This window comes from Mustela erminea, chromosome 12 (genome assembly GCF_009829155.1).
Source record: "Mustela erminea isolate mMusErm1 chromosome 12, mMusErm1.Pri, whole genome shotgun sequence".
Lineage (NCBI taxonomy): Eukaryota > Metazoa > Chordata > Mammalia > Carnivora > Mustelidae > Mustela > Mustela erminea.
Window position 1 is genome coordinate 12,735,701 of NC_045625.1, and position 247,684 is coordinate 12,983,384.

Here is a 247,684-nt window from a genome sequence, read left to right on the forward strand (position 1 = left end):
ACTCACACTGCCTGCCCGCTCACGGAGGCCTTGCCTTTCGCATTGTCAGAGAACGTTCAGAAAAATCATCCAACTTTGCAATTAAGGCAAAAGAGGCCAGCTCATCGTTCCAGTGTCCCCTGGAGTACTGGGGTTTGTTTGTTGTTTATCCTTTTTAAGTTTTATTCTTTTTTTTCCCTTTCTTTTTCTTTCTTTTTTTTTTTTTAGAGTGAGTGACTGGATGGGTGCATGCGTGAGTGGGGTCGTGCAGATGGAGGGAAGAAAGACTTTTTAGAAAGTATTTTTATTTCTTTATTTTTTTGCAAGCATGATAGAGACAGCGAGAGAGCGAGCATGGAGGGGGGGTGGCAGAGAGAGAAGCAGGGTTCCCACTGAGCAGGGAGACCGATGCGGGACTCGATCTAAGACCCTGGGATCATGACCTGAGCCAAAGGCAGCCTCTTAACCAAGAGAACCACCCAGGCACCTCTGGGGGAGGGAGAGACTTAAGTAGGCTCCACGAGCAAGCCCCGTCCCCCTGGGGCTCATCCCCAACCTGAGCAGAAGTGGGGTGGGACGCCCAGGCAACAGGACACCCAGGTCACCTTACCTTCTTTTCTCTCCTTCAGGAATTCCCAGGAGTTGGATGTTGGCACGAGCTGGATTGAGCTTCTAGATTTTTTTTTTCCCTCCCTCTGTCCCATTCTCTGCTTGTGTATTTTGTTGTACTTTCTGGAAGTGCACCCCAACTTTGTATTCCATCACTTCTACTGGATATTCTGTTTTTGTAAAGAACCTAGTAGTCTTTTCTTGATCCTCGTTTCTTTTTCGTGGCACCTGTTCTTGTTTTAGCTCCATAACGATCTTAGAGTTTGGGGTTCTTACTGTTTTTTGATTTTTTTTAATGATCTTCTCTTTCCTGCATTGTCTCTCTTTCCTGTTTCCTCTCTTGGGCTGGTTGGTTTCATCTCTCTTTCAAGTTAGAAGATTTGTTTCTTTCTTTTCTTCTCCTTCCTCCCTCTCTCCTTGTTTCCCTTCATTCTTTCTTGAGCTGTTATATTTGCAAATAGGGGCTTTATTGCCATATTGAAGCAAAGGCCCGGAGAAATTCCTATCCAGTTCCTTTTACTTACTGGAAGCTTTCCTTAGTCTGGGGGGCGGGGGTGGGGCGTTCCTGGGATGTCCGCGCTCTTCCCACTCCCACGCACGCACACAGAACATGTCAATTGCTAGGTGACGCTATGGGATGCTGGGACAGAGATGCAGTCTTGGCATTGGGGCATCTGGGGATCTTTTCTCCAAAGCCAGTTTTCCAAAGAATGTTCCAGTCGGGCTGCCTGGGGGGATGGGCTCCGGGCATTCTGGGAGCAGTGCAGGTGAGTGTGGGGCAAGCACTACTGGGGGCAGAAGCTCACTTTACCCCCTGCCACCAGCTCGCAGACCTATACCTCACAGAGCCCTCTGCTCTGCCTCGTGTCCCCAGGTCTGGAGCATGCCTGGTTTGATTCCTCCATAGAATAAATGTCCAGTTCCTTCCAAGGAGATGAGAAGACAAAGAGAAATTTCCTGGTTGTGCAGAGCAGGGGAGGAAGCTGGGACCTGGTTCTCCTTTTTCCCACCTGGTGTCTTGGCTCTGTCCCATCACGCTGGGACCTCTCACTCCCCAGCCTGTTGGGCGGGGCTGCTCGGCGCACCCCAATTTGTCTGTCTCCCTCCTCAGCTTCCATCTGCCAAGGCTTTTCAAATTCTCCTGTCTACTGAGCCTCCTCCCACACTCACTGCTGACCATCTTTCCAGTCCTTTCCCCGTCAGGGTGGCATTTAGGGAGTTAGAGAGATAAATGTCTGTGGTCCTTACGCTTTAATGAGAAGACGTTTCTTTCAAAAATCTAATTCTATTGATTCAATATTTATTTTTTTAAACTTCCTGATGGTAGCTTTTTTTTTTTTTCTTGTTTAAACATTTATTATTGATTTTTAGTTTTATTGCTTCGAGGCACAGAATGTGGCCCCAGCTGTGTCTTTGGGCACCTTTCTGAGGATTTCATGTCTCAGTATATAGTTGACTTTGGGTCATGTTCCAAGCATACCCAGAAAGAGGGTAAGCTCTCGGGGGCAAGGATAAGGTATCCCTGCTTATTAAATGTTATGAATTATTAAACGCCTCGGGGTTCTTATTGTCTTCTTCATCTGTAATAAACCAATAGCAGTGGTGTGTTAGTCTCGAAGGTAATTGTGTTTCTGTTGATTTTTTTCCTTTGCATTTCCAGTTTTTGCTTTCTGTTTGATGCTACTTAATGCACACATAGAGGTTCATGGCTTCCGGACGTTAGTTAAGAGACGCCCTTTGTCAACATGATTTATCTCCTTTGCGGCTACTTCCTTGCGTCCTGTGGTGTTTACGTGGTCCTGCCCAGCGGAGGAATGGCGGTCCTTGATCTTGAGGACCAAGGACAGCGGGATGGAAGCTCTAAGGGGGCCCAGGGGTTTGGCAAGGAGGCGGTAGAGGTGTGGGAGGTGAAGCCTGGTGGAAATGGGCAGGGGGAGGAGCAGAGGTGACAAGGTGGAGACAGGGTCCCCGGGGCAGCACACCTTAAAGGTTGGCTTAAGGGGGTTGGGAAGAAAAACCAGCCTGGAGCAGGTGAGCACTTCCGGTGCCGTGGGAAAGAGCAGTGGGTCTGGTTTTAGGAGCGATGCAGGCGGTGGAGGGTAGGGCCCTGGCCAGGGGCTGCCTCAGGAAGAGGGTCTCCTCCTTCCTTGTGGCTGCAGGCAGTGAGGGCTGGGAGGGAGGCTGAGCCCGGGAAGGGTCAGAGGGTCAGCGATGGAGCCTTCACCCTGCGGGCAGGATGGCCCTCTGAGCAGGCAGGGCGTCTGGCTGGGAGATGGGAAAAGAGGGGAGGGACACAGGAACCCACAGGGGCTTGGTGCGAACTGGGGTGGTTTTCGTCTGCTGTGCTCAGCCACCCAGAGAGCATAGGTCATGGGTAGACTCAGGGCTGACGTGATCAAAGGAGATTGTCAAAAAGGGGGCCCGGGAGAAGAGACCGCAGGGGCTAAGCTGGCTGGCGAAGGCAGCAGACACAGCAAAGACACCTGGGAGGGAAGGGCGTCTAAGGCCGGGGTACTAATGTAGACAATGGGGAGGGGTCTTCACAGGAGACCAGAGGGCTGTGGTGACCAGGCTGATGGCCGGAGGCATGGTGGAGGGGCAGAGTCTGAGGGGCGCTGGGCAGGCAGGCAGCGGTGTGGGGCAGGGGCCGAGCCAGGAGCAGCACAGGTCTGCGAGGTGGGAGGCAGCCCCTCCCCCACGCGAAGCCCCTGGGTTTAGAGACACCCACGGCCGAGAGGAACACGGGCGGGCTGGTATAGGTGGGCATTGACATGGGGTTCTGCTACACTGTGCCACGCTGTTCTTGAACCAGGCCTCCCACTGTTTTCAAAGACAAGCACAGGCCCTGGGGTTTCTCTCTGGGAATGCTGGACAGCCGGGGTCCAAGTCCCTGGCAGGAGCCAGACACCTGTGCAGGTGACAGACGGGAAGTCTCCATTGGGGATCTGATGAGACACATCCCTGCCCCCTGCTGTATCTGGGCCCCCTTCCGAGGGGATGGACTGAGGCCTGGCCATGCCCCCTCTCAGCCAGGTGTGAACAGGACGGCACTGACCCCTTGGGGTTACTGGGCGGGGCCTGGCTCCTGCTGAGTCAGCCCCTGGCTGCAATGCCCCCCCTCCACCTGCATGGGTGCAGCCGAAGGGGTCTGGGGGCTGCTTGGTTTCAGAGACCCTGGGTGGAGCCTTGCAAACGGGTCCGGCTCATTGAGAGCCACATGCGTTTCGGCCTTCCAGCCACTCGAAGCTTGGTTTAGCCGCTCAGCCTTGACCTGCTGGTGACACAGACCAAACTCCTGCCCCTCCCCTGGAGAAAGCATTCGAGCGAGGCAGGAGATGGTGTCTGCCACAGGATGTGCAGGAGCCATGCTGTCCCCCGGAGCTGTGGGACCAGCAAAGAACTCTCTTTGGAGCTTCTTGGGGCAGGAAGGGCCCTGCAGATGGCACCAGTCCGCTCCCTAAGCGGAGAGACCCCACCTGCTGGAGGCGGCGTTCACTCAGTAAGCTGAGACCGCCGCTCCCCGTGCTCTGGGAGTCTCCCCTGTCCACGACTACTGCCAGGGTGAACCCCGCGCTGCCGCCCCTCGGTAAAGCTCGCAACTCAAGAGTCACCCCTGGAAAATCTCCTGAGACACAGCTGAAGGGAGGTGAGTCAGGCTTAAAATAGCTAAATAAATCTTTAATATTTCTAATTGCAAATGTACAGAAATTGCACAGCCACACAGTTGTAGAACACCAACAACTTTCTCTGTACATTATTACATGGTTAAAAGTCACAGCCGGAAGGAGGACCTCCAGCCAAGACTCCGACGTTTGCATTTTTTTCTTTTTCACATACTTACAAAAGGGGGAACAAGGAGGTGGTGTGGGGCTGGGGGTGGCTTTGGGGCCAAAGGTGTAGAAAAGAGGGTCTGTTTCCCTGGACAGCCTGCCTTCCGCGGATGGGCGGGGGGCAGGGAGAGAGGCGTACCCCGGGGCAGATGCTCTGGGGGGGGGGGGTGGAGCTCTGGTCTTGGTTCCCCACCCCCCTTTCTGGGCAGTCGGAAAAAAGTCTTCACTTATAGGAAGTTTGGCAGTTTCCTTCACCCTAAACGTAAGAGTTAAGCAAAAAAGTCAGGCCTCTCTGTGTTGGCAGGGGAGGAGCGCGAGCTGTCTCTGGCAGACTCTGGGCCTGGGGCCCCACTGGGCCTGGGGCCTTACCTTACCAGAGCAGGGCCTGCCTTCCCTCCCTCCCCTTCCCTCTGGCCCTCAGACAAACCGGCCCAACCCTGGGACAAGGGTTCTGCGTGGCTGGGACAGAAGCCACTTTGCTGGTCCCGTCAGGGTGCATGTCCCCAGCAACCCATCCAGACCGCACGCTGCGAAGCCAGCAAGTGCATGCCGCGGGTAGGGAAACCCCAACACCCGTTCCCAAACCTCTTCTTCCTGCCCAATACTGTTCTCTAGATTAAAAAATAAAATACACACCATCGGAGAGCAGCGGTCCCGGGCAGCCCTCGGCAGCACCAGGACTAAAGACTATGTACAACCATTAGGTGAAATAGTTACATTACAGTCGAACACCAAGAACATTTACAAAAATTGTCAGACTTGCAATTCAGATAAAAATCTGTGAAGAGTCTGTACACTTTTACAGTTTTTGCACTAAGTAAATAAGGCTCTCGGCCTGAGAGCTCACAACCCACGCCAAGGGCCGCCAGCACCAGACCCGCGCTGGCCTCCTCCACCCGGGGCCCCGGGAACCTCCCCCGTATTGCTAAGAGGCGCTCAGTCCGAGGTTGCTCTACGAGGCATCGAGGCATTGGTGGGAGAGGGGTGGGGGGAAGAGGGGAGGAGACCGAACCAGAGGACGTCACTGGGGCTGGGCCCTGCCTGTGCAGGCAAGAGTGGGGGCAGCGCCATAGCCCCCACGGCCTTCCTTCCTGAGGTCTGTGACCCTTGGGGGGCCTGCCCTCTCCTCACCGGCCGATCTCTGGCCACACCGAACTGCAGGCTGCATCTGAGAGGCCCCTCCAGGGACACGGGCCAGGACGGGGTGCTGCACGATCTGGGCCACCCTTCCCGCACTCCCCGACCCGGCGGGCTCTGCGGGGACCTCGGCCCCTGGCAGCGGCAGGCCTCCAGTCCCAGGGCCGGGAAGGGCTCAGGCTCTTTCCGAGGGTCTCCCCGGCTTCCCGAGGCTGAGGCGGAGGGGATGGCTCCGCGGCCCTGCGGCTGGGCAAACAACCAGCTCTGGCCCGAGTTTACCCAGGGCTGGGGGCAGGGACAGGAGGGACCGAGAGACCCAAGCCCCTGCCCACCTATGTCCCGCAAGAGGGGGGAGCAGGGAGGGCTGAGAAGCCACAGAACAGCCTAGAGCTGGGGAAAGCCAGCCCCAGCCGTGCCCCTGTCCTGTCTGCAGCGCCTGGGTCCTCGGCTGGGGGCCCGGGAAGGGTGAGGAGGCAGCCAGCCGCACACACGGGGCCTGGTGCAGGCCGCTGCTGTCTTGGAGAGGGAGCAAGGCTAACATCCTCCAGGGCTGCTATTTCCCATGCAGTGCGCACGCTCAATTTAAAAGGCCCCTGTGTTCCAGCAAGCGAGCAAGCGGGCTTTTGTTTCTAATGCATACTGTGAAAGGAAAAAAAATCACAGTTATCCACCTTCTCAGGGCCTGCTGGCATCAGACTTTCTTTCCACCATCCATCAGGGAAGGTCGGCCTTTCTTTTGGGGTGAGCACCAGCTGGCCACTCCCCGCGCGGCCACCACGTCCTGGCGCGCCATCCCCGGGAGAAGGGCGGGTACCAGGCACAGGGCCATCTGGGCCTGCTCCGCCCAGATCTTTGGCTTTGGGGAGGCCCGGAGGGTCAACCTGGGCCCAGGGGGGCAAGTGAGGGAGGCTCTGGATCCTCTCCACAGAGATGAGGGCCCAGAAGAGCGAGCCAGGATCCTCACTGGGTCTATTTGGCAACATGAATGGCGGGGGGGCGATTTAGGGAGTCTGGGGACAGGTACATGGGAAGTCCTCGGTTCCTCAGAGCCAGGAAGGGTCCCCGGAAGGACTGCATGCAGGGGCAGGTGCTGAGGGCTGAGCCCTGTGGGGACAGGAACTCTGATGGTCCCACCCTCTCCCTGCCTGCCAACTGGCCCGGCAGCCCCGGGAAGCGACAGGGAAGCAACGGGCACGTCCCCCAGGGCAGGGGCCGGGGCCGGGGCCCCCGCCTCTTCAGTCCTCCACCTCTGCGGTGCTCCCCTCCGCACTGCTCCCTCCCGAGGGAGGGTGTAGGGGCTACATGCACTTGGCCAGGTCAAGAAAGAAAGGTGACACACACCAAATTCAATAACCAACAGAGACATATTTTGGCAGGCCCCTGCTCCCACCAGGCCATCCCCTCAACAGCGTGCAGTCTCCTTGGCCTGCACCGAACTCGCTTCTCGGGCCAGAAGAGAGGGGAGCGGGCCCGCGCCGCGTCAGTCTGTCGAGGCTCCCTCCGTGGCACCTCCTGGACCGCAGGTGGAGGGAAAGGGGGGGGAGCCTGGGCCTCCCGCCCCCGCGCTGGGGCTCCCCGGGCTGAGGTCTGCCCCGTGCCACCACAGTCCTCCCTCCTCGGGCAGGTTAACAGTGGCTGCTGTTTCGGAACTCGCCGTTCTCGGTAATCTGCAATTTGGTGGGGTTGGTGGGGGAGACGCCGTTACGGGCTTGCATGCTGTACCTCTCTTTCAGCTGCGTCAGGGCGCTCATGAGGCGGGCGTTGGCGGCGTCCAGCGAGGCGATGCGCTTCTCCTGGGGGCAAAGAGGGCCTCAGTTGGGGCCGCAGGGGGCTGTGCTGGGACAGGGGTCTTCCCAGGGCTGACGGTGGGGAGGACCCGGAGCCCAGGGCGTGCGAAGGGCGGGAAAGGGGCTGAGGTCGTGGGGCCGTGGGTGTGCGGGGAGGAGGCCGGGGAGCAGGCGGCCTCAGCGCCGTGGCCCGAGACCTTAAGCCAGCCTTCCTGGGTCTCTCACATCACTGCTTCTCCCCAGAGCGGCCTAGTGGTGTTGTCCACCAGGTACAAGGGTACGAGGTCTGTGCCCTCGCTCACGTGCGTGTAAGTGACACAGAGGTCACAGCTCCTGGCTGGTCCGTGCTGCTCAGAATCTGAGCAAGGCCTGGCCCTGTTCCTGGGTGAGTGAGGGGGAGGAGTGCAGGGAAGGCGAACGGAGGCCAGAGTGTCTTCTGGGCCTGCTCTCTCAGTCCCCCGGGCAGCCACAGTTCTGAACCAGAGCCCCTCTGCTCTGTCTGCCCAGCCTGCTGTCACCCCATGCCGTCCCCAGTCCCCTCCTGAAAGCTTCCACTCTTGGGTCAGTCCCCACCAAGTCACCCCAGTAGGGCAGGAGGTGCCCCACCCTTTCCAGAGCCTGTGCTAGTGAGCTTGTGATCCACTGAGACCCCGAAGCCGGACTTCTCGGCTCAGAGAGCCTGGCCTCCTGTCCCTCCCCAGCTTTTACAGTGGGGGTATGACTGGGGGCGAGGAGATGTCCAAATCAGCCCGCTCCTTCCCCCAGGTCCTTCAACACCTCTGGCTGACCAAAGGGCCAGAACCCACCTGGGCGTCGATGATCTTCTGTTTGGAGTCTACCGCTGCTTGCATCTCAGCATGGTCCTTCTTCAGCTCCTCCTCCACTGACATCAGCCTGTGACCAGACAGAAGGACAGTCCAGCTGGCACTCGAGGGAGCAGCTAAGGAGGTGGGGCGGGGGGAGGGGGCTTGTGGGAAGAAGCCATCACACGGGCACAGAGGGCTCATACTAGGAGAGCCTGTTCAGCCGGCCTCCAACCACTGACAAGAGATGGGTCTGTTCCTTCTTATACTTAACCTGCTCCAGACTCTGTTCCCAAATCCCCCAGAAGCCCTTGGAGGTGCCCATTTCTGGATGTTCTTCCAGGAGCCACGGTAGGTGAGGAGGGGGTTAGATCTTCACCGCCCCCCAGAGCAAGGCAGGGGGTGTAGTGTCAGAAGATCCAATCTATGGCATAGGGGGAGGATTAAAACTCTGCAGGGCTCTAGGGCTTTCTCCACCCACCCACATTCACCAAGACTACGCTAAGACAGGTGCGGCACTCGACATAGTGAGATGAATAGAGATCTCCATCACTCAAAAAGTTACAAGGTGGCAGGGATATAGACAGGCAGACAGCAGCCATGCCCCACACGGGAGGCCTGGAGGCCATGGGAACGAGAACAGGGAGTAGGTAACTGTCCTGGAGGGTGGGGTGGGGTATCAACAGGGTCTGAAGGTGCGGTAACGAGTAGGGGAGACGGGAGGAATGCCATGTGCAGAAGCCCAGAGCTAAGGCACGTGTGTGTCTGTCACCAGCTGCTCCTTCCCTGAAACCCCTCCTGGCCTCACCTCGTGGTGCACCTGTAAATCACAGTGGCTCATACCTACCTTCTGACTCTCTCGCATTAGTTTCTGGACTCCACACTCTCTGGGTCTGCCTCCTAGCTGGCAGGCCACCACTCTGCCGATGCCTGTTCCCCCTGCCCCCAGCATGTCAGGGCCCTGCGGGGTCAGTCCCAGTGCCCGTTGTTCTTGTTCCCCACGCTCTTCTCAGACAAGCTCACCTGCTCCCAGGGCTTCGTGCCCATTGCTACCTGCACAACTTCTCCAGGCCTGCAGAGCTGTAACCTAACCCCTGGGGGAGCCCCTGATGCAGAAGGAGCACGGGGAGGTCAACTGTGCTAGGGCAAGTACCCATGGGGCCTTGTGCGAAGTCAACAGGATTAGCCGTCAGGGAGCACTGACCAGGAGGAAGGGGTGAAGGGCCACACCAAGGGGGAGTTCCTTGTCACAGTAAGATCAGACACTGAGTAAATCCTGTAGGAAGTAGGGAGGGAGGACCAGGGAGCAGAGGGGCACCGAATGGCGTCAATCCGAAGGGAAATTACACTAGGGGAGAGAGACATGGGCTTCCAGTTGGTGGGAAAACAGGGACTGGGTTTACCCTCCTGCCATCAAACAATAATACTAAGAAACTAGAAATCCAAATGAAAATATGGAAAAAAAAAAGGCTTCCCGGCTATGATCAACAGGCAGTGCGTCCTAAGGAAAGGGAATGCGTGAGCTGAGCCCCGCTCACGGCCTGGAGCGTCCAGGTCAAACAAAAGGGAAGTAATGTCATGGAGCTGAGGAGAGCCAGGGAAGCAGTGCCCAAGAAGAAGACACAGGGAAAAGTCCACGTATCTCCTGAGAGTTCCCCTTGATTCTTCAGCTAGGGATGGGTCTGCAGGCCTGTGAGAACACAGCCAGGCTGGGGCAGGAACCACGGGAACATTAGAATAAACAACCCCAAGGAGAGCTCACACTCCTACCTGGCAGAGTAGAAAGACATATTAACACGGGGACATAAAGTAGACTCCCCAGAAGGAAAGTGGAGCCAGGTTAGGTTAAATTAGAGGCTGTCCAGACCCACCCCAACAAAGCTTAAACGTAAGCCTCCAAAGAATCAAACTAATTCCAAATAACCTCATTGTGTCCCAGAACAAAGCCTCAGAAATATTTAAAAGAACACAAAATATCCACACCTACATAGAAGTCACAATGTCTGGCATCCAACCAAAAATCACCAAGCGTAAGAGAAAGAGAAAAATAGAATCAATAACCAGGAAGAAAATTAATAAAAACAGACTCAGAAATGTCACAGACGACAGAATTAGTAGACGTTGAAACAGCCATTGTAAATATATTCCACGTGTTTGAGAAGATACAGAGGAAAGCCTAAGTATGATGAGAAGAGAAATGGACAGAATTTACACCAAGCTGAAAGTCTGAAAGTGAAAAATACAGTATCTGAAATGAAATGAAAAAATACTAGGTAGGATTAATAACAGATTAGACACTGAAGAAGAAATGATTATTAATCTTGCAGACACGGGGATAGAAATCACCTGATATATAATGGAGGGGAAAAAGTATAAAAAGGGGGCACCTGAGTGGCTCAGTGGGTCACACCTCTGCCTTTGGCTCAGGTCAGGGCCTCAGGGTGCTGGGATAGAGCCCCGCATCCAGTCCCGTATCCAGTCCTGCATGAGGCTTTCCACTCGGCGGGGAGCCTGCTTCCCCGTCTCCCACTGCCTACCTCTGCCTACATGTGATCTCTCTCACTCTCACTTTGTCAAATAAATATATAAAGTCTTTTTTAAAAAGTTTAAAAAGAACACACTGGAGCTTCAGAGTAATGTGGGATAATATAAAGCAGCCTAATGTATACGGGATGGGATTCCTAGAGGAAGGATGGCATACCTACAGATTCAAGAGCTCAAACCCAAGAAACATGAAGAAAACCATGCCGGGGGCGCCTGGGTGGCTCAGTGGGTTAAGCTGCTGCCTTTGGCTCAGGTCATGATCTCAGGGTCCTGGGATCGAGTCCCATGTCGGGCTTTCTGCTCAGCGGGGAGCCTGCTTCCTCCTTTCTCTCTCTGCCTGCCTCTCTGCCTACTTGTGATCTCTCTGTCAAATAAATAAATAAAATCTTTAAAAAAAAAAAATGCCAAGGATCATCATAATCAAATTATCAGCAATGAACAATAAAAAAAAAAAAATCTTAAAAAAAGCCAGAGAATAAAGACAGTTTAAATACAAAGGAACAAAAGTAATGACAGAATCCCTACTATTACAGTCTGACAGGGCCCAACTGGGACCACTGCCTGTTTTTGTAAATAGCCACACCACACGCACAGTTCTGCTCAAATAGCGTGGCTGAACACTTACAGAGGCCATATGGTCTTGCAAGGCCTAAAATATTTATTACCTGCCCCTTTATGGGAAGTCACCAACTCTTGCCCTAAAGTGACAGAGATATAGCTAATATGCCAGTAAGAAATAAAATACAATCATAAAAATGCTCAATCCAAAAGAATGCAGAAAAAAAGGAACAGAACAGATGGTAGGAATAGAAAACAGTAGCAAGATAAAGAGATTTAAACCCAATTATATTGATTATTACATTAAATATAAATGGTCTAAACACTCCAATTAAAAGGCAAAATAACTGCCAGATTAGATAAAAAGCGAAAACTGAAAAGGTGTCTACAAAAGAAACTTATTTATATAGAAAGACACAGATTGGTTCCAAGTATAAGAACAAGAAAGGATATACCTGGCTAATACTAATCAGAATAAAGTTGGTATATCTAAAATCAACATCAAAGTAGATTCCAAAGTATTATGAGAGATAAAGAAGGTGATTTTATAACAATAAAGATGCCAGTTCATCACCAGCACATAACAATCCTAGATGTGGATGCAGAGTTTCAGTGTACATGAAGCAAAAACAAAAGAAAAAAGAAATACACAAATCCATAATTACGATTAAAACCTTCAATATTCTTTTCTGAGTAAGTAATAGAACAATGAGCACTTAACAAGTAGGCAAAAAACTAGTAATAACATAGGAGAATTCAAACCATGCTACCAACAAAATCGATAAACAACATTTCCATTAGGGAGGAAGAACAGCAGGATGGGTTAGTAGAAATAATAAATGTACTAAGCAAGCCACTAAATTCAGAGACCACGCACCCTTCATAGAAGAGACAGGATGAGGAGGTGGTGGTTAGTTTGAGAAGCATTTCCATTCTTGAAACCACACACATGAAGAGAGCTGAGAACAGAGCTGGCTGTCAAGTGAACGGTGGATTTCTAGTCAGCCCAGTTATAGGCCCTCTGCTCATGCTAACCATTTAACAATGAACAAACCCACAGGTAAGCGAAGCAAACAAGAATTAGGAGCAGAGAAACAGGCAGCCTAAAGAGGAAGCACCTGGGAAGGGTTACTATAGCGGATGAAGTGTGTGTGTGGGGGGGGACGTCCTGGCTCTGGCAGGCCTGCAAAGCCTGTCCAGATGACGGACTTGAATCATGCAAACAAACAAGCTGCAAAACCCACAGCGTGTCCTCCTCAACCTATTACTGTCATGAAGAAGTGAGCATCACGACTGGGACACCATGGGACGGCCAGGATGCTACACCTTCACTGCACTCCCCGCCTACAGACACCCACGAGGGTGTACCCGCCCCACCCATGGGTGCAGACAGAGAGAGACAGCATGTGATATCCAAGCCATCAACAGAGATGAGAGTCAGCATCAAAGCCAACGGAGATCTTTGCTGGATCCCTCACCTTCCAACTCAATAGATCCCAAACTGGCATGGTTGGGATGCCTAAACTCCCAAGGACCCTAATCTCAGCAACTGGCACCAAGACACCCCGATGCTCTTGGTAGATATCTGGGGTCATTCTGCCTCCTTCTCCTTCACCCACTGAATGTAACTGACTTATCCCCACTTTTCCTGCCCTGAGTTGGGTCCTCACTGTGTTTCCTGGCACCTCCAATCCCACCTCCCCTGACAGTGCTCCCCAAGAGCACAGGACTCCTTCCAGGGGTCACAGGCCATGTCAGCTGGCCTTGGCTGACCTCCTGCTGGGTCCAACTCTGCATTCTACCATCAGTACACACTGATGGTGGGGCTCCCCACGCCCCAGGCTGCTTCCCACCTCCAGGCCTGTGCCACACTGTCCCTGTCCCCTGGGACACTCCTCCTTCCACTCCCATCTCCCCCTGCAGCTGATCAGCCCTTCCTCCCTTCAGGAGGGCGGTGCAAAGGTCTGCCCACTGTGTGTGTGAGTGGGGGTGGGGAGCGGGACCAGAACTGGCCCAGAGCAGGAGAAGGCTGTCCTCACCTGCTGATGATGCCCTTCATCTGGATGTCCTTGTCCTCCTGCTGCCGCCGGAGCCGCTCCTCACCCTCCTCCAGCCGCGCCTGGTACTCCAGCACCAGCTTCTGCGTCGTCTCCTCCTGGCACTTGAACAGGGTCTCATACTCTTCCAGCTTCTTGGTAGAGATTCGCAGCTTGTCCTGCAGCACCGCCAGGTCCTACCAGGAGGGCAGCGTGCCACGGGCACAGCACCCAGGACAGAGAGCACAGCCTCGTGAGCCCGAGCAGGAGCGCAGGGTGGGAGGGAGCCCAGCTCGGGATGTACCAGGGGTCTTCACCACCTCAGCCCACTGGACACAGTGAGGAGACGCCTTCGGGGCCCAGCCGGAAGGGCCAGGGTGAGACTCCAAGCCTGTCCCCGTCCAGGGCTCCTCCACTCCTAACTCCCACCCCTGCAGCCTGATCTTACAGCTATGAGGGAATGAAGATTCAAACCTAAATCTCAGAAGCAAGGATTGAAATAGAGCACTGAGTTTTTTAAAATAATAAACAAATGTTAAAACACACTCTTGAATATATTGAGATCTGACAGTGCCCTGAGAGATAGGGACTCCATGGGAGGGGGAACCGAGGCCTCAAAAGATTCTCCAATTCCATGGGGACTGACCCGTGGGGTGAGACCCTAGCCTCCCAGCCTCTACTCGACCATAAAGCAAGGGCAGTGGCATGGGGAAGTGAGGGGGCAGAGAGGCTAAAGGTAAGGTGGGGTTGACACCAAGGGGTTGGGGGCCAGGGTGCTGCGACAATATGGGACTGGGGAGGCAGGGGGAGCCTCTCCTGGAGTCCTAGGCAATGCAAGCCTAGGACTTTGGCAAAGGACCACCCGAAAGTTGGAAGGCAGCAAGTCCAGATGCTGGTCAGAGGCCCAGCCCCAGCCCAAGCTAAGCTCCTGAAGCAAAGCTGGACCCACAGGAGAGCCTGGCTGCAGGACAGATGACCCCGGCCCGTCCTAAGTGTTGCTCAGCCACCAGAGCCGGGTAGAGAGCATCCTTCCTGACAGAGGCAGTGCCACGTCCCCAGGGAGCTCGAGAGAAAAAGGTCTCCCCCGGATCTGCCTGTGGGGGTTAGCAGCAGAGAGGATAAGAGAAGCAGTAGCTCATTCAGCCACGGAACGGCAAGGAAAGAGGGCACTCCAGCTGCAGCCTGACCTGTGCAAGTCACAAACGGGACTCTGGGTCTCCGAGAGGTGCAAGAGCCCAGCCCCAGGCTCACAAAGGGAGTCAGGGCTAAGGCTGGCCCAACTTGCTGCCCAACCGAACTCTGGCTCTTGGAGCACCGAGCCCCGTGTCGCCCTGCCCCTTCACATAATTATGGTGAAAGCAGGTGGATGCAGTGGACTAAGGGGATGGTGGAGGGTGGCGGAATGCAGCATGGACGTGAACGTCGCCCTAGGCCGGGGGAGGGAGAGCTGCCCCCCTGACCTCCGTGCCCTTGCCTGAGAGGCTGCTAAAGGCTTTCCTAGGGCTGAGGCAAGGGCATCTAGGAGAGTGGAAGAAACGGCTGCCATTCTGAGGTGGCTCTGCACTGGGTCCTGCGTCTTCTGGGCTCTGGCCCGCAGGAGGACACAAGAACCAGCCATGGAACCACGGCAGTTGCCATGACAACAGGCAGAATTTGGGAGGACAGAAGCCCCCCCACTGCCCCACTAATTGCTAGATGTGTGTGGTGGGTGGAGTCTGGGTATTTCAGAACTGTTTCCCCCCAGCGGAAAGAAAACCTCTCAGTAGCAGTTGGACCCTTTACCTGGCTCTTTCTCTCTCATGTCCTGGTGGAGACAGGAACTGGGCAAGAGCCAGGCTCTGGATAGGTGCAAACCCAGAGTGGGGGGCCTGGTTGGGAACAGCCCTCCCCGCTGTCTCGGGGAACCATACCTCTCTGCCCCCTCATGCACGAAACTCCCTATGACGGTCTCCATGTGCCTCTCTGGCACTCCCAGCCCGCAAGTCCCAGCCTCGCAGAAGCTCGGTGGCCTGGTCACTCAGGGAAGGGGTTCCCAGAGGTCTGAGGACTAGGAACCAGAATCTGGATTCTGTACAAACTCCAGTCGAGCCTCACGTGCAGCCGGTACAGGAATTCTTAGCTCTAAGCAAAATTCCTCTTGCTGCTCTTTTTCCAGAATCCACGGCTGACGTCCGTATGGGGGACCAGGGGTGGAGAGGGAACTGGCCATACGCAGGGAACAAGCAGTACCTCTCATTCAGGGCTCGAGGGGAGAGAACGTTGCCAGTGGCCATAGGCAGGCAGCCCCGCCCTACCCCGAAATGCCAGGGTCCGGCTTTACCTTTTCTGCTTGGCTGAGCTCCTCCTTACTCCTTAGCCTATCCCTGTGGGGGGGGTCTGGGCCCAGGCCCTCGTCTTCTAACAACTGCGCGTTCATGGTCAAGAGCCAAGCGGCTGTGCGGTCCAGGGCATTGGGGCTCACGGGTGAAGGGCCCTACAATGAAACACAGCTGTGAGGGTCTGGAGGTGGGGGGCACCAGGTGAGTCACAGGGACAAGTGGCTCAGGGACATTGCAAGGGTAGGGGACCTCCAACCGGCCAGTTACTGATACAGTCCCCGACTCAGGAATTCTCACTCCTGATGGCAGCCTGGGCAGAGTCAGGAGCCCAGGTGGCCTGAGTGCCCCTCTCTGCCACCCAGGTGAGAGCAAGTGAGCTCAGCCCGGCGGGTGGGCGGGCATTCAACCCAGAGCACATCTGTCCCACGTACTGTCTGTGGCCCCAGGGTGACACGAAAGTCCTGGAGGCCAGCTCAGAGCACAAAGGTAGGGGTGCTGGGGGTCTGGTCCTAACCTGGGTGGGGCCCGGAACTGGAGATGGATGGACCCCTCCCCTCTCTCCCTGACCCCAGCTGCCCCTGGGAGAACTGGCAGAAAGACCCCAAGGCCACACTGTTCCTGGTCAAGGATTCCAGCAGGGACCGGTGGGCCTCGGGGGAGAGGAGAGGTGGTATGGGTGGCAGGCTGGTGGGATGGGGCCACGTGTGGCCTTGTTCAGCATGGGATGGCAGCTGAGGACAGATGAAATGACCAGGAGGAGCAGCACGACACGGGTGGGGTATGACGGCCCGGTGGCCCGAGAGCACGGCCTGCCCTTGGACAGCACCACTGACCTGCTTGTGCACTGCACGAGGCTTCAGCTCCGGGCTGTCACCCTTGGACGAGGATGAGGGCTGCCGAAGCCGGGCTCCGGGGCCAGCCCAATCAGGCGAGGCCGACGCCAGGGTTCCACTCGAGGGCCGCGGGTACTGCAGGGTGCTCAGCAGGGTGGGTGGCGTCCGGCCGCGGGGCGCGGGAGGTGGCGGCGGGGGCGGCGGCGGCGGCTGGTCGATCCTCCGCTGGGGGCCGGCACTGTTCTGCCGCGGCACCGTGGGCTGCCCGCCCTTCTCAGTCAGTGACATCTGCCGCCGCGCCAGCTCCCCGGGCCGCCGTGCCAGGTCCTCAGCGGCGCTGCTGAAACTTCCCAGCTTGGCAGCAGCTGCCAACTCCTCACTGTTGCTGTGGGAGCTCAAGGAGCTGTGGCCCTCGGAGCCCGAGTCGCCCAGGCCACGAGGCGAAAGTGGCAGGCCGGCCGCCATCTGGTACACGGGGTTCTGGAAGGAGAGTGGCGCCAGTAGCTGGGGCCGGCCTGGGGCGCCCTCGGAGGTACCCGGCGTGGTCGGTGTCTGGCCTGCCCGCCGCACCGTGGCCAGCCCTGCCAGGCTCGCTGGGGCTGCCCGAGCCGGCCACCCGGCCACCAGCTGTGATGCCGACGCCTGCCCATCGGCGGTGAGGGCGTCGGGGCCCGCCGGGGAGCCCGCCTCCCCGTCCAGCGTGCGGGCATCTTGGAGGTCCACCATTGACAGGCTCTTGCCACCATTGGCCATCTGAAGATCAGGCTCGTTGGCTTCCGAGTAACTCGAGCTGCGGGCAGGTGAGGGCTGGACCCCGGAGGACCTTGTGACAAAAAACAAGTCCTTGTTTTCGGGGGTTGGAGACGGTAACCGGGTGAAATCTATGAGACTGCAGGGAAACAAGCACACACAGGGAAAGAAGGGGGAAGAGAAGAGCTGTTGAGTGCGGCCAAGGCGGCTCCAAACCGAGAGCCCCGCCAGCCTGCCGGGGCCTGGCAGCCTGAGCACGAGCCGGGGCTGCGGGGGGAGGGGGAGGCAGGGCAGGGGAGAGGAGGTGCGCGGGCTGCAGAAGTGGGCTGGTCTTGCAACCAGTGGCCTGGCTGCAGCACCAAACCACAGCCCCAGCCGCAGCCCCTGGTGGAGGCCACCTCAGGGACTGGGCGGCCAGGACAGCCGCTCCTGCACAGCACCTCCCTTCTAGGGGCCGGTGCTGCTAGTTCCAGGCCAGGCAGCCCGGCACATCCGTTCCTGGTTCAGCTACACCTTGGGACATTGGGTGCCGCGGCCTGGAGTGTTCTGGAAAATTCCCCCTAGCTAAACCCAAACCCACAACGCAGTGGCTCTCTGCTATCCAAGGGTCTGACTTCAAAGCCACAGGGGCTCCTGCAGCCTCTTGCCTCTTGTTCCTCCCCAGACTGACAACCAGAATGGGGACCTAGTGAAGCCTTACCCCCCACCCCCACCCCTACCCCGCCCAGCCTCCTGCTGCCACCTTTGTCTGACTGGCAGGCGGGGGCTGCTGTTCCTGGCAAAAACAAGGAATCAGAGGAGGTGTGACTCAGGCAGGGAAGGTCTGCACCTGCAGAGGCAGGCCGTACCCTTCCCCCAGTCCCCCAGCCTCTCCCTGGCCCCTCCCCGGAAGCCGGCTCCTTAGAAAGCACAATGTGGTAGATCAGGTGGGCTTCGGAGGGGAGGTTGTAGGGGTGGGGTAAAGAGAGCTCTGAGCAGGCGGGGGCTCGACTATGGGGGGCTGGAGTTGGCCCAGCCTGGGATGGAGAGGTGCCTGGCTCCCTCTCAGCCTGAACTGAACTCTACCGAAACTGCTTTGTCTCGCTCGGCAGCTTGAATGAATGGACGGACGCCCAAGGCTCACAGGGAGCTGGGAAGTGGCATCCAGGCCTCTGCACCGCTGGCCTCCTCCCCGGCCTCCAGTCCTGGACACCACACCCCCAAGGTTCCTGATCTCAGTGCCCTTGCCTGCTTATAGGCCTGCCGCCGCCTCAAGACAGGACCAGACTCCCAGCTCTGCTGTCCAGCCTTGTCCTTACGAGTCGGCCCAAAACGGCTGCTGCAGGGGAGGGCATGAGTGGGGCAGAAACAGTTCCCCATAAACCCAAGTCTTTCAAAGGAACATCCTCATTTTGATATTAATATTCGAGAACGTTCTGCCTCCCTGTCTACCAACTGCTTTATTTACAGGTCACTGTGCCTTTGGGGCGAGAGCTCAGACTGTGGTCTGGACCTCCGACACCTCCCCTAGTTTCTGGAGCTCCCAGACTCAGAGCCTTGCAGTCAGTCACCCTGCACATGCCTGAGTGCTACTTCTGGAGGTTGATTCAGACGCAGGAAATACCAACAGAGTATTCTGAACACACGACTGGGTAATCTAGACGTATTTGGGACCAAATGGTTCTTCAGCAGAGCATATTTCTCCAAGTCTTTGTGTTAGTTCCCCTACGTAGAAGGCCTTTCCCACCAATGGAAATATTCCTTTTCCTCACGAGCCCCAAACTATAGCACCACCTCCTCCAAGAAGCCTTCCCTGATTTTTCCCAAATGGAGGTTCACTGACTACAGCCTGCGTAACACATTTCAAGTCTCATCTAGCTTATTTTATAAACATTTGTGTAGACGTCCTCCTCCCCAACTGGGGCTATAGACTGCCGCACCTTGCCTTCACGCGTACCCCACAATACCCGGTACGCCTAGCAGGTCTTACCCAGAGAGGTCGCTCTCTATCACCATTTTCTGCAGTCCGGCCGAGATGCTGCTACTGCCAGAGCCAGGAGTGGAGGCCAAGTCGTTGGTCCCTGGGAGTTGCCCACTGCCCGGGGTGCTCAGTGCTGTGTGGACATCCCTCAGGATTCGAGGCAGGGGCCCCAGTTTGGATATGATGCTCTGCAAACACACAGTAAGAGGCAGGTGTGATCTGTGGGAGCCACTTGGGAAGGCCAAGTGCTTTGCAGCTGCAGAGGAGCCCCTTGGAGAGGCAGGCCCTGCCCTCCCCCACCTGTCAGATCCAGCAGGTCTGGGAAGCGGCTGGGAAGGCCAGGAATCTGCACATGAACATTTTTCCCAGGCCTCTCAGTTATTTCTGGGAGTGAGAGAGGGGCGCAAAGCCCAAAGGGAAAAATGGTGACCCAGCCCAAGCCTTCAACCCGGGTTTGTCCTATCCCTGTGCCCCAGAGAGGGGAGCCCAGGGGGTACCCCAGAATCTGCCACAGTGACAGCTCCTTCTCTGAGAGGCTTCTGGGATGCCCTCTACTTATGCACTGGCTTCCAGGACTTTGTGCAGAAGGAAAGTGTGAAACTCATGTTGTCAACACAGCACAGACTTGAGAAACAGACAGCTCAATTTCAAATCCTGGCTGCACTGGCATCAGCCATGACGGCAGCAGCCACCATCCGTGCTTCCACCTGCTGGAGCGGATGTAGTGGTCGGAGGCCGGCTCAGGAACTCAGCAGGCAGTGGCCGATAGGGAGTGACCCCTCTGGTGCCTCTTGCAGCCAAAGGGCAGTGGACTCCCGCAAGCAGAAAGAGTGCAGCAGCAGAGAGCTGGGATGAACCCGAGAGTCCAGCGACAGTGCGGTGGCCTGTGTGCTCCTGTTCCAGACAGTGTGCGGCCACCAGGTCACAGCGGTGATGCGGCAGGACTTTCAACAGTTAGATAGAAATGCATACTGTGGGCCCACCAAAGTTCCCGCTTGACCACGAACACGAGGAAAAGAACTCTGTGCCTGCGTGTGTACTTCACCCACGAGCAGAGGAATCTGGAGAGGGGCACACCAGAGGGCCCTGAGTGAAACTGTGATAGCAGCAGGGAGGCCTTCCAGCTCTGTCTAGGCAGTAACTACTTTAGTCAGGTCTCGTGAGGTCCCAGAAAGCAGAAGATATTCTGGAAGCGGATCCTGCAGGCCTGGCCCTTGCCGACAGGAACCTGTCCACCGTGTGGGCTAGGGCTGCGGGGCCAATGGGGGGACCCCAGGTCATGGAAGGTGCCTGCCAGGTGGCTGCAGCAGGGTTAGAGGTGGCTGGGGAGTAAGATTTTCAACTGATGGTCAAGGGCAACTGTGGAAAGGTCTACGCCTTCCTGCCTGACATGGGGAGGTACTGCATCTTCAGTCTACATTTTTCATGTCAGTGGCCTTAAACCCTGAAGCAAGGACATTTCTGGAGAAGCAGCAAAAGATGATCACATTTCTCACAGGCAGGGAGCACACCGTCCACTCACTGCTGAGTGTGCCCAGGCAGAGCGAGAGCCCCGGTGCACAAAGTGGGCTCCTGTGGCATGTGCTGGCCAAGTGAATGGGACACGCCCCTCCCAGGAAATGGGGCCCAGAGCCCCCCAGCGCATGTTGACAAGGCCTGGGCTGGCACCTCTGGCTCCAGCACCTGGGTGGGCAAACACTTTTGCCCCCCGAATTAGTCTGGAGGAGGACCTTTCAGCGCTGCGGCAGCCTCTGGCCCAGCCCAACCCCCTGCAGCCCCATGGGGCCAGGCACCTGCTCCAGCTGGCTGACGGCCTCCCAGAGCAGCGAGTGCAGACTAGAGAGCTCCCGGCCCAGGTCAATGTAGCCCTCGAAGCCGGCCGTGTTGGAGACGGTCTCAGGGTTGGAGATCTCCAACAGGAAGCGCTGCATGTTGGTCCACTCGTGCTCCAGGAACTGGTTCATGAATGACATGTACTCCTCCTTGCTGCCAAACCTGGACGGAAAGCAGGCAGGTAAGAGCTCCGGGGCCCCGCCCAGGAGCCTCCCTTCTCTGAGGCCCTCCGCCTCCTCCACTCCCAGATCCCTCCGAGCCCACTGCAGAGGCCTCCGCGCCACTCACTCCCCTAGCCGGCCAATCTGTTCTGACTCAGGGCCCTCGTTCCTGGCTAAGCCCAGAGACCCTTTTCGGGACCTCTTCTCACAGGACACGGAACACTCTGTGGCCCTCACTCCCCATTCACTGCCGGTCAGTCTCCTTCTTTTCCGCCAGGCTCCAAAGGCTTGATGTCTAGATGCCTTTCAGTGCATGTCTGGCAGGCCTCTCTGCTGAGCTTTTGGACGTGCACATCCACATGCCCCTGGCCTGGCCAAATGACATCCGCTCTGTTGCCCCAGACCCAGGCCCTGCCACCAAGCTGCCTATCCTCAGGGGGGACACCACCATCCCCCAGATAGCTGAGCCAGAAGTCTGGTGGTGTCCGGCTTCTCGCTTCCTCACCGGTGAGACCTGCTGACTTTTATCTTCCAGTAACCCCAGACCCCACAGCCACTGCCTCCTGTACCGCCACCCCTTGCCCCCAACACTTCCGCCACAGTTTCTTCTGTGGGCGGGAACCTCCGCTAGCCTCCTGGCCCCGGCCCCCAGCTGCCTGCTGTGCTCCCTCCACGTGCCCCTGACGTTCAGGCTGACGGGTTTAGGACCCCGAACGGAGGACAGCCAACCTCCCTCTTGCTTCAGGCTGTCCAGGGGCTCTCCCTGCCCCACCTGCACCTCAAGTCCCTGTGACCTCTCGCATCTCGCCTCCCACTCCCCCTGGCCCGGCGCGTGACGAGTCGGGGATGCCGGCACATGGTCCTCCCAGGGCCTGCCACACCTCTGCCTCTGCTTGCCTCGTCCTGACACACGGCAGGGGCACGTCTCCCAGGACCACCAGCCCAGGCCCCTCCCAAGAGGCCTGGGCGTCTCTCTCACTGCTCTGCTACTTCTCCCACATTCCTTCTCCCTGGGGAAGCAGGGGTCCGGGAGGCTGGGGCCAGATGTGACTCAGAGCCCCACACAGAGATGCCTACATAGGGCCCCATCCACACTGCAAATGAGCCCTTCTGTTTCCCCCCACTGGCCCCAAGGGACAGCTAAGAACACTGAAGTGCTTTCTGAGCAAAGACATCCTTCACGGCATCAAACAAGGACAGTCTGAAACAACCTGAGAGCCCAACCATGCCAGGCGGGTGACGGAAACATGGGCCATTCTCCCTGGAAGGCATATTAGTCATTCATTGCAAAATGAGGCTTATGAATGTTAAGTACACGGGATAATCCTTATGATAAAATGTTAATTCAAAAAAGCAGAAGGAAAAAATATCTCCTCTTCTCACCTTTGAAAATGAAGGAAACGTACCCAAATGCCATGTACTTTCTGTAGGGGGAGGATGAGGGGTGGAGATTTCGCACAACAGGGACGGGAAGAACTGAGGACGGCGGGGCCCTACATGGGGACCGGGCGCCGCCCAACTCCAACTCATCCCCGCGCTCCAGCCGGCGCCCAGACTCCGTCCCGAGGGGTGCCCGGCACTCACTTGGCGAAGTTGGCCAGGTTCTGGGTGACCTTGGCGATGAGGGTGAGGGTGCGGGCGGTGCGGTCGTCAGGGTACTCCTGCAGCAGGTTGAAGAGCGAGGGTGACATGATGGCGGGGCAGAGGAAGCGCAGGAACAGGGAGGCACTGATGAGCCGCTCGCTGATGTCGGGCCGGCCGCGGCTGCTGCACTCCTGCCGCCACGAGGCAAACACCTCTTTCAGCTCCCGTGGGAAGACACTGAGGGGACAGAGGACGGGGAGCCAGTCAGCGGGCAGGGTGCCGGGGCAGGAGGGTGCACAGCAGGGACCCAGGTCTGGGCCTGAGAGCGGGGGAGCACAGGGGAGCATGGCACAGCGAGGGCCAAGGGAAGGCTTGCTGGAAGGAGCAGGATAGTTGAGCTCCAGGCAGGGAGGTGGGCTCTTTACAAAGGGGCCGAGAAGGGAGAGGCACGGGCACAGAAAGGCCAGGTCTCTGTCCCAACAAGAACCAGTGGCAGTGGCTAGCCTGCCCAGGGGCTTCACCCTCTGCCTCCAACACCAGGCAGGGAGGAGAATACAACTGGGACCGGCCGCTGTTCCCTGGATGCCGTCACTGGCTGCTGAGACTCACTCCCTTTGCTTGAATCACGTGCAGGAACTGGACGGCTTCAGCCGAGCTCAGAATGATCAAGATGGGAATAGCCTAATCACAGGATGACAAGACAGCTTTCCCCTTTCTCGGCGGGAAGGCAAATGGAGGGAGTGCACCCCCACCCACCCACGGAGGGCCAGTGGGGGTAGACAGGGGTCCTAGCACCCAGCTGGGGGCTCTCTCTGCTGAGCACCCACAGCCTGCTACAGTCAGGACCCACTGGCCAATCTTGAAGTGGTTTCCCTAGTCTTTACCCAGAAAAGAGATGCCTCCCACCCCAGGAAGGACCAGGCTCAGCACTGCACAGACTCTACACCTGGCTCCATCACTGGCTCTGTCCCTGGCTCCATCACTGGCTCTGTCGCTAGCTCAGGGTGCTCTGAGCAAGTGCCCAGCCCTCCCTGACCTTCAGCTCCCCCACTCTTACAATGAGAATAGGGCCTGCCCTGCCAAGTTCACACGAACATCTCAAGGCCGTAGGAAGCCTTAATCAACTCACAAGGCTTTTGCCCAATAAGCCCAGCACCTGCCCAGCAGGCTCTCCACAGTGAATGAGGCTGAACCCGCAAAAGCATGCCGGAGAGACAGGGACAGGAGCAGGCCAAGGATCCCTAGTCCTGGCCCTCGAAATGCCTGACCAAGACCAGGCATTTCTGCCAGGAGGCAGCTGTGGAGCAATGACATCTGTGGAAGGCCTGTCCAGAACAGAAGGGTGCCTCTGGGCGTCTGACAAATATCACAAAGAGGAAATGGGAAATTGTCCACGGGTGTTTCCCTGTGTCCCACACCCAGTCTACCCTGGGAACGGGCGCTGGAGGGTGAAAGCACAGCCCAGCCCAAGGGCGGGAGGTATGTTCCCAAAGCGTTCAGGGCTGTCTCACCACCAGGTCCCGGGATCACTTCTGGCCCAGCCCAAGGGGCCAGGCTGACCCTAGTTGGGTACCCTGTGCAGCCCAGGGGCAGAGGACATAGTAGGGGAACATCCATTCTGCTGCCTCTGGCTGTTCCCTCTGCTCCCTGCCCGCGGCTCTCACTCACCAAGCAGGCCTATCTCTGCTAGTCTTTCAGGAGCAGCAAGCTATTCCTGGGCCCTCCTAGGTCCAGCCCTGAGCTGGCAGATCCAGCTGCCCCCAGGGAGTTCCAAGTATATGCAGGAAACAGATCCGGACATAGGCACAATCCCCCTCTGACCGAAGTGCTCAGAGGGGGTGAGACAACCATGTTGGATACCATGAAGGGGGGCTGCTGAGGGGAGGCAGGCATAAGGCCTTAAAACAGGAAGGGAGGTGGCGTGTGGTGGTGGGGCTGCGGCGGGAGGGAGGCCCTGCCCAAGAAAGGAGTGAGGTATGGCGCGGGGGACAGGTGGTGGTGGCAACCCTGTGGACAGCGGAGAGGCCTCGCATGAAGCCATCTGCCTGGCCCTGGAGGGTGCCTGGACGGGTCCTTGCCTACCTCGCTCCCCACGCTGAGGCTCCGACACCTGCGACAGCGGCCGGCCCACAGACGGGGCCCCCTAAGAGACTTGGTGATGCACTGCCCCATCAATTCTCCACCCCATGTCCTGCACAGATTCTGGGACCCTCTTCTACATCGGAGAGCCCACCAAGGACCAGGACAGGGGGCCAGGCAGGAGGGAGGTCCCCTCCCAGAGCCACCACTTGGGAGCTACGTGAGGTTGCAGCTGGGCCACCAGTGCCCTCATCAACCCTCCGTTCTATCATGTAGGAGTCATGGAGGATGGAGCCTGAGGGCCTTGGCCGGCACCCTGCGGGCACACTGACACAAGCAGGGCCAGGGGCACAGGCGGCACTGACCAGTAGGAGTTGATGATCTTGCAGAAGGCCAGCTCACAGCACATCTTGAGGTTGCCCTGGTGCTCAGGGAGGTCGGCGGCCGAGCACTTGCTCGGGTCTACTTCGCAGTTCTCATCCGACTCATACAGCGCTTTGATGAACTCACCTGGGGCAGGAGGCAGCGAGAGGGCGTAAGGACTGGCAGGGGCGGGCCTCCCACCACCCGCGGCTAGCCTGCACCCTCCCTACCTAGCGCGTCCTGCAGGTACTTCTGGCCCACCAGCTTGAGGTACTCCTCGATGGCCTTAGTGGCCAGTGTGTTCTCCCGGAAGATGAGGTGTTCGTTGTCCCCGCAGCGGTCCACCTCTGACATCATCAGGTCGGTCAGGAAGTCCTGGGAAGGGAGGTGAGAAGAGCAGATGTGAGCAGCCCGGACCGCAGGACGCAAGGATCCCAGCCCCACCCCCCAGCCAGAAGCACCCACTTCTTGCAGCTGGTCCGCTGGCGGTACCCACCTCCCGGAGCCGCTGGCGGGTGAGCACGGGCAGCCCACGGAGGGCAGACAGCTGGAGGTGGGGATGCGAGAGTGGGTCCAGCTGCCACATGGAGCCGGGAGCCAACTGCACTGTGGTCAGCCCCGCTGGACTCAAACCCTGACCAGGCCTGGCCAGGAGACCAGAGCGGATCTCCCTTCCCATCGCCAACAGCGCTAAAGAGGACACATGGGCCACCTCCCCTCCACTGTATAAACAGCTGCCACGATCCTCCTGCCCGTGACTCTGGCGGGGGCTCCCACACCAGACAGACTTGTTCTGTGCCGCCCCACAGGGGGAAGCTGTCCAGACACCCTGGAAGGCCGTGGGCCATGGCTCAGACGGCGAGAACACAGTCCTTGGATTGAGCGGTGAGGCAGCCCCTCACCGCTGTAGGTCCCAGGCTTCTGGAAGACAGCTGTGAACCTGAGGAGTACAGGTCCCCTACACAGTGTCACAGGGAGACCCTGGAAGGAGCCTGAGCCCATGCCCTCTCTCCTGACTCTGAAGATGAAGTACGGTGAGCCTGCCTCCCTTGGGAGCCCCTGCCTCCTCAAGCCCTCAGCCAACCCTGGGACCTGGGGGAGGGGAAGAGAGGGAATCAGAGACCTAGCGGAGGGAGACAGAGGTGGCAAGGCAGCCAGCATGGGCCGGGGTTTCTGGTGCCCTGGAAATCCCTCACACTAATATGCACCGCTTTGGGCCCTTTGAAATCACAAGTGGCCCCTGAAATAGAGAAATCAGTTCTAGGTGCAGGAGACCTACCGGCCAAAGTCGGGGAGGGGGAGTGGCTGATGCCTCTCTGGGTATCACACAGCCCGAGGACCCCTTCCTGCCCTACGGATGAGCTGTAGGGCCCCCTTCTCTGAGGACACAGAAGCAGAGGCAAGTACTGCCATGGGGCCTTGCAGCTCCACTGGGCTCCGGCTCCCGGTCACAGGTCTTCCTCAACTCCTGGGGTGGGTGCGGGGCCCAGGCTGGGATGAGAAGCTCTCTTTAGAGCTAAAACCCAATGAAGGGAAAGAGGCACAGAATAATAAAGTGACCTGTCCAAGTCCACACACAGCTACCTGGGCCAGATCTGGAGTGGGGATGGCAGGGAGAAACCCTGGAGTCCAAGGGCAGGAAATCTACAAAGTCACGGCCCTGGAGGGCGGACCCTGGGGAGAGGGCAGGAAGGTGCTGAGGTGCCCCTCACACAACCTTTTATCTCAGGATTGCAGGGCCCTTACTAGACACTCTGCCTCTCCCCCAGAATGCCCCATTAGTTCCCAAGTGTTCAGAGAAGAAGCTCACAGGCACATCACCCCAGCTCAAGTTACTTTCCATCGTTCTGCCTAATGATCCCCCAGGCCCACTGAGGGCAGCTAGAGCCTGGCGTCCAACTCCCTCCACGGTGGGGACCACGAGCCTTATAAACAAAGGTCACCGCAGAAGGAAGTCGGATTGCCAGGCCAGACTAGCCCTTGCGGTTGGGTCTTGAAAGAACAGACACAGCAGTAGAAGAGACCTCGCTCACTCCCTCTCTGGGGGCTAGGGGATCCCTCAGTTCATTCGGTTTCCCAGCAGCCTACTAACACTTACCAGAGCTTGTCCAGCCTAGTCAGGTTCAAAGGCTGGCGGGGAGGAAACTCAGCACTCCCTCCCCGCACAGAGACCATGCTGAGGAAGTCCCTCTCCTTGAGGGGGGGCCACCAGTCCAATAGGCGGGGGGCTCTAGAGGGCCCAGAGGGGGCCAAAGACTTCTGGGACCAGGTAAGGGAATAAGGGGCCCTGATGGGGGTTAGGAGCCTGGGCCCCCAACCCACATCTCCCCTCTGCCCCAGACTGTGAGGGCTCAGGACCTTGACACATGGCGGTCCCTCACCTCCATCACAGGCCACTTGGCTCTCAAACCACACCATGTCCAGAGCACAGAGGCCTGGCTTCTTCTTTTCACTTCGTAAATGTAGATAAGACATTTGTGTTTTATTCTCCTATGACACGGGCCAGCACCCGCGGCCTTCTGCACTGTCCAGTCCTTCTCCACTGAACCCCCTTCAGGTAGCTCCCCACCAATGGAAGGGGCAGGGTGGAGGGGTGGGGATCCACCTCTGAGGGCCACAGAACCACGCTCCACCGTGCTGGGCAGCTGGGCAGTGGGGGCCTTCCTGAAAGAGCCTACTTGTCTCCGGAGCCAGGTGCGAGGGGCTGAGCGCAGCCTGGAAGATGAAAGCGGGGGCCAGGCAGAGAGGGGGGCCCTCCAACCCTACAGGAGGGCCTGCCGGATGGCTCTGGGACAGTCCCCGTTCCGTGGGCTGTGGGGCCAGGAACAGCTGTCACCATAGTGGGCTGACTGTTGAACAGCACAGGCACTGTGTGCACCATGTATGTGAGCCTGGCTGTGAGCCTGTGTGCCTTACGTGGGAGGGGGAGGCTGGGGGCTAGGACAGGCCGTCACATGTCAGGGATGTCACCTGAATGCTCCCTCACTGGATGTGTGTCAAGGAGAGGCCAGCCCTCGAGGGCTGCAGAGAGGCCCCTCAAACCTGCTCCTTCACTCTATGTCACGACCCCATCCCTTGGCTCCACGTGTGCGTTACCAACCACCTCCTACCCTGGAGGAGGGACACAAAGCCCCCCATTCTGTGACACAACTCTGGGGCTTAGGGGGCCCACCTGGCTGTGATGGGTGCCTCTGTGAGAGCTAAACGCCGTGACTCAGACACAGGGGACAGTGGGTAACCTAGTACGCACACCAGGCCTCCGTGTGGGCCGCACAATGTGCAAAGACCCACCTGCACCCACACACGCACCTTGACCTTGCCCGTACTCTGCAGAATGTGCACCAGGGCCGACGCCATCTCCTCCTTGGTCTTGGCACTGAGGATCGGCTCGAGGGCTGCACAGAGCCCCAGGTAGTGGTTGGTGATGTGCTCGGCAAACTCCTTGTACATCTCCATGGGCAGGATGGTGATGGTCTGGTAGCGCGCCTTGATGCGGATCATGGGCCCGGGGCCCTTGCCACCCTTGGGGTTGGGCGTCACCACCGGGTACCACTTCTCCACAAACTGTCGCCCGGCCACGGAGGCAGCCGGCAGGCTCACCAGGCCCAGGTAACTGTTGCGCTCCTTCTTCTTCTTCTTGTCCGTCTCCCGGTACAGGTGGACGGTGACAGTGCGCAGGGGTGGGAGGTTGTGGAACTCAAAGTGCTCCCCCCAGAAGACATTGTCGGTCTTGAGCTTGCCCGTGGTGCGGGCGTAGAGCACATCGTCCAGGCACAACTCGCACAGGTACTTCTTCTTGGCCGGCAGGTCCTTGGCCTCAATCACCCACAGCTTCAGGATGTGCTCCACACGCCGGCTGTTGTCCTGCACACGTACAAGGGGGCCACGCTCACCGTGGGGGCTGCAGAGAGCTCTCAGACCCCGGAGGGGCCCAGCCCCGATATGGGATCAGGAGGAGGCAGGGACAGCTCTGGAGTCTGGCGGACAAGGGGCTGGGTCTCTGCTCTGCCTTGCACTGGCCCACTGACCTTAAGCCTGTGACTTAACCTAAGCCTTGGGTCTCTTTTCTGTGAAATGGGAACGAAATCGAGTGACAGACCAAGTAAGAGGGCAGCACAAGGCCTGGCACACAGCAGACAACTGTGCCATTTCCCAGCTCTTCTGCATTCGCCGGTCTGTAAAGTCACTTAGAGGTGACCGCTGCTAAGTCCCCTTCTTTATTAGTGAGGTCACGGTGACCAGGACTCTGCCCAGGCCCTGCAGGCAGGCCATGGAGGCAGGCGCAGAAGTGGCCAATTACAGGAGGAAGATCCATGAACCTGACGGGAGGAGCTGGGGGCCCACCAGCCTAGGCCAGAGGTGCTCCTCTGAAGGAACAGCCGTCCAAGCCAGAACTGGACGCATATGGAACCAGCCATATGCATGGTTAGTGGGCGGGGTGGGGGGGGAACACGGGAATTCAGGCAGCAGGGCACCAGCACCCAAGTCCTTAATGGCCCCAATCTCCGTCCTCTGGCCTGCGTCAGCCTGGCCAAATGGAGCTCCTACTTCGGGGGCCGACACCACTGCCCACTCGGGCGCCGCCTCCACCCCCCATCGCGGCCTACACCCGAGAACCCCAGTCCGCCCCCCTTGCCAGAGTCTGTGTGTGGTCTGGGTCTAGGCTTACCTTGTTGGGGTGTACCGCTCGCCGGAGGTTCTCCATCCACTTATCCCGCTCGGCTGCCGATCGGCAGGAGAAGCACTTGCTTCCCGACGATGTCGTCACCTGGGGGACGGGCAGGATAGTGTCACAGGAGGGGAGCACAGCAAGGCTGGTATGACGGAAGACCTCTGGACCCTGGAGGACTTCAGCCGCCGAGTCTGCGCCACAGCCACGGAGAGGAGGCAGAACAAGGCTCACAAAGACCACGTTTGCAGGTGACTCGCTGAGACCCAAGGTCCCAGAGCAGGTCAGCAACAGCAAGACAGCCCATGCCTGGACCAGTTGTGCCTGGCCCCGGCTCCCCACCCTTGCCTCAGCACCCTTGTCCACAGGAAAGCATCTTTCTGGCTCCAGCCTCTCCCAGAGGTGGCAGGAGAGAAGGTGAGGGGCCCCCTGTCCAGGTCAGAAGGCAAAGCTTACCCAGAACCTCCCTCTACAGGTAAAACCACAGGCACCAAGGACACAACCACCAGTAAGCACAAAGGATCACCTCAGTCCTCAGTTGACACCTTCTGACAGTTCTTTTCCCAAGTGGCAGTGACCATAGTGATGGTCACAGAAACTTAGCATTTTGGGGGCCACACTGGAGAAATAAGAATCTAGGGGTGCCTGGGTGGCTCAGAGGTTTAAGCCTCTGCCTTCAGCTCAGGTCATGATCTCAGCGTCCTGGGATTGAGCCCCGCATCGGGCTCTCTGCTCAGCAGGGAGCCTGATTCCCCTTCTCTCTCTGCCTACTTGTGTTCTCTCTCTGTCAAATAAATAAATAAAATCTTAAAAAAAAAAGAAAAAAAAGAATTGGACTATCTAGGCCTGCTGGGCCCTGGGGTCTTTCTGTCTGAAACCCTTCCCCTCCCCTGTGTTCTCATCCTTCGGTCTCCTCCAGATGAGGGGACCTAACCCAAGCAGCTCCTACTCTGTTCCTGCTGTCCCCAGCACCAGGCCAAGGGCTCTACGGGGGGAAAGCAGAGTCCTCATCCAGCCCACTCAAGGGCCTGCACAAAACAGCACCCCTGCTGTGGACAAGCGGACAGGCATCATCTTTAGTGCATCCCAAGCAAAGACATCAGAGCCCGATGGACCAGGAGCCTGGAGCACGAGACGGCACCCAGTGAGCACAGAGCATACAGCCAGGTGCCAGGCCGCACTCCATTCTTTCCCCAGGGCAGGAGCGCTTGGAGGTTGTCCCTGAGTAGCTGATTTTCATTACCAGGCTCATTCCTCTATCAGAGAGCTCCCTTAATCATGCAAGATTGTTAGGGGTGGGAAGCCTCCCAGAAACAGAGTTGGGAAGAGAACACGAATAATTGGAGAAGCTATTAGGAACTCCCAGGAACACCTGCAACATTAGCTACCCTGGTCCTGGTTTGGCCTAGGGCTGCCTTGTGACTGCTGACATCTTCTTGATCAATCTGGGCCTCGGCTTCCCCATCTACAGTGAGGGACTGGGCAGGTCACAGCCTTGCACACCCTGCATATGTTGGGTGGCTGTCTCTCTGCTCTCAAACCTTGGGTCACAGAAAGCTAGAGGAAGAAAGGCTCTGGCTCTCATTATGCACAAGGGGAGACAAAGCCCCAAAAGGCAATGGTCTCTCCTACCCCACAATGCGTTTGAGGGGTTTCTGAGAAGTGAGCAGGCTCTGGGGCTTAAGCAATTCTACACAGGCTTTCTCTCCCTCACCCACTGGGACCTTGTGCCCTGCACACGGAGGACAGTGCTGACCCATTTTCAAGGAGCCCACAGAGCAGAAACAAGCACCCCGTCTCCCACCTCCATCTGGTTTCTTAGGAGCCAAAAGCTATGAGCAGACTTCCAGCCTTGCCCCAAAGCAATCCAGAGAGTGTCTGGATGCAAACTGGCCTGACCAGGAGAGGACACCTGTGCCCCACCCCACCCATGCAGGGTGACCCACCTCGAAGCAGTAGTCCTGGCCCAGGATGCTGCTGTGCACCGGCTTGATGACCACCTCCTCCTCCATGCTGAGGTCCAGCGCTTCCACCGCGTTGCTGGGGCTGAGCAGGGACTCGTGGGAGCGAGACTCCTTCAGCCTGGGCATCAGATGGGACCTGGGGGGGGGTAGCTCTTGCGTCAGGCCCAGCCTGCCACACCCCTCCCTTCCCCCTTTCTCCAGGAAGCCTGCCCAGACCTCCCAGCTAGAGTCAATCACTCCTCCCAAGAAGGGGGCATTACAGTCCTGGAGTTACAGGGACCTGCCAGGCCCTCTTCCCCACTGGGGGACTCTGGGGAAGTGGCTCAGCCTCTCAGGGAGCAAACGGCTGAGGATGAGGCCGCCACGCAGGAGCTGAACATCAGCACCGGCTCTGGGGCAGGGTCCTGGCCTTGGAGACCCACAGCACCCAGGCAACCTTCCCCACCTCCTTTCCTTGGCCCTGGTCTTCCTCCAAGACCTAAGGAGTCAGCCATTTGTCCAGAACGTCACTGTCAACAGAGCCCTTTCACACAGAGCATCGCAGTCCGCGCAGCAGCTCAGGGAGGAGAGCAACAGGACTTCCGTCTCCCCCCGGCGACAGACAAGGACGCGAGGCTCAAACTGGGAAGGATGCAGCAGTCTCTGCTCGGTCCCTGAGATACTGACACTCGGACAGGGCCCATGTACTGGAGCTTGGGCCCAAGGTCAGGGTCAGTAAGCCCCACGTGGACACAAAGAGCAGAGGTAGTGGGCCACCCGGTGCCCAAATGGAGCCCAGACCAGGAGGGCTCTGAGAGACCTGTGCACACTGCTTACTTGCTGTGTGGCCCTGAGGAAGTCACTTCCCCTCTATGAGCCTCGGTTTCCTCAGCACATCACATGGAAAGCACCCCAGATGGCACGTGTACCAGAGCTTGGTAGAGTCCTCAGAGAGGTGAATGTCCCTCCAGAGCCAATGGCACAGAGCAGTGCCCCCACCGAAGCCCCCTCCCACAGCTGGGACTCCTAGCATGGAAGCTGGGCAGGCCTTGCTCCTACTGTTGTCCATAGCCCACACTCCTGCAACCGGCACAGAACCTACCCTGGGCTTAGCCCACCTAGACTTCCTTCCCCCAACAACTTCTGCCTTTCAGCTCCTGGCCTCTGATGGCCCAAGGCCCAAGCTGTCATTCTCTCCCTGTCTCAGCAAAGACCACACCTCAGGCAGGAAGATCCGGCAGGGGCACCAGACACTTCCCACAGGTCACAATGCTGTAGCCCTTATCTCTACGCCCACTGGAGTTAAGGGGGAACAGAGGCCCACAATGTGGGGGCTCAGGAATCCAGAGATGAGCCTACAGGCCCTGCCCAGGCTTCAAGAAGCCACTCTCCACCCTTTAGACTCTTCATGTCCATGGCAACAGCCTTCTCTAACATGGAGTCCTGTGCTAGGCACTCCATGAGAGTCAGAGCCAGAAGTGGGACCCCAGCCCTAGGGAGCCCCAGTGAGCCTCCCTGCAACTGCTCCCCACCATGCCCAGCATGAAGCTGGCACAGGGTAAGGCTCAGATCACTCAAGCTGAACAGATGGGTTCACGCAGGACTCCTGAGAGCTCGAGGGGAATGCGCAGACCAGAGGGAAGCTGTGGAGCAGGCTGAGGTCAGGTTAGAGCCAGGCCAAACCCCCAAACTCACACGTAGAGCCTAGAGAGACTCCAGGCCAGTGGCATACACAGCTACACTGGCTCCGCCTCTCTGGCACCCTGTCCCCAGAAGGCGGCTTTCCCAAACACGCAGTGGCCCACCACACCACCTGACCTTAACCAGTTCCCCAGGTCCTGCTCCAGGGGCCCATTCCCCGCCCCCATCACAGCACTGGCCTGGGCTGGGGGTAGGTTTGTAGTCCCCTCAGCTGCAATAGGCCACCCCGGGCTGTCCACCACATGGGGCAGACTCCAGGCCTCCCTCCCAGGATGGGGCTTCACAGCTCAGTGCAAGAGAAGCCCCGCCCCAGAGGCTGGAAAAGTCACCCCGCCCAGGAAGGGCTGGGACTCACCGCCCCTACATTTGCTGTCCGGGACTGGAAACCCAGCCGGCAGACCAGGATCAGGCTGCTTTCTGACCCAGCCTGGAAACTCCTGCCAGGTAAGCATGCTGGGAGGGCAGAGTATGGACCTAGGAAGTGCAAAGGGAGTCACGGTTCAACAGACTGGTCCTGCCCAGGGAAAGCTAGGGGGCTCTGGTTTTATAGCCCAGGAGCCTCGCAGTCCAGGTCAGACCTCAAAGCAGCCAGGCCTGGAACCTATGGCTGCAGAACCCTCCTCTTCCTTCCTCACCATTCTGCTCCATAAACACGCCCCAGCTGGCCCAGGCCTCTCTGGGAAGGCTCCTCGCTGAAGAGAGGCCGTGGGCAAACTCACAGCTAGGGCATCCTGGCTGCAGCTGGGCAGCCGTGACTCTCCCAACCTCCCAGGGGCTTCTCCAGGCTGGGGGACTGGAGCAGAGGCCACACCCGGGCCAGCCAGTAGCTACTCCAAGGTGTGCCAGTCTGTTTCTGCACAGGAGAGGGCCAGGCTCGAAGTGCTGCCCCATTGGGTAGGGACAGGACCAGCGGGCCGGGGCTCCTGATTTGCAGGCAGACACGTATCCTTCCCACTCAGCCTGAGTCCACCTGTTCCCCTCCTCCCCAAAAGGCTCCTGGTGGGAGAGAAAAGGGGCACAAGAGGCCTAGAGAGAGCTGTTCTGCTGTGACCCCGCCAGGGTAAAAGGTCCTGACAGAGGCTGAATGTGTCCCTCGTGGTGGCTGATAAAATGACTAGGGCTTGGGAAGGAAAAATTGTCACTTGGTCACTTCCTGAAACCAGAAGTATCACCAAATGGCTTAGGAACCACCTCGTCCAGGAAGCCAGCCCTGTCCCAGGCCTGCAGGACCTCCTAATACTCTACACCAGTCCGTGCCATCAATGAGTCAAAGTAGGCCTTCACCTAGCCCTGCCTTTGCCTCGGAACAGCATCTTAGGGTGGTGTTTCGCTCACCTATAAGCTGGCCAAAAAGCCCAATGAGGCAGGGAGAAGGGTGGAGGGCACCGCAGACTGCCCAGGCTCCCAGCGGGCAGCAAGAGGCTCAGTCTCCCGACCTAAGACCAGCTGCCAGCTACTGCCTTGCTCCCACTCCATTGCCGGGAGGTTCTCCACCCAGAAGCACCCGCCTCCATCAGGCACAGGACACCCAGCTGCTCACTTCCACATCCCTTTCACCAGCAACATTCATCTACCCATTTTACAGAAAGGTAAGGGGCTCAGGGAGCAGCAGTGACCTGATCTGCCCAAGGCCCCTGCTGCAATGGGGGCCTGGTTGGTCTGGGAGTCCTGCCCACGGCTGCCTTGTGTGGTGCGGGGGTCTGGAGCCTGATGCCATTGTGTACAGGTCTCTGTGACCCCTAACCCCACATCAGGTCCCTCCCTGCCACTCCACGGCTAGCGTTAAGAGAAGGTGATCCAAAAGTCCCACTGTGTGGCCTCCTCCAACACCCAGATTTGTCCCATGATGGCTTACCCCAACGACCTCCTGTGGTCCCTGGAGACCAGAGCCACCACACTAAGGGGAGCAAAAGCCTTCACACTGCTGCAGCCCTGGTCTGAGCTCATTCTCACAACAACCCCGCCAGGGATGCCATGGGACTTCACTGGGCTCAGGTCTCAGTCCAGACTGCGGGCTCCATGCGCCTGGCCCTCCTCACCAGAGCAGAGCTGGCACTCTGGGCTGTGCCCATAGGAAATGTCACATATATCCCTTTGCTGAAACCTCACATGGCCAATAAGCAAATACTGAGCTCACCCCCACTTCACCAGGGAGAGACAAGCCTGCTCCGAGAGGGCAGGCCCAGGGGCTGGTGTCCCCTCCATACTTCAACCCCCTGGGGGCCACTTCCTTATCTGAAAAAGAAGGGCCTTGCTTCAAACAAAACCCAACAGAAAGGAGCAGACACTGAAGTGCTATAAAGAGGACTGTCAGAGAGAGGCGATTCTCAGGCCCTGGAGCAGAAGAGGGGTTCCTGGCCAGGAATGCATGAAACTCAGTACCAGCCCCGCTTGCTGGGGTCCCTCTGCCTGCTCTCCCTCACCCTGGGCTGCTCTTCCCCAGGACTCACAGCTCCCTCAGGTAGGCCTCCAGGCATATGTCGTCCCCTCGTCCTATCCAAACTTCAATACTCAACATCAGCACACCCTCCATGAAGCCTTCCCGGACTCCCCGGAGACAGCAACCGTGCAATGGCCCCAACCCCTGAGAGTCAGCAGGCCATGCTGGGAAGGTCTGTCACAGACCATCTTCCTGCATGGCTGGGGACTCCTGGTGGGTAGGGCTGGATCTGTCTCAGAAAGAAGATTCAGGGCCCCTGAGGTTCCCAGACCAAAGCCACAGTATCCTAGCAGCCAAGGTCAGCTAAGCTCTGCGAAGGGGGAGGAGCTCAGCTGGGATGGGGGCAATCCTCCCTGAGCTGGTTGGGTTACTTCAATCCCAGTGACTGGGAAAAGGGACAAAGACAACCCAAGCGTTGATCACAGCGGTTGTCTGCTCGAGGTCAGGTCCCAGGAGCAGCACCCCAGGGCTCCCCCAGAATTTGAGAGATGCCCCTGTCCTGGCACTGTCCAGTTATGGGGAGCTCCCTCCACCTCTCCCAAGGCCAGATGGCTCATCGTACCCTCCGTGGCCACACCCCCCCCACTGCCCCACCCTCTGAGACATCTCTGAGTCCTAGACACAATGGATTCTCTAGACCCTCATCAGACCCCAAGGACCAAAAGCCCCATGTCCCCCCACAAGCTGAGGCCTTCTGCTCAGGCCTTTACCTCCATGGCATGGAATCCTCGTACTTCCTGGGAAGGGGAGTGTACCACGGTTCCCACGTCACAGACGGGAGTGCCACGGGCCACGGGGGAGGGAGACCTGCTCTGGTCTCCTCCGCTCCAGCAGTCTTGGCCAGGGCCTGGGGGGCAGTGCGGGGGGGCCTCCCACCAGCCTTCTCCATCTGACCACAGCAGCACCAGCGTACCAGATGGGCCCCTCCACCCGACGCGGCGTGACCCCCATCCCTCTGCCGTCCCCTCACATCCCGAAGAGAAGCACGTCACTGTGCTTCAACCTGGCACTGAGGCCCTCCCCGAGACGCCTTCTCTATCTCCCCTCACACCGCACCCTGACAAGTGACCCAGACTCTCCTCCCGACTCGTCCCCCTTTGGGGCCCTTTGCCCATGCTATTTCCTGAAGCCCTACCACCTCTCCCCGTACCTCTCCGCCTAACGAATTCTCTCTTTCTCAGCTGTGGAAGCCCAGCCCAAATGCTGCTGCCACCAGCCTGCCGCCTGGTGTCCCCGGGCAGACAAGAGCTCCCGCCCAGGCCATGCGGCTGAGACCCACACCCCGTACGGCTCTCCCACCTGTCTCCTCGGGACAACCTACCAGGGCCAAGGTGCTGCACCCCAGAAGGGCCGGGTAACTCACCCAAGATCGCATGGGTGGCGAGCAGCCAAGTGAGATCTGAACCCGTTCAGCAGAGTCTAAGGCTAGCTCCATCCGTGCCTCCTTCAACCTTCCATCGCCCCACAGGCAGCTGAGCCACCGAGGGCCATGGCCAGCCGACTTGCTCACCATGACCCACTCATTCCACGTCCAGAGGCAAGAGCCAGGGGGGCTGGTGAGCGTGGGACAGCCCCTGCCCAGGAAACGTGGGCCCAGCACGGGCACGGGCACGGGCGGAGCCACCGCTGGAGATACAGCCAAGCCCCAACAGCAGCTCATTGTGAGGGCCAGGGAGCAGGAACAAGAGGACATTGTCCCAGCTCTAGGGCCACAGTCTTATCTGATAGCCTTCCAGCCAACCCACGAGCTGTTTTTCAACTCCAGCTTTTTTTTTCTTCAAAGGTTACTAACACAGAAGTTTAGCAAATACCCCATTATTTCAAGAAGGGAGGAGACCCCAAAACAAAACTTGCGAGAATTAAGAAGCCCTTTCTGTCATGGGAGGATGTTCCCAGCGGACAGGGTGAGTTGAGATGTTGTACAGCCTGGAAAATGAGAGATTCAAATTGCCTTCAAAGTCTTAAAGGGGCAGAGGGAGCTGCCCTGCATGCCCCCAGAGGGCAGAGCTGGGACCAGGAGAGGCCAGTCACTACTCAGGCACAGGCTGGTTTGGTTTTAAAGGAGTGAGCACCCTATCTGTGGGACTGTGCAAGCAGGAGCTGGTAGCCCCTTGAGGCACGCAGCAGAGGGGACGCCTGCCCTACCGGAGGATGGCTGGGTAACAGGCCACGCAGGTAGGCAGGCAGTGGAGTAAGTAAGCCCCGGGAGCAAAAGCATGCATGTCCTCCCCCCTCACAGCTGGGAACAGGGAGGAGGGTAGGAGGGCCTAGTGTCAAAGGTGCCCAGCCACAGCGGCAAAGCTAGTCTCCATTCCTTAAAAAACCACTCAACCACATCACTTGAAAGTCATTCAACTCTCCAGGCCTCAGTTTCTGCACCCATAAATAGGGAGAATGGCCTACTTCCCCGACAGGGCTGTTAGAAGGATCAAGTAAGATGTGCGGGTGAGTGCCAGATACCACGGTGAGTGCAGGGGTGCAGCTGCGAGCAAGGCCGACACAGGACCTGCCGACTTGTCTGAAGGCTGTTTCCAAGGTGGGTGATGCTCCTGACATTTGGGGTGCTGAGATAAGGACTTCTCAGGCCATTTTCTGTTCCTTTCCTCTGACCACTCTGGTCTTTTCACCTTCTCCACGCCTCAATTTTCCCCATCTATAAAATGGGGACAAACTACATCTACCCAAATGCTCTGGGATACCTCAAAAAAAAAAAGGCCCTTAATTTCCTGAATGAAAGGAACGGGTGGTCAGTAGACCCTTCGAGGGGCCACTTTAGCCCCTCTGCTTATGAGTCCCAAGCACAGCATCCCCTGACCCAAGCTCCCACTCATGATTGTGTGGTCTGCTGCCGCTGCCCATGACCACAGCCAGACCTGGAAGGGGTAGAAATCCTGGACGAGGCTGGTCTCCACGGAGGAGGTGCCCGCCTGAGGGCTGGCGGCACCTGTGGACTCCGGAGTCAGGTCAGAACAGGCCAAACTCACTCCTGCCTGACACAGCCAGGCGGTCCAGACAGCTGTGCTGGAAAACTCTGCCCTCCAAAGCTGGAGCACAGTCGGGGTGTGGGCGCCAACGTCCTGGGAATCGAGCGGCAGGACACAAACAGGGCAGCACCCCACCCAGAACACCCAGCAGAGCCATCTCTCCCCACCCAGCCTTGCCCTGCTGGCCTGGGAACCCGGTGCTGAGAAGGCCAGTGCTTACTCCTGGCCCAGCTGCGGTCCCAGGAGAGGGGAGAAGAATGCAGCTGCCTAGCGGCTCCCAGGGCCTGGGGGAGACAGAGTCTGTCCTTAAAAGGCAAGGAGGCTGGCTGCCCTGCCTGGGAAGTCTTCCTGGGATGACAGTGCCTGGAAGCATGGTCCCTCTCAGCCTGGGGTTCTCTCATCCAAGGCCAGGGGACAGGCCCTAGCAGTCACTGGAACCAGTGTGACCCCATCTCTACCACATGCTGAGCCCTGGGCTGGGCAGTGCTGGTCCCCAGGCTTCACCCGACCCCTGGGAGTCCGTGCTTCCCTTCCACGCCGCAGGGCCAAGCTAGCAAAGGAGGTCTACACCACCACAACAACAGGATGACCGGATGGCTTATCGTGTGCTATGGTTATAGCGCAGCCCGAGGCCTGGCTCCTAGGAAGTGCCCCACAGGTGCTGATTTAATGATCAACACTGTGGCTGCCTGGACTTAACAGCCACTTACTAAGTACCTACTGTGTACCCAACTGTGGGACAGAGATGCCTATCAAGGTGCACACATCACAGCTCAGCCTTCTCCCAACAGCCCCGCACAAAAGGCAGCATCGCCCTAGCAGAAACGGGGAACGTGAACTCAAATAGGTCCGCAGAGCCCTACCTCATGGGGCAACTTTCCCCCTACACACCCCAGTTCATCTGAAGGATGTGACGAAGGAAGCTTTAAGACAGCAGAGGAAACAGGCTGGGAGAACGGAGTGCCTCGGCCCGTCACCCAGGGCAGAATGGGAGCTGAGAGCCAAAGGGCTTCATCCCCCTCAAGGGGCCAGTGCTGGTACTCAGCTCACACTGGGCCAGGCCTGAGGCTCTCACAGAGAGGGAGATGAAAGACCTGGCCAGGAGGGCTCCTGTCCTGCACAACCCTACCCCCCACCCCATCCCTCGGACCCCTGGACTTGCTGCATAGCAGCCCTGAACCAGCTCCCTCCTCTCTCTGGGGTGCAGCACCTGACCCGCTGGGCCGCTTCCAAGGGCGCCACAGAAGCCCCACCATGTCCACAGCCCAAGAGCGCAAGGGACCAGACACGAAAGAGCACATGGCTTCCCCCCGCTGCCACCACCTCCAGCGCCTTCCCAGGGCACCTCACTGCTGCCTGCTGCGGAGCTGGAGCCCAGACCGGGGGCGTGAGGGGTGATCCCCATCCCCACCCTCTCCAGTGCCCTTCCGCAGCCTAATGGAGTTTTCAAAAAACATTCGGAAACACATTTACCTCCTACGTCTTATGTCTTTTGGGGGGCTGGGAGGGCAAGGGGCCCACAGAGTGAGAAGAAACAAAAAACTTTCCATCTAATCCCCCAAGTCATCCTGCAGCCTGAATAATTTCAGGTTTTTAATCAATAGCTGTCAGACTTGTCAAATTACTTTGGGGACCGCAAAGCAGTTTTTAAACATTCATAAACCTCAGTAGAACAGCGAAGTGCCCTGAATTTTAAAAGAAGAGAATCTGAGGAACACTCATTGAATGGGATGAGATCTGGACAAATCGAAAGTGAGCTGAAGGCCGAGTGCCCCTCCTGCTTTGGAGTGGGGACAGCTTTCCGGCCCCCTCGCTGTTCCACAGGAGAAACAGCCAAGAGCCCGGCCAGGGCACTCAGGAAGATTAAAGAGGGTGACGCCCCTAAACCTTAAGCCCCCCACTCCCAGCCCCAGGAGCACTGCCCCCAGCCTCGTGTGCGGCAACCCTGACACTACAGGTCTCCCAGGACCCACAGCAACCCACGGCGCACACGCTGGGTCCCTGCCGGACATCCTTCCCACCTTCTCCACTTGGACAACTCTCGAGAATGGTTCAAGGCCCTCACCGAGCTGCTCCTACCCTGCAGGCTGTCTGTACCCTCTCCTTCTCACATACATGAACGCACCCATCCTTCCCCTTGGTCCCACGGATCACACCACCGAGTGTGGGACTGGTTTCTGACTGGTTCCCCAGCAACTCCACCAGCCCCCGGGGCAGCAACCATAAATACCGCCAACAGCTGCCTCAGGCCCTGGGGACTCATGACCCAAGTGGGGTGAAAGATGATGAAATAAAAAAACAAATGAACTGAAAACCAAGGACTTCCGTCCCCCAAGAAAGCCACTTTTCCCTCTGGCTTATCTAATTCCTCCCAGCTCTTCACCTCCGGGAAGTCCTCCTAGGTTCAGGTTGCCCCTCCAAGAAATGTGAGGATGGGGACAGAGGCAGAACCTTCTCCCCTCCTAACACCCAAGGGTCATGGCATGTCCCCTCCTGTTCTGTGCAGGCTGTTCACGTTAGGGTGACAAAGCTATGTGTGGACTGTCTTCCCCATCCCTGGTCACCAAGCTTCCTGCCCCAACCAAGGACCAGCCCCTTGTCAACACAGCCCCAGCTCCGGGCACTGTGCTGGCTGATGACTGGTCAATGTGGAGAAGACTCCTTCCTTAAAAACAAACACACATGAGAATAAAGCTCTGGGACTTTGGTCACATTAATTACTCCATATGTCTCCGTTTGTCATCTGTAAAATGGGGGTGACACCACCTCTGACACACAGTGAGCCCTATGACCAGCCCTGGTTCTGCCTTTGCCTGGACACTCTGCCCCTTCCCTACCCAGCAGCACTGCTCTGGAGGTTCCTGGCTTCTCCCTGGGCACACAGTTATTTCCAAGATGCCTCTCACTCTGCCCAGCATGCAGGGCCCGCCTGGCCCTCCCTGTATGGGGGCTCTTGAAGAGCCTCTCTGCCATCTGAGCCCAGAGAACCTTGGCCATTCCACATACCAGCCCCAACAGCAAGATTGAGAGTGCTGTCATTTTAAGTAGGCACCTCAAGCCCCATTGGAAGAGAGATGGACAGACACATCTGGGAACAAACATAGACACCCTAGGTTCCAGCCCCAGTGCTCATCTCCAGCCCTGCTGTCTTTTTAATTCCAGCCACAATTTGGGACAGAGTAGCTTTGTGGTCTCAGGGAGACAAGAGTCAAAGATGGGAACAGGCACTGGGCCAAGAGAGCAGAGTTCTCGAGTTGGCCTCTCCTGCACCTCGGCCTCTTTACCTGACAAATGGGCTGCCTTTCCCTCCTGCCAGAGCCTGCTCGAGGCTCCTCATGCTCATGAACCTCACTATGCCCCCCATTCCCGGTGGAATGGTGCCCTCCTACCCTCCCCCATTCCCAGCACCCCAGCAGAGAGCTACCAGGTGCCTCCAATACACCAACACAGCCTGGAGGTCTTGGGACCCGGGCTTCCTAGTCATCCCTAAGCCTGGTATCTGGGAGTCTCAGTGGGACATCAGAGCTCTGCTTCCCAGACTCTAACTAGTAGGAGACAGCCTGGTCTTTCAACAGCAGCAAACTAGCAGGAGAGGGTGGCCGCCAGGGAGCCGCAGGTTCCCAGGCCACCAACAAAGGCAGGAATCTAGACGTCAAAGGAAAGTGGGGTGTAGCTGCTGAGTTCCTCCTGCTCCTAGTGACCATAAGCCACAGCCATCTGTGGCTCTACAGTGCCTGCCTCACCCGTTAACATCTCATACCTGGGAAGTGTAATAGGTCCACTAAATGTGGGCTTCTGATGCTCATAAAACCCTGCCCCCTGACTACAGTTAAGGAAACAGAGGCTCGAGACCTCAAGGGGCTTCCTAAGCCCAAACAGTATGCCAGACTCCAAGAGCTCACCAACTCTCCCCACAACCCCCCACACTGGCTGCCTCTAGGATAAACTAGCCCAATCTGTCATTCGCCACCTGGCCCATGGGATTCCAACCAATAATGCCATATACTTTCAAATATAGCATCCAAGATGGGTCCCAACCCAGCAGCTATGTCTGCTTTATCCATGAACCGTGGCTCAAAGACCCCCTACCTCTATGACATGTGCCCCAGCAAAACCAAGAACCCCCTCCAGGGTTTGACCCATGCACCCAACCCCTCAGACACTGGGACATGGAAGCGAGGAAGGGTCCAGCAGCTTGTCCAAGGTCACCATTCCCAGGTACGGGACAGAGTTGGAGGCCTAGCATTTGGGCTCCAGCTCCAAACTGTCTTCACTGCTTGTCAAAGCCTCAGGCTTTCACCAAAACTACAAAAATCATGTGAGCCCATGCACCAGCTTTCAGAGAACTTACAGAAATTCTGGGTCACCAGACCTGTACCCTGAGCTCTGCCTTTGTCACCTCTGATGTGACCCTGTCTGGAAAATGGTGAGAAGGACACCCTGCTAGTAGGTGTCGGATCCACCACCAGCCCCCTGGAAACGGCAGTGAGGCTGGCTGGGACCAAGGCTGGAACGTGCCCGGCACAGCGCTTGGCACTCCACAGCACTGGCTCATTTATTCCTCACAAGCCCTCCACTAACAAGCCGGATCCCTGCCTTCCCTGGAGACAGAGGTACTTCCCCAGGAAAGGCTGCCACATCACAGTTAGGACCCGGCTCCTAACAGGGTTTCAGATGTGTACGCGGAGGCAGAACACACTCCAGGCCAGCAGGCCCAGGGATCAGGGAACAGATCCAGGAAGGGAGGGGGAATATAAAAGAGCCCTGCTGGGGGGCCGGGGAGCTGGGGTGGAGATGACATGGCCCCCAAACCCCAGCGCAGCCCCACCCAGTCTAGCCGAGGGTTGGGCCACCCAGAGCAAAGGCCAAGATCCCCAGCTCAGAAAACTTTTCGGCCATTCCTAGCCTTTCCCGGTTCTCAAAGGGGTAGGCCATCAAGGCTTGGCTGTAAAAACTAAAACCAGCAGCAACACTTCTCAGTTTTTCTCTTTTTGGCGGGGCTAATCTAACTGTTTCCACATTCTGGGCAGGCGGGAGATGTCTGCAGAGACACCATCTCTGGAGCACTCCGGAGTCCCTCCCAAGACTGAGTACCTGTGACAACCCCTCCCTACCAGCCGGCTGCCACCTATTTCACTGGGGCTCCCTGGGCCCAGGAGGCTGGTCGGGGGCCCTGGGGCTGGCAGCTGCCCACATTCCAGCCTCTGCTCAGACAGATTAGAACAATCAGGCCACTTACCATCCCTCAGCACGGCCACCAGGGTCCCCAAGCCACCAGGATCACCAGGCCGGGGGAAAGCGAGAGGCCAGGCCAGCCACCGGTCAGCCCGCTGTCCCCCAGTGGGCCCAGCCAGTCCGCAGCCCTCCGGTCTGGTCCTAGACATACCACTCCAGCCCTGTCCGCTGGGACTAATCACTGCTAGTTAAACAAAGGCTAAGTTCCAACTCTCCGTAATGTGCTTTTAAAGGGCCAGTGTCCCACTCGGGGCTGCCGGCGCCTTAAAGGCACAGATCCCTTTTTCAATGCAGGAGACAAGATGGCAAAACCCCAAAAAACTCCCCCAAAGTCATGATCAGAATGGAAGGCGTGGCCTTCTCAGGAAATCTAGACAAAATACACAACAGTAAGAATTCAAATTTCACCCGAAGAGCGCCCCACGCCCTCAAACGCAGCTACCTCTGAAGCAGGAAGAGCAGAAAGCACAGCTCTCTTCGGCACTCAGTATGGGCCGGACACAGCACGGCTAGCACTGCCGGGCACTGCTCACAGCCCTCCACAGGCACGTGTCCTCACACCCCATCTCACAGATAAGGAAACCAGGCTTCTGGCTCCCACCTGCCCCCTCTGGAGGCCCATTTTCCCCACCCTGACCCGCAGGCCCGACCTGTTCCGCACCCACGAGCAACCTTCCTTCACGGGGAGAATGTGGAGGGTAGATGGGGACTCACTTGTTGCAGGTGCCCAGCCACTAGGCTTTCAGTTTGGGCCTCAAAACCCTGTGGGGTCTCTTCTATTGTTTCCCCCTTACAGATGAAAACACTGGGAATCACGCCTGGACACAACACAGCAGGAAACTGCACAGATGCTAGGTAAGGGTGAGATACAGGAAAAGGAAAGAAGAGGAGGTAGAGGGAGATGAAGTAGGTCTGCAGCCCTGCAGGAGGACTGCTTGACACTCAGACCCTCATCCCTTTCTGGAAAGGATGTATGGCCAAAGGAAGGGACAGGTGAGGAGAGCCGTCCTTCCAAGCTCAGCGGCCGAAGCCCTTCCACTGTCCAAGAGAAAGGAGGAGGCAGGGCTGCAGGGCTGAGTGCTCTCCAGAGGCCCTGAGGCTCCAGGGGGAGGCAGGTCCTGCTGAGCTGCTAGAATAGGAGTGGGCAGAAGTGAGGAAAGGAGACTTAAAGCCTTGGTACCTGGTCTAACAAACACTCCAAGAGAGGTGGACTGTTTCCTGGCATCTGGAGTGGCTGGGCACGCTGCAAGTGGTGTGTGGCCATCCTCCATGAGAACGGCCAAGGCCAGACAGTGTCCTTGGGCCTAACTCTGCGAGGGCCAGGTCCTTCAAGGGTTGACCATTTTGTTTTTGTTTCTGATTCTAGAGAACCCAGCGATCACATAAGCTTGAAGCTGGGTAGGCTGCTGGTTAAGAAGAGACTGAGTTCAAATGCGGGCCATGTGACTTGTAACTCAGGGGGTCGAGGACAAGCCCCTCTCTGTAAAATGGGCAATAACAGTACTTAACCCCCCAACGGGGGGTTATGAGGAACTGATAAGTTACAGAACAAGGCCCAGCTCAGAGCGAGCACTTTACAAAGAGCAGCCAGATAAGCTAGGCTGCAAGAGGTTGTCCCCATGATATGCTGGGAGACAAAGTAGGAAACCAGCTCACTGGGTAGTGACCCTGAACAAGTCACTTCTTCCTCGGGTCCTCAGAAGCCCCCTGTAAAGAGGGGGGATCCACCTGGAACTTTCAGGGACTAACAGGCAAGACTACTCTGTCGCTCTTCCCAGGTGCCTGCCCTCCCCAAGAAACATCCAGGCCAGAAAGCCACGGAGACAGTGGGGCGGGGCGGGGCAGAGGCAGAGGGCTATGGCCCAAATCCTTAGAAACCTGGAAAGAGGGGCGCCTGGGTGGCTCAGCGGGTTAAAGCCTCTGCCTTCGGCTCAGGTCATGATCCCAGGGTCCTGAGATCGAGCCCCGCATGGGTCTCTCTGCTCAGTGGGGAGCCTGCTTCCTCCTCTCTCTCTCTGCCTGCCTCTGCCTACTTGTGATCTCTGTCTGTCAAATAAAATAAATAAAATATTTAAAAAAAAAAAAAAAAGAAAGAAAGAAACCTGGAAAGAGCCTGCCTCTGTCCTGCACCGGCCCCAGGCTACCGGGGTCTGCTGGGTGGGAGGAGGGAAGCAAGAGTGCAGAGGCACCCGGCCCATGGGGAGGGAGCACACAAGCCACCCCTCCAGGGGCAGCCCAGCCCCACCCCTGCCGTCTCTGAGTCTCCTCGGTCCCCAGTGAGGGGGCAGGCCCTGTCCTGCTCGGGTGTCTCCCCGGGATGCTGTGCAGCTGAGCCTGCTTTCCTGAGGGGATTTCTGCAACAGCCATACAAGCCATACACAAACAGCCTCCCAGAAGCTGGGGACCCCCCAAGGCTTGACCCAGTTCAAGGCTGCCTCATCCTATCTTCCTGGAGCCTAGAGCCAGGGAAGGGAGGGTCTGGACTGCCACAGGAAACAGGTGGTCAGGAGGAATGCCCTACAGCCCGGCACAGCAAATGGCCACTGCTCTGAAGGCACAGGAGACCGTGCGCCCTGCACCCCACCATCCGCACCGCACCCCCCAAGGCTGGTCCCTAAGGGCAGCCTCGTGGGGGGTCTGCAGGCTTGGTGTGCAATTCTGGTGATGTTACCTAGCAACTGTGACCTCTGGGCAAGACCTTTCACTTTCCTGGGCCACAGTTTCTTCAGGTATGAAATGAAGAAACACCCCCTGCAGATAACAGATGTGAAAACACTGGTTAACCAGCAGAGGAAGCATTTAACCAAACAACCTGGGAGCCCCAAAACGCAAACATCCGAGTGCCATTCATTCGACAGTTGCTGGGAACCCCCACCTGAGGACCATTAGAACTTAGGTTGTCCCCAACCCTACCCTGTCCACCCACAAGCCAAACACATTCTAAACTCCCCACACAGCCAGCCACGCCTTGGGGGAAGGTCCAGGTTCTGGCCACCAAAATACCCTGAAAAAGACCTCAAACTTCTCTGGATGCCCAGCACACAAAGGAGCTTTCCAGAGCAAAGTTACCAGTGTAAATGAAGTCCAGCGTGCTCTGACAAAGAAGAAAGACCCTCCAAGCAAATCCAGTTCCACATGCTCTTCTCTAGGGGGGGCCTTGGACCCAGAGAGAGACGAAGTAGGGAGATGGGGAAGAACGGGGGTCAGGAGGTCCCACGAACCAGAAAAAGTGAGCCAACAGGGCGGTGAGCGAGCTCTGCTGAGAAAGGGCGAGAGGAGCCCAGACAGGGGTTCAAGAGCACGTTAGGGCACCCCTCCAGCCCTCTGCATCGGCCTCCAAGGATTCTGCTCAGAGGATTCGGATGCGGTGCAGGGTTGAGAGGAATGGGCAAGACCCTGGTAAACCTGGTAAACCCAGAAGCGAGAGGAAGGTCTGTGCCCTTACCCCATCCTCCCCTGCTTCCCGGGTTGGCTGGTGCTTCCTGCCCTTCCCTGACACCACTGCCTCCTACTCTACTATCCAACTCACCTATCCTGACCCCAGTGGTTCTCCTCATGGTCCCCAAGGGCCTTCATGGGGCCACGGCCAACAGTTTCTATCCTCTTTACTGACAGAAGACAGCCCACACCCCCCCGAAACCCAGGCCACCAGACCCTCTGGTGTTCCTCCTCCCTCCCTGCCACCAACACCTAAGGTTCTCCCAGCGCCTTTCCTGCTACCTCGGCCCCTTCCCTGGGTTGGGGGGGACTGGAGTTGCTCAGGCTCTAACCTGGGGGCACTCCCTTTCAGTAGAACACCTTGCTTTGGGAGTTTCATCGGTTCCTTTGCTTTCATCAACTCTAGTGTGCTCAAGGCCCCTCTGAGTTCTATCCCTAGCCCTCCCCTCCTCTGAGCTCCCGACTCACAAAGGACATGCTGGGCTGACATCTTCTCTTGGATCCCTTAAGGAAAAATGTCCGAAGTAAAGACTCAGGAGCCCGGGACACCCCCCACCCCACCCCAGCCTTCAGAATCCAATCCATCAGCAAAACCTACTACCCCTCTCACAGCTCCCTCACTTGCCCCAGCCTGCAGCCTCACTCCCAGCCCTACCAGGGAGCCAGAGGGACAGTATAGAAATGTAAATCAGATTATTTAAGCCTGGGGTGAGAAACTCCTCCAATACACCTTACAGCACTCTGAATAAATCCACCCTCCTCCCCAGGTGGAAGAAGTAGGCAGGTGCCTGCCCTCTGACCTCATCCACCAAACCCAACCCCCACCCACCCCCGGAGCTTCTGCTTTCCCGCCTTGGGGACTTTGTACTCGCAGCCGCCTCGGTGGGCCTTCTCCTTTCCCCTCCGCCAGGGCAAGGCCTCAGGGAATCGCCAGCAGCTGGAGCTCGGTTGTTCCCCATGGAGAGCCCCTGGACAGCTATCACAGGTCCTGCCACACCCCATTACTCCCCACTGAGACACTTGTTTTCTTCATAGAGTTTGGCTCATTCACCCAGCAAATATTTATTTAGTGCAAACTACAGGCCAGGCACTATTTTAGGACTGGGAAACAAGGTGCCAAACAGAGGAGACAAACATCCCTGACTTACATTTCAGTAGGACGACTTTCCCCAATCCAGAATTACTCTGCTTTCCCGCTTATTTACGAGCATCTGTCTCTCCTGACAGAAGGCAAGCTCTACAAGGCCATGGCCGCATCTTCTATTTCTGCGTCAGAAGTGAGGCTAGAGCAGGCTGTTGGAGCTCAGGAAGTGTTTATGAAATGAAGAACAAGGCAGCAAAAGAACCAAACCCAAAAAGCCTGAAAAGTGGGGCACCTGGGTGGTTCAGTGGGTTAAGCCTCTGCTTTCGGCTCAGGTCATGATCTGAGGGTCCTGTGATCAAGCCCCACATCGAGCTCTCTGCTCAGCATGGAGCCTGCTTCCTCCTCTCTCTGCCTAGTTGTGATCTGTCAAATAAATAAATAAAATCTTTAAAAAAAAAAAAAAGAAAGAAAAAAGAAAAAAAGCCTGAGAAGTCAAGAGCAAGCCTTCACTATCTCCTAGGGGAGATGCCCTTCACTGCCTCCGGGTCTCAGGCTTCTGTAAGCCCTACCCTCGACCCTTCTGGGGAACAGACCAGATGAGCAAAGGCAGCTCTGGTGAACTACTGGAAAACAGAGGAATGACCACAAGGCCAGTGCAGTCAGGCAAGACTTCCCGAAGAGGGGAAATCTGAACAAGGCCAAATCCCACCCCCAGCCCTAAATCTAGGGAGAGGAAGGAAAACAGATTTGTGTTTTACGGCTCTGATGTTCTTTGCTCCAGTAGGAAAAAAGGAAAAAAAAAAAAACAAAAACCAAAAGCCAAAAACAACAACAACAAAAAAAACACCTTGCTCCAAAAATCCTTTTACTTTTTATTAGCGTCTTGATCAATAAAAGTTTTAGGAGTAAAGCTTCTCTCCTGCAACACTAACCGCCAGAGAGACAGGCTAGGATTATTAAATCTGTCTCCAAGAGGCCTGCTGGGAGCCCCAGGCTAAGGGAACAGCAGCCCGGGGCCCTCACTCACTCCTCACCAGGCGGCTTGAGGTCAAAGCCCCCTTCTCACAGCCCTCACCTCGGCAACCCTGCCAGTCCCTGGGCCTAGGTTACCTTCCAGGCACCCCAGAGTCTTCCTGCTTTGGCCTCCTTGGTCTTGTGCTCCTGGGCCTCTCTCCACCCTGCCACCCAGACTTGATGCTCCCTCAGAAGAGCTCCTGAGTCCCAGGAGAGAAGCCAGCCTAGCAACCCCAGCCCCACCTTCACTCTTCCCAAGCCCTTGGGGAAGCCTCCCATTCAGTGCCTGTGGGCCATTCAGAGATAAGAAAGGGTTGCTGTTGTAGACCTCCTCAGCACACCAAGGAGGCCCTGGACCCTGGTGAGGGGTATGTCCCAGGGCTGGGCCTCCTTGGAGAAATAGCCCCACACCTTCTAGCTAGATCTGTGCCCACCCACCAGGGAGTAAGTTTCCTGTGCCCCTTTCCTCCCACGGAGCCCCCCACAGACCTTGGCAGTGGAATCGCAGTTCTTTCAAATGACCCCCGTCTGCGCACTGGGCGCCTGGGAGCCCGATCTGGTTTGCGAGGTTGACCGGGTCTCCACAGAGCTCTGGCCCGGCCCAGAATCTTGCCAAGGTTGTCACCAAGGAGTCCGAGGCCACAGAGGCCCATTCCTGAGAATGGCCTGCAGCCAAGTGCCTCTCCCAGCCAGATCAGGGGGCCTCTCCGGTCGGGCCAGCATCTAAGAGGTGTGTTCAGGCGTGCCTCCCCTTCCTGCAAAGCACATGCTGAATCGGTCTTCCAAGCCGAAATTTCAAAAATGACTTAAAAAAAAAAAAAAAAAAAACACAGCGGTGACAACATCTAGAGATTTCCGGGTCCTTCAGAGAACAAGTGGAAAATTACAGTCTTCCATACAGGTAACCACATGGCACAACATCCAAGAAGTCTAGAAAGACTCCTGAAAACCAACAATTGCTTCCAGCCACAGGCAAGTCTTCCTCCCAGAGCACGGGGGCAGGGTGCAGACCTGGCGCCAAGCTCTGGGTCCAGGAAGCTGGAGGAACCTCAGCCAGAGAGGTCCGTTGCAGGCTCCTCCCATGAAGCGCTGACTCCGCCCCGGGTCATATCTTGCCCCAGTCCCGCCTCTGGGCCTTTGCACTTGCTATTCCCTCTGAGCGGCCCTGGCTCTACACAAGGCTGGTTTCGCCTCATTCCCGTCTCATATCAAGTCTCATATCAAGTGTCCTGGGAGAGGCCGTCCCTGGCCACTCTAGCTAAAGGTGTAACTTCCACCCCAACCCCCAAGTTACACCCCGGCTTCACTTTCCTCGTAGCCCTGATCTTAAGTCATCTTGTTCTCTCTCCCACCGTAGGAAAGGTTTGTAAGAACAGGGACCTGGTCACCCTGGTAAGACCGAACACCTCCGACCAGTGTCTGGCACAAAGCAGGCAGTGGCATATGTGCTGAGGAATATCTTTCGGTACCTTTCTGGCTGGCCTGTCACAGACCTATCACAGACCTGTCACAGCTCGGGAAGCTGAGCGGGGTAACTCGGGGGACGTGCCAAAGCGCCTCTACGCCAGCGGCTCCCGGCGCATTCCTTCGGGCGGCTCCACGCCCCATTCCCCCAGGCCGGAAGCTGCCGGCCCCGCCCCCAGCCGCCGGCCCCGCCCACTGGGAGCCGCACGTCCCGCCCTTCCCAGGCCCCGCGGCGGCGCCGGTCTGCGTGGCCAGCTGTCCGCAGCTGAAACTGCTTTCTGTTCCGGCCCGGCCGCTGCGCCCTCCCGCCAGGCCGCCCCCGCCAGATCCGCCGCTCCGGAGGCCACACCCGGGCTCCCCGGCTCGGAGCCGCAGCCCAGAGCTTCCCCACTCCCCTGCCACCTCGCACTTCCATTCAAACATTTCTAAAGTATGAACGAAGGCGGAGTTACCGGCAAAGCCAGGGATTTGCTTACCCAAGTCACTGGCGCAGACCCCAGCGCAGCAGTCCTGAGTTCAAGTTCCCTCTCTCACCCGGTTCATCTCCTGTAGGGAAGCACCCACACACCCACATCGTGGATGGGGCCACGATGACCGGAGTAGGTTTAACTACCAGGACGGAGGAGGCGCTTGGGTGAGCAAGGTCAGCTGCCCAGGTTTGGGAAGGCTATGGGGGCAGGCAGACCCAGTCTGACACACAGGCCCAAGTGCCACACCACGCTCTGGCATAGAGACTCATCTTCAGGTCACACAGAAACACAAATCCCTCTGGGAAGGGCACCCCCAATCAACTCAACATTTTGGCCTGGAGTCACCCCTTTTCCATTACACTTGAGCCGGCTACATAGTGAGCCTCTGTCACCCACAGGGAACACCTTCTCTTACAGTCACCACCCGGAGGGTTAATCAAGCTGGGGCCCAGCACCCAGAAGCCTCCACTGGCTTGGCTGCCACACAGCTTTCTGAGACATGAGAAATGAGATAACCGCATCCAATCCCACCATGTAAATATGGATGGAGAAGTGGGGGTAGGGAGAGTATACAGCCCTTGCTGGGGGTCCTGCCTCCTCCTTGGCTTCTATATCCAGAGACATCACAAGTCCCAGTTCAGCTCATGGTGGTTTCAGCCTGCTCCAGTCCCTTGGCAAACATCTGAGCTCCTATCAAGTGCCAGACTGTCTAGCACCTACTGAGTGCAGACAGCCAGGACTCTGGCTGGAGCACGAAAGGCTGGTGAAGAGGTCTGACTGTGGCTCCAAAGCAACCCCCAAACTGGGAAGTCTGTAATTCACTGCATCCCCTGCAGTGTCCTCACTTGGGCTCAGCTCCATTTAGGCAATGGTGACCCTGACCACTGGTGAAGGCCTGCAGCCCCCAACATCTCCATCCGCCCACACCCACAGCCCAGAGGGCTCCAAGCCCAAGATCCCAATGTCCTAGGGGAAATTTCAGAAGAGGGGAGAAGTGAGGCTATAAGCAGAGAGAGAGAGAGAGAGAGAGAGAAAGAGAGGTCTTAGGGCAGAAGCAAGCCCCTGGCGACAGGAAGGAGGGCCAGAGAACATTTCCAAAGCACCTCCACTAGGTGCAGGCCCTACAAGACCTCCTACTTGAGCTTAGTGTGGCAACAAACAGGCAAGGCCAAGACTGTGACCCCTTTACAGATGAAAAAACCAAGTCCAGAGAAGCTTGGTCACTTGCACAAGTTGACCTAGCTTCATCGGACAGCAGATATGCCTCACTCCAGACAACCATCTGTACCTACTACCCATCTGGTCCTCTCAGTCTCCCTCTCCAATTCTAACAACCTCTTTCTCCTGGAGGCCTTCCCAGATTACCCCCAGGCAGGAAGCCACCATGCTGGTGGGTGGGTCCTCTCAGTTTTAAGCTTTTGTTCTACAAAAGAGGCCCCTAAGATAGGGGTTTCTCAATATGACAGCTACCACAGGAGGGGGTCAAAAGCTAAAAAGAAACAAGTTTTTTCTTAAGGTACGTAACTGTCAAATCATCATGTTGTACACCTAAAGCTAATATAATATTGTACACCAACTGTACTTCAATTAAAAAAAATAAGAAAGAAGCCCGTATTTGGGGTCAGGAAATGTACAGCCCGAGTCAGGCTCCCACACTCACCAGCTGCTTGACCTTGAATAAGCTCCCTCCTCCATACCCTTCCAGCCTTAGCTCAGAGGGCTACATAACCTCCTGTAAGCTCCTTTCAGAGTCAACTTGAACAATAAGTGAAAGTACAGAACACACAGTAACTTGGCCACAGATAGCGGGGGGAATTCCAGAGGCTGCCAAGATCCAGTCACTCCTGCCAGGTTCCAGCACCTTGGGAGAACCAGGCCTCCCGGATCACTAGGCCTCTCCTACCCACCCAGGCACTCCTCACCCTTACAGGAGCAACCAGCCACAGGCTCTCCTTTTTCACTCTGCCCCAGGCCTGCCCGGCCCTTCCTCCAGGCCACACCTTTGCTCCCCACTGAGCTCACCCCTCCTCCCCCTACTCCTAATTCTCATTCAAATTTTCAGACCCAGCTTAATTGTCCCCACCTGGGGGAAGGCTTTCCCAGTGTCCTCAGGCACAGGAAGTATGAAATCACCCCTTCCTCTTCCTGAATTCCCGGCCTGCCTCATGCAGCATCTCCCTCCCCCAGGGAGTCCTGCTGACCCCCCTGTCAGGCCCTCCTTGGGATCTATTCATCTCCATTCTTCAAGTCCTGGCATTCAAATAAATGTGTGATGAACACAAACACCCTGTAGGTCATTCTCCTACCAAAAGTTCAGAGTCCAGATGTGGTATCATCTTTAAGATCTGATGATGTCTCGCCAACTGGGCTAGGCTCTCTGGAGAACTCTGGAACCATCCTTCCTCAAGCACCTTCCCATTTCTTGATGTGCAAGAGCCAACCCCAACATTGTCAAGGCACAGCCCTTGGGAGGGGGACCTATCTTGTGGCCATGGATCTCTTCTTCCTAGAGGCTATGCAGAGGATGGAGGCCCTCTCTGACCTGCCCAGAGCTGTCTCAGTGAGAGGACGGAGGTAGGCACAGGACCAGAGACAGATCCTTACAGGAGAGTCAGCCCCAGGGACCAGCTGTTCATGGACAAGAGCTTCTAAAGAGACAACTGCTGTATTTGCTGAAGGTGAGAATCAAACTTGATATTAGACTGAGGGCCAACTCTGGAGAGCAGTTTCAGTGCACTCCAGCTGTTAATTTATGTACGCACATCTATGCTTATGTGGTTTTATCATCACCAACAAACAACAAATTGTCCTGGCACCTGCTATGTGCCAGGCCCAGTGTTGGGCATTCTACATACATTATTTCCATGAATCCTCCAGAGAGTCATAAGCTGTGGGCATCCACTGCTACATTTTACTACAATGAAGCTAAAGCACAGAGATGTTGGAAAAGCTGCCCAAGGTCACACAGCTTGTTAGTGGTGACAGCTGGGATTCCAGGCCCCTCAACAATCTGGCCCCAGCCTGTCCTTCTGGTCTAAGCTGCCAGTGTTCACCATTCCAAAGTCTCTGTTCTTTGTCCCTGTCTCTTTGCTCCCTACTCACCTTGTTTTGTGATGTGTGTGTGTGTGTGGGGGGGGGTGTTAATGTACACTGTCAGCCCACAACCTCCCAACTCCCTCCCTCCTCTCCATCTGCTCAGAGACCTGCCCCCCCTCACCCCGGCCCAGCTCCAAGGTCCTCCGGCCTCCCATCAGGCCAGCCAGGCTCCCCACTTGGCCACCTCCTCACCCCCATCTGCCAGGCCCCCAACCAGTGCCTTGTGGTAATGACTTCAGCTGGCAGAGAATCCTGGAACCTTTTCCCCCACAGTGATGCTGACACATGTTCACTCAAAAAAATGCAATGTTTCCATCAAAACGCTGTGAATGTATAGGGGGTGGGTAAATTCCCACCTACGTGATGCCTCCTTAGAAAAATAGTAAATTTACTCTCGAACTTGCAATAAGACCTGGTCAGCATTTCTTTCTTGGTTGTCACGGTGCCAAGTGCTGGGCAAACACTCAGCGTGGTGTTCCAGGGACTGACTGCTACAAGGGGCAAGGGGGAGGGAGGGATGGCTACAGTTTCCGAGCCTGTGGCTGCTAGAGCCCTATGACAGTATGCTGGGGTCGGCTGGTGGTCAGGGCCCCCATCCCTAAGTCCTGCCCCCAAAGGCTCAAGTTCCATTTACTGTGCTCTACCAGGGTCTAGCTTCTGTGTCTGACTAGGTCACCTGCTGCCCAGTCCCCAAGTTCTGTCCCCACCCCACAAGAGTGGAGCCCTGCTCTCATAGCCATCGCCACCACAGGTCTACACCGGCCCAATGCCCCAGTTCACAGACAGGCCCTCCGATTTCACCAAGTCCCTACAAGGTCAAGGAATCCAAACCTCCCTGAACTGTCCCCTTATCCACCCCCAAGCCTCTGGGACCAGCAACAATATCATGGGAGTGGACTGGGGGACCCTGTTCTACCTCCAGATTCAACACCGCCAAAACAAAGTCCCAACGCCAGGCACTGGGACCTGGGTGCCTTCCTGGAGGTCAGCAGCAGCTGGCTAGGTCCTAATTCATCCCAGCCCCACCACTGGACAATGGGAGGTATGGCTCTCTGAGACCAGAGCAGCTGGAGCAGCCCGAGGTTGGGCAACACCCAGCCCCCAGAGCGGAGAAGACGGAGGGGATGAGGGGAGGCCCACAGGCTACACCCCGTCCACACTGCTCCAGGTAAGGAAGCAACTCTGCAACAAGACGGCACTCACAGCCCTTCCCGGGATCCCCCAGAGCCCCGATCTTAGATGTTCTGGGCTTCAAGAGGGTGAAACAGGGGCGCCTGGGTGGCTCAGTGGGTTAAGCCGCTGCCTTCGGCTCGGGTCATGATCTCAGGGTCCTGGGATCGAGTCCCGCATCGGGCTCTCTGCTCAGCAGGGAGCCTGCTTTCCTTCCTCTCTCTCTGCCTGCCTCTCCGTCTACTTGTGATTTCTCTCTGTCAAATAAATAAATAAAATCTTTAAAAAAAAAAAAAAAAAAAAAGAGGGTGAAACAGAAGCATCTGATCTCACTTCTTCCAAATGTCTCCCGAGAGTTTTTGCAGGTGTCTACGCACAAAGCTGCCAGTAGCCTCTTTCTGGGTGTCACAGGGAGACACTACTGTCTCATTTTACAGATGAGAAAATAGGCCCAACAGTCCAAGGTCACCCAGCTAGAAAGGGCATGACATCAGCGTTCAAGCAAGTGAGCAAGACACGTGCTCTCTGCCCTCAGGAAGCTGGCAGTCCACCGCGTGAGGACACATACAGACATCATTGCCCAACAAAAGCATGCCTAGCCACAGGTCCAGGAGAGGCTGAGCAAGTATCCATTGCAGGGCCTGGCCCAACAGGCGACCTGTAATGACTGCAGAAACATTTCCAGTTGATTGCAGAGAAATCAGGAACAGTTTCACAGAAAGGAGGGCAGCCCAGCCTGTATGCCTTCTGAGATCTCAGTCCCCTACCATGCTCTGTGCCTTGCACACAGTGCAAGGGAATGAGTGTGGATGGGTGGGTTAAGTGTCCACGTCACGTAGCACGTCATATTTCCAGTACAACAGCCTGGCCCCCAGAGGTATGTCAAGTACTCATGCCTCATTTACAGATGAGATGGAGTGCCTAGCAGTCAGCTCTCTGCTCCAAGTCATACACCTAGTCAGGTCCCAGTTGCATCTGATTCCAAGGCCTGCCTCTCCAACAAGCACCAAATTTCTCCAGACCTCAGGTTCCCTGTCTGTAAAACTCCACTGTCAGAAGCACATCTACTGCAGACAGGGGTTGGACATGAAATGCACCAAACCTGCAGCCTGGGTCCAGGAGGTGGTGACCACACACTCCAGACCCTGCTCCTGTGGCCTGCTCGGTGAAGGAACACAGGGTGTTCCTCTGTTCCCAAATCAAGCATGCTAAGGAACGGCCACTGATACGGAGTTATAATTGGTGAGCCCGGCAGCACGGAGCCCAGCAACACGCCCGGTGGGCGCTGGCGGTACAGGGGAAATAGCTGAGCACAGCAAATACAGCCGCTGACCCAATTCAGTTCAGTTCTGTCTTCGAGAAAATAATTGAGTTTAAATGAATAGGTTTCCCATGTCCCCTCCGGCCTCGGGAGGGTGGAAAGGGAGAAGGGGAGACAGGAACAGTTCCCCAGGCTCACTGTTGGTTAGTTTTGAGTCATTAGGCCCGTGAAAGGTTTCTTTCTTTCCAGGGTGGCCAGTGGGGCTCAGACACATCTGGAGGGCAGTGAGGATGAAGTGTAAGTCCCAGCCTCCCCAACACCAGCTTGTGGCGGGGTCCAGCAGTCCCGTTGGGCCCCAAGCTCCTTGTCTACAGAATGGGAACCTTATTCCCCTCCCTTGCCCCCAACACACAGGGCCGCTGGGAAGAGCTAAGTTGGGCTATGCCAACTTGAAGGCCTTCCAGGGAGAAAAAGATGGGATGAGCTGTAGCGGCCAGTTCTTTGCCCTAGAGGGATACAGGCTCAATGCTGCCACATCTGTCTGCTCGGGAAAAGCCAGAAACCCTGATTTTGCAGGTGAATGTTTTATGGGTGTTTCAGTGTTGGTAACTGATTCTTTTTTTTTTTTTTTAATTTTATTTATTCATTTGACAGAGAGAGATCACAAGTAGGCAGAGAGGCAGGCAGAGAGAGAGAGAGGGAAGCAGGCTCCCTGCTGAGCAGAGAACCCGATGCGGGACTCGATCCCAGGACCCCAAGATCATGACCTGAGCCGAAGGCAGCGACTTAACCCACTGAGCCACCCACGCGCCCCGGTAACTGATTCTTTTAAAAACACCAAGAAACACCTCTGTATCTTTTCAGACCCAGGGAAACCTGTCTGTGGCCGACGTGTGGCCACGAGCCACCTGCGTGCAACCTCCGATTTAATGACAACAAATGTACGGCGATTTATGGTGCACTTGGTGTCTTCCCACCTGTTTATTGCCTTATAATTTCTTGGGCTGTGAGGCCAAGCCCAGCACTGGCTGAGTGGGAGAAGCAAGACACCATCCTCTCAAGCTGGGACTCAAGACCCCAGGGAAGGACAAGGGGGGGCGGCCCTCCCTCCGCTGTGGGAAGGTGGTTGAGTGAGCTGGGCCCGGTGTCACCCGAGAAGTGAGGGGACCCAGTCGCGCCTCCTGCACTGCCCTCAATTCCTTGTTAGGGTCTCCTTTTCCTCTGCAGCCAAAAGGGAGTTTCTGCCAGGACCAAACAAGAAAGGGAAAGCTTCGACAGAAAAAGTGAGCACACGTGCCAAATCTCCCCAGAGAGGCAGAGCCACACACGGAGTAGAAAGAACGTGAGTTAGCAAAGAACTTGGGCCACGTCCCCAGCTACCAGCTCTCGGCTGTGGGATCCCAGGGATGTTACCTAACCTCCCGGGATGTCAATCTCACCCTCCGTACACAGGGGGTAGGAATCTGCAGGGCACAAAGCTGTTGCAAAGAAGAGATGAGATCATTGTCAAATGGCCGCTAAAATGCCTGGCACAGAGCAAGGGATCAAACATGATAGGAGTTATTACTAGTGTTATCTTTGGTGAAAAGCATGCCAGAAATTTTGACTGAGTGATTACAATAATGTAGCACAACCAGGCAAACTTGTTGTTAACAGATGAGGCCACCTATAATTAGCACAATCATTACGTATGCAAATGGAGTGGCTTAGATGCTGGAAAAGGGTGTTCTTTGAAGTGTGTTTAAACAACCCCTCTCCTCTGGCTGCCTGCCCTCCCCAAATCTTGTTTACACTATTAATTTCATTAGCAAACATGTTCTTCTTAAAGCAAGACAGAATTCGAAACCAGTATTATATTCAAATCAAGGAGGTTTTAAACCATTTGAACCCCACCGAGGGGCTCTCCCTCGATTCGTTTGTGGGTCCCCATGCTAGGTCTCCTCAGTTAGCTGTAGGCCTCTGCTGTAGGGCAGGGGGGCAGGGAGGGTGAGAGAAGTATGCTTCCACAGCCTCCTCCCCCAGAGAGTCCCACTATGGAACATGCAGAGCTAGGAAGAGGGGCCAAGAAGGGTGCTGGAGGGGCGCGTTCTTGGTGTGGAGCAGGTGCCTGATTTGAGGAGGGGAGGTATTCAGCAGCTTTAATGAATGAGTTCCTATGGGCCAGGCCCTTGGTATTAGGCATACCATAATACTCATTTACACATTCCCCCCAAAAAATTCTCAAAGGAATTCAAGGAAGGATTTTGTCCAAAGACATATAAATAGTATGTTGCAGAGCTGGCTTCACCGTGGTTCAGTGCACTGCCTCGAGTCTGCTCTTCCAGCTTTGTGCTTAAAGTGCACTTAGCCCAGCCTTCTACCTGGAGAGGACAGAGTGAAGTTAATAATCCAAACTGATACCAGACCCTTTGAACTGGGAGGGATCATCAGGGACTGACCTAGGTTTTGGGCTGAAGATTCGGAGGCTCAGGGAGGTCGTGTAATTTGCCAGGGGTCCCACAGGCAGAAAGCAGAAGAACCTAGGGCCCAGGGCCTCTTGCCCCAGCCTTGCTGCTTTTGCATTCAGATGTTTAAACACAAGACAATTCAACAATCTTCCTCCCCCTAATACCTGGGTCAGTATCTTAACCATCTCTGTATCCCCTGGGCCCAACATAGACCTAAGCAGACTAAAGATGCTCAGAAAATGTTCTCTGGTTTGCCAAACAGTTTTCTTACCAAAAAAGACAATGCTGAACAGCAGGAACAGTGAAGGCAAGCAAAGAAGATGGGTGGTGGCTCAGGGACAAGGGCGACAGCAGACCATCCTCTGTGGGAAAAGTAACACAGAAGCAGGAGAACGTGGCCACCCTTAGCTTGGAAAAGGCCCGTCTGAAAACATTCCCTGCCGGTGCCTGCTCAGGGCAGGGAGTTAGATGACTTTCAGTATGGGGAAATGAAGTCTTAACAGGTATGTCAGCCCCTCACCTGCCCCCTGCTGGCTCCAACCACCATCAATCCTTTCCTTATTCCTTCCTTGGTCGAAGAAATTGAGGCTAAGAGAGACTTGCCTGAGTCAGCAGCGGTGGAAGCTAGGGCCCAGACTTCACTGCTCCCTCAGCCAGGCTCTCTCATCACCCTCCCCGCTTCTGGCCCTGGGAAACCTAAGGGAGCCTCCGTAAGGAAGGTGAAGATAACTGCCCGTCCCCTCGCCCCTACCCCCATGGCCCCTCTGCTACAGCTAAGGCAAACTGGGCCTCTCCTATGTGTGGTTGCTCTGCTAGGCCCCTTCCCCCTTTGTTTTTATTTTTTTAAGATTTTATTTTTTTATTTGAGAGAGAGAGAGAGAGCACAAGCAGGGGTGGGGGCAGACAGAGAGGGAGAAGCAGACTCCCCACTGAGCAGGGAGCCCACCATGGGGCTTGACCCCATGACCCTGAGATCATGACCTGAACCGAAGGCAGACGCTTAAGCAGCAGAGTTACCCCCCACTTTAAAAACAAATAATTCTCAGAAATACCCTGGGAAGCAGGTACAATTACTGTCCCCATTAACAGAAGCGGACACTGAAGCTCAGACAGGGCAAGCAACCTGCTCAAGGCCACAGAGTGGGGAAGTGGGCCAGATGAGACTGGACGCCCGGCAGTCTGACCCTGAGCAGGGGCCTGCACTATTGGCTCTGCTCCGAGGTGCGGCCCAGGGAACCCCCAGACGGGGAGTTGGTGGGGGCATGAGTGTTCTGGCACCACATCCTGCCTGGTGTCCTTCAAGTCCTCCCCCTGCCTCCAGGAGAACGTGTAAATAAACCTGGGCTAAAGATGTGCCTTCTGGGATTCTAGGGCCTTCCAGATCTGCACGAAGTCCAGCTGAAAGATTTTTGGGGGGATCACTCTAAAGTTGGGACTTCCCACCACCTCCGGTTCCTAGCCCACAAGCAGTCCAGGGGTGGAGACTGGCGTTGCAGGCAGTGTGGGGGAGTGACAGGGGAGGAGACTCCCCTACCCTGGAGGATGAAGGGGAGCCACTGCCGGTGTCCGCCCCGTCCTCGAAGACAGCCTCCCACACCCACCCTCACACACAGCCAGGGAGCTGCTTCTAAAACCACAGCCCTCAGCAGGCCCCATCCCCTCTGAAAATCCAGCCAGCTACGGGGTCAAGTCCAAACCCTGCCTTCTCATCATCTTCCACTCTATCCCCCGCCACCGCCCAGCCCAACACGCTGCCACGGTGGCCCACGACACCCAGATGCCAGGCCCATCAGCCAGCCCCTCCCTTACCCTCCACAGGGAGATCGTCCACCAGCCTTCACCTTTCCTCTGTGGCCCAGACAACTCTTTGGTGTGTTCCCTGAGCCCAAGTGGGGTCCCCACTCCCTTCCCTATCCTATGCAGCCCCTCTAATGCAGGCAGGGTCCGCCTACTCCAAGGAGCCCTTGGAGCCCTTGAGGGTGGACGCTGGGTGTGACTGCCCTGGCCCCCAACAGAGGCCATGTGCTGGCCGGCTGGCTGGCATTTGGGGCACCGGGCTCCCTAGGGTCAACGAGGCCAGATCTGAGGGTGATCACTGGAAGGGGAGTCTCCTGGAGGCAGACCTGACCGTGAGCCCCCGACCCAGGTCAGGTTAGGGCCTGCCAACTGGCTCTCCTAACTTGGCTCATCAGGAGAACATGGACGGTGCCAGGCCCAGTCTTTCCATGCATGCCTGACAATGGTTGTGTCGAGAATCACAGGAGATGAAGTCATTGCTCCCAGAAATAGGCTGATTGAGAAGACGTGACAACAACGCAAACAGCAAGGCTGGAGTCTCTCTCTCTCTCTCCATGTGTTGCTCTGCCCTGGGAAGCTCGGCCAGGCCTGAGCTCCTCTGGGAAAGAAATCGTGCCAGGAACTAGAGCCAGCACAAAGGGCCTCTGGGAGCCGTGGTGCCCCGGGGCTGCTCTCTTCAGGGACTACGTCGCAGAGACTCTCTGTCCTGAGCCTCAGTGAAGTGTCCGACCTGCCCCCTGGCCCTCTCTGGCCTCCTCCCACCAGTTTTCCTCACGCCAACCTGTCTTCTCAGGGTACAATACCCACAGTTCTCAGCCCCTCGCATTCTCATCCTCTCCTGGAGAGCAGGCCTGCCTAGATTCGGGGAGGTGGTAGCTTCTACTGGCTAAGACAAGACTCTGGGCTACAGACATCTGGCTCATCAAATCTTAGTTTTGTCATGTTGCAAATGTGACCATGAGCTAGTCAGCCCCTCTCTGAGCTCACCTTCCTCGTCTGTAAAAGTGCATAGCAATGTGCCTACCTCATGGGGTAAGAGTAAATGAAATCCATTGATTTGTTCATTCACCAACCTTGGGGCACGCCCTGTTCTAGAGGCTGAAGATACATCAGGGAATAAGACAGCCACTACCTGTTCCCCTGGGGCAGAAGTGTGGGACAAGTACACAGTGATAATCTCAGATGAACTCAAGTGTGAGAAAGAAACACAGGGTAGGGTCCAGCTAGAGGGAGAGGAGGCTGCTTCATGCATGGCTGGATGAAGTGAGGGAGCAGGTCACAGACACCTGGGCAGAGTGATCAAGGATAAGGGAACAACAGAGGCAGAGACCGTGAGCGAGGGTACTTGAGGTGCAGGGGTAGGGATGGGTCAGTAAAGTAAAATCAACAAGGCAGGCAGGAGGCAGCCTGGAGTCCAGTGGGAAGGGGTGGGCCATACGGGGTTGGGGGAGCACTAAAGGGGAGCAAAGCTGGAGGTGGAGACCAGCCTAGGGGTGGGCCGCAGGGTCCTGGCACAAAGTAAGCCTTCCTTCACTCTTCTTGTCCCTGTCCTCATCACCATAAAATACCCCCATCACCCGGAAACGGGCGCCAAAGCCAAAGGCCAACAGGCAGATCTCTGTACCCCATCTTAACAGGTGACCAAGTACTCAGTGCCATTCAATATCCCAGCGACAAGGGCCAACACTTGGCCCAGACAGGGCTCTCCAGCCTAAGCAGACGCGTCTTCCCCCACCCAGGGCCCAGTCCTCAACCAGCTCTGAGCTTCAATCCACACAGGGCCCCCAATCCACACAGGGGGCAGGAAACAGGGGATCCCACACAAAATAACAGTACCAGCATTTGCACCTCACAGATCTTTCCTGTTCCTTTCTATCCAGTTTCTCCCTTGTTGAGCTGGAGGTACTTCGAGCCCCATCGGATGATGGACCAGAATTGAGAAATTCCCTTTTGAATCCTAGGTTATTACAATGCCTCCAGAAGCTTCCCTGAGCCCAGGCAAACAGTCCTCCCTGGGCTCAGCTGCCCCCAGCCCCAAATAGTCCCTTAGGGCCAGGCTCCAGGGTCTGTGCCTGGTGGCCGACCTAGGCCCAGAGGGAGAGGCCAAGTGACAGTCCCCAGCTAGAGGGTCTCACTAAGGCTGCACACATCTCTCCTACCCGAGGCTAGGAGCACCTCCAGGGCATACAGGGACCACAGCTGACTCCTGTTCCTGTCCCCGGGGCTGGGCACAGGTGGGCAAAACCAGAAATGACTCAGTCCCCTGGGGAGTCCTGTCTGCACAAGAAGCCCTATGATGGCCATGCAGCCTGTCTCTTCCCCTCTCTAGAAGACTGAGTGTGGAGCCCACAGCACGGCCCCACCTGGGGAGCCACGTCACCCCCAGAGCTGTGTGGCTAGAGGGCTGAACGAGGTGAGGGACAGGGGTGGAGCGTGGGGGAGTCTTCATTCTGGGCCAGAACAGCCAGCTTTCCCCTGCTCCTCTCTCTACAGGTCAAGGACGAAGGATTACGCTAGCTGACATGTCTTCAGCACATAGACACAGACACTGGTTTGTTTTGTTTTGTTTTTGCCACAAAAAGTCTGCAGAAAAAGCCCCGGCCAACAGTCAGCCGTGGTTTTTGTGGGGTGGGGAGGCTCTATGGTGACAGTGGTGTAGAAGGAAAAATGGCACTTTTTGCTTGACACTCCCCTGTATGGCTGGAATTTGGTACTCTGTGCTTGTACTTTTAATTACCTTCACACTAAAAAGACTTAAAAGTAAAGGGAAGGATGTGATCGAGAGGGTATCCAGCGAGGAATCTGGCAACAAATGGTACCTGCTCTGCCCAGAAGGCCAGGAGCCTCCTTCTGTTTTTTTCTTCTGCCTGCGCCTCACTCAGGCCGGCTGCTGCCGCCCCAAAGGCTGAGGACAGAGCGTTGGGTGGGAGGAGGCAAGGCTGGGAAAGCAGCCAGGAGTCCCCGGCCTCAGACACAGGCATCTGGGATCACAGAGTCACCTCGCCTCTTCCCTGACTGCCCCTTCCCACTTTGCTGCCTCGCTGCCCTTCACCCAGACCCTGGAGCTGACCCCGCCACGGTCCGTGGGTTGAGTCTGTCTACCCCATCCGTTCCTGGCCATATCAGGTCCCTGGGCTTCAATCACCTCCGTTTCTCTTCCCCAAGGTCCTGCACACAGCCGGTGCTCAATGCCAGTTTGCTAGACATATTGCCAGGACAATCTGAAGGACCCTTGCAGCAGGTGATCACTTAGAAGGAAACGAAAATATGGATTGTGGAGGGCGTGGCAGACAGGGTGGTGAAACAAAGGAAAGTTATGCCTGCAGGCCTGAACAGGAAGACAACCAGACAGGCTCTGGCCAGAGCAGTTCAAACCCTTTGAAGAATGCAGGACCCCTGCAGGGGTGGGGAGAAGTGAGCCCCTTCTGGGGGTTTAGGACTTCCAGTGCCTGAAGGAGCTACAGGGCCAGCAGGAGAGCAAATGCAAAGGGCAGGGGAAGTCCTATGCACACACGGACACCCCGACAGATGGACAGTCCCCCCCAGAGCTAAGGATCCAGATACGGGGTGTCCCAGGGCCTTCTCTTAAATACCACTTCCCTGACCAAAGATTCTCGTTTGACTGTGCCGAGGATTGGCAGAAACCCCCAGCTGGAGGGACGGGGCGGAGCCGTTGCTGGCTCAGGGTAGCCGGGGTCAGTCTGCCACTTCTCCACTCTGCTGGGGCAGCATTTCACGCCAGCTAGGGTCAGTCCCTCTCCAGGCAGCACGGCTTCCACAGTCCGCAGGACACCCCACCCAGTCTGCCACTCCAGGCCGCTCTGCTGGGGTCCCCAGACTGTCCTGAAAACACGGGTGCAGATTCGCCCAGCCACACCTCTGCCCATGTGGCTCTTCCTCCAGAGGGCCTTGCCTACTCCCCCGACTGCCCACCTGGGTTCTATCCGACACTTAGATAGAGGTCTCTAAACTAAAGAGTATGGGCTGTATTTGGTCAACATTCATGTTTTGTTAAGCCCACATAGTGTTTGACATTTTTAAGTTTTGAATCAATTGCCAACATTTAAAGATGTGAAATTTTAAAATGTCACCCAAACGCTCTAGATTTCTGGCTTCTCTTATACATCCAAAGACCTAGTGACATAGTATAGAGGCTGGCCCCTCCCCTTTAGCAGGCACCCACTCTCCAAGTTACATAGTGCCCACCCATCCGTGGACTGCCTCAGCCAGGGGCTCCTTTCACAGCTGGCAAGACAGGGGCAGGTCCCACCACGCATCTCTCCAGGGACAGAGTCCGCACCTGGCACACAGTAGGGACTTACCTATCGTCTGTGGAATAATGAGCAAAGATGCAATGCCTCACTGTGCCCAGGATCTCCTGACTGCTATGCACTTCCCTGCAAGATCCCAAGCACCCCTGGGGCCCCCCTCCTACAGCTAGGCACATATGCAAAGGGGCACTGGGGTAAGCCTTGAGAGCTAGGTCCAGAGTCCTGTAAGTTGTGTCTTAAGAGCCCAGGCAAAGCAGAGCAGCAATCCTGGCATGGCCCCGCCTTCTGGAGAAGTGGCAGGATTCCAGGCCAGCCCACAGACACTGATCCCCAGGACTTCTGTTAACCTGAAAAGGAGAAATTCGGCAGCAAGAACTGACAAAGCCAAGGCTTCCTCAATGTCCGTCCGCAGGAGGCCTGCCCCCCTTTGAAGCCTGCAGCCAACTCTTCCCTTTTTCTGGGTTTCCAAGGTCAGAGTCACATTGGCAGGAAGGGTTCTCTTTGTTCTCCTGCCTCTGACTTACCCCAAACACAGTCACTGTCCCAGACAGCCAGTTCCTCAGCAGTGGCAGAGGGGGCCCCTGCTCCTGCTGGGGCAGAGCAATGAGAAGGAGTCAGGTGCTGGCTGTGCCCCCAGGGGCCCTGCTCCTGGGATCCAGAGTCTCTGTGGGCCCGGCTTCCCTGCTGGCCCAGGAGCACCATCTCTGGTCCCCGGTTCCAGAGCTCAGTGAAGCTGGTGGCAGAGAAACAGCTGACAGCCCCCAAGATGCACTCATAGCCCAGGGGGTAGGCATCTACTGGAGGATGGGCTCAGCCTGGCTCTGGCCCTCACCGGCTCATGATGTGACCCCAGGCTACTTGCCTCTTCTCTGTGCTTTGGTTTCCTCATTTGGAAAATGTAGAGATGAATACCTGATCCAAGACAACTGACCTAAAAGGAGCCAGAGGAGCTCTGGGGGTCACAAAGTGCCTTGCCAGAGTCCATTACCCCAGCGCCCAGTGGAGTTCCTGGCATGCAATAGGTGCTCAATGTATCATTCACAGTACAAGCATTTATCAGGCCCCTGTGAAAGTCTGGGCTGTGGGCAAGGTACCAGAGGCCCAGAATGGAGGCCTCTCTCTAAGTGAGGCCCACAGACAACTGTCATACCCTGAGAACTGCCAGGAAATAAGATCAGAATAGTTGTGAAACCTACAGGGGGGGTCGTGGGCTCCCCAAGGAAGGGGTGAGGGGCCAGGTCTTCTAGGAGCCCTCTCGGCTGCCGGGCGGCAGAGGCCAGAGTTGGGGCTGCCCAGCCAGAGGCCACCTGGCACTGGTCTCATTTCCCACAGGCCTAGCTCAAAGAAAGAGCAGCCAGGCCCGCTGAGCAGCGACCCCATCCTCGGAAGGTGCCCACTGTGTCCTGTGCACCCGCACACATGTGCTGGGCAACTCAGTGACACCGCATCTCTGTGGCCCAGAACCAGGGCCACCCCTTTCAGGTACACTCTCCTCATGGCTCCCACACCTGGCTGGGGAGCAGCTAAAATAAGAGTTCGGGCCCCGGCCCTAAAGAGGAGGCACAGCGCCAGCCCCAGCAGGCAGTGCTCAGCAGAACCTGGAGGCTCATGAGGCTCAGGTTCCCACTCTGGCTGTGCCTCTTACTAGCCCAGGAAGCCCAGGTCAAGTCACCAAACCTCTGGGCACCTGGTTTCCCCACCTCTCAGGTCACGGTGAACATCTAGAAGAAAAGGCCCCCGGCACAGGGCAAGGATGCCCATCCTCCCCTAACTCAATCCAACACACGGGCGGGGTGGGGGGGGGCTGCTCACCTCTCTGCACCCGCATCTCCTCACCTCCCACTCCCTAAGCTCCAAGCCCTTTCTCACCTCCCATGGCGGCCTCACATCCCAAGAGGACAGGAAGATTCTGACCTCTGAGCATTTGCTCGCGGGGTCCCTCTGCCTAAACACCCTTCTCCCCCGTCCCTCTGATGGGCTGCTCCTCTCTCAAACCTCAGCTCCTGTCACTTCTGTGAAGTCCTCCCCAATGCCTCCCAGGAAGGCCCAACTGACCGGCAGGCCCTCCAGCTCCTGTGTGCCTGGAGATGTTCCTGCCCCACTCGTGGCCTCGGCTTCCCACCTGTGACAGAATCTTGGACTACTTCTCATTCTAGAGCCTTACGAATGAGTTTGGTCACACGCTCCACTGCGGGAGGGGAGGACCTCCAAGTTCACCCGGAGGTTCTGGGGGACTCTGAAGGAGCTAGACTCTACCTTGTTCTGCCGAGAAGGGCAGGACAAGCAAGGACAGTTCAAGAGACCCGAGCCAGTACCCTCAGAGGACCCCAACTGCAGAGCAGACGCAATAATCACAAAGCACAGAAAGCAGGTGGGGAAACACGGAGCAAAGTGAAATCTGCCGGAGACCAGAGCAAGGGGCCATGGGCGGGCTCCAAGCAGCAGTAGCCAGGACTAGACAGACGGGCAGTGTCCACGCAGGAAGAGCAGGGGCAGAGAAGGAGGCACTCCAGAGAGGGGAGCGGCCCGAGACAGCAGGGATACCTGCCACTTGGCAGAGCTCGGGCGTCTCAGCGTTGCTGTGCGGGTCTCAAGGTGCTCCGCCCAGCACCTGGCCACAGATCCCATTTACTCCCCATGACCTCCCTGGGAGACAGGAAGTACCCGCATCCCCATCTTACAGAGTGAGACGAGTTCCCTGAAGTCAGAGTTGACGAGAGAGGAGCTGAGATTTGAATCCAGGCATCCACCTGCAGAGGGAATTTGTCTGAGTACCATGAATAAACAGGGATGACCCGGGCAGAGAGCCTCAGGGGAGTGGGGGTGCAGCAGGATGACAGTCTGGGGACTCCCAAGAGACTTGTTAAGACCTGGAAGTCAGGCTTTGTTTTCCGGCAGCCGGGTATTGAGCGGCACCCAACCAAGGTCACTGTTGCCGATGAAATCTCTCAAGGGTGACACCCCCCCTCGCCCCCCCTCCACGCTCGGGAGAGTCCAAGGACCCCAGCCCAGCACCTGCCCTGCGCCATCGGCCTAGAGGACGCAGGAGCACGCGGCTGCTAATGAGTGCAGGGGTGTGAGGAGCAGGGGGGCCGCGGGCGAGCGCAGCCACTCAGCAGCCAGAGCTGTCAGCGGCCACGCGACAGGCTGGCGCGGAGCTGTTGCCAGGGCAGCCTGGAGATTCTGCCTTCGCAGGCAGAGTGATTTAGAACCCGAAGGGCTCTTCTAGCCCACTAGTTTGGCCAGCTGGGGGCTCCCCATTGAGTGCCTGCCCTCCTGAAACCGGAACACAAAATGTCAGGGGACCCCTGCAGGGGGGCTACCAGCATGAAAGGCCATCAAGACAGAGAATGGGCAGACATCACATGGTGGAAATAAGTCCCTTGTCACAACACAACCCAAACAGGGACCTCGGCTGGGGGCTTGAGGGACCTAAGCCAGCATTTCCAACAATCCAAGTTTATCTTGTAGGATGCCCAGCATGACCGGCGGTGGTCCACTCCACCCTGGTCCTCTGAGGGCCTGGCCCGGCAGCAGCAGGTGGCCCAAATGGGACCGGGGTGGAGGCAGGACCAGGAAAGGCAGGGGAGGAGGGGGAGCTGAGAGGGACCAGTACAAGGAAAGCAGGACCCTGACTTCAGTGCCCGCCCCTGCCCCATCCTCCCTCTGGGGCCAGTAGAGAGCTGCCATCCAGCAGGATCTGACACAGAAGCCAGAAAGCTCGGGTAGGGAGGGGTGACCATGCCTGGAAGGGCAAGGTGATGTTCAATTACGAATGCCAGCGTACTGTGAAGTAGAATGTGGTCTGTACTGAAACACATTAAGGTAAATGGCTGACAGTGGGATAAATATATGTGTGAAACTTAAGTGAATCCACCCAAAGGCAGGTTTGCAGATCCCTCATCAGGACCCCAGTGTGCTAGGGGTGGCCACAGGAAGCCTGTTAACTAGTTTTCTGTACAACTGAAACCAGAGAGGATGCCGTGTTTCCTCTCGTTTAGAAATGTGTTTCCAGTAGTGTTATGAGTGGCTTCAAATGTGACTGGACAAAAAAAGGGCATCAGGCATCGCCATCCTGTTCATACCTGCCCCAAAATTCAGGTGAGCTTAGCAAGCCAACCCTTCGCATACGGCCACTTGGGGTCCAAGAATTCTTTAGATCCTGAATCCCACCACTCAGCGGAGAACCCCAGCCTCAAGCCGATAAGGAGGTCCCTGCTATGGCGCCGGCACGAGAAAGCACTGGGCCATGAGGACCCTGCAGCATCACCTGGGAGTGACTCTGGTGCAAGGTGCTTCTCCAGGGCAGAAGGACAAAGCTGGGGGTGGCCAGGCCTACCGGACGCCATGCGGCTGTCTTTCTGAGAGTTTGCTAAAATGTGCGTGCACAGGGCAGGTGCTCTATGGAACATGCCTGCCCTGAAACACTCTTCCTGGTAGTAGCTGGACACAAATGAGATGGAGTCCCACCACCACTAACGGTTATAGGCCACAGACATTTATGGAAGGAATCCCACGACGGCTACACAGCCACCTTGACTTAGGAGAGAGAGAAGCAGGGATGACCAGTTGGAAATGGATGGTGACAAATCATCAGGCTTGCTGCTCAGCTGCCTGGGTTCCCCAGGGGGGACAGGGGACAGTCCACTGTCTCCCTGCAAACAACAGAGCACCATGAAAACAAGCAGGAGAAGAGAGTGCCTGAGCGGGGGCAGAATTTGAGGAATGCAAGACTCTGGAATCCACCCATGGCCCAAGTGGAAGAAAAAGTGTGTGGGACAAGGCTTGATCCGGCTACTTCGGCTTCCCATCTGCCTGGGCTCAGGTTAGCCTGAGTCTGCCACCACAGGAGAACAAAGACTGACTAGGAGAAGACTCCAGATTGGGTCCCCAGAGTCAGGGCTGTTGTGGGGACCCCAAAATACCACCATGAGTAGGTCTGGCTTGCTGGATTTTCTAAGAGAGGGACTGGCTCCCTGAGAAGAAGGAACAAGAACAGAAGGCAGACCTCAGGGCACCAACTCTGAGGGGTCACTGATAACTCCCTCTGGCAGCACAGTGGGGTGCTGGGGTGGGACTAGATCTCCTCTGTCCCCTCAGGGCCAGCCACAGACCTGTCCCAAACCCCACAAGACATGCCCTGCTGTTTATCTGAAGAACTCAGCAGAATTCTTTTGGAGGTGGAATCTGAGCAGGACAAAGGGCCCTCAGCTGGGGCTCTTCTACCAGACCAAATAAACACTCGGCCTCTGCCGGGGGGCTGTGGTTTATACTTGGAGAGGGGTAGGGAGGAGTCAATCCAATCTAAGTTTGGGCTGAAAGTAGGATTTCAGCCAATAGCAGTAGCAAAGCACCATAGGCCGAGTTCCTGTCTCCTTCGGGGCTCAGGTCCTCACGGTGCTTCGTCCTGCTAATGTCCCTTGGGGCAGTGAGGCCTGGCTCCCTCAGCTGGAGCAGGCGGTGGTACATGCGGCCCCAAGGTCACTCTGCAGCCTGATAACCTGGTACCTCCACCACCGACAGCCCTCAGAGGCCTGGGACCCTTCCAGAGAGGGAAGAATCCACGGCTACTAACTAGGGATCTCAGAGCTTCAGTGAGGCTCAGAATCACACCGGGGCTCATCAAGAATTTAGAATCTGGGGCCAACTCTAGTCTTATGGCTCTGACCCTCCCATGTAAGGCTCTGGAAACGTTTTACCACACTCCTTGGTACCATGATGCTCTGTTGTCATCAGGGACCAAGAAAAGGTGAGATGACCTCTGATGGCCCCATCCCAGTATTCAAAGTGAATACTTGATTACTCCCCATTTGCAGCTGCTACTTCCTAAAACTATGGGGAGTTCATAGGTTCACCTTGAACGGACCACACCTCCATCCCACTGCTACAGGAAGCTCATAGGCTCCACCTAAAGACAGGCCAGCAGGGATTAATGGCAGGGAATAAATCAACCCACTTCACGGGGAGAGAAGTGTGTTAAGAGAACTTTTTTCAAAAAGGAGTCATTAGTTGTCTTGGCATTTTGATCAACAGAAAATTACACAAGTCATGTTGCCACCAGGAGGAAGCAAAGCCCCCCAAAGGCAGAGGCCTGGCTTTGGGACTAATGGGGCTCCCTCTCCCCAGAATCTGGAATCTTGGGAGCTCAGGAAAGTCTTGGGCCCCCTGCCCTACAGGAGTGCGGGCCTGGCATTGGCTGTGGAGACTCCTGCGAGGGCAGAAGGCACCTAGAGCATCTCTCAGGCCAGGCACACAATTAGTCACAGAGGCCTGGGCTCTAATCTGCCTCTGCCAGGGAAGGCTGCATGATCTCCAGCAAGTCTCAAGCATCTTCAGCCTTAGTTTCCTCATTTGCAAATTGAGGAAGTATTCACTTCTTAGGATTGCTGTGAGGGTTAAGGCCACACAAGCCCTTTCAGCTCCCTGTTCCGGGACCACTGGGTTCTTCCCTCTGCCCAGAAGCTTCTTCCCTAAGAGCTCAGCTCACTCCTCCCTTCCTTGGAGAGGCTGTTCCCACCATCCCCGCCAAATCAGACCCACTAGTTCTAGGCTCTCCTGCCTCTCCCGGCCCTCAGAACACAGGCCTCAACCATAAAGACACCTTTACCTGTGGGTGAGTTTCACTGCAGTCTGTCTCCTCCACCCAGGGAGGGGCTGGGGCTACCTGTGCTTACCACCACATCCCCGGAGCACTGCCCAGAATGTAGGGTAACTGAAGAGTATCCCCTCGCCTTGGGGCCAGGCCATCGGAGCTCCCTGTCCCACCACAGACTCCAGATCTGATCCCCCAGTAACTCCTGATTCCAACCCCTGTGATACTCAAATCAGAGCCCTGCCCTAAAAGGACCATCTCGGACCATCCACTACCTCTGCGGCCTCACAATGCTACCAGCTGCTTCCGGAGATTCAGCCTCACATGGCTCTCCAGATTTTTCATAGTAACACCTTCTCAGAGTTTCGGAAGCAAACCAAAGTCATTTGCCAACTATTTTCTCCCATTAATCTCACAATGCATTTGCTATTCTCCTCCATAATGACTCATTTAGCAGCAACAGAACAATTAGGCAGACCACAGAATATTGATTTTCTAAGTGGGAGAAATGTCCACACAGACATCTCTTCCTGCCTGTCTTGGGCTGTCTCCTGCTGCATGATGTGGTGGGCCCAGGGAAGGCAAGGCCGCATCTGCTGGCAGGGCGCTGGGGTTTCACACGGAAGCTCAAAAGCATGGCATGTGCTGGGGCCCCTGCATGGCTCAGTCAGTTAAGCGTCTGACTCTTGATTTTGGCTCAGGTTGTGATCACGAGGTTGTGGGAGCCCCGCATCAGGCTCTGTGCTCAGCAGGGAGTCTGCTTTCTCTCTCTCTCACCCCCCTCCTTCTGCCCCTCCTCCCGCCCATGCTGGCGCACACACACTCTCTCTCTCAAAATACTAATAAATAAATCTTAAAAAAAAAAAAAAAAGAAGCACAGCGAGTGCAAATATGAGAGAGGGTAAAATGGTCATGTGAAAAAGATGATCCCATAGAATCTGAGAACACCGGAAGACAGGCACCGTTATCACATTCATTTTAAAGATGAGGAGATCTAGGTTCAGAGCTTAGGGCACTTGGCCCAGATCACACAGGAGGTTAGGAAGCCAGGTCCACACCTCGGTCCGTGGGTCAGCAGAGCAAACTTCAGTTCTTCAGGGTACTCATGTGGTGTCTTGCTCTCTAAGGGAACAGGGTGGCCTTGCCACTTGGGGGCAATACAGTGCCTTTCACCGTGCGACCCAAGGAGACTCCTGAGACATAAAACAGGTGACCTAGGTCCTGGATTCACACCTGAGCTTCAGTGCAGCCTCTCAGCCTAGGTGCTGCCAACGAGTTCACCCCAGGCTGCCCCTGGCCACCCACCAGGCCCAGGCAGCAGCTCTCAGAAACACCTAGAACAAGAGAAGGCAGGGGGATTTGCCTGGCCTCCGCCACCCCCTGATCACCACCACCAGCCTGAGACAAGTGGCTACCTAGCTCCTGGGGTACTTCTAATGTCCTCAACCTATAAAAGGAGGGCGCCGAAGGAAAAAGAGAGTCTGGAATGGCTTGATGAGTGGGATACCTAGTAGTTTTATGCCCGTCTCTGCATGTGGCTCCAAACGCAGGCCCTGCAGCTGGGATACTGTTAAACAGGGTTTTGGTGAACCTCCTACTTCCCACTCCCGGAAACTAGGAACCAAGCTGGGATGGAGGCTATGGGAGGAACAGGTCCCCAGTGGCCCAAGGACCAATGCCAGCCAACATACTGACCTTCATTTAGGAACAAATGGTTTCTTTGTGGCCAAGGAGAAGAAACTGAAGGTCCAGCTAGCAGACATGGGTTTACATGCCAACTCCACCACCCATCTACATGCCCTGGGGTGAGATAATTACCCTCAAGTCTCAGCTTCCTCATCTGTAAAATCTGTAAAATGGGATAATCCCTGCCACCTCCCTAGCCAGTATGAGGGCCAAATGGTAATGATGTAGTGCCACACACACACTGACAAGGGCAGCTCAACAGAGGACAGGGTTTCTAAGAGCTGACACTGCCCAGCAGTGGCATGGACACCTCCCCACACCTGGAGATGAGCAAGCAGGCCCCAGAAGAGTCTGTGTGGGGGTGTGGGGGAGAGCATTCTATATACCCTCTTGGACACCCAGATGCACACATTAGCATATTCAAGGCTCCCAGGACTCAAGCATTGAAGAAACTTACTTGCTTTGGTTCACTGGATGTTTCCCTGACCTGCTGGCACTATGGAATCCCCTTATTTCTTAATGAGTCAAGCACTCATTAACAGAATGTGGTACTCTGTGGGAACCAGTTTGAGAAACACTCTTACGGAAGCTTCTGACAGTGATGAGAGGAGGTAGGGCTGAGACCAAGGCCTTTCAAGGACAACCCTGGCTTGGAGAGACTATGGGATCTTCCCGGGTGTCAGCAAGGCACAAGCAGACCGAGCCCTCAACCTCCCTTCCTAGCACCACAGGGGGGCAAGACCACACCTACGAGGGAAAATTCACTTCTTCCATGAAACAGCATAAGAAAGGGACTTAGAAGCCTCAGATGCAAGGCACTCTCAAGCCACTCCTGACCTCAAGAAACCCAGAAACTTGGAGGAACTGAAAAAGAAGAAAGGCCTCAAGCAGAAATGCCCCCTCGTCCCCTGCTCCTGCCTGCAAACTCACCACCACTGCCCTTACCTCCGAATCAACAGGGGTCCCTCCAGGCCACCAGAAAAGGGAGCTAAGTCTCTATAAGAATCTATCATACTTCAAAGAAGAGTTAATTTGTAGGACCACAGAAAGCAGGAGAATAAAGAATCCCAAATTGTTTGTGTGTTCGAGACCCCATTTGTGGGTCCTGGAAGAAAGGAGCAAATTTATTACCGGCCCCGCCCATTATGATGCTATCAGCATCACATGGACACGGAAACACACACACACACACACACACACACACACACACACCCTGCACACACATAACCCAGTGCCCTCTCCTCTCTCCGGGGGCACTCCATGCCAGGAAAAGCCAAGGAGTCCGGGAACTGGCTCCTGGAAGAGCTCCGGCAAACCCATCCATGGCAAACCCATCCATAATGGTGCAGTCTTTGCTCCCAGCAAGGACAGAGCTTTATTAATTATTCAGGGGACGGTGCAATTATGCAAATCAGTGGGTAGCCTCTGCCCGGCTGCTGCCTTCTGCAGGAGTCCAGAGGGGGATGGGGACTCCCAGAGCCCAAGCTGCTGGGTACAAGAAGGGAGCCATCCAGCCTGCAAAAGGGGAAATAAATCCCCCACATGCTGGGCCCACAGAAAACTCAGACCAGAACCAGCCCCAGCCCACATAGGAGAGCGGGTAGCTGCTCTGGGGAATGATTCTGAAGACCTGGGGATGCCTTTTTCCAAACCAACATACCCCTATACCACCTGCTGGGCTAGCAAGGCCATCATTCAAAGCTTACTCCTGTAGGTCCTAAAGGCATGGAATACTTCCAAAGATTCCTCTTAAAAGCATGCTTCTAAGGAGAGGTAACATCTCAAATTAGTGTTTACTAAAGAATGTTTGGCGAATGGCTGCTGCTCCACGGATGCTCCCGGGGTGGGGTGTGGGGACAGGAAGCCCTGGATTAATCAAGATGAAACTGATTTATTTACTTCACGGCCTCTCCCTCCGTCAATGTTCTGGATCAAACAATGAGTCCCCAAGAGCGAGGATGCCTGGGACCCCGGTGGAGGAAAACACCTAGCCTTACCTCTAGGAACCTCGGGAACCGAGTTTGAGAAACTCCGGCTAGATTGCTCACTAAATCCCCTGCCAGCTCCAACAGCCCTGGACTCTGAAAACCCCTAAGGCTGGGTTTGGCCATCAGAAGTGTGGACTTCACATCCCAGGGCAACTGGACAAGACCACCTCGGGCAGCTTGCGTGGGCCGCCGGCAGAACACCCGACCCTGTCCGGCCACTGCCCCACACCAACTTCCAGCACCCTCCGGGTTCAGGCAGCTGGAATGAGCACCATCTCAGGTCTGCAACGGCCTCACAGCCCTCACCAGTCAGGAGTGCGGCCCCAGCTGTGATTAGCGGCCCCATGGGTGCCAGGCTTCCCCATCTCCCCAGAGGTCCACAACAAAGGCTGGCTGGGGAGTCCCTGCCCGCCATCACCACTCTGCTTTCCCTTCGCCCACCGGGGCAATGAGGAAAGTCACCTCTGTGTGCTGACCCTGGGAAGAAAGGGAGGTGCTGCACAAGGCCAGTTAGCCGGCGCATAACCTCTTCCACCGGCCCGATCTCACCCAGCATTACAAATCAATAGATCTAAATGCAGCCACAGCTCATCAGCTCTGCCAAGAGAAAAAGAAATATGGGAGCCCAGAACCCTGAGGGGCCCATGGAACTAGACGCGTATAATCACTGATTAAGTACAAATGCCGGGAACAGTCACCGAGTGGGCCCTGCCTTCACATCCTGGAGAGGAGGCCAGGAGAAAGGCTCACCTCCATGCCACGGCGGCCTCAGGACCCGAGCACTCATAACGGCCTCTAGTAGCCCCCACAGGCGGCTCTCCTGTTGTCTCAGCAGGAAGACAGTAAACCAGTCCAGAAAGATCTAGGAGCGAATCCCACCTCTGCTGCGCACGTGCCGTCTGATGCAGGGCAAGGAGCTTTTACCTGACAGAGCCTGGGCTTCCTCACCTGGAGAACAGGGAGAAGGACGATACTGGGCCGCGAGCGGGTAAGAGCACAAACGTGGCAGCCGGACTACTTGGGTTCAAACCCGGCTCTGCCGTTCCAGCTGTGCGATGGCTGTTTCCCGGCTGTAAACCTGGGATGACAAGAGCATGCAGCACGCGGGCCGGTGTGAGCGAGGTGACCCTAGGACGTGCCCGTCGTGTCAGCTGTTGCACTCGAGAGGGCCCGGACTTTGAATCTAAGGAGACCTAGATTCTAAATCCATCAGGAGGGTAATCCCCGATAAGTGATTTTACCCCTCGGAGGCCAGTTTCGTCACCCGGAAGATGGGCGGAGGATAAAACCAGGGGAGTCGAGAGGATTAGAGATGACGCCTATGCGACACACAATGCCTGGCACGAGACAAGACGCTTCATAACGGCAGGCGGCTGACTGATGCCATTACTGACCGGGCATGCCTTCTGTAGAACGAGCGTGTGAACACAGACCACGCAGAACAGTGACTGCCAGCGGACTGCATATAACACAGCCCCATAGCCGGGGTTGGAATCCCAGTTCTGCCTCTTGTGAGTCATCGGACTCTGGCAAGCTGCTCAGTCGCTCTGGGCCTCAATTTTCTTCTCCGCGGATGAGGACAGTAACAGCACCTATTCCTCACAGCGTGCTGGAAGGCTGGAATGAGAGAATGCAGGCAAAGGCCCTGGGCAAAAAGCCTGGCCCCTCCTGAATGGCCACTTGAGGCAGCCCAGCACCACGAGAAGCTCGCCGTGAAGGGTGCAAAGATGGAAGGCGCCCGTCCACCTGGCTGCTATGGCTCCGCTCCGGGACATTTCCGGGGGCCTCAGAACCTTGAGGAGGTACAGCAAAGCCCGGAAAAGATGACACACCACCCTGTACTAGCTTCTTTCCTTCCAGGAATCCTAGAATCCTGAGAAGTGGAACATTAGCTTTTGTTTTTGTTTTTTTGAGATGGGGAAACTGAGGCTCAGAGAGAAGCAGCAGGTAGGCTGGGCCTTGAACCGACTCTGGGTGACTGCCTCCGGCACACACACTATTGACCTCTTCAGCTACTGGTGACCCAGAACTTGGAGCTTTACGGCAGTCCTGGGTTCAAATTCCAGCTCCAGGCCCACAGGCCCAGACTCCCCCGGCCCCCTCATCCTTCTCCCACAACTTCCAGTGGGTGCCTTGCCTCCTTGGTGAAGAGCGCAGCCCAGCCCAGCCCACCCCACCAGGCCTGGCCTCTGCATAGACAGCCACGGATTCCTGAGCAGAGACCCTCCAGGCTGTACTCAAAGACCTCCACTCTCAGGTGGGGACCAAAGGCACATGGTCCAGTCCTGAAATGCTGACTCGTCCTATTCTATGGGCTCTGACTCGGTGGACTTGGGCTTGAAGTACATGACTGCCACCTGCTTGATCCTGGTAGGGATTACCCCTCTGTGGACCTCCGTTTCCGCACCTGTAACTGGAGAGCTGGCAAGACAAAAGGGCCTTGGTGGCATGGGGAGGCTGAGCACTGGGCCTAGAGTGAGAAGACACATTATAGCTCCACCTGTGCAAGCCTCACTTGCTTCACCCCTACAACGCCGATCATAGACACACGTGCCCTAACTGCTCGACATGCCCCTGGGAGAGCAGGGACACCAGCGTAAGAGCTTTTTACAGAGGGGAGCCCTGCACAAGCACAAGAGGGAGCTGCAGCACTTCTCTAGGAGGAGAAGGTTTATTCCAAAAACATCATTAAGCTTAAAAAGAAGGGGCATGGCATGATAATGGGGGGATTCTAGGCATGAATCAGGGAACGGATTGCCGGGCAAGGAGGTCCCCCAATGTGTGACTCTGGGCTAGCTATGCTCCACTCTTGGAGTTTCGGTTTCTATATCTAAGAAATGGGAGATGAAAAACCCTCTCACTATGAGGAATCAATAAGGATACAGCACAGGCAGCGCCTAGGCAGGTTGCTGGCACACCGCTGGGGCACAATTCCTGCGCCCCTGCAAAAGAAACAAACTCTAGGCAGTGTTTCTCAAACTGGGCGAATGGTGATCACTCCACCAGAATCTGCAAGGGCTGGGCTAGGGCCCAAGAATATGCATTGTATCAGGGGCCCCAGGCAATTCCTCTTCATCACACAGGTCCTCCCTGGGGTGGGCTGGTCTGTCCTGCTCTGAAGCCAGGCCCAGGCACGAGTGGGGCTTTAATCAGAGCCTGTTCTGGGGCCCAGTTTCCGGATGAAATGTGGGGAAGTTGGAAAACGAGGAAGAAGACAGGAAGGGGACTAAGGAGTAGGGGGTGGGGCTGTGAACAATCTATTAATCAATCTCCTCCCTCGCCAGAAACAATAATTGAGGCTCATACATCCTTCACGTGCTAACAGTCCGCAGCTGCAAGTCAAAGCTTTGATTACAAATGTCAAAAAGACAGGGCATGAAATTAACTTCCCCTTAGTCCATGGGCACAGGGAGACGCTGCACTAATTCACTGCCCTCGGTATGAAAACTCCCCAAGACAACGTCGCATCCAATTAGGGCCTGTGCAGCCAGGGTGGCATCTGTATCTGCCCAGTGTGCTCTATTACAAGTAGGCCGGGCCTGCGAACAAGGGCCCTGAGGGTGTGAGAGAGGTCAGGCCAACAGGCAGGTGGCAGGGGCACAGTCAACTGGGAGGTTGACTCCAGATCCAGCCTGGAGAGGGGGCCAGAGAAGGGCTCTTCAGCTCACCCCAGGAGGGCGGCCCACCAGAAAAGGGAGGTGGGGAAAGCGTCGTGACAAGGGCATCTGATGCAGAGAAATGTTAAGCCCCTTCTATCTGGACCGACTCCTGCCCCACCAGCCTCACTAGAGGGACAGAGCACAGACTGAGAGCTCCAGTGGTTTTTCTGAGGCTGATCATGTGGAGTTAGCAGTCGAGCCCGGCCTAGGAGCCAAGTTCCCACAATTGGTGCCCTCTGTCCACTCTGGCCTGGTTTGGGGCAGTCAAGCTACAAGAGGCAGAAGGAGGCTGGAGATGGCAAAGCCCTGCTCAGGCTGCCTTTGCAAGAACCTATAAGGCGCAGGGCTCTGGGGCTACCCTCCCCACCTCCCTACCCCCCCAACCCCCGCTTAGAAGACTGAAGTTCATGTAGTTATTCACTGGGCAAACCCAGAGCACCAACTCCATGCAGGATACAAAGTGCTCTGTTAGAGCTTCCAACAGTCCACCCCACGCCACTACCATCGGCTGAGGTCTTGGAGGCGACAAGCCCAGGAGTCAGCATGCAGGCTTCCTGAGCGGGTGCAAGTGGGGATAGGAGGCGAAGACCTATTCTTGGCATGCCCCCAGGACTGGGCTTGACCTCCAGCCTTGGGGTTCCTTCCTACCCTTCCCCAAGAATGCCCAAGGTATTCCCAGGCAGACTGCCAGGGACCTTGTGGCTGGGGACCCTGTCTCCCTCTCTTCCTGGCCCTCATCCCACCACCCACCTGGCTCAGAGGGGACCTCTGGCGCACAAATAGTGGCTTCCACAAGGTTTGCCTTCCAAATGCCAGGGAAGGCTCTTCTGTGTGCATGCCCAGGTGTGGCACGTGGTGTGAGCTACAGACACGACATGGCAGGCAGCCAGCCAAGGCTGTGTCCCGTGCTACGTGCGAGACACTGTGTGTCTTCCCACAAACTCCCGCCCACACATGCCCACAAAGAACAGAGATTCTCTCTATCTCATGAGCGGACAGTAACACAGGCCACCCCTCCTGGCACTGCCAGCTGGAAGGGGGAAACTCCCACACGGTTTCCATCACAGTAATCTCCCCTGAGTTTTCGGTCTGTCCTTTGAGGTAGATGAGCAGGCTGGATCACAGGAGACTTCACAGAGCAGAGGGGAGCACACAGAGAAGGGAGCTGGCCCCTGGTGGAGGTTTGGCCCTGCGGGAAGCTGCCTCAGACTCTCGGGCTCTGGGAAGGGGTCGGGGTCAGGGGACTGCAGGAAGCAGCCCAAAGGCACCGGAGAAGCAGAGAAGGGTTACTCTTCAAGCAGAGCGGCCAGTGACTGTCCATCCCACAGCTCAGGTCCGGGCAATGTTACCTGGCTGCAATGTTACCTGGCTGCTGAGAGGTTTCAGAGGGCTGGGGCTTGGGTTGGGCCTCCACAGCTATCCACAGCTCCTCGCACGCCCCACCCCCAGGCTGGGAATGCGGCCCAGGCCATTCCTCATAGATGGACAGACTGATGGCCAGAAGACCAGAGTATCTTCATACAAGGGGGCTCTCTTTCACTCCTCCACAGCCGACCACCACAGAGTGGTGAGCTGGCAGGTCAGGGTAGGGAAAGAGCTAAGTGTACCTTGCCACCTGGGACAGAGTCGCCAAGCCAGCCAGGGGCACTGAATGTTTTCTTTCTTGCCTTTGTGGTCCCCCTATGATCTCCAGCTCTTCTGGAGCTGTGGCCTTCTAAAATAGCCATTAATTAAAGCCTGGTAATTAACTTTCTGGTTCAAGTAATATTTTGCAAAGGAATTCCATTAAAGAGTCAATTTGCATATCCTCAGACATAGGGCCCTGGAAATAGGCAGGTTACTTGTGGAGAAGATGACAGGCCCCTTGGCACCCCAGGCGTGGGCTCTGCTAACACCTGAAGGCACAGGGGATTAAGAACACAGCTGTCCTGTGGCGCCTGGAGGCACCTGGGTGGCTCAGTCGGTTAAGCGTCTGTCTTCATCTCAGGTCATGATCCCAAGGTCCTAGGATCCAGCCCTGCATCAGGCTCCCCTCCCCCGCATAAGGCTCCCTGATCGGCAGGAATCTTGCTTCTCCCTCTCCCACTCCCCTGCGTATGCATCCTCTTTTGCTGTGTTTCTCTTTGTCAAATAAATAAATAAAATTTTTTTATTTAAAAAGTGGGAGCTGTTCTGACGAGCAGGTATATGCCAAGCCCTGAGGTTCTCCCCAAGCAGGCGGACAGTTTGTTCACAAAATTGGCCACCTCAAGGGCACACACCTAGACTGAGACCGCACACAGATGTGCACGTGTGAGAGCTCAAACACAGAACACACTCTACACACAGTGTATGCAAACGCACACACACAGTGGTAGCCATGTACACATAAGAAGACAGACGACAATAAGGACAGCAGTCAACACTCAGTGAGCACTTACTAGACTGAACCATGTCTGTATGCGACCTACAAAAACAGCCACTTCATATGGTCCAGCCCAGAATGAAGCACCAGGCACTGTTCCAAACACTTTACATGTCATCAGTCATGTCAAACGCACACTCGTGCGCAAGGACGTTTACATATAATGCACACACACCTTCATGAAGGCAGGTACATACTTGCAAGACATACAAAAACATGTGTGCACAGATGTACACATGCTTACGAGCTTGTGCAAAGGAAAGGCTTCTCTAGCCTTTGAAACCCCAGCCTGGGGCTGATCACATTCCCACTAGCTAATTTCCACCATTCCTAAAAATAATGCCCAGCTCCGATCTCTGGAAGATACACGAGGGAGCCACTGATCTAAAAGGAGGCCGATAAAAATGAGAAAGCAAAAAATAAATTGGTTCTTCCCTACGTCCAGGTCATGTTCTGTGGCTTTCCCCTCCCTCTCCGGAGATGAGGCTCAGAATCACGTGCTTATGTGTGTGGCCTTGGTCAGCCCTGCCCCCCCAAAAGTGCCCATAGGCTCCAAGTACAATGTTGCAGATGGGCTGGGACCTGGTCACCAGGCCCGGCATCTGTGATGGTCCCACCTCCATGCCTCTGACTGCATGCCTCAGTTTCCATCAACCTAATAGCCCTTTCATTGCCCACCTGCCTTGCAGGGCAGAAGACCTTGCAAAGTGCTGTGTAAATGCCAGGCCTCCTTATGATAATTATCAGATTAAGAATTAAACCTGATTCTCTTATGGAGGGGAGGGGAGAAGGAAGAGGAGAGCTGGGTGAGCCCTTCTTGAGGGTCATTAATGAATTCCCTACCACACCCCCTGGAAGGCAGGAGCCCATTTAACAAAGATCCACCTACTTGGGGCCTCTGAGAGCTGAGGGAGGCCACAGAGGGCAACTAAGAATGCTGCAAGGGGCTTGTTTAAGAATGTTCAGAAGGCAAAGACAGGATTAGGTAAGACTCAAAAGAACAACAACTACTACTGGCCATTAAACTCCAGAAAATAATATTCAACCTCTAACAAGCAATGAAATGCAAATAACAAAGAAATGCCATTTTTCTGCCTATTTGAATGACAAAGATCGTTTTAATGACACCCAATGTTTTTAAGGATGTGAGGAAACAGGTGGGCACTCTCAAAAACCATTGGGCAATATAAATTACTACAGGGTTTTTCGTGGGGGGCATTTTTTATATCAAAAACCTGAAACTGTTTATATTCTTTGACCTAGTAATTCCATTTCTAAGAACTGACCCAGAGAAAAAAGAGACGTGAACAAAGATAAATATTCAAATATTTGAATACCAGCATCATTTTTAATTAGAAAACAAAAAAACCACTGGATATAACCTAAACATTTAAATTATTAAAAACAAGTATGGTCTATAACATAAATGGAACAATGGACTTTTTCCCCTATATTTTATTTACTTATCAGAGAGAGAGAAAGAGACCACAAGCAGGTGGAGAGGCAGAGGCAAAGGGAGAAGCAGGCTCCCCATTGAGCAAGGAGTCCAATGTAGGACTCGATCCCAGGACCCTGGCATCATGACCCGAGCCAAAGGCAGACGTTTAACCGACTGAGCCACCCAGGCATCCCTGGAACAGTGAACTTTTGAAATACACACAGGAGAAGTTTGTCAGCCCCACCCCCTACGGTAGAGACAGGAATGAGGATCATTCTATTTCTTATATTTAAGGTAATAATGATTTTCTGCACAACCCTTTTCACCTTTCTAGAGACAGCAACATCCAGTTTCTCTCTTGAACCTCAGAAGAACACAGCATGATTGCCTGATACAGCATCTACGTTGTAGATGAGAAAACAGAGGCTTATCTAAAATGAAGTGACTTTTTCCCACTGATGGTAACTCTCACTTGCTGAAAATGCTAGTCTAGCCTCTTTCACATATTATTATTTATTTAATGACATTTAAGAAACATTTAAGAAATGTGCAAGACCTGGTGTTAGTTGCTTAGGAAATAGCACCAAATGGGACACTTTCTATTAAACACATGCCGAATATATTAACATTAATGTTTCCAATCATATTATCATCATGAGACCCATTTCGCAGATGTGCAAACTGAGGCTCAGGAAGGTTACACTACTTGCCCAAAGAATGCCTGGCTTCAAAGCCAAAGATCACACACTTCCCATTATTCCCAGAGACTGTCTAAATTGCACAATCATCTTGACGTCACCCAGGGGAAGGTAGAGGACCAGACACTCCCTGTCTATGGGAGAGAGGCAAGAAAGGCCAGGCCCTGCTCAGCTCCTCCTGCTCCTACTGTCAACAACTAGAGCAGGAAAACGGATCCCACCTTCCATTCTCCGTTTTCCATTAAGCTTCCCCTCCCCTCCCCAGGGATAGCCTCACCCAAAGGGACTGAACTGATTGCTGCCTACTCTGGGCCAGTTGAGGGTTCCTGAAGGCCCCCACCCCCACTTCCAAGTATCTCCCTCCCTAGCTTTACTCTGCCTGGAATCCCACCATTAGTAACTTTCAGGTGTGGGAACTCCAGGCAACACACATATTCCTGAGAAGGGGTCATCAATCTCTTAACTCTGCACACAGCAGCCCTGCATGCCTGCGCCTGGCTTGCCCACGTTTACAGGATTAGCTCTGCACCAGGCCAGCTGGGAAGAATGGGAAGTGGGGGTGCAGCCACTTCAGAGTAACTACAGGGGTAGGGGGATGGGTTGAGAGCCAGCGAGGGCATACTCTCAGCACCCATGGGGGGGCCAGAGTCACACAGATACAGTAGCACCGAGGAAGTGTAATATTGCCAGCTGACCCTCCTAGCTACTCAGGAACATTAATAAATGAGTGACTTGGAAATTATCTTCTGGGAAGACAGATTCACCACATCCTAGATGGCTTTTACCAACATTAAGACAGCTTGTAAATGAAGCAGCAACATTTACAGCCTACAAAACAAAAATGCTTCTGCCAACACGCCTTTCACCTGGAAAATCCCTGAGCAGCATTCATTTCCCTTATCCAGGAGACATGATTACCTGTCCTTGGTGCTTACTTCCAAAACGTCCAAAGAAATGAGTGTCTAAGGGGGCCAGGGATTTTGCAGACCAGTTGGAAACGTCCCCTAAGCCATTTCAGGAGAATAAGTACAAAGGCTCAAGCCTGTCCTGTGGCCCTCAAGACTCCCAGGACCCAGCTGTGCCCCCAAGTCCTGGCTGGCCTGACCCCGGCCTTACAATCAAGACACAGGCCCTCTTCCTTAACCAGCAGAACTCAGCGGCCAGACTCCTTTCCCAGGGAGCCAAAAGATCCCAGCACAGAACCAACTGATTTCTAGCCTCCAGATGAGAGAATTCCAGCACAAAAAATAGCCTCCACAACACAGCAGTTTGCAGAGCACAGCAGACGGCATGCAATGAAGCCGCTTCAGCGGCTCTAAAACAGACAGCGTTATCCAAAGTCTGAACCCAATTGGCCACCCCAGAGTGCCCCACACGCTTCACTGACAGGAGGAAGCCATGGGGACCAGGGCTCACGCTACCCTAGAAGCTCCTGCCCTCCTTCCAATGCCTAGCTCCTCACTGAGGCTGCACTCACCCCCTCCCCGGCCAGAAACCCTGCAGCCCGGTGGGGGTCCCAGGGAACTAGGATCCAAACCCTTCCTCACTGCTAAGCCAAGCCAAAGGCAGCCCATTCTGTCTTTCCAGCCTTCAACAGCACAACCACAGCACATCGGAGCTCCTCTCCACTCACCCGGGTTTGACCATGAGCGTTTGGGGAGGGGGGTTTCACCAGTTGGTTTTACTCAGTCAACTCCACACAGGACGACTCCAGGGACTGCCCCAAAGAAGCATCTACCCAAGAGAAATATCTGCCCATCCATCCCCAACGCAGATGAGAAAGCCATTATTTCTAAGCAAAGCAGTAAAGCAGGAGATCCCAGTCTCCTGACAAAGCCTATTTTAGCTCCAAGGCTGGGTCCAGGGATTTCAAACTCGGTCTCTCTGCCTGTCCGTGAGAAATCCGGGCTCCCTTCCTGTGCCAGAGAAGCCACCGAGCCAGATTTTGTTTATAGAAAATTAATAAGACGATCCCACACCACTGCCAGTGACATTCTGCTCCAACAGCTACTGTTAACACCGTTTCTAGAAACAGGCTTAGAGTTTCCCTCCCGAACCCCCACCCCCCCCACCCCGGACCCCCCAGGCATGTGGCAAGGCTGACCTGACCTGAGACCAAGCTGGGCAGGCCCTGTTAGAGGTCATCTGGGCCATGCCCCGACCTCCAGCCCGGAGCCCGGGTTGCCAGCCAACACTTGCCGGCTTCTTGGTGCAGGCTTCCCGCTGGAGGGAGGTAAACATGGCATGCGTGCTGTCTGCTCCCGGGAGGACAGACACACTCAGAGGCCGGACCGCCTGCTGTCTCTCCTGCTCCCCGGACAACCGACACATGCACACAAAACGGGGTACGTACACAAGCCCCCGCATGCGGGTGCAGAGGGTCCTGACCCCCGCCAAGGAAAGCGCAGAGAAGGGCATGTTCCTGGGGGAGAAAGCCGGAGGCAGGGGCCGGGCGGAGGGAGGAAAGCAGCAAACCGGGTGGCCTGCCGCCCAGACAATAACAAAGATGGGAAGCGAGATTTTCAAAGACGCAGTGGTTGCACCCAGCGCGGAGCTCTGGCCTGGCTGCATGCTCCTGCCAGGGCACGCCTGGTCCCCTGGGGCACCACGGCCATCAGAGAAAGGCTGAGGGTCCTGCCTCGGGCTGGGCTTGGTGGCTGGGGCAGGAGACCAGCTGCAGGCAGCGGTGGGGATGCAATGGAGAGAGCAGCTCTGGGCTGATGGAAATTAAAGGTCTAGTAATTCTCCCCGGGGATGGGAGGGGTGCTCTCCAGGAAGATGCTAGGGGTCAGTTAAACAGCCACTCAACCTTGGGCAGGAGTTGGGCTGTAACTTGTACTCCTCTGCCTGCTGGAACCAACGGGGAGGAGAGACATTTTTATTCTACCTGTGCCTCCCCTACAGGGAGTGCCAACTTGCCAATCATACACAGGGGCACAGCCCTATGAAGGCAGATGCCAGGAGCCTGAGATGTCGGGGCTGAATGCTGAAAAGGCTCCTTGGTGCCTGCCTGCTCTTTCACCTCCACTAGCTGAGCAGGGACACGTTCTAACTGGCACCGGAATCTATCACAGTGCCTGTGCCCAAGCAGAAAGGTGCCGTGGCTGGTACGGCTCAAGGAGGGGGACCCGGGTGGAGAGACTGTATCCGCCCAGTGCCCCCGCACGCGGACAGGATGGCTTGCCCTTGCGAGCTGAAGCCTGCTCTGTTGCTGGTGACTGGGAGCAGGCTGAACCACCTCCTCCCTCTCCTCCTCTGCCCCACAAGCCACCTCCCCCTGGAATTTCCACACCTGCTCCTGGCTTGCCCAGGAAAAGGAAACAGGGAACAGGAGACACCCCTGGGAGTAGAGAGGTGAGGGAGGGAAGCAGCTGCCCCGGCTGGGAGAGGATGAGGCCCTTCTTCCCTAGCCTCAGGCACTGCCCCTGAGCTCCAAGCCCCCGGCACTGCCCCCTCTGCTCACCCCAGCCCCCAGCGGAGCACGCGCCCTACTTAGAGCAGATGTGCCCCCTAAGCGGCCCAGCCCCCTGCTCCTCCCCTCCAGATGTTCACCCTCTTCCTCACCACTGGGTCTCAGCAAAACCCAGCCGAAAAAGCCTTTTGTATCGGACACCCGGGGGCTCCAGAGGCAGGGGGATGGGTCCTGGGGGTGGAGGCGCCACTTCGGTCCCCAGCTCCGGGCACTGCACCTCCCGGGAAACAATGCCCACCTCGGCGAGACGAGGCAGGACTTCTCGGCGAGGGCACTTACCGCCCGGCCTCGCCCCGGGCCGCGGGCACCCCCTCCTCGCCCCGCGGGGAGAGAGAAAGGTCCTCCCGCCGTGCACCGCCCCCCGTCCGAGGTGGCCCCACAAGTTGCCGGAGGGCGGCGTGCGGTGTCCTCCCGCTTCCAGCGCGCCCCAGCCCCGGCTCTCGCTTTGTCCCCGCGCCCTCCGGGGCGCATCCCGGGGCGGCGGCGCGCGGAGGCCGGGCCGGGCGCTGGTGGCGGCGGGCTCACCTCTCATTGTCCGCGGCGGCGGCGGCGGTGGCGGCGGCGGCGCTCCGGAACCCCGGCAGGATGTGGCGGAAGCTGTGGTTGCGGTCCAGCTTGGGCTGGCTCTTGGTGCGCTTGATGGAGCCCTTGAGGCGGCGGCTGAGGAAGCCCTGCGCGCGGGGCGACAAGAGGGAGAAGGGGAGGCGGGGTTAGCGCGGCGGCGGCGGCGGGCCCGGGACCCGCGCGGGACCCGCGCCCTGGCTCGGGCGGCCGCGCGGCCGAGGGCGGGCGCGGGCTCGGGCTCGGCCCCAGCTGCTCGCGGCCCGCGCCGCCCGCCCGCCCGCCGACCGAGCGCCGACGGCCCGGCCCGCGCAGCGCGGCCCAGCCCACCCCGCGCCGCCCGCCGCCCGGCCCAGCCCGCCACGTCGCCCCCGCCCCCTAAGCCACTGTTGCCATGGCGACGGCGAGTCGAGCCGCGCCGGCCGCGGCCGAGGCAGCCCGAGCCCCCCGAGCGCGGGGGTTGGTTTGGGGGGTGTGCTGGGGACGAGGGGGCGGGGCTGCGAAGGGGCGGGGATTCCCCCCTCCCGCGCCGGGGCCGTGGCGGGCCTCCTCACCCCTTCCCTTGCCCAGGGCACGCTGCCACCCACCCACAGGAATCCACAGCCCGCACCCCGTCCCGGCTTGACACTGTGCCGTCCTCCACTCATGAGGTCCTACAGATGAGGAAAACTAAGGCTCTGAGGGAAGGCGTGTGATCGGTCCTCTGGGGCCAGCGCCTGGTAGTACCCTGGCCACCTGACCCCCTGGGCCTGTGTGCCATTCCTTCAGTAGGCGACCCTCAGGGGGAAGCCCCTTGCCTGGAACCTTGGTATTTCAGCGGGGGCAACCACCTCAGGGACAGGGTCCCTAGCACCTAGCTCAGGCAACGGGCAGAGGCTGAAGGGTTTGCTGAGTATTCCTAGTGCCTGCTGCAAGATTTGCAGCCACGTCTGAGAGAAGGCTGGGCCTTTGCTTGGCAGGCTGCTGCAGGGTCCCCTTCATGACCCATGCTGGGTAAAGGTCCGTTCCTAGGAGGGGTATGGCAAACCTCAGCAGGGCCCCCATGCAGGCCATTTCATCTGTCCATCTTCACAGAACAGAGCTTAATCCCATCCACAAACCCCAGGAGCTCCTGGTCCCATGGAAGACACAAGGAAGAGACAGCAGGCAGGTTGACTATGCTCCCTTTATAGGGGAGGGAAGATTTAGGGGCTCAGAGCCATAGCCTGGGATGTCCAGGACTCGCAACTACAGAAGGCTGGAGGAAGAGGAAAACTCGTGGAAGGCAAGAATTCCCTGGGGGAGGAATTGCAAGGAGTTCTGGGGTCTCACCCCCCACCCCAGCCTCAATTCCAGGTGATAGAAGGACAGAAGCAAAGGGGAGAGGAACTCAGTCTGCAATCAAGTACGCGATCTGATCACATTTCATCTGTCATACAATAATCCAGAGGTAGACCTTTGCTATAGGCCAATCCCTAAGCGGGATCTGTCCATCTCCGCACCCCAGCACCCTAGTCATGATGAGGTGAACCCTTAGCTGGATACATCATCTCATGTCCCCGACACAAACCAGAAAATGACAGAAACCCATTACTTCTTTCTTCAAATGAAGAGATTTTGCTCAGCAGAGAGGTAAGATGACTTGCCCAAGGACACACCATTTCCAGGCCAGCCTAATGCCAGAGTTTTTTCCAGAGGATCCCCACCCCTACCCCCACCCATTCTCTTCAGGCTTTCCCTTAACTCTTCCTCTCCCTCGGTCTCTCCCATCCAGAGGAGACCTGTCCCTGTGGCACCCACCAGAACTCCGCACATCCTCCAGGGCCACCGCCAATCACCACCTCATCCAGGCCTTCTCAGGCAGTGGGGTCCAAATACCTCTACTTGGCAGCTCGGTGTCACCCAAGCTACTCTAATCAGCTGTAGTTCAGCAAATATCTCTTAGGTGTCAGGGACCCTCCTCCAGAGAGCGAACCCCAATGGAGAGGGACCACAAAGGGGGGCAGGCCCAGGAGCAGTAGGCTCTCCGGGAGCCTCGGTATGAAGGCAGGAATCTGCACTTCTGTGTAAGCTCTGGGCGTCCCCAACCTTGGCCTCATGCCGGTCGGCGGGGAGGGGAGATGCACCTGGCAAACTTGGAGGGGTTCTTCTCTCACAGGTGTTGTCAAGCAAGTTCCCCAATGGGCTTGTACTTTGTCTTGGTTTTTGTTTTCTACACCGAGAAAAATTTCACAATTTTTACACTCTTGTGGTACAAAGAACCATGAGGCATTTTTCACAATTTATGTAGTCATTAGGAAGCTATTGACAGCTTTATCCTATTTCTGAGTTTTTGGTTTGTTTTTTTTTTTTAAAAGCCTTCTTCCTTCTAGGAGGTTGAGTGGGATGCGTGTCACTTCCTCTTCCCCACCTCTCTCCCTAGGGCTAGACTTAAGGCTCCTCTGACAAGCTGCCTCCACCCTGAAGACGACTGTCCCCCACCAAACCAACCATGACCTTGGGGTCTCAGACTCTCTGTAACATTCGTTAACTCATTCATTCACATTTATCCAGAGCCTCCTATGTGCTAGACACAGTAACCAACTATAAGGAAGCAGTGTGCAGATTAATAAGAGGACAGGAGGCTCTTATGCATTGGGAGAATGATTCTTTAGGAGAATGGGGAAGGTCCCTGTTAACCCTTCATCACACCCTGAAGGACCTTGTTTCCACTAGAGGACCCAACTCAGCGCTCTGCACATAGCGGGCTTATCAAATGCTCATCATCCCAGAAAGCCACAGCTGGAAGGGGACTCAGATCCAGGAGACCGGATAAAAGGGTGAATGAGACCCAGAGAGGGGCAAGGACTTTCCCAAAATCACACAGCAAGGTTAATCAAAGATCCCAGACTCCCTACTCTGCCCCGCCTCACAGCTTGCTTACTGACCTCTTTCCTGGGGTGGAGGGCCAAGGACGGCTTCTCAGCCAGCCCTGGCCTCGGATGAAGAGAGATGAGCTTTTTCTCCCTTACTCTCATGGGCAGGTCCAGGGACGTGATTGCTGGAGGCAGCTGCAGCTCCAAATTCAAGAAGCATCTTCAAATCAGAAAATCTTATTCTAAACCCAAGTCAACCTTAGTGAGAGGGAGTAAGCAAATTGTGTCCCTTCTTTCAGAAAAACAAGGTTCTTGAGGTCCACTTTCTAGGACTGCCACGGAGCCAGTTCTGAGCCCTGGTTTGCCTGCCCCCCTCACCCCCACTCCCCATTCTCAGCTAGCGGCCTACTCCCAGCCTCAGTGTCCCTCTCTGTAAAACACACTCATGATGATCCTACTTTATAGGGTTGTGGGAAGGCAAGCTATCGCCAGTAAAATAGTAAATATTCAGCCACTACACGCAATTATTGCCAGTTTTACTATAATCATTACTGATGTTGGCGGAAGCACAGACACCGACTTTTGCCCTGAGAAGGCACATGACCACCATGGGTGGGAGTCTGTCTGGGCTCCCCCGGGGGCCTGAAGGCTGTCTCGCAGCAGGGACCGGCTGGTGTCATGCCTGTGGATGAATGGACACGCTTGCAAAATGATCCCGGAGCCACGGAATGTCATCCTGCTTGGTAGTTTTGAGCGCTTTTAAACAAGCACTTTTTTCTACAGCAACCTCACAGAGACTCCCAGTGTACAAAGTGTGCGAGCTGGGGGCGGCTGGGGCTGCTCAGAGGGAGGCCTCAGCTTTCATTCACCAGAGCAGGGACTGAAAGCTCAGCGAGCCGCCAGCGCACTCTGCGAGGAAGGAACCTGCCAGATGGGATGTACAGCCTCTACGAACCCAGCCCATGGCCACGGTCCCCTGTGCCCGAGGCTGCTGCCCTCGAGACTGGGTGGGGACGGCTGTGTAGCCTCTGCCCCTCTCTGTGATGGCCAGCTGCCCTTTCCAGCCAATGCCCACGGGTCCCCTGGGTTCCCTGGAGGGAAGGACCCCAGTTCTCAGCAGCTTCCCCACCCATTTCCTGCCACTATGCCACCATCCTGACATCTGGCCCTAACCTTGCTCACCCCCCCCTTCCTTGGGATGTTCTGAGAAACTTTCTCAAGGGCCTGAAAGAATTCTAGACCCAGGATTTGTTCATTCCCCCATTTCAGTCAATTCCAAGTGAGGCCGATGGAGAGAGAGGACCAAGTTGTAGATCTCCTACTCTGCTGGGTCACTGCCTCGGAGCACCCACCGGACGCCTCCCAAGCCCTCGGAGGGAGGCCCAGAAGAGCCCCGTGCCTGTTATTGGGAACCCAGGGAGGATGTGTGCTGCAGAATGCGGGTGGGGAAACAGAGGCTCGGAGAAGTGATGCCACTTGCTGGAAGTGACAGAGCTCTTAGGTGGTCCAGCTGGGGGCTCTAGCCCCTGGGGTGGGCAGGGAGGGGGCCCTCTCATACGCGCCCGCATACAGGCCCCGAAGGCCAGACTGGGAACTGACAGCTCAGCCCCAACCTCCCAGGACCACAGGCCAGACCAGAGGAGAGAAGGGAAGTGCCCTCTCTCCCTGACCACAGGGGAGGGCCTGGCTGCTCAGGGCGGGGACGCCTTGCCCAGGCCCAGCCTCACATATGCCTCACGCACGAGTCACCTAGGCAGTATGGAGGAGACCATGGGTTTGCATTCCAGAACCACCACTTGGCAACCCAGAGGTGGCATGTCACCGCTGGTGTTGGAGCCATCTTTGAACCTGAGTGTGAAGCGCCAGGCCCTGTGCCTGGCACATAGTGGGTGCTCTGTCAAGGGCGAGTCCCTCCCCACAATCCACCATCTGGGGCTGCATCGGCCATCTTGTCTTCACCGCCTTCTCCCCTTCCAACCCCCAGACCAGTAAGTAGGCCTGGCCTGCCTTTGACTCCCACTGAGACCTCGCTCCTAATGGTGGGCTCTCCCTCGGCCCAGGCCCCGCTCCTTCCCCAGCAGCTGTCTCTAAGGCCTGTGCCCAAACAGCCTTCAAGGAAGGAAGCTGTTTTAACAGGTGTGTCTCTCAGGATCTTTCTGCAGCTTTGCACGAATGCCAAAATCACACCCAAAGCACAAGAAAGGGAGGGGAAGACCTCATCTAGAGAGTTCCGCCTCTCTCAAGCCCAGGAGAGGAGACTGGCGTGGACACTGGCTGGGCAGGCCGTCCCGATGCCTCGGCAGGCTCAGGCTCCAGGAAGAGGTGCCGCTTCCAGAGTCACAGGGAGAGCTGCAGGGCACAGATCTGGCCCCCAGGCCAACCGACAAGGCACCCAAGGCGCGCGGAGGGGGGGGGGGGGGTGTGTGCAGGGCACTTGCCCAGAGTCACTGAGCAAAGCAGTGGCAGAGCACGGCAGAACCTTGGTGCCCTGTCTCCCCACCCAGTGCTCTCTGCAGCACCCCAGCCTTCAAGAACCTCTCAGCCTCCCCACATTTCCTCTCTCCAAGCCTCAGTCTTCCCTTATGTATCATAAGGGCTGGCTTGGGTGATCACCAAGCTCCATTCGGGCACAGACACCCAGGAAGTCTAAGAAACTGAAGCTGGGGCGCCTGGGTGGCTCAGTGGGTTAAGCCACTGCCTTCGGCTCAGGTCATGATCCCAGGGTCCTGGGATCGAGCCCCACATCGGACTCTCTGCTCAGCAGGGAGCCTGCTTCCTCATCTCTCTCTTCCGGCCTGTCTCTCTCTCTCTGCCTGCCTCTCTGCCTACTTGTGATCTCTGTCAAGTAAATAAATAAAATATTTTTTTAAAAAGATAAATAAATAAGTAAATTAAAAAAAAAAATAAAAAACTGAAGCTGTGGGGTGCCGAGTGGCTCGGTCAGTGAAGTGTGTGCCTTCAGCTGAGGTCATGATCCCGGGGTCCTGGGATCGAGCCCCACATCGGGCTCCCTCCCTGCTCGGTGGGGAGCCTGGTTCTCCCTCTCTCCCATCCCTGTTCATGCTGCCTCTCAAATAAATAAATAAATATAAGAAACGGAAGCTAGAGCAGCTGCCTTCCATAGCTGGGATCTCCCAGGCCAGGCACTACTAGTACCAGCAACTTCTCTGACTTTGCCTGAGTCCTTCAGATGCACAGTTCCTCCTGCCTGCCTTCCTTCCTTCCCTGTTCCTGGAGCTCGGCCCTCAGCAGGCTGCAGGGCTTCTCTGGGAGGTATGGATCCCTCCAAGAGGGTCCCAGCAGGGAATGACTCACTAATGGTGGAAGGTCAGAGATGGTGACAAGGGACAGAAGGGAGGCACCCGAAGCCAGGATTAAGTCAGTGCCTTCCTGGTAGCCTCCTACTCGAAGGCTACCCTCTGCTCACATGACACATAGCCACTGCCTGCTCCTTTGAACCTAAGACCTCCACGCTCCAACTTACCCGGTGAGGGCAGCCAGATTACTTGGGTCACACAAAAAAGAACCAATTTATGAGCCATGAGAGTCAGCAGGGGGCTAGACCTTGGCACATAAGGGTCACTCTTGCATTAAACACTCATCGGTTAACCACACTTAAACACATGGAGAACTGCACACGGTCAGAAACGCACACGAACTCAAGGGCATGCGTGCATACAAAGACACATAAGGGGGGTGTGCCCATGAAGAAACACACATCTCTCCTCACCACCGCCACCCACAGATACACACACATTGACAAGCACACATACAAATACACACATACAGTCGTGAAACATGCAAATAAAGATAAAAATACTCAGGGGCGCCTGGGTGGCTCAGTGGGTTAAAGCCTCTGCCTTCGGCTCAGGTCATGATCCCAGGAGATCCCAGGGTCCTGGGATCGGGCCCCGCATTAGGCTTTCTGCTCAGCAGGGAGCCTGCTTCATCCTCTCTCTCTGCCTGCCTCTCTGCCTACTTGTGATCTCTGTCTGTCAAATAAATAAATAAAATCTTTAAAAATAAATAAATAAAAATACTCATACATACTCAGCTTTTACCAGGCACACACAGAATGACACACAGGCCAAACACCAGCCCTAATCTGTGTTCGTGTTCACAGCTACAGTAGGAAGGGAAAGTGGCCCAAAGAGCCAGGTTCAAAGAGCTAGGAGCCCAAATCTCAGGTCCAAGGGCAGAAAATGCTGCTGCTACCATAGTTCCCCTGATCCCCGTGAGGGATCTTACTTTGTTCCAGAATCCCAGAACATCCTATTTGCTTCTCTCACACCTGAAAACTGGCCTTCCTAGCTCCCTGAACATGTGCTTTCTTGGGAGTCCTGTAGCCCAGCACATTGTTTCTCAGGGGCCCAGCCCTACCCAGAGCCGGAGACCCCTGCCCCAAACATTTCTCCTTCTGCCATTGCCATGCCTAAAACTCCAGGAATGCGCAGGTAAAATGCAAATACTTGGGGGTGCCTGGGTGGCTCAGTGGGTTAAAGCCTCTGCCTTCTGCTCAGGTCATGATCCCAGGGACCTGGGATCGAGCCCCCCACATCAGGCTCTCTGCTCAGCAGGGAGCCTGCTTCCTCATCTCTCTCTTCCGGCCTGTCTGCCTACTTGTGATCTCTATCTGTCAAATAAATAAATAAAATCTTTAAAAAAAAAATGCAAATACTTGTCACCACCCTCCCCCAAGAGGCATGGTAGCAAAGGGTTCCATTGCTTAATGGCTATGGACCCAAGGCCAGTGACCTAACCATCCGAGTCTGTTTCAATTTCTGTAGAATGAGGATAACGGTAGCCACCTCAAGGTTGTTGTAACAAGTCCATGAGATCATGCATGTAAAGAACTTAGCCCATTTCCCGGCACTTGCAAATGTTAGGTACTATCATCATCATGGTCATTGTCATGGTTTTTATTGCTTGGACTTTGACCACCAGGGGACAGCCCTGCCCTTAGCCAGAAGGAAACAGAGGGCAGGAGTTTACCAAAGCAAACTGTGGAACACAAATCGCTTTTGATGGGGGAAGACTGCTGGTCAAGTCTCCTTCATGGTGTATTCCCCGGGCCTCCCCATGTGCTGAGTCCTGGAAGGGACTTTCCGTCCACTAGGATCCCATTGTCCAGCTGGAGAGGTGGCACTGGCCCTTCCTAGACACTCCCAGGAGCCTCTTTGCAGCTTTGCTATCTCCAGTCTTGCCTCCCTTTCCCTGTCCATTCTCCAAGGGCATCCAGAGGGGTTCTTGAAAAAGCAGGTCAGATCTTGCACTGACCAGCTCTACCCCCTTTTCACAGCTCCCAGGGCTTGGGGATAAAAGCCTAGCTCCTTGGTAAGGCCCCTACGGCCTCTCATGATCCATCCTCTGGGCTCCAACCCCAGTGTCTTCAGTGGGACTTTCAGAATTACCAGTCCTTCCTGCCACAAGGCCTTGGCATAGGCTGTTCCCACTGCCTGGAATGGAGGCCCCCTTTGCCAAGGGGATCCTGCACACCCTCAGTCTCTCCTCACAGTCTCTCCTCAGAAGCCTACCAGATGCCCTCAGATTAGGCCAGGTCACTCTGCAGACTTATCACAGTCGTATTTATACAGGTGTTTATTTCACACCTCCCTTCCTCACAGGATTGTGGGGGCCGTGGGGGCCTGGGTTCCCAGTGCAGGACATCTGGCAGGTATTCCTAAACACTTCCTGAGTTAATTAACAAATATTTATGATACGCAAGAGAAAGCAGAAAGGTGAGAATATGCTCTGGGAAGTCTTTTAAGGGTCAATCCTGGTGGGCTTGCTGGAGGAGGCAGCTTTTGAAAGCCTACTAGAAACACTGAAAGTGAGGCAGTGGGGGATCCTGCTGAGATTATCTGGAGTAGGGAAGTCACATTCCAGACAGAACCACAGCACAGGCAATGGCACAGAGGTAGGAAAGCTATAAGGCCGACGGAGGGATCACAGGTCCATCTGACCTCCGGTTACACAGCACCACTTGAGCCCAGGCTGATAAGATGGAGCCTAACTCCTGCCTCCCCCCGCCCACACACAGTGCAGAGGACACCCAGGTCCAGGCATCTCCTAAGGAACTCTGCGAGGAAGGAGGAAGGGAACACCCAGTCAGGTAGAGGGTGAGCATGTGCAGGTAGTTGGGGGGGGGAATGAAGACAAGGGAGGCCCTCCTGACTCGTGCCAGGGCCCAGGACTTTCCAGTGCCCCAGGACAGAGCGGCATCAGTGAACAGAAATCGGACACACATTTCTGAGGTCTCCGGAAAGGATGTGATAACCCGGAGCAGTCAGAGAGTGACTCACTGCCCCCATAAATCCTCCGGCTAGCCGACACTTGCCTTAGCATAATCAGCCTGTTCCAGAGGTCTGGACGGCTACAAACACTCCATCAGCTCTTTAAGCCCTTGGCCAGCTCTGACCTCGGGGTAGGGAGTCCGGCACCAAGGGCTGCCTGGCTGCAGGGAGGCTGACTCCATCAGGGAGCCTCGCCCCTGCTGCAGGGTCTCCGCTTTCTCCCTCTGCCTCCCTCCAGGCCCTGCCTGAGGTCCCAGCACTAAGTCAGTCTTCCTGGGTGACTCACTGACGTCGGTGTTTAGTCGCCGGGTCCTCTGTACGCTCCGCTTGAGCGAACACTCTCGGCAGAGGCCGCCTGGCAGAGTGGCAAGAAAACCACATTCAGGGTCAAGAAATGTGAGTCCAAAACCCAGCTCTGCTATTAATAATAATGAGGGATGTTCCAACATGCTAATAAGAGTAAACCAGATGTACTTATTCAGCCCTGTCTAAGCTTCAGGCGCTGAATTAGAGATTTACAGGATTTACCTCATTAATTCTCACAATCCGACGTGCAGATGAGAGAAAGGAGGCTCAGAGAGGTCAAGCAACTTTCACGGGGTCACACAGCTAGGAAGTGGCAGAGCTGGAGTTAATCCAGTCTGTGCCAGAGCCCAAGCTCTTCCATAATCCCATTACCACACTCTGAGGCTCTCTGTGACTCGCTTTCCCCATCTGTACATTGAGGGGATTGGTCTAGCTGAGGTCTAAATCCTTCCCAGGGTGGGCATATGGTATCTCTCCCCTCCCTGGTGACCCACTTTTGCAGGTGACAACAAATGGGAGGGATCTTCTGGAGACCACAGCTTTCACGAAGGAAGGGTGTCAATGGGGGGAGGGGGACTCCAGCTCTGTGCCAGACCACAGGGAGCTTCTGGAAAGTGGGATCCTCTCTCTGGTCGGCCCCCAAGCCTCCAGCTGGCCTGGAGTAGCCCTTAAGCACCAAGGCAGGGAAGAGGTGGTATCCTGTTTTTCCCTGTGCCAAGAGCCACCGAGGAGGACCAGGACCCCAGGGTGCCCCAGCCCCAGGGACAAGTAAATGTTAGTGGCAGGGAAGGGCAAGAGGCGGGTGACAGGCCTGTAAATCCACCTGAGTGAACAACGCTTTTTAAAGCCCTTTTCACTACAGGATACAAAACGCACCGTTTTGGGAGAGGATTTTATAGGCTCTCTCTCCTCCTGGGTGATTTACCATCTGTAGGCCTGCCTCACCTGGGAGCCCTGCCCCTGAGGGATCCTGGGAACCCAGGAGGCGGAGTCAAGGTCAATTTCACAACAAGGGCCAGTGTCCTTGCCAGGGCTCTGTGCTGGTCTGGGTGACTTGTCCCGACCTCTCCTCCCAAGAAGAGTGGTCACTCGGCCCCAGAGACACCAAGTGGGGCTCTCAGAAGCCAAAAGATCTCTACTCCCCTCCCCTTCCCCAACCTGCATTCACTCACCAAATTCTGTCTCTCTCAAACACCTTCACTGCACAAGCCCATTCAGGTGCCCACCTCCAATGAGGCCCCGTCTCAATGCCCAGGGTTCAGATAAATCAGAAACAGTCGCTGCCCTTGAGAAAGTCACCGTCTGGTAGATGGTTAAGTCACAGTCTGTGCTCTGAAGCCTAGGGGAGGGGATGCCTGCTGGAGTGAGGGGAGTGTGGAGGGGGGAAGCAGCTCTCAAGGCAGGGAAATGAGGAGGACAGGACCAGCCTATAGAAAGGCCGTGAGGCGGGGACAGGACTGGGGGTGCCAGTGGTGGGGGGAGGGGGCGGATCCCACAGCCCAAACCCTCTAAGATGCTAGAGCAGGGCAGTAACAATCATGGCTTGGTTTAAGCATTCTTTAAGCAATTCCACAGGCTAAGTAACTCATCCCAGTGTGGGGCCTTGTATAGGAAACAGATGTCATTGCTGCCACCTCCAAAGAGGGCCTCCTGGCTTTGGAAACAATTCCCACCCAAAGACTCAGAGATAATTATGTCTATAATCCAACCCAAATGCCACTTGATGTGACGGAGGCAACTGCTTCATTTTCATACCATGAGGGGGTGGGGAAGTGAAGGCATCTCAGCCCTGCCCCCCATAGCCAGTCTCCAGCTCCCCCCACCCACCCAGAAGAGAGCCTGTAGGGGCCACAGGATGGGGTGGGAGGAGGGGACAGTTCCAAGTCAGGAATGTTGGCCCTGCACAGACACCTCTTGACCCTTGGGGGCCACGCTGGCTGGAGGCAGGGCCAAGACCAGATGAGGCAGGGAGATGCGGAGCCCCAGGTTCTAATGCCAGCACTGTCCCCAATTCGCTATGTGACCTGGGACAAGGCACCTTCCCTCTCTGAGCCTCAGTGTTCTCATCTATAAAATGGAGAGAACAGCAGCATGGTTGGCAGAGCCTGGGCTGGTGCTGTGGGCCAGGCTCTGCAAGGACTTCATCACTGTCCAAATGGCCAGGGGCTGGCAGAGCTGGGATGAGAACCCACGTCAGTGGGACTTTCAGCCCAGGCTCTGACCACCACCTGCCACTACCAAAAGACCAGTTTTGCTCCCTTCTGAAGTCCTGGCGAGAATGGAACAGGACACTGCAAACCAGGGAAGAATGGCCACGATGGAGAGTCTGCTGGCCGGCTTGGCAGACAGCGGTCCTCAGGAAGGCCGGCCTCAGCCTGCGCCTCTGCTCCTGCTGGAAGGCTGCATTTGCCCCAGGCCTTGACCCGCTACAATGGCCCTAATTAGGATCCTCTTTCCTGGGTCCCCCAGCTCTCCGGCCAACCTCGGTCCAGTCGGCTCAGCCACCAGCGCCAGGCCCAGCTGACCATAAGTGCTCCTTGATTTGAGTTCTTCCTTCCACCCAGTGGTGAGCTTTGTGGCAAGTAGTTCAGTTCAGCTGGGCCCCAGCAGCCCTGGGCGGGGCACACAAACCCCTGGGACTTCCAACCCTCCTCTGGGCGTGGTTGTCCAGGCGGCCACTCGTTGCCCTCTGCTGCCCCCAACTGGTGGGAGGTGGCCCTGCACACACACCTCTGGCTCCCTGGATCCATACTCAGGACCTGGGATCTTGGTCCCAGGTATCATTATCCTTAGGTATCATTTTACCCACCTCCACCTCCTGGTGCCTGGGCCGAGCCCTAGAGGCTCTGCCAAAGGCAATGTCGCACTGGGGCAGCAGATGATGGGTGGGGTGGCAGTCTGTCTGACTACCTGAGGATTTGGGGGAAGGGGTCTGGAGGGAGTGAGCCCCACCCACCAGAATGGGGGACAGAATGGGAGCCTGAATGTCTCCCCTTTGCCAGGCACCGGACCCTCACAGCCACTCTGTGAGTAAGGGGCTCCTGTGCCCATGTACAGATGGGGAAACAGAGACTCAGAGTCAGGCAATGATACCATTATTAATGGGGCCAACAACCTCCAAGCCCTACCAAATATCACAGCCCGCTCAGGGCTCCAGGCCTGACTTCAGGTTCAGGAGGTTCCAAACAGTCCCGAGTCCGACATCCCCGACTTGAAGAGCATCTCGGCCCACCCCGGCTGCCCTGGCCAGCTCTTTGTGTCTGGGTTTTCTGTGACACTGTCCCCAGTCCCTGCATTCCCGCTGCAGGTAAGGAGTCTCTCCCTGTGGATGGTGGACACAGACCAAAATGATAATAATTTTCCTTTTGCGTCTGAACAGCTTAATAACAATTAGAACAGTTTAATAACAGAATGGCAGAGGTAGAGGAAGGATCTCCCCATCACCCTCTCATCTGGGGAACACTTGCCAGACGCTGGGCTGGGAGACCAGCTCACAGGGCACCATGGAGCAGGATATTGTTGAGGAGAGGCAGGGGCACCCATCTGTGGGACCCTGATTTGGGTCCAGTGCCACGGTCCCATCACAGTCAACCACGGCTGCACATCTGACCTCCCCACGCCAGCTGGGGGCCCACAGACATAGATGTGTCCCACGTGAACGCACGTTTGATGTGGGCCAAGGGCAGCCAGGAGTGGAGGAGCGAGTGAGCCCCGACAGGCATTCCAGGCAAGCCTCCCCTCTCTGGGCCTTTGTTTTGAAGCATGTGCAATGACCGTGTTAGCTCATCTGATCTGTGACCCTGACCAGCTTTCCAGCCCACTCCTCACCCAAGGCCTCCTGGAGTCGCCCTCGCAGAGAAGGGGCACTCACAGACCCAGAGAGGCAGCCCCAGAGGTGGCAGTGTGCTGGTACGTGGGCAGGAGCCTTCCCTTCAGCCTCTCCTCCCAGGAAACCTGATGGAGGCAGGGAGAAGGTCTCAACTGCAGGGGAGAGAGGGCTGGAGAGAGCAAAGCTAAACGCTAAAGAGCGCTAAACGGAGGGAACGGCAAGACCTGGGCTCAGTTCCAGGCCCAGATATGCTGTGTGGCTTCGGGAAAGGACCCTCCCCTCTCTGAGCTTCAGTCCTTCCTCTGTCCAAGGAAGGCTTCATGATCATTTCCAACAAACAGCCCTCAAGGGTGGGGTGGAAGGGGTGCCTCCCAGGCCTTCAAGGTTCTGTCCACGTGCCTGTTACTATGGGTGTGACAGGAAGACAGCTGACCTGTGGGGAAGGTGCAGAGAAGCTGCAGGAGTGGGAAGGGGGCGAGGGGCTGGGGAATCCTGAAGTCGACACCCCAGAGATCCGCTGGCTCCACTCTGACCCAGCGTCTCCGGGGCTCCTATGTCCCGCAGGGAAAGTTCAGAGCCTTCACTCACTCCCTTTCCTCCCCAAGCACCTCCCTCCCCACTTCAAGCCTCCAACTCACCCAACACTCTAATCCCCCGGGGCCATTGGCTTATTCCTATTGGCTTCTGTCTCTCCCAGCTGGGATACACTCTTCTCCCTTTGTTGATGACAAACTCCTACACATCCCTCAAAGCTCAGCATCTCTGAGCCTCCCTAGGATGCCTCTAGGAATTCTTCCCTGCCCTTCCTAGCCAACAGCGACTGCCCCTGGTTCTGGGTGCCCACAGCACCCCAGCTACACCTCCATCACAGCTCCAGGACCCACGAGCGTGCGCACGAAGGAGCATCCAGTAGAAGTGGGCGATTGAAAGGAATGAAGACCCCCTTCTAGAAGCATCTGCAATCAACCCGGCACGGAGTTTATCTGCAGCTTCCGCCAACCCCCTGGGCCTTCCCCTCCCTGACACGTCTCCTTCTCCATCTTGCAAAAAATAGCCCTGAGACCTAATTTCAGCTAAACCTTCAAACACGATTCTCCACTTTCAACTTCCCGAGGAGGAATCAATTGGCTGTCAAGTTTCCCAGAGCCTCTGCCACCTCCCACACCCTAGCCTTGCCAGCTCTCCTCAAGGTCGAAGGGAGGGGGTGGGGGCGGAGGAGGGAGAGGGGAAGGACCCAGCCTACACCAGGGGAAGTTGGGTCTGGGGAAGGTGGTGGGCTGAGGGGACCTGTGGAGAGACCAGGAACCGTCACCACGGCTTTCCCCCCAAATCAAACCATGACTTCCCAACACGGGGTGGCCGGTGACAGGGGCAGCACACCGCTATGCTAAGGGTGCCTGGGCTTCGGAAAGGGAGATGGGCCCACGCGGAGCCTCTGGACTCTGCCTGACAGTCTGTGCCGATACGGGGCCCCCCGGGCTTGCCGCCTGCCTGCCCTCTCTGCCCCTCTCTCCTTTCCAGGATTCCCTACTGGTCCAGAGAAAACAGATCTGGGTTTGAATCTTGGCCTCAGCATCTCTTTGGAGCCCGAGAGCTGACAGCCCAAGATGGGCAGGAGGTCCATTTGGTCACCTACTTCCAGTTTCCTTTCCCATCCTGCCCTCATCCGGGGTCCTCCACAGCCCTCAGGGCACACACGAGCCCCCCAGCTCCATGGGGTCCTAGTGGCCCACTCCCAGCTGGACAGTGAGCTTGCACAAGCCTAGGCCCGCCCAGGCTCTAGTCTTCATGGAGGAAGTCAAGATGATATACAACACAACATGTTGCTTCTTCATTGAACTACTGGTTGCAAAGGGGCACTTCTGTAAGAGGTGGTGACATCTGTCATCCGGGTTTCAGATGGCAGCGAAGACACCAGTTATTCAAATATATCCTGTGCAGTCTCCCCTGTCTCCTCCAGGCAAAACCATGTTCCCCAAGCTCCCTCGGGGGGCTGCACAGAGCAGCAGTCAGATGTGACTTGTCGGAGCGCCTATGAGAAAGTGTAAGCCAGGGTAGGGGGAGAGGGTGGGCTTTGGGCCCTTCACAGGGTCTGGGTACAAAAGTGTCCCCAACACTCAAGCCAGGCACACTGCCCACCCTCCCCCAAACACCCTGTCCTCCGCTTTCCATCCTGACTCTCCCTAGATCTGTACTGTTCTAAAGCCAAAGAGGCAAACACAATTCCAAAGACAGCGGTGGATTTTTTGTATTAAGTGTCTACTGTGGGTCAAACTTGGGTCTGTAGGCACCAGGCCTCGCGAAGGTCCACCACAGTCCTCCAAGGAAGGGTGGACATTCCACACTTGACTGATAAGGACACAAAGCTCAGAGAGGCTGAGTGACTGATGAGGTCACAGAAGAGCCAGGATTCGAACACAGATCCCTACCTCTGAGCTCACCAACACCTCCGAACCGAACCGTGAGCACCAGCCCAGGATAGAAACTCATACCCCTTGCGGCGCCTGGTGGCTCAGTCAGTTAAGCGTCCGACTCTTGATTTTGGCTCAGATCATGATCTCACGGTTGTGGGATCGAGCCCCGTTTCAGGCTCTGCTCTCAGTGGAGTCTATTTGAAATTCTCTCTCCCTCTGTCTCCCTCTCCCTCTGTCCCTCCCCACTGCTCACATGCATGCTTTCTCTAATAAATAAATAAATCTTAAAAAAAAAAAAAAAAAAGGAAAGAATCTCCCATCTCTTTCCTTAACTGCCGCACACAGAAAAGGACCAAAGTGCACAGAGAAGGACACAATACGCGAGCGTCCACCAGTACTGGCACCCACGCCTGACTCCTTCCCTCGGAGCGGTGTGACAAGGGGCAAACGACTTCATGTCCCTCAACCTCAGTCCCCTCATCTGTGCAATGGAGCTGCTCGTGGTCCCTCCCCTCGGGGCTGTGGGACGATGACTCCTGGGCCTGGGGGCTCAGAGGGCTGCGGCTGGCTCTGCCCACATGTGGGCTCCGCACCAGGACACAGAGCGAAGAGGCCACTGCAGGGAAGACGACAAGGCTACCCAACAGTTAAAGACCTGCAAGCGACAGCCACATCAAGGTGGGATGGTGCCTCTATCGGAGCAGCCAAACAAGGGGACACAGGAAAAAGGCCACACTGAGAGGCTCCGGGAGGGCGCGGGGGAAACAGCTCTCCTCCCCACATCACGCTCGCCCTCTGCCGTCAGACAGGCTGGGTCCCAGTCTTGGCTCCACCATTTATTAGCATTTGGGGCTTGGCTGAGTGACTTCCCCTCCCTGAGCCTCAATTTTCTTGACTGTGAAATGGGGTGATCAAAGTGTCAGCTTCAGGGCTGTCTCGAGGATTGAAAGAGATCACAAATGTGAGACCGGAAGCACAGGGCAGGTGGCCATGTTATTATTAGTCAGTGTTCCCTCAGGCCCCTGAAGGCTCGGCCCCAGTGGCTGTAGCCCCCAAGGGCCTGGGGAAGGCAGGACCCGGCCTCAGCTGCGGTTGACCCAGGTCACCCAGGTGTCAGCGTCCTGGCCCTCCCTGCAAGCTGGAGACCCTCTCCCAGGGGCCCCCCCTCGCCACACCCAGGGGAGGGACCCTGAACGCACTCTCTCGGCCGGGGCTTCCCTTGCCTCCTTGTGGCCCAAGGTTGATTCAGAGCCTGAAGTTCTCAACCACCACCTGGGGATGCTTGTGAAAATGCAGATATCCAGGTTCTGCCCCGGGCCCCCTGCTCTGAGATCTTGAAGGGGCCTAAAAACGTATTTTGCAAGCATTTCTATGGCACACAGACAGGTGGGACAATCAGTTGCCCTGGGGACACACCCATCCCTTAGCCTGGCACTTGATGCTCCACCTAAGCCAGACTCCGCCCAGCTTCCCAGCTTCACCCCCTACCCTGTCCTCTACCCCCCTCAACTCCAGTCCCACTAAACATTTCGCCGGTCCACAAACGCATCCATTTCTCGCGTGCCTCTGTGCCTTTGCAACTGCTGTTCCCCCTACCTGGAACTCCCTCTCTCACTGTCCCTGACTATCCAGATTCCACTGACCCTTCAAGTCGCAGCTCAAAAGTCAGCCTCTGGGGTGCCTGGGTGGCTCAGTTGGTTAAGCGACTGCCTTCAGCTCAAGTAATAATCCTGGAGTCCAGGGATCAAATCCCGCATTGGGCTCCCTGCTTATCAGAGAGCCTGCTTCTCCCTTTGACCCTCCCCCCCCATGCTCTCTCTCTAATAAATAAGTCAAATAAATAAATAAATAAATAAAATCTTAAAAAAAATAAGTCAGCCTCTGGGGGACACCCTTCCCAATGCACAGGGAATAGCTAGTCATTCTTAACTCACCTGGAACCCTGATATCACACACCATGATAGCCGGGCCTGTGCCCTCTCTGTTCCCTCCACCCAAAACCCTCTTCCCCCTGCTCCCTGTAGGACTGGCTCCTTATCCACTGGGCTTCAGCACAAATACCACCTCTCGATCACACCACCTCCAGGAAGCCCTCCTGTTTTCCTCTATCACAGCAGCATGCTTTTCATCACAGTACATAACCTGAACATCAGAATGTAAGCCCATAAGTTCAGGAACTTTGTCTACCTGGTGCTCTTGTGGCCAGCTCCTCCCACTGCGCCCCACTCCCAAGAATGGGGCCTAGCAGGACGCCTGGGTGGCTCAGTGGGTTAAGCTGCTGCCTTCAGCCCAGGTCACGATCCCAGGATCCTGGGATCAAGTCCCGCATCAGGCTCTTTGCTTGGTGGGGAGCCTGCTTCTCTCTCTGCCTCTGCCTGCCTCTCTGCCTGCTTGTGCGCTCTCTCTCTCTGTCTCTGACAAATAAATAAATAAATAAATAAATAAAATCATTCTTAAAAAAGGGGTCTGGCACATAGCTGGCAGGCCACAAAACTGCTGAATGAATGGACGGATGAGCTCACGATCAAACATCCAGCTCCGCTACAGGCCATGAGCCCCCAGGAGAAGAGAAGCCGTGGTGGCTTCTACTCTCCCAACTCTACTCCTCCTCCAGGGGCTGACGGAGCTCCGGACAGAGGAGCACATGGTAACATGCTGAACGGAGAAGAAAAGGCGTGTGAAACCATAAGTGCTGGGCAAGGACACAGAGAGTCAGGCATCAAGGGTCACCGCGTTCTATCTCCGCAAAGTTGTTCAGGTTTGTAAGAAAAAGGTGTGTGCCGTGGGCCTATGAGAATCAACAGCTGAAGTATGTATGTTGTGTTTTGTCAATTCCAAGACATCATCAGTTTTAAGATACAGCATTCTTTTATGTCTCTCCAAGAAAGAAAAAAACACAGCAATGAAATTGTGACACACCGTGGGCTGTATGTAACATGAGAGAGATATTCCCATGTAAAAATGAAAACCGTCCTAAGAGTTGAGAAAGCGTGGTGCGCGCATGCACAGGGGAGGCTGGGTTTATCTGGCCTCGAACGACTCTCTCTCTCTCCCCCCGCCAGCTTGCTCCGGGCCCCACAGCTGCAGGGCTGTCTGTCCTCTGTGTCTGCCCCCTCCCTCACAGGATGGGACCCCCACGTGGCCCGCAGGCTGAGCCACCGAGAGTGGGAGCAGCTGAGCGATCGGATACCTAGAACGAGGGAGGCTGGATGCTCTCCCGGTCCGTGAGGCTCCAGGAAGGGGGCCCGCGGGGTCGCAGAGCAGCACCCCAGGCCAGGTGGCGGTGGTGACGCAGAGATAGTTACCGTGACCCGGAACGGCGTAGCGGCCGAGGGCTCCATGCTGGGGCTCTTCTCTGACAGGCTGCCGGGCAGACTGCGCCGGGAGCCTGGCCTTTCCTGGGGTGACTCTGTCAACAGAGGGAGAGAGGGGGTGAGGACGGACATACAAGGCCACTCAGTCAGGCCCTCCTGTCATTCCCCAACCTGGCCAGGGCAGCAGACAAGTGGTCCCCATAAAATGGTATAGTCACTGTGGAAAGTAGTTTGGCGGCTCCCCCAGAAAGTGAAAGACAGAATGACTGCATGACCCAGGAATTCCGCTCCCAGATATATACCCAAAGCCTTGAAAACAGGGACACAGACACATACGCAGACTTGTATGCAAATGTGCAGAACAGTGTTATTCCTAACAGCCAAAGGCAGAAGCAAGCCAACCACGCATCCACAGGTGAACGGATGCATGGGGTGTGGGAGGTCCATACCACGGAATGTGGCTCCCACATAAAAAGGAACAGAAGTTCTGATACACGCCGCAATATGGACAAACCTTGATAATAAGCGGAGTGACAAAAGCCAGACACAAATATTGTAGGAGTCCACTTACACAAAACACCTCTTAAGCAAACTCCTAGAGATGGAAAGCAGACTAGAGGTGACCAGAGACTGAGCGCGGAGGGTACGGCTTAATGATAAGAGTTTCTGTTTGGAGTGATGGGAAGGAGAGGGAAACGGACAGTGCTGATGGTCTCACTGCACGTAATATACAGCACCTGAATATACTTAATGCCGTTAAATTGTACACTTAAAATGATGAAAATGGCAATTTTTATGTAATATGTATATGTATCTCAATTTTTCTTTTTAAAGATTTTATTTATTTATTTGAGAGGGCAGGGGAGAGCACAGAGGAAGAGAAAGAGGGAGAAGCAGACTCCCCGCTGAGCAAAGAGCCAGACGTGGGGCTCAATCCCAGGACCCTGAGATCACGATCCAAGCTGAAGGCGGATGCCCAACCAACTGAACCACCCAGGCATCCTACCCCATTTTTTTTTTAAAGGTCTCCTAAAACCTGCACTTCAAATCATATATCTTGTGACGTAAGGAGCTGCCTGTTACTAGAGGTATACAAGTAGTCCCTACAAACACAAGAATCCGTGATCTCTGGCTTCCAATTCGGACCTTCTTTTCCAGAGGCCTTACACTTGATGGCAGTGCAGGGCTGGCGTTTCCAGGATCAAGGGTAGCAGCCTCCGGGTTGTTTAGTGCAGCCACAGGGGGCCCAGGGCAGCCACAGCTTCCCATGATTCAAGAGAAGCTGGAAATCTGAGGTTTTTTAAATATAAAAGATTCTGATTTTTAAATGGTGATGGCTCATTTAAAACTTAGGGCCATGACCTGAGCATGTCTGTTCAAAATCTCCCAGGTCAGTGCAAGGCATCCGCTTTCCTGGCTGGCTGTTCCCCACACCAGGCTCGCCATGCTCAGCTCCAGGTGCCCCTTTCCCAAGACTCCTCCCCACAGAGGACTCCGGCTCATCCCACCCTGCAGGCCCCAGAGAGAGACCCTTGGAGACCCTTGCGCACCTCACTGTGGGCCCCCTTCTGGGTCCTACAGCAACAGCCAGGCCAAGCCAATCTATGTTCTCATCTTGCACCCAGTGCATGGGTCTGCATGTCTGTGTGTGTATCCCCCCTCTGCTTGACCGTGGGACTCCTAAGGCCCACGCCCATGCCTGCACCTCCATGTCCCCAGTGCCCTGTGTGGAGCCTGGCACGTGGGGGTGCTCAGGGAAAGTCTGTTGGTTCGCAAGGAAGAATAAGGACAGGGCAGAGATTTCCCTGGTTTGCACGCACACAGGCGCCATCGGGTGCACTCTCACTCCACACACGCGCACGGCCACAACAATGCGTGTACGTACCCACACAGACTCATCCCCTGGGACACGTCCACGTGAGGACAGGTGGACGTGTGCACATACACAGGACAGATGACAGTGAGCAGCAGGCTTTCCCAGAAGGGAGAAGGGGCTATTGGGGACAACGTCTACACCTTCCAGTCCATTCCCTCGTTACAGTCAGATTGGGCAGGGGTCTTCAGACATGTGGAAGGCCAGAGCCCATCACCCCCCAAGGAAGGGCGCCAGTACCAAGCCCTGGCCGATGGCCCAGCAGGCAATGCCACCCTGGGCCTGGGGGAGGTGGGCCACCCACAGGGATGGGTCTGAGCACTGCTGACCTAAGGCAGACCTAAGGCAAGGAAGGGTCGATACCAGGTCCAGATGTGCACCAGGCAGCCTGGAGTCACCTCCTCCAGGAAAGCTTCCTCCACTCGGTTCCTCCTCAGCCCAGTGACTACAATCTCTGAGGGCCTCGGTGTCTCCCTCGTGGTGCTTCCTGCTGAGAACCTTCCTCCCTCCTCCACGGTCCCAGCCAGTCACACTCTAGGAGACGCCCACTCTTTCTGGAGGTTTCCCTAGGAAATCTCCTGTGCTCCCCAGTCTACCTTCACCTCCCCCCACAGCACCTCCCCCCCCATCGCCTGCACCTGCGTGTCCACCTTAACTGCTGTGTCCTACCCACACGTGAGGCACTGTCGTCAGCCTCCAGAAGCCCCTCGGGAACATCCATCCCTTCCCAACACACACACACACAGTTACAGCTCCATGGCCTCTTCCTGGGCACATGGGCCGTCGTGGCTCCAAGCAAGACATGCACAGAGTCCCCTGTAGGGCTCAAGGAGCCAAAAAGGCTGCCTCCCTTCTGAGAGTGATGTCCCCGACAACCTGGACAGAATACCACCTCTTGCCTCCCGGGCCAGGAGGTTCTCAGGGCTTGCTTGAGCCAACCACCCATTTTACAGATGAGAAAGCTGAGCGCAGAGGCAAGGAACTTGGTCCCTTAGCCCCTAACCCAATAGGTCTAGAGCAAAGACTCTCTCAGGTGCTCCCAAAATAACCTTAAACTTCATTTCAGAAGCCTTGGCCATGCCCACTCCCTGTCAGAAGGTAGAAATGCAGCTGAGGGCTGCAGGACAGGACAGGACAGGATAGGACAGGAGTCAGCTCTCCCTCCTGCAGAGTGGCCTGACCTCGCAAGCCTCCCGGCCCTCCAGAGGACACTGAAGGGGACTTTCGTACCTTTCCAGGTAGCTTCCACTGGGCCCAGCCCCATTCTCCACTTTTCTCCACCCTGCCTTCTGCTCCAGGGGACCCACCAACCGAGCTTCTGGGTCCCCCAACTCCTATGGGGTTAGGCCAGGGGGAGGGAGGCCCTGGCGGGGAGATCAGGGGAGGGACAGTGGCCCAGGCTGGCTGGCTGCCTCCCTCCACTGATGGCCCCAGCTACTATCAAGATGAGCCTGTCTCCTGAGCTCTTGCTTGCCTCCCCTCCCTAAGCCTCAGTAGATCACCCCCAGTTATCATGAGCTCTGGGGTCCCGCCCTCCTCTCCGTGAGTCCCCATTCCCGTTCACACTTCCAGTCATCCTAGCGTAAGTGCCATGTGCTTCTCGCTGGACCCTGACTGATGCTCCAGGCGGGATCCCAACTGCCCAAGCCCCGGCCCCCGCTTGTAGAGGGATGGGGAGGCCAGGCCAGGAAAGCAGCCATGTCGTACACCCGGTCCTCAGGGGCAGGGTCTGGGCCAGCCCGAGCCGGGCTCTCTCTCGATCCCTCACCCCAAATGGCTTTCCCGAGCCTGCCCCAGGCTCGAAACCCCAAGTTAAAAACCTCGTGGACCACTGAGTTCGGAGCCAGCATCTCTCTACCTTCTCTTCATGACCATTTCTCCTGGGGGGTCTTTTTAGACATTTTTTTCCCTAGTTCTCCCCCGCATAAAACTTTAACACCACATATCCAGTAGCTATCTTTCTGTATCGTACGTATACTGGGCTTCGTACAGAAAAAGAGTGAGAACTTTTTTGCCCCCTCCCTTCCAAGAACCAATTTTTCCCCCCACTTTGGACAGTATCACTCCCCACTAAGAAGGCAAGTTCTGGACCCATTCATATAGTCCCCACATAACAACTTGGACAGCTACGGTCAGTTCCATTTTCCAGATAGAGAGACTGAGCTTGCAGGGGCAAAAATGACTTCCTCTAAAGTTCCTCCTGGTAGGAAGTGAGAGTACGTGCTGAAGCTCCTTAAACTGTCCCCCTAAACCCACACTGAGACCCCCCAGAAGGCTGACATTGCCAGGAGCCGGGGGCAGGGGGAGGAGCGCAAGGCTGTCACTAGGAGACAGGATTCAACCTGGCCTTTGCTGTGTGACTCCAGGCTGGCCCCTTTCCGTCTCTGAGCTCCTGATTTATCAGCAATCCAATGAGTCAGGGAAGGTTAGAGCAGTGACAATCTCCATTCTCAGCCACCAAAACAAGAGCAAAGACAAAAAAACAAACCCTCTTTATTTTACACTGGCAAAGAATATAGAAAGTTGACCGTCTGCCCCCATCCTAATTCTGCCTACAATGAGCCTGACCCTTGACAAAAACATAGATGCCTCTGACTTTTGATTTAGCAGACTTTCTTTTTAATCTGGGGAAGCAGACACTGGGAGGCTCAGGTCCTGTGCTCCCCAAAGGTCTAAGCAACACAGCTGGTACAGAATCCCCGACAGGGTAAGTGACCTAACACTGTGCAGCATGAAGCTGGCATCCCTAGACCTTGGAGCACTGGTCCAGGAGTCTTCCCTCAGCTCTGACTCCCACTGTGACCTCCACATGACCTCAGGGCTCCCAACCTGCAAAACCAGGCCACAGGACAAGCAGATCCTCGACCCCCTTTCCACCATGAGGTCAAGAGAATCTCCATTTTACCAGGAAAGCCAGGCTGTCTTCCCATTCCTGGAAGCCACAGCCAGAGAAATGCATTTTAACCTTGATGTGTTTGCAAAAAATAAATAAAATAAAATCGGTTTCATTCAAATGCTGCTGGCTTGGTTGCCATGGATACCACCTAATCATGAAGGATGACTGTTACTTGTTCCCATGGAAACACGAAGGCCCGAGGAACATCCTGTAATTTCAGACAAGACACCAAATTTCAGTTGTCGGGTTGCACTGCCCAGATCTTAATGCTTAAAAACAGGGAGAGGCAGCAACCTCTAATATTGGTGTCAGGAGAAAAGAAGTCAGCACGAGTACAGAAAAAGGAGACAGGAGACAGGGGGATATGTGTGTGCTGGACCTCAACGGTGACCAGGAAAATGCAAATTAAAACTACCAGATACCATTTCACACCATTCAGACATGCAAAAATAAAAAAGAACAGTGACCCCAAATGCTGACAGGGACGTACGGCACTCTTTCATCCCTGCTGGTGGAGTGGAACGGGTCTGAAGAACAGTTAGACAAGAGCTAGTGGAAACTGACACACGCACACGCTCTAGGACCAGAACTCCCTCCTCCACGTCCAATCTAGAACTGCTTCATCCTCGCACAAGGAGATCCGCCCCCAGATGTCTCCTGCCACACTGTTTGTAGCAGCAAAATGTTGGGAGCAATCTAAGTGTCCACCAGTACGGGAATGGATGATCTCACCCCAGGGCAGTCATTTGGTGGGATACGACAGAGCAAGGAAGAAGGTATGATTAAGGGGGTTCGGTTCACGTGGCACACAGTGACACTACGAAGGACCTGGTTCTGTAAGATCCACATGAAGCACACCCAGAAACATGGCATTGAGTGAAAAAAAGTATGCCGTCCAAGGAAATGGAGCATAATCCACTTTTACACATTTTTGTGCCAATGTTCACAACATGCTTAATAGCCAAAAACCAGAAACAGTCAAAATTGTCCTTCAATAGGTGAACGGTGAAACTGTGGTCCATCCACCGTGTATGAGGCGGAAAATAGCCCCCCCAAAGAAGTCCACAATTTTTCCTAATGCCCAGAGCCTGTGGATATGTTACCTTACATGGGGACTCTGCAGACAGGATCAAGGGTAAGGAAGTGGGTGTTTATCCCGCATTATCCAGGGGAAATAGTCTTAAATGAGGAAGAGGAAGCAGAAGGGCGCAACAATGGAAGAGGCAGGAGACATTCTAAGCATGGAAGGAACGACTGAAGAAGAGATCGCAAACGGAGAAATGTGGGTGACTACTATCTTGAAACTGGGAACATGCTTCCGCTAACAGCCAGCAAGAAAAGGGGGCCTCCGTTCTACAACCACAGGGAACAGAGTTCAGCCAATGAAATGGATTTTTCCCTAGAGCCTTCCGAAAAGAACTCAACCTGTTAACATCTCAATTTTAGTGCTGCAAGACCCATGACCCATGGAAAACTTCTGACCTACAGAACTGTCCGATGGCAGCTCTGTGTTGTATGAGCTGTTCAATATTTTTTAAGTTTATTTATTTTTCTTTTTAAGGAAGCTCTGCACTCAACGTGGGGCTTGAACCCACGACCTTGAGATGAAGAGTCATATGCTCTTCTGACTAAGCCAGTCAGATAGACCTAAGCTGCTAAATTTTCATTTGTTGTGGCAGCAACAGGAAATAAACACACATACCATGAAATGCTACACAACAATAAAAAAAAAGAATGCACTATTGATTGACTTCCACAGCTTGGGTGGATCTCAAGGGCATTATGTTGGGGTGGGGGAGCAAGTAGCAAAAGGCCACATGGAGTATGATTCCATTGATATGGCGTTCTTAAAGTGGCAAAGTTCTAGAGATGGAAAACAGAATAGCGGTTGCCAGGGGTTAGGGATGGTGGTGAGAGTGGGGCATGTCAGATGGTGTGGCTATAAAGGGGCAGCACGAGAGCTCTTTGTATTGATAGAGTCTTTGTGTCTTGATGGTGGTGGTGGTTACGTGAATGTACACATGTGATAAAATGGCACAAAACTGGGGCACCTAGGTGTCTCCGTCACTAAGCATCTGCCTTTAGCTCAAATCATGATCCTAGGGTCCTGGGATCAAGCCCCATATCAGGCTCTCTGCTCAGCGGGAAGCCTGCTTCTCCCTCTCCCACTCCTCCTGCTTGTGTTCCCTCTCTTGCTGTCACTCTCTCTCTCTCTAATATATAAATAATCTTTTTTTTAAAAAGGCACGGAATCATACATACACAGGTACCAGGTTGCAGAAAAGGAGAGAAAAGAGTGGATGACAGCATCCCCTGGCACCCAGAATCCAACCCGGCATTCACAGACGTGCCACGTTTATTCTCCTTTTGGACATACAGAATCTTCTAGGGTACGAGCCTCAGATAAGTTTACCGGGTTAAAGTGAGACAAAACAAGGCCACGTCATAATTTTGCCTAAGCAAGTGGCCAAAGTCAAGTCACTGTGCCTCCCACAAAATACCAAACACCCTCCTGAGTTGGCTAAAATGACATCTGCTGCTTCCCTACAATGACAGCTTTATCTTCGTGCTTGCCTCCTCTCCCTAAAGACATGTGTGGAGATCCCTCATCATAAAATCACCCCACATTCTCACAGCAGCCCAGCTAGAGTGAACCTCACTTCCTTAGGCTTCCCCCCAAAGCACCCCCATCAAAGCCCAAATCCTATAGCAGGTATTTTTTTCCACCATATTCATAAAGACTGAGATGTCCTGTGGTTCCCGGTGGTGTATGTTCTCCCTCGCTGGCATAATAAAAAATAAATTCACCCTGTCTAACTAGAGGCGTGCTCCCCCGTGGGTTTATGGCTGGAGGGCATCGATGCTGGAGGGGATCACAATATAGTCACATTGCGACGTAACTATCAGGGGAGCCAGGTGAAGGGTGCAGGGAGACCTCCCTGTACTCTTTTTGCAACTGCTTATGTATCCGTGATGATTTCAAAATGGAAAGGTAATAAACAGCCTATTTGAAATACATGGAATCATACCTGTGTGTAAATAATTGAGATTTTCCATCCCAAGAAACTAACTGCAGAAATGGATTGGTATCCCGTGTTACCTAATAGAGGAGTTAGCAATCTAGAGCTAAGAGGCCCAGAAATATAACCCTCACCACACAGGCTTACCCTAGACGCCTTAGGCTGAAGTACATTTGTTGTCTATGTGATTAAACCGATACACTGTTTTACCTTCTGTGTGTGTGTGTGTGTGTGTGTGCACAAGCTCATATAGAAAAAAAATCATCAATAGTTCTCGAAACATTTATCATCAGACGTTCTCGTTGAAGAAAGGGATGGGCTAGGGGCGGACAGAGATGACCGCACTGTTTACTGAATGAAGAATAATTGAGACAACCAAAAACTAACAGAAAAATTACAATATAAATAGGTGGTATGAGAATTCAGCATGATTGTGCCCCCTGAACACATAGGAGAGGAGGAGGAAAAAAAAAAAAAAGTCAGAAAATGAAACCAATAAATCAGAAACGGCAGCCCAAATTACCAGATGGCTACAGAGAGTGAATCAGGAAAAGTTCAAAAAGTGGACCTAGTAACAAATCAGTGGGTGAGGGAACATAGCCCCCCATCCTGGAGGGCCAAAAGACTGGTTCCCGCCATCCCCCCTGCCTACCCCCACCACGGGAGTAGCCAGGTAAACAGCAGGATGAGCCAAAGGTAAAATCACCATGGCAACGGGCCATGGAATCTTCACACTGTTAGAACTTTCCAGACGCAGCAGTCCAACTATGATGGCTCTGTGTCTATCTTTGTGTGTGTTAATGAAGCACATCCGTACTCTTATTATCTGCTCATAACCGTGAGCTAAATAAAGAGTGAGTTTGCCAAAATATTGCACTGATAAGTTGGTAGGTCTCCTGCCTCCCACTGGGTACTTTTTCCAGTTCAGTTCTTGGTCATCTGTCTTTGGGAGAAGGGGGACAGGTGTTCCTTAGAAGTGACTGAACCTTACCCACCGGCGGTAGGCAGAATAATGGGCCCCAAAGAGACCAGGTCTCAATCCCTCGAACCTCTGAAGAGGTCATCTGTGTGGTGAAAGGGACTTTGCAGACAAGATGAAATCAAGAGCCCTGAGATGGGAAGTTTACATTGGATGACCTCGTGGACCCAACATAATCCCAAGAAGGAGACAGGAGGGTTGGAGAAGGCAGAGCTGGTGCTGTGGTGAAGGGAGCAAGGGGGCCGGGGGCCATGGGTCAAAGACTTCTAGAAGCCAGGAAAGTCCAGGAGACTGAGCCTCCCCTGGAGCCTCCACGAGGAATAGTGTCCTGCTGACACCTTGATTCTAGCCCAGGGACACAGGTTTCAGACTCTTGACCTCCAGAACTGTAAAATAATAAATCTGTGTTGTGTTAAGACAAGGAATTTATGGTCATTTGTTACAGTAGCAACAGGAAACCTATACAGCCCCTGATAAAAGCACAACGGACTCTAATTACATTAAAGTAAAGATAGAGGGACAGCGCCGTCCAACCGTCAGCCGATGCAGACAGGGGACGCGCAAGGTCTCCCATCTCTCGCTTACAGCTGCTTTAAAAAAGGAGTCGAGCTTCCTTCTAGAAAGACAGTGTTCATCACCATGTATAACATAAGCCTCTTTCTCTCTCCACAATGCACCTGGTATCAGAGGACACACGTGATAGCCACAGACCTGAAAACCACAAGCACATAGGATACATTTGCTGGTTATTTTGCAATATAACTTAGAGATGTTTTCACATCTGTGCCTGGAGAACATTTCATCTTTTCGTACTCAGCACTCTGTGTATTTATCCTCAGTACAGATACTATTTACATCAATCATACTTCTCTAGGGTATATAAGTTCTAATGATAGCACTTCAGAGAGACCCGTGATTATCCAAACCTAAATATTCTGATGTATTATTAGATTCATCCTATTTTTTTATTTCATTCAGAAAATACAAGCTATTTCTTTTTTCCCAAAAATTTGACCTCAGGATTTAAGGTTCTACACATATAAGAACCGTATTATTAAATTAGTACTGGGCTATATGACATAACAGCCTTCATTTTTTTTTCCCTCAGCAAATTAAAAGGGGCATAAAGCTTTAAGTGTGTATCTATTGATTTTTACATATAACTTGAAAACTCCCTTTACCTTTCGGTACTTGACAACTTGGGAATTCAAATTCTAAATGATCTCCCAGCTTCTAACTTAACGGTTGAATGCTAAAGCAAACTGAATTCCAGTTCTTTGTGTAATTTTTAGCCTACAGAACAGCTGACCCCCTAGATTATATATCAGATCCTGTCAGGGACATGAAGCTGTAATTTGGAAACACAAGGGAGTGATCATTTTATGTTCTAGAACAGACCATCTGTGACTACCCTAGGAACTTGAGGGGAAAGGGGACCAATGTAGACATGAAGCTCCAGCTTCATGTGTGCATAATCCTTTGTCTCTTACCCTGGGGTCTCCTATCTTCTGCCGGCACCCATGAAACTACCAGGCTAGGCTCTTAGCTTGCAAGTAGGGTAATAGTCCCACCCTGCATGGTAATTAACAAAGAGCATCAAAACTACTTTTAATAAAGGAGGTACAAGACTAATAGCTAAAAATATGTCACTGAGAGACTTTATAAAAAAAAGAAAGAAAGAAAAGAAAGAAATCTAAATAAATGAAGAAGAGATATACCATGTTCAAGGATTGGGAAGACTCAGTGTTGTTAAGATGGATTTCTCCCAAACCCATCTCCAATGCGATCCCAAACAAAATCCTAGCAGGCTTTCTGAAGACAATGACAAGCTCCATTTTAAATTTAGGTGGCTAGGCAAAAGACGCCAAAGAACCAGACGATCTCGAGTAGGAAGAAACAGGTTGGGAGACTTACATTACCTGGTTTCAAGGCAAAGTTTATAGTCTTGAAATAGAGCTAAAGTAATCAAGACAGCATAGTACTAGCATTAGGACATAGATCAATGAACAGAAGAGCATGCAGAAACAGTACCCCACATAGATGGTCAATTGATTTGGGGGAAAAAAAGTGCAAAAGTAAATTGATGGTGCAAAAGATAGTTATTTCAACAAATAGCACTAGAACTGGATATCTGTATGTAATAAAAAAATGGACCATCAGGAAATGTAGAGAAACAGATCTGGGGATGGTGACCGTGCCATATATCTGTATTTTTATCCTAAGGCTGTTTCCCAAAGTAGGAAACAATTCTAACAGGAAGAAACAGGTTCAGAACCCTGACTACACGCCTAGGAAAGCAGAAGGCAGGATTCGGGCCCCGTCATCTGTGAACCTAAGGGTTGCCCCACGGTGGGAACCTCCACACACAGAGCAGGGAGAAGACAACGGGTCCAAGTCAACCAGGAAGCTGAGTTTCCTCCCTGCCCTTGGCCTCTCTCTCTATTTCCAGGTCCCCTCACAGCCCCAGCAACAAGGCACAAAGAGATGAGGGAGGCCTCGCTTAGTATCACATTTTGTTCCCATGATGCTGGGTGTGGGGAAGGGAGGGAGTCCTGAGACCTAGAACTGTGATAACCCATTGTCTGTCAAATAGAATTGGGATCAGAGTTCAAGTGGTCATTAAGTTCAGGACGTGGTTCAGAATCAGGGGAGGGTACCCACTGTTCCTGGGAGCGGGTCTGCTGGGAGAGGGGCACCGCCAGGGCACCCATCACCACCCACCCAGAGCATTTGGTGGCGGGGGGGGGGGGGGCACAGACACTCTCCAGAGGGGCCATGGAGGGGTCAGGCTGCCGGCACTCAGGAGCTGGAAGGAAGAGCCAAGGACATGCGCTCCCCTCACTTAGATCCCAGGAGGGGCCTCTCAGAAAGCAGAGTCCGGGGTTCTGTCCCCTGGCCCCCAGCTGGCCTCAGCAGCCATCCAAGGGAAGCCCTCCAAACCTGCCAGCATCTGTAGACACTGTCACCGGCTCTTCTTGAGGCCCCTCTCCTCCAGCCCCTCCACAAATGCCTTGATAATTTACGCTTCCTATCTCTCACCCCGTGCACCTCACTTTCAAGGAATTCCCAGGCTTCCAGAAAACTCTGGATTTCTTTTTTTTTTCTTTTTAAGATTATTTATTTATTAATTTGACAGAGATCACAGGTAGGCAGAGAGGCAGGCAGAGAGGAGGAAGCAGGCTCCCTGCCGAGCAGAGAGCGCAATGTGGGGCTCGATCCCAGGACGCTGGGATCATAACCTGAGCCGAAGGCAGAGGCTTTAACCCACTGAGCCACCCAGGTGCCCCAAACTCTGGATTTCTTGCTCACTCTAAGGACTCATGAACTGGCCTGAAGTCCCCTCTTGTCCCGAAGTCTCTTCGCTCCTTTGCTCTCTGAGGATTTCTAGGAACTTGGGTGTTTCTATTCCCGCATTTCCCCCTGCGGCCCTTTGCTCCGTGGCTGCAGGGCCCACCCCAGGGCCCACAGAGGACGGCCATTTTTACTGTGCTGCTGGAGTGCGCGCGGGGCCGGGGGGGGGGGGGGGGGGCAGTCCCACAGTGCAGGCACGTGTGCAGTTTCTCCACATCCATCCCTTGTCTGAAACAATGCCATATTATGCATTTTGAAGCCTGTGCATATGTAGGAAAAGCATAAAAACACAGGTGGGCAGGACACACTCAGCCTTCAGGAGGCTGGCTCTCCCTGGGGACAGGACAGGTCCCTTTAGCCATTCAGCAAACTTTTCCCCTAAAAGGGCCAGTGAACAAATACTTAAGACTTCTCTCGACTACTCAACTTCTTTCAAAGTAGCCTGAAAAAGGCCACAGACAATGTATACATGAATAAGCATGGCTGTGTGTTCCAGTTAACTTTACTTAGGGACACAGAGACGTGAATTTCATAGAATGTTCACATTATAAAACATCACTCCTCTTTTGATTTTTGTGTCCACCACGGAAAAAAAGCTCTTCCTTGCGCCCAGATTGTATACAAACGGGGCAGGCTGGGTTTGGCCTGCGGCCTGTACTTTCCTCGCCCCTGCTGTACCTGAATCATTTTATTTCTAGGGGAAAAAAAGAGAGAGAGAGAGAGAGAAAAGAGAAGGAAAGAGAAGCAAATACGATCATGTTACCATTTGTTACATCTGAGAAGTGAGTGCATATGGGAGTCTGCGATTTTGTTTCCCACTTTCTATACTTCCAAACATTTTAGAATTTTTTAAAAAAATTCAAGAACAGAAAAAAAAAAAATTCAAGAACAAGAAAAGACCTGGAAGAAACCCCTACATGCTCCCAGAGCTTATCACTGGGTGCTGAGATTAAAGGTGATTTTCTTACTTGCTCTGCTGGCTCCCCAACCCACTCCAAGGGCTCCCACTCACCTAGATCTTTCCAAAGGCCATATGCCACCACCTTCTTGCGGGACCTCTCTCTCCTGAGTGCCAGGTTCCCATCAATTTGGAATTTCGGGAACCCATTCAATTTTCATCCATAAAAACAACACGGTAGCATAATATGGAATCAGGCACAGTGAATAGGACCTCTGACCTCTTGTCTTGCCAAATACAGTGTTAAAACAATTACCACCCCTTGCATCTCATAAAAGGAATGTTCTAATCACCAGAAGAGTCCAAAAACCACCATCTCAGACTAAAGAAACGTTACGAAGGGTGGATTACATCGAAATGGACGTCATGGGCAACTCAGTGCACTGGCTTACTTTTCTTATTTTGCTGTCGGTCAGGGAACAAATGTGGACAGTCTGTCCAGCCGTGCTCCTCAGATGGGAATGGCATTCCCTGTACAATCTCCCCCAAGCTTGTCAGCTCCTCTCAACCTGCCCTCTGCTTCCCTAGACCCCACACCAACTGGCCTCCCACTGAATTCTCCAGGAAGCACGAATGACCTCCTTACTGGGCCTCTGAACCCTGCATCACATCTGAGTCCTTCGGGAAACCTCCTGGCTCACTCCCCCAAACTGATCTGGTCCTTCTCACCCTCTCGCAGCTCAGACCCACGGCCTCCTCCTTCGGGACAGCCAACACTGTCACCTCTGTTCGTGGACACCCACTCTCCCCCTACCCTCTCCCTGTACGACACCGACCTAGCTTTCTGGCTGCTAAAAAGCATATTCCCAATCACAGCTCTGGTAAGAAACGTGAGGGTTAAACACCCTGATCTCTGCCCCTCCACAGCTGAGTCATGCTGAGCAGGTACTGAACCCATCACAGACTCAGTTTTCCCATCTGCAAAATGAAGCACATCAGGGCACCAGAGAGAATGGGGATTTAATAAAAGGGTACACTGAAAGGACTCAGCAGAGCCCCTGGCATGCCGGAAGTCATTTTCATAATTACCATTATTTTTAAAACCTTTCCTTCGATTCTCTGTGGCTTGCTAGGGTGGGTGCCAACCTCTTGGCTCACCGTTCAAGGCCCTGACCAACCTTCCAGTCATGTCATCTGCTAACCTGATTCCAGGAGACCTTCCCCCAGGCTCAGCTCCCTGAGGTTAGAGACTGGCTCTATCTTCCACAGCAGCCCCTGGCACAGGGTGTGCAAACAGTAGGTGGCTCATTAAAGCTCTGCTGCTCTGAACAAGTACAAGTGACACTTGGAGCAGCCTCTGGGGGAAAGGATGCCAAGGAACCATCTAGATGGTTCCAATCCCCAAAGGCATCACATTTTATTTCTAGATCAGCCCTAATAAAGGTGTAATTAACCCCTCAGGCTTCGGATGAACAGATAATGACAATTCACCAGGCCTATAATAATACTCTATGCTGCGTCACACCTATTTGCTGGAAGTGCTTCTGAGCCCAGAGCCGTTTAGTCACTTGTCTGAGATCACACAGCATTTATGCTGCGGTCAGGACTCCTGCCCTGGCCACACTCCTAAGCCAAACGCAGTCCCCAGAACAGAAGTATAAATGGATGGGAAACCATTTTTTCCTTAGACTCTCTCTGACCAATTTACTGGTCTCCAATCTCTACAAACTTCCCCCTCCAAGAGGGACAGCAAGGAGCACGCATCGTTGGCTGCCCAGCTCCTCTGGCCCCTCTCCTTCCTCTTCCCTCTGCGCCGGCATCCGCCAGGGGCTGAGGGGGAGGGCACAGAGCCTCCCAGCCCCGCATTTTCCTTCCTATCCTTCGTGCATTCTGCCTTTTTCATTTCATAGCCATGTCAACTCATCACCTCTAAGGGCCAAGAAAAAAGAAAGAACATGGCCCAGATCCCGAAAGTGCTCTCCTGTCTGTCAGGGAGAACAGAGGAGGGAAATAAAAGCTAACAAGGCTTCTAAAAGCAAAATCCCCAAACCACCTCTCAGGCACCCAGCAGCTGTCAAAGTCAACACAGGATCCCGGCAACGGGGAGGAAAGCCCATCCCAAATACAACCCAGGCAGCTGCCGAGTCTGGGATTCACAGACCAAGCACGGCTGCCTTTCCAAGGGCGTGATGGGAGTCCTCGGCCGCCCTTCCTGCTAACGTACAGGTGGGTCTGTCTAGACTGCGGAACCGAGCCGGTCTTTTCTGAGTACCGAGACTCCGGGGATTCTATTTTTTTTTTTTTTCATTATCACTATTTGGAGGGCGATTGAGATTCCCCCGCTTCCTTATTTATGCAGTCAGAGGAAATCACAGCACAGAGAGCCGCTTCCAAACTCAAGGCCACGTGGGCCAATTTCGGATGGATAATTAAATATTGAACAAACGCTGCGATGCCTCTGTTGGATCGGGATGGCTAAAAATAGCCACCCAGCCCCTCTACCCGATAACCACCCTGCCACTCGGGGAGGCAGCTCCCTGCTCAGTCTCAAATCCCTCTTCCCAGCAACTGTCAAACACAGCGTTGCGGGGGGGTGGAGGGAGGTAGTGGGGGGGGGGCTAGGGGGCTGGGGTGCTGTCGGGGCTGGGGACTGACTGTCCAAGTTCCCACTCAATGCAAAACAAAACTTCACCTCCCGGCAAGCTCCGAATGTTCCTGACCAGGAAATACTCTCCCTTTCCTGACATTTAAACTGAGTGGCCTGGAGAGGAAGGTGCAGGGGAAGTATCACAGCCGTGGCTTTTCTTTTAAAAACAGTCGAAAGGCTTCAGGTCATTTCTAAGCAAAACACGTATGGGATGTGAGTGTGGTGGCATCAGGTGACACCAGAGCTCACGCCCTCTTCTCTCCCCCAGGAAGACCCAAGGAGGAGCCCAGCTGCCTCAGTTTCCCTTCCTGCGCAACAAAAATACCAATGTGGAAATAGAATGAAAGAGTCAGAATTCCGGATCTGGATCTCTCGTCAATTTTTTTACATTGCCTTGAGCAAGTGGCCTTGGCTCTGAGGGTCTCAGTTTCCCCAGCTGTCAAGGGGAAGAGTTAGCTCCCTGCCACCGTGCTGGAGGTCCAAGAGGCCCCTCCAATGGGGCCCAGCCGTGCTGAGCAAAGCAGGCTCTAGTCCCCCCATCCCAGCAGGTTTTGGTAAGCACAGACAGCAGCGGGGCGGAGACTGAGTGGTAGACCTGACCCACTGAGCTCAGGAGGGCATTCCTGTGTCCTGTGTCCGTCGACCACAGAAAAGAGGGAGCCACTTGGCTCCCAGGCCTGGTTCTCAGTGGAAATGGGCTTTAGAGCCTAGTGGCCTCAGTTCGGACCTTGCCTCACACTTACCACCATGAAGCTCGGTTTCCCAAGCCGGCAAAGGAAAGTGATAATGAGGACCCTATTACCTTAGGAGGGCGGAAGGGTCAAAATAAGATATGACATGATCAGGACAAGCTCTTGGCCCCCAGCCTTGGCACATATTCAGCCATTATCTTCCTTGTTATTGAAGGTGATAAGGACAAGCCAGGAACACAAAGGCTAAGAGGCTGACATTCTGGCAGATTAATGGGGACCTTCTGGCCTCCCTCAGGGACCTAGATAGCCCTGGGGAGTGGGCCTCAAGCTGTCTGCCTGTCTTCAGGGACCTCATTCCAGGGGACACTGAACCCTTAGCACAAAGAGACTTGGTGAAGAGACAAGGGCTGAGGCTGTTTGAACTGTGACCTTCCCAGGGAAAGCACATGGTTGACAGAACGCAAATGATGGTGGGATATATGGGCGGAGGTGGGAGTAAAACCAGACCTAAGGGGTCACCTGAGTGGTCTCAGGCAGGCAGACAAGCCAGCCGAGAAGACTGACCTCCCACAGATGCCAACGGAATCATTTCCCTGACTCTTTCCCAATTATGGCCAGAATTTGGAGAGATGATGGCCAAGAACACTTGATGGAGTCATTGACTGCGCAAATCAGATAGGAGGAGGAGGCCTTATCAAAGCCAAGGCCTGATCACAGAAAGATCCGCCTGCCCACAGAATAGTGAGGTGGTGCATTTATCAGCTCAGGATCTGGGGTCTTGCAGAACTGGACTCCAGCATTTCTGAGATGTGTGATGCTGGATATGGCTCCCACTCTCTGGGATTCAGCTTCCTCCTCCTTAAAATTAGGATAACACCAGTATCCATCTCACAAGGTTGCTATGAGCATTAAATGAGATAAGGCAAATACAAAATTAAGCTCACTGCTGGTCTCTGAGAAAGCACTCAACAAACAAAAGCCATTTTAACTTCCTTACATGCCATGAGAAGAACTGAGTCTCCCAGCTCCTGGGGTATGTAAGGATGAGGAGAGCCTGCAGAAGCTGGGGTTAAACCCCGAAGGAAGGATTGTGTCTCAGCAGGGACAAATGAAGAGATGAGGCAGGAAAAGATAAATGTACGATTTCAGAGGCTGCATCCAAGTTGGGGACAGAGAGTTGGGCCTTGGGCCCTTGGGGGTACATTTGAAGATGAGGGTGTGAGGGGACAAAAGACACAACCAGCCCCCATCCTCAGGGTCTTGCCAGCCCACAGGGCATCTCGGCAGGGCTCAGTAAAATCAGGGTCCGTATGGAGTGGTCCCAGCCCTTGCCCTTCCCTATGGGGCACACAGGCTCTTCCCTAACCATCATGCCAGTTGGGAAGCAGCTGTGTCAAACCAGCACCCTCCCCAACCACATCACCATTCTCCAGGGGGCCAGCAGCCCCGGGTTCCACATCTAGTTCTATGAAGGTCCCTCTGTGCCTCAGTCTCCTCATCTGGACCCCAGGGGTTGAATCACTCAGCTGCCATGTTCTAAGCACTCGGAGGGGACCATCACCTCAGGAGGTCAGGCCCAGCCTTCCTGGGCACCACCACCACTCTTGCCTGCATTCCTCTAAGTGTGCTGGGGTGTTCCTGGGAAACCCCTCCTGAGGACTCTCAAACAGAACGAAAGGAGCCTGGGGAGAGGGGAGACGGATGACACAGCAACCAAAATATCAGGCCAAGCAATGCGACTACGTATGCATGTGGAGGAGGGACCGGCCATCTCAGGAGAATACATCCACCACGGCCCCGCGCTGCGCAGGCGGGTAAGGATTAGCCCCTGGAGAAACTCGGGTGCAAACAGAAAGAAAAGAATCAGAGCCTCCAGTGAGTATGAGGATGGGCATTCCAGGTCTCCTGAGCTGTCAGGCAGCAGCGCATGATAAGCCCTGCTTGACAGATGGGGAAACTGAGGCCCTGCGAGGTGCCTAGAGTCATATAACCAGTCACACAAACAGCTCATTGCTGAGCTAGTAGAACTACCACTCAGTACCCTGAAAAGGGCTCTGTGCCTCAACTGAACCTCAACAAGTCAGCTTCCTCAACCATCTGAGGGCTTGGGGAGGGCTGGGAACACGTACCATCCATCCCCATGGGCCCCCACGGCCCTGGCTGGAGCCCAGCACACAATAGGTGCTCAAGACATGTCTGCTAGTTGGGTAAATGGGCCAGACTTTATCCGGAACAAGGGGAAAACTTGCATTTCCCCCCAGCAGCCCTTGGGGGACAGATAGGTCAGACAAACAAAACTTTTCTTGAGCTGGTGTGGGGGAAGGAGGGAAGGAACCTTGGCTGGTGACATTCTACTGGGGACAGGCCCCCCCCCCATATCTATAAGCCATATCTAGCCTTCAAGCAGACTTAGGATCACAAAACCCAATGTGAAATGGCCAGCGGACCCTTGCCATCTAAAGGTCACTGTCTCCACCATGCTTCTGGTGATTGTCAATGGCGGATCTCACTCTGCCTACTTCTCAGATGGGGAGATGGGGGGCCCGAGAAGGAAGAGCCCTGCTTAGTGCCCCCACTTTCCTCAAAGCTGGGGGGGATGGGACTGTGGACACTGTCTCTCACTTGCAGCCCTAGGCAAGGACCAAGTCCTGCTCTCAAATCCACAGGGCGCCCCCCACCACCACTCCACAGGGCAGTGGGGGCAACAGGCAGGGGGCTCCCTCAGAGGTGGCAGCCTGGCCACAATCCTCCTCAAGACCCAGCCAGCTGCGAACCTGCCTCCAGCCACCTCTTCCCTGTACTTTTCTGTTTCTAAATAAACACCCCTCTCCCCCCCATCCCGAGTTCTCAGTCACTGTCCTTCCTCACAAGTGGCAGGGGACAGAATGGGTATGGAGCAAGGGCTGTGAGTGGTTGCGGCTGGGGTGCTGGATATGACCCCCTCTTCCAGGATCTGACATCAGCACTATGGGACCAAGCCCCCACACAGATGGGAAGACTGTGCAGCCTGAGGTCAGCAGGGACCCGCCCAAGGCCACAGCGTGGCTTCCCCCAACATGAGTTACCACCTGCATTGGGGCACTGGCCTCAGGAAGGAGGGTGGCCCTGGGGGCAGAGGCCAGGATCTGGGGCTTCAGGGAGGGGGGGTCAATGACTGCTCTAACTGTGCCACAGGCCCCCAGCCTCCACCATACACCCTGCCAGGCAGCTCTCATCCCCAGCCACGACTCCCCAAAACTCAAGGCCCTTTCTCCAGCCCCAACTACTGCTCCCCACTACCCCCCTCCCAAACCCTTCCCCTCCTCCACCCCAGGAGGAACTCTGTCCACAATGTCCAAAACAATTCCCTTCTGTCTTTCCACCGGCAATTCCTCCACCCAGAGTAAGAATACCTATAGCTCAGCCCAACTGTGGCCCAAGTGCCAGACAACAGAAGCTTCTAGCTTTCTGAGCACTTGCTCTCATCCTTAAAAGAACCTGCCGTCACCGCACGTGTCACTATACCCGTCTACCAGACTAGGCCAAAGGGAGGTGACTGGCCAAAGGACAGTTTTGTGCAGAGCTGGGGCCTGGACACACATCTGACTCAACCACTCCCTGTGCTGAGGGAAATCACAGCCACCTGGTGACACCCTGTCCAAAAGTCACTTCCTTGGTGAAGCGCTCCCTGCTTTCCCAGATCTAACTTCTGGACAGTGACAGGCTCCTCCCCACTCCCTGCAGGCTTTGAGCTCTTTCAAGACTGGGACACAAAGCAAGGGCTCCTGCCTAGGCGGGGCCTGGAAGCTGGGGCTCAGGTGACCGCTGGACACACTGTCGCCTGCCCAGTTGGCAGAGCAGGAAGGGGACTTCCGTTTCTCTCGGGGCCTCTGCAGTCAAGAGCAGAAGGGCACCAAAGTGCAGGGGAGGTCATGCAGGGCATCTGCAAGGAGAGGGGAGGGCAGGAGGGCGCAGGGTGCCCTGAGCATTAGTGGGCATTTGTACAACTCCCATTTCTCCCAGCAGGAACCCATTTCCTCCTACGAGTCCTGCTAGCCCCCTTTACAGCTCCAGAAACTGAGGCTCAGAAAAAACAAGTGGCTTGCCCAAAGTCTCTGTGCTCAAACCCAGATCTCTGGTCTTTCAGGCTAAGCCTGGAATGGGGCACGAGGTCGAGGGTGGGGGAGAGCCAGAAGCCACTTCAAGGAAGGCAAGGGGAGGTGGACCCCAGGCCTTGAGAGACTCTTGAGCACTGAACTCGCAGCACACACCTGTGCACACTTCCAGTCTCAGCTTGAACCCATCCACGCATGGGGAACTCACTACTTCAGGAACTCACTACTTCCTGAGGAAGCCTTGTACATTGTTATTCAGCCCTGACTGTGGGAAAAAATCTTCCCTGTTCTGAGGAGAAGCAGATGAACGCCTACTGCCTGATTTACCCGCAAGCTGATAAAACTGAGGTCCAGAGGCAGCACCACAGGGCCTGAGCCACACAACGGGCACCTGGGAGGCTGGGGATCTGACCTCAGGTCTACCAAGTCCAGGCACGGATCTGTTCATACCGCAGCCCAATCAAGCTCAGCGCTGGACCAGGCTTCCCGTTTCCCAAAGCGAACCAACGAGGCCCAGATCCCGCTGGGCGCTACTGACCACCCTCCTCCCTCTCACCCACTGCCCATTGGTGCTTCAGCGGTCCTGAGCCCCTTGACAGGGGGATCCTGGCCTCCCCAGGACCCCTTCTGGCTTCCTTCTTCCAGGAGCCCCCTCCCTAAACTCCATCCCACCCAACCTCGGAAGGAAGGCCCTGCTTCCACCAGGCCCAAAAGCCAGCCTCCTGGATCACATGCCCTTCCAACCAAGGATCTTGTTACTGGAAAAAAGAAAACGCTGCTTCCATTTCCCCTCCTCCCTGTCCTGCCTGCCGCCTTGAAAGAGAAACTTTTCAAAGGCAGTGGGCCCATCCACCAGGAGGGGTCCCAGGCAGATCTAAAAGCCCTGGCTGCTTTGGAGCCAAGGACTCCTGGGAAGGACCCTCTGAAGTCCAGCCACCTGTCCCTCCACCCAAGAGGTGGGGAAGCCTGTTAAGTCCCTGGGGAAAGGTGTGTGGGGGCGCTGAGATGGGCCCCCCCCACCCTGTGCGGAGAGCCTAGGGCCCTGAAGGCAAAGTGAGGAAAGGCCAAATCCACTCCTGATGACTTCATTGCCAGGCTGTGGAGTAAACTGAGGCACGGGGGACTAGGAAGTGGCATCTGAGAAACGAATAAAGAGAACCCCGAACTGCAATCTCCCCTTTCTCTGCGCAAGGCACCAGAGGAGGTACCAGGGGAGACTAGAGCTTCGGATTCCCCAGGACGCTGGCAGAGGAGGGAGAAGCTGGGGGGATGCGGATCAAGCAGACCCAGTAGGGGGCAGCCAGATAAGGGCGACTGCGGGGGTTGGGGGAGCGGCTAAGTAGACTGAAGGAAGATCCAGGGTCCTCAGCATTCCCCGGCATCAGAGGGCAAGGTGGAGGTAAGGGGAGCCCAGGGGTCGGGGGTCGGGGTGGCGCCTACCCCTGGTGGGCCGGCTCCGGCTGCGGGAGCGGCTCCTCTGTCGCTGCAGCCGGGGCCGCCGCAGCAGCCGGTAGTAGTAGGAGGGCCTCCCGGTGCTCTTCCTGGCGCTGCCGCCCGCGGACATGCTGCCGCCCGCCGGGCACCGGGCTGGGCCTGGGCGCGCTCACACGGGCCCCATCACCCGCTCCGGAGCGCCCGGCGGGCGTCCCTGTCTTCTCCCGCGCGCTGGTGCGGGCGCCGCGGAGGCCAAGGCTGCCCCACAAAGTCGCTCAAACTCCTCCTCCCGCCCCCGCCCTCCCAGAGCAGCCGGCCCCGCCGCGGGGGCCTGGGACCGGGAGGCCGGGCTGGCACCGGCCCGGAAAGTCAGTGCGGGAGAAATCCCGGCCTGGAGTAGGAGGGCGAGGCGGCCCGGAGTGCCCCGGGACCCCAGGCAGGTCCCCAGGAAGGTCACCATCTGCACCCCTCGAGCCCGAGAGCCGTGGCCCGACCTCAGGGCGCACGAGGCGCTCCAGCCCGCCCGCGGGTGTAAACGGTGCACACCCGCGTGCGCGCGATCGCGGGCACCGGACAGGGCGCACGCCAGGCAGCCCGGCGGGCACCGCGCTGCGAATCCGGTCACCTTTTTAGGGGCCCGAATGAGGCTGACACCACAGGGCGCCTTTCTGCCCCAAGCTCTCTGAACTGAGTCTGGAGCCGCAAACACACCGCCTGGCGAGCTCCAGGCCCTAGCCCTCTAACCGGCTTGAAAAGACTTCCCTTTTGCGCAGAAAAGTTGCCGGTTCTTTGCATTTTAAAAATTGCTCCGTTAGATACACATATTCTTTGTATGTAATTACAAATGCAGCGTGTATCTCCAAGCGCACAGAAAGGCGAGAGAGGTAATGAACACCTGTGTATCTCTCAGGCTTTGCCAAATCTGAACATTTTGTCCCCGGCGATCTGGACCCCCCACCCCCCAAATACACCACCACCGACGCGATGGGCTCTTCCTCTCCCTGGGCGTTCAGGGCAGCTCTGGTAAGCCTGCAGAAGAATCTCCGGGAGATGGAAAAGGGAGGCCCGGGAGGAGAGAGATGCCCACTCCCTCTACTGCCCTCCTGCTGAAAGACTTCCCCAAGTCACTCCCCAGCTCAAGAACTTTTCATGGCTCCCCAAGTCCAAACAAACTTCCTTGATATTTAAGGTTCCAACCATCTGGCCCCAACCATTCTCCAGCCTCACACACTAGTTCCCCCCTTCTCACTCCTCTTTGTGCTGCTTCCAGAAGGGGCTGCCCTGCCAAAGGCCATCCTTCTAAGGCCCAGATTCTATAGCCTTTCCTGACCATCCTGGCCCTTTGTGGTCTCTCTCTCTCTCTCTCCTCCTATTTGCCCCAGCAGCAGCATTTATCTTTTAAATTATGCAGTCACCTGCCTGAGCTTCATTCCCTCAAATATAGAAGGGGAAACTGAGGCCCTGACAGGGAGGACTGACTGGCCTCAGTCACACAGAAAACGGTAGAGGCAAGTGGTCTTAGCCTGGGGCTCCCAACACACAATCTTAGGGGTGTGCTTGAGGGAGGGTCATCCGTGGGCGCTGGAGACAGTCTGGAAGTTCTCCAGAACAGCTGGAAAGGTGTGGCCCTGGAGGGGGCGGGGCAATCTCGGCAGAAATCCAGGCCGGGTTTTGCACCTCACAAAGAGAGCCCCCCTTCTTGGCTCCCTCAGCCCAGGGGGGAGGGCCCCCAGGTCAGGAGGAGTCTGGATCACAGCTGGAAGCCAGGCGCCTTCCCAGGACCAGGGGGGAGGGGCAGGAGGGGTACTGCTCCTATTAACCCAATCTGGGTTGTCCAAAGACCCCCCTGCTGGCCCCTCTTCCCGGAGTGGCCGCCTGTCCCTGCTGCAGATGGAAAGCCACCCTGCCGGCAAGGACACCACTGACCTCCTTTGAGTTAAGCATTGCTCTAGCTCATTCCCCCATGGCAGACGCTGCCCAGGAGCCTCCCTTGCCAGAGCAGAGGCCCCAGAGAAAAGCTGTAAGCACCTTCCCCTGATCTCCCCACTCAGGTGGGGCTCCTGCAGTCACCTTCCCCCGCTTTGGCACTTCCGGAAAGAATGAGCTCTCCAGCCAGGCCCATCAGTTTCGGTGGGTAGAAGCCTCCCAGAAGTCCAGCTCAGGGTCGGGGCATCGGTCCTGTACAAGAGCCTGGAGTTCATCAGGCCCAGTTTCCTTCCCAAAGCAGGAATGCCCTGATCAGCCAGAGTCTGGCCTCCCCTTGAGGGGATGAGACATTCCCTGCCAAAAGACTGTCAGTGGCTAAGACAAGTGGTCTTGGCCTGGCATCCCCAACCAGTAGATTTCGTTTGTATGTGTGTAGAGGAAGGGGGGGGAAGCAGCCAGGAGTTCAGGGCCTCGCCAGTAAACACAGTTGGGCTCCAAGACCTGGCAGAGTCTCTCTGCTTATGCTTGAGTCTCTCAAGTTCTCTGTGCCTCAGTTTCCTCACCTGCGAGGAGAAGTGGTGGACCCCCAGCCTATCTGCCTAGTGCAAGGAGCAGGGTCAGCTATTAAAGAGGAAGAAGCTTCTGCATTCCTGGCCTTGGGATGGGGCGGACATTGCCCACCGGTCCAGCTGAACACCTCCCCAGGCCTCTGGAGGGTCTGGAGTAGGAGCCAGCTGGGGTACAGAGGAGGCAGGCCGGCAGACAAAGGCTGCTCCCTGCACACCCCAGCAGAGCATCTGGAATCAATCCCGCTTTGGAGCAAGCCACCCACCCCCTTTCACTGCCCCTGTGGCCTCCTCCCTGTAAACAGGAGCGGTCCTCTTTCTGGAGGCCACCTAGATGAGAAGAGGGGCATCTGAAAACACCCTCCCCACCACCATTTCCTGCAATAGTCCCCCTCCAAGGGGAAGCCGTCTGTGATTGCCCCGGCCAACAGGGGCTTCCCAGGTCCTGCTGGTCTGTGAGCTGGAGCCCCACAGGACTGGCAGCCTGTCAGGGGTCTGTTCTCCACTGCTCTTTGAACCCCAGAGGGGCTCCTGGATAGGCCCAGCTCCCACCTCCTCAGCCTGCTGCTTTGGGTCAGGTTCAAGACTGCGGCCTCCACACCCCTGAGCCTCCAAATCACCCCAGTACATTAAACACGTATATTTCTGGGTTCCCTCAAAACACCTGATTCCATGCTTCCAGATGAGGCCTGGGAAACTTCATGATTAGTAAGTGCAGGCAGGGGGACAGGGGCCCGCTAAATCAGATCTGATCCCCCTCACCCCCTTCACCTGCCCTCAACAGCCTCCAAAAGTGAATGCACAGAGTACTGAAAAGGACCCAGGTTTGTCACAAACTGGCCACCTCCTCTTGCACCCCTGCCCAATCCAGCCCCTTACCTATCAAAGTCTCCCTGCTCATTTCCACCCTGCCTTGGCCCCGTTGGTCAGAGGACCTTCCTTCTGCACCTGGTGAACTCGTCCTTACCCCTCAGGACCCAGCTCAAACATCATCTCATTAAAGCAGTCTGAGTGCCATAGAGAGACCCTCCCCCCCCCCCCAACTCCATCCCACCAGCTGGGTTGTATAATGAGGACAAGGAAGAAGATCAAGGAGAGAAGGACCCAGAGAATCTGCCTCAGGGCAGAGAACCATCCCTGTCTGGGTGTCCCGAGAAGAATTACACCCTGCTGGGCAGAGGCGGTGGGAGGCCTAAGAGCTGGGCTGTAAATCCAGGTAAACCCCAGGCCAGGGGTGGTGGGGGTCGCTCAGGGGGGTCCCTCAGGCACCAGATGCAGAGCAAGGGGGCCAGCCCAGTGCAGTCTCCCATCCTACTGGGGTGTTAGGTTTAAAAGTCAGTGAGGGAGGAACAAAAATACGTACTGTCAGAATTACCTCTGAAAAGCCTTCAATTGCCCATAAAGGACACTGCTTCCTGCAGTGTTAGGACAGAGGGGAGCCCGAGGTGGAAGGGCTTGGCCTTTATTGAGGGGCCATCTGGCGCAGGAGGAAACAAGAGCAACAAGAACCGGTCTCCTAACGCTCGATTCCATCTGGGGAAAAGAGGGGGTTCACGCCCAGAGGGGACCCCAGAAGTCCAGGACTTTCCACGGAGCAGGGCTAGAAGTTTGGCCTGGAGCGGTCTGTCTGAAGATGAAGTTGGATCTAATACTGAGAAGCTGTATTCAGCATTTGCTGTGCACCAGACCCTGTCTGGGGGCATTCAACACACAAGATCTCATTAAATCTCACAAGAAGCTTAAGAGGCCAGTGGTTACCATCTTCATCTTACAGAAAATGTTGGCGGCACAGAGAGCGAAGTTCTCTAATGTTGCACAGCTGGCACCAGGAGTCAAGATTTGAACCCAGGCAAGCTCTTAAGGCTGAGCAGGACTTTAATGTAGAGAGGAGGAGGGGCAAGAGTCTGGAACTTTCCATAGAAGCCAGCTTTGACAAGGAACAGGAGGAGGTGAAGAGGGTTAGGAGTCTTGACAGGGGAAACATTGGAGCCCACGCCAGGCCCCACACAATGGGTGTCGGAGGGCTCAGACCTGTCGGGTTTCCTGTCGGGACAAGGGTAGGCAGCAGTGACCAGGGGAAGTCCCTAACCGGGCAGCCCAGCACACATCCGCCTCCTGGGCCAGCCTCGACCCATGAGTGGCTGAAGCTCTGAGCAGGGGTGTGGATGGGGGTGCCGTGGGGGGCGCTGGTGGTCAGGGTCATTGGCCTTGGTCTGGAGAGGTGGCCTGTCTGGCCGGCAGTGTCTAGTATGCATCCAGGAGCAAGGCTGAACCAGGAGCAGGACCTTCATGAGGATGTGGGGGAGCGGGGACTCTCCCCACTCAGTGGAAAGTGCAAACGGGCCCTGCGAGGTCACACTCAGGCCCAGCCAGCTGTCCACCACCTCCACTTCCCCCCAGACTTCCTCCCCAAAGCCACCAGCAAATTTATTAACATCCTTCCCAGAAAATGGCCCCATCAGGGCCACGCTGGCCCCAGACTTGAAGGACTCTGCCCCTCTCAATACAGGTGGAACTGGGGTCCTGGTCAAGTATGAATATTTGAACACACACAGCCCTTGGGGCGTGTATCTTCTAAATGAAATCACCCAAAGCTGGGCTGAGGGTGAGCCTTGGGAGACAACAGGGCCCTACAGGAGCAGAAGGCCAGTTGTCCGGGTCACGGTGTTTTGCTTTGTTGTTGTTTTTTTAAGATTTTATTTATTTATTTGACAGACAGAGGTCACAAGTAGGCAGAAAAGGAGGCAGAGAGAGAGGGGAAGGCAGGCTCCCCGCCCAGCAGAGAGACCAATGCGGGGCTTGATCCCAGGACCCTGGGATCATGACCTGAGCCAAAGGCAGAGGCTTTAACCCACTGAGCCACCCAGGCATCCCAGGGTTACTGTGTTTCTTTGGGTGATGTGTGACTTAAAGAAAGGCTCTTGACATCTCTGGTCTCAGATTCCCACGAGCGGTACAGAGATGAGACATCTCCATCTCCTCCCAGCCCACCTCCATAGGATTCCATCAGGATCTAGAAATTTCCCCCAGTCTCAATCCAGCACCTATGTGTTCCTTCCTGCCCTCCAGAAGCCCAGAGAAGATGTAGTTCCTTTGTACATGTCAACAACCTGTCATAAAATCCTGGAATGTCAGAGCCAGAAGGACCTACAGAGCAGAGTGATGGAGCCGGAGAAGCCGAGGCCTCACGGAACCACCACTTGCCCCGGGGACGCTGCCTAATTCATCGCATGCCCAGATCTGGCATCAACTCCCCAAACATAGGGGTCTGATTGCCCCTCACCCCCCAGCACAGAGCAGTCAAGGTGGGGTAGAGTCACTCCCCGCAGATGGGAAAGGGTGGCCGAGACAGGTTGTGACGCGCCTAATGTCACACATGAGGCAAGGCCACCTTGGCACTTAAACAGAACTGCCAAGACCCCCCCCCCCTTTCCACTCTTACTCCTTGGGCTGCCCCCCCAACCCTCAGAATGCCTGCTGGCTTCCGCCCATAGGAGACCTGGGCTTCCGCTCCAGGCCAACTGCCCCCAGAGCTCAGGGCTCCAATTCCAGGGCTGGGGGAGGCTGGGATCCACTCTCCAGGCCCCAGCCCCAGCCCTCCTTCCTCACCCCCACCCTAGCAGCCAGCATTTCAACCCAGATGGCCAGGCCTGAAGCAACTCTCTCCCTGTACTTCCTCTCCCTGCCCTGACCCAGAAATGCTGCCAAGCTCCAGGTGGGCCCCCAGCCCCTCCTTCTCCGGGCCCAGGCCTGGGGCTGAGGCTCCAGGTCTCGGAGCTTCTTCCTCCCCTTCCAGTTGATGGGCCCAGACAGCTCCACACCCACTGGGTGACCAGAGGGGGTGGCATATGGTCCCAGTGTGAGGTCAGAAAGCCCCCTCCCTTCCCAGGCAGGCCTGCCTGGTCATCTGTGAACCACTTCATGGCTGGCACTGGCCTGGGTTCCCATCGGGAGGGGCCTCGCTCAATCCTTGCAGATCCCACTGCGGAGGACAGATGAACTGGCCCGGGAGCCAGCTCCGAGGAAGCTCCCATCTAAGCGGGGTGCTGCAAGAGTGAGGGATTTGGGGTGAGGAACCAGCCCTTCTTGGCCGTGTGACCCCAGATTAGTGCCTTCAGTTCCTCAACTACAGAATGGGTTTAATGATACTTACACTTTCTGAGGTTGTAGAAGGTCAAATAACACAGGGAATCAAAACCCCACTGATGAACGTCTGCTCCTCTGGGCTATTTCTTTTCTCACTCCTCTGGGCTCCTCGAGAGCAGGTTAGCCAGAGCTTGTCAGCAGAGTTACCAACCCAGAGTGGGCTCCCAGGAAGACTGACTAGGAGAGATGGTAGCAGCATTCAGGAAAAGTGGCTGACCCCATCTGATCTGGAGTTAGCACTAAAGATTTCAGAGGAGGGAGAAGTCCTAGAAGAAGAGTCTGACATTGAGCCAGAAGGCTGAGTAGGGACTGCCTAGGTAGAGAGCAGAGGACTATATTCTTGGAGGGGGAGACAGCATGAGCAAAGGCCCTGTGGTAGAAACTAGCAAGGCATATGCTGGGGGCAATGAGAGGCTGGAACAGAGAATGAGGGGGTGTCTCCGGGGCAGGCTGTATGGGGTGTAGACCCAAGCGGCAGTAAGGCCTAAGCAGCCCCTCCATAAGGGGAGAAATGAAGTGGTAAAGAAAGAGCCCTAAGCAGGGAGGCAGAGGATCAGGCTCTAGGCCTAGCTCTATAGCTATGTGGTTGTCTGACTCTGGTAAGTCATAGACCTCTCTGATCCCCACTCTGCAACTATAAGGGATGGCCTGGCTTTAGAAGGCAGGCCTGCAGGTGGAGGGCAGGGCCTGCAGGTGCCCACAAACTACACTGAAACATTCAGAAACAGATTCTAGGGCACCCCTCCAACATCACTGAATCCAAATTTTGGTACGGAGGGCCAAAGAATGCATATTCTTCCAGGTTTCTAGCAGCTTTCTTGGGGAGCCACTAGCTAAAATGGTTGTAGACTTTCTGATCCCTGAGCATGCCAAACACAGTCCTGCCTCAGGACCTTTGCATGTGCTCTTCTTCCTCATCCACAAACCCCAGACCTTCAGATGGCCAGCTCCTCCCTGTCTGTCAGCCTCAGCTCAAATTCACACCATCAGAGGCCTTCCCTGGCCACCTGATCTCCGTGCCTCTGCCCCAATCCCCACACCCTGTCCCATTGCCTGTTTTACTTTCTTCAACTTCCTGCTTCCTAAAACGATCTTATCTGTGTATTTGGTTGTTCATTAATTGTCTTCCCCTAAACTGTAATGAGGGAAGGGGCCTTGCCAGTCCTGTCACAGCCATGTCCCCCAAGCCCTCGGTCACCACTTGGTGAATGAGGGAACAGAGGGAGCTGGGATCAAAGGCCCCATTCTTTTCTCAAGAAGGGCAGCTGTGGGACAAGGGGCAAGTCACTTCCCCTCTCTGGGCCTGGCTCCCCTCCACGGACATGCAGACAGCAGGCTGCAAAGTTTACTTTGAGGCAGCAGCCTGGAGCTGATCGGGACAATCCTGGAGCTGGCCCAGAAGAAAGGGACAGATGAGTACGTGCCTTTGCTCCGCCTGGTGCCTCTGAGCAAATCCCCATGCATTTGCAGCCCTGACCGTTTTTCTCCTCCTGTATAATGGGCTTGGCCTGGGGGATCCCTTGGGCACTTACATGCAGAGCTTCGTGCCCAGTCCAGAACATAAGTGGGACCCACGGCAGGTGTTAGAGGAGGGGCAGGTTGGGCCAGAACCATGGTTCTCACACTTACCAGCCTTCCCTGGGGATCCCACCCAGCCCAAAGCTGGTGTCCCAGGACCATGTAGGTGAAAATTAAGTGTGGCTTGTGTAACCTGTCACCCCTCGGCTCTGGAGAGCAAGAACAATGCCGGCCCTGCCCCCATCCTGGGAACAGCATTTTGTCTGGAAATTCCACCAAGAGGAGGAGGAAGGGCTGGGGCCCTAGAATTTCTGTGCCTGCTCAAACAGGAAGTAGCTAAAAGTTTGGGGCCAAGGAAAACAAGTTCAGGGTCATCCTGGAAATCAGCAGTCCCCTTGGCAGGGACTTGCCCCTCTCACAGGTGGGGCTCTCCTCCTGATTAATGATTAACGTAGACAGACAGATGGTGTGTGAAAGGGAGATAGGCCAGGACCACAGGCAAAGGCCTAAAAGGAAGCAAAATTCACCCAGTCTGATTTGTCGTATCTGATGATTTGACATGACACGTCATCAAATATGACAAATATGACAACTATTTGTCATATTTGATGATGGGAAGCTCACTACCAAATGACTCTCCCCGCCCCACCCCATCAGCCAGCCCCCTCCTCAGAAAATCTACAAGTGACAGCGCCTTGCCACAAGCAGGAATTGCAGAAGGCCTTCAGGGATCTAGTGGTCAGCCCACCCTTGACCCAGGGCTCAGAGGGCTTGGGACTTGCCCAGGGTCCTCCCTCAGTTCCCAGGAACAGAGGAAGCTCTTCCAGGCACAGTAAGGAGGAGCCAATAGGAGCTTCAGCCCCACCCCCAAAGGCCTCCTGGCTAAAATGCCTAGCTCCCCTAGGTTGGGGGACTGACATCTGGCTGACCTTTATTAGAAAGCCCAGAAGACCAGAGGATGCTGGGAGGAGGCAGACTGAGACAGTGTGGAGGTGACCTGGGGTACAAGGGCCCCTCTGTAGCCTGTCTGACCCACAGCCCCTATCCTCTGCCCTGTAGCCTCTGCCTCAGGAAGCTGCAAGAGTGCTTTAGAATTTTCTAGACCTGCTTTCGCAGCCCTTGTGTTTCTTACGTCCTCCTGTTGTCCCTCTCTCCCCTAGCCCCCTTGCACAGGCTCCCAGGCACACACAGACCCAGCTTCCCACAGAGGCCCAGGTCTCCCCCAGCCCCAGTGGGTTCTGTCCAGGCCCTGCCAGCCCCAGGGCCCACAGAGCAGCCTGGGGCCCTCTGGAAAAGCCCATGGTGCTGCCCCCTGCTGGACTGAAGAGCTCTAGGACTAAGTCCTCGGCGCCGGTGCCACCACAAAGAGAGCTGTGTCCCTTGAGATCCCCAGGCTGGCATGGCACAGGGTTCCAGTCTGCTGGGTGACGTGGACTGGCCCTCGCCCCCAACCCCGCTGGGCCCCTATGGCCACCGGAGCAAAGGGGATGGCTCGGAACTTCAGTTCTCAGGTGCTTCAGTCCCATGGAGAGCAGGTTAAAATGCAGATGCCCAGGCCCACTGGGGAGCTTTTGGTTTAGCCAGCTGTGAAGAGCCCAGGAGTCTGCATTCTTAAGCAGCCGGGAGTGAGCGCACCCTGGCCACACACCCCCTCTGCTCTCCCTCTCTCAGCTCTATATGGATTCCGGGACTCCAGCCCCCAGCAGTGTCATAACCCCTTTCCAAACTGCCACCAGTCTCCTGTCCCTTTCTCAGCACTCCACGTGTGGCAGCCAGGCAGGGAGTCCAAGCCTTCCGGTACAGATGGGGAAACTGAGGCTCAGAATGGAGAACAACAAAGTTTGCCCACAGTCCTCATCCCTTGGAGAAGCCCCCAGCTTCCACTGCGCTCTCCAGCTCTCCAAAGACAATCTAGATTCTGGGGCCAAGCAGGTCAGTTCAGGTCAACGGCAGCCCTGACTGGCCCTCTTTGTCCTAGTCTGTGTGCCCTGAGACTGTACCAGGTCCTGGGCTGATTCAAATATCCCCTTACTGCTCCAGGAGACCCAGTGTCCCTTTACAGGACTGGGAGGGACAGGGTCCCGTCGGAGGTGACACTGGCAGCTTGGTGCCACACTTGGGTCACCCTCAGGAGTTGGACACTTAACAGCACCACAGAGATGAGAGAGAGCTTTCACCTGACGTGTTTGCAAAGACTGGCCAGGAGAAACTAAGGCTCAGAGAGAGGATCTTGCCCAAGGTCACACAGGACCCAGTTACTAAGCCCAACACAGAGCTTCCTCTCTGCCAGGCGGAATTGTCATTGAGCCCTTATAAGTCCCCTAAGAGGTAGACAGTATTATTCTCCTGCCATACAAGGACAAAAAGGTGACTGTGGCAGACCCAGGACTTGACCTCACGTAGCCTGGCTCCTACAAAGGATCTCTTTCTGCCACAAAAGATCTCCCCTTTCCTGTCCTTGGGCCCTTTTCTTTGTAAAAAAGTGTGCTATGGCAATGAGCTGGGGTCCTTGGTTCCTACTCCCCGCCCAGGGGGCGGTCCCTGGGTGTTGCCCCGGTCCCCGACCTCACCTCTCACCACCGCCTACACCTCCCCGTTCCTCAGCCACGCTGGTCCCCAGTCCTCCAGCCCCCAGTTCTCTCCTTGTGCCTTTGCGCCCATTGTTCCCACCCGGAGGACACAGGGCAGGCTTCCGAGTCCCGGAGCCCCTCTGTGAAGCAGGCTACCACCAGCTCCAAAGAATAACTCGAGTCTGTCCAGCTCTCTCCACTAACAGGACTCAAACCCAGGTCACCACCATCTCTAGCTTCGGGAACAACCACAACCCCTGACTCGTCCTCCCAAATCCTCCCCGAGCTGATTTTCCACAAAGCAGCCCTCTGCCCCAGCCACGCCAGACCTCACTCACCTGCGGACCCCCGTGCCCATTCATTCCACCACCCCAGCCCTCCTGAGCCGCCTGGCCCCACTCCCACTGCCTCTTCATTTCAGTAGAAACCACCTTCCTGGCACCCCGACCCCACTGCTTCCCCCACAAGGCCTGCACACCCGATTTTCTCCAGGCCCCCCTGCCCCACACCTTTCCTCCAGGAAGCCCTCCGCATCGTGCAATGAATAATATCTGTGTTTCGGTGATTCATCTCACATTTCCCTCTCCTGGCGTGCTGCCCTCCCCAAGGATACAGTCCTGCCTGCCGGGGTCGTGCCCGCCGGCTCCCATTGTAAACCCAGTGCCCGGCCCCGGTGCCGTCACGGGGCTGCTGCCAGTCAAGAGGGGAAGGGGGTCACGGTCAAGAATGCCGGCAAGCACCACACACAGACCTCAGAACCTCTGAGCATCATGAAGCCCAAGGGGGCCAGATGCCCTCTGCCCCACCCCAATAAGTCATAGGTCCGGACTTGGTTTCCTCCCTGCAGGTTTTGGTGCTTTCATTCTGTGATTTAGAGCCAATCTGATGAATTTCCCCTATTATCTTTCACACACAGCACGCTGCCTTTCTGCCAGTTCATAACACATTTGGCTCACTGGCCTCCCCCCGGAAAAATCTAAGGCTTGGCTCCAATTTGGGGGCAGGCCCACGAGGCCACGTGGGATTCCGAGAGCTTGTTTCAGACTCAAACCTCCAGCAGGTAGAGCCTCGCGCTCAGGACTAACCGGGTTGGTCCCCAGCTCCTCTCCCGCCCTCCTGCCCTCCCTCTAGCAGGGTGCCTGGCAAAGACAACATAAGCTGCATTGTCCGGTACCCGTGGGGGCCCTGGTGGCTGGTTTGAAGGCTGGGCTGCAGACTCTATGCTTTTCCCACCCAGCCTCCATGGTTTCCAAAGACTCCACAGCCAGGACCTTAATCTGCCGCTCTACCTCCCCGAGGAAGGCAGGAACTCATCAGACCCGTCTCGCAGTTAAAGAAACTTCTCTGAAATACAGGAGATCACAGGCCAGCCCTGCTTGCCCCACTGGATGCTTGCCAGGTTCAGCTTCAGCCAGCAGAGATTTCCAAGGGTAGCCTCTGTGCCAGGCATTGTGCCAAGCGCTTGCCCAGCCACCTTTAAAGGCCAAAGGTACTATAAGCCCATTTTACAGGTGGGGAAATCAAGTCCCAGAGAGAAGCAACTTTCCTAAGTTTATACAGGAAGTGAATGACAATATCCCAGAGGAATACTACTAATGTTAGGGATGAGAAAGGTCTAGAAGCTACAGGGAGCACACAGCTTAAGGCAGCGCTACCCACTCAAAAAAAAAAAAAAAAAAAAGTGTCAGGGAAGCAGGGAGAGCTCAGAAGGTTAGGGTTGGAATCGCACTGCTAGGAGTGCCTAGCTAGGTGACCACGGGCAAATCCCTTCCCCTCTCTGGATCTCATCTCTCCCACCCTGGAGAACAGAGTACTGTCCTACCCTGGACGATCATGGGGCCTGCATGAGGCAACATGCAGGAAGCTGCCTTGTAAACTGTCCAGCGCGGGGCCGAGTCATTCCGGCGTGTTGGAACAGCGAAGGCAGACACCATGCAAAGACCTGCAGGGAACCTCGGTGCAGCTCTGGGCTAAGTCTGCCAGCTGCCTCGGAATCGTGCCGGGATCTGGACAGAAGGCCCAGGCTCCTCCTCGGATCACAAGCTGCTTACCTCCCTCTGGGCCCAGGCCCCTCATCCCAAGGCATGGGAGCGACCAGGCAGCCCCGTGCTCCCGCGTGCACAGATCCCGGCTGGGCAGTGCAGGGTGTGGAGCAGAGGGCATGGCGGGCTGGCCTGGCCCTGCTCCCCACCCCCCTCCCTGATGCCCATGGCCCTCGGGGCCACTAAGTCTGCTGTCTTTCCCGGTCCAGCTCCTGGAAGTTTCTGCTTCTGCTTTAGAGTTTCCATGGCAACCGCCTCTCTCCCTCCGACTGCCTTCCTCTCCTCAGTCACTTTACCATCTGAAGAGGCAAGTTTCTCTCTTCTTTATACTACCAGGCAAATAAAAGTGGATTGGGGCAAGAGGTCGGGCCGGGAGAATGGGGACAGAGAGTGGACCTCCCGGATGCAGCCAGGGGATGGTGCGGCCATGATGTGTCCCCCTAGAGACCTCTGCACCCGGGACTGCCCACAGGGTCCTCCACAGCAAGCATCTCCAGATGTGACTGTCCTTCTCACAGGGCCTGCCAGGCCCTGCAGAGAGGCTCAGGCTGGGGGAGGGGGGTGTCTGGGCTTGGCAAGCTGGCTGGGCCCAAATCTGCTTGCCCCTGTCTGTCTTCACCCACCAGCGCCCTGGGTTTGGACCACATCCACCCCCCTGCCCCCACGCTCTCAGCTTGTAGGAATCCTTCCTTTCCCAAGGCCTTGCTGCAAAGTAGCCCCACAGGAAGTCCCCACCCCTTCAGAACTCCCCACTACACCCCTACATCTGGTCCTCCACCATCTAACCATCCCCCCCAGAAGGCAGCCTTCTGCCCTGCAAGCCGAGCCAATGTCCCCTCACTCCATGTCCCAGCGGGGCCAAAGGAGGCCACGTGGTACCTGGGGCCACAGAGTCGGGCTCCAGCCCGCGTTCCACCGCCAGCCTGCTGCGGGCTCTCCATCAATTTGTTCTAGAACTCTATCTTCCCTGTGGTCACATAAGAATGGCACTCACTTCCTCCCAGGCTGTTGGAGACTGAAATGAGTTTGCAGGTCTGAAAGAGCTTAGAAAATTCTGAAGTGCTGTGGGGAGTCCGGGATTATTTTTAGGCGCTGAATTAGTGCCATCCGGTGAATAGCCCAAGGCCTCCTTGACCCCACGGGTCTCACAGCTCTCTTTCTCCACCTGCTGACCTCCGGAGGCATTGACTCCACACCAAGTCACGGGCCACCAGCTTCCCTCTCACACACACACACACACACACACACACACACACAGCCCCTGAAACACGTGGGGCCCCGCCCACTCAGAGACCCGAGTCAGCAGGGAGAGGCCCAGGCCCTGGGGTAGGGGCAAGGTGGAGGGACAGCTTCTTCCTAGCCTGTGGGGGCTGAGGGCTGGGGCCAGAGGCAGCCCCAGAAAGGACTCCCCCACCCACTGGGCTGTCTGCTGCCTTCTCCTGTTCCAGCGGGACCCACCCCCTCCCCTAATGGTCTGGCGGGTTCCCTAGGAACACCTTCCAAATGTGCTCTCCCCAGAGCAAAAGCTCTTCCTCCCCCAACCAGGGCCTCCCTCCTTTCTCTGGTGCTGACAGTGAACTTCACCCCCACTGCCCGCCCTGCCTCAGACCTACACGTCACCCCTTCCAAAAGCTCACAGAGGCTGCACCTGCCCAGGCTTGTGCGAGGACAGGGCTGGTTTCCACGTGCAAGGGGACGCCTGGGGCTGTGGCCGCTCCTGTGTACACTTGAGGGCCATTTCGCTTCCCTCCGAAGGGCTGCAGAATCAGAGGGCTTTAAGAAGGCACAGAGAAAAACGAATAGACTTGTGAAATGTCAGGACCAAGTGAGTGAAGACAGGGTCAGCCACGGCCTGCCCAGGACTCCCTCCTGTGCCTGCCCTTCTGTCTCCCTCTGCTCCCTGTTCAAGAGCCCAGGATTCCCACAGCTGGCACTGGGAAGCCAGGCCATTCCGCCCCCACACGGGATGCTTAACAGACACTTTCCAGGAGCTGGCATGTGAAAACCCATGCAAATACCAGCACGGTCCTGTGAGGGACCCAAGGGGACTCAGGCACAGTCCCTATTCTCAGGGAGCCAACAGTCTGGTAGGACACACGAACTCCCCCAGGGAACGACTAACAAGCGCCCAAGGTAGAGGAAGCATAACGAAGGCAAGGCAGGAACTGATTCTGACTGGCGGGCCAGGTGGAAGTCAAGGGGGTGGCATCTGGGCCAGGACTTTGAGTAGGACTCCAACAGGCAGAGGACATGACAGAAGGGAGGGGACCCACTAAGGTTTCACAGCAGCCTAGGAACCACAGAAAGACTTAACTTGACTTCCCTTTTCCAAAGGCCATGTGGTTAGACCATGGTGAGGATTTGGGTCTGGAGAATGTTGGCCTCGTGTCTAATCAGCTGGGGCTCTTAGGCCAGCCAGGTGATAAATGCAGCAAGATGGCCCAGAAAGAGGCACTTTCTAACCTGGCTCCTGACACCAGACCCTGGGGCAATGTCTGTTCTGATCATTGCTATCACAGGGAAGTAGCCCCAGAGTGCCACCAGGAGACAGGGCCTGCCAGGTCTTAAAAGCTCTAAAGAAAAGAGTCTCCTTGAGTTCCCTGAGCAGCCCATTCCAGGATTTCACACCACCCCGTGGCTGGCCAGGAAGTTCTTCCCCCTATCTAACCTACATCTCTCTTGCTGAAATGTACACCCACCTTGCTTTGGAGACACAGGAATAACAAAGCACAGAAGCTAAAAGGCCTCACCGGGAGCTCTGTTTGCAGCAGAGGTGGGAGTGGGGGTGGGTCAGTGGGCACAGACGCCACCCCTGGCCGTGACAAGAGAGGACAAGGCCCTCTTTGTGTGCATGATTAATTTATAGGCCTGGGGAGGGCCAAGTGAGCCGGAATGTCCTCTCTCTAGGCCTTGGAGGCTTCCCTGACCCAATTTAGAAGCTGCGTTTATTGTGTTGTTCATGTCAAACCTTCCCGATGAGGTCTCTATTCCCAGCGTGCTCATGAATTTTCCAGGGGTTTAATAGTGTACGATCTGAGAACGATTTATTAAGAAGATTAAACCCCCCAAATATGCTTCCGCATGCTCTACAAAACACAGCAAATTTATCCTCCAGCATTAGTGGGCTCCCACTGCCCGGAGCAGCACAATCACTCACGGAAGTGAACGCTGGAACCCCTCGCCCTGGGGAGGCAGGGAAGCCACGGGGGATGTGGGGATGCCCAGGGAGGGTCCAGGGGGAGTGTGCGAAGCTGCATGTTGGACGACCCTGTCCTGGTCCCCTACCCACTTTGCCTTCATCCCTGCCCCCCTGTGAGGGCTCTCGGATGCTAGATGCAGGATGCGGGTCTAGATGCTTCCTGCTCAGGGACTTAGAATCAAAAAAGAGCTCCTAAGTTCATGTCTCTGGGCACCCGTCTCATTCTCCACACCTTCTGTCCCTGGGAAGTCCTGGAGAGAAGACCCGGGTCAGACCCAGCCAGACAGGGAAAGAGACACAGTTATTGCTTGACCCTTCCTGGGGAGGGTTGGGGGGCTACACTTGAGGGGCCAGAGGAAGCCTTGCCGAGAGGTTGGGGAGGAGGCTGCCCTGCCCAGCCCTTGGGACAAGGGGAAGACAGGAGCACCCAGGGCCCATGCGGGGCAGATCTGGTCTCAAATGCTCCAACGGAGGTCCAGGCCTCAGTGCCGATCTGAGACCGCTAACTGGCCTCTCTTCTCTCTGCAGGCCCTCGAGTCCAATGGGTCCCTAGAACCATCTATTTTATCACCAGTGATAAAAACCATCCTGGTGGGGTGCCTGGGTGGCTCAGTCAGCTAAGCATCTGCCTTCGGCTCAGGTCATGATCCCAGGATCCTGGGATCCAGTCCCGCATCAGGCTCCTTGCTCAGCAGGGAGCCTTCTTCTCCCTCTCTCTGCTGCTCCCCCTGCCTGTGTGTTCTCTCTCTCTCTGACAAATAAGTAAATAAAATCTTAAAAATAAAATAAAATAAAATAAAAATAAACAAAAAAAAACACACCCTGTCATGGCTAGAGCATGTCCACCACTTACTCTGTGCCAGGCTTTAAACACATTGTCCCTTGTCACACCCACACCACCCTGCCAATGGGTGCTGTTACCATCACGTGCCTCGGAGGAGGGAGTGAGCCTTTGAGAGAGTAACCCACACACCTCGGGCAAGCAGCCAACAACCGACAGAACCAGGATTCAAACTCTGCCGGTCAGCCTCCAGGGTCCGAGGTGCCAAGGTCCTCCCATGCCACCTAATTCCACAACTGGGACAACTCCAGCTCCTACCGCCCTGAAGCCCCTCTGTTTGGGTTCAGGTTAGACCTCTGCATCCACTGGAAGACCACCAGTCCCCCTGACGGCCACCCAGCCTCCATCCCCATCCTCTCCAGCCTTCCCTCCACCCAGCAGCCAGAGGGACTGTCCCAGATCCTGAATCCGATCACGTCCCTTGGCTGCCGAAACCCTCACCATGGTCCCCAGGGCTGACAGTGCAGAATGCAAGGTCCCCTCCCCGTCTCCCCCTGCTTGCCCTCCCACCATCAGCTCCACATTCACCACCTGTGCCCCAGGCATCCTGTCTCCACGCCTTTGCTCACACTGCTCCCTTTGCCTGATGTGCTTTCCCCCAATCTAAAGCCACTTTCTGCCTGAAGCTGTCTCAGGATCAGGACCCTACAGTAGAAATGGCTGCTCCCTCCTTGGAGGGAGTCTTTCTCCCCTCACCGCAACCCCCAACAAGCCCAGGAGCTCCTGGGGACAGGGTCTCTTCCTTCCAGAAGCTCCTTCCTCTGATCCCTTCATGCAGCTGGGCATGAGGATTAGGTTGGTTCGGTGCAGTTGTGGTCAACTTGACAACATGACACCTTGACCTTGTGAGTGAGAAGAAGCAAAAGTGGCCTGAGTGCCCAGTCCATGAGTCCTTTACCTTTTGGGGGGCCATGAACCCCTGTGGCCTCTAGAAGGTCTAAGAGTCCCTTCTCAGAAAAATGTTTTTAGATGCATAAAATAAAATACCAGGGATTACAAAGGAAACCAATTACACTGAAATACAGCTATCAAAATATTATTAAAAAGACATAACAACATACATGCTTTTTATTAATGCTTTAAGTAATAAGATCTAGTTCTAATAACTACTGTTACTTTGAAGTATGAACAAATATGTTATTTCAAGACCCCTACAAAACTATACTATGATGTGATGTGATAGTGTCTGTGATTTCTATGATTCCTGCAAAATCACTGAAGGGCTAATACCATTGTGGTTTATCACCCACATTTGCAATTGGAAGAATTAGAATTTGTAACCATCATCAGAGGTCAGAGAAAATAAAGGTGGGATTTTTTTTTTTCCTGCCCACATTCTGAGATTCCACCCAGAGACTCCTGGGGTCCTTGGTTGAGAACCCCTGGCCTAGAGGTGCGGAGGCGGGGGTACAAGGGAAAACAGGAGGCTTTGTCCTGGAGCCCAGCATTGGGCTGTGTGCTGCCCAGCACATCGCCGACCGGCTCAGAGTCCCATATCCGTCCACCTGCCTTGGTGTGACCATGGAGGAACCAGGGCCCATGCCCACAGCCTTGTTGTTCGGGCATATCCCAAAGCCCTTTAGTGAGATAGGCTTCACAGAGGCCCCCTTGGAGCCACGATGCCCCAGACAGCCCAGCTCAGGGCCTCAACGCCCCTGGCTGCCTCCCAGGAAGCTTGTTTTATGTCCCGAAAGACCAGGGCTGACAGGTGATAAATTGCCAAGGAAGGCTGGAGTGGGCTCACGTCTGCCCGGCGCCCGACGAGCCACCCTGCTACCCACCGCCACCCTCTCAGAAAGGATAAAAGCACATTAATTACCGGGGAAGAAAGGGCGCCATGAGGACGCGCCCAAAGGCTGCTCAGAAATCATCTTTGGCCACACTTTCTGAGTGTAGCGCCAAGCCCAGGGGCCGACTGTCAACCCTTCCCACCCTCTGTCCCTGGCAGGCTGGGCTCTCCCCCTTCAGGATTCCCACCCCACAGGGCTACCTTTTTACCTGGGTCATCTCCCCAGAAACCCCTGACCTATCCACTGTCTGCTTTTTGCAGACAGGGCCCCCAAACAGTGCTCCCCAGCTGGGGGTGGGACGTGATAATGAAAGGGAATCAACCTATCGCCTTTGTTGCCTTCACCAGCGTAAGTCCATCAGCAAGTCCTACGGACTCCACTAGGGAAGTGTCTCTAGCCTCACCCAGACCCCACTGCCAACGCCAGCTATCACCCCCCTCCTAGGAGACTGAGTCTCCTGCATGGTAGCCCCCCACCCCGCCAGTTACTTTGGGCAGGCTGTGCCAACAACTGTCCAGGCAAGAGGTCAGACCTGTTATTATCCCATTTTATAGACACAGTAAGTGAGGCTCAGAGAGGTTAAGTGACTGGCCCAAGGAGGCACAGCTGGAAACTGACAGAGCCAGGTTTTGAGACCAGTCTGTCTGGTTCCAAATCTCCCTATTAGCAGCTTTTCAGCCCCCACACAGTACCCCCTGCAATCACAGGTGGCCAGAGAATCTCTCTAACAGAGGTTTTTGAGGCCCCCCCTCCCTTTCTTATTTCTGCCCAGGGGCTCCCTCAGAGACTTGTCTCTAAACCCAAGTGGTCCCAGTCTCACCTCCTCCAGGAAGTCTTCCCTGACTACCCACCCTCTGTGGAGTCAGAAGTCTTCCAGTGCTTAGCAGAAGCTGCCAGAGATACCACTAGCACTGTCTCTGGGGCTTAGCGGGTCTTTTCCTTCGTCACCTCTACCACCATATGCTCAGCCAGAACCATACACCCCACAGGGGCTCTTCCAAGAGGAAAAATGAGGAAAATCATGCAGTAGATGAATGAACGAGCCATGGCTCATACCAACTTTCCACCAGCAACAGATCTGTTCACAGGCATCATCAGAAGGGGGGTCCACGAGACGAGGTAACCAAGATGGCCACAGGTCTAAGAGTTGACTTTGCAGCCACTCTGAGCAGAGAAAAGCCCAGGGCTGGAGAAACTTAGTCAGCAGATGCACTGGACCCACACATTGCCCTCTAAGAGCCCACAGAAGGTTCAGACCCATTTTCAAAGCCAAGGCAAAACCGTGACTTCTGCTCCAAGTTCACGGCAGGAATAACAGCAGTGCTGTTCCCGGCAACAAGCACTTTCCTAGCAAACGTGCTTACCCCAGACAGAGGGACGCTGGCACCTGAGCCTGAGAGCCTGTGGAAAGCTCCATGCAGCAGACAGAAACAGGGAGGCAGAGGTCCATGTCCTGACCAGGAAAACCTTCTGAAAATATCTTCGCAAAAGAAGCAAATTGCAAAATGATAAATGATTTAAAAAAAAAAAAACTGTTAAACAGAATCATAGATGTGTTATGTATACATCTGTGTAGATGAGGGCATAGAAGAAGCCTGAGAAAAGGGTACTCCAAAGGCCCCCATTCCAGCTCCTAGCTGGGTCCTGCCCCCAAAGAACACACCTAAACTCTACCCCAGCTCTTGACGCCCCAAAGATCATGAGCAAACCAGTGTCCACCCACAGTAGGCAGGAGCCTTCACTGCCACACCCTTTGTGGAGGGCAACTCAGCCATGTGGATCAAAAGTCCAGATCCATACAATGTCTGTTTTAAATTCATATATTCTCCTTCTGCAATCCTGTCCCTCAGGTAAACTCTCACAAGTGTGCAAGAAGAGATGTAGAAGGATGTTTCACACCCGTTTGCAGCAGGAAAAAACAAACAAACAAACAAACCCGTAAACAGCATCCGTGTCCATCACAGAGGACCCGGCTGAATTAATTATGGTCCCTTCTGAACAGGGAATTCCAGGGGGCTCTTGTGCAGTGTGTGACAGAGACATGCGTACCGACACGGTACGCTCCATGTGAGGAGACAGGAGATATGGGGCAACCCCCCAGGGCAGACACAGAAGCATGCAGGGAAACAGGTTCTTGCATATTCTTCAAAAATAAATAAATAAATAAATAAACAGTGGTTACTCTAGGGAGTGGTGTGTGTGTGTGTGTGTGTGTGTGTGTGTGTGTGTGTGTGGTGTGTGTTGAGTGGGGCAGGGGCAAGAAAGGAGAGAGGTTTAGTCTTCTTTCTATACCCTTCTGTACCACTTTCTTTTTAAGTCCCGGAGTATACCGATTTTATATATTAGAACACAGATCCTGGTACGGACGGATGTGACAGATGTGGGTGGCGGAGGAGGTGTGCGTAGCCTGGAGCAGAGGGTCTATGGAAAGCTCTGCTCATCCCACTCAGTTTTGCTGTGAACCTAAAACGGCTCTCAGAAATAACGTCTGTCTAAAAAAAAGAAAGAAGAACGGAGTAAAAGCCCTTGGAAATGAAAACCACACAGAACTTCCCCCCACCGCCTGCACTCCTCCTGGCTGAGGCTCCCTGTGCCTTCATCACTCTCGGGTGAGTCCTAAGTCCCAGCCTATTCTCACATCATCCTGAAAGAAAGGGGGTGAAGCTCACGCCCGGGGAGCCCCATGGAGTTCCCAGCCCCGCACCTCTGCTTACGCCCTCTCCTCTGACCAGGATGTCCCTGTACCTTCACGGTTCAAACACCACCCTCCCCGAAAGCACGAAAGCCCCTCTCTTTTGGCCCTCTGACCACGCTCCTGATGAGATGGGGAATGACAAGCCTCAGAGTGGCCCCCCGAGGCCTTTCACAGATGCATGCCCTTCTCCAAAACCACCACATTCCTCAAATAACAGAAATCAGCACTCCCAGGGCACTCAGTACCTACCAGGTGCCACGTTAAATGCTTCCAGTAAGTTCCTGTCATTTCACTTTCTCAACAATCCCAGAAGGTAATTATTATTATTACCTCCCCATTTTACAGATGAGTAAATTGAGACTCAGAGAAGTGACCTGACTTGTTCAAGGCACCTAGTCAGTGGTCCAGCCTGGATTTGGTTATAGACAGTTCTACTACAGCTGCTTCAGCCAGCACCCCTTCCTGCCTCCTTCGCACAAATCTTTGTGATTTTGCCAGCGCTGACCAAGTCTGGGGACTAGCAGGAGACAGACCAGCTCCTGCTCCGGGCAGCCTAGGGCACAGAGGCTCTGCCCAGAAGAGCTGCGTCAAAGCTGAAAAGTGAGGGGAAGCAAAGCCAGAGGTGCGCAGGTGAGCCCTGGGCTAGTTGCACCGGGAGCGAACCCAAGACCCCTCAAGCTTTGAGGCCAGAGGCTGGGAACTGCAGTCCAGACAGAACCAACAAGGCTTGACTCAGGGCAGGTAAGAGAATGGAAGACTAGCTTCGCTCTTGAAGGAATATGCAAATACGGAAGAAAAATGAATGAGCTAAACATGATGGAGGTGAAGAAAACTCAAAACCTTAAAGCTTAAAACCTACTTTTGGGGACTCTCCCCCTCCCAGCCCCCGAGAAGAGGAGACCTCTTGCCAGGGGAAAGGTCCACTGCTTTGGCACCATCACCGCCTTAGCTGCCATCCTTGCGGGGGAGACAGTGTCACTCAGGCCTAGGGCTGAAATGGGTTCCCTTAAAATTCACTTGTTAACGTTCCAATTCCTAGAACCTCAGAAGGAAACCATATTTGGAAATAAGGGCTTTAAAGAGATGATTAGGTAAAATAAAGCCACCAGGTGGGCCTTCATCTAAACTGACTGGTGTCATTATAAGAGGGAGTTAGAAACACAACAAGGACACCGGGTCCCATGTCCCCAGAGGACAGCTGTGTGAATAGGACGCAAGAGGGTGGCCATCTACAAGTTAAGGAGAGAGGCCTCGCTGGAAACATCTTTGCCGACACCATGATCTTGGGCTTTCAGCCTCGAGAATTATGAGACAATAACTGTCCCCCAGGGATGGACACTGGGGTCAGGGGTGGTGTGGTCAGCTCATCTTGGTTTCCCTGTAACTGTCCTGGTTTAAAATAGAAAGTCCCAGATCCTGGGAACATCCCCTACCCAAGTCCTAAGCAAACCGAGACGGTTGGTCCCCCTAGCCAAAGGCTGGACTTTCCTGACTCCTTCATGTACTCACTCCCGCACGCATCGGAAAAATGCTCATGAAGTTTCTACTACGAACCAGAAACTGTGTCAGGGGCTAACGGTGAAAAGTCAGCCAGGGAGCCTCTCTGCCCCTCATGGCCTTTCAGTCCACTGGAAAGACACAGAAAACAAGCATTAAGAAACTATAAACACACTACCACGTACATGTACCTATAAAACTGTGAGCCAGGTGGGCCCAGCAGGACCTTGGGGCCAAGGCCCGGCTAGCCGCGGCTGTAAGGGCAGTGGGAATTGGGAGCAACACGAACCCGTCTCCGGGAAATTGAAACAGCACACGCACATTGGCTACAGAGTACAGAGCAGAAGGGAGGCCAACAAGCAGGACCGAGCCCAGTTAGCAGCATCCTGCCGTCAAGCAGGAGATGGGCCAGCAGCCTGGTTCTGGGGAAGCCAGCCAGCCTGCACAATGGACAGATTCATATGCTCCCCGAGTATCCCTCTGACCTTGCCCTTTAACTCAGCAGACCCTGTCCTCACCCCAAGAAAACTCGCAGGAATCAAAGTAAGTCAAAGCCCGGCAGCCGTGCCAGCGGCACTGACCCCCGCCCCCTGCCCCACACACCCCGCAGTACCTGTCACTCTCTCAGCCAGGACTGTCCCAGGCTGGCTGTGAATCAGTCCCTTCCAAGAGGCCAAGGGACTGTGTGCTTCCCTTCCCGGGGGTGGGGGTGGAGTGCTGGTGGTGTTTTTAAGCTATTAACAATTGACATTTGTTAATTATTACTTTGTTCACCTCTGTTTTTTTCACCCACACCATTGCTCAATCCATCAGTAGCCAAGGCCCTGAGAAGGGGAAATATTCCCTCCCAGGCCGAAGCTGGGGAAGCAGAGGCCCCTCGCCCTAGTAGGGGGTAGGGCTCACAGTCCCTGGGCCCTCAGCATCCAACAAACCCACGTGAACTTCTAGACCCGGAATCACAGGAAGGGCAGCTAGATCTGTGCCTGGTACTGGGGGTCCCCATTCTGGCCCCCTTCAAGTCCTTGACTTTCATAGTCACCCATTGCCTCTAGAGAAGTGGTCCTCCTAGCCAGGCCAGACCCTTCTGTTGTAGACCCCAGAGATTTCCAGGCTGAGCCCCCATCAATCAAGCTATACATGCTATAGACTCTTTGAAAGGAACATTCCCCAGGAGCCAAGGGAAGGGTAAAAAGCACAAATAACCATGCTATTCTGGTTGGAGGCAGGGGACTGGCCTGCAATACGGAGCCCCTGAAGGCCCCTGAGCAGAGGAGGGACTGGTCAGACCAAGGTTTAGAAAGCTCCCCTGGAAGCTGAGTCGAGGGGGATCAGGGATGGGGAGGCAGGCCGTGTGACAGGCGCCTGCAGCCTGCTTATCCCCAGGGGACAGTGGGGCTGGGAGAGAGACAGGACCCAGTGCCAAGCGGAGCTGCTAGTCTGGCACAAAGCAGGAAGGACGGGAGGGAAACTGCCAGGCTGGGATTCTCTGGCCCCGGGGCTGGCCAGGGCAACACACCTGAGAAAGGAGGCTGTCAGGGAAGCGGGGAGGGTGGGGAGGACCGGAGGAGGGTGTTTCCGCGGAAAGAAAAGGACTTCCCTGCTGGGCAGTTGATGTGACTTTAGAGCATCTGGTGATAATCACTTCTCCATCTGGAACTCAGGAAAGAGGATCAGGGGAAGAGATTTCCAATCGGGAATGGGAGTGGCTCAGGTTCAGGAGTCATGGACACCCCGGGAGGAAGGGGGTTTCCAGGTGGGAGCTTAGCAGGTGAAAAGAGGAGCACCCGCAGGTGGGATGGGGGGGCCACCGGCGAGGAAGGGTCTCCAGCCACCCGGGACTGACCCCAGGAAGGCTGGCCAAAGCCCTGGGCAATAGGGAGAGAGTATAATCCTCAAAGATCCACATACGGAGTCCCTTTCACATGCAAGGCCTTGAACTTGGGGCTTGACACGCAGCATCTACCTCCCTGACACCTCCCAAACCCCTTGGAGCTAGTCCAGTTATCCCATTTTAAAGATGAGAAAGTCAGCAAAGAGTGGCTCAATCCCCAGCTGGTCCAGCCTAATCCTGAACCCAGCCGGACTCCAGAACCCACACACCATTTTAACCGCTATAATGAGGTATAGGGAGAGATCAGTATTCGCTCACCCGTCGCCGTGGGATATTTTCATGGTGGGGGGGTGGTTCCTAGAGGCCAGAAGGTGACCAGCTGGAAAGGGTGGGAGGGCGGCTCTAGCAGCTTCCTCCCGCAGCTGGCCCAGACGGCTGGAGCAGGAGCCGCCCATCTGAGCGGAAGGATCCGGAAGACGGCAGCAGGGAGCCAGAGCCGGGAAGGACCTTTAGTTCTTGTTCTGCCTTTACGATCCAAAGTTGGAAAACAATGACCGCTAAAAGTGATCTGATGACTAAAATTTTTGACTGTTGCTAAGTTTAGCACTCAGGGTGGGGTAGTCACAATGATGTATCATGCGCAAACCTTGACTTCCGCCCCCAACCCTGTGTCGTATCCCGGTCCCCTGTTGAACTCCTTTATTTCCACATTTCCAAATAATAACTTGTAACCCAAGGGAGGCTTCGAGATGAATGAGGTCCCCAGTCACTATCTCCTCAGTACCTAACACCTAAGTTAAAAAGTACAATGCTTAACCCAAAGGAATAAATCACTAATGGTGGAATTTCAGGCACCAGAGGTGGTTTATAGGAGTTTCTGAAATCATACCAGTTCTCAGCCTGCACTGAAACAGTGCCTGGGACATGGCAGATGCTCAGTAAAATCATGCCCCTCCAGGCAAGAGCTTTGTAGCTCACTAGTGGAACAAGAAGTCCTCCCTGGCGCCTCAGGGAGCCAAAAGCCACACTCTTCGGCAATGACTCCTTCATCATGTCCCATCACCTTATAATTTACCCATCGGTTCTATAGGATAGTATTATATCTGGCCAGAAAGAGCTTCTAAGTACGTATGTTTTTTTAATAAACATATAATGTATTATTTGTTTCAGGGGTACAGGTCTGTGAATCATCAGTCTTACACAATTCACAGCACTCACCAGAGCCCATACCCTCCCCCATGTCCATCCTCAGCCACCCCATCCCACCCACCCCCTCTCTCCTCCAGCAACCCTCAGTTTGTTTCCTGAGATTAAGTGTCTCTCATGGTTTGTCTCCCTCTCTGGTTTCATTTTATTTTTCCTTCCCTCTCCCTACGATCCTCTGTCTTATCTCTCAAATTCCTCATATCAGGGAGATCATATGATAATTGTCTTTCTCTGGCTGACTTATTTCACTCAGCGTAATACCCTCTAGTTCATCCACGTCGTTGCAAATGGCAAGACTTCGGTTTTTGACGGCTGTATAGTATTCCATTGTATAGATATACCACATCTTTATCCATTCATCTGTTGATGGACATCTGGGCTCTTTCCATAGTTTGGCTGTTGTAGGCATTGTTCTAAGCACATGTGTTTGACCTTTGACAGTTTGGAGGAGTCTTTCAAAATCATTTAGGTTCAACCCAATTGTTTTCAATCCTTGAAAGCCCTTCTGTAACACCAAAACTCAGACCAGACTAGGGACGGCAAACAGCCAACACCTAACTAATTCATTTTGTCAGGATTCCCTGGGCCTCCTGGATTCTTTATATATATGAGCTCACAAAATACGTCTAACTTTGGCCAGTTTGAGGGGGAGAGGGCTTTGTTTCTTGCACCTGAAGGAGCCCCGAGGCGTGATCCCAAGACAACAAAGGGTCCTTGCCCTTCAGGAGCTTCCCAGTGTAGCAGGCGGTGGGACAGACTCAAGTAACCCTTCCCAGTGTCAACAGCTACGAGCCATGATAGAACCAGAAAACCCCCCGCCCCTCCTCCACTGGGCCGCTGACGACCTTCCACCCCCACCACCGCCCACAGAGGTCCCAGACTGGGAGTCAGGAGAATACTGTGAGGCCCAGCCCTGCTATTAACTCACGGTGGGGACTCAGACAGATCGCCCTGGGCCTTGATTTTCTCATCTGCAAAATGGGGTGGAAATGCCCCGTGACACCCAGGCTGCAGGCCAGGGAAGGGAGCTGCAATGTCCAAGCCTCCCAGGGGAGGATGGAGGTTAGGACAACCGACTCTGGGTCTGGAGGTTCCTTTCTCTTGGGTGAGGGTGGGAAGGGGTGGGGGGCGGGGTGGGCACGGGAGAGAGACTCCCCTGAAACCCCCTACACTGGGCTGCCTCCTCCACACAAGCCCCAGAGGAGAGGGACCCGAGGAACCTTCTAGTTCCAGCTTTTCTTCCCATTTCTAGCACTCACTCACTGGAAATCCGGTCTTCCCTAGGCCTTTGTCGGGGGACAGCACTGCTTTCTATCCACCGAGCAGATAAATCTCCCAGTCTCACTGGAGCTCCCCACACTAAGGTCCTCCCTTCCTGCTGCTTCTGAGGCGCCCTGGGGAAGCAGGGTCCAGAGCCAACACCTCTGTCTGCCCGGAGGGGAAAGGTCAGGCCAGTTCACAGCAGCTGCCCTCCCTAAAGGCTCTCCCTCACCCTCCAGGAGGCCAGAGGGTGAGGGTCAGGATCAGGGTCGGGTCAGGGCCAATGCCCAGGACTGAACAGCCTGCGGTGAGCAGTGACCAAACCCATTAGAGCTGACCCCTGCCTTTCTGCTCCTCATTTTCCTACAATAAGCCTGTCCCAGCTCCACAGTCAGGTGGGCTCCCGTGCAACTCACGCGTCTTCGGGAGGAGAAGGGCAGCCCACGTGTCTTCAGTGCGAGAGGGGACAAATTCAAAGGTATGAGACACCAGATACACTGTCTCCAGGCCCCGCCCCGCCTCTACCATCACCATCACCAGGAGCCGCTGGCCACAAGACCACCTCTGAAAATGTCTTTTTGGGCATCCCCCTGCCTCTGCCTCAGCAGCCTCCCCTAGAACCACATTCAACAGCTCGGAATTACCCAAATCAATTACTCCGAGAAGGCTCAGGCAGACAGGCATTAGAATAAAGACACAGATAATTCCCACCGTCAGGTAATTGCTCCCCAGAGAATTTCAGATAATAAAAGAGGAATCAAAAAGAGAGCATTTTTTCTCCCAGAAAGGAAGGGGAGATTGTGCACTGATAAACAGAAAGCTATTCTCTTCTCTTCTGCCCTCCCTACCCTTCCTTGGCTGGGCTCCCTCGGGACCAAACCACAATGTCTCGGAAATCCACGGAGATGGGGCTGGGAGGTGGGCAGGCGAGGTCCAGGGTCCTGGGCCCTAGAGACAGTGCTGTGCTCTCAGAGGACATTTGACTCTTGTGTCCTTCCTTGAGCAGGGACACAGAAAGGGACAGGGCTCCAGTTACACAGAGGCACAGCGATCCATGATTGGGCAGTTAATCTCTTACTCCACGTGCCCAGCTCATCCCCTCAACAAGGACAGAAGCTCTTTGACAGCAGGTCCTCGACTGACACTACCAGCTTCTCCTTGCCACCCAGCCCCAGATGCCCATTGATCCAGGAGGCGATGAAGGTGTGCCACACAGGTTTTCCCGAGGCCCATTACTTGGTTTTCCTGATGGTAAAATGCAGAAGTAGCACCACACTCTCATACAGATGTCTACAACATCACAGCCCCAAGAATATCACAAAGCCCCGTGAAGAGGTATTCCAAGAAGAAAAGTGTCCTCTGGTTAGAGGCTTAGGAGTCCAGGGGGAAACAAAGCTCAACTGGTCCCTTCACTGCAGAACTTCTCAGAGCCTTCATAATTGCTAATGTGGACTGGTCCTGTATGAATGCACCTACAGTATGCAGCCTTTTTCAAAACTCTTTTTCTACTACGTGTCTCCCCAGACTGCTGTTCCATAGACCACACTAAGGCCAGCAGTGGGTACAGAAAAAAGGCATAACGGGGCGGTAGTAAGGCATTTAAAGGGGACTGGTTAGGGAGCTGTAAGAAAAACTCATGGAGGGCACGGAGCTTGAGATACATTCTAAAGGAGAAAGGAGGGGCAAAGACAGGGAGGGGACATCCCCCACGGAAGAAACTGCCCAACCAAGAACCCTAGGTGTGGGAGAGCCTTGGTCATGCTGGGCCCAGCTGTTTGCCTTACCTGCTTCCTGGAGGGGAGGGAGGGCTAGAAAGGTGGGGGGGGGGAGGGTCTTGGGGTAAGGAACAGAGTGAGGGTATTTTGAAAGTCCTTGAGTTGATGCTGGCTTGCTCACAAGTGGCTACTGTGGGCAGTACAGCACGAAGTACAATTCTGACAACAGCCCTAGGAAGCAGGTTCTAGGGTATCTGTCTCTTCAGAGCCAAGGACAAGTTAAGGGGCTATCCCAGTTCACACAGCTACTGAGTGGTGGGCAGGGATCTGAAGCCCCCAGCATCTCAACCAGAGAACCCACGCCCTTAACCACTGAGCTTCCCCACCCCATAGCTGCAAGGGACAGGGCTGAACCCAGTGCCACCAACACCATCAAAGTGTGGAGAAGGGTCAGTCATTCCTTGCTGTGGGAAGCTTTGTCCCTATGATTTGGTTTCTGATTTATACTCCATCAGCTGATGCTCCCCAAATATACACATAGGTCATTAGTTCTAAATATTTAAAGGGAGCCTTTCCAACCATCCCTCTGGGAATAGACAAGAAAGTGCCAAAACACAGCTTGGCACTGACAGAAACGTGCGACCGAGCCCATTGACATCCTCAACAAGATTTATGTTTCCCAAACACGTGGCTGCCACTTGATTTACGGGGCCTGCGGAGCTATCTTGGGGCGGGGTGGGGGGTGGGGGGTGGGGAAGCAGACCTCTCAAGGGAGGGAGGTATCATCATCATCAAATATTTCGATAATCATCTCCATCACAGTAAAGAAGGCACCAGGCCCCTTCCTGCCCTTGCGCGGGAAAGGAAGCGAAATTGTTTGCCTTAATTCAATTAGGTAATTAACCAGACAATGCAAAGAGAAATCCCAGCAAGGATATAAATACTTGAAATCCCTGCACTGGTTGGTGAGGAGGATGTCAACAACAGGAACCCTGGCGGAGGGGAGAGGTGAAGGTGGGGAGAGGTGTGTCTCGAGCTAAAAACAACAGTGGGCAGGCAGCAGGTCATAATGATAGGCACTTACCCTGGGCCGGCTCTCTGATAAGCACTTTACGTGCATTACCTAACTCATGCCCCAAAACAACTCAGTGACGTAGGTGTCACTATTATCCTCATTTGACAGAGGAGGAGACGGAGGTGCAGGGACACGTTGGAGAGCACACAGCGCAACTGACAAACCCAGGTCAGATTTCAAACCTACCTCTTCAGCCAGAGCCCTCTGCTCCCTCTCCAAAGGCATGCCTACGATAAAGGGCCTCTAGGGATGGTTCCAATCTAAATCGGGAAACTGAGGCAGGATTGGGCACTTCCCGCCTCCCGAAGCATCTAGACCGCCTGGCTCCGGGTCTCCCAGCTGACCTGGCTGCTGGGCTGCCCCAGAGAAGCAGTCAAGCTTGGGCGAAGTGATTTTGCAATCCTGTTTGCAGAAACCTGGACAGCTGCCCTCCTAGGGCCTCCTCCAGCCACACTTCCTCCAGGAAGCCTCCCTGACTTCTCGCCCTCCCTGACACATGAGCCTGTGGGCTCTCCAAAGACTGGGCACGCTTTCTCTCTAGGACTGAACCCCAGAGGCTCTCGAGAGGGAAGGAAAAGCAGAACCTCACGCTGGTTTGAGTCCCTTCCACCTTGGCCAGGCAAGTCTGTTCCGACAAACACGCGCCCCTGTGGTTTCAACGGCAGAAACAAGCTCTAGCGGAATGTGAACGCCGTGCAAAAGATAAAACTTCAAGTGCCTTAAAGAAATCTTTTCCTCTATTATCCCCCGTCTCTATTCATCACTGTGGCTCACTTAAAAGCCCATATTCAAAAACCTTTTTGTTTGGGCAATTTGAGGCGCTGCGTATCTTTACAAGAGAAATAAATAAGCAATTCATATAGTCTCTTTAATTCAGACTTCTCCACACCCAGAACTGCCTTCACCAGAGGCAGTAAGTTCTGGAAAGGAACACTGGCCAGAGTGTCCCAAGACCAGTGTAAAGGTGACGGAGAAGGCCCTCAGGATCACAGCGCAAATAGTGCTGAGTCCTAATGAAACACTAGCAGTTGACCAGGATTTCAGCTCCATGCCTAATTTCAACCTAACAGCAACCTCAGGAGCAGGTATTGTTGTTATGCCCAATTTACAGATGAAAATACTGAGCATCTGAGACGTGAGGTAGCTTTGTCGGAGTCACACAGCTGGTAGGCGAGCCAGCCAGGACTCCAGTTTCAGGGGTCCCAGACCACTCCCCACCCTTGGCCTCTCTGTAAGACCAGGCCCTTCTGGGGTGGGAACAAGCTACTTGGCTCTGCCCCCACCTCCCACTCCAAACCCAGGACTCAGTAGCCAACACAGACCCCCGGTCTGAATCAACACTTCCTTGGTCACTCCACTCAAAGGGAAATGGCCCCAACAACTGCCCATCCTTCAAGGGAACTTCTGGGGACAGAGAGGAATGGAATTAACACCAACATCAAAAAGGCCAAGAGCTAAAGGAGGTAGAAAGAGACGGGACCAGGACTGGCTGTCTGTGAGAGCATGGCTTCTAATGTGCCCTTCCCTGGTGGGCCCTGGATACAGCCATACCTGCTCTCCTCTGTTTCCCCTCTGACTGCTCAAGGCCAGTGTTAGAGGGGGAACATGAGGGATGATGTCCAAGTAGAAAAAGACTCTTCATTTACCCCTTTTCTGCTCCTCATCACCTTAATCACACCTAATTTCTTCATATTTATACTTTCACAGCAGCTGGAGGGCAGAGAAGCACAGTGCCGGACACTTCGGGCCGTGGGGTGGTGAAAACTTTCATTCAAACTCTAGCTCTGCTCCTTCCTGGCTAGGCGATCTTAAGCAAGTCACTTCTCTTTGGGCCTCAGTATCCTCATCTGCAAACCGGAAGTGACGACAGGAGCTCGTGGGACTACCGTGAGAACCAGATGTGCTAACATTGGAAAGTCCTGGGTCCTGAGCCCAGCGCCTGGCCTGGGGTAGTACTCAGTAAGTGTGGGCTGCTGGGAATCATTATTACAGCCCAGACAGGTCCTGCACCTTGCACAGAGTCAGTGTAAGGCAAGCAAACACTAACACCATGTTCTGGCTCCTGGTTCAAGAACTTTCTCAACACTGAGCCACTGAGGAATATGAGAGGGCCCAGCCCAGGAGCTCTCATGGCCCCGTGGCCTCCCCACATCTGCAATTCCCAGGCCAAGTACAAAGCCCCAACCAACAGGTTTGTTTTTCACACACACACACACACACACTCGACAAGTGGCTCAGAGTGAAAGTTCCCAAACCTTGGCACCCTTCTCCATGCAGAGGTGAGTAGTGACCTCATCCCTGTGACTAAGCCAACACCGACGCCAAGAGCCCTCTCTGGGAACCCGCGGGCTTGGCACTGCTGGCTCTGAGCCCCAGGTGGAGCCAAGGCTGTGAGACTGGGATTCACACAGAGCTGGGAATCCCTGCTCTTGGTGTTGAGAATCCAAGTGGCTTTGAAACGCAGGGCCGTGTTGCAGCCAAAGACCAGAATGGGCCAGGAGATCTGGGTTCGAGTCACAGATCTGCCATGAACTTCTCACACAGTTTTAATAAGCAAACTCAGGCCTCTGTCTTTCCAACCCTAATATGGGTGGATTACAGGTTTCCAATGGTCCATCCAGCTTGGATCTGGTTTCACCCCCTTCCTGCCCACTAGAGACCCCTGGCCTAGAGCTAATAAAGATACAGGTTAGAGGAAGTGGACACTACAATGCATGAAAGAAGCCACTGTTGTTGGAGTGGACGGTGCAAGCTGCAGGAGAAGCTGGGCGGGATTAGGGGGTCGGGGTAGGGGGGTCAGAGGGCTGGGAGGAGGTGAAGAAGAGAAAACCAGTCCTGGTGGTCTGCAGGCTGGTCAGGAGCAAGGAGCCCAGTGCCAGAGACCAGAGCAGCCTATTAAGCATTCCAGGGAATCAGGACAGGAAAGGAAAAGAGCCTTCCCCCAGAACTTCAGCCCACGCCTCCTCCTTCTCACTTAATTCCTCCCACCATGGCGTAGACAGGCAATCAGGAGAACCTAGATTACAACTAGGAAAAAGCCGAGAAACCCAGACACAGACTCTGCGGCAGAGCTGGCTGCTCCAGAACCCCGAGGCAGCAGGAAGTGGGGTCCCCCCTCTTCCACGGTGCCAGGGTCCAGGAGAGGTGGGGACGGACAGGGTGTCTTCTTGAGAGTTTCTCTGAAATCTGCTCTACCACAGGCCAGAAGATGCCCCTGCAGCCAAGCTAGGGGAACCCGCCACTGCCGGGCACTGTTGATGAAGCATGTAGCTGCTGTGTGCTAGGAGCCTCCAAGCCTCCCCTTTGCCCACTGTGTCCTGTTCACACTCCTTATTGTGGCCTTCAAGGTGTTCAGTTTGGGCTCCCAAGGGGACCTGTTCACCCCTATCCCTGCCCTGCCCCCACCCACCCCTGCATTGCTGCCCTCCTGTTCTATATTCCCATCAGGAGCCTTTGCCCCCTGGGGCCTTGATCTGTCCTCAGGCTTCCCACTGCCCTTGCTGTTTCCCTTAATAATCTGCCCCCCGACAAACCGGAAGTGACTCTTAACTCTAAGGAACACACTGAGGGCTGTTGGAGGGGAGGCGGGCGGGGTAGGGACTGGGGTCCCCGGGTGATGGGCATTAAGGAGGGCATGTGATGTAATGACCCTGGGTGTTATAGGCAACTGATGAATCACTAAACTCTACCCCTGACACTAAGAATACACTGTATGTTAACTCATTGCATTTAAGTTAAACCATCCTCCTCCTCATCATCTGTGCCTGTTGGTTTGAGGGACCCCCTTTCCTCTTGTCATCCGTTGACTTCTGGACTTTCACTGGGCTCCTTGCGAGAATAAAGAAGGCAGACAGAGGGAACAGACCGAGGTTCAGCCACCAGATCGCAGGTACAGGCTCAAGCGAGGAAGTGTGGTGGTGCCTGCCTCCATATGCCCACCGACAAGGCGGGAGGCGCGACCTCTGCCTGCATCACCAGCTGCCGAGCTGCGAGCCACTCCGGACAGCTCATGGAGCCAAAGGGCTCTGCACAGCCTCAAGTGTGACACGAACCCAGGGGATTAGGATGTCTATTTTTAACTCCCCACATCCTGGCCGAAAAACAAATCCCTCACACGCCTTCAGATCCCTATCAGGGGGGCTGGCAGCGCCCTTTGGGAATTGTCTCCTCCCGGAAGCATCGCCAGCTCTGATGGCTTCACCTCTGCCGGGAAGGGCTCAGAGAGACGGGGCCAGCTGCCCTGATGTCTGGCTGGGTCCCCGCTGCGTCAAATAGCCGTTTCCTGGTGGACTCGGTTGTCACGGATCCTCCCGCCAGTGACAGCCAGACGGGGTCACCAGCCATGCTGGGGGGGGTTATCCATTCGTACCCTCACACTCCCTCCTGGCCCTCTGAGGAGCCGGGGGCCAGCGAGCCTCCCCCAGAAGCGTTGGGATTTTGGGCTCCCGGGCTAGGATGCTCTGTCTGAGGGCAGAGGCAGGGCTGGAGGCAGGTAAACCAGTAAGGTGGACGTGAGTAGCATGTTTAGTAACAAAGGCTCTGTGGGAGGCCACAGGACTTCAAAGTCCCTGCCAGACTCCGACCAGAAAGGAACAGCATGGAGCAGCATGGGAACAGGAAAACAGACCATTACCAATCTCCCTCAATCGTCTCCCCTCCTCCGGGCACCCCTGGCATCCCTCGAATCTCACTCCAAGATGGGTCTTTTTTTTTTTTTTTTAAAGATTTTATTTATTTATCAGAGAGAGAGGGGGGCAGAGAGCAAGCACAGGCAGACAGAATGGCAGGCAGAGGCAGAGGGAGAAGCAGGCTCCCTGCCGAGCAAGGAGCCCGATGTGGGACTCGATCCCAGGACGCTGGGATCATGACCTGAGCCGAAGGCAGCTGCCTAACCAACTGAGCCACCCAGGCGTCCCCAAGATGGGTCTTTAATCAGCCACTGGGACCTGCGAGGAGACAGGAGCTTCCTAGCTCAGGGAGAGAGAGAACACCTCCCCAGTCCCTGGCCCGCCTGTGGGTATGGATCAAGTTCACAAGGACGTTGCCCATTCTCCCTGGACACACCTCACCCACCTGCCACTGCCTAAGTTCATTCTCAGCAGATACCAGCAGAGAAAGGGACCCCAACACACGAGTTTCAAAGACAAAAAAGCCTCATTCCAAATAGAGAGGTTTCAAGCTGGTCAGCCTTCTCCTGGCACTAGCAACCCTCGCTGACCTCAGGGACAGGCAGTTTCCCTGAAGGTTCTGACCACAAATAACAGTACAACCCTAGAAAAATCATGTGACCCCTAAGTGCCTCTGGGGCCACATCTGTGAGCCCCCAGCACAATCCCAACGACCCCACGGACCCTCTGTAAATACTTTACACACTCCCTCAGGAATTCTAAAGAATCTTGGCAATGCTCATTTGAGACCCGAAGTTCAGCCTGCAGGCGGGGTTGCAGGGGGAGGGCGGGCAGGAAATGATGTGCCCTTTTCAGACCTTTCTCCGGGCTTCTCTGTCTTTGATGCCACAAAGCAGAATAGATTTTTTTTAAAAAGCAGATCAAGAACAGTCCAAAGGAGTCAGGGAAGTCTTTCCGCAAACCAAAGGCATCGCTGGGTTCGTTCCTCACCTGCAGGCAGCCTAGCACAGAGCACACACAGGACCCAGACGGTTTGCACGGGGAAGCAGGGTTCCCAAAAAATGCTCTGAGGCAGGAACAGAAAAACCAAGTCCAATGACAAGTCAGTCCAACCCTACAAGGCTTTATGAACCTTTACTAGACCAAGGAAGGCCCTGGCCAGGCTCCACCCCGCTCCGTGGGCACTGAGACGAGAAGTAAGGCCCGGGGCTTGCCCTTAAGAAGCTCAGAGCCCGTCTTGGAAGACAGGCAAGCCGGACACTAGATATGAGGCAAGGCGGCTGGTAGGAGCTACATGCCAGGCCTGCACAGCGCGAGGGCTCACCCTTAGGGGAGTGATGAGACCAAGTGGAGGTGACATTTGGGCCAGACCCAGAGGGGCAGGAAGAATTGGCGCAGTGAAGCAGTGGCCATAAGAGAAGGACGTCCAGGAGTCACGGGCAGAGACCGGGACAGGCCGCCTGGAGAGCAGAGGCAGAAGAGGCAGGGAGAGGAGCGGGCACGGAACGTGGGTTTGACCCTGCAGGTGGGTAACAGGGAGCCCCCCAACCCAGGGAGGGAGGAAGAAACAGGATGGAGGGAAGCTGAGGGCAGGAGGCTGGTGGAGGCGGGAGTTAACAAGACCCCGCTTTAGGAAGCCGGGCTGCTGGGGGCTCCCCGGGGCGTGGAGAACAGGCAACCGGATCCCCTGAGCCAGCCGCTCTGCCCCAGAGTGAGCCTCTAGCCAGGCTGGCACAGACCCCAGCTGGGAGGGGTTGGCCTCAAGGAATGCTAGGGCTACCCAGGGGAGAGACACGTGGTGGCTTGGGAGGGAGGCAAGAGACCACTCCACACCAACCTGGCCTCTCAGCAAAGGCTCTGAGGGGCCGAGGTGGGGTTCTGCTGGGCTGAGGGGGCCCCACGCTCCCGCTCGGCCCCCTCTCACAGGCCCAGCCATCATCACCCCCCTGCAATGCTCAGAGTGCTGATTACGGTTTCATTCCCGAGGTGAGCACCCTGACCACACCTGGGGCTCCCTCCTGCTGCCCGTGCCCCCGCCCCCAGCTCCCTGAGCCCCCTGGACATGAGCCCACAGAGCCTCGTTGACTGGTTTCACAATAAGCCAGTGTACCCCTCCAACCCAACCCAACATCTCACTTGCCCCCAGCCCGTCACGGAACCCCCTCCCCAGAAAGGCTGAAAAGAAAAGAGTCACCCATGAGTATCGAGACAGGAAGGAATCTCAGCGATGTCACTGACCATCCCCCAGACCCCTTCGCCTCAACCTTTACAGACAAGGAAACTAAAAGTTTAAGAGATGACCAGCTCTGCCCAGGATCACACGGCCCATTGGTGGCCCAGCCAGGAGACAGATCTTCAAGTCCCCAGGAGGGCTCTGCACCGAAGCCAGGACCAGGTGGGGCGGTAGAACCAGGGTATGTCGGATACAGTGCACACAAAAGGCCTATGCTTATTGTCAAGGGGCCTAGGTTCGAGTTCCGGCTTTATCACCTTCCCTTACGCATGCAGACATCAGAGTCGGGCACGTATCACTGCAGCTTCCCGGACTCTAGCGACTCTTGCATAAAATGGGTGCTCGGGAAGTCCGAGCTCTCAGCAGGATCCAACAGAACCAAGGTGGAAGGACAGCCCTGTGTGCCGCCGAGCGAGGCGGTCAGGACTGGGACACCGCTGCAGACTACGGGTTTACCCTCCACCCCTCCCGGAAGCCAGCCCAGCCCAGCCCAGCCCGCCCTAAGTCACACATCTCCCCAGAACTGCCCACCGGCTGGCAGAGCAGCCCTCCAGGGAAAGGGGTGGACGGCGACTGGATTTACAACCCAGATGAACGCCTGGCAGACCTACCCCTCTCCCCTTCCCAAGAGGTCCCCCAGCTCCCCCTGACTGAGGTCATCATGGGGCCATGGAGGATGAAGGGGACGTGTGTGTGTGTTGGGGGGGGTGATCCTGCCCACCTCTCCACCCCAGCTAAGAAACATGAGCACAAGTTTCTCACCCAAGGTGCACTAATCCTTCTACAAAGCAGAGGTCACAGGCCTTGAGGGGAGGGAGGTGGGGTGAGCAGGAGCCTGGGAGCCACAGGCTTGCTGCCATGCTCCTCTTCCTGTGGCAGGAGTGGCCTCAGTCCTCCAAGGGCCTCCCCGTAATGCCTGACATCCACCCAGAGAGCCACCGCCCCACCAGTGGGCATAACATCCTGTCCGTTTTACAATCGGGAGAAAGCCCCAGAAAGGAAAACTAACCAGCTGAAGAGAGTAGAGCCAAGGCTTGACTTTAGATCACTTGGGACCCATATCCCACGTCTCTCCCGAAGCACACCTGAGAGGCCACGTTCCCAGGCTGTGCGGTGCATGAGAACGGCTCTGCGAATTTTTCGAAGTACAGCTGCCTAGCCCTGGAGTGGAGATGTGGAATCTGCATTTTAACAGGTGCCCCCGGGTGGTTGTGAGGAAACACCATCTGCACTCACCACAGGCCCGGGGGAACACCCGCACGTGCACACACTCATGGGCGCACACGACACGGACCAGCACAGGACAACAAGGACCAGTAGGTGCGCAGCCTCCAAAGGCAGATGCCAGGTTTGGGATGCACCTCGGCTCCTTATGGGTTGTATGATTTTGGGCAAATTTCGTGACCTCTCTAAACCAAAATGAGAGCAAGAAAAGAATCAGCTTCAAGGTGTTGTCTTAAGGATGCAAGGAAATAATGTGCAAAGTGCTCAGCACGGGACCTAGCATGTCATAAACACTCAAAAAACGGTGTCACCATCACGGTCAAACTCAGTTCCATGTATCAAATGCCTAAGGGAAGGAACCGGGCACCAGGCACCAGGGGACCGCAGGACAACGCTGAGCCAGGAAGAGACACCTAAAGGGTTGTACCAGAACCAGTGGGTAGAAGTAATGGGGACACAGATCTCTGCTCCAAACTGGAAGAATTGGTTATCAGACTAGAGTTGGCCCATCATGAAACCAGCTGCCTACTCTGCTGTCACTAGAGGATGGCGGCTAAGAAGACACCGAGATGTTCACCAGGAGACGCCACATCAGGGAAGGAAGAAGGGAGGGGGTGGCCTGGTGCTCTTGAAGGTGACTTTGGGTTAGGGTCTACAGGTCAGTCCCTCTCCCTATAATGCTGGTTAATTTGGACATTTGCACTGTCCTGTCCTTTACAACTTTTACCTCCACAAATCCAAAAGGGATAGGGAGAGGCCAGTGGTGGATAGAAAGGCTTTTGCCTTCTGAGTAGTTCCTGGCAAGGAGGGAGATGGATGGGTCTGTCTTAAACCAAGGCCTGCAAACATACTGAAATCATATGCCTCAGAGGATATGTGCATCTGTGCACTTTTCTCAAAAGAGCTGGTTAAGAGGGGGCTGGTTCATATCAACTTTTGAGTGGAGGGGAAACTGAGGCACAATGGGGTCTGGGTGGCTCAGGCTGCGAGAGGGCCCAAGCTCCGGGATATGGACTGGAGCCCAAGGCTGTTGTCCTATGAGCCGTGCTTTCCATGCCTTCTCTTTCAAAATTCTCACTACATCCCCCTGGCATGAGACCTTTGAGCTCAGAGAGGTTAGGTAAGCTCCCCAAGAACACACAGCTAGTGAGTGGCAGGACTGGGCTTTACACCCAAGTTCTCTGGGCCTCAGAGCTGGTGCCTGATTTGGTTTGAACTCTTGGCTGCATAGTCTTAGGTCAAGAAAAGATGTTTGGTTTTGACAGAGGAGAAATAATGTTAAAGGCGATGATTCGTGTAGGTGACAAGCTACCTACTCACCCAGCCTCAATTAAAATTAAATTCGAATCAAAATTAATTTCAACCCTAAATAGCAGAAGGGGGGGGGTCAGTTTCCATATGACTCAAGCCAGACAGCTCTAGAAGAATGGAGCATCTGGAAACCAGAAAACCCAATCGTTTCCACCAGGCTGGGAACTGGAACCTAAGTTCCTTTGGTCCCTCTTCCTACCCTGTTTAGCTCACCGGTCAGGGCAGCCCAGAAAACCAAAAACAGACCTCTCTTCAATGACCCCGCCCCCTCAACACCAAGGAGTGGCTACTGGTTGAACAAAACAACACCTCAAACTTGGGTGCCCCGGGGTGACTGGCTCTGGGATGGGAGGAGTTGCTGTTCAACCACCAGCCCCCAGGGTGAGCTGAGGAGGGTCTTAAGTTTGGGGAGACCACTGGAAGCGCTGCGGTGGGGAGGCTGGAGAAAACCGCCGCCCTAACCCCTGCGGGCTGCAGGCCCCTGACGGGGGCGGGGAGCCTTCCCTGTTAGAGCGCGTGGTTCTCCCCCCAAGGATCCAATGATCTAGGCAGGGCGCCCTGGGAAGTTTAAAGGGTCAACGCACCTCGCAAAGGCCGTTTGGCGGCACAGGGGGACTGTAGGGTAGAAAAGCAAAGTCGCAGCCCACTCCTCAGTCTGATACCCCCATACCTCCCGTTAGGTCCCCCAGATCCTCTCGAACCTCAAGTGCCTCTGGGACCCCTGCAAGCTCCGGGGACCCCCGTCTACCGGCTCGGGGGCCCCAGCTCTTACCTCTATGCGCCGGCGGGGCCACTGTGCTCTGCCATCCCGAAGGCGCCGGAGCCCCAGCAGCACGCCGGACCGGGGTCACGAGGTGGCGGAGTCGCGGGGACGCAGGAAAGTTTCCGTAGCGCCAGGCAGGCGGAGCGGGCCAAGCAGGCGGCGGGGCCGGGCAGGAGCGCACTCCGGCGGGCTCCGTGCCTCCGCCTGCGCCGCGGTGCTCTGGCAGCAGGGCTCCCCCAGGCCACCCGGCCGGCCCAGCCCCGCCAATCGCAGGCCCCGCCACCCGCAGCTCCGCCCGCCCGGCAGGGACCGAGCGGAGGCGGGGAGGGGCGGGGCGGGGGCGCACCTGTTTGGCCAATCGACCCCACTACAAACCACCTCGCCCCGGCCACACTGCCAGACTGAACAGGGCGATCCCCTCTGCTCTCGGCACCGTCCGCCCATTTCCCGCTTGGACCCGGTATCTAGGCTGGGCACCCCAGCCCCAACCCCGACCCGGCCGGGTCGAGCGCGCCGCTGTCTCCTCCAGCGTGCGGAGGCCCTCTGTGCGCCCGGACTGCGCTCGCTCCCCAACCCCTAGGATGTCAAAGACAAAATCCTGGCTTTAGCCTGGGGACCATAGGGGTACAGGTTTGAGGAGTGGACTGCGACTCTGCTTGGTTCACCCCTTTTCTACTCCACATCCTCTTCTCCCTCAAGGATTTTCGCGCGTCCTCTGACCCCGTAAACTTCGCAGAGAGCTTGCCTCGGGCTCCGACGGCGGGGCCGCGGGCTGATGCTAGGTGCAGAGCTCTGGGCGGATGGCAGGGTGAGGGAAGGTCATAGGCAAGGCACTTCCAGCCCTCCCACCAACATAAACCCTCGGGAATCCTGTCTGGATTCGGGCAAACTTCGCCAGGGCGTTTGCGATCTGCTGCAGCGGGCCCCCCAACTTCTCTTGGGGTCACAACACATATTAAAGCTTGGCGATTCTATTGTTCCATTTTCCAGATAGGAAGACTGAGAGGCCAAAAGGAGACAAAACCTTCTCGGTCGTGGTGGCGAGACGGCGACTTTTTCAAACTAAAGGTGAGTTTGCGGAGGGCGCCTGGCTCCCCTCCAGAGCCCGGCGCCGACGCCTGGGTTCTCCCTCGCTCGCCCCCCGCGGCGGACCTGGGGTGGGGAAGGAGAAAGAGGCGCCGGCAAGTGCCGGGAAGAGGGAGAGCACGCCGGCAGCCCGCCCTGCCTTACCTCGGCAGCAAAGCGTGTCCTCACAGAGCGCGCCGGCCGGAGGCCCCAGCAGGGGCAGGGAGGCCCAGGCGAGCGCGCGGGAGGCCGCGCCGCCCGCTCCCATCCCGCACGGCCGGGGCCGCTCCTTCGCCCGCCGGCCTTCCACCCTCGGCGGCACCTGTGCGGACAGCGCTGTGCCTGCGGCCTCCGCCGCGGCCTCGGGGGTTGGGACGGGGCCAGGCCCGGGGTGGGGCGTCCGGGGCTCCCCGGGCTCCTTGGACTGTGGCGGCCCGGACTCCCACGGTCGCGGCCCCGGCTCTCGGCGACCAGCGCAGGGCAGGGCGCTATTTTTAGCTGGAGCTGTTCTCCCAGTTGGACAGACAGAACCAGTTAATTCGGCCGCTCGGGAAGGGCCTGCACCGGGAGCTCCCGGGAAAGGCAGCCGCAGCTCTGCTGAAAGCTGATCCTTCGCATTCCTGCCTCTCGAGGCGGGAGGGAGGGAGGACGCCTCTAATTCCCCCGGGAAGCCGGCGTCCTCTCTGAAGGCAGTCCTGGGCCCCAAGTGCACGCCCAGCGTGGGGCTCTTTAAATCGAATCTGAAACTCCACCTGCCTTCCTTCTGCAGACTTTGCCGATTTCCCATAAAATGCCCACCCTTCCTACTGGTGTCCAGCACTGGGAGGAGCCCCCCAGCAATGCGATCTGGTCCCCAGCACCGACAGAATCTGGCACACTCCCGGGACTCAGGAGCTACTTTCCTGAAAGAAGGAAAAGTGAAAATCCCGTATCAGATTAGCCAGAGGGTCAAGTAGAGGTCTTCAGAGCCTAGGCAAGATGGGATAGATGGACGGGGTGGCTTCGCTATCCTACAGAAACCCTCACCCAACACCTTCTGATTGTATGACCTTGGCAAGTCTTCTCATCTCTCTGCCTGTTTCCTTTATGCATAAAAGGAGTCTGAGAAGCCCGAGATAGCATCTGAGAAAGGCTTTGTTAAATAACAACAACAACAAAACAAAAACAAAAACCTGAGGGGCATGCCCCAGTAACGAGAAATGAAGAAATTCAAAGAGGAAGAAGATGGAGATCTGCTCTCACAAAGCCACTAGCTCTTCTAATTCAAGGGAGAAGGTGTGCCTTAGCTAAGCCCTGATAAGGTACAGATAGACTGTGTGGTACTAGCCCAGGGAGAGACCAAGAGGCTGGTGGTGGACCAGAACAAGGGCTGCCAAAATAGACTCACACATGTATGGAAACCTGGTATGCGGCAAGAGTGGTGCTACACGTCACTGGAAAAGGGTGGGCTTTTCTATAAAGGATGTTTTTTAGAGTAACTGGATATCCACATTGCGGAAAAAAGATACGAAATCCCTACCTCACACCTTCCATTAAAAAAAAAAAAAAATTCCAGGTGGATTAAAGACTTAAACACAAAGAACCTGTGTAATAGGGGAAGATTTTTTAAAGATCGCAAAAGCGTGGGGCATTTGGGTGGCCCAGTCGTTAAGCATCTGTCTCAGGTCAGGTCATGATTGCAGGGTGCTGGGATCGAGCCCTGTAACAGGCTCCCCAGAATCTGCTTCTCCTTCTCCCTCTGCCTGCTGCTCTCCCTACTTGTGCTCACTCTCTCTCTCTGTCAAATAAATAAATAAAATCTTAAAAAAAAAAAAAAAAAGACCTCAAAAGAGCAAACTATCAAGGAAAAGATTGATACACTTAATTGAAGGATAAAATTCAGGGCACCTGGGTGTCTCAGTTGGTTGGGTTTCCAATTCGTGGTTTTGGCTCAGATCATGATCTCCGTGTGCTGCGATCAAGCCCATGACGGGCTCCACCACTCAGCACTGAATCTGTTTGGGATCCTCTTCTCCTTCTACCCTCCCCCAGCTCATGTGCTCTCTCTCTCTCTCTCTCAAATAAGTGAATAAATAAATCTTTTTAAAAAAAAAAAGTATAAAATTCAAGGGGTGCCTGGGTGGCTCAGTGGGTTAAGCCTCTGCCTTCAGCTCAGGTCATGGTCTCAGGGTCCTGGGATCGAGCCCCACATCCGGCTCTCTGCTCTGTCTGCCTCTCTGCTTACTTGTGATCTCTCTCTCTCTCTGTCAAATAAATAAATAAAATCTTTTTTTTTAAAAAAAAGTGTAAAATTCCTGTCTGTCAAAAGAAGATATTTGAAACACAATCTCCAAAACATACAAAGATCTTCTACAAATCAATTTTCAAAAGAAGCAAGAGAAAATGAAGTAAAATGTATGAACAGGCAATTTGAGGAAGGGAAACCATGAATGGCTAATAAACATATGAAAAGACATTCAGCCTCACTCTTCATCCGGGAAATGCAAAGTCAAACCCCAGAGACGTACCTTTGCACACCTGTGCGATTGGCCCAAACCAAAGAGGCAGGAAGGCAGAATGTGGGTGAAGATATAGGGCACAGGGAAATCTCTCATGCACCGGGGTGGGGGGTGGGGGGGGTGGGGAGGGGAAATGAGTGCCACATTCTCAGGAATAATCTGACAGTGTCTAGAAACGTTGAAGATGGCATTACGTACCCCAGTGACCCAGAGAACTTGGCTTCTGGGATAAACCTGGGACTTGCTCACAGCCACAGTGTTTACCCTCGTAATGAATCTTAGGCAGTCTTGATGCCCAACAGCAGAAGGCACAAAGAAATGGTGGACCAATCCATGACATTCTGTACAGCCGTGAACATCGGTGGGGGTTCCTTATGGATCATAAGTTGATGGGGGGGGGATGGGAAGTACGTTGGAGAAGACCGCGTTGGAAGACAGCATTCCTAGAGATTGTTAAAACATGCGAAACAGAATGATACCACATATTGCTGGGAATGCACATGTTTGGTAACAGTCTGAAGAAATTCAGAGGAATGATGAATACACCATGTAGTGAGGTGTTTGCCTGGTGGGGGGCGGGGAGGGAGACCTAAAGGGTCAGGGGACGGGGCTTTGTTGATATTGGTAAGGTTTTATTTCTTGACCTGGGTCAGGGGTGTTTGTTTTACTCTTCAGACCTTTTTTAAAGATACAGAACAAGCAGGAGAGTATAAAACACAAAATCCCCATAAAATGCAGTCATGCTCTGAACTTCAGTTTCTTCATTTCAATAATATGACCATCGTGTCTGTGAAGTGATCAGACCAAAGTCTGACTCACGGCGAAATGCTCAGTAAGACTTGAGAACACGTATAGCCTGTTCCTCGAACTCCCCCGGGATCCTGCATTCCCTAGTCCCAGCCAGCGGAGACTGCCTCACTCTATGCAACAGGATCTCCCAAGCCCCCCAGCCTCTGTGCTGCCTCCGTGCCTTTGCACAGACTGTTAACTTTTCCTAGAGCGTCCGTTCCCCCCCCCCCTTCTGTTGTCATCCAGCACTGGCCTTTCAGCCCGTGGGGAACCCCTGTGAGGTCCTCCTCCACTCTGCAAGCAGACGACTCTCCCCGCATCCACCCACCCCGCTGTCCGCGTCTGTCGCGTTGTACCCTGTGACACCTGGTTATGGCTCTGTGCCCTCCCTGAGCGGACTGGGAGCTCCTCCCAGTCACCAGCCTCGTCTGAGCCACCTCTGCAGCCTGACTACCTACAGAAGGCCTGGCCTCGGGACGGCTGGATGAATGAATAAAGGGGGCAAGTGGACCCAAATGCTCACAGACGAGAAAGGGTCATGTCAGACTCTCAAAAGGAGAGCAATCCCACTTTGCAGATGGACTGCCTGGTCCTCATGGAGTGTTTTGGGGATACAATGTGACCTTTGGGGTCAGAGAGACCTGGGATCCCCTCTCCGTTGAGCCACGTGTCCGCTGGAAGAGAAGCGGCAGGCTGCTACCTCCCTCTGAGCCCTAGTTTCTGTGTCTGCACAGCCAGGACGGTGGCTAGGGCTGACTGCAAGGGGTTCTCATGAAGAGTCAATGAGGTAATAGAGGCAAAATGCATGACCCCATTTTTGGGAACAGGTAGCAATTATGTGACTGTTGGCCAAGAGGAAGATATTTGCGGGGGAAGGTGAATGGGACCCAACTGGGCTGCCTACCACCGAAGAAGGAGGCTAGAAATAAATGCCAGGGAGTGTCCTCCGGCTTTGCACAAAAGCAAGCACCCGGGAGCCCGCCCTGGAGGTGGGAGAGTCAGAAGTGTGCCCCAGGTTAGTGCCTCTGGTCCTCTTTCCTCTGGTCCTTTGCGCTACCCTGGGGTGGGGGCTGCGCAGCATTTCAGAAACGCAGCCCTCCTCCCCGTCTCTCCACGTCCACTCTGGCCCCCTCCAATCTGTTCTCGTACATAGCCCAGGGATCTCAATCTGGACCCGTCTTTTCCTTGCCAGCTTCCATCTGCAGGGGCGACAGAGCCTGCGGCACCCTCCCCAGGGACGCGTCTGAGACTACCAAATACATCGTCTACAGCATATACGCAAAATCCACATATGTCCTCTTGTCGGGGGCTTCCATCAAGGCGACATACAGGATGGCAAATTGCTTATGGTCCACACCCTAGGAGATGAGCTGGCCAGTGTTACATGCTGTGGGAGAAACAAATACACAAAGTGGGCAGGGCAGTACGGTCCTTGGAAAAGAACAGCGCTCTGTGCTTCATGGGCTCAGATGAGATTTTCTGAACTAATGAGCCGATCCTCTGATCCAGATCACACTGGACGACGTCATATTACCCCGGTGATGTGGACGTGGGCTACTGCTGCCACTTTGTCCCATGCAAATGACCACGCGAGGTGGGAATCCTGCCCAGCTTAAGGTCTGCCTTAGCATGGACCGTGTGATGAAGCCCCAGACCCCCAGGAACTTGGGGCAGGGGTGCTGTGAATGGAAGGAGAGGAGGGCACCAAAGGGAGCTCGTTCCTGTGTGCCTGCGGGGCACTGAGGTCACAGGGAGCCACAGCGGTGATGTGCAAACCTCACTCCAGCTCTGGGGTGTTTGAAGATTTAGATACCTCGAGAGAATGCAGCTGGAGTGGGACACTGTGCGTGGAAGAAAGTTGATGACCCCGAAAGGGAGAAAGGCTCTGGTTCCCAGGGCGGCACTGTTCCAAGGGGCACAGCCCTGCCCGGTGTGGTCGGCCTGGAAGCCATGGTTCCCTCTCTGTGGTTTCTGGCACACCCTCTCTGCCGTCCGAGAGTTCCCGGAGTGCCCAGGCTGCTCATGGACCCTGGGGCCCGCAGGTGAGGAGCTCCCAGAGTGCTCCTGACTGCCGGAGGTGGGTGGGTGGCTGTGGGGTGCGGGGGCAGGGCTGGGCTGGTGGACCACAGTAGTGGCTCCAGAAAAGTCTTCTAAGGAGATGACCTCAGAGCGTGTCTTAACAGAGCAGAGAGAGACGAGCCAGGCAAAGAGGGAAGAGCCCAGGCTAAGAGAAGGGCAAGGTGAAGCCACCCAGCACGCCCTGGGAACTCCAAGCAAGCGGCTGTGAGACAGGTCGGAGGCAAAGGAGGTGGGGCTGGGGCATGAGGGGCCTGAATGCTGTGCCCAGGAGCTTGGAATGTTTTGGGGGTGGGGGACTGGTGGATGCTGGGACATGCCGCCCAGACCCCCGCTTCCAGAATGCAGGACTCACTCCCCCAGGCATGTGGAGGTTGTTACAAAATGGCCCTCAGCTCTCAATTCCCTTTGGGGGCGGCCTCTGCCAAAGGAAACCACTGCAACCCGAGGTGACACTCCTTTCCTAGGGTGTCCTGCGTCCTGTGATGGATCACCTGAGGGCTGAGCCCCTTGACACTACCCAGACAACTCTGGAGGGCCAGCCCTGCTCCAGGCCCTCCCCAGGCCCCATGCAGGGCAGCTCCTCTTTCCTTCTGCCCTGCCTCGCTGCGGGCCCCTCTGTCCCTAGGTGCCGCCAGCCTCAGAACAGTCTCTGAGCCGGCTCCCCCCCGGAAACCCACCCTGCGACAAGGAGAAAGGGAAGCACTTGCTGAGTATCCCACCGGTGGGAGGGACCCAGGAGACCCTGTGACTTTGCCAGAGCCAATGAGAGAGGTGACTGCTACTCACAGAAACAGGCAGGTTCTCAGGAGGGGCAGAGAGGCTGGCTCATCTGGAGACAGAAACAGAAATTGGAGGCAGTTGGGGGTAGGGATGGGGTCCAGAAGTGGAGCGAGACATGACCTTAACTTTTTTTTTTTTCTTATGCTGCTGGAAGTGAGGTTGGTTCCTCAAAGGATGAATAGATATTAGAATCGCATAAGAAATTAATGACCAGAGTGCATGATAAATGTTGCCACAGGAATAGTAAGGAGCACAGGGCTTTAAAGGGTGGATAGGAGTTTGCCAGGAGGTGTGCCCGTAAGGGAAAGTCACATAAGGCAGAGGAAACAGCTTGTGCCCGGAACCCAGCTGGACTAGGATACCCAGAAGACAGCCAGGATGCCCAATAAAATGTCAATTTCACATAACTGATGAATGATTTTTTTTTTTAAAGATTTTATTCACTCACTTGACATAGAGAGAGAGAGATCACAAGCAGGCAGAGTCAGGCAGAGAGAAAGGGCGAAGCAGTTTCCCTGCTGAGCAGAGAGCCCAGTGAGGAGCCCGATCCCAGGATCCCGGGACCACCACCTGAGCCAAAGGCAGAGGTCCAACCCAATGAGCCACCAAGGCGCCCCTGAATGATTTTTTAGTACACGTTTGTCTTATGCAATATTTGGGACATACTTATCCCAAAAATTATCCATTATTTACTTTCACCTTCTTATCCTGGTCCTGCCAGCAGCCCAGTAGTGGGCCCCACCAAACTGCAGCTCTGTACTGCTCGGAACAGATTCTGTGGTATCCCTCCCATTATCCAAACCCTCAGCTGTCATTGGGGGTCCTCTACTGCATGACCCTCAGCCATCCCATCTCCCACCTTTGAAAACCCCCTTTAATCTCCTGCCTCTGAGTGTTTGCCACACTGTATCCTCTGCCTCCCCACTATGCCCTCCCCGTGTCCACACCTCCAGGAAGCCTCCCAGATTTCTCTGGGAGAATGGAAGTAATCATGTCCACGGATCAGTAGCAGAAGGACCTTCGGCAAGTCACTTCATGTTTCTGAACCTTCGTTTCCTTGTCTCTGCACTGGGGACCATACCACCTCTGCCAGGCTGCTGAGAGCACCAGACACACTCTCAAATGTTGGCATGTTCTCCCTGGGCATGCCTAGATCATAGCCTGGCACCCAGTGGGCACAAATACACATTAGCCGAACAGAACCAACTGCAAAGGTCCTGAGCTTTTACAGCTTAATTTGCTTCTCGGAATTGCCATGCCCAACAGTGGAACCTAGACAAATTCAATTTCCTATATTAAGATGATCTGAAAAGAGAGATGAATAATGAAGCCCCTGCAATTCCGATCGCATAACAGGTTTCTCCCCTGGTTGACAAGGGACCAAACCAGCTCCCCAGAAATGGCCCGTTTTAGCACCAAACATGGCGCCTGGCCACTTTGGATCGAAGCAGGTAATCTCCACCCCACACATTTCTGCCTCAAGCCCTCCCAATCCCAGACCACAGAAGGTGATTTCTTATAACCATTAGCATAATTACCTGACTGCAACACTACAGAGAAGCAATGAGATGAGCCTGTGATTTCCGCACAGTTATTTGTCTCAAGTAAGTCACCTGAAGTTCGCCTGCCATCAGGATTCATGGCCGCATTCTGTAATCGTCGGGAATTATTTTGCTAATAACAGAGGTACCTTGATCTAATTTAGTTTTAATGCCAGGAGGTGCCCTCCCAGAATAATCAGCTCCAGGGCAATTCCAATTTCCAGGTCTGTTACACATTCTGGAGAGAAGATTCAATTCAAAGAGGCTGAAGTTACTTCTTTATCACCCAAAGTCATCGAGGGGCAGAATGGGAATCCTACCTCTATGGGTTTGCAGAAAAATGCAAGGCGAGGTTGAGCCACAGGGAGCGGGGTGGCGGGGAGGTCGTAGCCAAGAGCAGCAGCTGGAAGACACCACTAATGGTGTCTTGAGGACCGGGAGGCATTTGCAGGGGGCCCTGACTTTTCTCGTATTCATTCATTATCTCATTGATTCCTTGACTCCGATTCTGGGCTCTCTCCTCTGCAAGACCTGGTCTCCGCTGTTACTTGAATACAACTATTGATAGCAAACGTACGCAGCCCTGTTCTGGGTACTTCGTGCTTATACAGTCATTACTTCCCATGAGGCAGGTGGGTGCGACTACGGTCCCCACTTTGCAGATGGGAAAGCCTAGGCAGAGAGGTTAACTTGCATCAAGTCACACATTTAGTAAGGGGCGTAGCTGGGATTTGAACCTTGGACTGTGAACTCCCTCGAGTTCATGGACCAGGGAGAATCCTGAGCCCACCAGGAATTGTTGAGCCCCTCCTCTATGTTCTCATGTACCCCTCCCAACAACTCTGGTATGGGAGTGTCGTCCTATTTTATTGAGGAAGACACGGCGTCTCCAAAAGGGGTAAATTTGGCCAAGGTCAAGTGAGGAAATGGAGTTAAGTCGTGATTAAACTGTGAGCATAGGGACCGACCGCCCAGCTCTGCCCTTTCCTTTCCACTCCGGAGCGGTACCTCTTTCCCACCCCGACCCCCACCACAGAAACCAAGTGTCCTTTGCTGTCCTTCACTGTCACCAAACAAAACCTACTTCCAGATTCCAATCACTCGCTCACATTCAGGCTTCCAGCCAAGGGCTGAGCCCCCCCGCGGGAAGGGCCAGGAGGTCGACGCGCCTCGGCCCCTCTGCTCCTCACCGGGCCTGGGCCTTCCCGGCTCTTTGAGGAGGTGGGTTCTTTATAAACGGGTGGAGCCACAGAACCTTCGTTTCGAATGAAAAATTTCAGGCAAAGCCAATATTTAGATGACAACCAGCTGCTCTGGGCAGAGCTGTGCTGGGGCAAAGGCGGGGAGTCTCTCTTACTTGGCAATCTTTTGGCATCTCCATGGGACCCCAGGACTCTTTTGACGGTTGGGAAACCACTGGTCTGGACGTAGGTCCAAGGAATCTGAGCTCCACTGAGTGCTGGCAATACTCAACGACGTGCAGGGTGGGCCCCTCCCCTGGCCTTGTTAGGGGCATCAAGGGGCCGAATCCAAGAGTGGCATGTCAGCAAGACCCGGTTGTGCCTCTCTGCACAGGCTGCGGGGCCAGCCCATCCAGGCACACTCCCCGGTGGCCGTGAAGACAGGTGACTCCCCTCCCACTGCTGTCTATGTCTGTTTGTTTCCTCTCTTCTGTCTTGCCCCTTCTCTAAAAACATATTTGTTTTTTTTTTTTTAATACCCCCCCCCCCCATCCTTCCTTCTAAAATGCTCAGGGACAGCTGTGTTCTGGAGGAATCAGTGCTCCCAATCACCAGGCCCAACACTCATGGTGCCTGGGAATGCCTCCTGGAGGCTTTGGTTACCCCTGGGCACCAACGTATATGTAGGAGTTAGCCCAGGTAAGGCACATTGCATTGGGAGGAGGCGGGCGTTCCAGGCTCAGAAGAGAGGCCGGGGAGGCTGGCTATCACTCGACATGGCTGAAGTGTGAACTTGGTGGTGGTGGGGGGGGGGCGGTGGGGGTTGGGGAATGGCAGGTGGAGTGAGAAAAGAATCCTTGAAAGGCTGTCCTAAGGGCGGCGGGCTGGTTCCTGAGGGTCGAGCAGTCTACGGAGCCATAAGAGGGATCAGATGCACATTTTAGATCCTCTGGCTGCATACATGGTTGGGGAAGGGGTAGACCCTGACGATGGGGCTTTCCTTCCCCTCATTCCCTCCAGCTCCCACCTGCCCTCAACACCCTCCAGGGAGCCCTGCTTCCCTCGGAGACACTGCATGCGCACAGGAGGGAAAAGGGGTTTCAGGCTGCAGGGAGTCCCCACCTTGGCCAGGCCCCCAGCCTGGAATGCAGCCCTTGACCCCTTCAGCTCCAGGACCATGGGGTCAAGATGGGTTAGAAAGTTGGAAATTCCATCCCAGTTGGCTGGGATGCTTTGATTTTAGGGTTTCTGTTTGTGAACAAGAGCCCAGGCAGGAAGTTAGCTTCCCCGCCCCATTCTAGTCCCTTCTATCCAGCTCTTGGCTCCGACAAGCCCCTGCCCCAGCCTTGCAGCCCCTCTTGGCTCTTGGATCACTGCCTCCCCACCCCCCATGCTGCGGTGGGAGAGGAGGAGTTTCCTTCTCCAAACACAAGCCCTATTGTTCCACCACTCAGCTGGGCACCTGTCTTGGCATCCGCACTCACTTGGCCTCAGGTCAGCCACGGGATAAGGCTGAACTAGTGGGCACTGAGGGTCCGGGACCCGGGGCAGGCGTGCAGGCCATCGCTGGTGGCAGTTTGGATCCTGTCCCTCCCTGGCTCCCTTCCAGGGCTCCTGCTTACTCTGGGGCACTGATTCTTAACCAGAAGGGATTCTATCCCCCAGGGAACAGTTTGCAATGTCTGGAGACATTCTTGGTTGTCACAGCTTGTCCTGGGGTGAGGGGCAGGTATGCTGCTGGCGACTGGTTGGGGGAGGCCTGGGATGCTACTGGGCATCCTTCAGGGCCCAGGACAGCCGGCTCGACAGTGCTCCAGCCCCAAGAGGCACCAGTACCAAGGTCAGAGGCCCCGCCTGAGGTTAAAACCCCCCATGCCATGCTTCAGGCTGGGACACTCCAGACACTCACTCCCACCTCAGCCCCTGTCGGGGTGCCCTCCCTGCTGCCTTCCACTTACCTAAATCTCAGTTCTCTCCAGCCCCTCTGCCCATGGGGGCTCTCCGCTGCTGCCCACACCCGCCCCAGCTGCCCCTTCTAGAAGCCGTCTGGATCAGATCCTGCGGCTTTGGCCCTCCTGAGTCTCAGCTGGCTCATCTACATAATGGATGGGCGAGGTGAGTGGAGACCCCAGCCCGCCCCCCCAATAGAACAGACACAGCCCCTCCTGTCTCTCCCCGGGATGCTAGGCACATGCGACACTCAGTTGGCACACAGTGGGACCCATGTGGCTTTGGAGCCAGTGGGCCAGGGTTCGAATCCTGACTCTGCCACTTCCTAGTAGTTGGACCAGAAGTTAATCACCAAACATGTCTGCACCTCAGTTTCCTCCTTTATAAAATGGGTTTTCTGGCGAGAGTTCCATGAGCTGTGCGGTGCCCTGTCCCTGTCCCTGTTCCCTGTCCGGCTGGTCTATCCTGTCAAGGTGCGCCTGGACAGCCATCTACTCTTGGGGCCGAGAGGACAAGGATTAATTGCCCTCTTACTTCCCCCTAGAAGCTGAGCTTGCACTGGGTTGCCAAGGACTTTGGGGAATGGAGACCCCTGAGACCACAGCAGTGGAAACCGGAAGCTGAGCAGGCCCTGCTGAGTGCCCCCTGCCACGAGAGTGACCACCCTCTTGGCTCCTGGCCTTTTTGGCCTCCCTTCTCAGCTTCTCCTGCTGGGACCGTGACCTCCCACAGGTGGGCAGCCACCCCGACTTAGCCGAGCTGGCTCAGGGGACGGGGCATTGCGTTGAGCAGAGGGGTGGCTTGGCATCTTAGGAATTCTGGGGAGACAGCACAGAGACAGACTCATAAACCCAGAGAATGAACAGGTAGTTGGAGGGGGGTGAGGGTGAGCGAAACAGGTGTAGAGCATCCAGAGGTGCAAACTTCCAGTTATCCAAGAAATAAGTCACAGGGATGAAAAGTATAGCGTGGGAGATACAGTCAAGAATGTTGTGATTATTTTGTTTGGTGACAGATGGTAAGTACACTTCTCATGGTGAGCATTTTGTAATGTATGTAATTGTTGAGTCACTATGTCATACACCTGAAATCAATATAACATTGTTCGTCAACTTCAGTGAGAGCTAGAGAGAGAGAACAAACATGAGCTCCCAGGCTCCATGACCCTCCAACTTCAGCGGTTGTCGCCCCTTAGACTCACAAGGAGGCAGAGAGACAGAGAGATGGAAAGAGACACCGAGAGACAGAGACAAGAGACAGAGCGCAACAGAGATACAGCAAGAGAGAGAGAGAGAGACTGAGGGGGTCCTGTTCCTCTCCTCCAAGCTATCAGAGGCCCAGGATGGGGAAGAGCCCCAGGAGAGAGAGCGTGGGGACCCCTCCTCACCCACCACAGAGCTGGCAAGAGGGAAGACTAAAAGCTGTCCTAGCAGACACCCTCCCAGGCACCCTGGCTTCTGGGCCGTGGAATTGGCATGACCATTCGGTCAAAGACGGGCCTCCCCTTTCTAGTCCCACCCCCAGTTCCGGAGAGAAAGCAGGGACAGATCTGGGCCAGCCCCCAGAAGGCTCCTGAGTCGGGCCCTGAAGGCAACCCCCCCACTTCAGCCTCTGCTGGGGAGCCCACCCACCTCCTGCCCTCCCGACCTCTCTGGTACCATCTGGTACAGCCGCGCGCTGTCTCCCTCCACTGCCACTCCTCCTAGCGGCCGCCCTCCACCCCACCATTAGCTATGGCAAGGGAGGCCTTTTGTCTAAGATTTGGGTCAAGGGAGAGAGAGTCCAGGGCAGAAGTAGGGGTGGGGGTTGGGAGACAGACACCCCAGCTGCCACTTCAGGAAACGTGCAACCTCGAGCTGGCTTTCTGGTGCAGAGTCAGTGGGAGTTCGGGGTACCCATGTGGGACCCCCACAGCCAGCCAGGACAGAGGCCCCCTCGCAGGCATTCTGTCCTGCTCACACGTGCTTACGCCCTCCACGTGCTTTCATGCGTGTGCGTCCGCGCACACACAGGCACGCCGGGATGTAGGTCACTGGCTGCAGGGCCTTGGGGCCGGGGGTTATGAGGATCTAGCCACCCGGCACACGCTTCCGGATTGGACAGAAAGCCACCCCTCCCGCCTCCCACCTCCCCCTCGGCTTGCCTGTGTCCATCTGACCCAAAGCCTCTCTAGGCTTCCGTTCAGTTTTCCCTAGAATCCCACTGGCTGAGACTGCTGGGAAGCAATTCTGTCCGTGGTGCGCCACGTGCCTTTTATTCTGTGTCAGGGGGCCCTATGCAGGACAATGTGGAGGCTACAAGAGACAGAGGGTTGTGACCCCATCGTCACATCGTCACATCGTCATGGGATGCCTTAGGACTAGATGCGGTAATGGCCAAGAGGGTATGGTAAAGGAGAAAACCAAACAGCTTCAGCCAAGCTGATCAAGGCTGGCTTCCTGGAGGAGGTGGCAAGACCTTGGCTGGGCAGATGAGTAAGGTTTCAAAAAGCCTGGGAATGGGAGTGGAACTTACACAGCTGGGAAGACCTCAGCCACTCCTGTCCTCTACCCTGAGCTGGGGCCTCTCCCCAGGTCACATCTGGAAGGACCATCACAGACCCTTCTACGGAAAACCCCCGGAAGATCCCACAGGCCTTTCAGACACAGTAAGTCCAGGACATCACTCCCACTGAGAAGCTGCTCTTCCACTCACGTCCCCCGCTGGTGTGGACACCAACATTCCTGCCACGGGCCAGAGGCAAAGTCATCCTGACCTCTTTTTCCACCCCACCGGTCTCAGTCTCCAAGTTTGCAGTCTGGCTCCTGAAGCAGCTCACAGCCCAGAGGGAGAGACAAGCAGGAAAGTAAATGGACTGTACTCATCAGTGTGTGACAGGATAGCAGGAAGCTCAGCGTGCCTTTGAGCCCAGTAAGGTAGTCAGGGAGGGCTTCCTGGAGGAGATGACACCTGAGCTGAGAGCTCAGGATGCGTAAGAGTGGCCAGGTTGGGGGAGAAGTAGTAGGGAGAGCTGTATTACAAGACTGGTCCAGGCAGGGGGCACACAAGAGCAAAGATGAGGGAGGAGGAGAAGGACAGCGCATTCAAGGCAGTGATTGATTCATGGAGATGGGGGTGGGGAGAAAGAAGGGGTGTGGCGGGAGACACGGGCAGAGGCGCCAACCTGGGGTCAGGTGGTGGACTGCCTGGAGGCTGTGTCAATGAGTTTACACTTTTTCTGACTGCAGTGAGTGGGGTGGGACTTTAAGATGCCGGTGAGTGGTCCCCTCGGCTGCACACCGAGGATGAGTTTGGGGCATGGATTGAGATGGGGAGACCCAGAATGGGGTGAGGCAGCCCTCTAGGAGTCCAAAGGGGGGCCTGGCCTGAGGTAGGGGCTGGGAGCTGGAGCGAGGGTAGATCTCAGGGTCCACAGGAGGTAGGATGGACCCTGAGTGTTTCCTGGTTCCTCCTCCCTCGGGGGCCCCCACCTGCCCATTGGACGGCATAAGAAGGCACGATCTATTGGCGGGGTCCTCTCAAGAGTGGGAGCCGTGGGAGGTGGCTACTAGTATCCCCAGCCCTCCGATAAGCAGAGCCAAGTAGCCCAGGCCAGAAGCTGAGGCCTGGGCGTGTTTGCCAACAGCAGCTCCAGAGGGAGCCCACCAGAAGCCTGTGGAGAGGAGGGAGGGGGATGTCTTTGCTTGCTAAACAATAGGAGCTCCTCCCTCCTCCCACTAGGAGCCTTGCTCCCTGGGGGACAGGAGCTCCTTTCTCCTGAGCTTTCTCCTGGCTCTGCCTGGCCCAGCTCCAGACCCAGGGCTGCCCTCTGCGACCCCCTCCCTGGGCCCCACTTCCGAGCCTTCTCGTGCAGCCAGCTGCTGAGGCTTGGGCACATAAATGATTTAAGCCCCTCCCGACTATCCTCATTGTTCTTCTTTATTGACTATTTTTTCCTGATTTAGCCTCTCCCCAGACTCCCATGAGGCAATGGGGCAAGAAGGCGGGGGCTCCACCCCCCCCCCCCCCCCGTCCACCTGCCCGACGGGGGGAGGGTCAGAGGCCCAGGCATGGCTGGCCAGTGGGACCGAGGCCTTCCTGGGCATGGGAAGGGCTTTGGATTGGGGGCCAGAGTACCCAGCGAACAGCCTAGAATATGGAAAAAGGCACAGGAGTCTTGGAGTCCTGCGCTTGAATTGAGTGCCCCCACTAGAGCCTGTGTCTGTGGGCCATTCTAAGCCTCGATTATCTCGTGTGCGCAGTGAGGTCGCTCCTTCCTCTGCCAGGAGCCAGTGACTCCGTGTGGAACACATCACAGAGCTGGCACGTACTAGGTGCTCAGTAAATGGGGCCCCCACTCTGCCTCACTGGCCTTGCTCGTCCACCTGGGGAAGGGCCCCGGGTAGGAGCGTGGCTATTCCTGTTCCTTCGGTGGCCAGCAGGCCCAGGGCAGAGCCCCAGGGCAGGATGGAAGGAATCAGGGTCTGGCATTCGTTCCCCAGCCCAGGTGGGCCAGCCTGGCATCACTACCCAGTTCCCCAGACAGGGAAGCTAAAGCTCGCTGAGGGCCCACCCAGGTCCTTGCCCAAGACCTGTTGGGTTAGCCAAGTGGCAGAGCAAGAGGAGGTCCCAGGCTCTTGTCCTGAGAGGCAGGCCAGGACTGAACGCCCTTCCCGAGAAGTCCACCCGCATAGACACAGCCTTAGAGAAGGACCTAGTGGGCATGGGTTCAGAGCATGTGCTCTGGGGTGGGACAAACCTACATGACTCTTAGCCTTGCCACTCACTAGCTGTGTGATCTGGGTGGGTCACTCAGCCTCTCTGAGCTGGTTTCCCCATCTCTAACACAAGAATGCTAACCCCCACCCCACAGGGTGCTGGCGAGGGGAAGCCAGATGATGAAAGGGAGGCGCATGACCAGGCATACAGCTGTTCTTTTACGGTTTTTGTCTATCTGTTACCAGCTGAGGCAAACCTGCTTCTGACATCTTCGGTTCCTCCTCTCATGGGAAGGGCTGGCGAGTGGTGACATCAGACCCCTGACAGCTTCTAGCCCAAAATAACCTTCTCTTTAGACTGACCCTGTCCCATCACAGCTGCTTCTGCTCGCTGTTCCCAGCTGGGTGCATATGGCCTTCGGTTATGGCTGCTGCCGCATTGGGCTGCTCCCAAGAGCTGTGCCAACAAACCCTCCCAGGAGGCAGGATTTTTTGGCGGGACATGAAGGGGCCACCCGGAGGGGCAATGATACAGCTCTGTCCTGAGCTCTGGAGCAACCTGGGTTCAAATCACCTTGTATGACCTTGGCCATCACCTAACTTCCCAGAGCCTCAGTTGTCTCATCCGGAAAATGGAACTATCAACAACGGGTCTATGGTATTGAGGACTTGAGCAGACAAAGTCCATGAAGGACCTTGCATGGAACCTCAGCCAGAAAAGGGCCTCAGTAAATAGGCCTGGTTGTTGAACCTGCAGCACTGGGAAGTTTATAAAATCACTTCCGTCTGCCAGCCTACTGGGACCCCCTCAACGGGGGCAGATGTCCCCGCTGGTTATCACCAGGAAGAAACTGAAGCCTTTTCTGCCCCCAGGATTTCCGAGCAACCAGCCCCTTCCGGAGCACTGATCTCGGCTCTCTGTCCAAGCCCAACACCCTCCAGGAATCACAGATTCCCACCCCCGCCCCAGGTGTCCAGTCTCATGAGATTTTACCTTGTCACTCCCCAAGACAGCCAGGGAGGCGGGCAGGACCCTGCCAAGTCTGCCCATTTGTCAGACAAAGAAACCAAGGCTGAGCGAGGAGCAGGGACCTGGTCCAGGGCGCCCGAAGGCGAAGGGAGCCAGGATGAGGCTCGGGCCGCGGGGAGGGGACAGGGCGCCAAGTGCTGAGTCGGATTTAGAATCTTAGATGGTCAGAGCCAGATCATTCCGGGGTGTGGGGTATAAACGACCACGAAGGGAACATCATGCCCAGAGTGGGGGATGATGCCTGAGGACACAGAGCACGTCCGGGGCGGGATCCAGCAGGGGCATTCACTCATTCACTTGTTCATTCATTCATTCATTCATTCATACAGCAAATGCAGTAGCAACCAAGGCACAGCCCTGCCCTCAAGGACCTTATGGTCTTAAATGGGAGTCAGACTAGCGACCAGGCGATCAAAACATGCCCTCATCAGGGAAGCACCAAGGGGTGCCACAGGCAGGGGTGGGAGGCCACGTCGGCAAAGTGGAGGAGTGGCAGGACAGCGTGAGAACCCGACCAGAGAATGTTCTACAGGGTGAGAAAACAGGGCCCTCCTGTTTTCTTCCTCAGCAACTGGAAAGAAGGGAAGGAAGAGCTTCTCTGAGCCAGACTTGTCAGGTAGTCAGAGGGGGTCAGCCAGATCTTGTCTGACCCTTGCCTCGATTTACACATGAGGCCTGCCCATGAAGGGCTTCTGCTCCCTGCCTTCCTGTTTCTGACTGTTGTGTAAAGAAACCCCTGCTCCTGTGTTTGCCACTCCCTCAGCCACCTCAGCCCTCACTGGCCTTGCTCCAAGGGTCTCTCACCTCAGGACCATCTAATAGGGCACTGCTCAGTCCTGTCTTCTGAGGCCCCTTCCACACGGCGCCGCCCTCCAGAGCATTTGCGCCAGTGGCTGGGATGTAGCCCAAATCCCTTCATTCCTGGAGCACCACGTGGATGGAATCAAAGCTCAGGCTCTCCCCCAGATAGAAGGAGAGAGTCTTGCTTGATCTGAGCCATGGAAGGGGGCCCAGAGCCCCACTCCCAGCCGTGCCTCTCCCAACCCTGTACCCACTGAAGTTTCCGAGTCCCCCAAGGAGCTCAGCTTGTCAACCCCGACCCAAAGCACCACCCTCCTTGAAAGTATCAGGGAACCCTCAGAAGTTTCTCTGGCCTTTGCACCTGCTGTCCTATCTGCCTGGAATGCCTTTCCTCACCTCTTTGCCTGGGCCAACGGAATTTGTTCACTCACTCATTCGACATGTGTGCTGGATGCTTACTCTGGGCCAGGCAGAGAGTTATGCTCAGGGGATAACAGCTGTCCGAGAGCTCAGAGACTTGGGGATACGTCAAGTTCAAGCACACACACGTGCACACACAATAACGTCCTATACAGAGAGGAGCAGACCATATCAAGGAAAAGAGAAAGTAAGAGTGAGATCTCATTTGATGGATTGCAGGAACATGATCTAGGGAAGACTTCTCTGAGGAAGTGACTTTTCAGTTGAGTTTGGGAATAAGAGGGGGAGGAGGAATTAGCTTACTGAAGAGTGAGAGGAAGAGTGTTCCCGGAAAAGCAAACAGCATGTGCAAAGGCCCTGGGATGACAACGACTTTGATGATTGTGAGCAAGTTCAGATCAGTAGGACCAGAGTCTAAGGAGTAGGTGCATGAAGGAGAAAGAGTTAGATCATGCAGGGAGGCAGAAGCAGCAGATCTTGGTCAAGGGACTGTGTGGGTAGCAAGACAAAGTAAGGATTCAAGAGAAGGAGCCAGAAGAAGAGACTGAGAAATAGGTTGGGAAAATTAGGAGAGTGACCTCTCCCAGCAGCCAGGTGAAGAAAGGGTTTCATGAAGGAAAGAGTCATCAGCTTCTTTAGTGGAGGAGTCATCTCCTCCAGGAAGCCTTCCTGGACTCCACATGTGGGTGAGGGGTTCCACAGTGCCTTGATCTCCCCCACCAGGCTGCTCTCCTTTCTCCCAGCCTAACCTAGAAATGTCATGAAGGCAAAGATAAGGTCTCACTTGCCTTTCCAACCCCAAAACTTAACACAGGACCTGAAAGTAGTTAGCTACATAGAGAGGAAGTGACTCTGAGCCCATGGTTTTCCTTCATTGGCCTGGTCCAGGAGGCTCCTTCTGCTCTGGGCCTCCCAGGCATGCTGGAGCCAGACCCCTCTCGGCTGGACCCGAGATCACTTGCAAGAGCCTGGGCTCTCCTCCGTTCCTGCCTAACTCCTTCCTAAGGCTCCCTCTGTCCCTTTGCCTCTTCCTCGTGGCTCCTAGGCACCTTACAACCTGACCAGCTTCCAGAAGACCAGCAACAGTCTCCCAAAACAGGTAAAGACAAGGTGCCCCCCGCCATGCATGGGGCCCTTTAGTTAGGGTGCACACCATTTCCAGGGTACCAGCCTCGCCCTGCCCAGAGGCTGCTGCTCGAAAACCAGGAAACAGTAGTTCGGGGCTCTGGGTCCCAGGTGGGGAGATGGAGCCCTGGGAGAAGTGAGAGAGCCTCACTTGGCCATGGGTTGGTCCCCCAGCGAAGGGTCTGTGCCATCTATAGAGTTGCATTCAGGCAAGGCTATACCAAGTTTCAGGTGAGCACTTTCCGGGGGCATATCTCAGACTGTCTGTGCCCCACTCCCCAGAGAACTCATCGCTCAATCCAGACTCATTTTATTCGTCTGTCTGTCTCCCATTCGAGGCTGGGAGTTCTTCCAGGTCAGGGGCCTCTCTTTGTCCCTTCCTCCTCCCCCCTCCCCTTTCTCTCTTTCCTCCCTCCATTCAGTAAGCACAAACTATTTCTGCAGCTTGAGCTAGCTCATCATTTCTGTGCCCGTGCCCGTGGCACACAGCTGGGCACGCGGCGGGGGGGGAGGGGTCACTCAGCAGACATCCTCTAGTCCCCTGACTGCCCAGCAGTGCCAGGTCCATGGTTGGGCCTTGCCAGATCTCCCTGGAGGATCACAGCCCCGAACATGGCAAAGGGCCCCTCTCCCTGGAAAGAGCTGAGCTCCTGCAGAAGGAAGGGTATTTGGCCTTGAGTCTGTATGGAGGCCAGGCCTGGCTGGGGTTGGGGTGGGAGAGGGGTCCAGAGGGAGAACTCCGTTTTCTTCGCAGGAACTGTGGTCCCAGGAGGACCTGGGCCCCCAAAGGCAGCTCCGAGCTGGAGTAAGGCCACTTCTCAACGCCCCCTTTTTGACCAACAGGGCCTTCTCCTTGCTGAACCCCCAAATCTGCTGCCCCCCCCACCCTGCCTCGGCCCCTCAGGCACCCTGGCCCTCCTGCTTTTTTCAGGCACACATTGCCCAGAGACAGCCAGGGCGCCCTGGCATGCCAGCCGATGATGGGCAGCTCCCTGGCCAGGCCGAGCAAGGGTTCCTGTTCCCTGCGTCCCTGGAGCTCCAAGCCTGCAGAACCTAACCCCGACCGAGCCATTCCGAGTCTAACAAGTCCTGTCCCAGGCTCGCAGCAAGAGCTCTGTCCTGGCAACTGGGGTTTCCAGCCACCCCAAAGGCTATCTTCCCTGGGGTTTCCAGCCACCCCCGGCAATCTTCCCTGGGGTTTCCAGCCACCCCAAAGGCTACAGCAGAGGCAGCAGGAGCAGCCCCCGTGGTAGCCCCCGGGGGGCCTGCAAAGTGGGGCGTGCCTTCAGCCGGGCGTTAATTACAGGGTGCGTTCCTGAAGCCTGGTCCATCTATATTTATCTGCAGGATCTCACTCATTAAATTCCCCACAGCACCCGGCAGGCTTGGGGACCCGAGCGAGGCAGACAGGCAGGGGGGCTGCAAACTTCCTTCCTTTCCTTCTTGGCCAAGAGCAAAACAGAAGCAGCCCAAACTCCCTCTCCCTCCCCTGACCCTACTCATGTCCAGAGTCCAAGGGGCTGCCCCCGGCTCTGCCCAGGGGGAACGCTTCGGCCTTGTAGCCTTTCCCCCAGAGCACCCATGCCCACCCAGAGGCCCCAGGACCAGACGGTGCCCAGCTGCCTGCCGGCCTCCCCGCATCAACTCGGATTCCTGCAGCAAGCAGAGAAAAGTCTGCCGAGCAGCGGAGCAGCGCGGCCAAATCCTCAACTCTGCCACTTTGCAGGGGCCGGGGCCCTCTTACCGTAGGAGTCGTCTTGGTCCAGGAGGGAATCGGGCTCCATGGCGAATGGGCCCCCAGCCCCTGGCCCCACCTGATTTATGAACCAAGGCTGTCTCCATGAGCGTCTGGGTTTCTCCTTTTGTATTCCATCTGGCGGCTTTTCCAACTAGATGACTGGGTATTCCTGCAAGCAGGCCCTTCTCCAGCCCTCGCCTTCATACAGTACATTTAAAGTAGCAGTAACCTCTTTTTCCTCCCCCCGCAGCCGGGCTGGAAACATTAGAAGGGACCGAGGCAGCGAGATGTCTAAAATAGGAAGACGCCGGGACGATTGGCCTGGCTGCCTGCGACGCTGGCTGCGGGGTCTGGCCGGGGCTGTGCAGATGGAAAAGCTAAGAGGTGAGGCTGAGCTGGGGCTTAGCATCTGGAAGCTGGCTCTGGGGCCCCCCGGGGTCTGTGGGGGGTGGTGCCGGCTGACCCACCCGTGGGAGGGGCTGGGGAGGGGGGCTCGGCTCTGTTCGCCACCCAGCGCCCAAACCCCAGGGGCTTCTCCCAGGCCCTGCTGGAACCTCCCACTCAAATCTGTTCTACAGACATTTCCTGCAGTGTGGGGGATGCAGAACTGACTCATCCCTCCATTCAGTTAGTCATTAACTTTTTTCTGAGCATCTACTCCACGCCAGACACTGCCAGGTGCTGGCTTAACAGCGCCGAGCAAGGAGCAAGGCACAGCGGCGTCTGGCCTCGTGGATCCCGAAGGTAAGCAGGTCAAGGCCAGGTGGGAGGGAGGGGGAAGTACTGCAGAAACAGAGCCGGGATGTCTCCCCTGGCTGTGGGAGGTGGTCAGGGAAGGCTTCCTGGAAACGGGCACCTAAGGCTGAGTAAGAGTCAGTCGGGTGAAGGAGGGAGCGAGGGGGAAAGGCGAGCCAGGCGAAACGAGGGACCTGCTCGAGAACCTTGAGCGGACAGCGTATGTGGGGTCTTCAGAGCCCCCCCGATAAGTTCCAGGTGGTAGGAACAGAGCCTGATCGAGGAGGTGGTGCCAGGAGATGGAACCAGGGAGGGAAAAAGGCGAGAGCCAGGCAGGGCCTCAGGGGGATGTTCTCAGGCCAGACCCCGAGGATGGTCTGTGGGAGTGATGCATTCCAAGCCATCTTTCGAAAGGCCTCTCTGGCTCCTGTAGCCACGGGAGTGGCTGGAACGCTGGGTACCACTCAGGGAGCAGCCACAGGGACCGGCCGCCATTCTGAGCATTTACGCACGTGGTCTCATGCACTGCCCGGTGGTCCCTCATAGAAGCTCTGCTGTCCTGTTTTACAGATGAGGACAGCGCAGCCTGGACAGAAGTGACTCGTCCAAGGTGGCAGGTGGCCTCAAGGGCAGGCCTGGGCCCCAGGGAAGTGACAGCCTTGGTGCTGGGGGACAGCGGGGAGGACAGAGATGCAGTAATTCATTCAATCTACATTCAACCCAGAATACAGACCAACACCATAGGCTTGTGGGAGGAGTGCACCATTTTGGCCCAATCAGGGAAGGCTGCCTGGGTGAGGAGGCATGTGAACTGGACAGCAAGAGAAGACCAGGATTTGCATGGGCTGCGCAGGGGAAGGTAAGGGCATCCCAGGCAGAGGTAATGGCACAGGCAGAGGCATGGAAGGTGGCCTTGCAGTGGGGATGACAAGACCCTGGAAGAAGGTCACGGAGATGCGCTGGTTGGGGTTGGAGTGGGGAGGACCCGGAACCAGCTACCTTGGAGCTGGTGTCAGGTAGCCTCAGAAGGCATTCTAGAGGCCTCCTTTCTAAGGAATGCCTGGGAATTCCTGCTAGCAGCCCCTTCCCAGGCTTTGTAACGCTCTGCGCTAAAAGCAGGAGAGAGATCTCCGACATAAAACAAACACACAAACACACAAAGCAGGAGAAAGCTTTCTGCCCCCCAGCACTGTGAGATCATTACAAGCTACACCTTTGCGACTAGCTTTTTGGAGACATGCCCTGGTTCTGGTGCCCAGGCAGAGGGGACAGCAAGAGGAGGGAGCTGGGGGGACAGGGGGACAAGCTGGGAGGCTGGCAGGAGGGCCCAGGCCGGGGAGGGCACGAAGCAAACACCCGTCTGGGCCCCTCCCAGCCACCCTGTGCGGCCCAGCTGCTCCCAGAGCAGCCAGTGGGTGCTGACGTGGTCGGCCCAGCCTCGGGGTCACCCTTCACCCCTCCCTCCAACCTCGGCTGCCAGAGCTCCAGCTCCCAACCTCCCGCTGCCTTAATTACAGGGAGGCCAGGCCCTACCCAGGCAACTGCAGGCATCCAGCTCTCAGACTCTCCTCTCGGCGGGCGTGGGGGGGCGGGCTGCCCTGTGGGGAGGCATCTAGGCATGAAGGGGTGGGCCCTGGGACCACCAGTCAGCAAGTGAGCTCAGGTCCAGCTCTCCTGTCAGCTCTCCGGGGCCCTGAAGCTTTTGGGGGGGTTGGGGTCACATTCTAGGTAGAGTGGGGGCATTACCCTCTAGACCCTCTAGGCTTCTAACCCGACTCTGCCACTTACTAACTGGGTGACACGAGCCAGCCTCCTTGGGAGTCTCACGGGTAGAATGCTGTTCCTGTAGTGTTTCCTCATGGCGGGGTCTGAGCCTTACTGCAGGACCGGACCAGACCGGGCACCTGTGAAGTACTCCGTGAAGGGTAAATCTCCTCTTTGGGCATCCTAACAGCCTCAATGTGGGGAAGGCAGGTGTACAGTCAAGGAAGCTGAGGTTTTGAAAGAAGGGACTTGCCTCGAGGGGCTTGGGTGGGGGGCAGGGTGCATTCCTCCCCGGGCTGTGCCCCAGGGCCCACTGAGAGCAGGAGGCCATGGCTCAGTGGGAAGGGGGCCTGGGCTCCAGGTCCGGCTGGGCCCCCAGGCAGCAGAGTGAGCCAGAGCCAGGCACTTCCTTCCCAGGCCAGTGCTGTCTCACAGGTCAAGGTCAGAGCTGGAGGAACCTGGCGGCTCCCACACCTTCCCAATTCATTTCTCTGTTTTTATGAATTAGCTATGTTTCCATGCAACCAGACCTCGGAACTCAGGGATTCCTTTGCAATAAATGCGTCTGGAGCATGGGTCTCCAGGTCCTTCCCTTGACGACACAGTGATGCCAAACAGATCGGCCTCCTTCTTGGCAGCTCCGTGGGAGCTGAGCTGTACCTGCTTTGAGCCAGTGCCCTAATGATGGACACCCAGGCTGTCGCCAGAGCCAATACTGGGATGGGTATCGCGAACATTCTCTGCGCATCCGTCACTTGACCTCCCTAGGGTAAAAACCTAGATGTGAATTCTCGGGGTCCAAAACTGCCAGCATGTGTACATTCCTGGAGTGGCAACAAGGGGCATCCGAGCCCCATCTGGTTCTTTGACTCCTTCTCCTGCTCATGCACTGCTTTTGTGCATGGCTCTGTTAGCGGGTAGGACGACCTTATCCCTGCTCTTGCGGCAGTGACGTCCTAGCCACGGGGACACAGGTGCAGTGTCACACAGAGAGGAGTGCTCATCAGGGCCACATGACAGAGCATGACAGAGCCCTGCTTGCAGCTGGGTGGTGGTCAGGGAAGACATCTCCGAGAGCGTGACATCTGAGCTGTGACCTGGCTGCCATGTGCAGGGAAAGCAACCGGCACTGGACAAAGCTACCGCAAAGTCCTTGAGGTGGGCGTGAGCTTGGTGAGTGGGAGGGACAGGACAATGACCGGTGTGACTGGGCCTGGGTGGACAGTCAGGGGAACAGTCACAGAGAGAGAAAGGGCACAGAGGCAACTTTGTGGAGGGGCTTGTGGCGGGGTGGGGGGGGTGGGAGCTACTGCAGGCTGAAGCAGGAAAGGGACCTGAAAGGCTGCTGTGGGCAAGGTGACCCCAAGAGGGCCAGAGTGGACAGAGAAAGGCAAATGCATTCAAGATCCAGTAGGGCCCTAGGTGCTGCAGGCCAATCAGACATGGAGAAAGGGATGAGAAAGGACTAGGTAGACGCCAAGGCTTGCAGATTGGTGTATGGAGCTGGGGGAGACCCGGAAACTGTGTTGCGGGAAATTCACACGGACACATGGAGACATCCAGGAGGCCATGGCGACAGGCTGGAGTGGAGTGCAGTTGGGGTGGGGGGCAATGAGTCTAGAGGGGGTTGCTAGAGCACCGGACATAGCCCAGTGCGCCAGCCCGATGCACGCTCCAGCTCCAGCGGTGGTAGGAATCCCCCGGTTCCAGACAGGACTTGTCACTCTGTGTAAAGACAGGAAACTAGGAGTCACTGATGGCAGCTGGCCCCAAGCTGTGTGTCCGTGGAGAGAAGCCAGCAGGAAGGAGCAGGGAGAAGGGGTGCCTGGCCGCGGACTCCCCGTGGTCAGCTAGTCCACTGCCTTCCCTGCTGGGGACGATGCGTTCTTGGCACCACTCACTCTCTCTTCCCCTGCCACACCCGAGACTGGACTGAGCCGGGGAGCCAGAGACCTAAGGGAAGAACAGAAACCCAAGGGTGTGAAGGCTAGAAGAGCGTATGTACAGGGAGCCATCTGGTCAGCAGAATCAGGAAAGCCTTGCAGAGGAGGGTCCAGCTGAATGGGACTGGGAGGGATGCAGAGGAGTTCGCCAGGCAGATGCAAGGAGTAAGGCCAGGCGACACTGTCCTATCACACGGAACGGCCCACATTCTTTGCCGGGAGAGCTTTAGCCCTTCTCTCCCCTGAGGGCTGGTTTTCTAGCTAAATCCTGCTGCTCAAGCCCAAATGGAGCCCGTGGGGAGCCCACAGTGTCTGGCTCTTCCGGGGTTCCTGAGCTGACCCTGCACGGCGCCCCTCTCCAGAACACAAGCCAGCGTGGGCCAGAGCCCACTCCGGAGCCTCCTGGCTGAGTGTTGGGGCTGAGGACAGGTAATCCCAGCTCCCCATTTACCGGCTGGGCCACCCTGGGCAAGTGATTCCACTTCTCAGAGCTCTGGTTTCCTTGAATGTCTTTGTAGGGTACGGACAGTCCCCGGAGGCCTGGCAGGGGAGTGAGTTCGTGCAGACAGAACTTAGAACAGGGCCTGGGGAAGCATTCCTCACTCCTCCCCTCTTCTCTCCCTCCCCCCTCATCCTTCCTTCCCCCCTCTCCCCCCCCCCCCGGGCTCCGCCTTCCCTCTCTCCTCCCCCTACAGCCCCACCACCTGGCTTTTCTTACTGCCCCTTCCACTCTCCCCCTGAGGCCTGGTCATTTCCTCTGCTTGGACCAAGATTCCCCCAGAGCCTCACCCCATCTATGGTAAGGTCTCTGGTCAATGACCACCTCCCTGAGATATCATGCCCCCCCCCCTTCTCATCACTCTCTCACCATCCCTGCCCCTCCCCCCAACCTTTGGGTTTTCTTCCTGACACTTAGCATCCCATGTGACATTGTCTTATATATTTGTGTCCTGTCTGTTGGCCCTGGCTTCCATACGAGCACCATGCTGTACCCCCAACACCTGGAACTGTGCCCAGTGTCCTGGGCCCCCAGTAAATATGCACGGGACAAAACCTCTGTGGAGGAACTAAGCGTCCGCTGTAATGGTCATCCTTCCCCTACTGCCTCTGGCCCTGATCTACAAGCACACAATCTGGGGGCTCCCGCTGAGCCCCAGGGCACCTCACGTGCGGACTCCTATGTGTCTCCCTGTCTCTTAACGCCTATCTGGTGGGACCGGTCCTCCCTTCTCATCACAGACTGGGCCCCAGCGGGGAGACCAGAGGTTCTCCCCTCGGGGGCCACGCAGATACTGTGAATCGAGTGTCCTCTGCATGTCACTCATCGGCTCTCCATGGCAGGTTTTCTGAGTCCCACTTCATAGATGGGAACACGGAGAGGCTACTCCAAGCTGGGGCTCGAGGCCGTGTCAGCCCAGCTGGAAGTCCCCACTGGCCCCACAGTAGCACCCGGTGGGGCTTCCTAGGGATGGGTCTGGGTGCGGGGGGCAGGGAGGCTCAGAGATGGGACAGGCCAGCCTTTGGTGGCTCGATTTCCCTCCCGGCTGCCCCCTTCTTCTCCAAACATCTGTCCTTCATCATCTCCTATATTTAAGGAGAGGGGTGGCTCTGTTTCTGTGGCTCACCGAAAGGCCTCAGAACTGAGGGTTGGCAACTTTGGACAAGGCGTGAGGCAACCAGCGGGGCATGAGGGCGTGTCCCGGGCTGGCCCTGTCGTCACCTCCACCCGGGAAGAAGGGGCTGGGCTCCTTCCAATGACGGCAGCCCTGGGTGTGCACGGGGCCCTTGTGGGGCCCTCGTGAGCTCCCATGTGCTCTCCGAGAATCCTAAACACTGAGGACAACAGGACAGCAGGGGCCAGAGACGCTCATCGGCCTCACATGGCAAAGAGATGGCCGAAGCGGGTCCCAAAAATCTGGGGCCAGATGAGAAATTCAAGTCATCCTGATGGGAAGGTTGGTAACTTGCCCCTGGTGGCTGCAGCAGGCTCCAGGGCCTGGACTCTGAACCACAGAGTGCCGTGGCTTCCTCCTGCGGTACAAATGTGAGGCTGGATTCTCATTAAGGAACCTCAGATCTTTCCCGGAAGGAGGCGAGCTCTAGGTCAGTGCCAGGAGTTCGGGGATTTCCAGGGTTGAGAGGATGGGGACAGTGGTCATGGTCCCCAGGGTTCTGTGAAGTCATCAATTTCGTGATGAACCATGGGCTCCATCAAGAAATCCTAGCTAGCTGCCGGGTCCCAGAGCCCTGCCTTGAGGTCCATCTGAGAAGTCCTGCTGATGTGGGTAGGCCCCACATGTGGGCAGCAGGGTTGAGACACAGGCTGGCATGAAGGGGGGGTGGATCTTTAGCAGCTGGCAAGGATAGTCCTCTTCGTCTTCTCCCCAAACCCCCAGATCTCGGCCCTATGCCTGGCCCCAAAGTGCCTGATCTTTGCCCTGAGAAGACCCCAGGCTTCTAAGAGCCCCAGGTTAGAGGCTTATCCAGTGCAGTCCCCTGAGAGGGCAGGAATCTCCTCTATAACATTCTTGATCCGAACTCTGCTTGCTTACCTTCAGAGATGGGGAACTCACTCTCTGTCAGGAGGTCAATTCCCTCTGACTCCAAAGTCAGGTCCCCACTCGAGTCAAGCTATGTCCTCCTGCTACTGCTCTGCGCTGGTCTGCTTTGCTCTCCATGGTCGCACCACGTGATTTTGCCCTGGGAAGAGCCCCTGTGATCATCAGAACACCCCCCGCCTCCTGCCTCCCATGAGCTCAGCTCACTGCACTCCCCCTGAACCTCACCCCCCACTCCCACCCCCTGGCTAGCTTTCAGGTTTTGTGGTGAGTCAAGGGAAAAACCCTGAAGCCTGGAAGCACTTTACCCACAAAGCAATGACGGCAATTCATGCCACTTGGCCAACTGGAGCCAGAAACCGAGTCAAGAGCCCGAGACCCAGGAATGAATCAGTCCCTGCCCCTGAGGATCCCCACTGGGACAGGGGTGGTGGGATGGTGCAAAGGCGGGTGTACCTGCAGCTGGGCATCAGCCAGACGTGGGGACCACCAGAGGGAGCTCTCCCAGCTGGTTGCTGGTGGGTTTGCAAGGATAATTCAGGATGGCTAGTTTTCCAGCAGGTAGAAAAAGGCAGGTGGCAGAGAGAGAAAGAGAGAGAGCGAGCGAGCCTGGAGGGGGCACAGACCCGAGAGCAAAGGCCAAGCCGTGGGTCCACTTAGCCCACTGATTTGCTTGGGACAGAAGCTATCAGGGATCCGCACGCTGTGTCTGCAAAGGGCCAGACAGTAAACACCCGGGTTCTGCAGGCCGTTCGGCCTCTGTCCCATTTTCTCAGCTCTACCGTTGGAGCTCGGAAGTGGCCGGAGAGGATGCCTACATGAACAGGCATGGCTCTGTTCCAACAAAACTTTATTTGGTGACACTGAAATTTGATGGTCACATAATTATCCTGTGTCATGAAATGGCATTCTCCTTTTGATTACTTCCCGGCCATTTACAAATGTAAAAAGTATCCTTAGCCCAGGGGCGACGCAGAAACAGCTGTTGGGCTGGATCTGGCCCGCAGGCCGCAGTTTGCTGCCCCCCCCAACCCCCCCCCCCCCGCTCTATGTGTTTGGGAATCCTGGGAGATTGTGCTCGTAGTTGGGTAGAAGTGAGCCTGGAAAGCCCAGGGGAGGCTTGGTCAGCGCTTGGTGACACATCCCACCCCCACCGCCCTGGGGGAACTCGCCACTCACCCATCTACCCCCCTTCCCACCCAACCCAACTGCCATCAAGTCAAGTGTTGAAAGGTACAGTAGGACGATTTCTTTAAACGTGCATGTCCAATGACATAGGAATACAGGCTTATTGTTACAGGAAAAGTTGGTGCGGTAGAGAGACTAGTAAAGAAATGGCCTTTCCGATCCCACTGTATACCCTGGGGTGACCATGGTTAGGAGGCGGGCGAGTGTGAGCCCAACCTCTTTCCTGTGCACAAGGACACACACACACACACACACACACAGTGTGTTTATTCATACCACACGTAGCGCATCCTGTATAACTATGTTTTTTTTTTTTTTTAAAGATTTTATTTATTTATTTGACAGAGAAATCACAAGTAGGCAGAGAGGCAGGCAGAGAGAGAGGGAGGAGGAAGCAGGCTCCCTGCTGAGCAGAGAGCCCGATGCGGGGCCCGATCCCAGGACCCTGAGATCATGACCTGAGCCGAAGGCAGTGGCTTAACCACTGAGCCACCCAGGCGCCCCAACTATGTTTTTGTCACTTAGCAACTCAACCCCGAATCTTCCCTCCTAGTCACATGGATATGTCCTCTGGACCCTTGCACCAGCCGCCGAGCAAACCTCACCAGCAGGGGCCCATTGACGGACCGCCAAGCTGGTCCCCGTGTCACAGGATTAGAAGCAGCCCTGCCACGACCTTCTCGACACCGTACCTATTTCTGTGTCCCCGTGCTGGCAGTCCTGATGGAGAGATCCTCAGAAGCGGAACTGCTGTGTCAAAAGGCACCAGAACTTAAAATGCGGATCAGTGTGGCATTCTGGAGCACTTTCTCCTCACCACTGGGAACAAGCAGAGCAAATCCTCTGGGGCCTAGAGAGGCCTACGGGGGCCAGTCAGGATCGGGACCGCGGCCTCTCAAGCACTCCTCGAGGACTGTGGGTTCCAGAGGCACACCTGCGCGTCAACGCCTTCCTCCATCTCTCCATATTCAGCCAGCCCCCCACCCAGCCCCCCACCTGTCCCCCTACTCGCCCATCCCTCCCTCCCTCTGTCCATCCACCAGGGCAAAAGGGGTTTTGGCAAGAGGACAGGACCAGCTGGGTCAGGTGGTACTGAGCAGCCCAGCGAGCTGGGGACACAACAGTGACCACCAGGTTTGACAACACAGCACGAGCTGGGCAGAGACGGGAAAGCCCAAGTAACCGTGGGACCCCTGAGGTAGAGCACCTGACCTGGGGGGGCTTCCTGGAGGAAGAGCGTCTATGCAGGAACCAGAGGGACACAGACACGTTTGCCACGTAGAAAGGGGGTGTCCAGGCTGAGGGGTCAGCCCAAGGTCAAGAGGAGAGAGCAGTCAGCTTGTTTGAGGAACTGACAGGAAGAAAGTCTGGCTGTAATGTGGAGCGCGGGAGGGGCCGACGCGGAGGGAGCGCTGTCCTCACAGGGCCCTGGAGAGATGGCAAAGCAGATGGTGGGGTCCTTGATTAGAGACCAGGCTCTGGGGCTGGGTGAGTGGTGGGGGTGCAGTGTAGGGAGTGAGGAGCCAGCAGGAGAAGCAATTTGGAGACGGGTGATTAATTCGATGAGTTTAGGGTGCGGAGGGTGTTCCAGGGGAGATGTCCGATGTCAGTGTGCACGCGGGCTGGGCGTCGGGGTTGGAAGGGACCTCCCTGTGCAGGGAGGACGCTGGGCAGAGCCGGGTGGAGCTGAGCCCCTCACCCATCCCTTTCTTTGCTGCAGCTCGAGGCCCGCCTGTGTCCAGCCACACGCTGCGTGCTGGGGAGGGGCCCAGCAGCTTCTAGCTGTTGTGGTTTTTCTTGCCTGGCAGCAGGAGCCCAGGGGGAGCCCAGCGGTTCCTCTGAACGAGCTGTCGTAACTATGGCTGTTCCTCCCATGTCCCTCCCCCTCTGCAGCCCACAGAGCGCCTTTGTCATACCCCTCAGGCACCGTGGAAGGAAGGGGCCCCCGCCATTCATATGCGCTCTTGAACATTCAAGGGACCATGATTTACGGAGCGCCTGGTAGATGCCATCCTAGCCGTGGGACAGCAGGCTAGGTAGACCCAGGCAGACTGGCTTCTGCCGTCAAGGTGCCACCAGGGGAGGCAAACAGTAAATGTATAAATCGAGTCCAGAGTGGTATTTGGAGAAAGAAGCTTGGTGGGGGGTGATGGGGTGGTGGGCAGCTGGGATCCGGGGGGCTTCTAGGAGGAGGCAACATTGAAACTATAGGTCTGAAGGACGAGTCAGAGTTAGACAAGAAAAAAATGGGGGGGGGGGAGTATTTGAGTGGATGGGAACAGCCTGCTGAAGGCTCAGAGATGAGAGAGTGCCAGGTGGAATGGAATGGAAGCAGTCAGTGTATTAGAACCAGGGCACGCTGCCTCCAGGTGGCAGTGGTTTGGACAGGGGTGTGGTGATGGGAAAGAAACTCAGGAGTCAGGCTCAGGAGTTTGGACTTTGAGGGCGATGGGGAGCCATGGAATGTCTTAAGCAGGCAGTGCTCTGCTCAGATTTACATGTGGGAGAATTCACAGACAGAAATTGAAAACACCCAGTCTTAGCCCAGGAAGACCCAGGATCATCTCATCCAAGGCAAGATCCCCTCCACCTTCGTGTAGGTCCCTTCACAGGTGAGGTAGGTCAGTAGGGCTTGCACACCTCCAGGGACCTAGACCTCACTACCTCTGGAGCCGGGCCTCAATGATGATGTGACAAGCCCTGTCAGAACCCCACAGGCACGTTTCGAGAATCCAGTCTTGCAATCTGGATACCCCGGGGCTTTTAACACGCACCGCGGTTAACACACGAGGTGGGTTGGGCCGCACCACGGCGTGGAAAATGGCCCGGCAGCTGGCGCTGGAATGCAGCGCCGCCACCTACGGGGGCGATTGACTTGTTGCGTGCGAGCGCTCCGGATGCCACCTGGTAAGCCTGTCGGCAGGATGCTGAAGAAATAAATCTGTTCACGAAGATGCGCCACCCCCTCCCCGCGGCGACATCACCCCCCTCCCTCCCACCCCCGCTCCCACCGGGGCCGGGAGCTGCTGCGCCTGCCCCGCAGCGCCACCGTGTGGGCGAGGCGGGTCACGGCGGAAAGTCTGTCGCTCAACTCCAAGTACTCAGCGCTGGGCCAGGGAAGGAACGGGGTGGGTCACTGGCCTTCCAGGCTGCAAGGCACACCAGGTCCTTTTCTCATTAGATTTTTAAAATTTGTTTTCCAGAATGGACGTATATTTGCGGGCTGTTTAAAATTATTTCAAGAGTATACGCTTACTGAAAGAGATAGGCAAACTCGATAGACCATACAAAGCTGCGATCGAGTTTCCTCCCAGCATCCAGGCCGTCCACCCCCGCAGACATCCGCGGATTGCATCCTGGCTAATAGGCTTCGAAATTTTCCTCAACAGAAAAAATTCCTGTATACATTTCCCTTTGTCCCACCTGTTCTCCGTTTCCTTTTCCTTATTTTTCCCCTATGTATACATAAACAAATGAGATCCTATTATATGTGCCTAGTTTCTGCCAATTGCTTTGCTTTTTTTTTTTTTTTAAGATTTTATTTATTTGACAGAGAGAAATCACAAGTAGGCAGAGAGGCAGGCAGAGAGAGAGGGGGGAGGAAGCAGGCTCCCTGCGGAGCAGAGAGCCCGATGATGCCGGGCTCAATCCCAGGACCCTGGGATCATGACCTGAGCCAAAGGCAGAAGCTTTAACCCACTGAGCCACCCAGGTGCCCCTGCTTTGCTTTTTAAATTTATTTTTACTGGGGCACCTGGGTGGCTCAGTGGGTTAAGCATCTGCCTTCAGCTCAGATCATGATCCAGGGGTCCTGGGATCGATCCCCGGGGAGCCTGCCTCTCCCTGCTTGTGCTCTCTCTCTCTTTAACAAATAAATAAAATCTTTAAAAATAAATAAATTTATTTTTATTAACTATAGAGTAGAGAAAAAACAATACTTACCTCATGTATGTAAAGGATGTGAATCAGGTTGAATTGAACACTACATGCTCCCTACCCAATTTAAAATTTTTATTACCTCTGAAGTTTCTTCTATGTTACTTTATTTTTCAGTTAAAAAAACACATTTATTTTCTCTCCTTTCTCACTTAACTCTGAATTGATTTGGTATTTTTTATTACTACATGTTATTTCTTTATTAGCTTGCCAGTTTTCTATTCTTTCAGTGCTTCCCCTAGAGATGACAATATGCATCCTTGACTTATTAAAGTCTAGCATAAATTAGTACTCTTACTACTTGCAGGAAAATGCAGGAACCTTAAGCCACTTAAAATTCCATTTACCCCCTCCTGACTTACATGCTATTGTCATCTGGTGCCATTTGGTATTTTAATTCTTTATATATTTCAAATTCCACAAGAGGATATTATTATTGTTTTATACAGACAATATTAGTTTAGATTAACCACATATTTTCTCTCTCTATTGGCCATCATTTCTTCCTGCATCTCCAAGTTTCTGTCTGGGATCCATTTTCTCCTGCCTGGAAACCATATTTTCCTAATTCCTTTGATGGGGGTGAGCTGGTGACAAACTATTATGGTTTTTATTTGCCTGGAATACCTCTGCTTCATTTTCATTTTCAAAAGAGTAGCTTTGCTGGGTATGTACTTTCAGGTTGGCAAGAGAGGGGAAGAAAAGAGACAAAAGCAACAGAGAAGAAGTGGGACAAACAGAGAACAAACAGGAAAGTGGGAGACATAAAGCAAAATATGTCAGCAATTATATTAAATGTAAGCAGATTAAATACTCCAGTTGAAAGACAAGCATGGATACATCGGATAAAAAATGAATAGAACCCAATCATATGCTGCTTATGAAGCAGACATGTCCAATATAAGGATACAGAAATGAAAAGAGGAAAAAGATGGAAAAATATATATATAAAATACTAACCCAAAGTAAACTGGTGTAGTTACCTTAATGTCAGCAAAAGTAGAGTTTACAGTGGAAAAAAAAAAGTAATGCTAAAGATAAAGAGAGCTATTCACAGTGGGAAAAATATGTTCAATCCATCAAGCAGATACAATACTTCCAAACTTGTATGCAACTAATAAGGTAGCTTCAAAATATAGAAGGCAGAATTTAAGAGAACAAAAAGGAGAAACAGATAAACCCACAATCCTTCTTCCAGTAATTGATAGTACACTCAGATAAAAAATTTGGGAAACCTTCCTACATCCACAGGAACATCACGGGGATCCTGCATTTTTTCCATTGCATTTTAACAGGTGATTCTGGATTGTCACTTGTGTCATTTCTGATAGCTTGATTTAAGATGGTGTCTGTTAGGCATCCCCACTGTAAAATTACTCTTTTCCCATTTGTAATTCAAGAGCATTTTTGTGGGGGAGTTACTTTGAATATATAAATATCCAACTCTTTATCAAGCTTTCAATATACTCATTTATTTATTGCTATTGGTATACAGTCATGGATTCCTGTTTCATTCAATGGGTTATATCAATATGACCAATACTGGTTTATTAATGTCAATACTTTGACACTTAGATATTTTCAGACATGGCCAGGGGGCACTCCTTTAGATTTGTTTCCTTATTCTTTGTACACTTGCTTACTTTTGATTGCAGTTTGACATTTCAAGCTCATTTTGGTTTTTTCCCTGCCCTGAAATCAGTCATTTCCCAAAGGAGACTTGATTCTTTTTAATGGAGAATGAAATTTTCAAATTTATTTTTTTAGTTAATTGGTTTATTTACTAGATTTTATTTATTTGAGGAGAGAGAGAAAGGCAAGGGGTAGAGGTAGAGGGAGAAACAGGCTCCTTGGTCAATCCCAGGATCCTGGGATCATGACCTGAGCCTAAGGCAGATGCTTAACTAACTGAGCCTGCCCTTCCTCTACCCACCCCCATGCTCTTGCATGCTCTCTCTCTCTCAAATAAATAAATAAAATCTTTTTTTTTAATTTAAAGATTTATTCGAGAGAGAGTGCATGGGCCAAGCCAGAGGGAGAGAGAGAGAATCCTCAAGCCCACTGAGGGCAGAGTCCAACGCAGGGCTTGATCCCAGGATCCTGAGATCATGATCTGAGCCAAAATCAAGTCATCCGCTTAAAGGACTAAACCACCCAGGTACCCCTAATAGAAAATTGTATTTCAAAACCCACTAAGAGGGGCACCTGGATGTCTCAGTGGGTTAAAGCCTCTGCCTTCGGCTCAGGTCATGACCCCAGGGTCCTGGGACTGAGACCTGCATCGGGCTCTCAGCTCAGCAGGAAGCCTGCTTCCCCGCCCCTCTCTGCCTGCCTCTCTGCCTACTTGTGATCTCTGTCTGTCAAATAAATAAATAAAATCTTTTTTAAAAAACCCACTAAGAAAAAAAATAAAAATAAAAAAATAAAATAAAACCCCACTAAGTGTGCCCACTACCTCTGGTATGTCACCGTTCTGCTGTTTTCTCAGTGGACAGAGCTGGGAGTATGTGTGTGTTTATCCACGTGTATCTACACATCCCCTCCCACCCCACACACTCACATCTATATCCATTCAACCTCTGTGTACAGATACGAACAACCAAGAGCTTGAATTTCTATCTGACACCACGAGGTCTTTCTAATTTTCTCCTTTTCCATATTTGCATTTCTTTCTCCAGTGATGAGAAATCTGGCTTCCATTAGTTGGTAATATCTTTGCTTCTCTTTATATATCGGATCAGTCCCGGGATATTAGCGACCTGTTGCTGCATAACAAACTCTCCCAAAACTCTGTGACTTAAAACAACAAAAACCACTTATGCCACTGTTCGCGGGTCCGGAATTTGGGAAGAGCTTAGCTGGGGATTCCGGCTTGGGTCGTACATGAGTTTGCAATCATCATCCAGGCTGTAGGGAGGCGCCGGAGAATTTGATTCTGAGATGGCTCCACAGTCCTTCTTTCAGTAATCGATAGAGCAAGCAGATAAAAAGTGAGTAAAAACTTCAAGTTGGTGCCGGCTACTGGCAAGAGGACTCAGTTGAGGGTCGTGTAACCTTCTCCTTAGGGACGATGAGTGTGGCAGCTGGCTTTCCCAGAATGAGTGATCCAAGAGAGAGCAAAGGGGACACAAGAATTTATTTCAGAGCAGTGGGCTCTTAGGTCCCTCCCGGGCCTGGGTTCTCAGATCCAGCCTTCAGGATTCCCATCCTTCTCTGTCTGCCCCCAGTGGAGCCCAAAATGGGCAGAGCCCACCACGCCCATGATCACTTGTTCCAAGTCATTCTTCCCACTAGATTAGGAGCTCCTGGGCCTGGGTCTGCGTCCAGGGTGGGCTGGGAAGGGGCCAGGCACATAGTAGATGCTCAGTAGCTATGAGTGGATGGGATGGATGACCAAGTGCTCTGACCTTGGGGTGGAGGTCAGGCTAGGGGTCTCTGAGACCTTGACCTTTGGAAGCCTGCACCCTCCCTCCACATTCCCACCCCAGGTGGAAAGAATTCAAACCTCAGGAAATGTTCACCTCCCTCTCAGCTTCAGTCACCTTCTAAGGGGGCAGGCAGAACTGTGTCCCAAAGGCTAGGGCGGGAGAGGAAAAGGGTGGGGTCAGAGTGGGCCCTGGGTGTGACAGCACATTCACAGGGGGGCAGGTTCTCCGGGGCCTGGGGACCCAGAGCCAGGCGTGGGAGTGGACTCCCTCCCCAGCTGAGGGAGCCTGGGCCACGGAGTCAGAGGAGCCCTTGGAAGCATCCTTGCAGAGTCTTTGGGGGAGGAAAGCAGAGAGTTGCCATGGAAACCATCCCACAACAACCCACTCCTTGGAGCTCACGGAGGTTCCCCGAATAAGAACTGTCATCTCAGGGCGCCTGGCTGGCTCAGACACTAGAGCAGATAACTCTTTTGATCTCGGGGTTGTAGGCCCAAGCCCCACGTTGGGTGTAGAGCTTACTTTAAAAAAAAAAAAAGAAAAGAAGAGAAGAGAATCATCATCTCTTTGAGGATACTGCCTCTTAACCCACAAGCGGCGTGTTGGCGTGTTGGCTTTGTACACCTGCGTGTCGCCCTCACCGCACATGTTACCTCGGGAAGCCCGGTTCTCTCTTCTTCAGGCCTTTGCACGTGCATTTCCTCTGCTTGGAACATGCTCTCCCTTCCCCAGCCTCACCTTGGTCTGGCGTCCTCTTGCCCACTCATTTAGAGTAGGTGAAGGAATCTTCTCTTTTGGGAAGCCTTCACTGATCCCCTGCACTGTCTGGCCAGGGGCCCCTCCGGGGCTTCCTTCCCCTACCAGCACTGGGCGTGTGAGGCTGGACTTTCTGGATCTTGTATGCATGAGTTCCTCACGCGCAGGATGGGCCCAGAAAGTGCTCGCGGAAGGAAGGGAGGAAGGAGGGAGTGAATATGGAAACAGCAACTGCTGCAGAAGGGTTTGGAACACTAGCCCGGCTTCTCCACTCAACTCAAAAAACCAAAGTGCTGGGGCACCTGGCTGGCTCCATTGGTAGAGCACGCAACGCTTGATCTTGGGGTCGTGAGTTTGAGCCCCACGTTCGGTGTGGAAATCACTTAAAAATAAAGCCTTAAAAGAAATCAAACCCAGGGACACCTGGGTGGCTCAGTGGGGTAACCCTTTGCCTTCGGCTTGGGTCGTGATCTCAGAGTCCTGGGATCGAGCCCTGCATCCGGCTCTCTGCTCGGTGGGGAGCCTGCTTCTCCCTCTCTCTCTGCCTGCCTCTCTGCCTGCTTGTGATCGCTCTCTCTGTGTCAAATAAATAAACAAAATCTTTAAAATCTGTTAAAAAGAAAGAAAGAAAGAAATCAAACCCTGTCAGGGCACCTGGCTGGCTCAGTCAGTGGAGCATGCAACTTGACCTCGGGGTCGAGTTGGTGCCCCACGTTGGATGTGGAGCCTACTTGGAATTAAAACAAGCAAACAAAACCTGTCATCAAAGGTGATGATCTCAGGTCTCCCAGAGATAAATCCGAGAGCCAGCCGTATGGGCACTCCCCCCACCTCAGGCTTGTTAGAAATGCAGCTTCCCAGGCCCTACCCCAGACACACTGGTTCAGAATCTGCCTTTTATAAAAAGGCAGGTGATTCAAAGGCACGTTTAAAGTTGAGAAGCGCGCTCTGGGGACCCCCAATTCCCATTTTATGGACCAGGAAAGCAGAAGGTTATAACAGGAAAACTGAGGCTTGCAGAGGGGAGGGTGCCTTGCAAGGCAGTGGCTGCGCTGGGACTTCCAGCCAGGTGGCCTGGTCCCAGGTGTCAGGCTCCTGCCTCCACCTCCACCACTTCAGCCCACTTGGCTTGCAACACCTCCTTTCTGGCGGGCAGACCTCAGAGTCCCGCCTCTTCCCTTTTCGCCTCCTGAGGTCTTTGCAAGGAGCATGTGCCCCCCCTAGTGGAAGCCGGCCACAGTGGCCCGGGAGGCTCGACTCCCCATCTAACAATTAAGAATGGAGATAAAGGTGGAGGGTACATGCCCGATGCCAAGCTCTGTGCTCAGTCTTCTTCCTCTTTTTTTTCTTTTTTAAGATCATATACTTTTTTATCTAAAAATTATTCTTAATTTACCATACCAGCTGTTTATAAGTGCACCATTCAGGGGCATTAAGTATATTCACAGCGTTGGACAACCATCACCGCTACCCACCTCCAGAACTCATCATCTCAAACAAAACTGTACCCATTCAGTGGGAACTCCCCGTCGCTCTCTGCCCTCTGCCCTGTAACCTCTGCTCTCTCTCTGTGCCAATGAACTTGCCTGTTCTAGGGACCTCACCTATGTGGAAACATACACTACAATACACTATATTGTATGTATATACAATACACTATATTACAAATACACTATTTGTCCTGCTATGTCTGGTTTATTTCACTTAGCACAGTGGTTCCAAGGTTTGTCCGTGTTGTCATGGGTCAAAATTTTATTCCATTTTAATGAAGGCTGAATAAGATCCCATGGCATAGACACTCCACCTTCTGTCTCTGCGTTCATCTGCTGGGGGAGGCTTGGGTTATTTCCACCTCCTGAAGATTGTGAATAATGGCACTATGACCACAGGTGGACAGGTATCTGTCCCTGCTGGGAATTCCTCGGGGTGCACCCCTGTGAGTGGAATTTCTGGGTCCTATGGTGGTTCTGAGTGCTTTCCACAACAGCTGTGCTAAGTGTTCTTTGTGCCTTATCTCAGGAAAGTTCTGGAAGCACTACCTGGGAGGCTGGACCTGCCCCTGAGATCCAGATGGACAAAGTAAAGGGTCCTGTGTCCCTCAGCTAATAAGTGCAGAGCCATGACTAAAGCCCAGGTGGTATCGGGCACAACACTCCATGAAGTGACTCAAGGGGAGGCTGTCACAGAGAACGCCACTCATCTTAACTCTTCTCCCTTTTGGACCCTTCACACAGCCCCAGAGCAACTCATTCCCATTTAGCACCAAAGTCATGCTTTTCCTGAGCCATGGGTTTGTCTGCGTTCAAAGACTTTGGGATTGTGTAAGCGGCTGTGATGGACCCCCTTTTGTGCCCCTGCTAGAAGCTGAGAGCCAAGGCGTGACCCTCCACAGCAAGGTACAGGGATGGCGGAATCTAGCCCCCTCGTAGCTTGAGAATGTCTCACCATGTAGCCTGAAAGCTAAGCATTCACCTGACAGAAATATCTTCAACACTTAATCCTTCAAAACTATATTCCCTTTGTTATTTTTTCAAGAATATTGTCTTTTCAAATGTATGTCTAGATCTTTTTCATGTGAATAGCTTTTTTTGTTTACTGTAACTCCTTGTTTACAAAATGTATCATTTTTCAAATGTACATTATAAGGGCCTCTCTCCCTTGTACAAGAGGATGTGGTGAGTTCTGTGTGTGTGTGTGTGTGTGTGTGTGTGTGTGTGAGTTGACGCCCGCGAGCTCTGTACCCTGGTGTAGAGAAACCTATGAACTGATGGGGCAGAACAAAGATAAGTTATCTCTTCATCATGGCTGCTGATTGCTTCCTGCGTTTCTCTATGCCTTTAGGAGATGGCAGAAGCCAATTTCCAATTTTCTGAGCCTGTGGTCTTATTTCCAAAACAGTCAATCCTTATAGTCCGTATTTTAACTTCCTTCTCGCCTCCTCCGTGTCCCCATTCTTGTACTTCCTTCTCCTTTGCCCACACCCTTATTCCCCGCTCTGGGGGTGCATTTGGCCTCCTTGGAAGTTGCCCAAGATCTTTTCTGCAGCAAATCAACCTTCGGCCTAGTTGCTGTGGGGCTGCTGGGCTCCGAGGCCAGGCTCCTTGTCCTTCCAGCACTAGCCAGAAGGTGGCACTAGGATGCTCCCAAATTTCCCACCAGGGTCAGGGCCAGGGGACCTCAGGTACTGCATGGACGGACCTCAGGTATTGGGTGGACCGTGGAGGCCCTGAGGACTGCAGAGGGAAGAGGCTGGGCCAGAAGAGAGCTGAGACATGGCAGCAGCAATCATCATCCCACAGGCTGGGCTGATTTTCGGGCCTCCCAGGCTAAGTATTCCAGGTCAATGTCAGGAGTGAATGAGAGGTGCTCAGGAAATGTCCATGATGTCCTGCAGGAACGAGTAGCTTTGCTCCTTATAGGACTGGTGTCTGGGGCCCAACCCAGGACCACACTGTTGCCAGATGTTCGTCCACTGGCGCTGGGAGCCCCTCTCTCCTGGGAATTTCCATGGTGAAATTCAGGGGGTAGAGAGAGATGGTAAGAACAGCGGCAGCTTGTTCCACTTCCCCTTGTCCTTCTGGTTCTTCTCCCAGAAGAGGAAGCCAGCGGGAGGGGCGCTTTGCCAGCAGCCCAGGGGTCCCCAGCAATGAGCCTCAGCGGAAGAATAACAAAGAACTAGAAATTGGAGTTTATAACCGTCGGTCTGGTGAAAAGCCTGGACTGCAGTGCCAGTCAGAGCTCAGACGGGAGCAGGCATCCAGATGTTCCTGCCTTGCACACTTTCTGACCTGGGGCCGATTACTTACTCTCCCCAAGCCTCAGTTTCCTCATCTTGAACATGGAGAGAAGAACCATTGTGTTGATTTCATGAATTAATGTTAGTAGGATGCTGGTCCTGGCACCTGGGCTCCTGTCCCAGTCAACGTGCATATCACCGTGGCCACCTTTCAAGGAGCGACCTGGGCAAGGACCTTGGTCCTGGGGAGCCTCCATTTCCTTATTTGATACATGGGGGGCTACAGATAATTCCCTCCCTGGGTTGTTGGGAGAATGAAGGGAGTCAGCATGTGTCAGCTGCTTGGACAGTGGTCAGCACTCAGAAGATGTCCTGTCACCATGGGCTGGATTGGAATCCTAAGAATCCAGGAATAGAAGGAAGTACTCTTTCTAGTCCTTAGTCCCCTCTAAGTGTGTGCCCTGTGTCTGCTTGAATGCTTCTGGTGATGGGAGGCTCACCACCTCTGAGGAAGCTCTTTCTCTTCTGTTAAGCTCTGGCCTTGACCACACCCTTCTTTGTGTAGGGCTGGGACTCGTCTCCCAGCAGCTTTCCACCCAGGAGTTCAATGTATTCCAAACCTTGATATCTGGGGGCCATCACTAACCCCTCACTTCCCTTCCCCATGACTTCTGCTAAATAGATTAGTCCTCCAGCCAGTGCAAAATTAGATTCTGGATCTGGAAAGCCAGAGAGGGGGTGGGGTACAGCTGAAGTTGTCCTGTGGTTTAGGAGGACAGTTAACCAATTCCATGCCAGGCCTGCAGAGCTGGTGACCAGTGGGGGAGGCTGCTTCTGCCGGGACCAGGGATGTCCACAGTCAGAGTTCATGTTCATGGAGCCATTGGACACATTGCCATGGCTGCCTGATGCCCAGGGTAGCGCCCACTGCAGATGGGGAAACTGAGGCTCAGAGGTAAGTGGCCAAACTGGAGGGTCTGTCTGTAGATGAGTTTATTTGTTCGTTCAATTGTTCTCTGAGCCCTTACTCTATGCCAGGCCCTGTGTGGGGTCCTAGGGGTACTGCAGAGCACAGGACAAAGGTGATTTTATGCTTGGCTGGTGTAAGGCTAAGTAAAGAGGGAGCTACAGAGGGAAATAATTTATCCTCCCTGGGACTGGAAAGATGCTTTCATCCGACCATCTGTCTGTCTGTCCATTCATCCATCCATTCATCACAGAAACATGTACTGAGTGCCTAGAATCAGGGATTCCCCAGAATTAGGACACTGTGACAGAGACATCAGTTATGATCCTCTTTCTTCTTGGGACAGTAGTTCCCTGATTTGCTTTTAGGGGACTTCGGGCCCCAGCCAACATGTTTCATAGTCACCAACTCCTGTTTCCGGTCCTGGGGGTGGAACACATGATCTGGGCTAAACCCATCAGTGCTGTCTACGATTCTGGCCGTGATGATCCGTTCAGGGATGGGCCCTTGACCTAGGTCAGGCCAATCAGGACCAAGAGGACTCTTTCCCAGGACTCTAGTGTGAGAGAAGGAGGAAGAGCACTGTCCCTTCCCCTGGACTTGGTGTTGAGGTCATGGAAGTTGTGGGGGGTCACCTGACAGAGCCAGAGAATGGAGGCAACCCTCATAAAGGAGGCTGGGGTCAGCCACTCGGGCGATGTTGTTTGAGTCCTGAATCTACTTATGTGGAGGCCAGATGTGTATAAGATGGGCACCATTCTGTGGGTAAGCCAGTCTGGGTTTGGGGTCACTTACAACATAAGAGGCTGCCAGATTCAGGCCCCGCCCTCTTCCATGCTGACCCTGGGAGCACATCATGATCCTCAGTTTCTGAGGCCACGTCACCACCTCTTACCTCCCTGACAGCTCGTGGCTCTGACCCCCTGCTCCCCGAGATGAAAGACACCCTCCTCTGCCAGCCTCCCAGAGTAGGGCTTCCCAACCAAGTTCAGTTCTCCTTGGGGCTCCTCACAGCAGCCTAGCTCCACCCTCGGCTCTCACCTCTGCCCCCAAACTTGGAGCAAACCCCTTGTCACTGAAGAATTCTTTCTTGGGCCGTCCCCTGAGGATCCTGCCCGGGATGACATTTTCTGTGCTGGGAAATGGCCCGTCAGTCCTCACAAGGCTCTATCTCTAGAAGTCATCCCCCCACCACATCCCCGCACTAAGTTTGCCTCCTAAATTATCTCCAGAGCCCCCTGTCCCCCCCCCCCCACACACTCCTGCCTGGCAGTTGCCCGGGTCCAGGCTGGACCTCCCATCAGCCTTCTCCCCCTGGCATCTTGGCCTCCAGCCACTGTCATCAATGCAGGCACACCCTTTGGGACACAGTCGCTTAAGAGACAATTCTTGCAACCTCTTGCTTGGGGTAGGGCATGGTGGGCATTCCAGGAGGAGCTTATATTTCCATTGGGTCTCCCCACATCCAAAGCTGGACTTGGCCTCTGGCTCTCCCCAAACCTGCCCATGCTTCTTTGCTCCTCGCTCGGGAAAGGTCACCACCATCGCTCTAGTCGCCCTGAAAGGTGGATGCCAACCTTGACGGCCCCATTTTCTCAATTTCCACACTCAGTTAGTCACCGAGGCCCACTGGCTTGACCTCTGGGATGACCCCCTGCCTGCCGACTTCCCTCTTCATCCGCCGGCTTCTCTCTAGGCTGGCTTCCCTGCCTTAGTCCAGCCCTCTTCATGCTGCACGCTGGTCATCTCCTGTTAAAATGCAAATCCCATCATGTCCTCCCCTCCTGAAAAGCCTTTGATGGCTCCCTACTACCTAGGAATTAAGTCCAAATTGTCCCAAGGCTGGAATGGCCAGATTTAGCAAAAAAATAAATAAAAATTAAAAAAAACAAAAAACAACAACGGATGTCCAGTTCATTTGAATTTCAGATAAACAATGACTCTGTGTGTGTGTTGAGTATGTCTTCATCCATGCCACATTTCACGTCTGGACCCTTTCCATACACCTAACTTCATTTCTGGCTACCCTTCATCTCACTTCTGACCCTCAAGAGGGACTGAACTGCTTGACGATGAACTTCCCCAAATGGGTCAGACATGTTCTTACCCATAGGCTCCTCTTATCTGCTGTTCCTTCCACCAGAGGGGCCACGTCCCCTTTATATCCTGGCCAAACTGTGCTCATCTCTTGGGTTTCGGCGCACCGGGGCCCCCTCCTCCAGGGAGCCTCTGATCTCCTTTGTCGTGGATTGGGCTCCTTGCTTGGGTGACCAGAGGCCCCTGTGTTTCCCAGGTTGGCAGCACTTTACCCTCTGGATTGTCATTCAGTTTGCTCTTTGTCTCTCTCCCCTGCAGACAGGGAGTCACCAGCCTTGCATCTGGCTGGGCCCGCATGGCCCCGTCCAGCTAGATGCTCCCGAGGTTCCAGAGCCTCAGCCAAGCCTCCGTGCTCTTCTCTCTCTCTTGGCCTGGGTCCCAGCTTGATGGTTCACACTCCCTGCTTGCCTGAGTTCCCAGGAAAAGTGGCCTCCACCCCTAGCCCCCTGCCCGGGGCCAGATTACAACATGCTGAGACAATGGAGGCTCCAAGCCAAACTTCCAACAGGGCTGCCGTTAAATCCCCCACAGCATCTGCGTATAAATCTGGGGACAGAGGCCGGCAGCTGAAGCCGTGGCTCTCTCACAGTGGATATGCCTGGGCCTTTGCAAGGGTGGCGGGGAGAGAGCTTGGGCCCGAAGTCAGGACACCTGGGTTTGAATCCCAGCCCTGCCCCTCTCTAGCTGCCTGGAGCCCGGGCAAATGAGCACCCCCTGAGCCTCAGATTTCTTGTCTGTAAAATGGGCATAAAAATGCTTACCTCACAGGCTCTGCTGTCAAAGAAGAGCACCTAACACATCCAAGAACATCCCGCAACAAACAGGATGCTGGCTCTTACCTCTGCTCGCGATTCTCGAAGCTGATGGTAACAACTGGAGGCCAGAGCACTCCTGGTGGGTTTCTTCTCCCAGAATCACTAACTTCTCCGGCCCTTGCCATCCAGCTTTATTCAGATAAGCGAGGGGGAGTATTACCAGACCCGCAGCATAGGGTCTAGACAGCAGCTCCACTGGGAAAACCACCTCCAACCAACAGCCCAGCCGACCTCCATAGAGCTGATGAAGCAAGTTGAAGGCCCAGGTGAGTGAGGAGGGAGGAATTAAGGGCCAGGAGGCAGAAGTTCAGGGCCAGGAGGCAGAAAAGCTAGGCATGCTCTCTCCTCCAGGCTGTCCCCTGCCACCTCTCTCTGCCCAGCGCCCTCAGACCCCGGCTGAACCACCCCCAGCCTTCCCTCGTAGACCTTCCTGGGGTGCTTCTCAGATCCCCCCTTACCATTTAGACCCTTTACTTCCCACGCCATTATTTACATCCCAAACCGAAATGCCATGAGGAAAAAAAAAAGAAAAGAAAAGAAAAGAAAAGAAAAGAAAAGAAAGGAACAACATATCAAAACAGTGGGACAATTTAAAGGTACAACGTATGTGTCCTGGGAACACCAGAAGGAGGAGAAAGAGAGAAAGGAGCAGAAGACATTTTGGAAGTAATAACCGCCGAGATTTTTCCAAAATTAGTGACGGCCACTCCCTCCCTGCCTCCCCCTCCAAATGCTAGGGGCCCTAAGGGCAGGAGTCTGTCAGCCTGCACATAACAATAACCAAAAATGTTGAAGATGACATTTACTAAATGTTTAAAAAAAAAATCACACACACACACACACACACACACACACACACAGACTTCCAGTTCCGATGCCAACACACACAGAGCCCAGAAGTCATCCCTTCCATCCTCCATAAGAAAAAGCCAGAACTGCCAATCTCAGATCCATCAGAAAGCTGAGGTCACAGGGCAAACTCCAAACACTGGTGACACCAGGGATACAGAGAATCCCTTGCAGATTAGCCTCCTCGGGGAACGGAAAGCCCTGGACTGAAACTGGCAGGAGCGCTTCCGATGGTAACTGATAGACGGCTCGATGCTCGGTGTAGACTAAGTGGAGAGTTAAACAACACTCCCAGGGGCCCGATCTTCAGGACCCCATGTGTCTGAGGGTTGCATCTTCAGCACCCCACCCGGGGCTCCCATTGAAGCCTGAAGAGAAATCCCACCATGCTTCCAGCACCGACAGCCAAAGAGGAACCACTTTGAGAAACCATCCAGAAGGTTGTCTGTAACAAAGGCCTGCCCGCTAGGAAAACTGCTTCACCCCAGCATCTTATCTGATCTGGGCAAAGGGCAATTAGACAGCTTTAGCCACTTCCAGCCTTCCGGTCTCACAGGCGGAGAGGGTGGGGGGAGCCAAGAAAGGCTTCTGAAGGTCACAGTCCCGCAGGGACTCAGGCCAGAGAAAACCAAGCAAAGCAAAACAAAGCACAATTGAGATTTAATCATAAGATTATAGAAAGCTTCCCCTCCCCAAAACTGTACCAACACATCAAGGGGTCTAATCACAGTAGATTACCATGTAGAAAGCTGAAGACAAATGCATTATTTAAGAAAGACTTGCGGGGTTGGGGGGTACCTGGCTGGCTCAGTGGGTAGAGCATGTGACTCTTGCTTCTGGCATTGTGGGTTTGAGTCCCACACTGCGTGCGGAGATTAACTTAAAAATAAAATCTTTTAAAAAAGAAAGAAAGATTTTTTAAGGAAAACCAAAGACAACTAGAGAGAAAATAGCAAGGAACTAGAGGAAAACCCAGAGCCTCTGGCACCAACAGTTATAACAAACATGAAAGACAGTCCTGCTCCTAGCCAGATTCATATAGAATCTCACACTAGAAGCCTGATTGGGCATCTGGGTGGCTCAGCTGGTTAAGTGGCTGCCTTCGGCTCAGGTCATGATCTCAGGGTCCTGGGATCGAGCCCCCCACTGGGCTCCCTGCTCAGCGGGAAGTCCACTTCTCCCCCTGCTTGTGCACCTCCCCAAGATAAATAATTTTTTTTTAATCTTTTTAAAAAAAGAAATAGAAATAAATCAAGCTCTGATTACCTCGGTTTTTAGCACCAGATATAGCACAGCCAGCTTTCAACACAAAATTACAAGACATGCTCAAGACCAAAAAAAAAAAAAAAAGTGTGAAGAGACAAAGCAAGCATCAGAAGAAGACTCAGATACAAGGCAGTTTTTATAATTATCAGATAAAGAATGTAAAATAACTATGGCTACTATGTTCAGGCCCTAATGGAAAAAGTGTACAGCACGCAGGATCAGATGGGTAACAGCTCAGAGACAGAAACACTAAGAATCAGAAGAAAGTGCTGGATGTCAGAAACGCTGAGGCAAAAGTGAAGAATGCCTTTGATGGGCTTATTAGTAGAGGAGACCCAGCCAAGGAAAGAATCAGTGAGCTCAAAGCTATGTCAATAAAAACATCCCAAACTGAAATGCAAAGAGAAAAGAGAACAGGTGGCGGGGGGTGCAGAGAAGAGAAGGAACAGAAGATCAAACACTGTGAGACGGTTACAAAAGGTATAACGTATGTGTCCTGGGAACACCAGAAGGAGAAGGAAGAGAGGAAGGAGCAGAAGAAATTTTGGAAGTAATACTGGCTGAGAATTTTCCAAAATTAATGACAGACACTGAACCTCAGATCCAAGACGCTCAGAGACTAGCAAGCAGATCGATGCCGAAAACAGAGCAAAACAAAACACAACAAACAAACGACAGCAAGGCATATTATGTTCCAACTATAGAAACCCAGAGATAAAAAGAAAAATCTTGAGAGAGGCCAGAAATGAAAAGCACCTTCCCTATAGAGGAACAAGGATAACGGTCACATTTGACTTTGGTCAGAACCATGCAGGCGGCAGGAGAATGGAATGGAATCGTTACTGAAAGAAAAAAGACAGCCCGCCCAGAGTTCTGGATAAAGCGAAATGATCCTTTAGAAGCAAAAGAGAAATAAAGTCTTCCAGGGCACTTGGGTGGTTCAGGCGGGTGAGCGTCCGACTCTTGGTTTCAGCTCAGGTCATGATCTCAGGGTCGTGGGATGGAGCCCCATGTGGGTCCCTGCACTCAGCGTACAGTCGGCTCGAGGTTCTCGGTCCCTCTCCCTCTGCTACTCTCCTGTTCGCTCATGCTCTCTCCCTCTCTCTCTAAAATAAACAAATCGGGGGTGCCTGGGTGGCTTAGGGGGTTAAAGCCTCTGCCTTCAGCTCGGGTCATGATCTCAGGGTCCTGGGATCGAGCCCCACATGGGGCTCTCTGCTCGGCGGGGAGCCTGCTTCCCTTCCTCTCTCTGCCTGCCTCTCTGCCTACTTGGATCTCTGTCTGTCAAAATAAATAAATAAATAAATCTTTAAAAAAAAAAAAAAATAAAATAAAATAAAATAAACAAATCTTTCTCAGACTAACAAAAACAGGGGATTTGTGGCCAGAAGTCCTGCTTGCAAGAAATGTTCACAGAAACTCTTCAGAAAGAAGGGAAATGAGGCAAGTGGCGACTAGAATCTGCGTGAAGAAAGAGCATCAGAGAAGGTGTTTCTCCATCTTTTTGGGGGGGCGGTCAGGTGTGGCTGCAAGAAAGGACACAGGAGAGGTCAGGAAAACAAAGTTTATGGCACTCTCAGGTCCTAGAGATGGGAGGCACTGAGCACAGGGTAGGCAGTGCCCCTCGGGAAGGACTCCCCGCCCCCCAGTGGTCAGAAGCCTGAAGACTAGGGAGGGCATGCTTAGGCCATGGCCTTCACTGGCGGTCCCATTGGGCAGAATGAACAGCTTATGATTGGCTGGTTTGAATAATTGGGTGGGGGGTGGTTTGGGCTACAGAGGTGTCCTCTAGTTGCCTGCCACCTTGCCCTGGGATGATTGAAGCAGAGGGGTGCTGTCTCCTGGGGTGTATGGATCAGATGGGGTGGGGGGAGTCGGGGGCTCTGAATTACAGTATTGTAGGGTGACTTCATCACCCTGTTATTTGAAAGCTGATTTAGATTCATTGTGAATGTATGTTGTAAACTCTAGGGTAACCACCAAAGAAAAAAAATTTTTTTTTTTTTTTAAAGATTTTATTTATTTATTTAACAGAGAGAGATTACAAGTAGGCAGAGAGGCAGGCAGAGAGAGAGAGGAGGAAGCAGGCTCCCCGCTGAGCAGAGAGCCCGATGCGGGACTCGATCCCGGGACCCCGAGATCATGACCTGAGCCGAAGGCAGCGGCTTAACCCACTGAGCCACCCAGGCACCCAGAAAAAAAATTTTTTAAAGCATAATTGATACGCTAAGAGAAGATGGACAATGGAAGCAGAATAGATGCTCAATTAAAACTAGAGAAGTCAGATAAAGAGGGGAAGATTTTAAATATATATATGTGTGTGTGTGTGTGCATGTGTATCAAACACAAAGAAATATAAAGATAAGTAAAATAACCCATGATCCTACCTTCAGACAATCATTGTTGAAACCATATTTTAAAAATCAGATCAGAAAGTGCAAACTAGGGGCACCTAGGTGGCTCAGTCGTTAAGTGTCTGCCTCTGGCTCAGGTCATGATCCCAGGGGCCTGGGATTGAGCCCCACATGGAGCTTCCTGCTCCTTAGGAAGCCTGCTTCTCCCTCTCCCACTCCCCCTGCTTGTGCTCCCTCTCTCGTTGTGTCTCTCTCTGTCAAATAAATAAATAAAATTAAAAAAAAAAAAACTGTACAGACAGCAATGGAATGAAGTTCAACACTCTCTCCCCCAAAACCTTTCTTCTACTGTTAGTTTCTTGTGATTCTTTCTAAGGTTAAAAATATATACATGCATAAAAATAAATATTGCTTACCAGTGACCTCTCTTCTTGTTTGTTTTTTCACTACTGTACATGACGCTGCAAGGAACATTCTTATCTTTTCAAAAACTTTTTTCTTTCGAAATAAGTGTCAGCTTAGAGGGAAGTTGCCCCCAAAATAGTCCACTCCTCACGGAGCTTCCCCTAATGTTGACATCTTACATGGTCGTAGTCCAGTTACCCCCATTAGGAAATTAACCTCATACACCTGATGGCAGCCAGCGGTTTCCCCATCAGTGCCCTTTCTCTTGGCAGATCCAACCCAGGATCCCACGTGACATTCCCTTGTCAGGCCTCCGAACCACGACAGCTCTTCCTCTTTCTTGACCTTGACACCTTGGCAGAGTTTTAGCCAGCGGTTTCCCAGAATGTACCTCCATGGGTGTTTATCTTATGGGCTGTCATGATTAAACTGTGTGCTGGGGGCAAGAATACCATGGAGCCATACTGTGTCCATTCTCAGCGCCTCCTATCAGAAAGTTCATGACGTCTGCCGATGCTCATTTTGCTTATTTGGCTCAGGAAGCGTCTGTCGTAGTAAATGATACTATTTCTCTCTGTGATTAATACGTGTCTTGTGGGGAGATACTGTAATATGATGCAAATATATATATTAAACACACACATACACACACACACAGAGGGATGCCTCTGATGTCCGGCCAACACCACAGAACTCATTCCAACCTTCCTCCTCTGTTTTTTTCTGACTCTTCCCTCCAACACCACAAAGCCTGGCCCCACAGTGCTTGGCCCTACTTGCTCAGTCCCAGTACCTGCATGGGATATACAGACCAGCTGCCCCATACTGCTGTGAAAAAAACAGATTTACTCACTGGAACACGGTCTTGGTGCACAGTTAGTTGACTTCCGACTCACAGACGTTTTGTCTCTATCCGGTCAAAACAACGACTTTCCAAAGTCACTCAAGTTCATTCCTTTCTTCCCTGGGGCTTTCAGTGTGGCAGTGTTATTGGTATGTCCCACTGTCATATGGTCTGTTACTGTTTGGACAACATTTGGGACTCCCACTACATCCTGGTGGCTTCTGTACTATTTGGACAATATTTCGGGTCTCCCCCTACATCCTGGTGGCTTCTGTTTAGCCAGTTAGTTTGGTGGATTGTAGATGGTTACCAAGGCTCCGAGGCAGAGGTGTACATGAGTGGATGCCCAGAAAGGTCATTCGTCCTATCTCTCCCATCCTGTTTCCATTTCCCCCGCCCTCACCTACACCCTGCGGAGAACCAATCCCATGGGCGCTCGTTGATCCTTCCTGTGTCTCTTCCGCTCAAGTGAATTGATGTATATTTTCTTATGCTCCTTAAAAAAAAAAATACATTTATCTCGAAAACATTTGGCAAACGTTCATTTCAGGGAAATTCCAAGCCTGAGATTTCTGGTGTGCGCTACATTCGTTTCTTAGATTATACCAATTGCTTCCGTACGGTCGAGTAGGTGCTCAGTAAATTGCTGACGAATGAATGAATTCTTGGTTGGAGACTAACTCATAGCGTAATCTGGGGAAAAATCTCTTCGTCTCTCTGGATTTCAGCTGTCTTAGGTTTATGAGCGAAGGACGGCTCTTCCAGCTCTGACCTTGGAGGACACACAACAAAGACAGCAAGCTAGATGTGGGCTTGACCGCTTCTCGGCTCACCTTTCACGGTTCCTCCCACCTCTTGCTGTCTGCCTCTCCATTCCCTCTCCACCAACAATAATAAACACACAACAAGGACAATAATAGCCAGGACTTCTTTTTTTTCCCCTAAATTTTTATATATTTATTTGAGTGTGGAAGAAAGAGAGCACAAATGGGGGGAAGTGGCCGGCTGAGGGAGAGAGAGAGAGAAGCAGACTCCCCGGTGAGCAGGGAGCCCAATGTGGGACTCGATCCCAGGTCCGTGCGATCATAACCTGAGCCGAAATCTGTTGCTTTAACCGACTGAGCCACCCGGGTGCCCCTTGCTAGGATTATTTACCGGTCGCTTGCCTATGCATTACCTCATGTCATCCTCACAAAAACCACCTGCCGTGGAGACTTCTATCATTCCTACTTTAAAAGATGAAGAACTGAGTCTGGGAGTGTCGGTTGCTTGCCCAAGGCTGCGTGATTCTAACTCGTGGAGCACGATTCGAACTCAGATCTGCCCGACCTCTGAATCCACACGGTTATGCTTGGTAGAACGTTCTCCCTGCTCTCCGGCATGTTTCTGTGAGCCTGGCTGTTAATGGATTGATGACCACATCTCCTATGTCCAGCATTTCCCGTTCCTGCTGCATATAAATAGTGTTTTGTGCTCAAATTAGCCAAAGCCGCTCTCCCCCAGGACTCCAGTGCTGTCGAATGCTCCGTGACTTTCCACAGAGCGTCTGCAGCTGCCCAGATGCTGAGTTGCCCAAACTCGTGCAAGCACGAAACGTTTTCCTTTGCATCATCTGCTTACGGCCCATGTATATATTGGGCCGAACCTTAGTATCACCCTTGAGTTTTTCAGGGGCAATGTGACCCAGAGGGTTTCTCTTTTTGGGGGTAATTACATGTCCCTAGGAGGCTGGCAGCCTGGAAACCATCCAGGGGCCAAAAGGTGACTCTGGCAATGGGGATGCCAGACCCTGGAATTTTGCCAGGGAAGCCGGTGAGGGCATCAGGACCCGCCTGGCTCCCTGCATGTCAAAGGCAGTCAACGCTGCTTCTTTTGTTCCCTTGGCTGGTTCTGGTTTCGAGAGCCAACATGATGCTCCTTCCCCTTTAACCCGCAGCAGGGGAGTTTGGCCTCAGCTGCATTTGTCCTGGTTTGCCTGTAATCAGGAAGGTGTAATCATACCAAAGACCCCAGAGATAAGGAGGTTCTAGGAGAACACCTCTTTTTTTTTTTTTTAAAGATTTTATTTATTTATTTGACAGAGATCGCAGGTAGGCAGAGAGAGAGAGGAGGAAGCGGGCTCCCCGCTGAGCAGATAGCCCGATGCGGGGCTCGATCCCAGGACCCTGAGATCATGACCTGAGCCGAAGGCAGAGGCTTAACCCACTGAGCCACCCAGACGCCCCGAGAACACCTCTTTTTGATGAGAAATGCTGCCCGGGACTGCTGCCTCCCACATCCCCAAGAGGCACTGCTCAGAGATCATGGGGAATACAACAGATCTGCCTCTCCAGAGTCCACGCCGGCTGAGGCCCCTGAAATGGATCCAGGATCAGCGGCGATCCCAAAGCTGCCTCTTTCCCTCTCCTGAGCTAAAAATCAAGAACTTGTTCCACTTAAAATAAGGCAAAGGGCAAATTTCAGGCAAGATTATGCCTCCAAATTCTTGAAATTTCATTTCCTGAAATGTCTTCACACAAGCTGTGACCCCCCCAAGACATTATTTTTAAAAATGAGAAAGAAATGTCCCAAACATATTTTCAGGAAATTCCAGGTTAGGTAAAATGTAGCAACTCCCTCTGCAATAGGACTTGTCAGAGCCTTTAATATACTGATTCAGGGGGCACCTGGGTGGCTCAGAGGGTTAAGCCTCTGCCTTCAGCTCAGGTCACGATCTCAGGGTCGTGGGATCAAGTCCCCCATTGGGCTCTCTGCTCAGCAGGGAGCCTGCTTCCTCCTCTCTCTCTGCCTGCCTCTCTGCCTACTTGTGATCTCTATCAAATAAATAAATTTTAAAAATCTAAAAAAAAAAAAAAATACTGATTCAGACCCTGCCTAAGAGGTAGAAATGAGCTGTGACTCTTTCTCAAACTTATTTCACTCATGAAATCCCCCCTCCCCACTTTTTTTTTTTTGCAACTAAGGATTTAGGAAAACACACTTTGGGAAACTCTGGTGCCAAAGGGTGTGTTTTTCCCCCCAAAAGCCAAACTTGCCCTAACCATGTGTAGAAATATTTTTTTTCCCTCCTGTCCCTCCCAGCTTAAGTCCCACTCCATCCCTGAGACTGCTGGGACCCTGGCACAGCTCAGCCCACCAGCCTGTGGGCCCTGGAATGAACTGTGGTATTTGTTGAAGTCCTAGGATTTGTGGTTGCCCGGCCCTGGAATGCTGTTCTCTGCCACCCCTCATCCCCTCCCTGTCCCCTGCAGCCTCCCACTACTTTCGCTCAGGCTTTAGCATTAAACAGGAGTAGGTTCCCTCTTTGAATCTGCCACTCCGCTGCTATGTAAAGCTGGGCCAGTGATAAGACCCCTATTTGGGTTAACTATGCCTACATCCTAAGGAACCTACAAGACCTATGGTAGATAAAGGATGTAACGAGCTTAGGCCAGTGCCAGGCACACAGTAGGTCTTTGGGCTCTCTGGTTGAGTGATCCCAGCTGTGCTGCTTCCTGGCCGTGTGAACTTGTGCGATATACTTCTCGACCCCGAACTTCAGTTTTCTAGTTCCTAAAGTAAGAATAATCATGCATATTTCAGCAAGTCATTGGGGAAATTGGATAAGATAATGCATGAAAATGCTCTTTGGAAGCTGCAAAGCCCTACGGTAGCTACAGTAACCATGGTAACGACAATGAGTTCGTGTGATGTAAAGCGGATGTCCCAACCTCCAGGAACCCATTCTAAATCCCTGAGGAATTCTGTGTACTTGGCAGTGACTCCTACAGGACAGACAACCACCATTCCTCCTGTGGATATTCTGGACCGCTAACAGTATGCCAGGTTCCAAGCTAAGGCTTGGGGATGCCTATCAAGACCTGCGAGGGAGCATGACATTCTGCCCTGTGTGCTAACTAATGTAGACATGGGCAGAAGACACGGAACTCAGGGTCAGAGAAAGGACTTTGTTATCCACACCTCAAGCATCAGCATTTTCGGACCAGTTTCTCTTTCCCCCAGGTCCTTGGGGGTAGAGTCACCCAGCTTCGAAAATAAATACATGGGGCACCCCATTAAAGTTGAATTTCAGATAAGCAATGAATGAGACTTTTTTGTGTGTAAGTCTCAAATATTGCATAGGACATGCTTGTACAAGAGGATTCATTGCCCATCTGAAACTCAAACTTAACTGGTGTCCTATAATTTAACAGGCAAGTCTACTCAGGGATGGCATAGAGGGGTCCAGCTGGATGCCTGGCATGCAGTGGATTGTAATACAAGAGAAACCAAACTTTTATAACGGACCCGTTGATTCAGAGAAAGGTCCCTCTTCCAAGGCTGTGCGTTATGTAAACATCTTTGGAAGAATCGTCTAGAACGAGGGGCAGTCATGGGCTCTGCTTGCGACAGTCGAAAGGCCCAGGGAGAGAGGTCTCCCCACAATATGCTGGTGGGACAGGTGTGGGGAAGAGGTGAGGGCTGGGGTCTCGGCCCCCTGGCGTCTGTACCTAGGGGCGGAGTCCCATCCCTGACCCTTCCCTGGCCTCCCTCCCCCCATCCACCCAGGACAGTCCACCTCCCTTGCAGGGGGAGAGCAGACTGCACAGCAATCCGGGAGCAGTTCTGCCAAAATAAGAGATGGACAAGAATACATATCCTCCCCTCTCCAGCTCATTCAGTGTCTGGTGCCTACGAGGCTCGGTCCAGGCACGAGGGCAGGCCATGACCTCGTCTTGCCCTCATGAAGCTTGCAGTCTGAGGGATTTGTAAAAGGGTCCCCGAGAAAAGTGGCTGCTCCTTTCAGTAAGGGAAAGACTCCAGCTGTGACGCCCGCACGAGGTTCTCTGCGTGGAGGCCTCCACTCCAGCCCCACCATCCACCTGTCGCTCTCTGTCTGCCCTGTGTCTCTACCTCCCTGCCTTGGCTCCAACCACAGCAGCCTGGAGTGCCTTCCCCTCCCCCCACTCCTCTCACTCATACCCTGCTTTTCCCTGGAAAATTGCAGCTCAGATCCTGCCCCCTCCAAAAACCTTTCTCAGAATGGCGCTTGCTTTCTTCCCGCTCTGGCTGCAGATTTCAGCTTCACTCTGAGCACCAGTGAGCACCAGCTTTCCATCCCCAGGATGGGAACCGACTGCCTGGAGCCTGGAGGCTGGGGTCAGACTACCTGGGCTTCAGTCCAGGCTTGTGCACTTGGAAGCCGAGCAATGCTGGGAAAACTGCTCTTCCTCTCGGTGTCATCTGTGGAGAGGGGTCACAGAGAGGACTGAAGGAGATAATTAAGGGAAAAGGCCTGGCACAGAGCAAATGCTCACTCTATAAGTCCCAACGAGAATGATTATGACAGATCGTGTTCGTGTTGTCTTCCTGCTGATTCCCCAACACGGCCCTACTGCGCAAGCGTCATAATCACCAATTTACAGATGCGGACCTGAGATTCGGGGATATGAAGTGATTTGCCAAAGCTGTGCCAGTTAGTGAAGGAGCTGGGCCACTCACCTTGGCTGCCTGTGTTCTTCCTGCGACAGAAAACCTTATGGGGTGTGGGAGCCAAGTGCCCCTGGAATGCTGGCTTCGCCTCCTGGAAAACCGGGTACCACGAACCCAAGAGGCGCCTTATCTTCCATCCCAGGCCTTATCTTCCATCTCGGGGATAAATGGGCTGATCTACAAGCAGGTGGACTTGGGGGACCTTTGAGCCTCAGGGGACCCTGGCGATGTTATTCGCACACTCAACCCCCTCTCTCCCATTCCAAGACATTCCCATAAGAAGTCACGTGAGCCCTCAAGGAACAGAGAAGCTCATTTCCTTCCGCTGTTGCTCTGCCTTCCCAGCTCCTGCCGCCCGCTGTGTGGCTTTCCTTCTGAGCCCAGAACACTTGTTTGGGGCCCCAGAGCTCCTGCTTGCCTGGGCTGTTTCGCTCATGGACTGTAAGGTCTCCAGGGTTCCTGAGATGCCCGCAGATGCCGAGAGCCTCAGCGTGGAGCAGAACTGGGCCAGGGAAAGCCTGCTTGGCATGGGTGGGTGGACCCAACCTGGGAGACTCAAAGCCTAGGTGTCCACACCACACAAGGCCCGAGGGGCAGCGAGAGGACCCTCAGGAGCCTTCCCAGAGGCCACGTGCTTTCCATTTCACCTTCTAGAAACATTAAGGGCATGTTCTGTCCCTTTCTCTTTCATGGGGCATCAAGACTTCTCAGTGAAGCCAGGGACTTAGAAATGCACCAGGCTTGTCTGCTGTCCTTAGTGGGGGAGAATTCAGGCCTCCCAGAGGGGAAGAACATCTTTCTTTCCTTCCAGAGCCAAACAGTCTGTGCCCCCTGCATCACATACCTGCTCATTATCAACTCGGTGAAGGAGACTCTCCCCTAGCATTGAGAAAACAAAACCCAGATTAAGCTGTCTCTGAAACGGCTCCTGTGCTAATGGCCCTCTCCACAGCCCGTAGCCCACAAACACCCAAACACCTTTGAGAAGTGGGGTTTATGGATCTGTTTTAGGGAGAGACAGGCTCTTCCAATGACCCTTATCATAATTAGAAGGTCTGTCACTTGCGGAATGCGCACAAAACACGTCTTGTGTGTAACCCACCAGCAGTCGGCTTGCATCCTGGAGCTCTGTTGGAATGTGTCCAGCACCCTCCACCCCGATGTCACAGTCCCTGGAAGTCTAAAACCGTCTGCGAGTGTATTGTTTGCTGTAGGTTGAATTTCTTTAACCATCACACCCAGAAAGAAATGACCTAACCCAATAGAAGCTTATTTTCCTCTCCCGATAAGATCTAGGACATTCCAGGCTGGTGGGGGGCAGGGGGGATCTCTGCCCTTGGCCACACATGGCTCCCAAGGCCCCCCCACAGGCAGGAAGGAGAAGCAGGAAGGGACTGGTGCCGGGAGGCTTTCTGGGCCAGGCCTGGACGCGGCCCTCATCACTTCCACACGCAGTCCACCGGCACCAGCTCCCCTGTTGGGCCAGGCCTCCCTGCAAGGGGAGGCTGGGAAATGTAGTGAGCTGGGAGCCCAGGAAGTGGGGGCGGCTCCCCACGGAGAGCTGGTGGTCTCTGCCAAACCAGGCTTTCTCAGAGCCCTTAGCTTTGTCTTCCTGATGTGTGGTCTCTGTTTCTCATTCACTTGACTCAGACAGGAATTTGAGTGCTCTTTGGTTTACACACACACACACACACACACACACACACACACACTGTTGTGGGCCTGAATGGTCTGGGGCTGTAGAAGGGTTGGGGCCAGGTGGCAGCTTCTGGGGAAGGGCAGTCACGCTCTCTTGCCTGGAAGCCTAACTGCTCCCCGCTCCCCAGTGCTGGCCCTTCCGCCTGCCCCTTCCCTTCCCCTCCCCCACCCCATCTCTTTATTGTTTCTTTTTAAAACTTTTATTTTTAAGTCTAGTATGGTTAACACCCAGTGTTATATGAGTTTCAGGTGTGCAATACAGGGTTTCGACACTTCCGTACATGATTCGGGGCTCGTCACGTTAACATACTCTTTAATCCCCACCCCCGAGGTCCCCCAACCGCCCACCCACCTCCCCTCTGCCAACCACCTGTTTGTTGTCTATAGCCAAGAGTCTGCGTTTTATTTGTCTCTTTTTTCCCTTGTGTTGCTTGTTTTCTTTCTTACATTCCACATATGAGTGAAATCATATGGTATTTGTTTTTCTCCGACTTATTTCACTTAGCATTATATCCTCTAGATCCATCCGCGTTGTTGCCAATGTCAAGGTTTCGTTCTTTTTGATGGCTGAGTGGTATTCCATTAGATACATATATATCCCCCATCTTTAGCCATTCATCAATTGATGGACACTTGGCTTGCTTCCATATCTTGGCTATTTATTATAAATAATGCTACAATAAACATAAGGGGGCACGTATCTTTTCGAATTAGTGTTTTGTTTCCTTTGGGTAAGTACCCAGTAGTGGAATTACTAGGTCATATGGTAATTTTATCTTTAATACTATTTCCCACATCTCCTGCCTCCATTTCTTCCTCTCCCTTTCAAGAGCTCCCTGCCCCAAAGGAAGTCTTCCCAAACATCATGCTGAACAGGTGCCCACCCCACCATAACCAGCCCGCTCCAAGCTTAGTGAGGTATTTCCCCCTGAACAAAGACAGTTCCTGGCTGTTAAGATAAGAGATGCCAGCTATTAGGACAACTTTCTCTGTTTATGTTCTTAGTAACTCCCGGAGCAGGCATTGCCACCTCACTTTACACTAAAGAGAAGGAAAAACTTGCTCCCTTGAACAGCTGGTCATTTGCAGAGTCTTCGCTCTAGAAACCTAGGCTGTGGCCTGGGTGTGGCTGGAGAAGGGTACTGGTGTCTCTCAGGTGGTCTTCATGGTCCTTGGGCTGTGCATTTCTTATTGGACCTGGAAGTTCTCCCCATTTTGCAGATACAGAACATGGGCATCAGAGACAGAGAAGCAACTTGCTTGAAGTTAGCAGTGCTCCAGGCCACTGGCCCCTGCCCAGGTAGTCTCCAACACTGTGGCGGGTGCAGAAGTCTGGAAACCTGAGTCTTAGCTCCCACTCTGTTCCTGATGACCCTGTGACCTTGGATAAATCCCTTCCCAAGGCTAACAATGGGGTTGAATCTACCTGTTCTTCCCAATGCTGATGACAACTGATGATGGAATCCCATCTTCACTGAGCCTGCTGATGCTTCTTTAGGCATCTTGGGAGGGCCTGGATCCAGGGAAGCACCCCACACCCCATTCAGCCCTTTCAGGCCTCATGAATCTGTTTTGACTCCTGGTCAACCTGTCAACAGGCTCCTGGTATATATATATATTTTTTAAAGATTTTATTTATTTATTTGACAGAGAGAGAGAGATCACAAATAGGCAGAGAGGCAGGCAGAGAGAGAGCAGCCTCCCTGCTGAGCAGAGCCCGATGCAGGGCTCGATCCCAGGACCCTGGGATTATACCTGGGCCAATGGCAGAGGCTTTAACCCACTGAGCCACCCAGGCATCCCCTCCTGGTGGATTTTGCAGGAAAGGAGATGTATTTCTTGTCCTCCTTGCCAAGATCTCCCCCAGCTGTATTCCCTGTGCAGGCAGCAACCATGGGCCTCCAATGGAACAAAAGAGCAATTTGAAATTCCTTTCCAAACAGCCGAGAGGGCTGAGTTCTAGAGAAAGGAAGAAATGGAGAAAGGAAGAAATCGGATACCAAAGCTAATCGCAAGACTATTCTTGTTCTGGTCTTGGGGTCATGGCTCAAGTTCAGTGCTTCAGGGTGGCCCTTCCCCGGGTTCCCAGTGTCTCTCCCACCTTGGAGCAGCCAGAGCACTTTCTCCTCGGGTGACCAACTCATCCTCATTTGTCTGTGACTACCCCAGTTTTAAAGGCAAAGTCCAGCATTCCAGGAGCCCACCTTGGTTCCGGGCAAACTGGGACAGCTGGTCACCCCGCTCACCCCGTCCTTTTCATATTTGCTACCTTTGTAGCTGCACGGTGATTAAGCATTCTGGTTCTGGAGCCTGACGGCTGGGTCCTGTCTCTGTCCCTTATTGGCCATGCAGCCCCGAGCAGGCCATCTCTCCCCCTGGCCGCGGCTGTATTATCTAGACCCTTGGATCACAGAGAGGACACAGATCCCGCCTCACCGAGATGGGACAGAGATCCCGTGTGAGGGCTGCTCTTTGACAGGCCCTGTGCTAAGGTTCTAGAGGAGGCGGGTCCCGACAGGCTCCTGGGGGCATAGGGAGGGGCTGGTTGAGGCTGCCCAGAGCTGATAAGAGGCGCCTGTGGGTTGGAGAGCTATTTTTCTGGAGCCTTGATAGGCGATTAGGAGTTATTCTTGAGGAGAATGGGGAAGAACATTCTAGGCCAAGGAAACGGGCTGGGGAAGTATGTGTCTGGTCAAATTTAGCCGAGCTGGCACTACGTCTTCTGGAATTTCCTTTGGATTGGGGTTGGCCATGAGAGAAATCTGCCTGAGGTTTGGAAAGGGGAAATGAGCGCAGCCGAGCTTGTGCTCTCAGACTGTCAGCAGACACGCCTGAAGCTCGTCCATACGGCGCAGATGTGCTCTGTGTGTGTGTGTGTGTGTACGGGCATGTGCAAGCGTGTAAGGCAGGGGAGAGAGGAAGTGATGTGGTAGCAGCTCGCACCTGCTCTAGCTCCTGCTGGACCTGCTCCTTCAGTGTCTTCGTCTCTTGGGCCAATTTTGCCAACAAAGTCTCCAGCCTCTGGCGCAGGGCGGTGACACGAGGGAAGCTAGAGGCTTGGACGCCAGGCAAGACAGGTGTGGGTTCTAGTTTGTTTTCGTCATACTCTCCCCAACTCCTGACCATTCTCCTTCTCTGTTGCCCACCCTGCTGGGCTCACAGCGGCCCCGGGTGCAGAGGTCACAGCTGGGCAGGAGCCGCTGATGCAGCCGTTCTGCTCCTAGGATTGCATACGGTCGGCTCCCCGTAATACAGCCCTGCTCTCGGCCCCTCCAGGTGGTTCTGCTTCTCCAAATGAACCCCAGCAGATGCCCCAAGTCCTGTGTGATTGGGGGGGGGGCGGTGTAATGGGGAATGAGGATAGAGAGGTGGGCTGGGCCCCCAGACCTAAAAGTCGTGAAGGTCTGGCCAAAGGCTTACAGTTTAGCCTGCTGTTCATGAGGAAGCACTGAAGGTTTTTTGGGTTTTTTTGTTTTTGTTTTTTTAAGAATTTATTTGACAGAGAAAGATCACAAGTAGGCAGAGAGGCAGGCAGAGAGAGAGAGGAGAGGAAGCAGGCTCCCCGCCGAGCAGAGAGCCCGATGCGGGACTCGATCCCAGGACCCTGAGATCATGACCTGAGCCGAAGGCAGCGGCTTAACCCACTGAGCCACCCAGGCGCCCCTGAAGGTTTTTGAGCAGAGAAGTGACATGGCCAGATCCCAGATGTCTTTTTCCTTTTCCAACGTCCTTGATTCCTATGATTGTGTGTTTATTATGGGCCAAGCCCTGGGCTGGGTCCTGGGAGAGACCCAGAGGGTCAAACATGGTTCCTGCCCTCCAGGCACTGAGCACACATGCGCACACACGCGTAGGTGCGCGTACACACACACACACACACTCACGCGCAAAGTCTCTCCCATCAAGGAGGGACTCTGAGGCAGATGGTGGTCAGAACCACGGAAAGAGAACTGGCGAAACACGGCATTTCCTCAGCAGGAATGTGACTTCCTCAACCCAAATTTCTTCTGTACTTCCCCCACCCAGGGCCGAGGGGGTTTACAGCCTTGCCTCTTGGATTGACGGCTTTCAAGTCAATGCTAATCTCTCTTTATCAGAAGAAGCTGGAACATGCTTAGGGGCTTAAACTAAACAAACAGAAGTTTCAGAAACTATCTTTTCTCCTCTTGCCTTCACTTACCCAAAACTGCGGGTGCATCGGCTTATCAGCAGGGGTGAGGACCCGGAGACACCGGGAGTGCTCGATGGGCAGAGCTGAGACTCTGACACCTTGGTACGTGTGCCCCCCCTTTTTTTTTTTTAAAGATTTTATTTATTTATTTGACAGAGATTACAAGTAGGCAGAGAGGCAGGCAGAGAGAGAGGGGGGAAACAGGCTCCCCGCCGAGCAGAGAGCCCGATGCGGGACTCGATCCCAGGACCCTGGGATCATGACCCGAGCCGAAGGCAGAGGCTTTAACCCACTGAGCCACCCAGGCGCCCCGGTACGTGTGCCCCTTTAAGGGATACGTGCCATCCAGCCTTGGGCTACCTGTGCCCACAGATTTACGGATTTACACGAGGGCTGGGGAGCTCCCTGGGAGGAGACCCATGGCCACAATCAAGGCTCTGACAGAAGCAGGTGTGTGTGGCAGAGCGGGGGAGAAGGAGGAAGAGGAAGGGAGCCACTGGCAAGGCGCTCAGCGTTTCTCCCAGAGGGTAAGGGCTTTGGCATGGCATCGCGGACTCCCCAGCAAGGCCAGGAAGGGGGACACAAGGATTAGTGGCTGCTGTTGGAACCTGCCTTCGTCCTGGTGGTCCTCATGGGAACCACAGGAGTTGGCTCGCTGATGGCTAATGCAGCCTTGCCGTGGGGCCCCTAGACCACGTGTCGCCCAGCGCCCAGCGAGCCTTCTCATCTGCAGACACGTGACAAGCGGTGGCAGCCCTGGGAGGCCCGTCTGCATACATGGCAATGCAACAGCCCGAGCTCGATGGCAGAGCCTCAGAGAGGCAGGGGGAAGATGCCATCAGCATCTCTCACTTTCTAATGGCGAGAGCATTGGCCAAGGCTGTGACAGGAAGTGGCACCCAGGGCTGACTCAGGAGGGATCATATCACACGCCTGGTGACAGGGAATCCTGTGTGAGCAGGAGGAGGGTTTCCAACTCACAGCACTGGAGATTAACTGTCAGCGGGACATTGTCCATTTCCGTAGTGGAAAAGACCCGAGAACATTGGATTAGACTAAAATAAGATTGGAGCTGGTGCCAGATAGCGATTGGATGCGCGGAGAACTGGAAATCCGGTCTTGTGGGAGGGGAGGGCGTGGGATTTGGTGGAGCCTGGGGAGAGAGTGGGGGTGTGCGTAGGGTGCGGGGCTAGGGGTGGGAGAGAACTAGTTTCCTCTTTTGTATGGCTGTCATGGTGCAGAAGGGGCAGACGGTTCTGCAGGGAGGGGCAGCAGGAAGGAAGCAGGACCGATGAGGGAAAGCCTTGGGAAAGAACTTTCTAGCGGGACTGTAGCAGAGGCCAGATGACTGAACAATGCGGACGCTGAGGACCAGTGGACTCCGGCCTCTGAAGTCTCGGGAACCAATAAAATTAAAATTTAAAAACAATTCTGGCTGTCAACATAAGTTTAACACCAGATGAGCAAGGAAGAACGTACTCACAGCCCTCCCTAAAACAGGATTGATTGCTCACATTCCAAGAAGAAGAAGGGAAAAAAAAAGAAAAAAAACCCAGAAGAAAAGATCACAATGTATGCCTCCCGTTTCTGTTCCCATGATGGACTGTGATGCCGCAGTGGCCAGGAAGAAGTCTCACCTGGAAACACGATGCGGATGAACCTGAGAAACACAGCGTCAAGGGAAAGAGATGAGAGACAAATCACAGAAGGGGTAAAGCACCACACTCTGCCTCTAAAAGGGTTCAGAATCAAGCACAGCCCCAAAATATATTGTGTGGGGGGCAGATATAGCTGTGGTAAAACTATTTTTGAAAAGTGAGGGGATTGGAAATACAACTTTAGGTGGTGGTTACAGCTGCGGAGAGGCGGGGGAGGGAGGACAGTCTGCGGGAACCCCCAGGTGGCTCTGACAGCATCGGTCACTTTCGGGTCCGGCACAGGTGGCCGAAGTGCAGGTGTTTGCCTTATGACTTCATAACATGATATGTATTTTTGTCTGTATGAAATATGAAATACAAATTATAAAAAAAAAAAACCCAAAGGACATATGCAGAATTACACCAAAAAAAGAATGCATCTCTTTAAAAAAAAAAATTTAATTTTTTTTTTTTTTTTGGTAATTTCACGGTTATGTCATTGTTGTCTATCCAGAATCCTTTCCGTTTAGGCACCTAGACCCACGGTAACACAGAAGTGGAGCTCATACGGCCAACTCGTTCCAGAATTTCCCATCCTTTTCCCCAATCCAGCGTCGCATGGGAGTTTGAAGGCCATTCTGTCACTTGTGCAAAGGCAGGAAGCGGAGGGATGGTAACTCTGGGGGGCAGGGCTTGGGGGAGGCGGGCAGCTGGGCTGGCTGGGAATGCGGTGGGACTGGGAACCGCGCAGATACAATCTGGAATTTGAAAACCAGGCAGAGGTAGGAGGGAAGGGTGTGGTGTGGAGGGCGGTGGGGGAAGGGAGAAGGAGAGAGTCCCTTGTAGGGCTGCTCTTAGACCAGAGATGGATTCCCAGTGACACTTTCGTCTTCCTCCAGCTGTGCCTTCTCTGTGCGAGGAGGAGTCCTAGGTCCAAAGGGACGTACCTTCTCAGAGCTTCCCTTGCCCTGTCCTTGGACCCACACCCTGCAACCTGGGAGTTCTCTGCTCTTGGTCCTGGGCCTGCTTCCTGAGGACAGATGGCACTGCCCCAGGTGCCCAGGACGGTCACGCACGGGGAGAGTGGGGACCAGCCCCCGGCGCGGTGTGTGTCCAATTCTGAAACAACTATGCCTTCCCTGTGAGGGGCTGTCTCTTGCTCTCAGCTGACCCTTTGCGAGCTGCTGTGTGGGGAGGCCATGAGAGAGAGGGGCTCAGGGAGCCATCCAGCAACCAGCAGGGAGGAACTAAGACCCTCAGTCCACAGCTCCTGAAAAACCAAATCCTGAGCGAGCTTGGAAATGGGTCCTCCCCCACGGGAGGCTTCAGTGGAAAGTACAGTTTGCTGCCAGGAGAGATCTGAGCCAGAGGCACCCCACCTAAGCCGTGCCCAGCTTCCCGACCCGGGAAACTGGGAGATAATGAATGTTTGCTGTTTCAAGGCCCTAAATGCTGGCATAATGCATTAAGCCATGATAGCCCTCTTCCCTCACCAGCGCCGATGGTTCCTGGCTCCTCTGTCTTCTGCTTTGCTTACAGTCAGTAGGCCTGTTCTCCAACCGTCTGTCCCTCGATTTTCTAGGCTTTCTGGGGCAGGGCAGCGCGTGTCCATCCCATGGGGTCTCTGGGGAGGGGGGTTCTCTCTATGTGCCATCCGCTGAGTCTGGGGCATCTCCCTTGGACAGAGGGTGATGGCCCAGCCCAGAATTGGGTCCTGGCAGGTACTAGTTCTGCAAAATTCTATAGGTTTGCTCTGTGCTTCTGGGTGGCCATTTGAGCCTCCTCTGGCTCCCTCCCAGGATGGCCAGGGATGCAGAGCGCGCACTCTCTCAGGATCATTGCTATAAACCAGGAAGAGTGACTACAGCTTCTCCTCCCTGGAAAGGAGCCTCTGGTTCGCTGGTCTCCTGGGCCAGCTGCTTCCACTGTTGCCATGGAAAATGAGGATGGTCAAGGGAAGCTCAGAGAAGCTGTCAAGTTGTGGGGGTGGGAGCGAGACAGCCAGGCCCCAGCCTCCCACTTTTGGCCAGCACATGATCTCAGAGCTAAGTGCCTGTTCCTCATTTCCTTGCTCCGGTAAGACCGCCTCAGCCTTATTTTTCTACCCCTTCCTCCACTTTTCTGTGCGGGAAGTCCAGGGACTCCCCCAGAGGAGATGCTCCTGAAGGACCTTTGGAAAGAGCAGAGCGCAGATAGTCGGAGAACCCGACCCTGGCTTGAGAATCAGACCTTGGTGCAAATCCCAGCTCTGCTTTTCTCTAGCCACCGCTATGTGGGGCAAGTCAACTAATCTGTTTGAGCCTCAGTTTCCTCATCTGTAAAATGGGGCAAGTCATTGATCCTTGACAGTGTTTTCAAAAACGTTTACTGAGGTTAACATATATATAACAAAAAACTCACCACTGTAACCATTTTTGTGCACAGCTCAGGGGCATTCAAATATTCACACTGTTGCACAAACATTGCAACCATCCTTATCGGGCACTGTTATCAGCCCAAACCCACACTCTGTACCCATGAAGTGGTAACTCCCCGCTTTCCCCTCCCATCAGCCCTGATTACTCGCCCTCTCCTCCCTGTCTCTTTGAACATGACTCCTCTGAGTTCCTCGTGCAAGTGGAATCAGATGGTGTTTGCGCTCCGTGTCTAACTCTGCTCGCAGAACGGCTGCGGAGTGTTGGAGGAAAACTGGAAATGCGCGTGTGACAGCTGCAGCTGGAGGAGGGCACGTCCCGGGTGCTAAGCTATTTGTGGATGAGCGACTATTAGGACAGCCCTCTCTGGCTCTGGGTCCCCGAGGCAGAAGGAAGAGGACAGAAAGGGAGGGGTCTGCCTTACGGGGGTCGGGAATCCAAGCCCCGGGAAGGGAAGCAGCTTGCCCCGGGGCACGTAAGGCTGGGACTCCAGATTGTCCCGTCACAAGGCAGGCCATGCGGCTGATGACGGAACCCGGAAGGTCCCTTGTGCCTTCATCGTCACTGCTGCCAGGGACAAATATTCTGTCCTGGGACTTCGTTATTCCGGGTCTTCATGGGGTCTTCAATTTCCAGTTCGTTCACGCATCTATTCTCTGCTCCTGCCCATCAGCTCCTCAAAAGCTGGGTCCCTTGCTTCTTCATCACTGTGTTCGTTGAACCTTCGGGGCAACGACATGATGAATAGCTCCCAGCTTCAACAGGTGCGCACGGTGCTATAACAGAAAGCAAGTCCATCGGGGCCCCCAGAGCGGGACGTCTTCAAAACCAGAGGCCTCTTTCCCCCGCAGCCTGCCTCCGCCTGAGCTAGACAGTTGCCTTCCTACAGCCAAGGCTGGGCTGGATCTGGGCTGGCCCCAGGAAGCCTGGCACCTCCCAGACCACATGCCACCATTGCCAGGACCCCGGGGTGGGGGGATTAGTTATCTACCATGGCTGTGACAATTATCAAACACTTGGTGACTTAAAACACATGCATTAATTATCTCATCATTCTGAGCTCAGAAGTTGGACAGCCTGGCCTCATTGACCTAAAACCAAACTGTCAGCAGGGCCGTGTTCCTTTCTGGAAGCCGTAGGCAGCATCTGTTTCCTGGCCTTTTCCGGCTCCAGAGGCTGCTCATGGTGCCTGTGTCCTCAGAGCCACCAGGGAGGGACCGAGTCCTGGCATCACACCACTCCAACCTCTGCTCTTTCGGGGATCCTTCTGTCTCTGTCTTTTGCTGTTGAAGACTCTTGTCCTGGGCTCACCCAGATAACCCAGAATTTTACATTTTATTTTTAAGGTTGGCTGACTTGCCAGTTTATGGCCTCAGTTCCTTTTGCCATGTGACACAACACACTCAGGTTTGGGAAGTTGGAATGGGGACGTGCTGGGGGCCCAGTATTCTGCTCCCACGCCCTGTTGCAATCCCCGCCCCGCCCCCGCAGAGCTGGGTGCAATCACTTTCTGGGGCTCAGGGGTCTGCATTTTACACCTGGGTCAGGGGAGCAGGAAGTGGGGACTAGAATTTCATGGCAGGTGAATGAAAACCCAGGTCTGAAGTGTGGGTGTGTGTTTGTATAATGAAGGTGGGGAGGCAGTCAGGGTACCCCAAAAAAGAGCCCCAGGCTTCTCAGGTGGGTTCTAGTGACTCCTGGAAACTTTCCTTTCTTTTTCCTGTGCCATCCTGGTGGATGAGTCCCTGGTCCCAGATGGAGCTTGTGGCGACAACAGCTATTTCCAGGTGTGTCTCTGAGATCCTGAAATGCCTGCATCCTGAGTCAGTCAGGGCATGCAGGGGGCCCGCTGGAACACGCAGAGGAATCCTGGTGGGAGAGGCGTGTCGCAACCATTTGGAGAGACGTCATTTTGTCAGAAGATGAGCTGGAAAGCAAGACTCAGAAGATTGGAGGGGGAGGGCCCTGCCTGAAACCCTCTGTCTCTGCCGCTCTCGGGAGAACAGAGTTTGAACCCCGGAGCACCTCCCGGCTGCACATTACCCAGGACCCCCTTGCCTGTTTCTGACCTGCCTCATCAGCTTGCCCTTAACCCCGCATGTGTGCCCTTCTGTCCTACCTGCCTCAGGCCTTTTGCACATGCTGTTCCCTCCTTGAACGCCTTTCCCTCTCCCAGCCCCTTGTTACCTTTTACTCATGCTTTCTGATCATGTTCTCAGGAAAGCTTTCCCGGCCTCCCTAGAGGAGTCTTGATTTCCCCCACGCGAAGCGCTTAAGGGCAGGCTGTATTGTCTCTGACAACACTTTTAATGGTTGCACTTTCTCTCCCAACAGTCTGTAAGCTCCCCAAGGACAGGGGCTGCTGTGCTGGCTTAGTACCATGCCTGGTACACAGTGGGGTTTTTTTTTTTTTTTAAGATTTTATTTATTTATTGAAAGAGAGAGATCACAAGTAGACGGAGAGAGAGGCAGGCAGAGAGAGAGAGAGAGAGAGAGGGAAGCACGCTCCCTGCTGAGCAGAGAACCCGGTACGGGACTCGATCCCAGGACCCTGAGATCATGACCTGAGCCGAAGGCAGCGACTTAACCCACTGAGCCACCCAGGTGCCCACAATGGGTTCTTAAACATATTTGTCCACTGAATGAAAAAAGACGAATCACTACATTGTCCAAAAGTAGAAGATGCCACTTTGGAGGGAGTGAGCCCTCCACCTGTGAGGAACATTCAAATGCAACTTGATATTTGCCTGGAAAGAATATCTGTGTAGGGGGGAGTTAAACGTGGGATGAGTGTCTCAGATGAGTTCTCTCGTCCCCTTGGATCTCAAGAAGCTAGAGGGATGGGGGAAATGGTATGAAGCAGCCAAAGTTGACAAAGTTGACAAAGTTGAGTTGACAACTCAACTCTAAAAAATTTTACTGTTTATTATTTCACTTTTTTTTTTTTTCTCCTTCACTAAAAAAGCTAAGGAAGGCTGTGGTCTGGGCTGGCGATCAGCTTAGCCTGAGCCTCCCGGAGCTCTAGAGTGTGGATCCCATCATGGAGATGGTTTCATCTTGAGATAATGGGCGAACTTTCTATAGAGGCCATGGCAGTCAGTAGTCCTCGGTGGCTGGGCACTCTGGAGGAGCGACAGGACCTTCCAGGCAAACAGCACCCATTTGGGTGAGGTCAAGAAGAGGGCAGCTGTGACCTGAGGAGCCGATATTCACAGAGGCGGGAGCTGAGTGCACCAACCGGGGGGAAGGAGACGTGGACAGCCCCGGCGGCGTCCACCACTCACGTTCAGCATCTCCGTTCAGACCTCCTGGAATCAGCGGGGTCACCCTTGGTATCAGGCACCTCATTTTGCCAGTGAGAAAGTGGAGGCTCAGAGGGTTTCAACTACTTGTCCAAAGCCTCCCATTCCCCCCCGAGGGTGGGAGCAGGACCTGAACCCAACCTGTCAACCCCCAGTTCTCTTGACCCATTCATTCTTGCTGCCAGTACTGAGGCTCCCCTGCCTGGGGCAGAGCCCTGCCATGCAGCCCAGCAGCGGAGGGGAGGGCATCATGGGAGAGGGGCATGGCGATGGGGGGTCCCTCCCTTGGGGCCAGAGCTGCGGTGTTCCTCCAGACCCTCAGCGTTGGGGCCTATGGGAACCAGCTTCAGCTGAGCTTTTGCAAATTTGTTCTCTCTGGTTCCCACAAAGGAAACAGAAATAAATGAGTGGGGGAGAGGCTGTCAGGTGCCCTTTGGGGCCCCGTCGGTGTGAAAGGGGAACTGCTCAATCGTACACACCGGGGGACGTTTCCTGACATGGGGAAGGGACAAGCAGCCCAGGACTGCCAGGCTCACCTGCCAGTGTCCAGGCGTCCACCCACCCAGCACACACGCGTACACACACAGGAGCACACTCACGCACACACGCACACACTTGCAGCACGCACCAAGAGGCGTGCACAAACCACTCTTGCAGACAAGCTCGCAAATGCACATAAGCACCATCTCGCTCACACACAGCTGCATTCGCACACCAGTAGGCACGCAGGCCTCCCTCCAAACACGAGCACACACAGACACAGAATGAACCTACGGCACTGGGTGTGTGCATAGCTGTACAAAGGCCCTCGAGAGGGCACACGTGCTCTCTCATAGGTATTCATTCAATTATCAAGTATTGATTGAGCCCTAACACGTGCCAGGCCTTGTCTGGGCTTGCAGACAGACGGACACGGACGCAGTGAAATATGTCTGCACACACAGTGGTGCACTCGCAAGCAGACCCACAGTCACGGAGAAGCAGACACATGCCTACAACACTCACGCACATCACAAACACAAACTGCTCTCCAGGCACACGCCCAGCTTTGTTTTCCAGCTTTACTGACATGTAATGGCCCCCACACCCAGCTGGATGCCTCAGTAAGTGAATAGGACAGAGGGGCGTTGTTTCAAGAGAGGTGTTGTCTTGGCCACTTCCCGCTGCAACCCCTCCTCCCACATCCTTTCTCCATTTCCTCCCACCCTGCTTCTCTCGTTGGTCTCCTGTAAGGGGAGGGGTGGCCACAGTGCTGTTGTATTTGTAAGAAATTGATCCTGAAAATCTTGTGGGCCTGGGTTTCTGCCTTCCCTTGCATTGTTCTGACCCTTTTTCTTTTGTTCAGATCAACCTGATTGCCTCTAGCTGAGGGCAGTCCCAGACCCTGATGACCTGATAAAATTCAGTCCTGGAACGCATAGTTGGGAGAATTTGGTTGGAAAGCTCAAGGAACAAGAACAGGATCTAGTCTTTGGCTACAGGGGGCATTCCTGACCCTAGCTCTCCGGCCTAAGTCCCTTTCCTTTGGAAGAAAAGACTGAGGCTAGGAAAGAGGCAGAAGTTTGCTTAACCCCCCTAGGCAGGAAGCCAGATGGGGAGATCTTCCCAGTCTTCTGGGTCACTGTACCTATGGGGCATGCGGACCCCGGGGAAGGGACCTGTGGCAAGATCTCTTCTAGGGAGAGCTCTGAGGCTAGAAGTCAATCAAGCTGGGGCTCTCCCAGATGGAAGGGGGTGTGGCTAAGTCTGACTTGGTCACACCCAGGAAGTGGAGTCAGCGGAGAATATACATGAATATACTTTTACCGCAGGAAGCTGGGCACCCAGCAGGGGCTCAGATAGTGCCGGTCACCCCCTTATCCAGAAAGGAGATAGGACCCCAGGCTTGAGAAAGAACTCAAAGTGCTGTCGGCATGCACACAGGTGTGTCAACTTGTATCCCAGGGACCCCGTCTGGCATAAAGAAAGCACACAATAAGAATCTTTAAAAAAAAATCACAGTCAACTCGAAGATGGACAAAAGCATCGCCGTCCTTTAGAAACGATCTGTGGTCCAGGCAGCTTCAGTTCTGTCCAGGACCCCAGCACCTGCAGATACACCGTGGGGAGAGAGCAGCTCCCTCAGTCGGCGTTCAGAATGACCCTTGTCCCCTCACTTTCTGTGCAAAAAGACACACAGGGCTGGCTTCCCAGGACTGCAAATTGGTTGTTCCCTAGGGTTACAATTTGAGGTGGCCCAAGGATGCCCATCCACCTTCCTGTACCTTCCCCATTGCCTCTTCCAATTCCTGACATTTGGCCACTTGACATTCATTCCTCAGTGTCCTGATAATCGTCAAAGCTTCGTACGTGCCTCGTGTGCCACGCATCCCCTCTCATTGGCTCCTGAGAGGTAGGATTCCTTGTTGCACCAATAAAGAGACGGAGTTTCTGAAAAGAGCAGCATCTTGCCTAAAACCCCAGTTAGTAATGGTCACACCAAGATGGGGACCCGGTTTGTTAGAATTCAGGACTTTCTGTCTTCCCTGGGACGAGCCCTGGTGACTCTGGCTTCCTCCATTCTGTGACCTCCGCCTCCAGAAATGGGGTGACACACGGCTCTCGCAGCGGGCCCCCTCCAGGGACCAGGGTATGTGCGCCTCGGATAGCACGGGTGGTAAGACAGAAGGTGGAGAAGTGACCTTGCCTAATGGGGGGACACACAGATCCAGGCACGGAGCTTCTTAGCAGGGACCTCCTGCCAGGGTTACAAAACCGAAAAAGAAAACAGGCTCTCAGCACGTGTTTTCTTGACAGCCCCATGGATCATAAACCAGTACCACCAGAGACAGAATTTAGTAGACTTTCTTAGTTTAAGAAGGTTTTTTGCCTTTTCTTAATTAAAAAAAAAAAAAAAAAAACCAAAAACCTAAGAAGTACATGCTTACAATAAGGTGAGAAGTGACTTTGGAAGGGGTCTGGGGGAGCATCCCAAGAAGCTCCCTGCTCCCTGGAATGGGAGGTGCAAAGGCCCAGGTTTGGATTGTGTTTGACCTGTTTGAGGGACCAGCACAGAGTGTGGGAAGAGTGTCAGGAAGCAGGGGACCAGGAAGCCAGGTTGTGCCAGGCTGAGAGCTGCAGGGACAGGGTAGCCAGGAGCACACGGAATGGCATGTCGGATAGGAAGACCCCATTCCTGCAGGGTTTAGTGCCTGAAGAATTCAAAGGTTCTCTTCCAATAATTGATGATAAGAGCACCCATTCTTTTGGTGTCTTATTGTATTCAGAATCTCTTTTGCAAGAACATTTTTTACCTTTACAAATCCCCGGGAGATAAGCGCTAAGGGTCCCATTTTAGATAACTGAGCCTCAGAGAGGCTGAGGGATTTATTTTCCCTCAAGGTCACACAGCTTGTGGAATTGCAGGAACAGAACTTGAACCCAGACCAATCCCGGGCTGGTTCTACTAACACTGGATTTTGAAAGCGTGGAAGATAGCATTCGAACTCTTGAGAAGACCCAGTATGTTAGCTTTTTTTTTTTTTTTTTTAAAGCTGTGTTTTTATTTTATTTATTTACTTGGTTTAAAAAATAGATAAGCTATTCTCATGGAACAACAACCAAAAGTTTGAAGAGGTTTATTGAAAGTTTCCCTTCCCCCACTCTTATTCCCCTCCACTCATGGATATCTTCAGGGCCTGTTTCAGAGGTTCAGGGCAATACACTTTTAAAACTCATGGAACGCAGCTTCGGTTTGGTTGCATAGGTAGAATAGAGCTCTTTAGTCCCGGGAGCCCTGACGGCTTTTTCAACCAAGTGAACCCAAGAGCAATAAAATATGGGGCTTTCTCTGTGTTCTTGCCTTTGAAAATCAGATATATGTGTCAGAGACAGAATTTAATATCATAAGCAAACCAATGACTTCCAAATACAACACCAGATAAAAGAGAAGCTATAGCCCTTCGTGGAAATTTTTAGCAGCATCTCCTTGGTTCAGTAAAGGACAGGGAGGTTGATGGGCCTCTAAGCCTTCTGTCTCCTGGGCTCGTCAACTCCTTCTGATGTTGTTTTTGGAATGCTGGTGAGGGCCAGAGCCAACGGCCGAGAAAGAATTCTTGAGACATCTTTGGTGCAAAAAGCTGATTTCATTAAAGCACAGGGACAGGAAAGAGCTGCTGCCCTGGGCTTGTGAGGAATGGCTGATTATATACTCGGGAGATGGCGGACGGACAGAGAAAGGGAAGTGTCCAAAAGGACTTTGGTAGAAGACCCTCAGGATCCTAGAGGCCTGGCTGTTGTCAAGTTAAGGTTGCTTTTCCTTCTAGTAAGGCTTTAACATTAAATTAGGGTAGTCGGGAGCTTCCTGGAGGAATGTTAGACTCTTTCGATTTCAAGTCGTTGTCACTAGGCTGCAGGTCATAACGAAACTTAACTGTTGACATTTCCTTCTGCCTCTGTTTCCCGCAGCACTCATGGAGCGGGGCGTGCGAGGGTAGAGCCCTGGGAGAGATGGAGTCACGGGTCTCTGAAAGTTAGGCTACTGATTAGAATGCTTTTTCCTTGTGTATCACGAAGACATTGGTAAACTGGTGGGGACTGGTACAGGACTGGGATTCCCATCAGTTAACCTTCTGGGTTTCCCTTCCCTCAGTGCGGGAGGAACGTCACAAGGACCCCGCGTTGGGGGTGGGGTAGCTTGTGCTTTGTCCTCAGCCTGCCTTCTGCTCTCGCATCACTTCCAACTCATTTATTACCATCGAGCTGGAGGAAAGCAGTTATCCGCTGCCCGGCTCGAGTCAGAAAGCTGGCCCTTCTTTCGAAACTTCCTCCCTTCCTCCCCGCCGTCCTTCCTTCCTGGCTCTCCCTTTCTCTTTCCTTTCTTCTTTCTCTATTTCCTTCCCTGGTGACTTCACTTTTCAGAGGTGACTGTGGGAGTGATCCCTCAAACACAAGCTCCATCACGCCACCTTCCCTTCCTGGGGATCCTCCCCAGGCCTCCTTCTGTGGAAAGGACAAGGTGTGAATCCCTGGTCTTCCCCTTCAAAGCCTCTCTGCTCTGACTCCAGCTTGAGCTCCGAGCCCCCAGGGAGGCTGATGGCCCAGGGAGCACGCCCCGCTGCCTGGGGACCTCGCCAGTCCAGTCCTCTGAGCCTGTGCACATGTCACTTTCCCTGCTACCTGCTCCCTCCTTGTCTCCACTTCGTCCAAGACTCAGCAATTCCATCTGCCTTCTGCTTCTCTGGACTCGCTCGATTGCTTCCAAGTCGCTGCTTTAAAACACCTTTCCCTCTGGACCTGGGACTTTCTCAGCTTGTCTGGGGCCGAGGAGCTCCAGAGGGAGCTGACTATAACACTCAGCTCTGAAAATTCCCAGTTTGTGATGTCAAGGCCATCCCTCCCCCGCCCAAATCTCATTTCCTCATCTATAATTTGAGCGGTCGTACTGACCATCTCCAGGGGCTCCGGGGCCATGTGTTTTTCGGCTTCTCTGGAAGTTTCCCATTTCCTTGGTCTGCTATTTCCGTGGGGAGGGCTCGTCGTCGGACTCTGAGGACCTTGGTCCCTCTTCCCAAACGCACCTTTGTTGATATTTCTCTCCCCCGATCCCCCCCCCCCCCAAGGTCTCAGGGCAATTTCCCCTGCCAAGAATCCTCTGGATTCACATTCCAAACTCTGCCTGCCAGAGGTCCCCTCACGTCCACGTTCCCGACAGGGAGAATCTGAGGTAGGAGGGACCTTGTTCAGAGAGAAGAGCAAAAGGGTCTAGAATCTCATTACGTGTCCTTCATCTCTGCACACCTTCTTCCATTCAGTCAACCCATTTCTGCCCACGTGTCCTGAGGGCCCGGTGGGTGCTGGGGACTCCACGTGGCACGATGCGAGAGGCACTGAAAGGCACTGACCTTACGGGGCAACGCGGCCCAACAACAGCTTATTCCGGGTACTTCTAAGGGCCGTGAAGGGGACATCCGGGGACCCTGACCCAGTGACCCTTCACGCAGGACTCAAGTCAGGTGTGAAGACGGAAGAATGTTTGCCTTTCCCTGTTTCTCTGCAGGAGTTCCTCTTCTACCCTGGCTACCTGTCCTCTGTTACTTACCTAGATGGTAAGCATCTCCCAACCTGTGCTTTGTCCATGAATGGGCTCGGGCATCCTTCCTGATTCACATGTTAATGGGGTCAAATTTATCCCTAGCTCTCTTGATGGTCAGTGCTGTACGAGTGTTTCAAAAATCCTTATCGTTTTTAAAAAAAGATTTTATTTGTGTTTTTGAGAGAGAGAGAGAGAGACAGCGAGAGAAGGAACACAAGCAGGGGCAGTGGGAGAGGGAGAAGCAGATTTCCCGCTGAGTAGGGAGCCTGATGTGGGGCTCCATCCCAGGACTCCAGCATCACGACCTGAGCTGAAGGCGGATGCTTTAAGGACTGGGCCACCCAGGCACCCCAACAATCCTTATCTTTATTTGAGGTGGTAAGGATTGAAGCAAAATAATATTTTCCTGTAAAAGTTTTAAAGTTTCTGTTTACCTATCTGTTGTTGTGGTGTGTGTGTGTGTGTGTGTACGCGTGCGTGTGCGCACGTGTTAGGAATCTAATTTTATTGTTCATATGGCTATCCAATTTCAGAAACCTTTCTTATATAAAATTCATGTAACATAAAATTCGCATTTGAAATGGTTCGGTTGTGTTTAAGGGCACAGTCTAGGGGGATCTGGCACATCCGCAGGGTTGTGCCATTCAGTCCCGGTCTAGTTCCAGAACGCGTTGGTCAGCGCGGAAGGAAACCATGTACCCATTGTGCAGGCACTCCTACTTCCCCTGCCCCCCACCAGCCCACGGCCACCACTTACCTGATTTCTGACTCCGGAAATGTGCCTATTCACGGTATTTTGTAAAAATGGCGTGTAGCGGGCGCCTGGGTGGCTCAGTGGTTAAGCGCTTGCCTTCGGCTCAGGTCATGATCTCAGGGTCCTGGGATCGAGTCCCACATCGGCTCTCTGCTCAGCAGGGAGTCTGCTTCTCCTCTCTCTCTCTGCCTGCCTCTCTGCCTACTTGTAATCTCTCTGTGTCAAATAAATAATAAAATCTTTAAAAAAAAAAATGGCGTGTAGCTGTCATATAAATTGCATCACACAAAATGGTGGCCTTTTCCATTTGGCTTCTCCCACTTAGTCCTTCACTGGATTCAGCCCTGCTATCCCATGAATCCCAATATCCCCCTCCTCTTTATGCCGAACAGTACTCCACTGGCTTGAGGCGCCACATTCTGTCTCTCCAGCTGAGGCCTCTTGGGCTGTTTCCACTTCTTCCTGATTCTAGTGATGTGATGGACATTCCTGTACAGAATTTTGTCTGCATAATTGTTTTCCATCCTTTTGGGTCCAGCAACATTTTCTGTTCTTCCTGCCCACTTCCTTCTCCCCCAAGAATGTGCAGTCCCCCCTCCGTCAGACCCTGATTTTCCATACATGTGAGTCTCTTTCTAGGCTACTTATTTTCTTCCATTGGTCTGATAATCCATCCCCGTAGCAGTGCACACTGTCAGAGCTTCACGGTACATCTCGATATCTGGGTGAGCAAGTGCTCACCCCCCCCACCCCCCTGCTTTGCCAAAACTGTCTTGGTTCAATCTGGACCTTGGCTCTCCCCCATGAACTTTGGGAGTAGCTTATCAAGGTTTACAAAAACTCCGTTAAGCTTTGTTTTGGATGGAGAGGTTGGCTTGAAGGGAAGAAATTGCGTCCTTTATGATGGTGAGGCTTCCCAGCAGACACATGGGTGCTTCTCTTCCTACCTCAGGACTTTGGCACATGACTGCTTGGGCCCCCTCCCAGCCCTTCACCCAGCAAACTCTTTCTTCTTCCAAGCTCAGATCCTCTCCATGGGTACTTCTCCCTCAGAGCCCTGATCATTGGTCCTGAATTCATTAATTGGGTGGGTGTTGATTTACCATCTGGACTGCCGACACTTTGGGGCTATGAAGCTGGCTTGCTTGTGTGCCTCGGTTCCTCCACTGGAAGAAGAGGAACTGACACACAGTGGGATGCCAGGACATATCTGTTACAAGAATAAAGGATATAAAGGGAGGAAGGTCTCCGGGCCCTGGAGTACGTGGGCCACACTGATGTAAGAAAGAAATTAGGGTTCAAAGCCGATGGCCAAGAAAGAATCCTTGAACTTCTTCGGTACAAAAAGGTGGTGTCATTAAAGCACGGGGACAGGACCCGTGGGCAGAAAGAGCTGCACTGGGGTCATGAGAAATGGCCCATTAGATACTTTCAAGTTGGGAGGAGGTTAGGGGTGGCGTAAGTCTCTGAAGAATTTTGGAAGCAAGGTTTCCAGGACCTTGAGGGAGCTAGCTCTTATTGGGAAAAGGTCATTTATTACCGTCTAAGAAAACCTTAGTCATGAGACCCTTCAGATGTACATCAGTAGGTCACATGCTTGGGTGATGATTGCCAACATGGATCTTGGGGGATTTCTCAAGGAATTTTTATATGTTAAAGTAGACTCACAAGATCCTGGGGGTTGGGCTAAGATTGCCTTTTGCCCTTAGCAAAGTAGTAACATTGAGGCAGCTCCTAGAGGAATGTCACTCTGCCTGTTTGAAGTACCCATCAAT

At 54.6% G+C, this 247,684-nt stretch overlaps 3 protein-coding genes across 14 annotated transcripts; 2 read left to right on the forward strand and 1 right to left on the reverse strand.

Annotated features, from left to right (window-relative positions):
* Positions 1-4,245: 4,245 nt before the first annotated feature.
* On the reverse strand, positions 4,246-190,936 carry DAB2IP (DAB2 interacting protein). 11 transcript variants are annotated; one of them, XM_032308607.1, is made up of 16 exons: positions 190,757-190,936; positions 107,128-107,231; positions 88,111-88,256; positions 31,780-31,933; positions 29,834-29,932; positions 28,474-29,028; positions 25,395-25,539; positions 25,167-25,311; positions 22,723-22,959; positions 20,938-21,139; positions 19,154-19,332; positions 16,435-17,323; positions 15,604-15,756; positions 13,287-13,480; positions 8,149-8,236; positions 4,246-7,348 (listed from the first exon to the last, which is right to left on the reverse strand). In XM_032308607.1, exons 1-16 carry the CDS (start codon positions 190,794-190,796, stop codon positions 7,181-7,183), a joined length of 3,498 nt encoding a protein of 1,165 aa, XP_032164498.1. In that variant the 5' UTR covers positions 190,797-190,936; the 3' UTR covers positions 4,246-7,180. The 11 variants fall into 11 exon arrangements, with proteins under 11 accessions (XP_032164498.1, XP_032164495.1, XP_032164502.1 ...); XM_032308604.1 differs by lacking the exon at positions 190,757-190,936 and adding an exon at positions 170,287-170,720; XM_032308611.1 differs by lacking the exon at positions 190,757-190,936 and adding an exon at positions 169,066-169,272.
* On the forward strand, positions 169,070-171,741 carry LOC116570964. Of its 2 annotated transcripts, none has more exons than XM_032308615.1 (3): positions 169,070-169,516; positions 170,047-170,124; positions 170,891-171,741. In XM_032308615.1, exons 1-3 carry the CDS (start codon positions 169,070-169,072, stop codon positions 171,059-171,061), a joined length of 696 nt encoding a protein of 231 aa, XP_032164506.1. In that variant the 3' UTR covers positions 171,062-171,741. The 2 variants fall into 2 exon arrangements, with proteins under 2 accessions (XP_032164506.1, XP_032164507.1); XM_032308616.1 differs by having other exon boundaries at positions 171,219-171,741.
* LOC116570965 lies at positions 181,642-202,415 on the forward strand. Its single transcript, XM_032308617.1, has 5 exons — positions 181,642-181,671; positions 191,001-191,134; positions 191,329-191,494; positions 192,210-192,344; positions 199,492-202,415. The coding sequence occupies exons 2-5, from the start codon at positions 191,038-191,040 to the stop codon at positions 199,712-199,714; spliced, it is 621 nt and encodes a 206-aa protein (XP_032164508.1). The 5' UTR covers positions 181,642-181,671; positions 191,001-191,037; the 3' UTR covers positions 199,715-202,415.
* Positions 202,416-247,684: the final 45,269 nt, after the last annotated feature.

What these genes read in the sequence shown, in the direction of transcription:
- DAB2IP (XM_032308603.1), bottom strand. Translation starts at nt 129,150, where the DNA reads ATGTCCGCGGGCGGCAGCGCCAGGAAGAGCACCGGGAGGCCCTCCTAC. An exon ending in GAGCGGTACACCCCAACAAG is followed by an intron (nt 29,029 to 29,833) that starts GTAAGCCTAGAC and finishes GTACGTGTGCAG; the next exon opens with GACAACAGCCGGCGTGTGGA. An exon ending in AAGATCATCAACTCCTACTG is followed by an intron (nt 22,960 to 25,166) that starts GTCAGTGCCGCC and finishes CTGTCCCCTCAG; the next exon opens with TGTCTTCCCACGGGAGCTGA.
- LOC116570964 (XM_032308615.1), top strand. Translation starts at nt 169,070, where the DNA reads ATGCGCCGGCGGGGCCACTGTGCTCTGCCATCCCGAAGGCGCCGGAGC. An exon ending in CCATTTCCCGCTTGGACCCG is followed by an intron (nt 169,517 to 170,046) that starts GTATCTAGGCTG and finishes TCCATTTTCCAG; the next exon opens with ATAGGAAGACTGAGAGGCCA. An exon ending in GCGACTTTTTCAAACTAAAG is followed by an intron (nt 170,125 to 170,890) that starts GTGAGTTTGCGG and finishes TTCCTTCTGCAG; the next exon opens with ACTTTGCCGATTTCCCATAA.
- LOC116570965 (XM_032308617.1), top strand. Translation starts at nt 191,038, where the DNA reads ATGTCTAAAATAGGAAGACGCCGGGACGATTGGCCTGGCTGCCTGCGA. An exon ending in TGGCCTCGTGGATCCCGAAG is followed by an intron (nt 191,495 to 192,209) that starts GTAAGCAGGTCA and finishes CATTCAACCCAG; the next exon opens with AATACAGACCAACACCATAG. An exon ending in CATGGGCTGCGCAGGGGAAG is followed by an intron (nt 192,345 to 199,491) that starts GTAAGGGCATCC and finishes CTTCCCTCCTAG; the next exon opens with TCACATGGATATGTCCTCTG.